The sequence below is a fragment of the Pempheris klunzingeri genome, chromosome 6 (assembly GCF_042242105.1).
Source record: "Pempheris klunzingeri isolate RE-2024b chromosome 6, fPemKlu1.hap1, whole genome shotgun sequence".
In the NCBI taxonomy this organism is placed as follows: Eukaryota; Metazoa; Chordata; class Actinopteri; order Acropomatiformes; family Pempheridae; genus Pempheris; species Pempheris klunzingeri.
In genome coordinates, this window is record NC_092017.1 from 8,004,747 (window position 1) to 8,256,229 (window position 251,483).

Consider the following 251,483-nt stretch of genomic DNA (forward strand, 5'->3'; position numbering starts at 1 on the left):
TGGGGGGGTTTGACCTGGATACAAAAATGTTTACAAAGCAATTGTGCGTGTGGCTTGTTTTTCAACTTTTGAGGGCTTGTTTTCGCATCAAACTGTTTTTTGTATCTTACAGTATCATCTGCTTGTGTGTGTGAGTGTGTGTATGTGTGTATGCTAACCACTGAGCCAGTGTAGTAGTCATGTGCTTTTTGACTTGTGGACTTGGCCTGGGGATGACACCCTTCCATTCATGTGACCAGTGACAGTGGGCTGTGTTGGTGCTCTGTAGGAGCCTCAGGCTCAAATGGAGAAGATATAGTCTTTTCATATGCCAGACTGAAATAGAAATCAACTCTCTAAAGCCACCCAAGTGCCTCTGTCTCCCTAACTGTATCAAAGCATGGCCATGATATGCCCTCTATGTGGTGTGAAGCAAACATATTCAAATTCTCAGCTACACATCTGCACATGTTTGGCTTGTGTGTAGGACTTTTCAGGCTGATCTTAGGAGAGATGGATTTTATCCTGCAGTCGTCTGGCAGGGCCAATACAGCTGCACGTCTCCTGACTCAGTCCTGACAACACTCACACTGAGCCTGTCTTCATCTGAACTACTTAAGCATCTCCTGGTCTTGTATTTCGTGGTGGTGACAGGTAGAAGTGTGACATTAATTTTAATGTAGTTATATGATTCCCACAAGCCGTTTTCATGCCAAACTGCATTTCAATATCTGAAAAATGTTACATCCATAAGAATTTTGACGAGTGTTTTTGTCAGACTGAGAGTTTGCTGTCAAGTTTGCTTTACTGGCTCACTGCAAGTTACACAACACATGCAAATAGACAAAATGAGAGCAAATATAGAAAACATCGTCACCTATTGGACAACACGTGCAGTGTATATAGGAAGGGAAAAAAACAAGTGCAACAAGGGCAAAATACAGAATCTCATTTCCATGGTGCGACTTACAGTGTTTCTCTATTTGGTCGTGGGTTCTTTGTTTGCAGCATTTTTCTCCATATAATTTGCTTTTGTATTTGCATGTGCTTTCAAAGTTGCAGTGCACTGAGCACACATGGCCATCCAACCAAATACATCAACATAGTTCAGTCTTTAAAACACTGACCATAAATCACCTCCGTGTGTGGAGAGGAACCCTTGAAGTTAGTGATTAGCAGGTTGTAATTCCTCTGTCACAGCTACGGCACTACTGATTGCTTTGCTTTGACTGTCTTTGCATATCATACAATTTCTTATTGTCAATATGTGCAGTGATAGTCCACATAAGGCGAAAACTGTGGTTACTTTTAGAGTTGCATTCAAAGAACTGCAGTCACCCAAAGCGATCCTAATTGTTCAGCTACAGTGGAAAAGTCCATGAAATTGTTCAAACGTCTGTTATGATTTTCATTTGCCTGCAGTTGAGGCTCGTCAGAGGCAAATTGTCATTCTGACTGATCACGTTACATTCCTGACTTGCTAAAATATGATTAAAGCTGTACAGAATGATGAAAGAACAGAAAAAAGTCTCCACAGCTCTATTTTAGGAAAATGCACCTTCTGATGACTGAAAATGTTTGCATATGTCTACATGTATGAATCTATACACTTTAGGCCAGTTGCATTACAGATGTGAAGTGCAGCTCTCTGTTGTTTAAATCAGGTAATTACACTAAAACATTTATTTTGACCAAACAAAAGTAAAATTTCAATTTTTAAGCAGGGATCTTTCTAGCTAGTTGAACAATGCTTAATCCCTCCATGATCCACAAACTAATAAACTCCCTTCCTCAAAAAACCTAAATTCCCTGTTTTGTTTTGTTTTTTTCAATGGAAAAGCCATCGCTTCATGTTTTCCAGAAGGAGTTTTTGTATTCACACAAAAGTCCACTCTCTGTCACACTAAAACACATAGCAGCTCTTGGGACTCTGGTCAACACATGCTTTACATTTCTGAAGACTGATTTAGAACCACAAGAACACAAAGCCTTCCACCAACAACTCTGATTATAAACTGTAACAGATGGGGAAATATCATGGACACCGTTGCCTTGAGCACACCCATCACTGGGAAGGATGGATATGTAGTTGAAAATGAGCTAAGTGACAAATTTTGATTGATTTGAATCAGCTGTAGTTCAACCAACAAGATTCAACACATATGTTTAAAACATATCAGTTCTAAACATTCATTTCCACTATGTGATATAATGGCTCCACATAGATTACTACAGTATTTCTTTACCTAGGTCGTTACACTGTGCATTCCCTGGCTGTGTCAATATTGGTATAAGCAGATGGGGCCTGTAGGGAATGCTGCGGGAGCTCTGCTGAGGCTTAATCTCCCTGACAATTTTCCACCTGTGTTTTCAAAAAACTGAAACAAAAACAAAAGGCCACGGAGGGAATCTTCATATCCAAGCAAGCTTCCCCAAGTAAAACATCAAACCACCATGGGTGGAGTAAACAATCCAGCTACCATAAAAACACCCGCGCTCTCAAAGCTATAACTTCAAATCATCTACGTCATAAATGTGTCTGAACTAAAGCAACAAACAGCCTTTCCTCTCTGGGAAACTGTTTTTTTTTTTTTAATGTGCACAGGGAGATCCGTAACTGACAGATGGACCTCCCCACTGTTCAAGTGGAGTATAGGCAGTATTGAACTATAACTGTGGCAGATCTACTTCCTCTCTTGTGACTCTCAGAAGTTCACTGCAGTCCGTTCATATCATGGTGATAGCTTCATGGCTCATAACAAACAAAGTGTTATATTTGGAAAGAGATTGCCGCAAGTTCATGTGACATGCATAAAATTGAAGGAAGTGCAAAGTTGACAATTCACAACACATTGTGCAACGAGTGATAATTGCTCATTTTTCATTCTAACTGCTTTTTAAAGATAGCAGATTCTGACTCTGTGCATGGTCCTGGGAACCACGAGGAGTTCAATGAGGAGCTCACTAGCTAAATGAAAATAACAATTCACTATTATTGCAATCGATAGATGTAGCCTGTGTAAGAATAGCTACTAGGGTAAAGTATTTCACCATCCTTTGTTGTCAAGACTGCAGTATTCACATTACAAGAACAAACATTTCTGACAAGGAATACAGCATGATATTAAGATGTTTCTCTGTGTTATCAAGCTTGTTCAGCGACTTGGAATAATACTGCCATGAACCATTGTTATCATTATTCCCCATAATACAGACACAATCTAGTATTGATACTGAGTTCCTGTGATAAAATACTAAATATGTTATGGACTTCAACTTTTAATTTACACGTGTAGGTTCTCCATTAGCCATCTCTGTTGTTCAGAGTTGAGGTAAGTTTCAGCAATATGCTTATTATTTTGAAAACATACAAAATACATGCAACACACTTTCCTCAGACAAAACATATTAGGCATGGCAGGTACAACATTTGCCATGTTCACCATCGCAATTTGTAAGCATGTTAACATTTGCTAATTAACCTCTTAACATTCTAGCCAACTCTAGCCCTTATCAAATGCATGTATGAAAATGAATTAATTCTAATTCTAATTGATTGATTAACTCTAACTCTACCCTTGCCCACTGACGGACCCGTGGATTTATAAGAGGCTAATGGGAATGTGATTAAGATATTCGTAAGATGAGATATACCTTTACTAGTAACAAAAATAGATCGCTCAGTACAATACAATACAAAAAATAAATGATAAACTAGTGGACTGTGATATAAACAGGAGGAGAAGTAAAAATACGTACAGTTTAGACAAGAGGAAGTATAAAAATATAGACAATATTCATAGGGAGAATATAAACAAAGATGAATAAATATATTGCACAGTTGGTGTCTATTATTGTGCTGTTATTTTCAGTTTTGGTGCATGTATGGACAACTGGGAGCTGACACCTGGAGGAAGGACCTGTAATTTTGCTCCTTCACACACTTAGGGTGGAGGAGTCTGTTGTTGAAGGAGCTCTCCAGTGCTGTAAGTATTACTTTGGCAGGTATTTGGTCATATACCAAAGCATTGGAAAAACTGAAATTTTGGCCTGATGATAGTTCTAAATTAAAAGGCAAAGGATCGCCATGGTTATGACAGTGTATCCTGAGGGGGATTTAAGTGTGTGAACAAAAAGTTATTCCAATTCATCCCATAGCTGTTGAGATCACTCCTCCTCCTGATTAATTCTTATATCAAAGAAGGTCCAGTAATAAATCCAAACATTGGGAACATTGTGGTTTTCAGTTCGTGTGGACCCTCGTAAAGTTGTACTTTAAGCTGCCCTTATCTTATTCCCTTTGCATTAAACAACAGCGCAAATAAAAGTGCAATAAAACAGAATGACATCATCAGCATACAGTGACAGCCAATGTCTCTCCCACAGTTGTAACAAAAACAGGTTTCATTCCAAAAACATTCAAACAATAGGGCTATTTCACCCTCTGACATATTGTTTTTCTAGTGTTAAAATGGCTATATCTAAAGTTTCCTTCAAACTATGAAGGCTCTCAATTACCCTCTTAATTATTAAACCCTGAGTTCCTGAATCCTGAGATTAGTTTATTATGATCTCTATTACGTACACTTGGTAACAGCTCGTGTTTTGCCAAGATTTTATATTACCAACAACAGATTTTGAAATTGAACGTGTAGCTTTTGAAAAAACAAATCTTCCACTCACAAATGAAAAACAGATGTAAGAAGCATCAGAACACACTATCAAAAACACACATCGCTAATGTTAAGCAATGTTAGCCTATGCTACGTTATGTTTCAGCATTTACCATTATCCTGTAATTGTCACTTGTCACTACAGTGGCTGCTAAGGACAAGTTATATAGGCTTACTTTGATAAACATATTAGCCTTGTAGTCTCTCAGTCTCTCCTCTAGAGCTTCTTTGGTTTTATGATTATGATATGAGTTGATGATGAATGAAATGCAGATTCCTAAATGATTCCTAAATTCGGATCCTTCTTGACTCTTTCAATTACTGCTAAGATATTATGACATCTTGAAGAAAAGTCATTCATGGTGCTCATTATAGCAAAGATGATCCTTTATGTTCTTGTCAGTTTCTTTGTTTTTTCATCAACAATGTTTACACTAAATTTATTTAACTTTCATTGCTTTGTTTTGCATTTCTCTGTGTTAATGCCTTTTGCACTAAATACTAAATAATAAATGTGTCCTTTTGTTAACCAGGATGTGCCTGTGCCCTAGCACAGCTTTTCCAGGCTTTGTTTTTGCCCTCAAACTACAGACACCTCAACAGTCCAAATGCCCTTAAAATTATCTCCCAGCCAGTCCAAATGTGCTGTTATTGGGCCATGTGCTTCTCTGTGGTGACCTCTGGGAACATGAAACTCTAAACACAACCTTCACTCTACCTCATCCTGTGCATAGTAGATATTCAATTTCTTTCTATTTCACCCCCATCCTTAAACTATGCAAGGGTGACACAGGTGACACTACACAATTACACACATTACTACACAATCATACCGTAATACAGAAACTGAAAAATAACATAAGTGTGGTTTTTAATATCAGATAAACTACAAGTTATACATCTTCTGTAAAGAGTGGCGCCAAGCATGAGCTGTGCTGTCCAGGGGCCAAATGCATAAACCTCAGTGTAGATTCACAACTAAAACTGTGTGTAGACTATGCACAAAGATAGAATTCTTGTCATTCTTGTCCAGCTCATGAACAGTATCAGAATTGTTGATTTTTTTGCTAATAATTCATGAAAAGTGTTTTGTGTTCAGTTTAAATGTCTATGTGTCCTCTAAGTATTATATTGTTTGTGGCACAGTGGTTAAGTCCTTTGTCTCTTGTGAAGAAGCTGCAGACAGCAACATACACTGAAATGTTTGGTAAGCAAGAGGTCCATCTCACAGTTTTCGTCTAAATTTAGATTTTTTAGTTTTTTACTTTGAGCATTACTTTGCAACAAGCATTCTCCTTTTGCCTTTTCAAAAACAGACATAGCTGGCAGACATAGTGTACATCTGCTTCCCCTTAGCAACACATAAAATTTGTTTTCAAAGTTGCTAGCAACAGTAAGCCAACTTTCTATCACCCCCTGTGTTATCACTCCTTCTCAGTTTAAATGTAGAGCATCACAAAATAGAGGTGATGTCTCCTGTACTATTTTTCGTTTTTTGAAATGTATTTGGAAAAAGGAAACTGCAAAAACTCCAAAAACATCATACTTAACTTTCATCTAACCCTACCCTTACAACCATGCAGTAGAAAAAGAATGTAAATGATACTGTAGACACAAGCAGCGGGACCTTAATGTCAGGCCTCTGCTGAGTTCTACACTGTACTGAAACACAGTGAGTACAGACCACCGAGTAAGTGATTACAGATCCATTGGTGCAAGAAAACGGTCTTCGTCTTTGGTGAAATTCGTCCCTGATATCATATGGTGCCTCTGTGACCCTTCCTTTCGTAGTTCATCACTTTGACGGATGTAGGGGCCACATATCTTCTTATATGCACAGTATGACGTGAACATCAAAACAATAGCAGGTGGAAAAGAGTAAATGGGAAACCTGTGTTTTGCATACTCTTTCCATTTTATCCATTTTCATTTATTAGGTCAATATTATTTTGTTTTTTACATAATGTTTTAATTAATTGAACGATTCTAATTATGGCTTAGTCATGAGCCACAGAATTTAGTTTAATTTGTCTGTCTTTTTTATGTGACATTAGCCTACAAACCAGAAGCAATGAGCACTTATTCTGAGTTGAAGTTGAAGCTGTTGACTAAGACACAGATTTTAACAAGCCCCTCTCCCATGCATCGTCTCTCCATCTTCGCATGTCCACATGTTGCTTATTCAGATGTGCGCACGCCCAAGTGCACCTTTGCGTCACCGTGACGGACACATTTCAAGCAAGGCTGGTCTGACGATTTTATCAAAACTGGCAGCGCCGACTGTAACTGTGCACTTGCAGTCAGTTGCTCATGAGTGGGCGTGTATGGACTTAGGCAAACATTATTTCGCATGAGGACAGTATCATGTTCCTACTTCCCCTTTGTTCTGTCTGAGCACCGAGTAGACCAAACATTTTAACATTAAAATCATGTTTTTGTGGGTAGAGAAGTTGCTCTGGCTGAAGAGTAAATGAACAAATTATAGATTTGATTTGCATTATCTATGCTGAGACTCTTATTGACTCTTACTATATTCCATATTCATGAGATGGTGCTTTCCTCCTGTACAGCTACTATAGGCTTATTTAGATAAACATTGGACATGGTGCAGCTTATCTTTAACTTTTTCTGTTAACAAAAACACTGCAGAAATGTATTTTTTATGATAAATGTATCGTGTTTATTATTAGAAAGGTACAAAAATGTATCTCGCTCGCTTTACATTCGACAAAGCCCATTAATCTCAGTTCTTTGGTCTGCAGGAAGCTGCCACTTCTTCATTAATGTTTGAACAATGCCTCCGAAAGCAAGTTGTAAATTATTTGATTCAATTTTCCAATTGAATAACCATGGCAAAGATAATACTAACAAGTAATTTTGAAAAGTAATAAATACTCTCACTGGTGGTTTTGACAACAAACTGTTGTCACGTGCTTTTTCACATGTTGATCGGACGGAAATCATTTTCTGTTATCCCAAAAGACATTTATGTGAATGGAAAAATCAATGTGCGATAATTGATGGGTCTTTTACAGGAGTTAATGCTTCGAGGAAGTTAAATTAGAGATTTGGTTTCAGTGTGCAAGCCATTAGAGCCTTTAAGAGTGGTCTGTGGTACTCACGTTATGAGAAATGTTTCTGGATGATATTAAATGACAGAAAGAATCTATTCAGGCTGGAGTTTGTGGTTCATACCTTTAATGGTGTTGAGTCATTTCATCGACAAGCATGTTATACACAATTGTGCTGCTTAGGGGTCCAAAACTGTGTAGCTGCGTATACGGCACTGCACTGAGAATGAAAACAGGAGCTCGTTATTTCAAACTCTCCATAGGGAACCATGTCAGATAGCAGGAGTCATGTGTGAAATAAACTGTTTAATACAGCAGCAACCCAGAAACTTAGATACAAAGAGTATTTACTGAACAGGTCATGGTTTAGTTCCAAATACGTGTCTAGTTAGCAATTTTTGCCAAATGCCACATGTGAAGTTATTCTTAAGTATGCTTAGCAATTTTCATTACATTTTTTTTAAATGGGTTAGCAGTGACATTATATGGCCTCTGGTTAAAAAATGCCACAGGAGAACTGCTTGTTGCCACTTGTTTAACTAGTAGGGCAGGTATCACGTTAATCACACCATGTGTTTTGGGTTGGTTTAGGCCACACCCACAGCCAAAGTCATTTGCATGCCGTATTTTTCAGAAAATGGGAAAAAATTTGTATTGTAAGGTTTTCTGTCTGTATGTACCAACATAAAGGGCCACGCCAAATTATCCAAAACACAGAAAATAAATACATGAAGAAACAGAGACGGAGCTCGGGAGTCCAGATTAAACCTATGTGTAACAGGTAGAATATGTGTAAACTAAATCAGACCGAATATATAATGTATACATGTTACAACTTTTGGAAGGCTTTTAAAGGGGAACTGCGCCAATTTTACACATAAAGGTCAGTCGACCTGAGGTGGAGAGGACTACTCAGCCTGTGAAAACAGTGGTGATCTTCCCTGATGATGTCTTCAGGGTTATCTTTCGTCGTGCATGAGGTTTCAAATGTTTGGCAAAGAGCCTGTTTTATACACCGTTAATACAGGTGGACCATGGAGTTTGAAAGATGAGGGGATTTCACAGGCAGAGGGTCAACATACATGAAAGCTGCTACACATGTGCATTATGGGAAAAGCGGGGTTACAGCGTTTTTGGACTAAAAGGATATCTCTGTGGCTCCGTTTTATTCATCCGTTTTTAAAACTATCTATACACATATATATATATATATATACTAGTGACCACAGTGGGGGGTGAGTTTTATTAAGGACGGTTGAAGGGCTTACTCGAGGGGAAAACTTTACATACCGACTAGATTATAAAGAACTGCTGTTTTCAATAAAAATGCTGAGTGCTGTCAACCCTGTGCACCATCAGAAAGCAAGCATCATGGCCTGCGTGTTTGATAAGCAGTGAGAAACCAGGCCAACGGTGGAAGTCTGTGAACGCATGCCAGTGTTCAAAAAATATCATGTGTGGTATCAGGAGGAGGCAAAAGACAAAGGGTCGTTATGTGGTCTGCTCCTCTCGATGCAGAATTCAGGAAGGACGTGAAAAATAGAAATAAACGAATAAAGCAACATTTAAAAATTACTGGGTGAACTTTATTGTCAGTGCAATATGGGTGAAAAATGATGATGTTTGGGCTCTACTGATTCCTTAAGATGTAAGGTTTTTTTTTTTACAGCAGGATCATGTGGATGAAAATGTATAAATGTGCAGTTGTTGGTTTAGGTAAAGTGGACGCATTTATCTTTGTCTTGATCTGTCAGTCTGTCTCTGCGCTCGGTTTTCTTGTCGGGAAAGCAGACCACAGGTCCCTAACGCCTCCCTCTCTCCGTGTAACGTGTGAATAATAGGCTGCACCACCGGCTCCTATAAACATGTTGTTGACGCCACAGTCAGTCAGAGATACCTGGTCGGCCCTCCGGCCCCTCTGACGCGCCGCAGGAGAACAGCATGTTAGCAGATAACCGACGACTGTTGCTGTTGCGAGCCCTACTGAGCATCTGTGCCTTTAAAGACTTGTAAGTGCGCCTCTATCAGAACCCGCAGTCAACTTCCCACAACTCCGACGCGCTCGGCGAGAGGAGTAGAGCTACCTTAAGCATAAAGGCACGGGCTCACCTTCACAGCTAGACCCATGGAATAACAACTATGGAATACCTCTGGATACTGCTGTCTGTCTTTTTACAGTTAACCTTCCATCCAGGTAAGACTGAGCATTTGCACTTGATGCGCCACTTTACGCACGCAACTTGTTGCTGCTCACTTTTGAACAATAAGGGTCGACTATCTTTTAATGCCTGCATGTGTTCAGCTCCTTTTAGCCCACGAAGGTAAAGATAATCCACATTCTAGGGAACTGAACCGCTCCACTTGCTGCTCTCCTATCGCCTTCTTGTGCTGCATTTCTCCACTCTTTTCTTTGTTCTGGGTGGTGGTGCAGCCGGAGCGGAGGGCTGCTGATAAGACAACCTGAAGTCACTGAAACCTGATGAGGAAAGTGGATACTTTGGCTGATGATCTGGATGCTGGCGAGCTACTTTAATAATGAATGTCTTATTCAGAGAACAGGGCGCCATTAACAGAAAAAAGTAATCAACCAGTGGAGGCAAAGTAGGATGCTGAATAACAGACACGAGTGCGATGCAAAGAGACTTTCTGATAGCGCTGTGCTCATCTTTATCATAACCGTCATTATGGAAATATATCGGCAACTCCTGACTCCTCGGAAGCATGCGGACGAGCCGCCGCTATATCCAACAACAGTTTGGCATGCTTGCGTAATTTCTCGCTTGTTTGATATATTATATTCACATGTATGACCTGAAGACTGAGCGCTTTAGATCTTTGCCCCGCAGTCCGAGCTGGTCTGCTGTGCTTTGCTCCGCGGATGGATTTTGAGAACACCTTTCAACATTTATGTCCTGGCAGCATCTTCGGAGTCTAGCTGCAGAGGTCAGGGTCCATAAACACCCACTTATTGTTTTACTGCCTTTTCCCACAAATAGCCCGCGTCCTCTGTCTGTTATTATAAAGGGAGTCTTTATAGTCAGTGTCCACGTGAGGCCACAATTCAAAGACAGCTTTTTTTTTTATCTTGTCGGGAAATATGAATTTGGGATTTCCCCCAAGAGATAGCTGGCTCGTTTATGGAAAGCTGTACTGGCACACGAGTGGAAACAAGTGTTGCTGTTTAACTTTGCGCTCCGCCGCCCTCTCGGTGCGCCTCCTGCAGCTCAGAGCGGCACCACATGGACCCGTTTGCGTCCGACCGACAGCTTGGTGGTTCTGTCCGTGGATGCGCCCGTTGATGTTCACGCCATGTTGTTATCATCAGGGATTTTGACCGCCACATCTCCAGGCAGTGTGCACAGGCTTGTCTGTCATGTGATGCAATAAGGCACGCCATGAAGTTTGCCATAAGCCCGTTTACGCAGGCCAATTAACTTTTACCATGTTTTCCTCTGCTCTATGACGATTTAATCAATACAGAAATATATCATTTAAATTAATAGGACGGAGAACTTGGTTTCATGTCCCTCAGTTAGTTCCTGTAAATTTCAGTTAGTCAAATATTTACGCACATACGCGGTGAGTCTACAAACACAGACGCCATCAGCATTACTGACAGTCTCTAAATAGACCCCTCTTCGTAAAATGATGCATTGCTGTTTGCTGTTATGTGATTCTACCAATAAAAGTGTTTCAGATGAGTCTGCCACACCCTTTTCACGTTGTCTCTCTTCATGACAGATCTAAATATAGCCATTGAAGTGCGGAGCGTGGGAACGGGAGGATATTTAATTTCATGCATGAAATGTATTATTTTATTGTTTCAAAGAAGGGATAGGCTAGAGGGAGAGAGCAGCAGGCTGTTTCACACTCCTACTGTAGTCTCATCAACAGAGGAAGCTGCAGCCACATCACAAGTGGCTTCAGCAGAAAGTAGAGGCTGAGTGCCCCCACCGTGGTGATGTTTCCTAAAGGAACAAAAAGACATTCACTTTCCCCACCTGTTTTCAGTTGGTGCAGCAGATACAATCTTTAAATCACCCTCCCCTCCACCCCACTCCATGGCATCAAGTACAGCTAATGCTACCCACATTTGTTTTATTCTAAACTGTTACTGGCAACACATCAAGGAAATCATTTCAGGTTTACTTGTATGCAAACATCATTGGATTGCCTCAGCTCTGCGATTACAGAGATCTGCTCAGATATCAAAAGGTTGAGGGTTCAATCCCTGCTGTCAGGCCAAGCCTCTTTACCTGCATTATGATAATAGTCAGAATTTAAAGGCTCAGTCCGTCAGTTCTTAAACAATTCAAAGGCACAGTCACATATTGCGGTTGCAGTTGGAGCTGTAGATGAAAAATAAAAATGTTTGTGTTTCTCAGATGATCAAAATAATCATATTTTTGCTACTTTGGCTCTTACAAACATTAATTATCTGAATGAACATTTAATGCTGCGGTTCCCCAGGAGGCCCTAAGATTAACTTGCTGGGTCACAAGATTATTTAAGCTCTATTTTTTTTTGCTATATACTTGTGAAATACTGTATGTTGTCAACCTGACCGGCTCACAGCTGGTGTCCACATCGATGTTACAAGTAGAATTCGTTTTGGTTTTGAGGGGTCACACGCCTAAAAGTTTTAACTTAATTTTTGCTTAATGTCTTAAGTGTTTAACTGTTCATCAAAAGACACCTCAATGTGGAAGTGAGAGCCAGTACAAATCCTGAGTTTTGAAAGTGGAGAGGCAATCCTGTCATCTGCATTTGGATCAGGGAGTGTGTCTTTAAGCAGTTTAAATGCCAAGGAATCTTGTGGGATCGTAGGTGTTGACACATCTTGACTAGCATAACCCAACTTCAAGGTTCTTCAAATATTGATAAAAAAAAAACCTCAGAATTATCTAATCAAATCTTGTCAAGACTTTGGATTGCCCCTCACTGTCAGCCTCATCCTGCGAGATGTGAAATCTTTTCCTAATACGTGTGGTGAGAATGGGGCTTCTTTGTTACATATGAACAACACAAAATTGGCTTGTGTTGATTTGGGCATTTTGATATGCAGATATCTCTCTGTCTCATCACAGGCAACACCAAACCCACAGTCACCCCGGCCGACCCCTACATTGTCGTCTCGCTCAGTGCACCCTTTGAGCTGCGTTGCCAGGGTGTGAACGCGATGCAGTGGCAGAGGGAGGACCGGCCGAAGGTGCGGGGAGAGAAAAAGACAGATGGGATGTCCACACTGCGCATCTCCAAGGCTCAGCCTGTTCACATGGGCCGCTACATCTGCCTGGAGGAGAGCTCCAAGGAGACAGCCTCCATTTACGTCTATGTGAAAGGTAGCTGAAAGCAGCTGTCTGTGTTTGAATGTATTTAAGTGATTACATGTGTGTGTGTGAGAGAGAGGAGGAAGCAAAATGAAGAGCAAGTGGAAACAGCCTGCAGAGAACAGGAGAGGAAATCAATTGGCATTACTTGTTGTAGTGACTGGTAGCCGCATGTGTGGGTGTGTTTGCAGAAAAAGGTGTTCATAACTTTGCCCCGGACAGGTACAGTAAATACTGCAGCTATTTACCAAGTGCATAACTGAGCTTTACTGTATTTCCTACTCTGTGTGACTCCACATACCCTTGGCCCACTGCCATCTCTGCAGGCTTGTATCATGTGTTGATCATTCACCCCACAGTCCACACATCTACCTTTGAGGCATCAAGGAGTAACTACCTTACAGATGAGAGGCTCAGATGTAGCATTATTAAAACATAATTAGTCTGCTGATGAACTTTTGCAATAAATTTAAAGTTTGAGTTCGATGGTTGGACAATTCAAGTCTTTACGGCTCTTTGCCTCTGTAGGCAAAAACAAAGACATCTTCATCTCTATCTGTTTAGATAACTAAAGCTGGATAAAAAAAGCGACAGCTGAGTCATCACTTTGGCAGATCAGTCTTTGTGTCTGTTAATTCCGCAAATTTGGAAAAAGAAAAGTGGAATAACAAGATTTAAAGTCTTAATCCGTAAGATTTCAGTTATGATTTGGCAACACCTCTGGTTACCAGAGTGTAGTTTAATACTACAGGTCCCAGATTTCTAGGTGCAGCAAGCAGCTGCTTGTCTAGAAAATTTCAGTTTGCGCAAAAAAAAAAAAAAACATGAGTCATATGAGGTGGAGTTTTCTTGTAAACAAACAAAAGTTATGTTTACATTCAGGGTTACCTGTGTTGTGCACATGCATGTGGGTCCTCCTGTACATGTATGAGACAAACAAACCGTGGACCCACTCACAGGGAAACAGTTCGATAGTGCTACAAAAATCCACAGGGAACCTTTAAAGGTTCACTGAAGCTTCGGTGCCACTGGATACATGAAAAATGACAGCAGATAAAAATATCAGATCTGCATGTAGGGGATTGTAACCTTCCTCAAATCAATACATGAAGCAAACGTAAATACTATATTTCTGTCATTGTCGTCTACAATTTGAGGTTTGACTGGCGCTCTCTTAATTTTACTATTTAGTGGTACCTGAACCAACTTCTGAGGTTTGAATAACAGTAGTGCATGGATTCGCATTTTCTGTTTCAGATTTTCTGGAAATTCAGATACACAGTTACATTTGGATTGAAACCTGACTAGTGAGATTAAAGTACACTGGATTAGATGCATGCAATGTTGTCTGTAAATCCCTCACGCATGTCAAGGCAATTTGAATCTAGCAAGGGAATGGCAGACTCCACCACTAAAACTGAGAGCTCCTCTATAGAAGGGTAATCACTGAATGCATATACATTGAATGGCTATTACATCTGAAGTGTATAACTAAGTGTGGCTGTGTCATAAACTAAAACTTCAGCAACTGAGTGTACAGCTCTGACACCACCTTTGATGTGTGATTGCATTTTTTTTTGGCAGATCCTGACAATCCTTTCAGAAAATCAATGGTGTTCAACATTCTCACTCGTGTGGGAGATGATGTTTCCATCCCCTGCCTGGCAACTGATCCAAGTCTGGACAACCTGCGCCTGGAAACATGTTCGAGTAGAGCTCTGGCCCCTGGTTTCCAGTTTTCTGCAAGCCTGGAGCAAGGCATCATCATCTACAACACACAAAAGGCCTACGAAGGTTGCTATGTGTGCACAGGAAGGCTCAAGGAAGAGTACGTCAAATCACATGACTACATCCTGACAGTAAAACCAGGTAAAGTGGTGTAAACGCATGTATGTACATAGGTGTGCATCTTTGCTTCAAAAGCTCACTGACCCTGCTTTTTTTCCCTTTCAGTCCCCGTTGCTCCTCCTGTGATTGAGATGCAGACACTCAAAAGAGTGATTCTTACCCGGAATGAGAGTCTCTCCCTCACCTGCAACACCACTAACGTCAATGGAGAAATTAAGCTAAAGTGGGTCACCCCTCCTGGCTCGGTGAGACCCCTTCTGCCTTTTCTTTGCTGTGTACTGTGTTGTGTGAGTCAGATTCAACTAGGAAATACTGCACATTGAGTACTCCCATGATTCAAAAGGGTTTTGATCACTTTGGGATTCTTATCCACCACCTGTCCACCACCACCTTAAATATCTTAAACAAGAAAACAAGCCTGAGTGACAGTCATGAGAAAAGTGGTTTCGTAATCTAAAAACATTCAGATTGTTTTTACTGAGAGGTTTTCTTCCTGTGCACCTGGTATTAGTGGTTGTCTGTTCTTATGAAAGAGATTGAAAGGGGTCAAAGTTCATTTTGTCTACGCTTCAGGATCTTGGCTGTGTGTGTGTACGATGTGGACTACCGTGTGCGTGTGTGTGTGTGTACTCGCATGCAGGCGGTTGTGTGTCTGTGTCAGGATAGACATGCAGTCGGGGTTAATCTCTAGAGATCTCTGGGCGTTGACAGGGTGCCGTCTGGTATCCACAGCAACCAGCAAAGGTTGACGGTGCTTCACGTATCCTGACGGAGCACTTCACCCATGTGCGCAGCACCACGTTGCACATCACGGCGGTCAGACCTCAAGACGCCGGGAGGTACCAATGTGAAGCTGAGAATGAAAAAGGGGTCAGCTCGCAGTCGGTGTGGCTGGATGTCTATGGTGAGTACTTAATGAGACTTGCTCTTAGCTAAAGCTGCAGCTGGTAACTTAGCTGGTAATTTAACTAATCATTGTTATCATTATTATAATTGTTAACTAACATTTGAAACTGAAGAAAATTTATGAAATATCTGGATATTTAACTGGTCTATGAGGAGAAATCTGAAGCAGAAGGAGTGATCTGTCAATCAGTCACTCTTCTTGAATTTTGTTATATTTCATTTCTCCCCTCACAAAATGACTTACAGCAGCTTTAGAGACAGAAGTAGAAGGATTCTCCTAAAAAAAAACAATGTTTAGACTTTATACAAAAATAATCCCTCAATCATCACAAATGGCCCACCAGAAGTGTGTGGCAGTGTCTGTATCTCCCGCCCGTCTGTATTCTCTTACTTTGCTGTATTTGGGACATTTCTGGCCGTGGGTGTGTAGCCACCAGGCAATAACAGGGCGCAGGGTGTGTAAAAATGTAGCAACCAGGTGCCAAATTGTAAGCTCGCATCCAAGAGGCAAAGGGATAGTTTGACATGTAAGAAAATATGCTTATCTGCTTTCTCACCAAGAGTTGGATGAGAAGATTGCCACCATTCACATCAGTCAGCTTAGTATAATGAGTGGAAACAGGGAAACAGATAGCTGAAGCTCAGCAATTAACATGATATGTTTTAGCTGTTCAATAAAACAACACAGCAATCTGCTTCCCCCTATTTTCAGTCTTTATGCTAAGCTAAACTAAGCACCTGATACCTGTAGCCTCATATTTAAGAGCCAGACATGCAAGGTAATCTTTTTATCTTACTTCCAGCAGAATGTAAATAAAACTTTTACTTTAAATGTATATATGTGGAGTGGCTCAGTAGGCCTATGTGTTGTATTGCCTTGTATCTTTGTACTGTGAAGTCTTCATATGTATGTGCTGGATGACCCTGTGACTTGCCTGTAAGTCTCTGGACCAACACCATCTAAATCATTTAATTGTAGTTCTGCAAATCCTGTAATAACATATAATTTCCTCATTTCCTCAGAAAAAGGATTCATCAGCTTAACACCCACAAGCAACAGAACCATCCAGGTCCGTTCAGGTGAGAGTTTGACCTTAAATGTTGACATGGAGGCTTATCCAAAGCCACACACCTTCGCCTGGAGCTTCATGGGACACGAGCTGAGGAACACAACTGATCATGTCATCACCACATACAGCCACGAATACAGGTGAGCCGACGCACAAACACACACGTGCTTTACTTGCCACATAGATGAAAATGTTCATTAACTTCCTTCAGTGGAATTTTACACCTTTGGTTTGGCTGCAGGTAGTGTGGATGCTGACGCAACAGCTGCACTTGTCACAGCTTCATGAGAAATACAGCTAAAATTCAGCTGAAAGAACAAGCATCGGGATGCTTGATCTTTCATGCATGGTTTTAGGTGAAGGGGGATCTGTCGGAACATAAATGGCTTTCACAGGAAAAAGAAACCATGAAATATCTGCAGAAATATCTCTATGCTGCAGATAGAAATATTATACAATGTTGTGCAACGCTGCATGCTCAGCGTAATGCATTTTAGCTCACACTGCATGGTGTTTGTTACATACATTTGTTTCAACATCGGGGAGAATAGGACATGACCTTTAAGCCGATATTAGACTATAGGCTATATTAGGAACGTAATTGTTAAACCCCATTTTTACGATGTAAAAATCAATACATCCGTATAAAGTGTGGGTAAAGGATATTGCTTAAGTATCCTCAAAAATAATTAGAAACTTGTGATTGACTTTTTTCTGTTAATGCTTTGCATGTGTATACTGTCAGTAAATAGACACTAAGTACAGAAAACTACCAAAAGACTGGTTATATTGTAATATACAAATGTTTGAGCATTTCAAGTTCTTCCACAGACATCAGTGACGTGAATCATCTGTTGTTGTTTTTTCTGTAATGCACAGTAAAAGCACATTTTTTACTGATGTTTCCAAAAGATGTATAAATGCATTCATACTAAAAATGTCATTTCTTTGTGGTTAGGTACAGCAGTGAGCTGAGGCTGGTGCGACTGAAAATGTCAGAAGGTGGAGTTTACACCTTTCAAGCCTCCAACGGTGATGCATCAGTAAACCACACATTCACCATCTTTGTGATCAGTAAGTGCTGTCATAGATTTTTTTGTAAAGGTTTTTTGTTCCCTTAAGCCACATAGTGAATTTCATTACTCCACGTTGCATCAATCTTCAGTGGCTGACATGTGGGAATAGGTTTCATTGACCTTTCTGAGTGAAATGAGGTCTTTACCCCACCCTCTATCCATTCATAGATCACTAAGGTTCATTGCGCTTGAATAAAAAGCTCTCTGTTGCTTGTCACTTATCTCGTACCTGGCATATTCTGACATTAACTTGTGTTTGTTAGGTAAACCTGAGATTGTATCCCATGAGGGCCCAGTGGATGGACAGGTGCGCTGTGTGGCGGAGGGGTTCCCTGCCCCGCAGATCACCTGGTACTACTGTGAGCAGCCCTACATCAGGTGAGATTTATAAAGGCCCTGAAAACCTTTTTTCTCAACCACCCTCTTACTGTCAGTGATTTGGGTGCTGCACCACACACACACACACACACACACACACAAACACACACACACACAGGGGCTTAAGAAACAAAATAACAGTGAGAAGTAGAGTAGAGAACAGTAGATGTGATCCTGTATTCCATTCACAAACTTTATCCACATTCATGCATATTCAAAAGTAAAAGTTAACCTTGACTTATACCGAAGTTAAGAAGAAAAAATAATTAGCGAAAGAAAGATTATGCTGGCCGTGTGTTATGAAGTGCACTGAGCTGCAGGATGTCAGCCTAAAGTCATTACAGGGATTGGAGGCTGATATTAGCTGGACTGGTCATCAGCCAAACCAAAATCAAAAGCAGCTCTGTCGTGTGTTATCTGATCAACAAAATGCTCTGAAGCAATCCAATTATTGTTTATGTTTGCTAACAAACATAATTGCTTTTGGCAATGAGGTGTGCATGTCTGGGTGTTCCACTGTAGATACAAGGTGGCTTTTCAGTAATACTCCACTGATGATCGTTTAGGCTGTGGAAACTGTGTTCATTTGGGGAATTTTCTCATAATTCTGCAAATTTCTTCTTTGTTTGCACAAAGCACCCACCGCTTCAAATCTTACTCAATCTGCAGTTTCACATTCAACCCTTTACAAAATGATAAGTAATGTAGTTCACACTACAAGGTCACACTACTACAGGCATATTTAATCGAGTCAGAAATGATGATGACGGTGGAATGTGGGATTGTGGGATTTGACTGGGGCTGACTTGTGATTGGTTGTGATAAAATGACCCCCATGTGACAGGGAATTGGAAAGAATTGATTTGTGATTGGTGCGGGCCCAGGACATCTGCCTGGATTCAACTGGACGTGGCTCGTCCTGTGTCAAACATAAAGTGTGTCGAAGGAGGAGCAACTGGTTGCTATAGTAACACCAATCCCAAGCAGCACAGGCGATGAATCATATGTGATTATCCAAACTTAATCCTGTCATTTTTTTAACTAGGATCAAATCCAATTAATGCCAATTACACACAAACATGTATGAACAGAAAAAGACAGTAATGTGACCTGAGTGAGCAACTAACCAGGGAGTGCTTAGACAACAGCTGCTTTTTATGGTGCAGTGACATATGGAGCCCTTGGCCTTTTTTTTTGCACATTTCACCTTTGCCTTATGAGCACAGAGGGAATTCCCTGCTATTATTATGAATTTTGGTGTAACTAACTTCTGGCAATATACTGAAATATGAGGACATGTACCTGTGGCTCTGTATATTGTGCAGAGTTATGTTATTCACACAAGTATTTTCAAGACTCAGGAAAAGAATGTGTATCTTTCAGAGACTCAGGGCAGAGGTGTCTAAGCATCTTGACATGAGACAATTGGCGAATAGCTTTGTGATCCCATCAGCCCCATGTCAACAATGTATAATCTTCTGCCTTCAGGTGCTCCCAACAGGTGAATGCCACCCAGGAGGAGCACAATGCCATCACCATCACACTGTTCAGCCCCTTGTTTGGGAAGACGGAGGTCGAGAGTCGGGTGAACATCAGCTGGGGACGTTTCAATACTCTGGAATGTGTGGCTACGGTGGAAGGAGAGCAGGCCTACACACTCTTTTCTATCAGTGGTGAGTTGAGATCACTTCTAAGCACGCTGCCCTAAGTGAACTAGGACGCTGTGTGTAAGTCCTAGCACAGTTCAATAGAGGGCCACGTGATATTGAAGGGGGCGCCTGTCAGTCTCATGTTTTGTTGTTCATTTGATGTAATCCTCTGCATGTCCTCACCTTCAGATTAGAACTAAGCACAACAGAGTCAACAGTACAAGAGAGGACATAGAAGGCAGGAAAATCTTCTTCTTTTGCAAATTCTGCAAATGTTTGTGCACCTGATGTTGGTTTAATTAAAACTTAGCAGAGTAATCTCAGTGACGTAAAAAAAATTCAGTCACTCCCAGCTCTGTGGACTAAAAAACAAAGTTATCTTTGCTGTTCCTGCCCTCTGTAAACCCCACATGGGATTTAATCCTCAGATCCAAATATTTACTACAAGCATGATTTTGGCAAGGATTAACCCATAGGCCTAAATGTGGTCTTACAACCAGAGGTTGGTTGTCCATAATCTGTTAGGTAAACATTAGCAAGGAGAGATACCTCAGACGTGATTGGCCACGATAAGATGTTGTCACTTACAGATAGGAATCAGCTTTAGTCCTTTGTTTACTTTATGACTCCAAATCCGCCCTGTTATAACGGCTTCCCCATCTGCTGTACAGTGTCCTCAAAGTGGCGTGAGTGCAGGAACTGAACGTACAGCAAAGTTGTCCCTGTCCGAGCCTGGAGACCCGGGCTTATGCAGGACACGGGGGGCTAACTGTGGCTACAGCGGGTATGTGGGCGAGCAGTATGAGGGAGGAGAGTGTTTGTAGCCAGGCAGGACAGGCCTTTGGGAGCGTGTGCCCAGTATTTTTGTGCTTCACAGAGTAACAGCAGACCAGGCGGAGGCGCTGAGAGTGTGGAACACAGTAGGAGTTCTGGCGGTGTTGGGCGTTCTGGGGCTGTGGGAGGCTTGGAGGTGTCAGTGAGCTGCAGCAGAGAATACACAGAGCTTTAGAAACCACTGACAGGTTTACAGGGGATTAGTTCCTGCAGACTCGGCATTCTCAGATTTGAAGTGGAGAGAAAGCTCCTTATCTCTAAAGAGCTTATTACACCCCACTGTACAGAGGAGCAAAACAATAAGGCATCACAAACAGCCAGACACAAAGGAACAGAACCCTGATTACTTATAATTACTCACCACCACAGCTGTAAAAGCAGTAAAATACTACAAAGTCAAAAGGGATTTTAAGCATTTAAACAGAAATTAAGTGAATAATAAAAAGTCCTACAGTGTGTATACATATATAATTGTTTGCTGTGATTTGACCAAAGTGGGCAACACTGTGATTTAGCCCTCTATGGCTTACCTTAATGCCCCTGTGCAAGTTCATTTAGAGCGTAAACATGGCAAACCAATGACAGAGTTACTGACTGACTCCATTGTCGCTGCGCTTGTATCTAACATGATCATTTCTGTCTCCCTGCAGAGAGGACTGTTCCACATGATCTGTTCTCTCCTCTGCTAATTGGCTCTGTATCAGCAGCAGGCATCCTCTGTCTCGTCCTCATCATGTTGTTCTACAAGTACATGCAGGTACAGTAAGAGATCTATGCACTCACACTTGCCCTGCATGGCACACTCTCCAATTTAAAGTCAAGTGTAAAAATGAGTAGAACACGTTGAACCTGCATGATTTCATTTGTAACAGTTATTTATGCTTTGTTATTTGTCTGCATTCGTGCCAGAAACCCAAATACCAGGTGCAGTGGAAAGTAATCGAAGGCATCCATGGAAACAACTATGTGTACATTGACCCCACCCAGCTACCGTACGATCATCAGTGGGAGTTTCCTAGAAACAACTTGCGTTTTGGTGAGCGCCCTGCACTCCTCTATCAAAACCATCTGCAGTGTGTCTGCTGTATCATTAATTCGTCATTTCTGACACACTGCTGCACTGAAAGTCCTTGTGTTCATGTCTTAGGTGTAAATCACAGTAGGATCAGAGTGGTGTGGAGATAAAGGCGGGTTTGTCTCAGTAATAAAGCCTAACAGTGCAGTCGGCATGACATCACCGCTGCCACTCTCGGGGTGATTGACAGACACTCTATTTTCTGTGTAAATGGACACAGCCTTAAGGTCTGTCTTCACCACCAACCAGTTCCACGGCTCATTAATGACGAAACCTTACTCCCTCACTGCAAACAAAATATTGTTGACATATTCTGGGTGTTGTTTTTAACAAACCTCCTTAAACAGGATCCTGCGTGTCCTGGTGACTATGTCCACAGCCCCAGGGCTAAAACTGATGTTGTCCTAGGAACGCTGGCAGGGGGCCAGCTTGTGGCATGGGGAATGACAGTTTTGTGTGTGTCTTCAGGCAAGACGCTGGGATCTGGTGCATTTGGAAAAGTGGTGGAAGCCACTGCATATGGACTCTCCAAAGCAGATTCAGTCATGACGGTGGCTGTGAAAATGCTCAAATGTAAGCACTGTCAACACACATGCAAATTAAGAACGACAAACGCAGCATAGCTATTTTCACAATGTGACAAATATACTCAGTAGCTGCGCCCTTTTAAGAAATGAATGAAAAGTAACATATAAATACTTTGCCTGTAGGTGTTCAGGCAGCCCTTAAGAACATATTCTCATTTGATGATTTGCATTCTGCTGCCGAATCAACATATTTCATTGTTGACACACACGTTGACACATTGTTATTTTAATTAGCCTCCAGCAACGACCTGTTTTTTTTATCCTGCTAATACAAGCTCAAGATATGTAATCATAGTTCAACCATGCTGATTACTTTCCAATTTTTTTTTTTTTTTTCCACAGCAAGCGCTCATGCCACAGAGAAAGAGGCACTGATGTCAGAACTGAAAGTCCTCAGTTACTTGGGAAACCACATGAATATTGTCAACCTGCTGGGAGCCTGCACTGTTGGAGGTGCGGCTGCCGTTTCTGTCCTGCATTATTATTTAACACAGTGGAGTGAAACTGGAAAATTTGGGGATTGTCGACAGAATTTAAGCAGATTCATTTTTTTGTGATTCTTCTTGTCACTATAGAGCTTTATTTCACCAAATTACTCTCTTTTTCATGAGCTGCGTTTCTTTGTGTGCAGGCCCCACACTGGTGATAACAGAGTACTGCTGCTTTGGAGACCTCCTTAACTTTCTACGCAGAAAGAGGGAATCCTTCATCTGCTTTAAGCTTGAGGAAGACTGCTACTACCGCAACGTCATGCCGCAAAGAGATGCTGCTGGGTCAGGTTCTTTTTTGTGTATAGAGAGTGGTTTATTGTGTGTTGAAGAGAAAAGAGAGTATTTACTATCCAGAACGTGCGTAGGAGGAGGGTATTTGGACAGCAGCGTGCTTATGTGTGGCTGTGCTCAGCTGAGACCAGACTGCTCCTTTCCTCTTCACAGTGACAGCTTGAACGGCTACATGACCATGAGGCCTTCTGCTGCTGGCAACCCGCCGTTCAGCTCATCCTCTGAGAAGAGACGCTCGCTACGCAAAGGCAAGCAAGCCAGCCATTCATCAAATCTCTCAGTTCTTAAAAAACACAGAAAAGTAGTAGAAGTCAGACTCATACCTTTGCAGCAAATGTAAGCGTTGTTCTTTTTGTCCCCCCAGGTGGCTCCCAGGTCGATGCAGATGCAGAGAGTGAGATGTTTGACGAGGATGGTCTGTCTCTAGACACTGAAGACCTTCTCAGCTTCTCATACCAAGTAGCCAAAGGCATGGAGTTCTTAGCCGCCAAAAATGTGAGCATCAAACAACAACTGTTGCACTTGATTTTCGGATAAAACTCAAATGATGTCTGACTTTTTAAAATGCTGAGCAGGTATCATGTTTCCACAGCTAGTAAACGGATCTAAAACGCATGTTGGAGCATGCTGTTGAAAAATGTATTAGCTGTGGAGGCATGATACTGTGGCCAGTAAGCTCATCTTTCAGTGTCAGTGGTTGTGTGTTACAGAATCAAGTGTGGAAATCTAGTACCAAACCGCATTAGAAAAAGCACTTCATTCATGACTTATGTGATATTAATGATTGGTCACATATACTGTATATATGTGTGTCATTAGATCTTAAAGGCAGTGGTGCATTTATTTTTCAGTGTATCCACAGAGACCTGGCAGCCAGAAACATCCTACTGACTCAAGGAAGAGTGGCAAAGATCTGTGATTTTGGTCTGGCACGAGACATCACCACGGACTCCAATTATGTAGTCAAAGGCAATGTAAGTCCGCACGAAAGACATGACATGAGATGTGGGAATTTGAAATGAGTCAGGATATGTCCAGTGGCGTCCATCATGAAAGTTCCCCTTCAACATGCCATCCTTGTCTTAAATCAAACCCTGTCCTGTTTCCCTCTTTGAAACCGACTAACTCAATTTGTGAAGCAAAAATGTGTTTAGTGGAGGGCCCCTACTTAGTCAATCATGTCTTTACTTGCCAGAGCAACTATTTAAGAAACTCCTGAGGAACTGTTCCAATTCACTAGAAAGGTAATTTTATCTATTGGTGTGTTGAGACAAGTTATCAAGTGGACATGACTAATTATATAACATATAACATAACTGTTTACAAAGTGAAGATTTACACATCACTGAAGTAAAACACTGTTGCCTCACAGACAGAAAATTACTGTGGAGTTTTCACATTATCTTGTGTGGGTTTTCTCCGGGTACTCTGGCTTCCACCCATCCACTTAATGTATCGTTTGGCTAAAACTGTTATTACTTGCGGTTATGTTACCGCTTGTGATGCCACATGCCTGTTTAGTTGATTGCATTGATCAGACAGCACTACAGATGTTTCCAAGTTTTACACATTACCAAAGGCTTTACTAGCTGAGGCATTTTTATGTTTTAATTGTACAACCTGATTTAGTAAATAACTTGTAGTTAGTAAGGACTTTATGCGCGATGGTGCAACCCAATCCAGAGGTCTGAAAAAAAACAAAATATCACCCAGTGGGCATCTAATGCTCATCGCCTTTATTTTTTTGCAGTAGGATTCACAAGTAGCTGAGTTGCCAGATGTGCCTGTCTGCAAGACCTACCTACATTTAAATTCCCTTTCGTCATATTTACATTCTTCTGCCTTTTCGTAGTGGCCTTAGTTGTATCTATTTTATTGCCATGCTACTTTATTCAGCATTAGCCACAAAACATAACCTTGTACATTAAACTTAAGATTTATTGTGCCTCCTAGCAAGAGCTGCATTTCTAAATGATTACTCTAGCTGCAAAATTGTTGCTATGTGCGTGTGTGTGTGTGTGTGTGTGAGAGAGACAGAGAGAGAGATCTGTCTCAGGCGTGAGATCTGTGGCTGTATTTTTCATTAGTGTCAGGTAATGTTATGGGTGTTGCAGATGATTTGAGCTGTGCGTGCTCGTCAGGTGAAGAATATGTGTACACCTGACATGTGGCACAGTCTGTTCATGTAGCATTCCTCAGGCCAGAAGCAAAGTGACAGAAGCAAAAAAAAACCCCATAACTGGGGATTTCAAATTTGGAACAAGTTCAACTTTCCATCTACTGACTGAGTGCTTTTCTTTCAGGCTCGTCTGCCAGTGAAATGGATGTCTCCAGAAAGTATCTTTGAGTGCGTGTACACATTTGAGAGTGATGTGTGGTCCTATGGCATCTTGCTTTGGGAAATCTTCTCACTCGGTATGCCTCTCCATCCATTGTGTTTGTGTGTGTTTGTCTGCCTCTCTATGTGTTTTCAGAGGTGCATAATCTAACTAAATCTGCCCGCTGAATGTAGGAAACAGCCCGTATCCTGGTATGCCTGTGGATGCCAAGTTCTACAAACTTATAAAAGAAGGATACAGAATGGATGCTCCAGAGTTTGCACCCAGTGAAATGTGAGTTGTTGTTCAAGTGAAATATGAGTGTGTGTAAAAGGTGTTGAAGTGAAATGCAAGTGTGTGTAAAAGGATCATTGGATAGCTGGTGTGATTGGAGAGGTGGAGGTGGTAGGACTATAAAAGAATGCAATGTGGGGGGTTTGAATAGCTGCCTGCTCTCATCCTGTTGCATTTGGCTTTGCACAAGCATAACTAAAACTAGGGACACGTTAAAAAGTGGAACTGAGAACAGATAACAACACACACAATACAGAAAAAGAAAGAGGATGCAAAGACTGTGCACAAATAAGAGTGTTTGTGTGTTTGTATGCTGCCGTGCAGGTATCACATTATGAGGTCCTGCTGGGACGCTGACCCCTTCAACAGACCCCCCTTCAGGAAAGTCGTGGAAAGGATTGAACAACAGCTCTCAGATGCAACTAAGCATGTAGGTTGCACCACTTTCATATTGTTTACTTTCACTATACAATGTTCAAAATTCCATTCCTTGAAAATGAAACCAGGCTTCACAGGCCGTTCAGCATAATCAGGAGGTGGTGAAATAGAAGTGATCACAGAGTGGTAAAAGTTTGTGTGTCGTGGTTCATCTGATATTTCTGACACAATTTTTGACCTTTCATAAACAGAAGACCGTTTATACATGTAGAGCAGCATGAAGCTAAGCATAGACCTCTATGTTAACCAAGACTCAGGGACGCTTGGCTCATTATACTCTACAACTGTTGAAACTTCTACAACTGTTTTTTATTCTTTGTCTTTTTGTTTTTTCTGCTATAAATTTTCACAGTTAACACGCCAGGAGTGTGAGTGTAAGACTGCTGCGTTTTTATAGTCACCTCCTGAGTATAAAAGCCTGATTCAGCTCAGGATTTGGAACCTCTCACAGCATTAGCAGAGGTGTTTTACCTCTTAACTTGGCTCATTTACTTATGCTACATACAGGGGCCTCTATTGTTTTCATGATGGTCTTCTTGCACTCCAGCAGTTTTGACAGTTCTTTGTGACATGAGCTTCAAAGAGATATAGACATCTTTGGACATAAGTAATTCATTTTCTCACAGAGATAGAGGAAAACATCTAGCTTGGCAGTTCCAACGGATGGCAAGTTGTGGTTTAATGGGGGGTGGCTTTTGCACTGATTAAACAAACAAGATATAACTAGTTACATTGAGCTATAGAATGATTGTTTTTTCAGTTGCTAAGCTGGCATGGCTCCAGGGCTGGCAGTGTTGGTTTTTGGGCTCATCACTTTGCTCCAGACTGAAATATGTCAGCTCCTATAAAGAGGCTGACATGAAATTTTGCTGTACAATTGCTGCCTTCAAATTGAATTTGTGACCATATGAGTTACAGCGTGGGAATTTGTGTATGTGATATTGAGTTTGAGGTTACTCCATGGGAACACCGTTGCCAGGCAACATGGGCGCCAAAAGACTCCTCGCTATGTAGAGGCCACCAAGGCCAACAATTCAGCTAGCTAAAAAGCGGGTAATGTAACTTTAATGCGAGGCCGTTGGAAATGCCAACATTTTCCTGAGACGTAAAATTTCTAAGAAAAGCAATATATGACTAAAATGACAATATATTAACTTACTGTCCACCAGATAATTAACCTTCACTTCTGAAGTCGTGAATACCACAAGAGGGTGTGTTCATATGGATTCTTAATGTGAACGCAGTGAACAAGACCGTGTTTGAAAGCACTGTTTGTGTGTTGAATAGCTACTTTTAGCATTTTAACTATCCCACTGAGCTAAAATCGTGAAAATTTTTAGGATTGTCATTGTTAGCATGCAGATGTTAGCATTTAGCTGAAAGCACAGCCTAAGTACGGCCTCATGTGGCCCACTTTTAGTCTTGTTTACTTTTGACAGACAGGCTAGCTGTTCACTGTCTCCTGGCTCCGTCTTCACAATTAAGTTATTAATTAAATAATTTGATAATTATGACAGAGCTCTCTGCAAGACAGTCAATCAGCATCTTTCCCAGAATGTCGGACTGTTCCATCTGCAGGATTTAATGGCACATAAATACGCCAAAGTTTGATATTGACAGAATATCAATAACCCTGTGTTCCCTTCCTGCTCTTTCTCTCTACTACTTCTTCCTTATCTTCAGATTTACCTGAACTTCAGCTCCAGACTTCCCATAACGCCCGGAGGCAGGGAGGAGCCCAGTTCTCAGAGTGCAGCTTTTTACCGTCTCAACTCCGCCGGCAGTAACAGCGCTCCGACCCAGCCCTTACTGGTCCAGCACGAGGTCTTCCTGGAGGGCACAACCCTCCAAGCCCAACGGGTGTAAGGACCCACCCAACCTGTCTGGCTGCCTCATAAAGTGCCTGTGATGTTCCGCCACAAACCACCCAACCACTACACCCGCCCACCGCCCCGGTACCTTCAACATTTGTTGTCATGTGTTGCAGATGGAATGGTAATTGCCAGCTGTTACCAGGGAGAACAACAAAGGACGAATGGCTTTTATCGTTGTTCCCACTGTTATTGCCTCATGATTAAAGGGAGGACAGTTGGACTAATGCTCCCCTGCTCATAGCTAAGAACTGTTCTGGCACCAGGGAGGGTGGAGGGACATCAACTGTTACTCTAAAACTATCGTCACATCCTTACACTGTTATCTCTTTTGTTATTTTTCCGTTCCGTTACATTTTTCCTACACATTTCATAAAAGTTGCTTTGTTATTTTTTTAGCACTCCGAATATAAATGTTTCTTTCTATCTATTCGAGTTTTTTTTTTCTTGTATTTTGTTATTCTTTGTTGTTTTTCTGTCATGGATATTTATGTAGCGTTTTTATTTGGGTTGGCTGTTGCAATTGTTGGAGGGAAAAAAAAGCACTTGAGGCACTTGAACTTCACATCATTACACACACCACACAATGCAGCTTTCTCTTCTTTTTTTTACTCTTTTATTGTCAGTATTATTTCAAACTGTTCAGATCTATGTTTATATGAAGGAGATACTTATCGGGGGCCAATTTAAATTGAGATATCATGACACTGGTATATAAGCTATTAGAAAGCATGGTCGGCCATGCTTAGAGTCCGTAAGTGCTTCAAGTCAATTAGGAAATGCATTTCTGCTCTTTTTCTGTTGGATGTCACAACCTAGATCAGTCTTTACTGGACCTATTAACACATAACATGGATCAACCCATGATTACTTTACACACACAGTTGTCTTCAGAGATATGGTATAGTTATGGTATAGACATGGTACGCTAGCTTTTCATTTATGTGCTTGTTGACTGTATATGTGTACATATCTGTAGGTAATGATTTTAGTTATTGCTATCCGATGAGATGGGAAGAGTCAGAGTTAAACATTAGACAAAGAAGACACTCTGAGAAGCCTGTTCGTCTTAGCTTTCGTTTCAGATGCATGTAATGCAGGTGTATAGTTTCACTTTTTGACAGCTGGACTGCTGGAGAGTTTTCTTTGTAAAGGTGTAAATAACTGTTCAGGTTTATATGGTTGCTCTCCTGCCACATCCAGTGTATGATCTTTGTTTACAAGCATGAGACAGGTACTGCCATTTCTGAGATGTGTTTTCTCTGCTTTTCACCTTCTTCCCCTTCATGAAGGAGCAGGAAACGGGAACCTTTCTGTTTTGGCTGAGAGGCGATGGGTGTGCTTTTGCCCATGCTATTGGTGTAGTTCTCCACTGTAGGGTATATATTATGTGCTGTATAAGGTCAGGGTGATGCTCATGTTAAATGCCATTAAGGTATTCCCTGAGGTGACAAACCAGAGGAAAACTGAGGCTCTTCAAGGCTCTTTTCGGATATGGACACTGGGTACAGAGCTCAGTCTCAGCGTGTTGGTCATCTCATTGTTCTCCGACCAGTAGCTGGTTTCCGAGCAGTCCTTCTCTTCTTTGTATCCAGCTGTTTCCTCCGTCAGAAGTGGGACTTTCAGCACCTCTCAGCCAGCAGTCTGTATCAGTCCAGACCATTATGATTCCCACTGGTGGATGTTGCTGTGAAAAGCACCAGGAAAGTGTCCTGTTTGTGTGTATGAACATGTGTGTGTGTGTGTGTGAGAGAGAGAGAGAGAGAGAGAGAGAGAGAGAGAGAGTATGCACGTCTGCATGTCTGTGTGATTGCAGAATTAAAAGAATTACTGTCAAGAGGTGCCACTACTAAAGATTCATCACGTTGTTTAGGCTACTAAAACCCCACAGTCTTACTGCTCGGTCTTTTTGTAAATATAAATGTGCGTATCTTGTAAAGTTCTGTTGATGCTTTCGAAGATGTTTATCTTAATGAAGATGTGGTACTTTGATGCAGAATTTTATTATGCTGTATTTTCTTATGCGTGCACAGATTTCCAACTGTAGATCCAACTGGAAAAGCTGCTTGTGTCTCTGTCACCATGGTAACTTAAACCGAAGAGATTCAATTTGGCTAAAGTGTTAATTTTGGCTAATTCATTATTTCAGCCATTTAGGCCAGTTCACTTGGTAACTGCCTCAGCAAAAAAAGACAAAACTGCTCCTATTGCTCACATAATATAACCAAAATTCATGGCAATATCAATAAAAATTATATTATTATATTTTACAACCAGGAAAAAGATGTTTCAGAATAATAGAGATTATTTTTCATTTTACTGCTCCCCTTACATTTCCGCATCTTGCTACATATTTATTAAATCTGAGGCTTTAGTGTTACTGTGTAAATTTGATGTGTTGCTAATACATGTGTCAATGTAAATAAAATTGTGTATACTGAATTCCCAATGAAGCGTTGTCAGTCCCTTTTTACATCCTTGCTCACAGAAACACATCAAACTGAACAACCTTCCAGCTATTGCCATTCTAATTTCTGCATGGTATTGGATAGAAATCTTTTTAATGGCTGACATATGACAGTCATTATGTTTTTGGTGCAGTGCCAGCCATCTGCATGTGTGTCTGTGTGTGTGTGAATGCTCGTAGCAGGTTGTCCCCTGAGGCGGATGTGTGATTCAGATCATCTCTACTTTGCTGTGATATGAAGGTTCACTCAGTTTTGCCAAATGCTAATGTAAAGTACAGTAATGGCTGACACACTATCTGATTTTTTTAGCCATTCTTCCCGCTCTATTCTAAATCCTTTGGCCTCAGCCCAGAAACGGACATCTGGCTGTAAGGGGAAAGCCACGAGGAGGACGGCAGCACTCATAGCAGACAAGCCCGGTGCACAAATTTGCGTGGGCAGAATCCATTGTTTCAGGATCTAACTGATAAGAGCGGGCAGGAAATCCCACCATTGAAGTAGAGAGGCCAAATTCAAATGTTGGCTATTGAAGGAAGTTTTAAACAAAAAATGGAGAGAGAGGCTGACATGAAACTATGTAGTATCATAGTAATCAGGCCCGTAGTACTCAACACAACTCTATACATCTATGTATTAATCAATTCTGTTTATTATCTTTCCTTCAGTACTGGTCATGATGAACATCAGTCAGTTGACAGTCAGTTGCTCCTTTCATCGTCATGCAACCGTTGGATGTGAATGGTGTAAAATTAGTTGCTTTTAAACCCTCATTAACCCCTGTCGACCTGTCAACTATTTTCTCCATTCCAACTAGTTTTCTCAGAGCAGCAGCAGATCACTTTTATGCCACAGGTGTGCACGGAGCTCAAAATTCACATCACTTTGAGGATTAAATTGTTCTCGTCGAACAGACCCTTATCGATAATCTATGGAAATTTTTTGACTTTTATACAGTAGTCACTCATGTCTTCCCTCAGAAAGATGCAAAATTGTGATGTGATGTGCCTCTAGATAAAAAGTAGACTCATGTCCATTCTGTTAAATCAGAAACTAAAACAACTAAATAAAATAAGTAAGTAAGAACATGTGCATGTCACTAACCCCTGTTCTTTGCACTGCTGCTCAACTTGCTGTGGTTGTAAATTTGATAAGCATGTCACCCTCCTTCCGACACTGTTTGTGGTAAATCTGGCGGTTTAATATGTAACACCTCCAGTATGTTTTTGAGCTTAAGGTAAGAAGGAAACAGAGCGGCCGGTGCACTGTGGCAGCACAGAGATTAGAGAACGTTTCTGCTGACAGGAGCAAAACCTTGGTTTCTTGGTTTCCTGAAATTAAAATATTACGAAAAAGACTCAGAAAAAAACTGCTTCTGTGAAGAAAGGAAACATTTGAAAATATACCTCCTGGGCCTCTATTAAGTGTCCCTGCTTGACCACATCATGTTTCCTCAGCATCATGTGATGCTTCATGCCTTACCATGTGATGCTTGGGCTCCAGCTCCTTTTCAGTGAAGTACTATGTAACAGAGATACCATTAACTTGTCACTTAGATGTATAACAGAACACTTTCCCACATCCATTAACACCCCAGGGCTTCGCTGAGCTGATTACCGGTGCTGTTATTCACATCCTGACATAGTGTAACTAAAGGACACTTTTTAAAGAATTTGTAAGCAGGTAAATTGCACAAGCAAATCAAACGTCTCTCACTCATGTTTACTGTGCACTTTTAGCAGTTAACTGATGTACTGGGAAAAGAAAGGCAACATGGGTGCAACATATGCGTTTTTGGGTCACCGCCACTTCCCATATTTGCTCAAGCTGCTCAGGAAACATGTACCCCTGTGTGCACCCTGACAGATCCGAGGAGGGTGCCGCTGTGGCCTGCCAGTCAGAAGCAACGAGATACACAGACCGCAGAGGGAGCAGGCAGAGATGGTTGGGTGAGGATGAGTAGTGCGTGCATATGTGTGTGTGTGTGTGCAGAAGGTGAGTAAAGGAATCGTGTGTGTGTGTGTGTGTGTGTGTGTGTGTGTGTGTGAGGGAGGGAGGGCACTGAGGGGTGAAGTTTTATCTAAGGTACACTGCACTTCCTCATGTGTTAAGACTGAACCTTCTGTTCCCAGCACTGGGTGTCAGGTCAGTGAGAGACTGAATTCAGTCCCACGCCAGCAGTGCTCAGGACTCCGGCAGATGGCTGCCATGTGTCTGTTGTAAACATAAAAACACTGAGCAAACCTGAGGGACAAACAACTTTTTCATACTTTGTTTGATTTGTAATATTTTACAGTCTTTTCCCACATAAAGACAATGTAGACATTGCCTTGGTTAGTTAAAGTTGTTGAATGTGAAAGTCTTGCAAATTTAAATTTGACATTTTGGATAATACACAATTTGCAATATTGCCGAGAGTTGATGAAAAGATTATTCTTGCCACTCTCATATCTGTCCTTTTAATATGACAGTGGAGCAAAGAGGAAAATATTTTAGCTAAGCATAAAGACCGGAAGCAACTCCAAACCAAAGGTGAAAAAATCTGCCTGCCTGTACCTCTAAAGCTTAACATCATATATCGTGTTTGTTCATCCATACAAAACAAGTGTCAAAACGACAATTTGTGGCTTTATGGGGGTTATATGCCAGACTATTTATTTGCCGGGTGAAGAGTCATGCTGTCACTGTGAGTTCCTCTTCTGAATTCAACAGGCCCAGTCGTACTCATGGGTGATGTTAGTCCCCACAGTACTCTTTTGATTGTAGTCACAATTTTTTTAAACTTGACCTCACTGTATACAATGACCTATTGTGACCTCTAGGATAATTACAGCCTTGTGAAACCTGTGAACCACAAACCAGAGATGGAGGGCATTCAGAGGATGCATGGCTTTCCCAGGTATATTGACAAAGTACAGCTGCGGCTCATGTCATGTGTAGTGCATTTATTTGGCCTGTATTGAGCAACATGACATTTTGATGCCACATAACGTGTCAGCATACAACACGGCACCTCTGCTGCCTTGTTTGATAGGCCCACATTTCTGGGAGTGAGCCAATCATTTGAGAAATTGGTTATAAGATAACTCTGAACAGCTGTAATTCAATATTGCAAAGCTCATTTCTGTCCGTTCTCATGCCTGCAGGATGTCTACAGAGCATACTACTTCAAGTCATGACTCTTTACTAAGTTTGGAATGACACAGAATAAATTATCTCTGGTTTTAGCATTTCATCAACTCCCTCATCTCCACAAAACTGTCAGCTCTTCAACAGGGTCATTTTTCCGAGCCTTTTTCTGTTTGCCGGAACATTCCACTGAGCAAGAGGGTATCACCTGTCTACTCATCAAATATTTAACTGGTGCTGCAAGACAGACAAAAGCAAGGTATAGGGTTCATTTTAATCTCCAGTTTCCTTGGATCCGGCACATAGATCATGACATTTACCCAGAGTTAACTCTGCCAAACATGCCATTCATTCCATTTCAAACTATTGTTCACGCTACTGTTATGTCTGATGTTCACTAGAGACACATTGTGTACTCTGATCCTGCAATTAAACCCAGTTGATCGCAGTGCACTGTGCTTTATCAAAAGTGGTACAATTTAATTGCTCCCTGTATCGGACAGTTGAATAGTCTTCCTTATCACAAGAGGCAATATACATTTCATGATGTTCATCTATAAAGCTCCACTTTCACATCTTCCAAATGATCTCACGTCTCTTCTGCCATTCCAGTCTTACAGTTATTACACGATTCAATGATTGCCTAACTGTGGATCTCCCTCGTTCACATGTTAACCCTCGCAGGACTGAAAATGTACTGTGCACCTTCAAAATGCAACAAATTGCAAACATGCCTGACTCTTTTCTTCTCTTTGGAGATTTTAAAGCTATTTTACCAGTCTTTTGAAAACCTTCATGACACTCATGACACTTTTGTTTGCACTTGTCATTGCATGAAAGTTGGTTATCTAACGTTGTATAATCATTTCTCCTTCTGCTCGGTGTCTAGAAGGCGTTTAAGGACTACTTCGTTCTAAGATCTCTCTTCAAAGTCATCTGGGTATCAATAAGAAAACCTGATAAAATAACGGATTGTATACATTTTTAAATATGCTTGTATGTACTTACAGTGGTGGCCAAAATTATTAGAACACCTGACAGATCTGAAAACTTTTTTTGCCTCCAAAACATGTCTCAGAACATCATAATGTTCGTGAAATATCCAGATGGTTGCTCTGAGCACAACAAATATTAGATGAAGTGAGTCCTACTGTTTTTATCCACTTTTAACTTTAATATTTGGTATGTCCACCTTTTGCAGCAATTACAGCAGCTAATCTCTCTGGCATAGTGTCAATATATTTCTTATTATATTACTTCAGCACTTATGTTATCCCATGCCTTCTGCAACTCAAGCCAAAGGCTTTCCTTTGAATGTACAATAGATCTGTCCAATTTATTTTCCAACTCGCCCTAAATTTGCTTGATGGGGTTGAGGTCCGGACTTTGAGGGGGCCAGTCCATCATTTTCAATGTTCACGCAGATTCCTTCTGTCGCAGGGAGTTCCAGCAACAGTTAGAAGAATGTTTAGGGTCATTGTCCTCTTGGAAAATAATTCCAGGCCCAATAAGATGACTCCCAGATGGTGCTCTGTGCCTCACAGAGTCTGGTGTGAATTGGTGGCATCATGACGGTCTAAAGTGTACTTTACAGTTCTTGGACTGCATCTCAAGTCCATGGCTATGCGGCGGTAACTTCAGCCAGCATCTAAAAGGGCCTTTATTTGAACCTGTTGCTCACTCGTTAGCTCCTTCTTCACCTTAGCCATGTTCAAAGAAGAGCAACATGTGCTACAAGACTACTTCTAGAGGCTTTGAATTTATATCAATTGGTGGCGTGGCCTCAGTGACAAAACCCTGATGTTACCAATCACTTAATGAGCAGGATGGGCCTTGTACATTCCAAAGAGTCACACAGCCGTGTCCTAAGACTCTTGCATCACCATCAATTTAACCACGATCACACCTGACAAGTAATTTGGCTTCTTCTGTGAAGGAACATGATTGTGTGACATTGACAGTGAAATAGGCCTAGTTTGTTTTTTGTAAGGAAAATTACCTAAATCTCCTTATGATGGCTCTATTCTATGGTTTATACAGCATAATGATGACTTTGTAGATATTTCATTCTTTTTATGGGTATTTTTATGGTCAATTCAACAAAAACAACTGAAACCTCTTAAATATGCCAAGTGTTCTAATAATTTTGGCCACCACTGTATATTTGATTTTAAGTGTTGTAAAACATGTATAAGTTATAGTATGTGTTATTTACATACAGCATATTGCCATATGTTGCAGTAGCTCAGGTGATGACCACTGGATTGTGGAATCCCAAGCAAGCTGCTCCTCACAGTCCCTCAACCCCTTCACATATGGTGTAAATGAGAGATGAAATCTGGGAGAGCGTACATGACTAGAGGCAGGAAACCAGGGTATGAAGGACTACAGTTAGATGATAACACACAAGCAGCTCTTTGGATATCTGGACCAAATTTCAATAGTTGTTGAGACATTTCACCAAAAATCACTATGTAAATAACAATATGTAACTTTCTAACCCCTGTTGAAGGACAGCTTGATGTGTCCCTGTAATATTCTACAGACAAACAGTCTCTCTAGAGACACAGTTCCTATAACAGCTGGTTTATATCATGGGTCTGAGCAAACAGCATGGTGCAGCCACACGTCACACTTCAACCTTCACACTGCATAGTTTGTGACAACTGCAATTACCTGACTGGAATGTGATGCCTCATACCAGACATACAAGTCTTTCTGCTTGTTATGGTCCACAGGTTGAGAGGGCATGTGTCTTCACTGAAGCCCTGTAGCTGGGGCAGACGCAGCCATTTGCAGGCGTTAAAAACAGGGCTATAGGCACTGCCTTTGGCTCCACTGTTGTTTCATAAGTGGATGTTGACAGAAACATTTTATTGCAGGTTCAAACCCCTGCATGTAAAGAGCAACAATGAGGTGAGCCATTTCAGCATGTTGTGATAAGTACCAACATCCTTAGCATTTTTTGGCTATTTAACCCTTTATAGGGCACTCATTGAAATACTTAGAAATTCAAAATTTTCAACCTTAGACCATTACTGGTGGTCATTACAAGACATTTTTACTTTTGTGAGTTTTTAAAAAAAAAAAAAAGTTAATGTTACGGTGAAAATCAAGGTCAATGAAGTCACCATATATGGTTTCTTGACGGTCTGTCATGTAGCCTGATTGTCGCTGATTGGCTTGGAGAAATCTTGTAGTTCTACTGCCTCATGGTGAGGCAAGGGGCGGCATTTTTACCTCCCACTTAAGTTACCAAATATGGTCCCTTGCCCGATAAAGGGTTAAATCAATTACTATGGTTTAGATTACTTCACTGTGAAGTGAGCTGAAATACAAAGAAGAGTGCGTACATCTAATATTGTGTCTGTAGGTACAGAGGAGAGAGCAATTATTGTCTTGAGTGGGCACTCTTATTTTAGCTTTCTGTATCTCTGATAATGTCAAATCAACCCTTTTTGCATAGATTACTGGAACTTTTAGTTGTTCTCACCTAGATAAAACATTTCTAGAAACTGAGCCAAAACGACTTGAGAAGACGTCTTTTGCAGCCCCTTTGACGGCACTGTACACAATGCTGTTATCTCTTGACCTCGTACAATACGCACCAAACATCCTGTTTCTGCTTTCATTATTTTGAGAGTAAGGATATCAGTCTTCCTTCCCTTTCAATCTGAGCTGTTTACAGCTAAATAAACATCCATTACGCTCACATGTGCACAAGTTCTCTCTCTCTGTCTTATGTCCCTGATCATTCTGATAGTTGTATACCAGATTCACTCTCCGTCTGCTTATGAAGAAACCATCGTCCTTGTGTCCTACGTTTAAGTTTAGAACAGTCTGAACCATGCTCTGGCATTCCTACCTTAACGCTAATAGAAAGCTCTGTTTGTGTGAGGCACTCATTATACATCCTCCAATTACTTTGCTTTTTCCAGACAGAAATTTGAACTTGTCATAACACGAATGCATAGCTGTACCTAATAGCATAAACATCGACTGTGAACCCCAGGGGTCTTGAATCATCCTGAAGGGGTTTGTTTTACAATAAAGACATGTACATTATCCTGCTTATTAGACGGTTTCGTTCTAATCAAATCAATAATTTCACATAAAGTATTGATTTTAAATTATTTCATCTATTGACTTTATTTTTTAGTGACTTTATTGCTTCCACTCTTGGAACTACATCTGTAGCAACATTCTGCTATACAGAAATAACAGACTGTAGGAGGCCGTAGTTGACCAAAAGTATACAACAAAGCCATGTAGTAAGTAAGGAAGACAGCCATTATTGCTAAACAAACCCTGGGCAGGATGATAGAGGCCTTGAATCATCCTGAAGCATGTATGTATAAAAACAACTGGATATAGGGTTGGAGGTGGGGCCCCGCTCACTCCTATGAAAGTTACTCAGTAGGGCAAGAAGCCAAAAACAATGCCTTGTATTCCCTAGAAGGTAATAGCGTCCACAATTAAGCGAGCCAATTTGAAATAATAACAAAGAGATGTTGTGGAGTTGGTTGCACCATTGTTAAATCCCACATCACTGATCTCCGATTTGATCAACTGCCAGCTCCTGAAACTGATCTTGATGGAAGGGTTATGCGGCTCATTTGCCAGTGTGTGAAACAGGTTACCTGTATTTTGACCCTGTAGCAGCTTAGCATATTTTAAGGTCGCAATGCCAAACCAATTTTCCTTTTAAGAGTTTAACATTAACAGCTGTAGACCAGTGTTACTAGCACAGAAGCTTTCAGCCACAGCACATGCAGGATAGGATGGTAGCAGAGAGCCTGTGAACGCTCATCCTCTTTGCAGTCAAAGTAGCTAATAATTGCATAAAAACTCATAGCTTGATAAAGAATAGCTTATAATTGAACCTATGTTCTTTATTGGCTACTAATAGTTAACTAGTGGTTGGAGCTCAGGCTACACTGATGGGCTAACGTAAGTTAACCTTAATTTGTAGGCAGCAAAGTGATCTATAGGAGAAGTCACATTTGATAGGCATCTGTTAGATCTATGCACATACCCTCTTTACCTTACAGCAATAGCATCAGGTGTCACTGAGTTCACTGCTGTCAAAATTAAGATAACAGTAGCTGGAAGAGTAAATCCATCATGAATGACATGACAATGTACCTCTAAGGAAAACAGATATTAAAAATGAACACTAGAAATGTGTACGTTAACAGGGCTAAGAGAGACTGTCTGATGGAAGAATAGACTTCCATGCAGCTGTTCGCACTTACAGTTAAGACGGCAGCGAAGATAACATATACAGGGATTTATTCATGTTGTGTCATGTGTAACTTCAACGGATCATAACATATCAGGTATGGAATCTGCAGATCTGCCTGTTCAAAATGAGACCAAACTTATCTAAGGATTTTTTTAGCCACGACAAAGGGCAAAATGTGGCCTGCAACGGACCAGGCAGAGATAGTATTTCAAATAAATTTATTTAAAATATGTATTTAATAACAAAAAGAATTGTACTTAAAATACTTAATACTTAAAATACATTATTCATTTTGACATTTTATCGTCAAATAAGACATTTTTATCCCCATGTTTAAACTTTAGAAAAAAATTTAGTCTCATGACAGTCTTTGGCTCAATGCAAATGAATCAGATGATATGTCCTGTTGGGTACATCAATATGAGCATTGAGAAGTACAGTACTTCATTTTTGTTCCTGACCAGAAGCTTGAGGAAAGAAGCTACTTGGATGTTTGATGCAAATTTCCTCTAAGCTAAAGATATGCAATCAAAATAATCAGATATCGCATGCTAAGGCAAGCTCACTGAATGGCACCAATGTACATCTGTGCAAACATGTACAGCAAAAAACAAATGTGTGCTCTAGAACTGGCAAAAACGCTGACTAGCTAGTTACGTTAGCATACCAGCTAGGTCACAGACATGCTCAGGCGGCCTGGAGCAGTGGCATCTTCTGATTAATAATCAGATGGGACACTTCAACTGGGAGATTTATTTTTTAGCAACTTGTGTAACTCAGGACAAAATTCAGTTCTTGCATAGCTACAATTAGGCATTTTATAGTGGTCATTATTAATAGTTCTCAGTGAAGTAGCTTGCATACAGAGTCCAAAATTAGCACCCACTGCTTGCCAAATGTAAAAATCTACATTTGTGAATAAAATACATGAGTCAGCTGTCATTTGCTGGTTGCTGAAACTGCTTCATTACAAACTCTCATCACTGCAACGCATAGTGCTTCGGCCGGTAAAGTTTTGCCATAGCAGCAAAACGAAATCATGCAGCGCTACAAAAAGTAAACGTATGCAATCGGTCACCTTATCCATTTTCACAATACATATGCAGTTGTTGTTGTTTTTGCCGTGTGAGGCATTTGTTACTCTGCCTGCGAAGAACAATTCCTGATCTGCAGCCATAATGGGAGACCTCTGGTTTCAGGTTACTCTATTTGATTTTATTTCTCTTCTGTGGCAGCAAACACAACGCATGGCCTTTCAGTGGAACATCATACTACATGTTTATTCACACACTTTTCTGAAGTTGTTTGCTTGAGATAACAATCTCAAAGATCTCAGTTTTGTTTTCTTTGGCAGCATATATGGCAATAAGTCATAAGTCACTTTAACAGACATCTAAACTCGCTGACAGTTTTGAAGTGGAAATTATTTTCTTTTTCTCTGCATTTGCACTTGTTTATGAAGTTTCATCATCTGTAATCATCAATTTTTTCTTTGTTTGTTTGGCCATTTCCTCACAAAGGCAAATGTGGTTTTCCCCTGGAATGTCAACTTGACACACAGCTCATAATACCACAGAATACCTGCAAATGCAAGAGCATTCATCAGTGGTCCATAGGCTTAATCACCATTGTGATAGTGACTTAAGAGACACTTATTTAATTGAAATTCTATCTTAAACTACCACAAACATCATGATAAACCTTTGTGTGGCTGTGGCCACTTGCAGGTAAGTGTCTCACTCACCTGTAGGCCAGTGAAATGTGATAATATCGGCTTGTGTAGAGTGTAATTTTGTATTTTCAAATTAGAAGTTGCTTGTATCTTAATTAGATACATTTTCTATTATACAGTATTTTCTATTTTATTCAGATACATTTGATTAGCAAGTATTTGTAACGTGTACCAAGATTTGTGCCCATCTCTGGACTTGTTTAGCCTTGTTTTTGCTCTTTGATTTCAAACTGAAGAGAGGAGTCAGCAGTCAGTGATGGTGTAAAGCAGCCAATAAGATTTGTTTTTCAAAAATGTGGAATCCCTTGACTGATCAGTCAACATACAGGCATACATGAGCATAAAAGATTAGGCTTTTTGGTCCAGTGGTATGTAAGATCAGCTACGGACAGGCACACGTGCACATTTGCATACACACAACCAAATGCATCAGCTCCTACAGGCTCATGCCTGGCGGAGTTAACCAACAGGATTTCACTGATCTGGATGAAAGTGAATGCGTCACTGATAGCTGTGTGCGGCTCGTGCTGTTCACAGTTGCAAGAGAGCAAGTTCTTCATTTTGTTCTCTCCTCCAGACATTAAACATGCAAAGATTTGAGGCTTGCAAATGAAAACCAGCAGATAGATGGATGCAGCAGGTGTAATGGGTATTTGCAGGACCCAATAGCAGCACAGTTAATGGAAGAGCAGACGACTACCTGTTGGCTGGGTTGATGGGAGGCAACTGGACCAGAGAGGGACAGGCTAGACTCGTAGTTAAATCCAGAATCAGGGTCAGCAACAGGCAGGCAGACAACGAAGCAAACAAACCCAAATGGAGCAATCAGGCGGAGAATCGATGACACGCGGGAGGTCAGGTAGTCAGCAGGCAGACAGAAGACAGGAAGGACACAGGTGTAGCTCGTGGTCAGAAACAGAAAGCTTAGGTAATTACCAGGGCAGAGACGAGGAACTGTAGTCAGGGGCAAACAGGGTCAAAACCAGGAAATCAGTCCGAACAGGAGTGCTGGAAGGTCAGGCATGGAGCGAAGACAATCTGGCACTGAGTGAGTCTACTGCTGAGTCTAAATAGGCAGGTGAGTGCAATTGAGTGCAGCTGGGGAACCAGGTGAGGGTGATTGCCACTGATAGGGAGGCATGGCCAGGTAAGTAGGTCAGAGAGTGTGGAAAAATACCAGGAGCAGCAGACCAGCACAGCAGATTGTGACAGAACCCCCCCCCCCCCCCCCCCCTTCAAGGGACGGCCCCTGACGTCCCCAAAACAGGCAAAAATAGGTTGGACAGGTCGATTGGGTGGGAGGTGGAGTTAATACTCCTGGGAGGTCACAGTGTCCTCATTGGGGTGGGTGGAGGGGTCAGGGTGGTGGGAATCCTCACCATCAGGCAAGCCCTCCAAGGGAAGACCAGACCCCTCCTGTTCCTGTGAGGGGGCAGACTCAGATTCCCTTGGTTTGTCAGCTGTAGTGCCGGGCTGATCAGGATGGTGGTGGTGAAAATCAGCAATGAGGTCTGGATCCAGGACCTCTCCTCTGGACCATAGCCCTCCCAGTTCACCAAATACTGGATACCCCTCCCCCTGTGACGAGACCGGACCAGGCGATGGACGGTGAAGGCAGGACCACCATCGATGAGGCGGAGGCGGAGGAGGAGGAGGAGTTGCTGGTGCTAAAGGGCTCTCATGGACAGGTTTGACTCTGGAGACATGGAACATAGGATGAATTCTCATTGAGCGAGGAAGTCTCAACCTCACCGCTGTAGGACTGATTACCCGCTCAATGGTGAATGGACCAACAAACTTGGGGGCCAACTTCTTGGACTCCACCCAGAGGGGAAGGTCCCGGGTAGAGAGCCACACCTTCTGGCCAGCCAGGTATACTGGTGGATCTAGTGTAGCGATCCACAGAATGTTGAATGTTAGAGCGAGCCTTAGTCCAAGTCCGTTGGCAACGCCGGATAAAGGCCTCCACGGATGGGCAGGAGGCCTCCTTTTCCAGGGCTGGGAACAGAGGAGGCTGGTAACCATAGGCACACTGGAATGGAGAGAGGCCAGTGGCAGAACTGGTTAGGGTGTTGTGGGTGTACTCCACCCAGAGGAATTGCTGGGACCAGGAGAAGGGATTCTGGGAGACCATACAGCGCAGGGCAGTCTCCATCTCCTGGTTCTTGCATTCAGTCTGACCATTAGACTGGGGATGGAACCCAGAAGAAAGGCTGGCAGTGGCTCCCAGCAGATTGCAGAACTCCCTCCGAAATACAGAAGAGAACTGTGGTCCTCGGTCAGAGACCACATCCACTGGAAGGCCGTGGAGGCAGAAGACGTGGACCAGGACCAGTTGCACTGTCTCCTTAGCTGAGGGCAGCTTGGGCAGAGGAACAAAGTAGGCCATCTTGCTGAAGCGGTCCACGATGGTTAGGATGGCTGTGTGACCATCAGAGGGGGGAAGACCAGTAACAAAGTCCAATGAAATGTGGGACCAGGGGCGATGCGGGATGGGAAGAGGCTGTAGGAGACCAGCTGGAGCTTGACGGGGGGTTTTATGTTGGTTACAGACAGGACAGGCTTTAACAAAGTCCTGAGTGTCATCTTCCACGGATGGCCACCAAAATCGTTGGAGAAGAGCATTCAGCGTACGCTGGGCTCCTGGATGGCAAGAAAACCGGGATGTATGGACCCATTGAAGCACCTCTGACCTCAGACCAGGAGGAACAAACAGGCAATTAGGGGGACAGGCGCTGGGGCCTGGTTGGCCCTCAGTGGCGGCTCTCACCCTCTCCTCGACATCCCAGGTAAGTGTGGAAATAACAAAGGGAGACGGAAGAATGGTTGAGGACCCATCAGCTGAGTCCTCTGCTTTCAGGCTTAACATTGCGGGTTCCTGGTCGGTACGAGAGAGTGAAATTGAAACAGGTGAAAAATAAAGCCAAGCCAGATATACTCCAAGTTTTTGTGATCAGTCCAGATAAGAAATGGTTCCTTAGCTCCCTCCAGCCAGTGGCGCCATTCCTCCAAAGCCAATTTCACCGCCAACAGTTCTCGGTTCCCAATGTCATAGTTGTTCTCCACAGGGGACAGACGTCGGGAGAAGAAGGCACAGGGGTGGAGCTTCTGGTCAGAGGCTGAACGCTGGGACAGGACGACCACTACCCCTGAATCAGAAGTGTCTACCTCCACCACAAACTGACGCCCTGGATCAGGCATTTGCAGAATGGGGGCTGAGGTAAACCTTGACTTCAGAGTTTCAAAAGCCTTGTGGGCGTCAGGTGACCACAGAAAAGGAACCACCTTGGAGGAGGTGAGGGCAGTGAGAGGAGCAGCCACTGAGCTGTAATTGCGGACAAAGCGACGGTAAAAATTGGCAAATCCCAGGAAGCGCTGTAGCTGCTTACGGTTCACAGGAACAGGCCAGGAGGAGATGGCAGAGACCTTTGCAGGATCCATCTGCATGTGGCCCTGCCCCACGATGTAGCCCAGGAAAGGGACGGATTCTGCATGAAACTCGCACTTCTCTGCCTTGGCAAACAGTGAGTTCTCCAGCAGGCGATGGAGGACTGACTGGACATGGTGGATGTGCTCCTCTCGAGTCTTTGAAAATATGAGTGTGTCATCAAGGTACACGAAGACAAAGTGGTTCAGCATGTCACGGTGTATGTCGTTCACCAGGGCCTGGAACACAGCAGGAGCATTGGTGAGCCCAAAGGGCATGACCAGATATTCATAATGTCCAGTAGGGGTGTTGAACGCCGTCTTCCACTCATCCCCTTCTCTGATGCGAACAAGGTGGTAGGCGTTGCGGAGGTCAAGTTTGGTGAAGATTGTTGCCCCCTGTAGCAGTTCAAAGGCAGAGGACAGGAGTGGCAGGGGGTAACGGTTCTTTACTGTTATGTCATTTAGGCCCCTGTAGTCTATGCACGGCCTCAGAGTCTTATCCTTCTTATTCACAAAAAGAATCCAGCTCCGGCTGGGGACGAGGAAGGGCGGATGATTCCTGCTGCCAAAGAGTCATTAATGTAGGTGTCCATGGCTTTTCTTTCAGGGGCGGACAAAGAGTAGAGGCGCCCCCTCGGAGGAGATGTGCCTGGCAGAAGGTCGATGGCACAGTCATACGACCGGTGTGGAGGCAGAGAGGTCGCTTTAGCTTTGCTGAAAACCTGGCGGAAGTCATGGTATTCAGGAGGCACCCTGGAGAGTCAGGTGGGGAACTGGAGCAGGGAGAGTGGACTGGAGAACAAGCCTGTTTCAGACAGGACAGGAGGTTCCCCACTCCAAAATGACTCCAGTGGACGAGTCTATGTGGGGATTATGTCGACGGAGCCAAGGGTAACCCAGGATGACGGGTTGGTTGGGAGAGTTCAAAATGTGGAACTGAATAGTTTCATGGTAGTTACCTGACAGAAACATGGGAACTGGAGCGGTCTGGTGAGTTACAGTCCCCAGCTTGTGGCCATCCAAAGCTCTGGCAGGTAACGGATGGGGAAGTGGCACCCGCTTGAGCCCCAGCTGTCGCACAAGTTCCCCGTCCATACAGCTGGCGTCAGCTCCAGAGTCTATAAGGGTGGCCAGTGTGTGTGGGCCGTCAGTCAGGAGAAGCTGTGCTTGGACTAGCCATTTCTGGCGGAAAGGCTGGGTTGAGGTTGGGCTCACCAGTATCTCCCCGACTACTGGTGAGCCTTGGCTTTTACTGGACAGTTTGAGACATGGTCGGCCTGACCACTACATACAAAGACCAGCTCGGCGCAGACGATCCCGTTCCTCTTGGGTGAGGGAGGTATGGCCCAGCTGCATAGGCTCGGAATCCCCCCTTGGCGACCCCGACGTGGAAAAGGTGCTGGACAGGGCCCCGCGGGAGTGGACAGATGGAGCAGGATGGACGGGGATCGATTGCGGCGGCGGGCCTGGACTCGGAGATCGATTCGCGTCGCAAGTTCAATCACCTCATCAAGCGTGACCGGGATGTCATGTGAAACCAACTTATCCTTCACGTAGTCGGCCAGTCCATGAAGAAAAGCATCACAGAGGGCAGCAGAATTCCAACTACTCTGGCTGGCCTTGGTGCGGAAATCGATAGAGTAGTCAGCCACTGTGCTGTTCCCCTGTCGCATGCTCATCAGTCCCCGTGCCGTCTCTGCGCCGCATGCTCCTAACCCAAACACTTTTCGCAGCTCCTCAGCAAAAGACACAGACAGGAGACTCTCTCTCCCACTCGGCAGTTCCCCACAACCGTGCTCTGCCCGTCGATGGTTGATAACGAATGCCACCTTAGCTGCCTCCGTGGCGAAAGTGTGAGGTTGCAGGGAAAACAACAGGGAACAGTTTGTGATAAATGGCCCACAAGTCTCTGGATCTCCATTGTAGCGCTCTGGGATTCCCACCTGCGGCTCCGGCGCGTCCCTAGCAAACAAAGAAGCAGGAGCCGGCTGGACAGGTGGAGCTGGAGGAGAAGGTGGGGGTGCAGCCTGCTGGGAAAGGAGTATGGTCAGCTGCTGGAGCTGCAAGGCTAGTGTGGCTAACGTCTGCCCATTAGCCGCAGCAACCTGCCTGGTTTCAGCAACAGCTGCTGCCAACAGTGCCTCATGCTTCTGGAGGGCGCCTTCTACCACCTCCAGGCGATCCAATGCAGAGGGGTTGTGCGCTGGGTCCATTTCTGGCCAGATTGTACTGTAACGGGTATTTGCAGGAACCAATAGCAGCACAGTTAATGGAAGAGCAGACGACTACCTGCTGGCTGGGTTGACGGGGGGCAACTGGACCAGAGAGGGACAGGCTAGACTCGTAGTTAAATCCAGAATCAGGGTCAGCAACAGGCAGGCAGACAACGAAGCAAACGAACCCAAATGGAGCAATCAGGCGGAGAATCGATGACAGGTGGGAGGTCAGGTAGTCAGCAGGCAGACAGAAGACAGGAAGGACACAGGCGTAGCTCGTGGTCAGGAACAGAAGGCTTAGGTAATTACCAGGACAGAGAAACTGTAGTCAGGGGCAAACAGGGTCGAAACTAGGAAATCAGTCCGAACAGGAGTGCTGGAAGGTCAGGCATGGAGCGAAGACAATCTGGCACTGAGTGAGTCTACTGCTGAGCCTAAATAGGCAGGTGAGTGCAATTGAGTGCAGCTGGGGAACCAGGTGAGGGTGATTGCCACTGATAGGGAGGCGTGGCCAGGTAAGTAGGTCAGAGAGTGTGGAAAAATACCAGGAGCAGCAGACCAGCACAGCAGATTGTGACAGCAGGAGAACTCACCAAGAGACGTCATGTGTCACCTGCAAGCTTGTGCAGCAGCCTTTTAGCAACACTTTGCCCTGCTGTTGATAGGTAGTATAAGTATGACATGCTACAGAAAGCAATAGCTACTGTCTAACAGACATCACAGTCAAAAACTAAAGCAGGCCTCTTGCTTTTTGTTTTAGTTTGATTCATTTTCATATTTTTAGGCTGGATGATAAAGCTCTGCACACTTAAACCATTGTTTTCGGTTGTTGATTAGATGCTCAGTTTTGCATTGAGCAGAAATTAGGGAATAAATTAGGGAAGAATCAGTACGCTGAATAAGTAAATAAGCAATAGTTCTGACAGATACACTGAAATAATCAAATCAGGCATGGTTTTGTTACAATACACCTAGCAGGGATGACATCTGAGATGTCAGATGCCAGAAATCCTGCGCCACCTTTGATTCTACATAGTTTTGTAATAGGGATGTCTAACCGAGGAGAGTGAGGGAAATGTCAGGAAGAGTGTGTGAGAGCATTAAAAGACCACTTACAGTAAATGAACATCAGCAAAATCAAATTATTTTAAAAGGGAAGCCACAAATTACCATAGTAGTACCATATAAATAGAAACAAAAGCATGCACAATACACAATACAGTGCAGTAGTACACAGTAATACACAGTGCAGTATAGTACAATATACTTTACTGCAATAGCAACAGAAGGGCGGAGGGGAAAGAATCATCAGATATAATATTAAATATCAATAATGATATACTCATATCATTGTCTTCTCTCTCTCTCCTTACATTTAATCCCTCCACCTCTAAATCAGCTCTCACTATGTCTTACTTGTCTAACTTTGAGCCTGAAGCTCTGGCAAATATGAATGTTTCATTTCTGTCTAGACACCTGGACAGAATAATAAATAACAGTTACACGAATATGACTCCAATAGTGGGCCATCAAACAAATTTCAAAGTGGCTTTAGGTAATTCACAGCAAAGAAATGTATTCCGAAAAGGTGGTAAATAACACATGATTCTAAATATTCCTCTTCCTCAAACTGCTTTAGTTCCTCTTGATTCACTTCCTCCTGTGGAATAGATCAAAATATCCCCGTGAGTTGACTCACAAGTGATAGTAGCACCTGCAAGACCAAATTTAAGGATTTAACCGCAATGTTTTTCATTAAAAAGACATGCTCTGATGCTCTGGAATTAATTTGACTTACCTGAAGGTTCACTAATGCATGTGAAGCCTTTGCTTGTTTAACCTCTTGCTAAAATTATGCTATTATGCTGACATTTTCACCACTAATTAACAATAAACCAATTAGATTGCATATGATTGATCCCAATTTGCAACACTATAGATATATCATGAAATTCACAAATGGTTGTCGTCTAAGCTATTGGCACTAAATGTTCCCAAAATGGCCCAAAGACTCAAACTCTTCATGCTGCTTCAAACACATACTTGGAATGTCATGCAATGATTTAACTTAGTTTTCTTGGCTGTCTGACTCTCTCTTAATTTCAGCTTGAGCTTGGTTTGAAGAATTGTGCAACCACATCAAACAGGACTTTCCCGCTGTGTTACGTTGCTGTCCCTGCTGTAGTTTCCCTGCCATGTTTCCCCTCAGAGGGCAGAGAAAACACACATCTGCAGTGTAGCTGGGGAATGACGTGCGCGTCCGGTGAGAGTACCGATAACCTGAGAGGGTCTCCTTCCTGTACAGCTGTGCTTGACCGGCACAACAACACTTGTGAATGAATCATTCACCAAAGACTTTTGTACACACACACACACACAGAAAGAAGCACCGGTGACATGGATTCTTCTCCTTTCCTTGATATGTAGTGTTGTCACTCTAGTTGGACACTTATTTTTGAAGGAAGGAACCAGCAGTGTTATCATGACAGAGAGAAAAACATCCTGAGGGTTAATACTTTCTTTCCCCCCCACCAGCACTACCTCAGCCATCCCGCTGGCTTTTAATATCCAACAGCTGAGTGACCTCATGAGAAATTTGTGAATGGACAGACCGGCCGGTACTCTTATCTAGCTCTGCAGATTTCAGCCCCTTGCTGGACTACGAGACACAATAACAGTGAGGCAGCACATCCTGCTTTTCGCTCAATACATAATGGATAATTGTGCAATCAATTGTTGTGAATATACGGCGCAGTTGCGTAGGAATCATTCGGTTCATGCCCCGATAGCAGCTGCAGATAGCTGCATCACACTAACACTAACAGTGTTTGGCTGGAGCTGGGCCATTTTATTCATGTCCTCTTACACCACTCTAACTTAATTAGCATTTGCAAACAAATTGATGTGCATAAAAAGCACCATGGAAAATCTGAGGCTCTGTGTAACTGAATAACTAAAATGATCATTAAAATGATGTTTGTTCGTGGTTGGTCCTCATGCATAATTCACTGCGAGACATTTTATTACCTCTGAAATCTGATCAGTCATCTGACTCAGTCATCTGACTCTGTAAAACAGTTTAAGTACACATTTTTCATTTCATTCATCAGAAACAGTTTTTTTAAAGAAAAAACGTATTTAATCTTATTGTATGAGAAATATTTCTTCCCTTTATTTCTCTGAAAGGCTCTGTAATGTAATTCTTAGACCGTTTTTCATGTTTCAGTCTCTGTTGTTCATCTGTTGCAATAAAAATTCCAGCATGTTAGTATTTATGATTTCATACCCCATAAAATACCTGATTTTGTTTGCTATCTCAGTCCATATCAGAACCATTTCCTTTTCCTTTCCAAATAATTTAGAGTATCGTGATATATTCCACGTCCTATTGTTGTGTTCTGTGTGCAGAATGTCTTAACAAATGGATTGAACAAAGCAATATCAGCATGTTGCTTTTTTTGTAAACTCGCCGATATTCATCACAATGTGCATTGTTCAAAGTTTACACTGGTGTTTGCATGAATAAAATCTGTGTTTACAGAAACATGCTGGTTTGTGAACCAAACAGAAACATTTCAGCTTGTGCAATTCTAGTTTTTGGTGGATGTTGTGTTTTATTACACACCTCCTCATCTAATAATTTTTTCAGACAGGAAAGTTTGGTTTCTTTTATAAACATGTCGCTTGCCGTTTCTTTTCTCTGAGGCGAGGTGCCCTCAACCCTGAGATGGACTGCAGACGCTGGCAGTGACTGTCACCTACCTCATACACGCAAAGCAGTGATTCATGGATAGGCAGTGCTGCACACTTTCTATCGCAGACCGCAAGATGGATCACTGATTATCTGATGTCACTGTTGATAAAATATCTGCTACTCAGATACGCCGTTAGAAGTCAGTCTGTCCAATAACGTTTCAGAGTTTCCTTCGTGGTAGTAGATGCTAGATAATGATGGATCGCTGGTGCATGTGACAGTCACTAGCTGTGGCATGCAATTCTTCCCGTGTGTGTGATGCTGAGATGTGATAAGGTGGAGTTAAATGGGGCTTTTGTTTCCTGTTATGACTAACTCCTGTACTGTTGCATCACGGCAAACAAGCCTGCAGTGAAGCACAGGGGAAACTCTGGGACTGCATCAAATGCAAACAGGCCATTGAGGATCAATTTGACAACAACAACCAGTGCAGCATGTGGAGAAGCATCGAGGCACTGACCAACTACAAAACCTTCTGTTGCCCCGTGATGATGCAAACTGTCCAATGTCCGGAACAAGCTCTTTGCCCGCTTCGACACACAGAAAGGGTTTTCTGCTCCGCTCATCAACCCACATTAGTTCTACAGCATCACCAGGTGAGGACCACCCTGAAGAAAGACAATGGAGCAAGGCAGCAGGCCCAGATACAGCTGAGCAGAAAGCATGTGTCGATCAGCTTACTACTTCGGGGAGTAGTGAACTACATGTAATTTCAACTAGTAGTTTCATTACATTTTGCAGCAGCTTACTGGTAGAAGAACCGAATTTGCATAATTTAAGCAGTAGCCATTTTGTGGGCAGTTAACCACTAATACTCCAAAGGATATTTCACCATAAAAGAAAAGGAATGATTTTTGATTTTTATTTTACTCTTTGTTCTCTACTGTAATTGAACTTCTTTTGTTCAGCCCCCATTTTCTTCCACCCTGGCTGCTGTTAAACTGCTCCTAGGCAATGCATTCGTCAGGCAGCTGCCACCACACACCTGACCTGTGTGTAGTGCATGTGCAAAGGCCATGCTTTGTTCACGGCTCACACAGCAACGGCTTCATCATGGATAAACCTTCTGAATCTCAAGATGAGGAAGAATCATCATGGTCATACCTAAACAAATACATGACATTTACTTGGTGCAATACCCCCACCTGGACTCTTATTTGTATCATATTTGGTTAAGATTTAATATCACATCTTCATTGTCGAGTTGATTATTTTTAGTAGTTTGAACTACTTTTTCTAAGTAGCTTAGTTAACTCAACTAGATTGCTCCCGTGGATAGCTTTACTGTAGATACACTTCTTCCAGTGAGAAGAAAGCATTGCTTGCTAAGATATGCTTTCAAACTAGCTTCGCCAACGCTACAGCTTACAGAATGGTTAGGTCAAATCATCTGTGAAGTATCTGAGTGACTCTCGCCCAGTGGTGCTAACACCTATAAGCTAATGGAGTAACTGGAGAGAATGGAGAAAACAGCTCTCCACCAGTTATATGAAGATGCTATCTGTGGACTTAAGCTCCACGCTTACCGCTGTCACCACCCCACAAACTGGTGAGCAAACTGGACAACCTGGGCTTTGGTTCTTCGCTGTGCTCATGGGTCATGGACTTCTTGGCAGAGATACAACAACAAGTTAGAATTCTTCACCCATGACTGCAACCCCATCCACACCTCCCACTCTGTAATTAAATTCACAGTCAGCACCTCAATAGTTTGGCTCATTTCAGACAATGAGGAGATGGCCTTCAGGCTGGAGGTGGAACAGCTGGCTCAGGACAACAACTGCAGCCCCTTTAAACAGACTGTTCAAGGTGGATATGCTGCGCTGTTATTGTTACAATAAAATGTATTAAAAATGTAATCGTTTCAATTGATTATCAATAATTCATTAATTCTTTCATTCATTCACACTCAACACACTCAAAGGCAATCATCCTTAAGCCAGAGCACACGTCCTTCACTTTTGAGTGTTAATGTTGAAACAGTGTGAGGCAATGACTCCCCTGGTCAGGAGTCATTACTGTTGAAACACTATATCACTTATACCACAGGCTCTACTTCAGCAGCTGTTTGGAGGTGTTTGGAAAGACTGTGAACTCCACTTGATAGTTCAAATAGTAACGGATCTAACTATGAGTAAATTATTAATTGCTTACTGAATAGCTAAGTAATAGATAAACAGATAAAAAGCTAAATGTAAATGGGATCACCGGTACGATGCTTATCTGGCCTCTAACTAAGGCATGTGGGCGGTGGGCTTATGCATGTTTTTGTAATTGATTCTAATCATGCTGTGGAGTATTGACTTTTAGATTCAGCACTAAATGAGCTGAGTATAATGGTGGCTATGAAAGAATGCTCCTCCTCACTGTCAGACTCACAAACCACAGGTATGACCTGACTGAAAATCTCCCCCTTGTACGAACAACTGTATCAAAACAACTTTACTGGCAGGCGGCACAATCACGCACACGTCATGTAGGTTGGTTTGTGGTTGGTTTGCAACGCATCCTGCAGACGACTGGCAAGTCACACTGACAGGATGACAGCAACATTGCTTACAGTCTGTGCCCGGAGGTTCCATCAGAACGGCACCCAGTCCCCTCCTGCTCCTGCCAGACCTCAGACCCCCTTCCAGACGCTATCCGCAGTGAAACAAAATGAAATGCACAGCCTGCCCCAGGCCTCGGGTGGCTGACACAGATTACCCATTTATTTTGCCCTGCCCACCACACCACTATGATTGCTTACTGTGGTTCAGTTCATACTTTGATTATGATGTTTAAATGGGATGAAATCATCTCTATTTCCTTTTTATTGCTTTTTGTCTGAGAAAATTCAGACGGCACATTTGCTGTGAGGCTGCCTCTTCTCTCCCTGCCTCTGAACGCCAAATGCCACAGGAGTTGATTTGTTGCTAAATTGTCGTTGTGTATCAGAGAAGTCAATCTCAGCTGCCAGCAAGTGAGTGACGGGGTTGTATAAGCAGCCTTTAAAAGCTCAGGGCATATGACAAGGATATGAGATAAGGCTGCTATGGGCCTGACGGTGAAACAAGCATATCTATAAAATCAATATGTGTGTGTGTGCAAATTCTTTTTTGCAGTTCTTCTTTTTTTTTTAGCCAGGTTAGGTAGTTATTTGTAAACTGACAGATTAATAACAGAACCTGGTCATGTGAAGTCACAATTTGTTATCTCTGAGTGACACACTGATTTAAATCGGACAGTTTAACAAGCCAATCCATCAACTCCCTACTTACATGTGTGTGTGTGTGTGTGTGTGTCTGTGTAGTGAATTTGTCTTGGATTTCAGCTAATCTTTTCTGATGTGATTAGACAGGTGAGTGGAAAGAGCACAGGTAAATTTCGTGTCGTCTGATCGTGCAAAGCATTATTACCCTGTTTCATTTGCAAATGCCACATACCATCAAGATCCTGGGGTGTAAAAAATGTGGGTGTACTATCAAGTGGCCTTGCTCGCTGCTGTGCCTCTTTGTGAGCTCAGACTGTGATCAGCTCAGTTTTATGGAACTGATGTTGGAGCATTACTACCACTTAGTGGTGGGATTTATAGCACAAAATGAAGTCAGATGTTCACTCTGCCTCATTCCCTGTTTGGGAGCATGTGGGGATATTTAGGGTGGAGCTGTGGACTTTGGGTTGGTTTTACACATCTATATACTTTGTGTGTACTTTAGTGGTGCCCAGCCTATAAGGTACAACAAACCCCCATATCCACGTCAGATGAATTCAAGTACATGTTCCAAAAACGTGTTCATTTGAATGAACTGGATTTTATTTAACAGTAATACCCATGTCAATGTGATATTGTCATATTTTGAGCTGCCTGTTCAAACTAAATATTAAATATTAATCCATTAATGAGCTATTTTAGCCATTTATCCGTAATTTTCAGCTAACTATTTTGACTGTTCAACCATTATTTTTAGCTATTTCAACCATTTCTTGATTATTTGAACTGTTTAAACTTCTTTGCTCACTTACCTTTCAATCACAGCATATGGTGTTCAACTGACTCAATCTGTGGATATATTTTTTTTAATCAGATCATAATGTCTATTTTCCCCAATGCTAAACTCACCACCTGCACTTCAACAGCTGTTCAGAATCATGCAGTAGCTACCACGTCCTCATGTGGGGAGGGTCTGTCTGTCTGTTCACCTATTTATCAATGTTGTCTGGATCCACTTGGTGAGCCAACAGCCTGGTTGGCTGGCTGAGCGCAACTATATTGAGTCTCTATGTGAATGCCAAGGTATTTCCTGCCAGTGCAGAGCTCTGCCCTCAGTCTGTTTGTCCATTCCTGAGGAAATTAGAGTTCCTGCAGTAGAAGTTGTGTCATTCCTTTGTTCCAGATACACGTCTAGAGACTGTGTGTCTCATTAGAAGAAGTGTGTGACATTAAGCATTAGTCTTATAAAGGATACTCTTACATTTACTGAGCAGATTCACATATGACAGAAATCCGCTGATCAACTGTCTGGCCTACTGAATTGAGGGAACAAGGGGAGGGGAGGGGAGGGGGGGTGTTACATAATTAGCACAGCAGAGGGCACTGTTGCTAAATCATCCCCAAAATATAACACAACTGACATCCTCTGACAAGATGAGGTTGAGGGTGGTTCTCACGTTCAGTAATATTGATGCAGTGATTTTAAAGCTTCGCATGGTAATTTTATTTATTTTGTGTGGATAAGAGTTGCCTCTAATACACACTTCCTCATGTGTTTCATTTACGCTTTTGCTCAAGCTGTAAGCTTTAGTAAAATAATGCATTAAAAACATTGGAAAATCCTCTGTCCCTGCCTGAATACACCTGCAGATGCATTCAGCCATCCTTCTGGCCTTCAACAGCAGTAAAAGGGAGGATTTTCTAAATTTACCCCCCAATGTTACATGTGGAAGTGTGGAAACAACTCCCCAGAGGCTGCGAGTCGTTTCCTCTAGTATGCTATTATTAGCTGGGTTTGTTGCCCTTGATTGCAGCCACAACACGCCCACTCACACTGACCACTTTAAGTTTTAGGTCGAGCATCAGTGGCCGCAGTCCTCTGTCACAGTAATGCATCCTGGCACATCCTGACACTCAAAAACCAGCTGTGGAAGACAGACACACAGCATCTCTAAGCTGGCAGTGTGAGTGTTATGCATGATTACAAGTCTAAGAAATGTGATAAAACACCCAGAATCTCATGGCAATGAAATGTTTTCCCCCTGAGCTCTCAAACAGCTTTTTAAAATTTGCCCTTTACTTTGTTTGTTGTCATACTGGCCTTCACTGGCCTTGGCAGGGCTGTTATGGGCTTTGTGAGCTGAATACAGCTAAGAAAATACCCAAGGCTGGAAGGGCATTGTTCCTATAGGACACACACATACAAACACACACACTTAAGCTGAGAAAGGAAATGAGAGCTGTATGATACAAAGAAACAGACAAACACACTCATGGATTTTGGTGTTTGGCTTTGCACTAATAGTGACAAATACGGGAGACTTTACATGTCAAACAAAAGATGTTAAAAGTAAAAAAGCAACACACAGCAGCTGCCTGTTCATCTGTGAGTATTTTTATTTTAGAAAACTAGTTACATTTATTGCAAGTTTAGTAATACACTTTCAATAAAATACTGTAAGTTATATGCATAAAGGAACTGTACAAATGTGACTCAGAAACATTGTTCTGACTGATCTGTGAGAACTGCCTCCTCGCCAGGCATTTAGTGTGTCAACAAAATAAAATAAAAGAGAAAGAAAGAAAACATTTGCTGATTCAATTATCTAAAAAATCCCAGATGCCATTTCCTGCAATAGAGGAAGTGCGCCTCAGGAAGTAGGCGTGTCCTTGTGTCTCGGCTCCCCAGACCTTTTACTGGCTGTGTAAACATGATAGCATTCCTCCGGCTGTCCAAAGAGAGCTGCGCTTACAAACTTATCATACAACCTTCATTTTATCTCCTGTAAAAATACATCAGCGCCACAGTGAGCCGCGCTCTATTGCATGTGTTGTCACTGTTCCTAAAGTGTGATACCCATGGAAGGTGAACAAATGCTGTGCAGTGAAAAGACTCAGGGTTAAGTTGTTGGAGATTGTGGGGTCAGACAGGTGGCGTGCTGTAGCGGATCTCCGCGTTGAATTTGTCAGGAGTTTTGGGCAGCGGAGGCTTCTTCAGCATGTTGTGCTTCATGATCACCTCCTCGTTAGCGTAGATTGGGGTGTCTGTGTCGTCAGAGTGGTACCCTGACTGGTACCCGCTCGTCTGATTGGACGACTCCGAGGCCAAAGACTCTTTGCTCTTGCAGCGCAGCAGCTGGCTGAGGAGAGAAACAAGGAAAGGGACATATTTTTAAACTCTGATTTACAGCAAGAACAAATCCAAAAAGGTGTGGTTATTAGATGAGTAATAGTGGGTCAAATGTAATGGGGGTTATATGCTGATTTTTTAGTACTCACCTGAAGTTGGGAGTGGTTGAAAGCGGTGGATTCAGACCCTTCACCTCCTCTGGTGAGAAGCCCATACCGCTGTCTGTGTGACCCTCCTGTAACAGTGCCAACAAATGAAGAGAACATATGTGGTTGGTGCCGAACAGGGAAACACTGACTCATTCGTAATCAATTCAATACTCAATTCAATAACCATAGTTTTCTCTTTAACGTGTAATGTTGGGCTGTTCGATGACTGTTTTCATCATCGATTCCTCTGCTAATAATTCCCTCTATTTATTGATTAATTGTTTTGTCTGTAAAATGTCTGAAGTGGAAATAAAACCTTGTAACTTCCTAAACGCCAAAGGTGACGTCATCAAATTGCTTGTTTTTGTCAGACTGACCGTCCAAAACCCAAAGATTTTGTTTACACAAGAAAAAGAAAAGCTGCAAATCCTAACAGTTGCTCAACATTTAGTTAGAAAAATGACTGAAACTATTAATCAATTATCAGTTTTTTTGATTAGATTAATTGTCTGTTGTTGTTGTTTCATTTCCATGGCAAAGATTGACTTTTAAGCGATTCTCAGAATATTTGATCATTCATTTTCGGGCAATCTACTAACTGACTGAATGATTAATCGATCGATCATTTCAGCTTTATTAAGAGTTTATGCCATGTGTCGAATCGTCTTTAGTTCTTATTTCAATGAGGCTGCCATGAGGCTACTGAGCTGCATGACCAACTAAGTTGCCAGTTAATTAGGTTCACCTTTACAATACAATGCAGTCCAGTAAAACCTTTTATCACATTCTGTTTTTTTGACATTGTGTCGGAGAGGGTTGGTTCAGCTCCATGGTAATTTCTGGCGCTCTTGCTGTATCATATTCAGTGTGCTTCTGATATTTCTTTTCATGGAAATAGGGAGAAACATTTAAGTGTAAAGAAAATATCTCTCTTTCTCGCAGTAGAATAAATCTATGGCGACATCTGCTTTGTGAAAGTGTGTTCAACGTGTGCAGAGACACACACACACTCTCACCATGACACTGCTGCGCGCCACAGGGATGTCCTCAAACGTCTTCACACTGAGGGGCCGACTGCACCTCTCGCTCTGCTGGGAAAGTCTGCACAAAGGAGATAAGTGGCTGAAACTTTACCAGCGAGTATTTTAACTTTTGTGAGAAGTCACAGTGGAGAGTGACAGTAAGATCATCATGCTCACCCAAGGGACGACGGGCTGTCATAGTGCTGCTGAGCATCCAGGATTTCCCCACTTTGGGGCCTACTGTAGAGACTCCTGGGGTCGGGGGTCACTGGAGATCCTTCTGCCCCGCTGCCTGCTGTCAGGGGGATGTAGTCCTTCCCACACTGGATCAATGAATCCCACACAAATTAGTACAGATGAAAACTAATATTAAAGCAAAAAAGAATGTTGAAAATATCTATTGATCATACATTAAATGCACTCCAAAAATTACTTTGCTTTATTACTGTACTACCGGGCTGTAATCAGATTTTCCTTATGTAACTAGTTTGCATCAGCCTGTTTTTTTCTACTTCAACTTCAGATAATGACTTCCTAAATTTCCCAGAATTACTTGGCAATGCTCACTGAATGGGTGTGAACTTGTTGCAATCAGCTGGTTGTTATTTTGGGTACACAGGGAGCACTAACAATAGCTCAGTGAAAGACAGGGACTGAGAGATATTGCTAAGGGAACTTGCGTGCCTCTGATCAAAATTGGCAAAGATCAAACTGCTGTCAGTGAAGAAACTGGAACATCTGCCTCCTGTGTGAAGGATTTCCCAGTTGTTTTTTTTCTTCGTGACTCACAGAATAAAGAGCTTAAATGTTATCTGCTGTTGAACTACACTGTAGCTGTGATTAGACTTTTGTTTTGACCCAAACTGACCTGCTGAGCGCTGGCCTGCAGCAGGTTGCCCAGATGCTCAACCAGCTCTGTGAACGTTGGCCTGTCCGTGGGACGATCCAGCCAGCAGTCCAACATGGTCTGGTATCTGTAAACACAAGTAAATTCACAGTGATCACGGTGAGATGGTGGATGGAGTTACGCCCCTATGATACACTCAACTGCATCACGCCAACTTTCCACTCACATCTCAGTGGTGGCGTATTCTGGAGGTCTCATCCTGGTGCCTTCCTTAAGCCTCCTGCAGAAAGACTCGTCGATGCAAACACCCGGGTAGGGAGATGCCCCTGCAGGAGACATGACAGAGGTGATATTGCAGGTGTACAGACGTCATGACGTGCCTAGCTTTATGCGTGCTGGTGAAGATTACGCCTACCCAGAGAAAAGATCTCCCAGAGAAGGACCCCAAAGGACCAAACATCGCTTTGTGTGGTGTACACGCGATCGAAGATGGTCTCAGGAGCCATCCACTTCAGAGGGAGACGAGCCTGTGGCACGATGGAGAAGAGGTTTCATTGCTTCACAGATTTTACCTTAAAACACTAGCTTAATTCACCTGTGTTACTGATAATGTATGTGTAGGTTGGGGAGGGATGGGCTCACATCTCCTTTGCGGACATAGTCAGGGTCTTTGTAGACATCTCTAGCGAGGCCAAAGTCGCAGATCTTCACCACATTGTTCTCTGAGAGCAGGATGTTTCTGGCTGCTAGATCTCTGTGGATACACTACAGAGCACAACAGAAACAGAGGAAGTCACATTCACATACAAAGAGCGATCATTATCTCCAGTGTTGGATGCCTACATGCATACAAACAGATTTCTAGATAACTGCAGTTTCACCTTGCGGGAGGACAGAAAGTCCATCCCTTTGGCCACCTGGAAGCTGTAGCTTATCAGGTCCTCCATGGTGAGATGGTCATCGTCAGAGCTCTCTGTGGTCACATGGAGCATTTTACAATCATAAAAGTTAACCTTGAATGACATTACAAGTGTTTACAAGCAGTGAGTCGGTGCAAAAGTGATCATTTGGAGTTGTCGTCACCACCTTCCCGAGCGTCTACGTTGCAGCCTGAAGCCGTGTCCCCAGCTCTGGAGCAGACAGCTGTTCCTGTGCAGATGTCCAGCTGGGCGATCCTCCCCAGACCCAGATCCCCGTCGGTCACATCCTCCTCTGCACATGCCCACCTCTGGCTATCCACCCGCTTCCTCTGTTGACCACAGTGGATAACACAGTCATCAGTTAATGAGGAGGAAAAAGTTAGAATCGTAAGCATTTTTTATCGAGGTTGGTGGCTTTGTTTGTGCGGATCTGTTAGATTCAGTCTTTAACTTTTAGGGCTGTGTAATGATCTGTGGTCAATGATGTGGCTGAGTGCAGCAGTCTGGGCTGAGTGTAACTACATCAGACGGTTGGCTGCAGTTTATTGGCTGCTCGAGGGATACACATCGTTTACCTTGTAGGGGCTGTACTCTCCGCGCTTGCTCTTCAGGTAGCTGGAGAGATTTCCATGTTTACAGTACTCCACAATCACCATCAGTGGCCCTGCAGACAGAGAGAAGAGCCAAGAGGTTCAGGATCAAAGTACTCATAACTTTACATTACAGGACCACAGAGGACATCTAGAGTCTGATTTAATGAGAGCTGAGAGGGATATTAAAGAGAAAGAAAACTAAACACCAGACATCCAAAACAAACACAGATGAGCTAGTGTTTGAAGGTGAAGTGCTTGTTAAGTTCCATCACCAGCTCTAATAAAGAGGAAAATTACTCAGGAACACAACACACAACAGAGGGCAGAGTAAATAGGCCTGTCCTCACCTACAGCACAGCTGCAGTGTGTGCTTTGTTTGATGACTCACCTCCAGGCTTCGTACAAGCTCCCAGCAGGTTGACGACATTGAGATGATGTCCAATATGAATGAGAATTTTCAGCTCTGACATCAAGGCGCGGTATTCACTGGACGTAGCTCCCTCTGTGACACAGAGAGATACATGTAAGTGTGTGTGTTTGAAGGGGTTTTGTGTATGTGTATGTGTGTGTGTCTGTGTGTGTTTGTGTGTGTCTGTGTGTGCGTGCGCAGGACAAACTACTAACCCTTAAGCATCTTGACTGCGACAGTGGTGCATGTGGTGGCTTTTTCAATGCCAAAGGCAGCTGCTTCTACCACCTGACCAAACGCTCCTCGCCCAAGTGGGTCACCTTCAATTTGTCAAGAAGACACACAGAGGACACAGGATCAGTGCCAACATTGTTTTCTCAGACGTTGTACCCCCTCATCGGCATCACACGTCATAGGATGTGCTCATTTGAATCGATTTTAGAAGTTAGAAATTATAACTTTATGATGAACTTTATGAAATAATGATAACTTTTTCAGCATAATGTGATGTGAGGGAAACTGACTTTGCTTGTCCCTTCTCTGCAAGGTGAGAAGTCTGTGCTGACACTTGTACAGACACATCGGCAATGAACCTGCTTGTTTGAAGTTGAAGAAATGTCGCCTTGCTCGCTATTCCCATTTTCTGGGTTAAATCACCTAGATTTCTCACCTAGCTTCAGCCTGTCCCGAGGGAACTCCCATTTGTTAGCATCGTAGGTGAGCCTCTCACACTGCTCGTCCATGGGCATGTCCTCTGAGTCCAGGATCATGGACAGGTAGCCCGTCTTCAGATCCCTGTCATTTGGCTGAAACAGTGTGAGAGAGAGAATACGTGTGAATTAATGAGTCTCCATTGGCCTCACTTCTTCCCTTTCACTACAATGAAACCCTTCTTCTCCCGGTGACTTCTCCAGTAAAAGGGGCCCAATCAGTGCTGTGGGCCAACGTGACTTACGGTAGCAGTGAGTGGCCCTGTTGTTCCTGGATACAAAGGAGAGTGGCCGCCGAGAGCCAGGCCAGTCACTTTTAATCAGTCATATACCCCCACAGTGTGTGTGCTTGTGTGTGTGTGTGTTTTAGCTGGATTTTGTTTCTTCTTTTTTTTTAAATATCAGCTCCTATGTGTGTAAATGAAGGGAAAATCCAAGGAAGGAAAAGTAAGGCAAAGGGAGGATGAGGAAGTTCTCACTCTCTTTCTTCCACGGATGACAAAGACGATCAGCAACCAGAAAAACATGGCGATGACCACTGACCCAATAGGAACAATCAGCTCCACATTAGTCTTTTCCTCTGCACCTAGAACAAACACAACAGCATGAGATGGAGGAGTATTAATGACGTATAAATGACGTTATTTTAAAACATGTCAAAGAACAGGTCATACAACTAATCTGACAAAGTTGGAGCCTGTTCTTCAGGGAGAAACGTGGGACAGTCACAGTGGAATGGCGATTATAATTTCAACGGTGTGCCTTGGCACCGTTGCATGAGGTTCAGACAGGTTTGTCATTGTCTTTGGCATGTATACATGTGTGTATGTGTGTCTGTGTTTGGGCTGGAGGAAGGAGACTGTTGGAATCTGTACTGTAAGCAAACTGATATTTTATCTAGTCAAAACAAATGGTCAGGAGTCAGCACAAACAGCTACTGCCAAAGACAACTTGGAAAAGGCCAATCAGAGCTGTAGTAGTGTAACTACATGCTGTATGAAACGTCTCTCCCCGCTCCAAATTAGCTTGGGACTGTACAACAATTAATTGGGAGTAAAGGGAGGCAGAAAATGGTGGTTGAAATTTTGGGGGGAGAGCAGGGACAAGGATATCTGAACTTTTTCTCATTCAAGATGAATTCTTCACCAGTGAAACTAGTTTTAAAACCCATTACAGTTACATCACTAAGCCTTAGCTTTTATTTTTACTTGAAAACATGGATGACACATGTGACTCAGGCATCATGCAATTGAGTTGACGACCAGTCACGACATCTGATCCCATGAATATCAGGCAACAGTATATAAGATTCAACCACCCTCCCCACCCCAATAATTTTCACAAGTGCCTTAGTTTTAAATTGTTTGCACTCATTGTATGTTGCATACAGAGATTTTCTTGTTAGCAGCTCTGTCCTCTGCCCTCCCTCGTTAGCTGGGGCTGGCGCCTGAGCTACTGTAACTGGGTCCACTTTCTGCTGGCGGGGACCAGGTCACGTAGGCCCTGGTTCTAGTTAGAGCATTTGTTTGTTTGTCGCAGTGTCCCAGTGTTCAGGACAGAAAAGGGTGGACAGGAGAGCAGAGGCTGGAGCTGGGGCAGGGCTGGCCTCTGCCTTTGTCCTGCAGTCTTGTCATTGTTTTGGATTTAGAAACTCCCAGGAGGATGTGTGCTAACTGGGCCAACTTCCTGTCATGAGGAAGCAAAGTTATTCTTACTTTACATCTTTGATATTAAAAATGTTGAATGCGTGATGTGAAACCTTGAGGCCAGATATAAACACACAGTCTTTGTGAGTACTGTGGATATTGCCACGAGGTTAAGGCTACACATGAACTATGAACAAAGTATTCTTTACTATCAGCCATGGACAGATTACTGAATGAGCCCAGCGGGCGCAGGCCCAGGGACCCTTGTGCCAGACCTGTTTGAAGTAATTATTAGAGAAAGAAAACTATAGTTTCTTGTTGGACAGTAAATCTACTTTAAATCTAGTAAATGATTACAAAGTAATGTGAAACTACAACAAAGAGGCACAAAACGACTGCAAAGAAGGACAGAATACCTTTAAAGTCACCACACAACCAGAAAGTGACTTCAAGGAGACACCAAAAGACTATGAGACACAATGACTACAGACAGACAGAAAATGACTACAAGGAGACACAAAAAGAACTTCTTTCATTCTACGTGTCTGGGGGGTTTACATGTCACTGTTTCATAATGCATCTGTACTATCAGCAAACAGAAAGTACTAGATCATTGTTCACTGAAATGTTTCAGGTATAATTCTATACTGTTCACCCGAGTGCGGGCAGGGACTGACCTTCAGTCATCAGAGAGGCCTGTGAGGAGTCACAGCCACGGCTGTTACATGCGGTGCAGGTGTACAGACCACTGTCCTCCTTCTTCACACGCTGAATTGTCAGAATATGGTTGTTCTGGCTCAGAATCACACCTGAAAGAAATCCATGCTGTTTCGTTAAAAGCTGTGGCTACAGATGAACTGGGAGTCAGTGTTCACTGAAATGTCCTGCACGTCTCACCTGAGCCCTCCACCACAGTGTGGTTGTTTTTGGTCCACTCCACTGTTGGGTTTGGCATCCCAGCAGCGTCACAGTGGAGACTGATCGTTGCACTCACATTAACTTTTTGATCGGTAAAATTATTAAGGATCCTTGCAGCCTCGAGACCTAAAATCACAACAAAATTAATTTCAGAAACACAAAACAAACTACAAATGTCAGTTTTTGTTGACTCTTTTGAACAAATCTTCTCTTAAAACTGCTGGGAGAGACAATGAAATTATCAGGTTACAAAAATGTTCCTTAATCAAATGCCCCATTCTTAATACTTGGAGAGCAATATGTCCCTCATATTAGGCTTATCGTATGTTACTGTGTGTTCATCATGATACTAATATTCATATTAGTATCTGTAGTGAAACCAAGTAAAATAATCTCACAGTTTTATATCACCTAAAATGAAATATGGTTTTCAACCAGAAAATTAAAAAAAAAAAGTCTTACCTTTGAGAGAAAGACGACGTAACAGGCAGGTTCTTTCCTGAGTCTTGATGCTTTCCACCTGACAGGCATACAGACCCTCATCCCGACGGGACGCGTTGGGCAGCGTCAGCTCCAGGGTCACATTGGTGCCCTGAAGCCTTGACATCACTGCATGCGTCAGGGGCCTCCGCTGCAGCGTGAGGGAGCGACAGGGCTGCACAGACGCTATCTGCTCTGACTCTGAGATGTTGGCCACACGGAACCAGGCAAGGTTGCCATAGATCAGCCTGTCTGCCTTACACCGCAGAACCACATGTTGCTCCTCTAAGGGCTCATTGGATGGAGAGACACTCACCTCGAGGCCACCTATGGAGTGTAGAGAGACGGACACACAGGCAAGAGGGAGAACAGCATGGTAAGTACTGAAATGATTACAGAAAGGGCCCACATGAGACAGAATAAAAAAGAAAAAGCACAGTGCTCACGTGTCACGTGGAAAAAGATGATACGTGAATCCTCTCCTACTTTGTTGGTAGCTATGCATCTGTAAAGGGCATGGGCCTCGGCTTTCTGAATCTTCAAGGAGCTCACGATTTTCTGGGGAAATGCGTTTACTTTTTCAATGATTGCAAATCAGATTTAGTAAAAATCCATCGTGCCCCTTTTAGCTGATTCTGGTGGTGGCGGACTGCAGGGGGAATGGGGTGTGATCAACAGGAACTGTTTACCTGATGGGCATGATCAGGGTCAATTATAATCCGTTCTACAGGATGGTGACCAGTGCTATTGCTGACATCTCTCCAGCCTGCACACTTCACTAGCTGTATGTCAGACTTCACCAGCCCTGAACTGTTGGACAAAAACAGACAGAAACCAGATGGCATTAGGACATCTTGCTATGATACTTTTTAAAACATTTCCCCGCAGTAGCACTTTCACTCCGATATACTCTTATTTTATCTCCTACAAATGATGCACAAATGGGGAACCATGACTTTCACTGTTAAAGTCATGTAGTTTTTCATGTTTCCTTTTTTCCTCTTCTGTTTTTCTGTGTTATGCAATTTATTTTTAGTAGCGACGCAGATTAAGAAAAACAAGAAACCTACTAAAGTATTTATTTTTGAGATGTGAAAAATGGAAAATTGGCAAGATGAAAACAAGGGAAAGAAAGTATACAAGAAGAGGAGCAGCTTCAGCAGGAAGAAGCTCTTTTTTGACGAGGAGCACGATGGGAACAACAGGAAACATAGTTTGGGACTGAGGAAGAGCTCTGATATGCAGGCAGGAGATAAGAAACCTGCTGAGGGTCAAAGCAGCCACTCACACAGGCCTCCTCCTTTCTGTCAACATTCGTCAAATGGCTGCATACCTGAGGAGGCTGCGGTGTAACAGCCAAGCCCTTCCCTCTGCACACCGCAGAGCCATTCACCAGGGTCTGCTATATCTCAAACAGCTGATCCAGAGAGGTGCACTTGTCTTGTGGTAAAACATCTCTGGTTGCATAAAATAAGTAAACACATTCTGAGTCTGAATAATTGAAGCCCTTCTAAAAATGGACATTGTGAAGAGCATGAATCACATCCGCTGATCTGCACTGGGATCATTGTCTCTTCTTTTGTTTTTGTCAACATCACGAAAGCAGCTACTCCTCTCCTACATCAACAACCTGTTGACAATGAGTGACTGATAAACATGCGAGCACTGCGTTCACACACGAGAGGAAGTTCACTCTCTTGCTCTCTCTGTTTTTCTCCCAGACCCTCTCCCACACACGCTGCAGGACGGTGACTTACACGAAGGCCTCTGGGCAGTCCTCTTTAGACACCCACTGCCACTGGATGTGTGCAGGTGTGGGAAATCCACGGGCCGTGCACCTCAGGGTGGGGCTGCTGCCATATGGGTACACATCGGTATCCACCGCCACCTCCTTCTCAATAATGTGAGGAGGCACTGTAGGAGGAGACAGAAGGAGAGTTATCACCGCTGTCTCTTGACTAACAGCTGAAGAAGAAATGAATAACAGAAAGAACAAGACAACGTGCCGTTGACCAGCAGCTGGAAGGAGCGTCTCTGTTCTTCTTTAGTAATCTTATTGGTCAGGACCATTGTGTAATTCCCTGCATCCACTTCTGTGACTCCACGGATGATGAGGGCATCACTTTTGGCTTTTACTCTGTAATCATCCTTCAGCGGTAGGCCATTTTTTAACCTGGGCACACAGAGAGGAGTGACAAAGTAATCAACGCGACTGCAGTAACGTCACAGGGGAAAGTTAATTCTGTCTTCAACACATGGACTGTAACTTTTTAACATTTTCCTAAAGCAACACACTATCTATTTAACCGATTAACTGTACAACAAACTTCTTCTAGTACGTCCTCTGCTACAATGTGTTTTTCTGCTGTGAACAAACCATTTAAAGCTGGGCTCTGGGTAGGCTGAGTACTTGACAGGGATCACGGTGGAAGTTTGACCTCCCACATTTACCTCCCAAACTTTTGTCCACTGCTCTTTCATATCAATGAAAGGCTTCTCTGGAAAGACAAGAAAAATGGAAATAAAAAAGAGGCACAAATCCTCATTATTTCAAGATTCAAAACTTAATCAGCATTTTAACAAAGCTGATGGGAATTTGCTTTGCTGATCAAATGCAAAACAGAGGCCTCAGAACAACACAACTCTACACTGAGATTCAACAGAAAGTTTTGTGAGGAAAATAGAGAGATAGATAAATGACGAAACTGCAAAAAGGAAATATATAGTTTTTTGGCAACATTTTACTAAATTTTGTCAGTTTTGTGGCTCCATAAAACACATCCAGGGAAAAACTCTAAAAAATAATAATGTCTTAAGGAAAAAGAAAGGGGAAAAGTAATGAAAACTGACAGATATACAGTGTGATTACAGCATACGAACTCATGCAGCTTGGTCCATTGATTCAAGTACATGAAATGAATAACTTTATGTGTCCAAATATGCAACATATGTCAGGTTGAATTATGGGGAAAGATGTACAAAATGATGCAGAAGACTGAGGAAATAATTGACTTTTTTTCCAGTTATCTACACTAAAAACACATGTTACCGCATCCCTCAAGATGTCTTCAAGAGAGGAAAAACACATGTTGTGGAATCTTTAAGCTTTCATGATTGTAAAATAATTGCTTTTATAGTAATAAAGAAGTGCTGAAACAGCTGTCTATAACAAGATAATGTTTCCAGTGCACCTACCATACACTTTAAGAAATGCTGAGGCACTTTTCTCCATCTGCCCACTGGACGCAGTGCAGGTGTACTCTCCGGTGTGATTAACTGTCACATTCTCCACTATGAGAGTGTTGGACAGCTCCAGGGAATTCAACAGCCTCTTCTTGTGGGGTGTTGCGTGTGTCTGCCTCGAACCATTCACCGAGGTCTGAGGTAAGAGACACACATCAGAAATATGAAATATGTCCCTAAAATAATTTAGAACATTTTGGTTTCAGTCCACTGGGATTATTTTTCTGATGAGAACAGACAGAGCATCAATAGCACATTTGGACACCTTTGCACTTTGACCTGGTATAGAGATGATCTGGAGGATTCCTGAAAGCAGGAAGTAAGGAATATATGTGAGGATGACTGGAAGCGAGATACAGCACTGGTGGTATCTCTGTCTGTCCTCAGTGGTGTGTAAGACAAGCTGATTCAAGGCTGTCACATGAGGTCATTATACGAGGGCACTGAACATCACAGAGGAAGAGCAGAAAAGCCTCGGGCACTGACCAGGGCCTGACCAGAGTGCGTCCAGTTGAATTCGATGCCCACATTGAGCTCGGTGTTGGCAGTGCAGCTGAGCACCAGGCGGTCCCCCACAGACAGCCTCAGTTGCACGGGGGTCAGGGTGAGGTCATGGATCTTGTATCCTGCGGAAAAGGGAGGGAAGACATGGCAGTCAGCCGATGGCCTATTGTTCTCCTGAGACCACAGACTCTCTCTCTGCACCTCCTCTCCCTCCATACTTCACCAGGTCCCTTTTTCACTCACTTACTAACAGTCCATCTGTTCTTACTCTCCCACACACACAAGCAGAACCCTGCATTTAGACACATGTTTTGAGTCATAGGTGCACACACACACACACACACACACACACACACACACACACACACACGTAGTTGTATCCCCTCAATGACATTCTGCATTCCCCAACTTTAACCATCACAACTAACTGTCAAACCTCAGCCTTTACTTTAACCCTAACCTAAATGTAATTCTAATCGTGACCTTAAAACTGTCCTTGTGAGAGGCGGCCATATGTCCTCACTTCCAAAAAAAGTCCTCACTCTGTGGTAGAATGTTCTAGTCCTCACTATGTCACAAGTACAAACACACACACACACACACACAGATTTCTTCTTGAATTTTAACTTCTACAACCGATCGTTCATTGTGTGATTCTTTGTCCATCTTACCAACAACAGCGACGATGTAGAGAGGGGATTTAAATGTCTCATTTCCAATCCGAGTCTGGCAGGACACGTAGCCAGCACAGCTGATCAGATGACTGGGAACAGTGAAACCCGTCTTGGCGTCCCACAGAGAATCCTTCCCATCAGGATGAAGCTCCTTATTTGGATACTTCTGACAGACACAGACATTTACTGATTTTGAACATAGAATTTATAAAAACATCAATGCCAACACATTTTACAAATGAGCACCCTTATCTGGCTATGTAAATAAGATTGTATTACCTTTTAAAACACCACATTAGGTACAAGACTGACAAAATGAGCTATCAACAACAGCTGCTGCTGATAATTGAGCACCTAATATGAATTCAGAATGTACTTGTGAAATGTGAATGTGAAACCACATTCAACTATAGGACATTTTGTCTTAGTTTCACTGATTTAAAGGAGCACTCCTCTGGTTTCAATCGTAAACATTAGTTTACTCGTCAAGAGAAACACAACTCAGCCTAGAAAAGAGCTGTGTAATGTCTGTGTAATCTGTGGCTCTGGAGGAGCTCCCTAATATCTGAATAACCCCCCTGATGATGTTGTCAGGCTTAGGGTTGAAAATAGAAAAAATGAAACCTGAAAGCCTGCGCTGAATAGAGTTTGAAAAGTATGGACATTAACCAGGGATAACATGATGCTATTGGTTACATTTTGGGAAAGGCAGGATCCCATATTCATGGAGATGGCTCAGAATATCCCGGCATTGCTTTGACTTTGAACCATCTTTTTAAAATCTTGAACGCCCAAACTTCAAGGAAGTACTAAAAAACGATCCTTTAAAATGAGATGTGATATCATTTTATATGAATGTGCCCTACAATTGTTGAAAATGAAAATTGTTGTAAAATAACTAATTTCCTGCCTCTTATAAAACAATAAAACCTTTTACTCTCTAAATCCAAATTCTTTATCTGCTGTTGTGCCTGTCATCCTTCACATTTCCCCCACATGTAAAACTTAAGATTTCACTAAGAAAGGAACAGAGACAACTCTTCCTTACAGTGTGGAGCGTAACGTTGAGATTCTCCACTGAGCCTCGGCACGGTATCACCACCACCCGCTCTCCTTCACGGATGAACACAACCTCATATTCCTTCTCCGATGGCACAAACGGAACCTTGTAATCTGAAATGAAACATCACTTTGTGTTTAAATTCCATTAGAAGAAAACGAAATCAAACAGAACACAAACAGGATCGCCGCAAGGAGGCGGTCAGGGTGGAACAAGCTGCCATGAATCATGATTGGTCATCTCAAATCTTCCTGTATAGAACTACGACTTTGAATAAACATGACCCATTAAATACACAAAAAACAGGTTCAAATGAGTTATACCGTGGACAAACACATAAGCTGCTGCTGAGGTCTTGCCATCTTCCACTTTCAGGTCTCTATAAGAGCACTGATACTGTCCAGTTTCATTGACGGTTGCGTTGGAGAGCCGCAGGGTTATGCAGAAGAGTCCTGATCCACTGCAGTCGCTGGTGGAGAATCGAGTGCTCGTAGGTGGCGTCGTCCACCTCAGGTACTGGCGACCTCTGGATCGAGAGATATAAATGCTCTTTTTATACAATGTGTATGTGTGAGTGGTCAATGAGTGGATTGAATCCTGTCAGGGTTATTCATACACACCTGCATATTAGTTCCAGGTTGTCAGATTTGTTCATTCTGTGGACGCCATAGATGTTCAGCGTTGGCGGGTCAGGCATAAACCGCAGTTCAATGGCTGTAGGAATAAACAGCAGAAGTCTATCACAGCAAGGCGTGACAAGAAACATAATCAACAGGTAGGACGTATGTATGTACAGGCCTGACAAGTAATAGCTACAGTACACAGAAGGGTCAGAGGTCACGACTGTTTCCAAAAACACAATGTATCACCCTTAAAAATGTTTTAATGGAAGTTAAATCAAGCCAAAAGCACAATGTATAAATACGGGGATACATTATACAGGAAAAATGTATAAAGTACAATACAGGAATTCAAGGAGAACTGTTTTGTAAATGGCTCTCCGGCTACTCAGGGAATTTTTTCCACTGTTGCAGCAAATGGCGGAGCTGTGTCAAAACAGGAAGCAGGGGAAGATGGGCCGGGTCAGGCTCAATAGCCCAGCACAGTGTGGCCAAGGTGGGGTTCCTGTTTCTGAGGATACACGCTGCCCACCACCTCCCTGTGAGGCCCTGAAGCACATAGTGTATTGTATGGAAAAAAACACGATAGGCTCACCCAGTAGGCAAATCTGCCTTAACGTAACTCAGTGATCCTCATTCTGTAGCAAATATAAACTGGGATTGTAACTCTTTTATTAATTAATTCTTCTTTGTCAAATAGGCACACATTTCCCTCCCTTTCTTATCACTTTGTGCCTATATGAAATTAGTACTTTTTCATACTCAAACTGTCCATAAGCCACAAACATATTCAACAAGCCCATGTATGTCTGTCCTCATAGTCACATCTGAGACATAAAAACATTCTAGTAGCATATATTATTGGCAACAAAGATCCTTAAATGTGTTACTCAACAGAAGTCAATAATTAATAGTTAATAGATAGAAGACTTGACAAGTATTTAATTTATTCTCTTACCAGCAACACAACTTATTTCCAGAAGAATGCCAAATAGAGGAATGGCGGAGACTACCAGAGCCATCATCCGCCTGAGGACATGGACGTGAACATCCAATAATGATGATAGAACAACTTCACTGCTGTAATGATAATCCCACACACTCAATACTAATCCATTGACTTCAGGTGCCTTAAATTCCACTCCGGAGAAAAGTCAGTGAAAGTCATGAGAGCCAGCAGCGGCGGACAGAGATCAGCAGAGAGTGAAGTGCGGCTGCGTGTGTCCCCATGGAGCTGGAGCTGGAGCTGGAGCTGAGGATGGAGAGACGCACTTCAGCCGGGCAGCAGCCTGCAGGGGAGGGGCTTCTCTGTCATACTGGAACTGTGAACTACCACATGAGAGAGAGAGAGAGAGAGAGAGGGGCAGAGAGGGAGAGGGGGGCTGCTGGACATGTTGCTGGTTGTTGGGGGGCTAAAAACTGAAATGGAGCTTTTGAGAGAAACTTGTGTAGTTTGAGCATTCAACTGAAGAGAGCAGCACAGTAATCTCCCCCATACATGAGCCTCTAAGTAAAGTGAATCAGAGGTGGAGGAAGTAGCCTGTTCAGGTCCTTATTTAAGTAGCTGTGACAAAATATTTCTACACCATGCTATCATGGTGTAATAGTCATGCATTCACAGTTTTACTTATGAGTACAAGTACTAGTATTATTATATTCTATTGGATTATAATTATTGGTGGGGCTGATTTCAGTCACTACTTAATATCCTGCGATGACTTTATAGTCATACATCATCATTTCTTTGTTGATTATATTTTCTTTTACTGAGTAATGAATGACTAAAGCTTTACAAAGAATGTAGTGAAGCAATATTTACCACCTGGAGTAGAAGTATAAAGTGGCAAAAAAAATGGGAAACTCTCAAATAAATTAGCATAGAATTGTACTTGAGTACAGTACCCGAGTAAATGTGCTTAGTTATTTCCCATTGGGAAGTAGGGACAATTAAAGCAGTGATAGTATTTTTTTTTTTATCTTTATTTTCGGATTACATTCAGGAATCTATTTTCCCCAGAAAGAACATATTGCAACTGTAATATTTAAAATGCATTTGATGTAGTTTTCTGTATCTGAGAGGACAAAAATGAGGACTTTATTCCATTTAAAATACACCAAACCAAAGTTCCTTTTTACCTTTAACCACCTGAAAACAATGATATAATATTACATTTCGTTTGTAGGCGTGTATGTATCAACCTGATGGATGTAGGTCCAATATTTACTGTCTTTTAGCTCTGTTTCTACTGAGGGAAATGCCACCAGCTAGCTGCGGACAGTGTCTGCTGCTGTTGGTGTGTAGCATAAAGATGATTTTTAGAGCTTCCTGGCTGTAAACAACGCTGACGAGAGGTGTGAGAGTGAACCAAAACAGTAGTAAAGGTGCAGCCGGGAAGCCAAAACAATGAGCTGAAATTGCCATAAACTAAGAATAGCTGAGAAAAACTGCAGAACCAGGTGATAATTCTCACTTCATGTGACTGACCCCTTTCACAAACAACATTACTACAACATTCATTTATAATATTTGCTTAAACTTAAGAATGTATTTGCACATCAGTTCACAAACAGAAAATGGCACTTACAGAACTGTAACTGTGCGACAAAAGACTGGGACTACGTCAAATGTAGTAGGTTAAACTCCTCTTAAAGGGTAAAATAAATAGATCAGGATTCATCGCCTGCCCAAAGATGTCTGTTTGATTGTTAGATAAGTTGGCTCAGTGCCAGCACATGCCAGGAAACAGGGAGCCGCCTGCAGCACACCAAGCTCAGAGGACGTCTACATTGCAGTATTTTAGTTTGGTTCTAATGATATGGGTGAAAGATGAAAGCAAAGCAACCAGCTTAAAGTTCCTCTGACCGTGTCTGATAATGATGATGATGTTATTCACAGGAATTCAAAACTGCCCTCATCACGGTGGATGTAGCATTGCACCTGACGAGGGGGAGGGGGTTCGTGTTTGGATGCTGGCATGGATTCAGGAGGGTTAAGGGAGATCGTGGGGTCGTATGTTACTGTATGTGCTACATCCACATGTTTCCTGGCCTGGTCACTTCTATAGGGACTCCCTGCCTACTAAGCCGCCCACCCTCCTCTTAACCAGTGCTTCCTGGAGGGCGCTCCACTCCAACTGCACCTCTGGAAAAGCTGGAAACAAAGAATATTTTCCATTTTTTAATCTGCTTTTGTTTTCCCAATTCAACGTGAGGTGATTGCTTTGAACGCTGGCCCACTCAAACGCAAAGAGAAAACATAAAAGGTTCGTTTTTGGGGAATTATTTTTGAGGAACGACTGAGCAAGGAAAGGTTTAAGGTTGTGTGAATCACAATGCTTTATATTCATAAGCTGTTCTCAATATGAGTGATATCTGCTCATGGGATACGATTAGGGTGTTTTGGTGTGTTTTTAGAGCTGTTCAATCTTATGGCCGATTGTTGTTGTTTCTTTTATTGTTTTTATGATCTTATTTATGATTTTATTATATTTATTGTTTTTATTTTCTTTTACTCCTGTAAAGCCCTTTGGGATTTTGTTCTGTGAGACGTGCTATACTAAATTAACTTTACTTAGTGTTTGCAACGGAGAGTTGGGGAATTGTGCTCTCCATAGTACTGAATTAAAAACCGTGTCTGCATTAGAAAGCTCATGTGAAAACAACTCACATTCAAACATTTTCACAAGCAAAAAGCTGAGATTTGTCTTGGCGCTGTTTGTGTTTATGCTCTCAGATCACAAGAGGGATTTCAAAGGTCAGTGTCCCACAATTCAGTACAAAAAGAATGGGCACAAAGCATTTGTGCACCAAGAGAGACGAGGAGAGAGAGAGAGAGAGAGACTGGGAGGGGAGAGTGTTTGTGTGGTCACTCTGCAGAGGTAATCATGTAGCTGTTGCATGACTAATGTAGAAACATAAAGAAGAACTATATGGAGGAAATGCACGGAGCAAATTAGATTAGACTGGACGACTTCATCATTACCCAGAGAAGAACCAGGGTTGGTGCCCCCCCACACACACACACCACACACACACACAAACAAAGAACAGCTTCACAACTGTGTCAAATGTGTTGCTTTTACTCGCATATTGTTTCAAATCATTAGAGAGTGAGTTGTGTGAGACACACTAACTGTACAGCACACTGAAGTAAAGGAGAGAAAAACTGAACAAAAGGGTTAGGGTTAGGAGAGGACAAGAAAAGATGAAGGATTTCAGAGGACTACAGGAGCAGGTTTGATCTCCAATGAGGAAATGTGCATCTTAACTTGGGTCCTGAAAGCAGAGCGAGAGGAAAGTGCAGGAGGAGGATTTAGGGATAAACACGAGCTTTTGGTCAGAGGATCTCAGGCTCTGTGCTGCATGGAGAGTCACAAAATGTTAATGTTGTAAGATATCAAATTTTTTACAGACAAACTGCAGTAATAGTCACACTTTTTGAGGCAATTTCTGCTTTTCTGCATCTCTGAGTTTTGTTGGTAGGAACATTAATTTGCGCTAGACATAAAACCTTCGCTGCGATATATTGGACTCTTTTTCCTCAGACCGAATGTGAATCTGTACTCACTGATTTGAATTTACTTCAACAGAAGTCTTATTTCATGTTTTTTTATGGTGCCAGCTTGACTGCAGCTCTTGGCATGGTAAAAAGGAAGAGGACACTGAGGACGAGGGGAGGTAGGGAGGGAGGGAGGCAGGAAGCAGTCCACACTTCCTCAGACAGGATACTGTGCTCCTCTAAGAGGCATCCTGGACTCTAATGCCTCAAAGGCCTTTCACACAAACACACTTTTCTCCTTTGACACATCGCTGCATTGTCGAGAGGAGGCGCACACAGACGACTTGTGAACCTGCGAGAAGAAAGCTCAGCAAAAACTGAGCATGAGTGAAGTACCGAGGCCATGAGGTCAGTCAGCATCATGTTTGGCAGCGCTGTCCTGAAGATCAAAGTGTGCTGAACTGATCCAGACCCCCTTGAATCCAGACAGCTGCTTTGAATGAACACTTGCACATGAAACACCACTATGAAATATATTTCAGAGGATGATATTCTTCTTTTTACTTTGCTTTTATCAGTACATTCCACATTTGTCTGTAGTTAAAAGGATACTTTACAGACAATGTATTTGAAACACATGATCAACTGATAACGTACAATACATCGCTACAAATTCAGCTATTCAACATGGCATACAGTGCTTTATATTAGGTCCACTTCTACCATTTGAATGCAGCAAGTTAATCAATCAGTAGTAGTAATCAAACAATGTCAATAATCATATAATTCTCTTAAAGATGCCAAAGATGTATAATACTTTGATTTACTTGAGATACTTTAATTATATTTTACTGATAAACACATTGACTCAAGTAAATTAGTAATGCAAAATATTCTCAATAAAATAGGGTGTATTATTGTAGGTTGAGATAAGGCTTTAGTGAACTATTATTGAAGTATATTATTCATACACTATAAATTATTGTTTAAAATGACCTCCACCTTTACCAGCTTCAGCACTAAAGTGATTTACATATTAAAGCATCAATGATTAGAACCCAATAATAGAATACACATTATTTTTAAATAGGCCTTTCTGCACAATGAGTGCTTTCACTTTTGGTGCTTTAAGTATATTTTGAGGCTTTTGTTAAAATTTTGAATGCATGACTTTTACTTGTAAGCATTTCAACATTGTGCTATTGCTTCTTTTAGTTTTATACAAGACCTGAGTATTTCTTCCAGCACTGTAGAAATGTGTCTGTCTGGATGCTCCCATGTTGGCTCCACTTGTTATGTGGTGAGATTTAGGTGCTGCCCCCTGCTGTATCATCTCCCCACACTGTTAACTAAGTATGAACCCAGAGCTAAAAGCTCTCCTCGTGGAAGCCGCTGAGTGCAACACATTTCACACAACTACCAAATTATTACATTATTACAGATAAAAACATTTACTTGCTATTTCCTGCCGTCACTTTTCATCCGGAACTGTTGCGACCGTTTTCCGTCGGTCTCTTTTAGGTGTCGCACAAAACAATGCCCAAAGCTTCAAATTTAAAATGATTTGGAGCTCAGTAGGACGGAGCTATGCTGATGTTTTGTGGGCTTTTCTGGCTTCGTCTTTCCTTGTAGCTTTCTGTGCTCACAAATTCTCACCACACCTACCGAGAAAATATCAAGCATGTGGTCTTTTCGTGGTATTTCAGGATCTTATTCGGTACGGAAAAACCAAACAAAACCTCAAACGCAACGACTGGCTGCGTGTGTTTGACGTCCCTAAAAGGTAACAAGCAATAGTATAATGTATGCTATCACTTGTGTGTATAATTTGTACATTTGTAATACACATTATATAGCTGTAGGTGTTCATTTCATTGTTAATATGTTAAAAACGTGGTTCTCCTTTGAGGTGGTTCTGGCACTTCTACGCCGTGTCTGTGGTGTGGAACGGTGTTCTTCTGGCCCTGTACCTGAACTACACATGTCAGCATCAGCCACAGCCATCATGGCTGACTGGACTATTAGACATGGTGGCAGGTGTGCCAAGCACTGACAGCCAAGGTATGCTTCCTTCATTCACACACAGTGTGCATGCTGCACCTGGACATGTAGATACCACATACCTGCAGGAGGTCTGTGCATCTGTTTGGTTTGTTACAGATGTCAGACTAGTATTTATGATGCATGCTACTTAATTAGGTTAATTTACAAAAGGGGTTTCTAAGTATATATATATTTTTTCTTACTGCATGTAAAAAGGTTGCCATGATGTAATTTTGTCCAGGTTCAAATCCACTGGCTGGCAGGTTTGCAGTTTGAGCTGTGGGCCTTTCTGTGTGGTCTTCCTCCCACAGTCCAAAGACATGCAAATTAGGTTAATTGGTGGCTCTAAATTACCCACAGGTGTGAATGTGAGCGCGAAATGTCGTCTGTCTCTATTTGTTGGCTCTGTGATTGACTGACAGTCCAGGATGTACCCCGCCTCTCCCCCAATGGCAGCTGGGATTGGCTCCAGCCCCCTCGCGACCCTTAACGATAAGCGGTATAGACGATGGATGAATGAAGAGTTATTTCATGAAAGAGACATACTTACAACGAACACAAAGATTCAAAGATTCAGTAAATTAATGTCAGGCTTCACAATTGTGTTTTCAACTACATTCATAGTCACATGTGTGTTTGCAGGGTTGTGTTGGGGAAAAAAAGACAATCTTACAGTTTTTGAACTGAGGACCATAAAAGCTCCAGAGATGGCTTAGCGCTGCACGTTTACACAAGAAAGATGAACATGACAAGTTTAACTCTAATCACTCATAGATATATAAAAAGATTGATGACAGTTAATAAATATTATTGTCAGCACATTACTGATATATTACTTAGTAAATGTTTTTTCTTAACCTGACATAAGTATAAGGAGAGTTTAGCCCAAGCTCAGCTTCAAAGAAGGATAACTTATTGTGATATATCAAGATCAACATGTCCATGACAGTAAACTATTGTTGTCTTCTGCCTGTAGTCCCACAGCTGTCTACTCTGCTGGTGCAGCTGCTGCTCTGCGTCCACTCCCTCAGGAGGCTGCTGGAGTGCCTGTTTGTCAGTGTCTTCTCTGACGGAGCCTTACATTTGGTGCAGTACTTGTTTGGTCTGGGGTATTACATCGCGCTTGGGTTGACAGTGCTCTGCTCGGATCGTCGGGGAAAAGGTACATCTGAAGTCAGTCCTGTCTGCGTCGACAGCCTGCTGGTTCTACATTGTGGTACTGATGTGTGTGCTGCTCTTTTTAGGGACTGGAACCCTCCTCTCTCAGCTGGACTGGTTTCATGTGACAGGAAGCGCCCTTTTCATCGGGGCGTCGTTGCTGCAGCATCAGTCCATGGTCCTGCTGGCCAGGCTTCGCACTGGAACGTCAGGCAAGCTGGTGCACAGTTTTCTGCTTCAAACCATGAAAATGATGCGCACTTCATTACCTCTGACTATTTCCCAAAGCGGCATATTTATTAGACTCTGTAGGTCTGTTTCTACCACTGAGACTATCACTGGTGTGTCCATTATTTTCAGGACATTAGGCTACATTAAACAGATGGCAGAGATTCGAAATATGCTTATGATGTTAAATCCATCACAGAGATCAATATGTTTGCTTTTATTTTTGTCAAAAATGTGGTATTGATGCAGGGCAGTTCCTTTAATACTCTACTTTGATTTGAAAAGTCACTGTGTCAAAGTAAGTTTGACAAAAGTAGAGGCATGCCCGGCCAATTAAGGCTGCATTCATTGTTTTCTGGGGGTTTTTTTGGTGACACCTACGGCATTACACACATGATCCATACAAACATATTTCTTAGTGCATCTTTAACTTAACACAGATGCATAGGAAGCATGTGATTTGTAACACTATCAGTTACAGTGGGACTGGTGTGTTTTCTGTTTGTTGTGTTCAGGAACGGTGGAGACGCTGGCTCACAGAGTGCCAAAGGGAGGCTGCTTCGAGCTGGTGTCGTGCCCGCACTATTTCGCTGAGCTGCTGATCTACATCTCCCTGAGTTTGGTGTTTGGAGGCCTGTGTCTTACCTGGTGGCTCGTGGTCCTGTATGTGCTCTTCAACCAGGCGCTGGCAGCACAGCTTTGTCATGACCTTTATATCAGCAAATATGAGTCATACCCAAGGCACAGGAAAGCGTTTTTACCGTTTGTGCTGTGAATGGTTGTCAGTGGTGTCTTCTGTTTTGCATTCCTTATTGGGACCCGAAAAGTCATTGAAAAATGTCAGAGATGATCTGAAGGTGTTGGAGTAAAACTCGCCTATCTCTCAGCATTCATTTCCAAGTTGCTCTTTACCATGTGAAGCTGCTCAGTAGACAGAAACAGGACAACATTGAATGTAGATGACAAGAGGGAAGGGAGACATGACAGTGCTGCAGCAAAGTCTCTCCAGGTGAGAGGAGCTGTTTCTAACTGACTTCTGAGACTCATTTGCCCTGATGTTAGAATGATGACACAGTTTTGCCATTATGACACACAAACTTATATCGTCATAATTTATGTTGTCCAAAAAAGGAAGGTTCAAATGTTTCTTTGATAAGTGAATGTACTTTCAAACCATAAAGAGCAATCAAAAAAGAAATAACCAACAGGATATAAAGTAGTTGCACTGTAACTGCAGCAGTAATATTAACGTAAAAACATCATCTATAAAGAAAAACACTGGCAGGGACCGTTTTCCTACAGACTGGGTACTTTGATACTCTCAGTACATTTTGCTGATAGTACGTACATATTTTTACTTGAAGGTTTTGAATGCACAACGTTTCTCGTCGTGGGTTATTTTTACAATGTGATATTGCTACTTTTACTTAAGGATCTGAATTGCAATGATTATTTTTAGGTGGTATTGGCACAGGAAGACATTTTTACCTTTGGTGCAGTGAATGGTTGTCAATCATTCATTCATAGGAAGAAATCGCAGAAACCCAGGCTTTGACTGAATATTTTTTGTATTAGCAACATATAAAATGTTATTTACTAGATGTTTTCTGTTAAAATAAGCGGGTATGTCGTTATAACGAGAAAAATGTAAGTAATTGTTAAAAGCATATTGTGACGAGCTATTTTGTTATGACAAAAAAAATGTCATTGATATGACACTGAGGAATGAATATTTTGGATGACAACATAAAACCGTGTTTGTTTGGAATAAATACTAAACAATAAACAGAAATTGAGCACGAGAGTAGAATCTGTCTCATGTTTAATTACTTCATGTATACTTTGTATTTAGTCTATAGCTTGTGTACAGTTGGAGTCAACGCTAGGATGTTATTAGTCCACTAGATGGCGATGTGATTGATTCTCAGCCTTTGGCCAAGACCTGACAAAGGCTATTTGCAGCACAAAGCTGTTACAGTTACAACTAAAACTTGGTTTGAAAAAATCATTTAAGGTAACAAATAAAAACAAAACTAGAGAAAACTTTAGAAAAAAAATGTTTTAACTAAAACAATATTGTGTACTAACTGAATTAAATTAATAAAAATAGACAGGAAATGTGATGTTGTAACACCAATTCTGAACTCCTTAAATCCGACCCTGACAAATGCCCTCCATATTATTTAAATGACTAAAACTAATACAGAAGCCAATATAAACTAAACTAAAACATGTTTAAACAATTAAAAACTAAACTGAAACAGTGAGCAAACCCACTCCGGAAACTACCTGAAAGTTAACATCTGAAAAACAATAAAAGAAAAAGAACTGTGTCGGAGCTTCTTACAACCACTGAATGAGCATTTACAAACTAGTTAGTTCATTATTACGGTCGAGTCTTTTCTTATTAACGCTCTAGAGGACTTGAGAGCTTTTCCCTTATACGTCTTTCAAGTATTGAACTAATTTTCAGTGTATTTGCATGAAGTTGTTACTGACAAGAAAACTGTCCAATCACCGAGCCGCCCTGTGCACACGTCACCTAGAATCTGACGTCACTCCACTGTACGGTCCAATCAGGTCTCTCCTTTGGTCGTCAACGCGGCAGCAACACTCTGACTTCCGCTCTGAGTTAGCTCGGTCGGACTGATAGTGACGTGTATCACCGAGGAGTCGATAAAATTGTGTCGGTAGCTAATATGAAGTTAGCCACTTTCGCTGCCGATGATATTAAGTGAGTCGCGAAAAACAACTTAAACCTCAAACAGTATTTGGTCAGTGTTTTGGAAGCAATAATGCATGTCATGGTCGGCGGAGGAGACGGACGGGCTGATAGAAATGTGATGCGCTTCTTGTTTCCGCTCGCCGCCGTGTTGTTGTTGTCCGTCGGAGTTTCTGCAGTTCCAGAGGAGCTCAAACCCGTCCAAGAGCAACCTCCACAAGAGGTAGACCCTTTCACTTCATAACTACCAGCTAAACTCACTAACATCGCCCGTTAACAGTTTTTGACGTCTGTGCCGCTGCTTCCTAGCGCCTCCTAGCTAGCCGCCACATGCTAGCTGAGACATGATGTGTTCCGGGTGTAGATCAAGCGGGTGAAGTTGGTTTGTCTTCTGGTAACGTGGCTAACAAAGAAGGGAATGTCTTAAGGGAAGTTATGGAAAGATGGGTGTTAACGTGAGCAGGCAACGCTGACATGATGTCTCCACCAGCACCAGTATTTCCACACACAGTCATTAATGTTTTTAAAGCATGTGGCCCCAATGTTAAACTAACCAGGACAGACTGTGTAACTTGGCTGACTCTAACTGTGTATTACTGTGTTGCTTTCCTTTACAGAAAGCCTCGAGTCCCCATCCAGTAGGGCCAGTAGTTTCTGAAGATGACCCCAACAAAGGAAACCTGGGCTTCATCCATGCCTTTGTGGCCTCTATCTCCGTCATCATCGTCTCTGAGTTGGGAGACAAGACATTCTTCATTGCAGCCATTATGGCCATGCGTTACAACCGCCTCACCGTGCTGGCAGGTGCCATGCTGGCACTGGGACTCATGACTTGTCTTTCTGGTTAGTCAAAGTGGATATCCTGGTTGTGTGCGTGACTGTGGCGTATTATTTTGCTCCACCTCTTGCTCGGTAATAATGAAGTAATAACTGTTTCTGCCCCACCCATTCTCCAGTGTTGTTTGGCTATGCCACCACCATCATCCCTAGAATCTACACGTACTACGTGTCCACCGCTCTGTTTGCCATCTTCGGTGTACGCATGCTGAGAGAGGGACTGAGGATGAGTCCAGATGAAGGCCAGGAGGAGCTGGAGGAGGTGCAGGCAGAGATCAAAAAGAAGGACGAAGAGGTGAGACAACTTTTTTTTTTTTTTTTTAAATGTATTCTCATCGCCAGCAGATTAAGAGGTACAGCTCCACAATCACTATGTCATTGCCAACAATTAATCCTACATAATTCATTTAAGCTGCCACATAAACACCCGCGGTGTGGGTACTGTTTCTGACTTGTAGCAGCATTTCTCTCTCTGACTGACTCACAAAGGTTTCACATTACTTAATCACCAGGAAGGCTCTGCCACAGTGTTAATGCTTCTCAGAAGAAGATCACGTGGTTACTCGCTCATGGAAAGAGGAAATACTGCAACTGTGAATTTCATGTGCCAGCCTGAAGATTCAAATGTGACACTGAATGAATCCAAAGTTTTTTTTGTAAGGTTAGAGTTGTGTTGAAGGCATGTGGATATTCTTCTGTGTGGCTAATGGCAGCTACTGTACGTAAGAGAGTGAAACATAATACAGTTATGAAAATACTCCCACGTTTCAATATGTAAATGGAATTGCATTGCATCCAGTGCTTCAGGAAAATCACTTTGTCTTCTGTTGTCTGTGCAGCTCCAGCGGTCCAAGCTGGCTAATGGGACTCCAGACATAGAGGCTGCATCAGGGACTTCTGTGCCTCAGGGAAAGTGGCACAGCGTCATCTCACCCATCTTCATCCAGGCCCTCACCCTCACCTTCCTGGCAGAGTGGGGTGACCGCTCGCAGCTGACCACCATTATTCTAGCTGCGCGGGAGGTTTGTCATGTTTACCCTAAGGCACATGGCTGTGTGTTTTTAATACCTTACAGTGCATCTCTCAGCATGTTGAATGTCTGTCCTTATATTCCCAGGATCCGTTCGGAGTTGCAGTGGGTGGTACACTTGGGCACTGCTTGTGTACAGGACTGGCTGTGATAGGAGGGAGGATGATCGCCCAGAAAATATCCGTCAGAACAGGTGAGATTGTGTTTTAGGTTGTTATTGTTGGAGAAGCAAGTTCTTGTAAAACAAGAACATCTTAACTTTTGTGTACACACAAACCCAAAGGACAGATCACTGAGAAAAAAAAAAATCAAATATCAGTAAGTTGTTTGGCAGACTCTCAGTCCAGATGTCATTTTGCATTGATCTGATCTGGATGCCTCAAATCTGGAGTGTGTTGTTCTCCAGTGCTGGCAGGTGTCTTACTAATGACACTTCACACTTGAACAGAACGTCTTTTGTGAGTTTTGGATCCACTGCTTGTTAGTGAGTGAAGCCTGGTGTCTGAAGGCCCTCCACAACTTGTAATGGCCTGTAAAACAAAGTGCACACACATTTGTTGTATGTCTTCGAATCCAACTGATGATTCATTTGTTTTTCCTCTTGTTTTGTTTCCATAGTTACAATCATTGGTGGGATTGTTTTCCTGGCGTTTGCCTTCTCTGCCCTGTTCATCAAGCCAGAAGCTGGATTTTAATCGGACGAAAGACTTTCAGGTTTACTCTGTACATAAATGTAAAATTTGGTCAAGTTGCTGTAGAGAGACTGTAGTCGTGTATCCAACAGGAAAGTGTGACGGGATCAACAGAGAGCCTGAGTCCTGTCCTAATGCCCCAGCTAGCCTCTGCTCCACTACAGTCTGTCATCAGTGCGTTGAACATTTCAACATCTTTTTGTGTGTTGCACAACATTTCCCAAGAGCCTTAGCCTGCAGTGCACATCAAAGCCTGCTTTGAGGTGTTGAATGCCAACTAATCAATGTTTTATTATATATTATAATTATAGGAATTAGACACATTTAGTTTAGAACCAAAAACCTTGGAAAGCTTTCAGAAACCCCGTCAGTGAGAAGAAAGTTCTGAAGAGGCTAGCTGGGGAGGGTGGGGGGGGTCTGTAGGTCTCTGTAAGAGGTGTGTCGTCATCACAAGGTGTGAGAGAACGGCGACTGTATTGTTACTGATTGATGCCCTCCGACCCATCTCTAAAAGGCTTAGAAACAGAGCCTGACACATTACTTCCTCCCACTCAGACGTCTTTGTTAGACTCAGAGTCCATTTAAAAATACTTGCCTTTTTGTTTGTTTCTTTCTTAATGTTGAACGGTTGATTTATTGTCTATTTAACATGAGCCCAAATGCTGTCAGGTGACTGTTTGTAGAAAAGTAATGCAGACTGAACTGCCAGTTCCCTCTTCCAGGAGGTGGCCGGTGTTGCTCGGTTTATTCCACCTTCTGCTCCGGGCAACACTTTTTGTATTAAAAACACATAATAACTGCATTACATAACACTTACATTTACCACTGTGAGGAAGAGCACTGAAAGCTGAACCAATCAGCACTTCAATAAGGAACTGAATTAAGTTGAGATTTTATTTGAAGCATTGGAATATTTTCTTTAAGTTAATGCTGTTCTGTGTCAGAGCAGCGTTTTAGAGAGACTGAGGACCCGAGACACTAAAACACCCCCGTGTGTCCAGGTGTCGCTGTAACTATGTTGGAACCTCCGTAGTCCAGTACCCAGAGAGCCATGCCACAACTTGAAATACGCGATAAGGTCATCCGCTCATCACATATTGGAGACCGGGGCACATCATACTTCCTGCTTCCATGTTCAGGTGCCGATAGTGAACCAACCAGCCAGTAATCACATCTCCCACACAGGTTAACTCTTCCTCAGCAATTTACAGGTCCAACCTCATTGGCTCCATTGTTACTGCCCCGAAACCCATAATCAGCCACCACATCAGGTACAGAATGAATGACAGAATCACCACCATCTTACTTATCTCACATCCAACTTGCAGTATATTTCACTCCTTTTGTCAGAAGCGGCTGCATTGTAGTTACAGTGCCACCTAAACACGGCAATGCAATTCAAGCCCTCATTTCACCTTTTTATTTAAAATGGTATTTATTTAGCTTGATTTCCTTTCCTTTGTAAGCACATGCACTGTAGAAACAGAACAGGTGGGAAGGGACGCTATAAAGGAGGAATGGAAATATTTTTTTAAGTGAATGGGTTAAAGGTGCATTGTCAATATTTGACAGGCTGCACCCAGCTGTGTAGTACTTCTGTTTGTGATACAGGTTGGTTGAAATGCCTATAAATCTAAAACGCTCAATAAAAGTGTTCCGTGTATTGTCTGATTTCTAAACCAATCATTTGTATTGTGTGACGATGGACATGTCTCAGAAATGAAGGTGACGACTAGATGCAACAGAGCAGCAGAGATGTTTCATTAGTTTTATTTTGAAATTGAAGGGGAGCAAACGATACATTTGCATTAAAAGGTTATGTTTTAATTCATGAATGGTTTGGCTCAAGAAATAAATGCAAGGCAGCCGACAGCTTCTAGAATTAATTCATGGATTACGGAGCAGTGTGGGATTGTTTGAGATCGTGCAACCACGCACACACGCGCACATCTCAGCAGGCCTGTTTCATTTCTAAGAATATAATGTTTGATCTAAGTTTCAAATTCCCTGGAGCCTTGAAATGACGTTGAACCTCAGACTGAACAGCAGGTGGCAGGAGTGGATGTGGAGAGCGAAATGAGCCCTCCGTCCTTGAGCCTCAGCAGGGGAACACAGACTGAGTATTTTCAGGGAGAAATGTTTACTTGAGTGCATAAGGCAGAAAATTCTAAATTTGGTGCCAGTTTCTCATAAGGGCACCCCTTTAACTAGTGGCTTTATTAATGGTTACCAATGATTTACTAGTGAGCTGATGTTAATCAACTAAATGAACAGAAAATAGGCAGTGTAGAAAATCTAAAGTCACTTTTCAAGCAGAAATGCCAAAACAGTTTCTACAATATGAGTCTTTGCTGCTTTTCTGTTTAATATCATTGAGAATTTAATATTTTAAGTTTTGAACTTTCAGGCGTTTAGACCGACCAATTAACAGAAAATAAGAGGTGCCTGGTTGTTCTAAAGTTCCACTGGATTTGGTAATGATGCCATAATAAATGTTAATAAGGCATTGATAAAGTCTCTTCATCTATCAGGTCTGCACATGTGCACACACACACAGAAGTTGTTAAACAGATCTTCCTCCCACATTGGCAGCCCAAAAGTTGTAGTTATTAACGGCTTATAAAGCGTTAGTAAATGATTTATTGACCATTAACAAAGCCAGTAATTAGAACTACTACCAAACATTTCAAACGACACCCAGTCGCTGTAGCGTTTTGCTCTTCAGGCCACACGTGACTCAGTGACATTAGAGCAGGTGCCACTCCGACGTCACAGATTCAGGTGTGGCCAGAATCTGTGGGATTTAGTGTGGATTAACCCTTTAATAAAGTCAGGTGGTTTTTAGCCATTTAGTGCACTGCGGCAGAACATTTCCTGAGCCAAACAGTAACGCCACACAAATATGAACTGAAAACAGAGCGAGAACACAGAGACATTCAGAGTTTCTAGTGTGTACATCAGAACTACACAACATTTAACACAATGCACTGTGTCCTTTCCCCTTTCTTTGGATAACTAAACATTTCCCCTTGTGTTTTTTTTTATTTTGTGTCTTGGCAATGACCGACTTTTTGTCAATCTCAACAATTTCCAGCATGAAGAAAAACAACTTGACCGACAGTAAAGATTCAAAAACAGCATTTAAATCTGATGCAAAGTTTTTTGCATAACCATAAACTCCGGCTCCTTCAGAGGGGAAATAAGTTCAACAGTCATTTGTGTATGTCACAGTTCGTTTAGATCCTTCATCTTTGACTTAGTGTTTTCATATTTAAAAGCAGAACCGGTATTTAATGTCACATATGTATGCTGGCTCAATGAGGTCTATTCCGGCAATAGAAAAATAATTTAGTTTTCTTATTTACTGCATGTCCTATCATACATTATGCAAACTCTCCCACAACCGCACACATCTCATGCAAAACACCTGTGTGATTGATACTGAAGTACATTCTTGTAGGTATATTGCACCACTTATATCACACCCCAGTATGTGCAGAAAACTGTTGTGTATCTTATTTAAATATTGATATGTGCTGCAGCACCACAGCTGGTTTTAAAGGAGTGAGGAGTGCTGTGTGGAGGTCCAGACTGGGGACTGCAGACAGGGGACATGTAAACTTATGCTCCCTCTCCATCCTTTGTACAGTCCCTTAGATAGCATAGCTCAACTGCAATCTGAAAACCGAATGAGTGACTGGACGAATTAAGTGGCCATACTCCAACATGAACACTGACGTTGGATATTAGCATGTGAGCAACTTCAGAGGAAACTATGTACCCCACGTGGGCATGTAACACAAAATAGCTTTAGCCTGCAAACCAAATATACTCTGAAGCCAGTGCTTTGTAAGTGGGATGGTCACTTTATTAGTAGATTGCTGAGTTAAATTGAAGCATCATACTGCCAAGATAGTAATTAAGGTTAAATAAATGAATTCACATTATTGGTCTTCTGTGTTAAACCGTGTTGCTGCATCGTTAACACCACGTTCAACTATTACAAGATAAATCCTGAAAGTGCGCATGGTATCCCCAGACGCCTGGGCCAAAGGTCAAAGACTGAGCATGTATGTATTTCACCACACCCCTGGCCATGTGTTGAGCTCAGCCCGTCACTTTGCACTGATGAAGATGGGCTGAGCTGTCAGCTTGATACCATCTGACGGTGAAATAGATCAGATGGTGAGGAGGAGGCTGCCAGGCAGGCCTGTTAGACCAGAACGTATAGGGGGTCTGCGTCTGCGGGGAGATTCTAATCTCCTCAATGTCATCACGCGTTTGACAACAGAGCCTTTCGCTCAGCAGACACGATGGCAGCCTCCTTTTTCAAATGAAGGTGTGTTACAACCATAGAAAAGCCTGCCAAAGCAAGCACACACCAATATACAATTTAGGGTAGATTCTGTCTGATGGCTAAACAATGAGGCAGCTTTTTTCACCCTCTTGCAGATGATTAAGGGGTCCTGGAAATTTGCAAAATCTATCTTCAAGTGTTTTTTGTGGATTTGTCCTCATAATAATGTTCCCCTCAGCATCCATTTCTGTTCAATTTTGTATTTCAATATTTTGTATTGTTGTGACTTGACCTCTGTACCGCACTCTGGCACAACAATTTCCTCCGGGATAAATAAAGTCATTCTTATTCTGTAGGAATCCTTTCCAAGATTGTACTTTTGAAGCGTCTCTATTTTCATGGTAACAATGGATCACGTGACTACTCGTGCTGAGTTCCTGAGAGAAATATCACCCAATTCTGCAGCTACAGGGAGATTTTTACAATCTTTCAGCTCATTGTTTTGATTTTCTGGCCGCAACTTCACTGATTTGGTTGACTCTCACTGCTCTTAAAGTGTTTTTGTTAAGCGAAATACATCTTAAAACCTGCCCAACACCTATCGGCAGACAGACAATGAGCCAGATATTTCCCTCAGTTGTTGGTGGAGACCAAAAACAGAGTTAAAAGGAGAAAGTATTTGTCTAACACTTGTAGGACCACCACACAATCACACCTCTGAATGAATGACAATGTTGCTCCGTATCTGCTGGATGTGCACACAGGTGACTGATCATCATATCAACATTAAAAGTGATAAGATGTCAGTTTTAGTTTCCACAGTTCACAAATGGCCAAAAACAAACAACTCAGGTTTAAATGGGAGTAAGTGAACAAGAAAAGAATTGAAATTAATCATCTTAAGTATTGTAACTTGCTTTATCAATGCACGACAGAGAACCAGAGAGTTCTCTCGAGACAAACTTCGCTGTAACCACTAAACACTGGTTAGTAACTACAAGAATGAGGTTGCTGCTATGAGGAGCCCAAATGAGGTCTCTGCGGAGTGCCTGGCCTCTCTCTTCCTGATAGTGTGACGAGCTCAGAGACACGAGGAGACCTCCGTGTCAAGTCAATGCTTCTCCAAGAACTGGTGAAGGACTCTTGCTGCTCGCACAGGGCCGACAGGAAGCCTCCCGGAAAGAACTGAGGGAGGACGTGGCTAAAGACTGGATGGATGGTCAGACGGCCAAAGAAATATTAATTTCATTAGCCCCTTGCTAACACAAAACTTTTCACTAAAGCACAGTCTGAGGATATTAGTCACAGCTTGACAATTTTAAAATTTCAGTATATTTTAAGGGCTAAATATTTCTAGATTGAAGAAGGTCTCATACAGGTATTATGGATGGCTGTGAAATGGAGGGACCTCAGCAGAAATAAGAATACAAAGGATTATGCTGGCAAATGTTATTGTTGCATACATTTAGCTTAACCTTGGTAGTCTTTATTTCATTCACAATACTTGACTCAAGTTGAATTTAGTCTTTAGTGTGCGGATTTTAAACACATCTTAAAAAGCTTAAAAATACTTTAAAACATTTCTCTATCACTTTGACAATTTTAGGAAACTCTGTGAAAATATGGGTCAAGGATTAAACAAACTGTGACACAACAAGCAGCATCGGCATTGTCTGCTATGCAGACACACAAACACATCCCATACGAGAAAGGAAGTCTGTGAAAATATCAGCCACAGAGCATTTTAAGGTCTTTTTTTCTTAGAGTAATAGAAAAAAAGCATATTCAAAGCTGCAAATAACAGACTACGCATTTCATTTCATGCACCATATAAAATATTAGTTCTTTCTTTTTCATTATATTTACATAATATATTACACATGATGTTCTGTACAGTAAAAGTTCAATCTACACCACATTCTTAAAAATATTTTCTGACCCATAATTATTTTTACATGAAAAACAAGAATAGGAGAAAACATCCAAAACAAACAAGCCTCCGGCTGTTCTGCAGGACGTCCTTGAAGCTTGAGAGAAGCTTCAATGCATGAACTGGAGAGCTCTGTATAAACTAATCCTGTGAGGGTGGCTAGAGCGCGTGCACACACACGCACACACACTAAACACACAGGGAGAGAGCCAGGGGAGGGTGTGTGTGTGTGGGGGGGGTCCATTACAGAGATTGAGGCTCCTTGTTCTCTTGGAGAAAAGACTTGGACCCAGAGCCAAAGCCTACTGACGGAGCCACAGCGGGCCCCGTCCTGGCTTCTCTGCAGCATTCTGTGCTCAGGAGTTAAGTGCAAACAACAAACGCTCCTTGTGAGGGGTGGGGAAGCCACAGACTGCCCATCCAATCACATCTCAGCCTCTGAGGCATGGTCTCAGTGCTGCACTTTCAGCAGAACTCCTCTTTAGACCCCCATCACACAGATACCCTTGTCTGGGTTTGGCTCACTCCACCTCTGATTGGCTGCAGCGAGCTACTGTGGCTGCGTAGCAGAGCGATCAGACAAGCTGTCTGCCCTGTGAGGGGCCAGTTGCTGTTTCTGCTGTTGTAACTGCTTCTGCTGCTGTTGTTGCTGTAACTGTTGCTGCTGCTGTAACTGTTGCTGCTGCTGAGTTGTGGCATTGAAGGTGCCCTGCTGCTGCAAAGGGAACGCTGCCTGCAGGATCAACTGGGTGGATTGGTTTCCATGAAGAAGCCGAGGAGCCTTAAAGGAAAAATTATAACCGGTTGAGCCATGTTTTTTTTGCCATGTAATCAACTTAAGATCAAACTTAAAACTGCACTAGGCAACATGGTTGGTTTTAAAATGTGTAATTATGAACTTTTCGATCGACTGATTGATTTGACTTGATTCGCTTTTTTACAAACAGCACCTGAGTGGCAAAACAAATTTAAATATCTTGATTAAGTTAGGACATTTAAATTGACACTTATCCATCCTTTAGACTTTGAGCAATAAATCAGCTTGGCCAATATATATTCTTATCACATTTTTTAAACTCCTGAATATCTATGCATTTACATAAAAAGCCAGAATCAGTTGCACATGGGGCTATTGTTACCAGGGGACCATGTGTGATTGAGAAATCACACAAGAATTTACATGTTAAATCCACACGGGACAATTAAATTATCACATGACCTTTGGGTTTGGCAAAATATAGTAGGTAATTTGCGGTGGAATTTTCAATTTACAAATTACGGACATGGCAGATTCGCACAGGATTAAGATCACAGATGACCTCTGCAATTATTACAAATTACTAGAAGCCCCCAGGTAATAGTCTAGTCCCATGCGAATAGGGATTATGTCTGTGTGGGCTGAAATGTGATTTTTTTTTCACTATTTTTGCTTAATAGATTTTTTTTGCATCCATTTGTGCAGCCAATTGCACAATGGCTCTTTGACATTTTATTGTTTTTTTTTAAGGTTGGTTTTTCCAGGTGAATTTACACTGCAGATGCTGATCGTTGCGCATTTGCCACCCAGTGGGGAGTCACAGTGCATGTACACTGGCATGACATGTGTGTGTCATGAATGAAATTCTGACATGGACAGTGAGTAGCTCCATCAGCGCATGCAAGATTAAATAGAAACTTACAAGCAAATTTTAAATTGTCACTTACTCTCAGGTTGGTAAACATGAGCTCACATTGTGCAAGCGATACTGGGAATACACAGTTGCTGAAATAACTGTCAGTACCATTTGGAGTCACTAAAGTGTGAAGTTGCCTAGTGCAGCCTAACTGTTAATTTCCACCGGAGTGTTACCTGTAGGAACTGTGTTTGCTGTTGGCCCAGTGGAGCCTGCCCTGGCTGCATGGCAGTGATCTGTGATTGCGGCAGTACCTGCTGCTCCTGCTGCTGCTGCTGTTGCTGCTGCTGCTGCTGCTGTTGTGGTGGCTGCTGGGAAATGCTGATGGTCTGGGTTTGGCCCTGCTGAGGAGCGAAGGCTGTCACCACTTGTCCCATAAACATGGTTGTGGGGACCATGACTGCCCCGCAAGCCATCTGTCCTGTTACTAGCTTAGTGAGCAGCTGGGGACCGGCAGGAAACCTGTCAGGGACACGAAAGAGGTCAGGTGGGGGTTACTGAATCACAAGGGGGAAAAAAGTCACATATTTCTCTTAGCTTCCACGCCTGCACTGATGGAATTGTAGAATTAGAAATTAGAATGGCGGAGGAACCACTGAACTTACACTTCACTTTGTGAGAAGGCTTAAAATGTGACCATAAATTATATTAAATAAGTATAGTTTTCAAATGAAGATGCAAACCTAATCTGAGCTGCACGGTCCTGTGCAAATGTAGCCACAGCAGGAGTGTTGGGTCCTGTGTTTTGAGCCAGGCTGGTGGCAATCTGAACCACGTTAGTGGAGCTTTGCTGAGGGATCATCATTGTGTTGTAGAGAGACGGAGGCAGTGGATTTTGTTGAGGCTGCAGAGTGAGAGACGACCGCTGAGACTGAAATACACAGAAGCAGAGAAAGTGATGAGATCCAAAGCATCTATAGCAAGAATCCATAAACTATGGATAAAATATGGCAGTGAATGTGTTGAATGTGTTTAGAGAACAGCATGAGGAAAAGGAGAAGTATTTGGTTTGTCTGACTTGTGAGAGTGCTGTGCTCTGTTCCCGTAGGAGTGTTTGTTGCTGGGACTGGGGCGGCACAGCATGTTGTTGCTGTATGCTGTTCTGTAGAGGCCCCGCAGAGACCACCTGGCCCTGCATGCTGAGAGTACCCCCCTGCTGCACAGCGTTCCCCTGGGCCATCTGAACAGAGCCAAGATTCAGTCCTCCAGTTCCTTTCTGCAAGAACATCTGAAACACAAAGCACAGATTCTGACCCCTCTGAAGCTTTAACAGTGAAACAAGTATGTTTTGTATGTAGGTTTGTGTGCATGTTCGTCCATTTGCCAGGCACGCCTGAGCAGCTCCTCAGTCTCACCTGCAGGCTCTGTCCCTGTACTCTCTGCAGCTCGTCCTGGATCTGCCGCAGCTCATCCTGCTGCCGCTGAATGTTGGCCTCAATCATCCTGGTCCTCTGCTCCAGCTGCTCCTTCAGGTGCTGCATGGCTTCTAGCTGGCTGGAGAACTGCACCATTGACTGTCAAAGAACAATGACACAGGGACACAGTGGGAAGTGAGACAGTAGCAGCTGAGGCGGCTCAAATGAGAACATTCGTGCCTTGTGCAGCAAGAGACGAGCAATTCATTGTAAATCATTCAGGTGCAAGGTCTGATGCTGACTGGAATCAGTGAAATGAGATTTGGGCACAGGCACTCCTGGACAGGAACTGTGTGCTCAGGTATCTCTGGTCGCCCGCCTGTGTTTATCAAATGTATCAGTGCGGGAAGCTTGTCATAACCAGCCTGAAACACTGACTGACACACATGTGATCCTACTGCATTAGGCAGAGGAGGAAAGCAGCATCTCCAATGACTTAAGAGAAAATGTATTATTATACATTTTATTTTTTGATAACGTTTATGCTGCAACTATTTGCTAGTTCCAAAGCAGGAGAGCATTTTTATAATATCAACAATTTTACATTTTTAGCATAGTTTCTTTTATTGGTTAATGGTATTTCTTTCATATTCTGTGATGTACAGTTTCCAATAATACAGATTGGTTTGCACTCAACAATGATTAAGCAATAAAATAAACACAAATTCTGCATCTGTCCCTATTTATCAGTGGAACTCGAGACACATTTCCACTTGTAAAGCAAACTTTAAACCAAAGTTATATTAACATTATGTTCAAATCCAATAATGAGGCTCCACAGACAGAATGAGTTTGATTTGACGAAAAGACATCTGATAAATATCTTACTTGGCCACTGGTCTGAACTTGTTGCTGTTGAGGCTGTTGTTGTTGTTGTGGTTGTTGCTGCTGTAGTTGCTGCTGTTGTTGTTGTGAAACAATGGACGGTGTCATGTTCTGTCCTGTATTTTGGGAGCTCATTGACTGCTGATAGAATTAATAAAGACAGCAAACAAAAAAGGATAAAGAAGAGTTCAGAGTCAGAGTATAGAACTAGAATATTAGAATATAGTATAGAAGAAAAATATCTGAATCTCTTCAACAAGTGACACAGTTAGTCAGACATTTTACATCAGACTCTGTTCTTGTCCCTTCACCTACCTGACTGCTGATAGATGACCTTCGTTGTGATGTCATCTCCACGGCGGAGACAGACTGGCGACCTGGTGTACTCCTATCTCCCTGAAGCTTCATCTGTGACGCTGAGAGGGAAGTATGAACATGATGACAGTTAAAATCAGATTACATAGTATCAGTCACAGATACTCTGAACAGCTATTTGTTGTGGGTGCTTACAGGCTGGGTCAGACACAGCGGTGTGCGAGGATTTGCGGGAGCTGCGAGACGAGGCTGAGGGTGTCCGGCTGTGGTTGAAGCGCTCTAGAGCCTCCTTCAGGCTGGAAGTGTTGAGCTGGGACTCGGAGCCTGAATCCTGGGATTGCTGTGAGGTGGGGGAGAGGGTCAGTGCGGTCTGTGTCAGTTCTGGGTATCCACACAAAGCATCGTCACAGATCACTGATACATCGTCCCACAATTAATGTTGGACAAAAGTGTCACCTTGTCTGCTGTGATCTCGGGAGCTGATTCTTCAATTCCAAGCTCTCTGCGTTGTTCTGCTCTTACTTCGGCATAGCTGTAAAGACAGTGAACGACACTTATATATGTATACAACATGCATTGTACCCAGGGATGTAAATATCGTCAGGTAAATCTGCCTTATACCTTACAACAGTGTGTGTGCAGACAATAAACTCTGGTCTGGAGTTCCACTGGTGGTAAGTGATGTAGTAATGGGTCTGAAGCCAAATCCACTGCTGCCCTTTGGTGAGGAATCTGTAGTAGCAGGACTTCCCTTTGCCATATTGCATTACTACAGACACACAGGGGGGCAGAGCTGACTGACGCTCACTGAAAGCTCAAAAGGAAGCTGACAATGATAGATCATCTCATTTTAATGATGTCTTACAGATATGTACTCACAGTGTTCGTGGCATTTGGCCAGCGTCTCCAGGTCATCTACATGGTAGTAGTCATATCCTGATGTACCCAGGACCTCAAACGGGAGATAACCTATGATGGGTGGAGCTCTGGACAATGAAAACATGAGAGAGATGAGTGGCTGGATAACCCGTGACTGGAGAAGAAGCTCTGCGAAGTACTTGTTAATAAGCTGTCACACACCATTGCGGGTCAGATGTGACATATATGTTGTGAGGACCAGAGTTGCTTTCACACATGTAGTTTGTTTCATGTGGTCCAGACCGAGGTAAAAAGAAGATGCATTGTTGCCTTTTAGATCTGGTTTAGTTTATGTTTACACTGGTTTACTACAAACAAGCCAAGAGGACTAAACATTACGTTATACAGACTAACAACTAACTCACTTATTGGATAGATTTGGTGATGTCATTATGCATCATCAGAAAAATCAAACCTGGTTACTAACAGCAGGTTGTGCTGCACTCTACAGGTTTGTTTATCTTCTCTCACAAAGTCCTCACAAAAAACAACTGATCATTACCATCAGCTGCAAGTGGTCCTCATATACATTAAATGGTGACAACCAGATAAAAAAAAATGACATAAAGATGCATTTAGTATCGTAACACTAGGAAGATATTTACCATTTGGTTACTGCATGGCCTGTTTGACATTTCACAATCCTGCTAATGTCTGCTACTCTTACAGGTAGCTCTGCTCTGCTCTGCTTTCACACCACAAACAAACCAACCGAGTCCAACTGGAAGTGGACAGACACCCAACTTCTCAGGTGGTCTCGGTCCAGTAGTTTAGTCCACTTAAGAGTTTGAATTTAAACCAAACCAAACAAATTAGGTGTAAAAGCACCCTTAGTAAATGATCCATTGGTATGGGGTTAAAAAAAAACAACAACATATAACCAGCAAAGAAAAAAAAATATTTTGATACAATGCAAACACACATGGAAATTAAGACTGAAAAAAAAAACTGTACCTGTGGTCCAAAAAGAGGAATTTCCACTCTAAACTATGTCTAGAAGTGAATTCCTCATTAGGCTCTTCTACAGTGCACATCTCCTGTGAGAGACAGGGTAGACTTTATTAAGACATTTTCTACATTTATTTAAAAAATATATATCCTAAATAGTAACTTATCATTCTGAGCAAAAGTTGGGCTGAACATGCATGAATAATGAGCCTAAAGAGACAGATTTGAGTGTTTTTTCTCGTAAAAGGCTAGTGTTCGTCGCACACCTGCTGTTGTGTTGTACCACAGCTTTTGTTAGATGCTACCTCCTGTTCATCCAGCACTGCTTTGCCTCATAAGTTTTGATGAAGTTTCTGCTTTACGGTCTCAGTTTTAGTGCCATTGTCTTTTGTATTATTCCATGATACTGATGGGTTTTGTTTGATTTTTATTCCACACTTAAGGTCACTCAATTTCCAACAAGCTGAGAGAAATCAACAGTAGCTCATTATCTCAGCTGGAGGAAAGATTTTACACAGTGGGAATGAGACAAAGAGATGAAGTAAAAGAAAAATGGTTGCCAACAGAGGCAACAGGAGACTGCACATAATGGTTGATAGGAGCCCAAATGGGTTTGCCTGGGGTGACTGGGCAGCCGTTACTGTTGAGCCCTGCCCTAATTAAAACTACCTTTTTCAAACCCAGAGGCGTGAAACTGAAAGTGTGTCGACCAAATATAAGGCAAAGTGAGAAGTGGTAGGACAGCTAGCAATTCTTACCTTGATAAACTGAGGTTTGGCTAGCCTCACAGTCGCAATGAGACACACTCTTTCTTCAAAGGCCGAGTGAAGCGATCGCTGGATCACTCCGTCAAAGCCATTTCGGGTACAGTTAGGCACTGGTGACACAAGAGACAAGGGAAAAGTTAGATCTCGTGCCCAGGACGACTCCAGTTCAGGTTCACACAGTTCATGTAGGGCTACTCACCATTATTCAGAGACTTGAAGTTTCCAATGAACTTGACATACTCGTACACCGGGGGCTCTTTGGGGTCGATCGTCCCTCGAAGCATGTGGCAACAAAACTCTAGCTGATTTTTTGCTGGAAAAAATTTAATCAAGTGGAACAAAAATATGAATTGGAGAAAAGAATTGGCACTTGGGATACATTAATACAGCAGTAAAGGCAAATGGAAACGCCAAGATACAAATAAAATATTCCACTTACTTTTCAGATATTCAGGCGTCAGTGTCTCTCCTTCCATGATATGAGAGGACAGAGCCTTGTACACATCTGAATGCTCTCCCATGGGCAGGAAGTTCAACAAGTTCTGATCCACAAGATCAGACTGGAACACAGAAAATATCTTTAACACAACTGAATCTTTGGGAATGTGTTAAGTTGACATGGGCCCACTGTTCCAGACTTAACTGTAAGGGTGACTCTATAGTATTATTGATTCACATTATACTCACAGGTAAGTGCTCTAGTAGGGACGTCACACTCTCAGAGACGTAGATTATATTCCCATCAGTCATAATTGCAAGGAAAAATCCATCCAACGCCTGACAGAAAAATAATTTTAATTCACTCATATTTTTGTGAACAAAAAGAGACGGACGCGTAAAGACTTCTGTTATGTTAAGCTCACCTCCAACATCAGCTGAGTGAATTCTTCATTACTAAGGAAAGGAGGCTTCCAGTCTTGTCTGATCTCAGTCGACTCTGACTGAGCAGCAATTTCTGATAAAGGAGACACAAAATGTGTCAACACAGAGGCTGAGCTTAAGAGAGATGCCCGTGGCCCTCTTTAGGACAAACAGATTATCCGGCTCTCAGGACAGTTCCTCACCCTTGTGTTTGTGCAGAAAGTCGATGCTCTTCTGCAAAATAGTGGACTTGTCCATCTTCCGGGTGTTGCCCGGCAACATGGTACCCAGCTCCTTGATAAGGACATTGAACTGGTCTCTTCGCTTCTTCTCAGACTTGTTACGGGACACACTGTAGGTTTAGGCACAGTAAGAATACCCTTGATAACATGCGGGAGTTTACATTCGCAAAGCAGCATCACTGTCAAAACACTGGAACTGCATTCACTTTGGACAAATGAGCCACTTCAACAAGCACTAAATTGGGAGCATGGTACAATCTGATGTAAGCCTACTTCATGATGTACAGTGGGCAGGGTGGGTTGGAGTATCTTTATATAAAATCTTGCTTAGTGAGGCTGTAATAATCACACAAATACAAAATAAAGTCTCATAAAAACTAAATAAAACTGGGTGTCTGTGATCTAAACACGCCACATAGATCTTACCGTTTTGCTTTGTCCTTTTCATCTTCCATTAACCCATCAAAGATACTGCTGTCATCCCTGCACAGCAAACATACTCTAATATTAATCTAATAATCTTCTCCTCTTAACCAATTTTTTTTGTATTTTGAGGTAAAAGCAGGAAAGAGTAAAACTGGACGCATAGAACTTCAACAGTGTTAATTGTTTGTAATCATTCACCTATTAAAAAACATCACAACAAATCGAATACATGGTGGTTTGGGACTGCTGGTCAGAGAGAAAGGATGTTGTTGACATCCTATCGACATGATTAATAAAAATGGATAATAAAAACGTGCCAAATGCAGGCAACCCAGAATGTTTGACTCACCGGTCGATGCTCGAGGTCATTTTGTATCCAGTTCAGGGTCGCAGAGTTGGAGAGGGGTCTTTTAATCGTGAGGTAGACATTTGTGACTGAACCTTTGAAGGAAAAAAAAAGACAACATGAAATGACAGCTTATAACAGCTGCATCACCTCCTGCTGCTTCACAACAGTAGACAACTTCAAATCAAAGGGTAAAACTAAATATTATCTCACCTTACTGACAGTACAGCCAGTCCTGTGAGAGGATGAGGAAGGTGCTGATGGACGACGTCTGGGTGGACACGCTGTGCTAGTGATGGTGATGCAGCTCTGTGAGTCTTGGAGGAAAGTCACTGAACGTTTCCTCAATCACAGGGCAGACAGCTGACAAGAGGTCTTCAGTTTTTCGTCTGCTTTGGGTGTGAATGTGGCACATGGCAGCAACATCTGAGTCTGTAAGAGGTGAGAATAACACGCATGTTGCCATTAGTGAAGTCCAGTATCTCATTTTGTACGCATGGCAAAGTGTTACCTCACTAAAACTCAAATATTTGCTTCCACAAATAACAGCTAGAGGCAGTAATGTCAGTCCAACACTTCACACTCCAGACTCCAACTATAAAATGGATTATTTTGCAAATGTTAGTAACATGGTAAACATGGTAAACATTGTCTGCTAAACATCAGCATGTTAGCATTGTCACTGTGAGCAAGCTGGCATTGTCTTAATCTCAGTTAAGACAAAAGTGTTTTTATCATAATAAATCCTTGTTTGTGTTGTTCATAAATGCTTAATTTGTTAATTCATTCGTGACATTTCTGACAGGAAGTGAAGGCATCATAAAATTAATTTCTTAGACTTGGTTGCAAATTCCACACAACACAGTCAGTGCGTCCGTCACATCAGCATGGAGAAGGGTAGAGGTAGAATGCAGCGTACCAAAGTGAGGGTGGCTGAGGAGAAAACATGGACGCATGAGATTTGATTAATTATACCCCTGCCACACATACGAAACTGTCTGGCCAGGCTAATATGGGAGACAGCATGGGATGTTTTCTCATCTCCTATGACTCCAGATGGCCAGCTACCCCCTGATGCGCAGTGACGGACCTTTGCTTTAACAGCAGAGCTAAACTCAAAGCACTGCAGCATTCAGGATGACTTTTTGTAGCTGTGTGCCAAAATGGCACCCGTCACATTTTGTGTGCCTGTCCAATTATCCAACTTCAGCTAATGACTGCACCAAAACAGAGAACACTTTGCGGTGGAAATAGTTTGATATGATACGCTTAACAACAGTTGGCAGCAACTGAAAGGAACAACTTGGTACAGGAGTGAGGGACCCAGCAGCCGTTCCCTGAAGTCTCCCAGAAGCGAGCAGTGCCACTATCCCCAAAATAGGGTGGGCGGGAAAGAGCTCGGTTCAACACATGATTGTCTAGAAGCTGCTTTTCTGACTTAAATCATCATTCTTTGACAAAACATCCAGGAAATAATCTGGGATCATATTGAAGGTATCACACCCTGCTCGCACTATTCTGGACAGTTGGGTGACAATTTTCCCATTGGCCAACAGACAATAGTCAGTGTAGGACATTGCGTAGGCACTAGCAATAAATCAAGCACCATATCGTGGGTTTCAATGCATCTACCAGTAAATTATTGCCCTTATGTTTGATGACCTTAATGCTGATGTGAGAGATAAATGAAAGCACCAATCTTTATGTAAATCAGCCACACAATAATCCCATCTACAGTCGAAGTTTCAGCCCATGTGTTCTTCCTGTTGCCAGACTCTACTATTCTTCTTACGCAGGTAGGCCTACAATAGATGGTCAAATTAAAATGAGAAGGCCCACTGGGTCTCTAGCCTAAATATCTGACCCATTTATTCCATGAACCAATTACCGGCAGAACCTGTGTGGGAGGCTTTCTCACCATAACGGCCCATTTGCGCTGGTGAGAAAATCCCTTCAGTGTTAACTCTCCACAAATCAGGGCACATATGACATTTCCATTCATATCATGAAAATGTTTTTTACATTTGACAGGGATGTATACTTGTCATATTAGCTATTATACACACACACACACACACACACACAAATGTTTAATTGAGGTCTGTTATTGTGAGCAGTATTTGGTTAAGCAAAATGGCATAAAAACAGACCTGCACTTTCTGATATAACTGGCATAATCACACATTCATGTTCAAAATAAGTCCCCAAAATACCACCACGCACAGCACAAAAACAGAGCTCTGGTTCTTGATTTTTGTTATTACTGCTTTGTTTATTTCTTAATATATTATAGCACCTAAAACCATGGTTCAAATTTTGGAAGAAATGAAATATGTTTTCAAAAGATGTATCATTGCCTACTTAGAGATAATAAACTAATAGAGTAAAATACCTAACGACTCTGAGGACACAGCTTATATGTGAGGGAAACCCTAGTCAGCATGTATTTGTGCTCATTTAAATCTACAAACAATTTGTTTTTAGGTTTAAATCAACATTTTGCCAGGTTCATCAAAATAAGCGAAGGAAGTCGGCACTGTGAGTATTTATACCTTCATGTTAAGACACGCGAGGGAAAAAAATGACAGTAAGAGGAGGAGTAGGTTTTATTATGGCCCGTTGACTTTCAGCTATGCCGGTTATTCTACTCCTCACTGCATGTGACTCTTGACAAAAATAAGCAACAGAGAATGGGCGTCTTATCTAAGATGACTGTTTTGTCAACACAAGCGGCCAACTACACTTTAAAGGGATTGGAGAATTGTAGTGAAGCGCTTTATCTACACTTGTGCTATCTACTGAAAAACAGAAGCAGAGAGCATTTGCATTTCTACTGTACAGCAACTTAAAAGCTTAAAAGAAGACGGACCAAGACTGAAAAATGGCAACAGGAAACACTGGATGCCAGAGAATTAAAAAAAATAAAAAATTTGAGATAGTTTTTTGATAGTGATATCAGTGATGGTGTCACTATAGTGATATTATAGCAAAATAAGAGGAGGAAGGAAAATGTTAACCACTGACACCAGTGCATCAGCAGTGGTTGGAGCTGTAGCTGCAGCGCAGAGCGAGCGTTGTGTAACCGGGAGAGCAGAGGTTGTATAACTGTGATGTCATCTGTGCTTCACTGACCTGCTGGCCCAATGACCTACTTTCCTCCTCCTCCAATCTAACTTAATCACAGCTCCACAGGCAGCACCTTCCTGTTCTCTTACCAAATAACACTACACTCCCAGTCAACACAAATCATTATAAAGCCGACCATTTTACACAGAAGTACCTTCAAAAAAGGTGTGAGCAGGGAACCACACTGTCTGCATATCACATTTCCTCATTTAATCACATGACATACAAAGGCAGCCTGGTGTTCCCCGTGTCTCAGCTTGCACAGACGTCAAGGGGAAAAAGGGTTGCAGATGTGTAAAGGTGCTGAATATTCCACAGCCAATTATCGCTTCTTAGTTGTGTTAACCATGTAGACAAGTAGGCGTTTTCAAATGAACATGCCTCACACATGCTGAGGTATTTTTCACCCGGACACATCAAATCACAGACACTCTTTTATCATCATTTTTCTATTGCTCACACATCATTGTTGAAATTCTGTTGAGAGTGTGAGTGTGTGTGTGTGTGTGTGTGTGTGTGTGTGTGCGTGTGTGTGTGTGAGTGTGTGTATGTGGGTGTGTGCACGCATAGTCAGATGTAGGGCAGCAGAGCTCTGAGGATATGAGTCACTCTGAAGTGGATCTCTGGCGCCGCACGTCACACACCCCGCCACACCCCGCACTAAGATGCCAGCACAGCAACGGTGCCAATGGGCAACACCATAGCAACCGGCCTCACCGTGCAGAGTGAAAATAGCCTGGCTGAATTCCTCCGCAGCTGATACTCCCTCCATCACGCACACCACAGAGTTATAGACCGCAGAGAGTGTTAAGGTCTGTGGATGTAAAGCACCGTGACAGCTTGACCTGCTGCACTGTTGTTCTTTCATGCAGAGACCATCATTCTGCAGCATTTAGAGGAAACAAATCCCAAGCAATCCCTTGCATCCTTAGTGTATTAGGAAGTAGAATCTGTCCATCAGGGAGAGTGCTTTCACTATTAAATTAGTGGACATTGCAAACTGAACAGGAAAAAGACGAGGTTAAAAAACAAGAGAGAACACGGCAGAGCTAAATAGCTTTTTGTTTTGAGTCAGCAAGCTCGTGAATTCAAACGATAGGCGACATATTAAACGTACCCTGTGATGAAACTCGAAATGTAAACCCAAGGTCCGTAATCAATATTCACCACGGATGCAGCTTTTGTACCTTTATGCTCCAGCAGACAGGATAATTTCACTGCATATGAGGATACCGCTCTAATGAGGGCAGAAAGTACTTGTTGATATGTAAAGGCTGCAGCAGTCCTCAACGCAGAGGCAGGATAAAGCCATAAACAGCTTGCTTTGCCATAGTTCTTTAAAATTCAAATATCTGAATACATCCTTTTTTATCCACGATGCTACCAAATTAAGCTTTTCTATTATGCTGAAGACAAACAAATGAATATAATTGTTTGAATGAAATCTGTGCAATTGTTCTCTCTTTACAACTGACAGATAAGTCAAAAGTACATTTCTTCTATTAATCAGCTTGTAATGTAATGGTGGTGGTATGATTAGTACTGCAGTGGGTGAACAAGACATTTCCAGGTATCTTTCAGTCATTTAACAGTAAAACCTGTCACTGACTGTAATAAAGATTTTCAGTTTCATACTTAATAAAGGGGAACAAAGCACAAAACTTGAGGAACAAGAATAAAACTCTACAGCCATGCTAGTGTATATGTGTGTCTGTAAGGTTGTTGCACACAGTGGTGCTTTGACTTCACTGCCAACGCTAGCATGACAACATGCTCATAATGACAATGCTACCATGATTTGTTTAGCAGGGTTAAAGTTCACCGGCTTATTATAGTGTGTAAGTGGCAGATCTGACTTGATAATGGTACTACATGAAAATCAGGGGACAAAAGTTTTTGTAATTAATTTTCTGGGGGCCATAAGTCATATATATCAACAGGCCCACAATGCTTTCCCTTGAGCTATGCTGCTGTCATGGCAGAAAACAAATCACATGTATACAGCACACACATCATTGACAGTCAAACTGATTGTGTATATTAGTAAACTCAACCAGTCCATAAAAAACCTCATTCATAAAAAAGAGCATCAGATCTGGTGGCCTTGTGGTCTTGCTGAGGTTTTTGTTAAACATGTCGAACAAGCTGTACCTGAGGACTGTCTAGACATTTTTGTGGGAAAAAATTAAATTTTCCTTGTAAGAAAGCCCTATATAGTTTGCAGGTTTTTGCAGTGCATCAAATTATTTCTCAGTGGAGGTTATCAATATAGACATAAACTGACTGATCACCCTAGATTCACTTACATTCACTTAAGTACCTCAAAATATCTAATATTACTATTGAATTTTTCAAAAAGGGACATTTTTCTGAAACATTATACCCCGTCCACATACAGTGCAGTCTGGTAGGTCTTGCATCACGTGGATAGGTAAACCCCGGTGTCATGGCAACCCTTGTGTTTTCTTCATCATCCAAGTCACATGCTGACACCTGAGAGGAGGGGATTTGTGAACCCTCAAAGATCCCAGGTGTCACACCACAGACCACAGCTTTCACAAGGTTTCTAAGACTATTCAATTGAGTCAACCGTTTAAAACTCGCTGGTACTAGTAGACATCAATTTGTATGCTGCGACAAAACAAAGTCGGTGTTCACGTTCGGAGAAAATAAAGAGGATGGGGGTGTTCTTTCTCATTCTGCTCCATGTGTTTTTATCATGCAGTTTTGACAGCCAGCAAGCAACTGACTTGTTGCCAAGGAGGTCGCACAAATCAACAGAAACACATCAACAAATAATTCACTCAGCCACACATCCTGTCTGAGGCAGCATCCAGGCCTGCACATCCTGGTGGCATCCACATAGCAATCAAAGATGTGATTCCCTCAGTTTACAGCCATAGATGTTTCCTCATGACTGAGATGTGAGAGGCAACTGAGGATGGTTTTAATAGTGTCATGGTCATTTGGCCTCTAAGCAGTAAAATCCACAACTCAAGCTTGTCGACGTTGCTCACCATACTGCTGCACCGTTGAACCAACCAAACCCTCAACGCTGGGCTGCCAGCTGTGTTTCCACTCAATGCACACACATCCACAGGCCTGAGAGCACAAAAGGAGTCTTTGTTTTGCATTTTCTCTGCACAGCCGACAGACAGGAATGTTTGAGGGGCAAGCAGCAGTGGTTGGCAGGGGCCCCTCGACTGCTGCTGGCCTCCTGTCGCAGTGGAGCAGAATCTCAGCCAGGGGCCTCACACCGATGCCAAGTGGGTCATTTGAGTTCAGAAGGACAACTGGCAGCACACGAGAAGCAATCAAGAATGACTATAGACCAACGGCCCTGTAACATGACAGTCTACAATCAAAGTATATGACCGATGTGTGACCACCAACACTTAATCTGCTATATGAATGCTAATTATGCTAATATGGCAGCCACTCAAGCATCAGCATTCTTTTCCTCAAAAACACAGCACAGCAGGAAAGACGACCCATTAGAAACCAAAATAACTTGATGCCTTTACTTGACTTTGCTTTATGTGAGCATATGGCCTTGACCTTTTCCAGAGGACTGGGCATCACATTATATTATACTCTCCAGATTAATGTGTCAAGGCACATCCAGCCTACTTTCCAAGGCCAAAATCACACTTTATTGACTGCAGTTAATCTCAGATAAAGAGATTTCTTCCATCGTCTGCCAGTGCAGCAACTTAAATTAATTGGCACCATGTTTGAAAAGAAGGAAGCCTGAACTGTCCATTGCGAGTCCCACAGTGTTATAACAGTGTAACACTATATCGATGGAGTCTTGTTTTAACACGTAGATGAAACTAGCAATCACACAGATTCCATGTCTGAACAGGGCAATAATTAAATAGAAACAACTACACCTTGCAATGCCATTTGGTATTATAAAATGAGAGTAGCAAAAAATATACAGCATCCTTGAAAAATAGGTTTTCTCTTGGCCAGAGTTAGCTTTAAACTTGAACATATATAAAAACCAATATACTGAGCTGATCAAATCAAATGATAAAACAAACTTTTTGCTTTTGAACACTTGTCTCTTACTTCGACATACTTAGACTAAGTGTCACGCTGTGGGTGTATATATGAACACAAGGTAGCTATTATCATTTACATAATGTTCAAGACTGAGTTTTATCCTTCGTTTAAGCCTAGTTTGGGTGATATCAAACTGTTAAGAGGGTCATACGAGGAATACAAAAAAAAGTCATGAAAAAGAGATGTTTGGTTTAGTTTTACAAACTGCGTAGAAAAAGATATTTGGACATGATGTATTTAGTTATCTAGATTTAGTCTTTTTTATACTAAACAAGCCCACATACTGAAGCAGTATCTAAAACTGTGTGAATTGCTCTGGTGACTCAGTGAACACACTTTCAACTCCATATTCATTATGTTCAGGAGAAACAGGCTGCAGATCAAAAATAGAACGTTACAAAAACACGGATGAATAATGTCTCCGTAATAGCTCCTGATGAATTAGGTTTCAAAAGACTTAATTAGCCAAGACTGCCCACGTCCTAATGTGCTGACCCTAAACCACTGCCTCAAACTAGATCAAAATTCAGCAGGCGAAACCCAAGATGTCTTACCTTTTGTCTTTGAGTGATGGCCAATTAAGTAACCGCTTCACCTCATGACGGACGAGTCTATAGTCAACTCTCTGAATTCTTCACCTGTTGAACAGACAAAGAAAAGCTACATTTACAAATGAGTGCCTCAGAGCTAAGACACTTGCATTAATGAATCAGAACTAAAACATCTGGGTCATCGTGAGCCTCCCACAGCACTGCAGAAACGCACCACACACAGACACGCGCACACACACGCATCTCCTGGAAATGAATTCATTCACAACTCGAGCCCCTGGCCGTCAGATGGGAAGGAGGTCTGCTTCGAGGCGATGTAAACATAAGCATCTGCTCCTACAAGTGCATAAATCTAAGTGCGCTACTTTATAATGTAACGTGCTGCTTTGTGTCATTACTGTAAAATGTGCTTAAGGTGTGCCCGTGTGAGTTTGATCACTTTATAACCCTTGTCATGATAAAAGGACGTTATCATTCTCACAAACAGTCATACAATGGTGTTAATATACTACTCATGAGAATATACTGGCCTCATACAACAACACCATTTATTTCAATGAGCCCTGCTGTACTCAACGTACTGAATGCAGTTTTCTTAATTTATCAGCACCTCAAATATCAACAGAGAGGAATTCTCACGCTGATTTCTCCAAACAAAGAGCTTGATTAGGTGGAGTGACTGATTGCCAATCACAGTATTTATTAGTCAGTCATGCTGTTGTTAGTGCCTCGAAATAATGCAAAATAATGTGTGGCTGAAACTTTCTACCCGTTATGATGATTGTCCAATAATCTCTTCATTATTATTATTTTTTGGATTAGCTGTTAACTTGTTTCTGTCTGTAAGAAAATTGTTTAAAATGCCAGTCACAGTTTCCCCAGAACTCAAGGTTGGAAAATGCTGATTCTACTCAAACAAAGTTCAAAATCCAATCAATGCTGTGCTAAAATGAATGTGTTGACTTTGTTAATTCTGTCAACCAAGTTCCTTGTCTCTTGTCGCAGTACAGTCATTATGCTCTGTGAGACAGATTCATTTACTGATGCCTAAAGTGAGTACTGAGAAGCCATCAACACGTTTTCAGTTTTCTGTTTTCAATAGCCCCTGATGTTCATGTAGGGTCGACTTTTTTCAGTTTTGACAACTAATATTTTGGTGTTTCTCTTTTTTGTTGTCTCGTGTATCTTTAAAAGGTGGCGTATATCCTGAGTATTTATACCTAACCACATTTATTTCATACAACACAGTAGAAATGTTCACATTCAACCATTTAACCATTAAAAGACAAGTAGAATTTTGACTGATTAATAATTAATCATTTTAGTAATATCAATTTGCTTACTGTGCTTACTGAGTGCTTGGACAAAGTTAACACATAAAACAGAGGAGACAACATGGGACCTGTGCTCCTGTCCACACAGCAGCGCTGAACAGGACACCATTTCTTTGTGTCAGAGGCAATAATGGATGCAGCTCTCCCCCCTGAAGAGCGTCAACTACTTCAGGAGGCAAACCTAAACTTTCCAAACACTTAAAGGCCAAACCGCCAAATGCTGGTCTGTCACTGGAAAGTGTAAGATCAACACATCTACCTCTGCCATGGTTGCCATTGTTTCCGTGACAGCATCAGTATCAGTATCGGAAACCATGAGAATAAATGCTAAATGGTACTCGCCAATGAACGCTAAAAAGGCAAGGAACGGGGGAACTGGGGGAAAGCATAATCACCATTGACACATCCGTGGCTACGTCACAGTCTAACAGCTGAAATCAGGCGTGATCCAATGAACTCTTTTTAAAGTTCATCATTAATTATCCCTTGATCTCAATAAATCATGTAGTTTCATGACAAATCGGGCTTTTGTTTTCTTGAGATAACGACATAATTTATTCTGTTATCTCAGGATAACAAGATAATCTAACCTGTTATGACAAGAAACTGAGCTCTGTTAGATACCAAAAATAATTAACTTGTGATCTCGGGTTAAAGGTACCATGATCCAGCTCCTAAGCCATGTCAAAAAACAGAGGAGACATGGTTTTAAACTGAAAAGACGTACAAATTTCTTACACACCCATAAAAATTGTGGTTCTTCAGCAGTTCTTTGGAGTGATCCTGGTGCTATATAGCACCACTGCTGTACAAGAACATGCTCTCTACTGGTTCCTCAACTTTTAACAGCTGTGCACAAACCTGTTCAAGTCTCTAAAATGTTTATAGGTTTTCATTTTTATTGTACTGTCTGCCGGAATGGATTGAGACAGGAAATAGGTGATTTCATTTGTGTGTGCGTGTCTGCTGTGCATTTATATGTTGTCCAGTCTTAGGATCTATTGTAGACATGCTGAGCCATTAGATCAGTAACCCACTTTCACTAGTTCAAAAGCACAACATCAGACAACTCACCCACTATCATCTGCCAGTATTACTGTATCGTCGTTTGCCAAATAATGGAACATTATGTTGATTGATGTGGTTGGTGATAAAGTGAGTTAGGCCACCAACTGCTGACTAAGTCTGAGAATCTGATTTGGGTCTTTGAGAGGAAGAATCCTCTCAGCTCTCAGAGAAAGGTCAATCTGACAGAAACAATCCTGTGTGGAAAAAGGATTTCTCTGCAGCAAATGCTGCCGTCAGTGGATGTCCTCTTTTCAGAGCTTGAAGAAGCCACACAGTAAAGAGAATGTGTTGAATGTGTGTGTATTTATTCATAAAAATTAGCTCATTAAGAAATATACTTTGTGTTTTTTTTTTTTTAAGTACAATACATTATAGAACATGGTTTGGAAATGTACATTTTTATTATGTTTTATTTGAAGTCTGGCCAATGTCACTAGTGGTCAGGTCTTGATGATAATGCTTACGTTGTTATATCTCAACGTGGCCATGAGACTGTCTTGTTGTCCAGAACACATTAAAAACACATAAAGAGTCATACAGTTGCAAAGGGCGACATATGACTTCAATACAATGAACATGGTTCCTTGTGTCAGTAGGTCTGGAGGTGTGTTACATGCCGACTCTGTAACAAATCAGCTCTGCTGTCAGTGACTCTTGGTTCTTTTATGTAAATACAATTTGTATTGATCACTTTAAATTCAGCAACAGTGTAAAAGGCAAGCAGGACAGTACAGCATGGCTGTTTTGTAAAACCAGTGACAACAGACAGCAAAAACAGAAAAAAAAAATTCATTTGAACAAACAGCATAATTTACTGTGTGTGAGGCAGACTGCAGACTAAACACTGGTGGCACCAAATTATCTGCTGCAGGGCCGTGAGCGGGAAACGTCATTCTGTAGCCATAACAAGAATCCTCTGGTGAAGTCAGCATATTAACTGACAAAGCCACAATGATGGTCGACCTTGACCTCGACCTTGACTGAGCGTGAACGCCTTCTGTCTAAACTCTGGTACTTGAATTGTTTGGTTGCTGTAGCGCGTGAAGTTTCTCACTGATGTCAGCAGGAGGGCGGCCCTGAGGTAATGACGCTACAGAGGCCACCCTTGACACACCGCGACTTCACAGTTCACACGTAAAACCGATGCGCTGAACCCAAGGCTGTGACAATTACGCAGCCACTGACTTAACGTTTCATTACACCTAAACTGCAGGAATAACCACGAAGACTACTGCCGTTTCTAAATTTCAGCATTCATTGACAGGTCTCTAATCTGTAAGGAGCGTTATAATCTGCTGACTAACATTACAGTACCGCCAGTGCCACCACTTCCTATCAGCCCACTGAATGATCCACGCTGCCAGCATTGGTCCACAACCAGGGAACAACACATCTGAATCAACGCAGCCTCCTTTGTTTCAGAAAAGCCTGAGATGACAGGCGTATAGTAATTACATTATTAGGCGTAGCACGTAATAATCTAATCTGTATGTGGTTCTCTCCCCCCCATTATCTGATGGTGTTGTCAATCCCTCCCCCTCCTCTGTTTAGGAAAAAAAAACACTCACTTGCCAGCACTCTGCTGCCAAGTTCGCCCACTATTTTTTCAGAACCACTGTATATAATCTACAGGATACATACATAAATACATACAGTTTAGATGACTGATAAACGTGTTGCGTTGCAGGAAAGATGCCAAGCAGCCATGAACCACAACACATAGTAGATAGTAATAATAATCTGAAATGGCAGAGACAGCGTGGAGAGAAAGGGAACGTCCTTGTTTCCTCTCCTCACCTGCACTTTTATTAATAAACCTGTGACCTCTTGCAGAGTGTCACTGATTTGATTATTTTTCACTCTTATAATCCCCTAACAGGTAATATGTGTTTTAAAAAAATCAATAATACTATAGAATAATTTTTTGGACACATTTTAGCTTGTAGGACATGGGACAGTGATCCATTACGGTACGGTCTGATAAAGTCTGATATTTTCAAATATTCAAGAAAATCATTTTTGGAGGACATCTGACTAAATAAATACTAATGTACTGCTCAGCTCAATCGTCAGCAAGCACACATCACCTCATTCAACAAAGACTGAGCTACATTAGATGTCTAGTAGCTCGATCCAACATCATAACTGGATTAAATTATGCATTATGTGCTGTGCCACACCACATCACACTGCAGTAAGTCTGAATCAAAGTGTACAGAATTACTGTGCTGGAGGGTTTGAATCAATGAAGCTATATTCAAATGTGTATCAAACTAGTTCCAGGTGGAGAGATACTCTTCCCCTGTAGTTGCTTTAATTTACTCATAGAAAGCATGGGCATGGAGTTAGGCTAAATTAGAGGAACAAGAGACACTCCATGATTTAACATATAAAAGCCTATTCCAGTGGCACTTTTAGGAACCAAAGCTAAACTTTTTTCCCTCCTAACATGACGCAGTCATTACTCTTACATGTGTGCAGGTTCACACACAAAACACATCTGATCCCCTTATCACAGCTCCTAGAGTTCTGTGTGGCACCCCTGAGCCTGACGGGGAGGACAGCAAACTTAATAGATGAGTGTGATCGGTTTCATATCTGTTGAATGGGGAGCAGCAGAACAAACACAAGACTGGGACTGAGGAGAGAAACGCAGCTGCCACCGATCCAACATAATTAATTAACACCGAGGAAAACCAGACACACGCTTAAAAAGAGGCGAAACACCGTGTCGGTCAGATGTGGACGGCTGTCCAGTTTGTTAAGTCGCCTGAATTAAAGTCAGCCTCGTGATGACAGCCCCATTTAGCTACCTGTCCGTCTGTCTGTCTGTCTGCCCGCCTGCTGCCGGTGATGCCGGCCGGCAAACCGGGAAGTGATTGCTAGAAGGCTAACGCCACCTAGCTTGCTTGCTAACGTCAATAACAGCAACAAAACAACAGCTTTACAGTTTGCCACACTTACTGCGACGTATGACACGCACTGTGGAGGCACCTTTATCCGGGACAAATTAGATAGCCGGCTTTTCCCGCGGGTTAGCGACTTTATAACGTAACGTAGCGAGCATTCAACTCGTCTGCAACAGCGCACTGTGTATGTATGTCAACCCACTTTTAGCTGGAGCTAGCTAGCTAACGAGCAGCATTAGATAAGAATGTGGGTCACCGGGCCTCTGGCCAGTCCCTGTCACCAAACAAGCGACCGCAAAACTGCTCCGTTTGCGGCTAAACGTGTGCCAGCGACACACGGAGCGGCCGCAGGTACGAACGATACAAACACGGAGCGGAGTTCAGCGGTAGAGGTGTCACACTTACCCCGGACAGCCTCCCCTCTCATCGGGATATCCCTGCAGCCGGTGGCGCTGCTGACGGTGGACTGCGCAGGGCTGAGGCAGGCTGACTGGAGCTGGAAGTGGAGCCAGGAGGGCCCGCCGCTGTAACGCTACTCCAGATAACACAAATGCCCGGCGAGAGGGAGCTCAGACACGTCCAGGTTTACTTAGATTACCTGCTCTGGGCTGGAGCAGGCAGGTACACATATTATTCACTGACAGGGGTAGTTTTTTCCCCTCCATTTTTAAATAGTTGTTACAGTGTACATAAAATCTGACAAATGAAACCACTTGTGGAAAGGTAAAATTAAAAAGATAGTCTATTGTAGCTTTTCAGAGAGTGTAGCAATTATTTGTCTCCAGCATCACGACTGTGATCAAATAAAGCACAAAATGCAAATGATAATAATAATAATCATCATCATCATGACTGCTTGAGAGTTTCTTATCTGAGAACAGAGACACAATATATTATATAAATGGATCTATAAAAGTTCTTTATATATTCTTATCTTACCTAAATAAGATTTTTATAAGCAAGAGTTTGTATTTTTTTCTAAAAAGTGTCTAGTGAATTTCAGGCAGTTTTACAGGAAAACAAACAACATGGCCAAAAGACCAAATAGTCCACCTTCCCTCTAAATCCCCATTTATTTTACATCATTACAAATTTAAAATATTTTGTCTTATTATGATTATCGATAATAATCTTAGTAATACCAGACATGCGGGTATTGTGAGTCTGCCTGCTAGTGTATGATTCTGCATACACTCACCTGTGTTTATTTATTGATCCATTCTTTCCAATGGGGACGCAGATGACCTGTGGACAGTGAATTATAGTGTTGCTCTCTGGATTAATCGATCATCAGGCTGCTTCAGCATCTCCGGCGTGGTACACGTCACCATGGCAACAGACAAAGGAGCAAAAAAGCTGCAATACCACTTTTGGCCACACCGAAGGAGTCAATGTGCTGGTGGCGCTGTTTCCATGTGTAAGTGAGAGAGAGATTAAAAGGATGAATTCGTCCAGTGTATGAAAAAAGTGTCATATACCATGCAAATTTAATGCCCCTTTCATCATTTAGAAAGTACATTATCCTTATTTTGGCCATTTGTTCATTCCATACGGAAGAGGCAGAGATTGAGGCTTGTGTTCTGCCACATTATAGCGTCTAAACCCAGGATTGGCTTACCACTGATGATGTTAAGTGATTTCCATGCATCCAGTGCTTCTTCTGCGAGCCTCTCTTGAAAAATGCCCACTTTTTATATCATGGCTTTAAGCGGCAGCAAATCAGTAAAGGCAAGCAAAAAGAAAACATCCAAATAGCCAAGTTATTTATTTCAGGGATGGTCACAACACACACAACGTAAAATATGAGGCCTGCTAGCCATCATTATGATTTTATACTAACAGGGAAGATGCCAAATGGGCAAATGGTCAGAAACATTTTTCAATTACTCCCAGTTGTGTCACAATATTGTTCAGTCAAACAACAGTCAACAATCTGACTCTTGTTCTCAGGTAGAATGAGTCACACTGAGCACTCACAGGAAACAATTTGGAAGTTGGCATCACATTATTGATTTCCGTCCAACATGAGGTGTTGCAGTGGTGTTTTATTTTGCTGAGTTGGACAGAGGTCCCACGGTATTTAACACAGTAGCTCGTTCTGTTCTAAAATCCAAGGCCTCTCAAAATAATCACAACTTTACTGTGAAAACACTTATGTTTATTGTTGCTTGTGGAGGAATCATTATTTTTGGCAGGAAATGCAAGCACTTCATCTTGGATCCATCTTGAGGACATTGAGACGTGGCCAGAAATGTCCTGTTCTGTAAAATCCTCACAGTCAGTGTGGTGTGGTTCACTGTGGAGAATTAAAGAACTCCTGCCATGTTGTATTGATTCTTAGAGTAACACACAGAGTGCTCATGGTTTAGCTCTCTCAAAGCTTTCCGCACCTGTCTGACACTTTGTTTATATCTAAAAGATCTCAGTTTTATTAGTGTGTCGCGTTAATTATCAAACAAATTCAAATTCCTCAGTTGAGGAATGTCACCACCTGAACATATTACAGAATTCGTCATCTTATCATGACTGTAAAGTTGATCTATACTGAAAGAAGCTGATAGAATTGTATTTAAACCACCCATAAGCTGTGGATACAAACATTACCATGCATACATTTAAATCCTCATATCATGTATAGCAGTGTCACTCAGACCATACTGGATATTTTGCAAAGAAATCTCGGCTTTATCTGGCTGATGATGGTGACATCTACTGTTGGTAAAAAGTAACTGCTCAGGCTGAAAATAAAGCAGAAAGAGAATGAGTTTAGATATTTAAAGTTGTCAGTGTTGTGGGGATTGCAAGTTAAATCTGAAATGATGAGAGGCTGCATTTGAGTTTTATAAATATGGGCGTTGAACTACTTTTGTTCCTCTTTTTAAATGATAATCTCTAATATTCTTGCATGAGTTCATTACTCCGTTTGTTCAGTGTGCAATGAGTTCCTCACTTTACGGGCTTTATTATGAACGACAGGACCCAAACATGACACAAAATAAAGCTTAGACCGTACCGTAATTGTCATTTAAAAATGTGCGTACTTCTCAAATGAATGCTTTTATTATGGATGAAATATTCCTGATGTGTAATTTCAGTGTACAATATCCAAGAGTTTTAATGAGTGTACCTATCTGCCTCTATTCATGCATCATACCAAATCAAACTTACACAACTACACCCCATTAGAGCAGTTTTAATGCAAATGACACATATATACCACAAAATAAAATCTGGACAAATGAAGGGTATTCGAATCATATTGGTTGTGTACATTCAGACATTATCACTATACAGCAGTGGCAGAGGGCTCTGGGTGGAGTCTGGATCACTCGGCCGTGGTGCAGCGGCTTGGGTCTCAGGGTCTGTGTTGTCTCTGTACACTAAGCTTCAGAGGTGGAGACACATTAATACACATGATTAGATGTGATTACAAGAACAAAAACACACACTGAAACCTCCTGGAAACATGGTGTTACGAAGCCTGAATTTCTTTATAATTCTTGCGATCACTACTGCCATTAGGATAATAACGGTGGTTCAATGACAATTAGGGACTGTGTGGGAATTACTGGGATGTGAGGAGGGTGAATATTATCTATTTATTTTTTTATGATAGATGAGTTTTACCTTTTAATTTACTCATATTCTAAGGACCGTCTTCCATTTCGTGGCTGTAAGTACAAACAAAAAGTAAGTACAAAATCCAGGAGATTTGTATTTTATTTCATTTTCTGACATAAACATGTTCATACCCGATAGAGGAAGTAACCCCTGCTTTGGATCCCCCCAGGTCCCTGAGGGTCAGCCTGGACAGACAGACACAAATAAACCACAGAATTGAGCTTGAATAGAAAACTACCCTCGTCCTGTTTGGCATCTTCTCTCAGAGTTGCTACAACTCTCCTCCACCAGCAGAGCACATACTCATGTATCCACATGTGGATTTTTCAAAACAAACACCCTCCACGCTCCTCACTCGCAGTTCCTCTGTGTCCACTCTGTGTATGTTAGCGTTTGATAGCAATGAGGGATAAGTTCACCTGTCAGCTGCACTAATTTTAGACCGTAATTACTCGCAGCTTGGGAAAGAACAACTAATGTAGGCTGAGCTTGTACAGAGAGTGACGGAGAGCTGCCCGATATGAAACAGTGTTATTGACATGGAAACTCAGGAAGGGGAAAACATACGCTGAAAGTGTAGCACGCACACTCGACATTTGCCTCGAACAAATACAAAGTACAAACAATGCACAATGCACTTTTTATCATTGTCTAATTATCAGCTCTTTCTATAGTTTCAAGCAAGAGACCTATTGCAGTTGAGACATTTATTAAGCCAAACATTGAGAAAAAAATAGGATTTTAACAAAAAAAATGGGGAGTGAAAGAACTGAAATGGGTGGTACATACGTGCATTGAGAGTCCTCTCTCTCCTCTGGTATGGAGTTGAGAAACTAGAAGCAGGAGAGGGTGCAACAGAGGGGTCTGACAAACACAGGGACACACAGATAGAGCCGAACACACGAACATGAATAACAGCTCCAGTGACGGAGGAAAAGACAGAGTATGGAGTCTTCAGAGGCAAAGATACGACCTCCGTGTCTCTCTGATAACCTCACAACAACATGCAACACAGAAATGCAAACGAATGCTTCCTCAGTGCACGTTCTGCATTATTCACATACCAGTGACGGAGGAGCAAAGGACAAAATAGCTTCATATTTCACAAAGAGAAATATGGTTTATTGTGGAAAGGGAGTGTGCATCCTGGGTAGTTTTGTGGGGCTTCAATGAGCATAAATACACTTGGAGAATATTAATACAATGCATGTAAATAATCCAAACAGAAACAGCTCTCTGCATTATGACTTTTCATCTTTCTACACGACCCTTTGCAGTTTCAACTCATAAAAACACCAAGAGGAATCGTATTTAATCAACAAAATGTACCTTAATGTCTAATTTCTCTCATCGTTATGTCATGATTTTAAGAACCGCAGCAGATTTTTGAGTATCAATATTATGTTTCTGCAACTTTCCCCTTGTTTCCTGACTGATATCGGTGTTGTCCAGTGTGGAAGACGGAGAAAAGGGGCGAACGTTACCCAGATTCTCATGCAACCAAGAAATAAAGCTCGCTGAGGAGCCATGCTGTTGCCCTCCTGTGCAAAATGTTTATGAGAGTGAGCATCTGACATGCAGAACGCAGGGCAAGGGAGATGAGCACAAGTTCATTTTATATTTGTGAATGTGATGACAGTGTGTGTCTGTGTGCGTATCCATGCCACAGTATTTGTCTGCATGCATGTATATACATTAGTATCGACTTGTGGTGCTAAATGAGTGCCTGCATGCATTTTGGTTTGGGGAATGAAGTGTGATCATTTACACAGCTGGTGCTTCTAGATCTAGATCTGTGGATACGGTTTGAGAGGTACCACGCTTAGGCAAAAAGTGCAGGTCACATATAGTTTTACAACCATCTCAAGTACTTTCTTAGGTCAAGCAACACAGTGCAGATTTATCTTTCAACTCACAGTGCTTACTGCCCCCCGTGACAAGGCAGAACCTTGTGGTCTGGAGTAATGAAATAAAAACTGCACATACAGTGCATGACATTACAATGACATCCTTGCGTTTGGTCTTATGGCATGTGTCTGCGGGTCTAGTCTAACCAATTTCTGGAAAATAACAAGAGAAAAATAAGTTGTACTTACCCTTTTACTATTTTCTCGCAGTTTCAGCTCCTGAGAGGCCAACAAAAGGAGACTTTTAGTTGATTTCACTCTGAATCTTAACACAGCCGTGCTTAAACGCGACAGACAATCAACATTTCACTGTGCATATATTAAGTCTAGTGTGAGGAAACGTATACTCCTCTCTAATACGTTCCTTCTGAGATGTTCAGTAAGAGGTTATGATGTACCTTTGATTTCTGAACCAGCATCAAGACACAGAGTTCTCCTAACACATCAGATGTCTGGAAACATGACCAGGAAATAAGATTGGCTGTTAAAAAACTATAATAAATCATAATAAATGCACTGTAAATGCACTTAAACTCGTAATACGTGTGAGCAAAGCAGGCAAAATCATCCCTCACTCACCCAAAACTTGAGGTCTGCGGAGAGGTAGGATGAGCACGCAGCATCTATCTGTGGAGCATCACAGAGGATGATGGGCAGGAACACACACAGGCGGAGTAAAGAAGGGAGAGGGAATAAAACGGAGCAGCGTACCTGGCTGAGTAGCTGCCTCTGATCTGTTGTGGCTTGCTGAAGTTCTGCCGGAGCACCTTTTGTTTCCCACCCAGAAACAAACAGTCAGTATAGGACACTAAATGCTGCTATTTCAACATCAGCAACAGTGTATACTTTGATTGACAGAGCAGTCATAATGCATGATGGGGGTGCACTGTAGAAGCTGCAGGTCAGTGGAGCCGCTGCTTTGTTGTGATGACGAACAGCATCTCCTGCGTGTTGACGCTCCGCTTCGACATGATTGCAGCGGATGTTTATTAGCAGGGTAAAAGCTTTACTGTGGAACATGTTGATGGAAGATGGCTGCCTTTAGGATGTCTGCTTTTGGAAGTTTTCACGTTTTTAAACAAGATTTCATCGAGTCTTGTATTTTTTTTTTAGAATCTGTCTCTACAAAGAAAACATGTCAAACGTAATAGTGACACTGAAACCAAACTGATGTTGAATCCCACGAGCCACTTTGATGTCATGGGAGGAAGTGACAGTCAGTCTGCATCTACACATATCTCAAGTGTCAGATAGAGATAGTAGGCACACCAAGTCAGAGGCTGCAGGACCAGAACTGGGTGTCTGGCCGTCTCTGCCGGTCTGACGTCACATCAGTTAAGGAGCATTCAGTGATGGAAGGGTGGATAAGAGTCCTTTTAACATGAATCATGACAGAAGTACAGTAAATCACTTAAAAATGCTGTATTTTCAATGAAAATAAGAGAAGCAATTTAAGTAAATGTAAGTGTAAGTTTTTTTTAATCTATCCATCCATCTATCTATCTACTGCATGTTTTATACACATTCTTTTATTTTACAAAACTGTAAGATACTCTAAACAAACACCATAATTATCTATACATTTGCCCTCAAATTTACAAGACAAGACAAGCAAAGTCATCACCTAAGACACACAACCACAAAAAAAAAATGGTCACAACATTTTTAGCAAATCAACAATTCATAAATACATTGACTCAAATCAACAAAATATTACAAATTACACAAATTTGCTGCAGAAATGTATTGTTATTAGTGTATTAGTGTATATATTAACCATACTAATTACTAGATAGATAGATAGATAGATAGATTACATTCTACATTACCATGGACAGGAACAGGTGAAAGACTAAAAGTTTGCTAAAATCACACGTCCAAAACTTTCTTTTGTTTTTTTCTAGACAAAAAAAGCTGAGGGTGAGACAAAGTTTGTGACTTACTTGTGCAGACTGGGATGGTGAGGATGAGGAGGGCGGCCAGGCTGATGCTGGCCGTGCTGAGCGGACTCATGGCCCCGCTGAGGCTGAGGCTGTGCGCGCTGCCGGCGGCTCCCCGCTGCGCTGCCTGGCTCTGGAAGGTCCTCATCTCCCTCTCTGTCTCTCTCTGTCTCTCTCTGTCGCTCACTCTTCTCTCTCTCTCTCTCTCTCTCTCTCGCTGGCCTTTCGTGTCTTATGCGTCTCTGTGTGTGTGTCCGCTTGACTTCTTGCTCTTCTGAGACTTTCTGTCTCACGTCAGAGAAATATGAAGGCTCGTGGCGCACACACACACACACACACACACACACACACACACACACACCACCCCCGCCTCGCGCGCTCCACTGACACTTGGCTGCGTCATTAGGGCTCGTGTGAAAAGTTACTGGATTTGATCAACAGGTTGATGCTCCAGGGGGGATGATGGAGTGACACAAACACCCAAACTGATGGCGATGTTTGTTTTTTTTTTCTTCTGTTGGTGCTGTGATGGTAACATGAGCGCAGCAGCTGCCTGTAAATAAACTTCAACCTGAATCAGATGTGTATCACTACTTTTACTGTTCATGTGAAAGATGGGAGCAACAATGTCAATCAAAAGCACATCTTTAGAATATTGTCTTCTTTACTGCCAGATTTATTTGCATGGCATCCTTTGGTAACATGGTAAATCAAAGTGGTTCAAATAAGACACAAAAATGTATTGAAAAAATAAAATAAAATAGAAAGACATATATTGAGTTGGGATTTTACAAGAGCAGAATAAAGAGTAGAGTTAAAAAACAAGCTAAAATAGAGTACAACAGAATTACCAGATGTTAAAAAGTAAAATAAATTTGATATAATAAAAAACAGTAACAAAAAAACAACTGATAGTTGTTTAGTGTTTGACGTGATTCGGTTTTGGCTCTGGGACAGTAAGCAGGCCCGTCCTACATGACTTTAGAAACTGGGCGGTTCATAACATATCAGCAGATCAGGAACCATTCACTACTTTATGAGCCAATAAAATCCATTTTGTGACAGACAGAAGCTCTGAGAACTGACCTGACGTGATCCACTGTATTGACCATCATGAGGACTATTGCTCATCCTTTAAATCACAGCTTGAATATGAATCTGATTGGAAAACATCTCTGCATAATATGTTGTTCTCACCTCACCTGTGTGAAGATAAAAGCTATTTCATGCTTGACATATGTTAATATAATTGTAGGAACTATAATCTTCATTTTCAACTTTTTGTTCACACTGTTACATACATTTAATTCAACCTCACTATTTACTAAATTACCTTTTCTCATGAAACCCAGGCAGTGTGTGAATGCACTATAAGGCATTATAGCTCACTTTGACAATTATAACTAATTCTGTTGCAATTAACCATCCATCCATTGTCTCTACAGTTTAGCCTTAAGAGTCACGGCGGGGCTGGAGCCAGGTCAGCAAATCCCAGCTGACCTGGATTTATACCTGGAGCCTTCTTGCTGTAAGGCAACATTGCTAACCAACGCACCACCGTAGTGTCCCCACAATCAAGCAACCACTAATAAAAAATCTTCAGCAAATGCCACGATGATTATGAGATGAATAAAATGTCATTGCAAAGGAAGATGTGTTTTAATTTTATTTATTATTAGATTTATTGTTAAATGAAGGGAGTTAACATGTGTTACAGTGCTATGTGGAGGAGAGGCTGGACATCTGAGGGAGGCGGGATGAGAGACGAGGAGGATTTGGAAGATTTACAGGGTTCATTTTGTACACATAATAGCATGCGATGCCTTTGAATTGCAGTCGTGGATTTGCACTCTTCAAATCTTACTGAAAACATAGTATAATATCTTGATTCATCCCCTTCATTATCTGTCATGAAAGAAAAGCATTTTTTATTTTATCACTGTACAAGTGAAAGATAAATTGTGAGGCAGATTTCCTGGAACACAAGAGGCAAAATTGACAGATTATTTAAAGCAGTCAAGCCTCATCACAGCTTTGTGTTCTGAAATCTGGTGTGACTTTGTTCGAGCAGCGACAAAAGCAGTGCAGTGGTAATTGAGCGATTCCAGGGAGTCATCACACTCATCCCCACCCTTGACATCCTCCTACACTAATCTCTCTGGCCTCTTCAATCAGCAGCGGTCAGTCTGCAAGCCCATGGCGACAGGATGACAACATGTGTTGTTTTTGCAGCTTTGTCTTATGAGCATTAATTCTTAAGGTGCTTTTTAGGTGAATTGGCGTCATCTGTCAACATCAATATTGCTTCAGTAACTACAAGTGATGTGGTTCTTGTCTCCTGAAAGCTCTGGAGAAATCCTGAAAGGTTGTGACCTTCAAAAGAGTTTTCTTTCATGATGAAGTTGACTGGCATTTGCATGCGCTTGTCTAATTGGTTCGTCTGAGCGGAAACCCAAAGGTATTGAGGGACGATTACTGTCTGTGAATCACACTCTGTTGCACCTTGAAGCCGCAATGCAGATTAGTTGCAGTCTTAATTGTGCTGCAGTTCTAACCCACGTTAAAGAACAGCCACACAGGTGCATCATGGGTGACAGCCATGCTAGCTGTTTCCCCTTGTTTCCACTCATTATGCTAAGCTAAGCTAACCAGCCTCTATCTGTAGCCTTATATTTAACTGATATAATAATGTGTGGCATCAAATTTCTCATCAGCCTCTGCACCAGAGAGCCAACAAACATATTGTGTACAATGTCAGACCTTTGCTTTAAGCGCTGGGCCTAGTGTGATGAATTAGAGCAGAGAGTCAGACCCACCAAAACGCATCCATCACTTACACAAAAGATGTTTATCTGCATGCTTTGAGTGACGTCTATGACTGGAAAACAAGAGGAAAATGAGCAGGCAGAGTAACCTATTAACAAGTCACATCCTCCTTAACCTTATAAAACATGACAAGCCTCTGTGCTTATTGTATTTCCAAATTGTAGGAATCATGTAAACCAATCGTTGTAAACAGCTGCCTCTAACTCATGAGCAACATCTTACAAACTGCAGTGAAACACTTTACTTTTTTAAATTTTGTTTCCATCCTGTGCATGGGATGGAAGATGCCGGCTGGCCAAAGACTAATGCCAAGTGACCCTGTGTTTTTTATTTATTTTTTATTAACTTGGTTCAAATCAAAATAATCTCATCGCAAATGAGACTTTATGAACCTAAAAAATCTAGATGTCATTTTAAGAGTATCTCAGAACATTCCATGTTAATGGCATGCCACTTAATTGGTTTACAGACTAAACCAGAACTTGATGGCTTAATATCACATGTTAATAATAAGGGATTATTAACGGTTATCATATAGCTATTGAGGAACCTGAATGTAAAGGAGATCCTTGTCATAAATCTGATCATTTTCACTTTAGAATCTGCTCTAAATCTCTAACTCATAACATGCTACTTATGCAGATGGTATCAAGTAACCGAAATCCACTTTGACTTATATTGCATGAGCTGTTGACATATTGTGTTTCACTGTAAATATCATTATATTTTATCATTAACTGAGTATCACATTGTATCCAAGAACATTCACAATTTCCTGTGCAGGCGGATTCATGCTGAATTAATGTAAGTATGCATCATCCCTATGATGACTGTGGAATGAACAGTGTTTCACAAAGATCCTTTCATCCCACCCTCGCTGTCCACGCTTCCTCTGAGACCTTAAATAAATGAAGAAACTCCTCCTATATTATTAACTGCATTAACAGACAAAAATTACAGCAGCTAACTCTAAATTGTAGAAAAAGCCTGACCGTAAAATTGACATATTTACATGTATGTTTTTATACAGAATAAAAAATATATAAGATGCCTATTAGCGAGTTGTAGGAGTGCACATATACAGATATTTTTGCCTTCAGTCATTGCCTGGCTAGCTGTTTTCCTGCTAAGCTAAGTTAAGCTAACATGCTGATAGTGATAGCTTCACACATGAAGTGCACACAGAAATGAGAGTGGCATCAATCTTCTCCTCCAACTCTCAGCCGACATTAAATTTGCATGCCTCCCAAAATGACAAACTAGTCCTTTAAAGGCACTGAAAGGATATTATCATTTCAATATGTGTGTTTATCATTAACCTGTATGTTTTTCTTTCTCAGAGGCTGTCCCCAGTTGCTATTTTTATTTCTTCAAATAAATTTCACTTAATTCTCGAATCACATCTTTGCTCATGTGACCCCTCAGTGTCACATAATATCCATCCCACATTCTGGCCTTGCTGTTTGTCACTTTCATGCAGTGTCATGTGTCCCCACTTTATTCTCCCCCTCTGCCTTGTTACCATTAAATCACAAGAGGGGTGTGCAGTGTTTTACAAATGTTCAGTTCATTAAGTTGCTATAATCTAATTGCCGCAGAGTGAACCGGGAGCCTTGAGGATCCGGGGCCCTGCTCCGGCTGTGACATAGGCAGTGAGAGACGCTATCCTCACATACAACATACGATAGTAAAAAGCATATGAATAAAAGCTGATGTTATTCATTGGCCTGTCCAGTCCACTAATCTATCCACTGAGCCTAACAAATATCAGGACAGGTGTTTATATTGACGGTGTAATATCAAAATGGAGAGCATACACAATGGAGAGAATACAAACCATAAAAATAAATAAATGTAAAGGTCCCAAACAAGATGAAACTATTTTCTAATGAAGATAAATTTATAAAGCCATTTCCCTCATATTGTTGTAGAATTATCCAACATTTTCTCTAATCACGAACTGAATCCAAGAGCAGCAACACAAATTGTTTCTTGAACTTTTTTTTTCTCTCAGATCTGATTTTACGCTCAACTAATCTTTTTTTTTTTTTTTGCCATCAGCATTTCGATGTCATTGATAATAATCCTCTCTCGTTATTACACATGCTCTCCCTAACCCTAACCCCCGCACAAACAAACAGGAGAGCACTCTTGCAAGAGCATACATGTGTACGCACACACACACACTTTAAATTACATGATTACTTTAAAACCAAATCGCACACATGATCGACCCTCCTAACAAGCAGAGAGCTTTACACGCAATGTTGCTCATGTAATAGCGGCTCTCATGCTTGCTTCAGTTTGGAAGACCAGTGTGTTCTTGTCTATGCGTAATTTGGCAGCGAGCGGACACCTCACCTTGGGTTGAGGTTACCAAAGTGAGGCCAAAGTTTCCCCTCAGCTGCCCACCGCCGTGCTGCTCCTGCAGGCTGTTTGTTTGCACCGATGCAGTCAGGTGTCACCATTATGCACTTCTTGTTCATAACAGTGGCAGAAGCACACTTGAGTCAGTGTTCGTTTGAAGAGGTTCTGTGCTTGTTTCAGCTTAAAGCCACAAAGGCTCCGGACTGTAAAAGATGTGACTTCAACAGCAAGGGAAGTCTCTCAAAGAAGTTACAGGGGTATATAATGAGGCGGTCTGTGCATATGCAGATCTATTCATCTATTTTGATTCTGCCATGCTGACAATACAAAAAAAATATGGACCTAAAACAACACAGATGATGCCTTCTTCAAGCGCATTAAAGGGCTGCGCTAAATGCCATCCAGATAGCAACTCAAATGTTTCTGATTCCAAATAGGAATAGAAAATGCTATTAGCCTTTAATCAGCAGTGTGAATGTCAAATGTAGATTACATAGATGCAATCGCCGTCCCCTGACGCTGCACCACCGGTGTGAAAAGCCCTTTTGTTTGTGAGTCACATCTGCATGTTATCCGCCGTGCATGTCACTGGGGCTCCCTCGTCGGCGTAGTGGCCTCCTGACAGGACAACTTCATTTGGTGGGAGCACCTCTCACCTGCAGCGAGTTTGTGTTCCTCCTCCAAACTGACCGGGAGTGAATAAGTAATGTATCTTAGTTTTTTACTTTTGGTTTTCTGCAGTTGTTCTGCTCCAGCATGCTCTGGGTGATTGTTTTTGTGCACAACATCAGTCTGTTGCACTGTCTATAGCCCTTTGACATTCACAAAATATATAGACAGTAAGCAGCAGGAGAGCAGAAACGGTGGGTGAATCACGACTACAGGAAAGCACAACATGTGTCAAAACAGAAAAAGATAATGGTAGTGTGTATGTGTGTATGGTTTGTAGTGTGTGTGTGTGTGTGTGTGTGTGTGTGAGGGATGTGTGTGTGTGTGTGTGTGTGGTGTTTAGATGTACTGTATATTACACATGTTGGGCTGTCAATTTTATGGACATAATGGCCCAAACACAAGACATTATTTCACCATTGCATCAAAGAAAAAAGGGTTAAAGTATTTGCATTAAACTGGAAATATAAATTGGTAATGATGCCGTTGTGAGGAGTGGGCTCATGTAGCCAGTTTGGTGTAGAGATTTCGCAAAAGTGCATCAAACAGAATAAATGTCAGGTCCATTTTTTGCCTCTTGATGATAAAATTAGACTACTGTGTACTGTATGCTGTGTGCTCCATTTGATGGGAGTTTCTCAGGCTGGTTTTCATGTTAACATCAACTTCTTTATGTTGCAGTGAATATTTAAATTTAAAAGTCTACAAATATCAAAATGGCCATTCCAGAAGACCAGTGCTGGCTGGACTTACTGAAAACTCCTCCACTTCTTTCTTTGCAGGCAAAATATAATATTGTTGTGTTTATTTCCATATTAAAGTGATAACTTTGTCCAGTAATGTTGTAGGGGACAGCTTAATATGTCCATGAGCTATAATCACAAAATGTTTATCTTCCTCAGTGATGTCCAGGGACGCTAGTACCCAGCATGCTAAAAGACGCCACAGAGACCTGCATTACGATTGTACACACCCCACAGGGATGCTGTGTTCTGTGCCTGAACAACAATGTAATTCTCTACAGAAGATACAGAAGTATAAAGATGTAACCTGGACACAACAGGCATTGTTTACGTTGCATGATGACTGATGAAAATGGAGATATGAGATATGTTTGGAAGTCAACGTCACAGGGAGCAATAAACCGTGAATTTAACTGTTGATGACAGTGAATGCCACATTCACCAGCTGGGAGATCCACTGCTGTCTCTGCACAATAACTTCAACACCGACCTCAAGGCATTGTCTGCAAATCACTTGTTCTTCTGTGACTTTCTTTTCCATCATGTGTCTGACTCACTCACTGCTGGCATTCAGTCTCAATGGCCTCTGTGGGCTTTTGCTATAGATGGTGTGTCACTTTTATAACTGTCGAAAACATGAATACACTTGAGCACTGACAAAACATAGATTAAGTGTAAGAACTCTGCCCACAAGCAAAGAAGCATGGCATTTAGAGAAATGCTAACTGTTAGGTGGATTAACAATGCCATCTGCTGTCCTGAAAACAACATGTATACGCGAGATGGCATTTGCGGACATAATCTCAAATGGTTCATGTTAGGGGCTAAAAATGGAAAAGCAGGCCAACTCAAAAACACTAAAAAGACAAATACAATCATGATAAAGAACTCGAATGAACAACTGATTGTAATTAAAATTGTAAAACATTTTAGTCTAATAAGCATCTTAAAAAGTTCATGTTTAAAAGACATGTTTATCTGTAAGTGATTCAGTAATAAATATGGTTATCTCACCTCACAAATATCATATGTGACCCCTATATATGAATAACTTGTGACATTATTAGTATCATCGTGAACTATGCAGACATAATATTGCAGTCAACGTCACAACAAGAATTTCCTCATCTACTGTCTGCATATTGTACAAGCCTTTTTTGTAGCACCCAGCTTTTAGCCAGTTTCTAATTCTGTAGGTGTTCAATTCATTGCTTGGGTGGAGGCTCATTGTGATAAACGTATGATCATAATTTGAGGCCGTCTGTGCATTTGACATCAATACTACGTACAGATTTCTAAATTCTGTATACTGTTCACTCTACTTGAAACTTCTCTGTGTGAATATATACAAAGCCAGCAATGGTAGTGAAGGTGCTAATACTAGATTTGGATGTCTCTAAATAATGATAGTTTTTGTATAAAATCCAGGATAAGGACCTGAGGAGGCTGGTGGCTGCAGCAACGTGCAGCCTCTGTGCGTGCAGGAAGGTGGATGTTGACGCTGTCTCTGTCACATGACTGTGAACCAGGAAGTGGGAGGGCGGTGCTTTGCGAAGGACTGGTGGGCTGATAAAACAAGGTAGTAGCTCCTTATGATACATATCTCTGTCAAAATGCAGATAGAATGCGTTTTAATTAAACATACACAATGCTGTAGGTAATTATGTCGCTCATGTAGTCACGAGCAATGCCTGTGCGGTGCGGCTGATGCTAACAGCAGTTTAATAGCTCCCTCAAGCTAGCAGGGCGTTAGTAGCCAGTGAGCTAACAGACAGACAGACAGACGGACAGACAGGACACCAGTGTGTTTACATTGGGAAAGGCCTTTTTCCAGCGGTATAGTCGCCAACACCGGTAGCTGACTTTTAAAACGTGTTGTTAACACTTTTGGTGCTGTTTCCTGCTCACTGTTAGAGTTGATGTCAACAGCCTCTGATAGCCTGTTAGCTAGTCACCGTTAGAAGAGTGTCTCAAGTGCTAAGAGACACAAAACGAGCATTGGCATGTGTTATAATAACCTTCTGAAATATTTTCTAACACCGCATGAACTGTGTTACAAAGCAAAGAACAATGGCTTTAATTTATGTGCATGTAATTAAGCATTTTAAGTTGACATGTGATACACCAGTGAGTGTAATTATGCAGATTTTGTTTCATGGCTAGTAATGTGTGCATGTATAATAGATGTGTGTCCTTTATGTCTATAATAGTAATAAGCAACCTGCTATGTTCTGTATGACAGCATCCACCATGACAGCCATCAAGCATGCTCTCCAGAGGGACATCTTCACACCCAACGACGAGCGCCTCCTCGGCATCGTTAACGTCTGCAAGGCAGGGAAGAAAAAGAAGAACTGCTTCTTGTGTGCCACGGGTGAGTGAGTTATAGGACAAAGAACTGCAAGTTACAAGTAAGTGTGTCTGAAATAATGGGCTGTTTCTCTTCCAGTTACTACGGAGAGGCCTGTCCAGGTGAAAGTGGTTAAGGTGAAAAAGTCTGACAAAGGGGACTTTTACAAACGACAGCAGACTTGGGAGCTCCGAGATCTGACAGAAGTTGATGCCAAAGATGCAAGCAAGGTCGGACATCTACTGTATATTTAACTTTTTTCATCTATAACCTTGTTCAGTTGTTACAGATGTCCCATTGATTTCCCCCTTTAACTCTTCTGGTTCAGGAAAACCCTGAGTTTGACCTTCACTTTGAGAAGGTGTACCGGTGGCTGGCCAGCAGTACTGCTGAAAAAAACTCCTTCATCTCCTGCATCTGGAAGCTGAACCAGAGATACCTGAGGAAGAAGGTGGAGTTTGTGAATGTCAGTTCTCAGCTGCTGGAAGGTGTGGAAACGCTCTATCCTTTCTGTAGCCACCCCCTGTGAGCGCATGCTGCTTTTCTCAATTTGACTGTATTTGTTTAAAGGCCTGTCTCTTCCCCTTAAACCAATAAGTGTTGACCCTAGTGTGTACCGGTCATGTTTGAGGTATTCTAATTCAGCCCAAAAGTGAGAATCTCTGCTGGATTTTGATTTGTTTTATTTATTAATAGCATATTTTTGTTTGTTTGTTTTTTTTAAAAAGTGTCCAACCTCTTTTTTGTATCTTGGTTTGTGGTATGGCTTTCTGTGTTAAATTCTTCTTTATTCTCACTTTTCTCTCTTAAACTTTCTCTGGCCAGAACTTCCTAGAGCGGAAGGTTGGTAGGACTTAACTTCCCTCTCCTCACTCCTCTCCATCGTTGTCTCATGACCTCAAACTACCATTCTCATTAGAGACTCTCACCTCCGTAAAGCTCCCTCTGTTTGAATTAATTGACACTAAATACAGATGGGCATGATTCATTTTCTCATCGTAACCCACATTTAGGTCATGTTTGTACTTCACGTTTAGCTTTTTTACTCGTCCATTCCACCGTAATTCATAGGGTTATTTCTGACATGTTTGTTAATGTGCTCTGTATCTAATTTGACAAAACTTCTAGCCCATATTCTTTTTACTTTTTCCAGAACAAAATGCAGTTGTTTATTCAGTTGCTGTACTAGAATTTGACTTACAGAGGTCTATCAGTCTTTTCATCCACTAGAGCAAATATAGACAAGTACATTTAGCTGATAGTAGCCATTTCAGATTGTAGGTATACTTCTTACATCACTGGTAGAAAATGAGTAACTGGTGGTAACTGAGTTTAAAATGTGTTTTAAGACTCTTGCCCTTTCATATGACCGAATGTGTTTTTGTCTGTAATTGTTCTTCCAAGAAGCACATAGAACCAGGTGTGTTCGACAATACCAGAATCTGTCTTGAACTTTGTGTTCGTGCTCATGTCTTCCGTCTCTGTTTGTGGGATCAGAGTCGGTGCCAAGCGGCGAGAGTCAGAGTGTTGCCGGGGGCGATGAGGATGCTCTGGATGACTATCAGGAGCTGAGCACCCGTGAGGAGCAGGACATCGAGAGCATGATGGAGATGTGCGAGTACGCCATCTCCAATGCTGAGGCGTTCGCAGAGCAGCTCTCCAGGGAGCTGCAGGTTCTAGATGGGGTGGGTGACGCAACTGCTAGACTAAAACCACAGTGAAAACCAGTGGCGTTATTTATTATGATATTGTGCCTGTGAGTGTGAAGAGAAATATTAACATAGAAACATATTAATACTCTGATTATTTCCTACTTTAAGGCCAATATCCAGTCCATCATGGCATCAGAGAAGCAGGTCAATATCCTGATGCAGCTGCTTGATGAGGCGCTGGGCGAGGTGGACACCATCGAGGGCAAGCTGAGCAGCTATGAGGAGATGCTCCAGAGTGTCAAGGAGCAGATGGACCAGATCTCGCAGAGCAACCGCCTCATCCAGATCAGCAGCACCAACAATGGCAAACTGCTTGACGAGATCCAGTTTTTAGTGGTAAGGAACACTTTTAAACTCTGATCTCAGCTGATTTTCAGGCAGTTTGCAAGAGGTCTTTGTGCTCAAAAGGTTTTTGTCATATTGGTCTTTTAGATACTTTGCTGTGTATGAACCCAGTGGAAAATGTAGGTATTTGGAATTAGGTTTTATTTTTGTTTTTAGCTAAGATAAAATATAAAATTACAAAATAGAAAAAACAAAACAGTTTGCAAGATTTGCCGCCTTAAAACTGCACTAATTTAATTGTTAGATTATAAGACTTTAATGACTGTGGTGCGTCTTTCGTCATGCAGAACTACATGGACCTATCAAAGGGACACATCAGAGCCTTGCAGGATGGAGACCTGACCTCCCCTAAAGGTATCGAGGCCTGCATCAACGCCTCCGAAGCTCTTCTGCAGTGCATGAACGTGGCCCTCCGACCAGGTTAGCTTTCACAAGTACTTGTTGATCACTTGTTTCTCATTGTGGTGGTGAGTGACTCTGAGACATTGCACATTTAAAAATAAATAAATAAATAAATAAGAAAATTCTTTTCCATGTGTTAGAAGCAGATTTATACAATCGACGTGGATCCCGGTTGCTTATAAATGCTTTCCTGAAATGAATTCAGAACTGTGTTGTCATTTTCCTTCCACAGGCCACGACAAGCTGATGGCTGTGAAGCAGCAACAGCTCCTGTTTGCTGAGCTGAGAGACACCTTCGCTCGCCGCCTCACCAATCACCTCAACAATGTGTTTGTTCACCAGGTAACAGGCACGCTATTATGACAAGGGATATAACACGAGAGAGAGAGCATTTGGTATAGCATCACTCTATTTTCTAAATAGCGTTTTCAGGTGGTAGATGACAGTCCTCTTTAAGGCCGTGTTTCACTGATTTACTGTGGCTGTTTACAAACGTACTATAAACTAGTGGTTCCCAACTATTTAGGCTTGTGACCCCTTACAATAAAAATAAATAAAAAAAACCCACGGGCTACAGAAGAATTTATTCCCTATCTTTAGTAAAAAAGCACTTTATTTAATTTGACAACTTGACAGCTGATATACATCAGTATAACAAAGTACAGGGAGCAGGAAGTTTTAAGCAGGTTTAAGAGTAAGAACTTGTGTTGTCCTTAAAATTTGCCTTTGAGTCTGCTGCACCAGGGAGGGCGGTAGTCTCTCCTGTGTGTTTCCCCTCTCTCTCTGTCCCCTCATGGACTTCCTGTTTACCCTCTGCCAGGGTTTCCTTGTGTCGTTTCCTCCTAGTCGTGTCCCTCCTATTCTTGACTCTCTGTGTTGCTCACTTTGAATCATCCCACTCTGCTTTCTGTCTCTGTGTCAGTTCAACCACTTCAGTCACTTCAAAATGACCATCCCTCAGTTCTATAGGTCCTCCTGTCTGTCGCTTCCAGTGAGTACCCTCACAGCAACCCCCACTTGCCCCCTCTTGCTGATGTTTGACCTCTCACACCTCACCCTAATTTACATGTCATTACCTCGGAAACCTCAGGCCTACCACAGCCTCTTATTTACTGCATGGGATATGTTTCTAACCACTTACCATCTGTCATTTGATCTTGAAGCTGAAGAGGCAGCGCTCATCTTTCTCCTCTTTCACCAAGTGTCTGCACTCAGCTATGGGCTTTTTGGGGGGTTTGGGTGCTAACTTGGCTTTGTTGCAAAAGGTCCCATATCATAAAATCCTGTGCCTGTCTGCTCTGCGTGCATGTCTAGTATCTACAAGCAGTAAGTACTGAACAAGATAACAATAAGGTGAACATCGGTAATGCAATAAGAGTTGCGCTTTTCAAAAAGCTTGTCAAAAAGTTGAGCTGAAGAAGTTGTGGAATTTGCAGTTGAACGATGTGTTGTTTACCTTGAAAACAACTGGTTTCAAGGTAATTTGAGGTAACAAGCTATTCACAGATGGTTGTGATAGGAAGCAAGATAAATATCCCTGGTGTTGCGTGTGTTTGTGTGTGTACAGCAGGATGGAGTGGGACTTGATGGTAGATTTGTTTGTACAAACCCTTGTATTGAATGTATCGCTAATGGTCTCCCCTCGCTCTGTCGTTCAGGGCCACGACCAGAGCTCCACCCTGTCGCAGCACACCGCTGAGCTGACCCTGCCCAAACACAGCCCCCTCCACAGGGACCTGCTGCGCTACGCCAAGCTCATGGAGTGGCTGAAGAACACCCACAGGGAGAAGTACGAAGGCCTGTCCAGGGTCAGTGCTATTTTCTCACAAATACACATATTTGCTCTGTTGCAGTTAGATGAGAAGACAAAGTTGTTAAAGGTGTAATCCCTAAAGTTTCAGTCTCGGTTGATTTGGTGACTGTTGTGGTAACAGCAAGTGCAGTTTGATAATACAGCAAACAATCCTTGAGCAGCTGCTTTGTCATCAATACAACAGTATTTGTGATAACAGAGTTTAATGCTTTTAATGTGAAACAGCAGCAGAATGAAATGTTAGAACTGCATCAGCAGCAAATTAAAACAGCTCTGGTGTGAAGAGTGAACAGTAAATACTGAGACTGAGGATATCGATTTAAGAATATGGTGGATTACATATAATCCATAAATACTATCAAAAATGGGGTTTGATTTCATGACAATATTATGAATTATATTTCAGCTCTAGCTCAGTTTAAAATAAAGACAAGAAACTGCGATAAACAGCTTGCCTGCCAAAGTTGTTGTTTGAACACTGTTTTGTACGAATTATGCACCTAAGATACAGTGTTAATTAATGAGCTTTGGAGGCGCTCATAGGCAGATTTTGTTACCTCTGGACAGAGCCAGGCCAGCTGTTCCCCCGTTTCCAGTCTTCATGCCAGGCTAAACTAACAGTCTTGCAGCTTTAGCTTAATGTTTAGCGTACAGGTATTCGAGCAGTATCAATCTATTCATTCAATTAAATAAGTGTAGTTCCAAAACGTCAAATCATTTCGTTAATACTGTGTACTCAATATGTGGTGTGATGTTGCTGAACATCTAAACAAATATCATGTCCTGTTTTTTTTTTTTTTTTTAGACCTATGTTGACTACATGAGCAGATTATACGAACGAGAAATCAAAGACTTCTTTGAGGTTGCCAAGATAAAGATGGCGGGTACAACCAAAGAGGCCAAGGGCAAGTTTGGTAAGAGCTGTTATTCACGGACCTGTGAGAGCAAGGACCAGAAGCATGTTTGTCGTCTGTTATTACGTGTGATTAGGATTTTTCAGTATCATCTGTTTGTCTTTTTTCTCTGTTTCACTCAACAGCTATGAGAATTTCACTGCATCTGTAGATTATTCTGTCCAGTATTTGCTTGTACTATCACACAGAAATGAATGGAATATCCATGCATAAATAAGGAAACAAGCCTTCATTCTTTTTCAGCGTTTTCTGCATCACGTCTGTTACCAAAAGCATATTGTCCCAACTAATATATGCTTCCAAAGTCCTTCTTCTTGTTTTACCTCCTGATGACGTCTTTTTTCCCCTTTGTACAAGGACCTCACATATTAAAAATCTGAATAGGACCCTTACTTGACCTTGGTTTTGGCAGAATTATAGAGGTCGGCTTTCTGCATTCTGTATTAGCTTTTCCTGCTGAAAACAAAAGAAATTGTTTTCTAAAGGTTTGTCCGAGCTACGAGCATACCTGAGCCACTGCAATGCACGTCAGCATATATGTAACTTTGTACGTCTAACATCGAGCCTCACCCCTCCCATGCTGCATGTTTTAAGCCTAACCTGTCTCTGTCTTTGATGCCTGCCTTTCTAACTGGCTGCAGCTACGCTTCCGCGGAAAGAGAGTGCACTCAAACAGGAAACGGAGAGTAAGTATGACATTTGGATAGAGCTATGCCACTATCAGTCCACCACTGGGCTTCTTACCACTGTGCCTTACATAGCTGCACTAAAAGAACTCCTTTGCTCAAAGCCCTTCGTTACCCTGATACATACCACCTTAAGCTCTGCCAGCCGTTACATCAGCTTGTACCTGGTTGGTTTGTGCTAACTCTTCACAGTGCAGCTGAATGCATCATCACATACTCTGATTCTATGATAAATGCCTCAAAAAGCTAACCATTGGTATTATTTTTGATGATATGACCACTCCACAGTCTAAACAGTGTCATAATTGTCAAATAAGTCGATTCTCATTGACTCATTCTGACCAAACCCGTGACACTGAATCCCTCTGTATTTGTTGTGCTGTATTAGGCCTTCATGGCAGCTCGGGGAAGCTGACAGGCTCCACCTCGAGCCTGAACAAGCTGACAGTGCAGGGCTCCAACAGCCGGCGTTCCCAGTCTTCCTCACTGCTGGACATGGGCAACATGTCCGCCTCCGACCTGGATGTGGCCGACAGGACCAAGTTTGACAAGGTGACGCTGCCCACAAAGATTTAATCAGCCCATTAAGTGTGGAGTGGAAATAAAACTCTAAATGGAGGATGTGTCTTGTTGCAGATATTTGAGCAGGTCCTCAGTGAGCTGGAGCCTCTGTGTCTTGCAGAACAAGACTTCATCAGCAAGTTCTTTAAGCTGCAGCAGCACCCAACAGTTACGCCCCCGCTTGCTCAGGTAGATCTGTGGCATGGTTACAGCGACATTCATATACATGTCAGCAGATGTTTGTTTGGATTTGTCATGTTTTATGTCTCTTTTCTCGTCAGCCCGAAACAGAGGAATTAGATGGAGGCACGCCGTCAAGAATGCCTCCCCAGGCTGAACACAGACACTCCTTGTCATCAGAGTGAGTGGCTGCACATCATCGGCTAACATCTCTGCTGCAAATATAACCCACCCTCACTGTCACAAACATCGCTCCCTTCTCCACATTTCACTTGTCACTGCATTTTTTTTTTTCTTCAACTTTCTGTCTCCTTCACTTCATTTCTCAACTCAAGGAAAGACTTGGTGCGGCTCATGATGAATAAAATCTTCCAGAGCATCGAGACGGAGCTCAACAGTCTCATTGCTCTGGGCGACAAGATTGACAGCTTCAACTCTCTGTACATGCTGGTGAAGATGAGTCACCACGTGTGGACAGCTGAGAACGTTGACCCGGCCTCGTACCTCAGCACTACTTTGGGAAATGTGCTGGTCACTGTCAAGAGGAACTTTGACAAATGCATAGTGAGTGGAGTCCAAAGGATGAGGAAAATTCAAGCCTGATTTCATGCTTGCTTTCCAATGTTTTTGTGTTCACGTCCCTAAATTATTCCATATCATGCTGTTGATTTAATACAATCTGTCTTTTTTCCTCACAGTCAGGTCAGATCAGACAGATGGAGGAAGTGAAGATTTCTAAGAAAAGCAAGGTTGGCATCCTGTCTTTTGTCACTTGCTTTGAGGAGTTTGCTGAGCTGGCTGAAACAATCTTCCGTAATGCTGAGCGCCGAGGGGACCTGGATAAAGCTTATGTCAAACTGATCAGGGCTGTGTTCATGAACGGTGAGACCACTGCTACAACTAAAAGCACCTTCCCATTGGCTACAGATGATGTGGTATTTATTCTCGGAAACATCCCTGGTATTTATGCCCTGAATGTTATTTGTCTTTCTAGTGGAGAAGGTGGCTAATGAAAGCCAGAAGACGCCGCGGGATGTTGTCATGATGGAGAATTTCCACCACATCTTTTCCACACTGTCACGTCTAAAGATCTCCTGCCTGGACGCAGAGAGGCGGGAGGCCAAGCACAAATACACAGATCATCTGCAGTCCTATGTAATCAACTCTCTGGGCCAGCCTCTAGAAAAACTAAATGTAAGTCTGGATATCTTGGATCACAAAGCTTCAGCATGGTTCTGGACATGCTTGGTGATGTGCATCTGACCGAGTGGTTGTATTCAATGCATCATAAGTAAATTGTTACTCTCTCCTGCAGCATTTCTTTGAAGGAGTTGAGGCTCGTGTAGCCCAGGGAGTTCGAGAGGAGGAGGTGAGCTACCAGCTGGCCTTCAACAAACAAGAGCTGCGCAAAGTTATCAAAGAGTATCCTGGCAAAGAGGTGAAAAAGGGGCTTGACAACCTTTACAAGAAGGTGGACAAACATCTATGTGAGGAAGAAAGTCTGCTACAGGTGAGAGATTTAAAGTTTTAAAGGGTGAAACCGCTCAGCTGATCAGTGCTCTCACAAATTCTCCTCTCTGACCTGCTCCACCAGGTGGTGTGGCACTCCATGCAAGACGAGTTCATTCGTCAGTACAAGCACTTTGAAGATTTGATTGGCAGATGCTACCCTGGATCTGGAATCACCATGGAGTTTACCATCCAGGACATGCTGGAGTACTTCTCCAGCATCGCTCAGTCTCATTAGTCAGCTGCTGTGCACTATGATTCACTGCTGCCCCTCAATGGCAGGAGACGCACTAGCTACTCACAAACTACCCTGTATTGTTTCTGAAGAATGAGCATTTCCTCTGTGTGTATTTTAATGAAAGGGATTTGAACATTGGACAGTGGTCACTCTGAACTGTGTGTGTGTGCCTCTTCCTTTAAGATTCTACAACTTTGCTCTAAATACTTAATTGTTTGTTATATTTTTGTTATTATTTTATGCCATGTGTACATAATAAATCCGCAGTTGCCGATCCATTCAACGCTGTGTCGAATATTTGTATTTATCTTATTATTAAGCACATGACATTTCTTCATATGTTTGAGTTAAATCTCTGTTCGGCTCCGCCCCCCGCCCTCTGTACGGGCAGCCCCGGCTCACTAACCACGCTGCTCCTCTGTGTCTCACTTCCATGGTGACGAATACAAACCGGAGACCGTCGGCGCTCTTTTCAAACCCCTTTACCGCGGAAACATGTTAACTCAGCAACTGTTGATTATCTTCCTTTAACGCAGAACAAAATGTAATGCCAGAATTTAACTTGTAATGCAAGTTACTGGTCCGTGTGAGACATAAATGTCGGTGATGTGACGTTAGTTAGGCTAGCTGTCAGGAAAGCGGAGTCCCTCCGGGCACGGTAAGCTGAGGCAAACTTTGAGATTTAACGCTAATTGGTTAACGGAAGCCGTACGACGCAAACTAACTGGCTAATGCTACTTTATGTCTCTCAAGAGCAGGTAGTGCTCGTTGTTTAGCTAACTACACATAATGCTAATACTGGCTTAACTATTAGCCTGTAAGCTATCAACAAACGTCAGTTACCAAGCTAACTGCAGGTTAGCTTAGCACTTGGTTAGCCACTGTTCGTCACCCTCCTGAAATAATACAGGTCTGAAGTGACGCTGGTTGTTTCACACTATTATAAATGTCCAGTCTAACCTTGTTGTTTCTTGGTAAATTCAGAGCCACATCACGGTCATGAACAACAGCGCAGAGAGGAAATTCGTCAATTTGAGGAAGCGTCTGGACCAGCTGGGCTACCGACAGCCGCTAGGAATAGAGTCACTGCCGCTAGTGGAGAAACTGTTCAGGTGAAAGTTAAAACCCTCTGCAGCTGCTCTCCTTCACTCGGCTGCGGAGATGTAGCTCAGACAGATCTTCCTCTGTGTTACAGTGACCTGGTCCACACAACAGAGAGCCTGCGCAATGCCAAACTCTCAGCAGGGAAAACTGAGAAGGAGAGTCGAAACCTTGATGCTGTTCTGGAGCCTTACAGGGCAGAAAATGCCCGGACTGTCAGGGAGAACAACGAGCTGCACCAGGAGCTTCTCAGGCTCAGGGAGGAGAAGGACCGGGTCACCAGAGGCAAGCCTTGATGACCAGTCACCCCCTCTGCAGCTCAGTCAGAAACATTTTCCTACATCCTGGAGGACTTGTGTGTTAACATTTACAATCTTGTCCTGTTTCAGAGCTCAAGGCTCACATCAGAAAACTGGACCACGAGACATCCGACCTGAAGTTTTTGAACAATCAGTATGTGCACAAAGTTCGCTGCTTGGAGAAGGATAGCAAATCTAAAGCTGAGCGCATTCAACAGCTGCAGGAGAAGAACATGCAAGCTGTGGTGCAGACTCCAGGTAAGGCAGGGCTCTGATCTAAGATGAAAACATATTGAAAGTTATATTGTGCTTTGGTAAATGTTGGTGCATTTTTCCAGATGAATCGTATTGAAAATCAAATTTGGCCTCACACTTTGACAGGTGGAAAGAAACGCAGCATCCCCTTCAGACGTCAGAGGATGCAGATTGATGAGCTCATACCTCCCTCCTCTGCGTCAGCGTATCCTGTGTTGCAGCCTGATGATCCGTATATAGCTGACCTGCTGCAGCTGGCAGATGGAAGGTTTGTTTTCTCTTGAGACAACTGTATCATTCAGAGAGGTGGTGTTTTGGTTGCAGATGCTTGCATTTCAACATCTGTTTGACTCGCTGTAATTTTTGTTTGTAGAATTCATGAGCTGCAGGAAGTCATCATAAAGGTCAAACTAGACCTGGAAAATGCCCAAGAATACATAAAACACTTAAATACACAGGTAAGACAAATAAACTAGATTAAATTAATTCTGTGATATGTTAAATGCTATTATAGAAGTGGCCAGATGTTGCTTTAATTTTTTCACTTTTAGGTGGATGAGAGGAACAAAGAGATCGAGCGTCTAAATGGCTCTCTTCGTGGAGGACGACCTCATGATGTCATCTCCCTCGAGGCTCAGCACATCAGCAACGAGAAACTGATTGCTCATCTTAACCTTCAGGCAAGCGTAGCAGTCGTATGGGATATTTACTCTGATACATAAATACGCACATAATATTTCTGGAGCATGACGTGCTCAGAGATCCTCGGTCTGAAGCCCAGTTCCTCTGGAGGAAAAGTGGCCTGTATGGCTGCTTGAGCCCACCCTCCTGCTGGTGTGTTGACTGTCAGCTGCTGCTTTGTGTCATGCAGATTGAGTACCTGCAGGAAACCAACAGGACACTGGAGCAGAAGGTAGAGGGCCTGCAGCAGAAGAAGAAGGACGCCTCCACCGAAGTGGCCAACCTGTCTTTAAAGAATCTGGAACTGTGTGAAGAGCTGACGCACATAGACAACCTCGCGAAGCGGATGGAGATGGACAAGGAGCGTGTGTTGGAAACTGCTGACATGGAACTGCAAGAAACAAAAGTAAGAATGTGAGAAAGCAGGGAGAATATATATAAAGATGCTATAAATAAAATGAAAATGTAAAATCAAACCTGAAATCTCCTTTTTTCCAACAGAATGAAATTCAAAGGCAACAAAAAATTATAGAAGACTTGGAGGATATCGTCACAAACTCAAGAAGGGTATGTACAGTAAACACACTGTTATTAGTATATTTTCTTAATTCCAATACTACTCACAATTATTTATATAACTGACATTCTTTGAGATAACATAAATCACTGTACGTGGCCAAAATGTGTCCCATGTTGTGTCGTTACACAAGCTTAAAACATAATCTTTTGTACATGATTGAATTCAGGAGCAGTCTGAAGGTGACTATGAAAAAGACCGTCTTAGAGACCAGCTGGTGGAGCTCAAAGAGCAGAATGAGAAAATGGAGGGACTGGTGAACTTCCTGGAAGAGGAGAAAATCAGACTGCAGGACAAAATGGAGAAAATGATGGCAGCTGGTATGGAGCAGTTTGATTGTATCATTAAACATATTTTTATAGCAGCTTTACATCAATGACGTTTATTACTGAGTGTTGCTGTTCCGTAGACAAAGACCTCGTGCTTGAGTTGGAGACGATGCGAGTTAAACACGGTGTTTGTGGGAGGGAACGCTCCCCATCGCGGCTGGATGCATTTGTCAAAAGTCTAGAGGAGGAGAGGGATTATTACCGCCAAGAGGCTGAGCGCTACAAAAGAGCCCGAGGGACTCAAGGCCTGGATTTTAGCCCCAGTCGTAGTCCAGGCAGGGGCAGGAGTCCTCGGTCCAAAGGACCCAGGGTAAGAGATGGAGAAAAAAAACCCAGAAGACAGAAAAAGAAAACAGATTTTCAGCTCATAATCACATAAATGTGACTTAAAAAGTAAAAAATGGCCTCACATTTTTAGGGAGGTGTTGCAGAGACAGAAGTGCTTCGTTTAGTTAAAGAAAGAGATGAACTTCAAGCTGCTCTGTTGGACTTTGAGAGACACATGGAGGACATCCAGAACAATGTGAAGGTGCTCAGCAGTGAGAGAGACCATTTCAAAACGCTGCTCAAACAAGTGAGTTTTAGAAACATTCTTCTGCCAGGTGGAAACTTCGAAGTTTACACTTAAGGACCAAATGTGTTTGGGTTTTTTTTGTCTCAGGCTCAAGAGGACCTAAAGCTGGCCCATAGCACAGATATGTCAGCTGACCTATTGAAACTGAAGGAGGAGCTCAACCGGTCAGAAATCAAAATTGAGCAGATAACCACTGAAAGAGACTCACTGATGGAGAGACTAAAGGTTAGTTCCTTTCATGGTGTGCTTGATTTCCGTGTACCATTACAGTTAGTTTATCATCAGTTAAGAAAAAACATTTATCCATTATAATAGAGAAGTAGATCTAAATCTGTAATATATCCAGTCTTTTCCAGCTTCTATAATGTGAATATTATTTTTTCACAAGTTCTCTGTGGTAGTAAATTGAATATCTTTGGATTTTGGACCTTTGGTCCAGAAAAAACTCAGCATTTGAAGATAAAATCTTGAATCAGTCCCTTACATACACATATAAAACCTTTATGTGTCATATGTATTAAAACTTTTTGCAGGTCTCCCAGACTTCAGCTCTCACAGACAGACAGGTAGAGGAGAGGAGGATACTTGACCTGGAGACGGCTGTGAAGAGTGTAAGCCAGCTGCTGACAATGTCTGAGTCCCAGCACACTGTCATATGATATTCACTACTGTAACTCTGGTCCAAACTGGGTTTGTACTGCTGTATCTTAACCCGGCACATTGTGTGTTTTGGTGTGCAGCTGGAGCGGGAGAGACTGGACCTGCGGTCACAGGTGTGTCTGTTGAACGAGAACAAGGAGGCTGTGGAGGCGGAGCTAAAGTTTCGGTCCGCTACTCTGGTCCAGAATGCAGAGGAGGTCACCCAGCAGAGGGCTGAGTCGAATGCTCTGAGGTTTGTGCTGGGAAACTTGCCAAATAAGAATGCAGAAAATAACAATATAACTATGAAACTCTGATGTTTATTCATGTTAACTGTATATCTGCTATATCCACTTATAATGCTGAGCTTTTCTTTAAGAATGGCCTCATTAGTCTGCTGCTAAAAAGTGTGTTAAATGCATATTCTGAACTGAAAATGACAAACGTTTTTTTTTTCTGCAGGCTGCTTCAGGAGCAGATGGAGCAGTCACTGTCTGATACCCAACACAGGCTGTCTGTGAAGATGAATGAGCTGCATGCTGCTTATGCACAGATTGAGAAACTGGAGGAGAAAATAGGTGGGTATTTGTGGAGTTTATGAGGTGTAGGGTGGACTGCCACAGTTGGTCTTGTACTGTGACTGGTTTTTGTTTTGTCTGACAGGGGAGCTGAGTCAGCGTGGCTCAAAGCACAAAGAGGAAGTGGTTGTCCTTCACAAGTCCATCTCTGCCCTGGATAGAGAGAAAGACGCCCTGCAAGATGAGGTGGATCACAAGACTGAAAAACTGGTCGCTCTGGAGGAAGAGCGATCTAAAAAGGTAGCCATGACCAGCAAACTTTAATTATTAAAGGATAGGTGAACATTTTTTTCAAGTCTGCACTAAAACAATACTCACATACTATATATGCCCATATGCACACTGAACAGGTTATTAGCCCCTGTAATCATTCCTCCTGTTCATAACACCTATGCAATGTGAGAAAGTTTAACCAAAGTCAATATGGGACCTCAGCAGCAGCAGTTGTTTGTCAGATCAAATGAGTATTTTGTTACCTAAGTAAGTACAGTAAGTTTAGATCACTGTTTTTGTTAATCTGGCAGAATTTTGCACTAAAATGATCCTAACCTGTGAAGAAACCCATTTAATTTTTACTTGGAAATATAGTCTTGCATGGATTTTGTCCCCATTGCTTACATTGGAATCAGGTTTGTAAATTAATCGGTTTAGGGATGTGCATATTCATCACTGAGGCAGATGGAATAGGCATTTCCATGCATTGTCCAGGATCCCATTCATTAAAGATGCATATTAACCAGTTATCAATGAGATTCAGTACAATTCACCCCTATTGTGATGCAATGTGATTCAACACAATGCAAAAGATATGATGCTATGCAAGTCGTTATGGTGCAGAGAGTTTGATTTTATTTCCTCTTAAGCAAACAGCAAATCATAATTTAACTCGAGTGACATTTTTGCTTCATAGATTTGTTTCTCTTGTACTGCCACTCAGTAAGCATCTCATATATGCAGTTTCTTTTTGACCACTGAAAAACACAGGAAAAGACCCTTGAAGATGTGAGAGTCACAGTCACAAACCTGGAGAACTCACTGGCGTGAGTATTGTGGAATATATATATATATATATATATATATATATATATATATATAAAATTGTTTTAATACAACTAAATGTCACATACAAGAAATCAAAATAAGCTGAAATGATATGAGCTGATATGTTCGTAAATGATTCTGGCAGTCAGCTGCAGGGGGCGTTGAACAGCCGTGAAAGGGAGATAACCAGCCTGAGGAGACAGCTGGATGCGTGCCAGGAGGAGCTGGCTGGATTCAGGAGAGACAAAGAAATTACAATCAGAGAGAACAGGAGGCTACAAGATGACCTGGCTACAATGACCAGAGAGAACCAAGTACATAATAAATCTCAAAGGCATCAGTCAGTGATGGAATAGACAAAGAAATAACACAGCTCCTGCTTTGTGTCTGTCTGTGCAGGCCGTCCACGTGGAGATGGAGGAGGCTTTACATGAGAAGGATGAGCTGAAGTTAAGAGTCCACTCTTACATTTCCGAAGTGTCCAGAATAGAGAACCTGATAGCCACAAAGGCAAGTAGATATTATCCTTCTGATGCTTTGGCCTGGGAGAGTCTTCTGATCAGACTTAGCAGCTGCCTGGACACCCTGTACACCCTCGCCTGTATGCCAGCTGACTGCTGTGTGTGGACCCACAGGAGCAGGAGAACAGGGACCTGCTGGAGCGTTTCAGGATGGCCCACTCCGAGGTGGAGGAGCGGGAGCAGAAGCTGCAGCAGGCTGAAGGCCTCAATAACTCCATCCGCCTGGAGCTGCTCTCCTCAGACACAGAACGCAGACACCTCCGCGACACTGTCAGCCACCAGGGGAGAGAGATCCAGCAGGTGGGACATGGGATGGAAGAAGCCGCTTATACTCCCACATTGTGGGGAAATACGTGTTTTACATACTTACAAGTGGTGTGCTGTAATGTTTTAGATTCTACTGGACACTAAAGCTCTCCGAGGTGTTAGTCTTCACAGGAGCATGTCATGAATATATGTTTCACGTTTCCCCAGCATGTACAGGCTTTGCAGGCTTATGAGGCCCAAGTGTCCTCGTTAGTGCGCGGGATGTCCCGACTAGAGGAAGAGCTACACAAAGCACAGGAGGAGAAGGCCACTCTCCTCTCAGATCTGGCATCTGTCCGGGAGCTCTGTGTCAAATTGGACTCCGGCAAGGAGCTCACTGCACGTCAGCTCACCTCCAGGAGCATGGATCTGGAGAGGGTGAAGCCTAAACACACTTTTGATCAACTTTGCTGTAGTTCTGGCATGTCAACGAGCAGCGGCAGTTATCTGTGCGTAAATAAATATGCATGGTTCTAGGTCACAGGAGAACTGGAGGATGTTCGGTCGGAGGCAGAGCTACTTAAGAAACAGCTGGCCAGTGAGAGGCTGACCGTCCGCAACCTTGAGACCCTTCTCTCGACCAATCGGCACAAGGAGTTCCAAACCCACCTGACAGCCAGTGAGAGAGAGTCGGAGCTGAAGGTCCTACGGGATCGGTTGACCCTGTCTGACAGCAAAACGTAAACAAATCCAATTAAGATCGTTGCCATGCACTGTAAGACTTGGCTGTAACAATGCCCTTTTCAAACAGTTGATTGTGATTTGTGTGTGAATCCACTCAGTGCGGAGCATGCCAGGGAGGTGGCCCAGCTCCGCGGTAAAGTCTCCCAGCTGCAGACGGAGATTGACGTCCTGAAAAGACAGCTGACCACTGAGCGTTTTGAACGGTGAGCGACTGGTTGATGCTGACTTTTCAACTCTTACAGTGTGATTTGAAGGAGTGGAACCAAAGCTGCGAGTCTGACACAAATGAACTCTGTCAGTTTTACCATGAGAGGTGTTTTGTATCAGCTTTGTGTTGTGACTCCACTAACATTAATGTATAATGTATTCTGTAGCTACAACAGTGTTCACAAACTGGATCATTTCCCCATATTAAGCTAGTTTTTCACTAGGCTGCAAAAACAGACCTTGTTAATATTTTATGTGTGAAGTAGCCTGAAAGTGTGCAGCTCAAAACTGAGCAATTTATTCATCTGAAGTTTGGTTAAGGTTAGACGGTTCTCCTTCTTCATTTTAACGCCTCACAGAGGTCTGCAATTAATGATTATTTTTATTAGTTAATCCACTAATTATTTTCCCATAAGGTTGTTTTTCTCTGACAGACAGTCCAAAAATCAAAGATATTCAGCTTCCTATCATAAAAGCTGGTCTAGGTTGTTCCTGATTGGTCCATAACCAAAAAAGTCAGAGAGAATCTGGTTAGAGATAAAAGATGGGATTGCGTGCCATGCTGTGTTCCTAGTGCAGCAATGGCAGGCAGCCTATTAGACAGAGACTCCCTCCGTAACTCAATGCAGTAACAAACCTAGTTAAACACACTCTGGTATCCGCAGGTCAAGATGATCCTCTGCCTCTCTGATGTTCATCTGCTTGAATATATTTACTTTCCAATCGTCACTGCTTTGTGTTTTCTTTGATTAATGCAAGTAACATATGTTCCGTGATAACAGACGACACATCTTGGTTATACATTGATCTTGTAAACAACGCAATTTCCATCAACAGATGAAAGTGGAGGCACAAACGGCACATTCTGACCTCGCCTCATTGTCTCTGTCCTCAGTGAAAGGGCAGTTCAGGAGATGCGCCGACAGGGTTTGTCGTTCTCGTCCCTGCACAGTTCGTCGCCCCTCGATGTCTCCACCAGTCCTCATCACATCTCCCCTGAACGCTCCATCCTCCGAACCATTAACCGCTCCACCGATAAGTCAACAGACAGGTAAGGCTTTAGAGGTGTAGCTCTTAACAGAAACAAAAGCTTTTACATAAAAACCAAAGAATGATGAGACATAACTATTCGCTCTTCCTTATTTCACCAAAAACTTAAAGTCTCTTTTCTTTCTCTTTTCAGAAGTGTGAGCTTCAAGGAATAACGACTGAACGATACACAAATGAAGGCGTTGATGCGTGAGTCGTAAACCATAAGAAGCTCGTGCTCGAAGTCTTGAGTCCGGATGTGAATTGTGAAGGCCTCTGTGAGTCTTGGTATTGATTAGCTACCTGAGTGCCACCTTGTTTTTTTACTGGTCCAGCCGCAGGCTCTCGGGATGAAATCATGCCTGGGTTTTTATTACAGCTAATGACAGCTAACATTTGCCAACAAATGCCATTTTTCTGTCCAAATATCCATCGTCCCATAGACTCTACTAACATAAATGGATCAAAAGTGCCCTCTCTGTCAGTATATTACAGTCATCGATACTATTTGGATTCATCTTTGGGTTCTCAGCAACTACAGCCTCATAAATGTAGCAAGAGAAGTGTTTGTTCAGCCCTGTGGTTATGTGTATTATTCTTAACATTCATGTTTTTCTAATGATGTTTAAATTATTCACAAAATAAAGCAATATAAGATTACATAAACCACAGTGATGTACATCACAAAACTTGAACTTGTTTTATTACAAGGTAAAAAGCCCAGAGTTATTGGAAAAATAGAGACTGATGGGAAGGAGAGGCTGTGACATCCATCACAAAGGATCAAGCTTGATTTAAAACCCACAGCCCTGTGAGTACACGGTTGGTGTTTTAGCCTGCTAAACCACTGAATGCTCACTGAGGCCATTAGGCCCTCACGTTCTCTGGTGTGTAGATGAAGAAAGAAAACAAAGTTTGGTCTCACAACCTTATCAAATGCATTTACATCAATATATACTGAACTGGTTGATTTACTGTAACAGTGCATGACAGGGACATGTTGACATAGGACAAAGTAATTTACATGATTATTTTTCCCCGGCTGATCTCAACCGTTAGTGGTTTTGAAGTCTCCATCTCTTTCAAAAACCAGCATTTTGCGATGATATTCAAACAAGTAAAAATGTGTAACAGCAATCAAAATACTGTCTGTTCCCTAGGAATAAAAATAGTACAAATGATTCTCTGTAAAAAATTATCTCAAAACTATAAAACATTGCATTTTTAATGCCGGCAGTGTTCAGTGGTTGTGTTGGGGAGAGGATACGTGAAGAGGGAAAAGTCTAAAATGTACTTGGGCAGGAGTTCCCTCAGTAGCTTCTGCGGTAAGCTGCACAGATAATAGTGCAATGTCTCCGTGGTAACTGGCTTGTACCACGTTTGCCTCTCTGGGAAGTGAACATAGGGAGGCGCTCCAATGTGCTGCAGCACAAACTCGGCATCGCTTTCAAGGCGCTCGTGGGAGCCAATGAAGTTATAGTTCACAGCACAGGGTTGGCACAAGTTGTACATCGGCATCCAGTGCTCATTCATGCGCTCCACGTCCTCATCCAGCAAGTAATGGACAAACTCTGCAAAGGTCACATCATCTCCTGATACAGACGCCTCCTTTGCGCGACCTTTTCTGTACCGCTTTATGATCTCCACGCCATACTTCTTCTGGTAGAACTCGATCTCTCCAAACTTGTTCCTGTAAGCAGACAGCAGGCGCTCCATGGGCTCCCGCACAAACATGAACTTGAAGTAGTGCTTGAGGCGGTAGCGGATCTCCTCGGGTTTAAGAGAAGACAGAAACAGCAGGTCGTTGCGGTGGTCCATCTTGATGTTGACGTCCACGCTCTCTAGTGCTCCGTTCAGGACCTTTATGACCCTCTTCCAGTTGGAGCAGGCCACTTTGGGGACGTAGCAGTACAGGAAGTGGTACTGGTCGTTCACCAGGATGTGCTGCAGCAGCGTCTTCCTCTGCAGGGGGCTCAGCGACCAGATGCTGTGGGGCATGTTCTTCTGGCTGCACATGGTCCTGATGGTGCGGTTACGGATCTCCTGGAGGATCTAAATGTGAACACAAATCAGTCGGTTTACGCAGGTACACCAGATTACTACTCAGCCTGTGGGAAACAGCCATCTAAAGTCAAGTCTGTGAAATCACCCCAATGATGTCATTGTGACGTCATCAGGGTTATGTCCATTTGGGTTTTAGATGAGAAATGTTAATACAGTAAGCCTGCACACAAGCTGGAAGTGTGCAGTGAGTATTTACCAGGTCACCAGGGAAATGAAGGACTATGAGGAAGTGAAAGTCACAGCATCAATTTTTAACCTGATCTATGTTTAACAGTGCACCAACGCTATGGCAGTGCAATGGACTAAATTGGCAGAATGCCCCTTAAAGTGAGCAGATGTTTGGAAAAAAGAGTTAGAAATAAACACACACACACTTCACAGCTACAGTTAGGGCTGGCATCGGACCACATATGTGCCATCTGATCCAACTTTAAAGCCCTGAAGGAATTTTTAAAATCAAGTTATGATGACAGAATGAACATGTTTGGGGCTTTTGGTGAAAACAATAACAAACCAGAACTTTGTAGGAAGCTTAGTAGTTTTGGCTGATGGTGGCACAGTTTATGAAGCATTTCTTCTAATAGTGTGAAATAGTCACGAGACAAATCCAAATCCCCACAGGCTGCTCTGGACCTACTGGCTTGGTAAACACCACCCATGGTGCATGGCATTAGAGTACCTGGGAGTCCACGTCCACAGCCGGGCCGTGCCTCCCAGCCTGGCGGATGAGGTCCAGCCGCCTGCCGTCCCCCCGAGGTGGAGGCGTCTCCATGCTGTTCAGCATTCCTTTCTCTATCATGAGCAGCAGGCCTCCGGAGGCGACGATCACCAGGAACGTCAGCACGGACGGCAGCACGGCGGAGCCGCGGCGGCCGGAACCCGAGTTCAGCACCGTTGTCCTGAAGTTCATAACCGAGCCGCTGCGCCCTCCTCCGGGCCGCTTCACCCCGTAGTCCGGCCTGCGAGGCAGCATGTTTACTGTCCACTTTGTCTGTTCAACAGCCTTTTAGCTTTTACAATCTACAGCTAACTAAGTCTCTACGTCTGAGGGGAACCGTCGGTGACCTACCACGTACACATAGTTAACTTCAGGAGGACGTTAAGTCTGACGGCGTCAGCACGGCTACTTCCGCATGAGCTGTCAAAATAAAAGCCCGCTGACAAACATGTATGTTATTAGATTAAAACCAATAACTAAAGACAAATATTTACATTATAGAATTAGTCTGGAATACGCTGAGCATGTTTTGCTACCCGCCAAGATTTCCTAAACTGGAATAATAAGTATATCAATAACACATCCGGCCATCATTTTTCAAAATAAAATCCTCTCTTTTGCACTCTAAGCATAAATTATTGAAACAACCATTTTGAGTTATCTGAAGTGAGTTTGGTCAACATTTAATAAATTTTCTTTCCTTGAAATGCCTTATAATACATGCATATATGCGGCCAGAAGGGTTTCGACGTGTCTGAGAGAGAAGGGGGGGGGGGGGGTCATAATGCTCACAGCTCGGCCGTGCAGAGAGAGGTGAGAGCGGGCTCGTCTGCAGAACCTCCTCCATGGGGATCCTGAAGTGCCCCCATGCAAGCTGGGAGATGTAGTTCAGATGTAGTGTATTTTGGGTTATTCAGGGGCCTTACTTTCAAAGTTTTCAAAAAGATTTGAACCACTCTCCACTCTGTTCACAGGACTATTTTCCAGGCACTGAATGTTTATCGGAGTAATGCGTGAATTTTTTTGACACAATCCAGTGTCTTGTAATATCCTTGAGAGCCAAATCTGCTGCTGCTCTCAGTGTGGAGGAGCAGCAGCTGGACTCAGTCTCATCTGTCCAGCCAGTGATGAGCTCACATCACCTTTTACCACAAAAGTCTGATTCAGAATCTAAATAGTGAAATCTCTGCATGTGATCACCGGTTCATCTTCAGTCTTCACACTGTATTAAGATGCCAGGACCTTTTCCTGGTAAAGGCCTACACAATATTTAACGAACAAAAAAACATATCAAAGGTTTTAACAAATTTTAAGATCAATGTACAGAAGTATGGCCAGGGTTCAGGCCCTGGTCCGTGATATGACCAGGAAATACATTTTTTATAATGACTTATGAGTGGAAACACTTTTCAATCTATAGCTGTAGGTTATTGTTAGTCAGGCCTGTCACCATAAACATGTACAATGCTGTTTGCACCCTTCCAGGTACAGTTGGTTTAACTCGGCTATATTAGCAAGTTGGAAAACATTTTCTAAATCTTGTGTAGTGCTGAAATGTTGTTTTCGTGCCATTTCAAAGGGCTGATGGGTCAAAACAGAAATCTTACTTCATGCTTAGAGCCTATAACAAGCTCTCAGGTTATAGTCTGATCTTTAGTGAGATCTTTAAATAGTGACTATATTTTGTATTGAATAACATTTCATCATTGAACTTGATACTTACTTCTGCAACTAACAATTGTATTCAGTCAATCAGCTCCATATTTTTCTTGATTAATTAGGCCTATAAAATGTCAGTAAATAGTGAAAATGGTTATTTGCTGGTTATTTTTGAGTGAATTCAACTAAATTGAAAGTCTTCTCCAGTAATTCTGCAGTAGCTGCAGACTCATAATTGGTGATTGAGGATCATCAATGACCTTTTCTCGTGTTCTGCAAAGAAACTCAGCTCCTTTGAGGTATTTTAGACAAGTGATCAGCCACATAATGCGTAAACCATCTTTTATTATTCTACAGCATTACACCAGCTGAAACAAGCTCCAGTGGACCACAAATACAAACCAGGGGTGACTAGGACGCACAGCGGTGCTCACAAACAGGCCTGCATTAGGTACATTAGGTCACTCCTCACACAGTGAACCGCGGACACACTACACCCCAGCGGGGTTTAACACCTTCAGGAGCGCACAGTGTGGTGGTCTTCTTCTTCTCTGCTCGGGGCGGATGCAGCGTTTCCATTCAGCTCCTCGTTTGTCTTTAATTGCTTCCGAGAGGCACGCGCTGACGTTCCAGTAACGTGCTCGCATCGTGAGCCTGCTCATGCTGTCCGCTCTGCACTGAGCGCCACACCCTCCCATCTCCGGCTCGCACGCGTGCAGCTGTGCGGGGCTGACGGTGCGTGCGCCTCCCTGTCGGGCACCCGCAGCATCAGCAACACAAAAGGGTCTGAGCAGCCGGAGCAGGCGGAGCGGGGCTCACCTCAGCGCACGGAGGACTCGCGTTAAGGGGGAAGAAAAGGTGCAGGGATTTTTTGTTCTCCTCTCCCTCCTCTCTGCCATGTTCGTTGTGTCTCTGCTGATTGTCTTTTTCCATTTTCACGACGCTGATGACCTTGTCACCGCATCCCACCTCTCATTTCTCATTGACCTGCTCAGATCTTCAGCTCCATCCTTCGCAGATTTGTGTGTGTGTGTGTGTGGGTGTGTGTGCGCGCGCTGTAAATGGGCTGGGACTTTGCGATTTGATCCGGCTTGAAATGCGCAAACGCCGATGCCAACCGGCCAAATTGTAATCAATGGTTTATTTTTTTCAAATCCAAAATTATGCCAATCGATGCAGCGATTGTTGGCTTCAATCTGTGATAACATGTGAGAAAAGCAGAGGCCAGATTCTTTGTTCTCTCCGTGCGCCTTTTAGTCTGCAATTGATAGACTGTAATCCCAGTGCGGCAGCATCCGCTAATCTGCCATTAACGGTCTGGTATTGATCCGTGCCTTTGGCTCTGTGTTGATGTGGTCTTTCACCACGGCGATCTCTCTGCAAACGACACACGATGCAGCTATTAAAACGTCAGGATGTTTGAGTCAGCTGGAAAGCCATGCACAGGCCATATGGTGTGGGCCTACATGTGCGGGGGGTGGGGGGTAAAAAAAAAAAAAAATGAAATTATGGATTTATGCCTTCACGCGTCATTTTAAGGCTTTTAAAGCAGTGCTGCATTACTGTGGCCGTCAGTGGGCTGTGTGAGGCTGGGGGAGCGGTGGGCAGAGAGCCAGCTCAGGCTGCTGGTGTTGGATTCATGCTGCTGGTTCAGTAAACTGGTGTGTTTTGTGGTCGGCCGCCTCAGCGCGTAATTGAGAGGCTGTCTAAGTTATAATGTGTAGCCGAGTTTGCTTGAGAGGTGACATGTTAGGAGGTGTGCAGGGTGCCAACCAGGCCCGTGCCTTGCAGAGGAAACAGCACTCACAGTGAAGACTACGTCACTGTCACTGATTTGAAGAGTAGGGTTTTATGAAGCACTGCAACGTTCAGGTGCTGCACAGTAAGAGACCACCTGACCAAGTTATCATGTCACCTCCACCCAAATGGTGGCTCACGGACACCTTTCAGAGACATCAGTGGAGTGCTTTCACTGTACCAGACAGCATCCATTTTATGAGTCATTCATCGCCCTTTGACCTCTGATAAAACTGCCACTGTGGATCTGATTTTAATCACTGTAAAGCAGACAAAGACACTCTGACTCACTGTGTTTTTTTTCCCCCTGTGCGTTTAAATGTCAATTGATTTGCAGGCACATAGCTGTACATTTGAAAAGCAGAACTAAAAACACCCAGCTTGTTTGAAACAAAGGGCCGGCTGTCAACATGAACTTTGAAACAATGGCCTCTAAAATCTACTAAAATGTAAGTGTTGTCTTGTGGGTAGTCTAGGTGCACCACATGCGTGATGTTTTGCTTGCAAAACTGTATTTTTTGCAAAGAAACTAGCAATTAAATAAAATGCACAGAGGTAAACGCTCAGAGATGTAATAATCCTCTCAAGTGATATCAGTATTATTAGTGTCAGTGCTGCCTTGTCTAAAGCACAAAGCTGTAGTTCTAATCTACCACTTCATTCCTTCTGAGGTCTGTCCTAATTGTTCAGTCTGGTGCAAGTTATCATCAGCTCTTCTGTAATGTGGTCCCTAGATAAGGTTATACATGTTTATGTAACACATCTGTGCTCTTAATAATATATTATTTTAGTTTATTCTGATGACGTGGCTGAGGCATTTAGGTCACACCGGAGATTTCAGTGTATAATCAAACACAACAAGAAGGGAAATGCAGCAGGCAGTAGATGAAGATGGCATCAGAGGGTCTGTCTAATTCATGCCATGTTTTTATTCTAATACCTATAAATACACATTTTACCATGAAATTAGTTTTAAATTAGACTCTTTGTTTGCTCCCCACACCCTTTTTTCTGTTATCCTTTTAAAACATCAAAAATACATTAACATTTTTCCATCTTAACATTTCAATTTTTGATTTTCTGGCGTGAGAGAAAGTCTCGGCATATATGAAGGCATTTATTCTACCTTCAGAATGACTGGTGTCCCACGCGTCAAGTGCACTGGCTGCTGCTGTATCACTGAGAATAGCTGGAGGTGGTGGATCCTGGCCTCTGTACACACAAAGTGGAGTCATTAAGACTGGATGTGAATATCTGTGTGTGAGAATGTGTTGGTGCTGCTTTGCTGGGGGGGGGGGGGTGTCTTCTGCTCTGAGTCAGTCAGTGTGTCGTTGAGGTGCTATGCTGCTGTAGTAGAGGCAGCATGCAGGCTGGTGAAGCCCCGTCATTACCATACCTCTGTGAGACTGCAGTGTGATGCACACAGCCATTATGACTCCAGATCAGAGTAATATGACGGCAAAATGAGGCTCTTATTCAGTTGTTTGTTGTTGAGGCCACCGGAGTCTGGGGACTAAGTCACCAGTCCACCTGCCTGTGCTGAGGTCAGCTCTGAAGCCTGCAAGCTCCACAGAACAGACTATAACTGACATCTGTGGCCATAACGTTACCAAGCAGTTGTTGTGCGCCGTATTACTAACCATTATAATCACACATGTGCATACACGGTTACTGTTAACCCACAATGAAAGCCTTTGTGTGCATCAGCCAGTTGAAATGATGAATGCCACTCTGTTCTCCTGCACTGGCTATCTGGCGAGCAAACAAAGTGTCACTTTGTGCCTCCTCAGCACAGCAGCACTAACAGACACAGGAGAACGCCCATCTCTCTTCGCTCAGAGCTCACGCTACCCCGATCCCCACTGACACGTCTCCTCCCCTCAGACCGTGCATGTGCTCCACTCCAACACGCTTCTGCACTCGAGAAACCCACACAGACCTGAGTTTTCATTCCTGAGTGCGTGACTGCGCCTCAGAACAGCAATCAAATTTTCATCAATATGAGAATATCAAGGGATGTGCACCCTGTTCCTCTCTTGTACACCCATCCACACACACACACATACACACGCACAGACACGCACGCATACACACATCTAAGCCCTCACTGCATCTGACACCTGACTCCAGGTAATGCCCTAGATCCACAGTGACAGCAGGCAGGTGGAACGACGGCCACACACTCGTAGATACCCTCGCACACAGAGCGACTGCAGGACGGTAAGAAGGCGTTCTTATAGAGAAAGTTCAAACCAGCTGATGTGAAGTGTTAGATTTGGGGTCTTGTGCATAACATCGTAGTACCTTAAGTACAGCTCCCATTTATTCTTTCTGTGTGCATTCTGATTTCTGTGTGCAGGAAAAACCACGATGGGCAGCTCATGTCCTACAGGGTGATTTAGTTTAGTGTGAAAATATGACTTTTGGTCACAGTGTTTGTGTTTGAGATGCACAGGCAGGAGAGGAAGGCCTTTCTGTTGTTGTTTGCTCGCACACTTGAGCCTCGTCACTTAACCGTTGGCTAATGTGGAAAATATAACCATGGTCATGTGATACATGTTGCGTGTCATTCTTACATCCATTGTTTCTCCACATGCACCCAGTGGATATCTAGAGAGTAGAAAAATGCCAAGAACACCTTACAGCATGGTGACTGAACAACAAGTGAACATTATATAATTCTTAAAGCTAGTTGCTACTGCAGCCTGCTGGGCTGGACTGTGTTGTGCCCAGTGTGGCACCCACGGCTACTACTGGTGCTTGTTTAGTCCATCTAACCAGGTCTTCAGTCGGGTCCAGAGGTGGCAGTGACTGTTTGTTGGCTAGTCAGGTGGTGGTCCATCACTTTGGTCCAGACTTGACCGATTGCCATGAAATTTTGTACAGGCATTCATGCTCCCCAGAGGATGAATCCTACTGACTTTGGTGATCCGCTGACTTTTCATGTAGCGCCACCAGCAGGCCAACATTTTACATTGCCAGTGATATCTTGTGTTTAGTGCTAATTAGCAAATGTTAGCATGCTAACAAGTCCTGCAGTTCTGAAGAAACATGCGGGCAGCTTTAATCTTGTTATTGCACAAAGCCTCGGCTCTAACCGAAGCTGGTATAGGTTTGGATCCAGCGTGCTGAACTGGACTTGGTCAGTCAGTTGCACACACGGGGCTCTGTTTTCATGACGGCATGAACATTTGCACAAACACTAGTGCCACATGTTGGGGCTTTGCCCAGTTATTCTGTATTTTTGTGCCCCGTACAATCTGTGAGTCGCAGAAGTGAAGGTAATTGACAGAGGTATGAAAATGAGAGAGAATATGATAAGTTTATTGTCAGCTTGATACATTTAGATTGACATCAAAACTACACTTAGTGCGACAATAACAAGAATGCTTGTAAAGCAGTCTGTAATGGAGGAGTCCTATTGCTTTCAACACCAGGCTGCTGTACATTTAACCCTCAAACTTAATGTGCATCTGCGAAAATCAAAGTGTTCAGGTATAAATTGGTATTCTCTCAATTTTTCAAAACATCAGATGTAGGAAGATGTGCACAAGAAATGCAAAGATAAAAGCAAAGCAAACAAAGAAAGTGAAATGTGATGCCTATTTCTGGATGTATTTCCTTTACTGAAAGTGTTTACAGTCATAATAAAATGAAAAAAATGTAATGGGCATGACATTGATAGTCCTCTGTTTGAGTCGTTTTTATTCAGGCATTTTATATCTTCCATAGAGAGAGAGAGACATTCTGGCGATACCTTGGACAGTCCTGAAAATATTAAAGGAAACATCAATTTAACATTAATAGACATCACCAGAAGAACCGTCTCCTGAAGAAACTCTCTTTATATTCTCATCCAAAAATGACGGCTCACCAGGGGCAGCAGCTGCTGACGTCAGGGCCTTTGTCCCAGCTTGTCTGGATTGTTACCAGTTTACGCCACCATGTCATGTCTTGTGTTCTTCACAGTTTTTGCAGTAGTCGTGTGTCTGGTTTTGAAGATGATTACCACACACCTCTGACATTCATTTTCCATGTTTGCAAGTTAAGCACCCAAGGCTTTTTGCACGTAGGGTGTGTTAAACAACAAGCGCACTTGCTCACTCCCCCGTCGTCCTCGTGCGCACGGCCTGACTCTCTGTTCAAACCACCACAGCAGCGCAAGCACATGCGCTGCTTGTGCATATGCAGGTGTTTGCCAAGTGGACAGTTTCACTCTGTTTGTAGTGATAAGGATTTGTTGTGTGAGTGGATTCTGTGTTGCATCTGTCTCCTCTGTCCCTGGCTGCTGCCAAACACGTTGCCATGGGAACCGGGGGGCTGCTCAAACTTCAGAGAAAGGTAGAGAATGAGAGCGGGACAAAGAGTTGATGTTGATGCAAGTGTAGACCCTAAGGTGGTATAAAATGGTAGTGAAAGCCTATTTTTTATGCAACATGGATTCATCCGTATTGTCGTTGTCGCCTCATGCATCCTGATAGGTCGTGTTCTTCTGTTTACAAGTGCTCCCTTACCCACCCTTTCCCATGTCACCTTCCATGCCATTGTTCCTCACTGTGAGTGCACCTGATGCTAACAGACCTAACGAACCGAACCCTGCTGTTTTGTCTCTGTATTTATTCCACCATTTTTCTCCCAAAGCCACAGCGGAGGCAGCGGCGACGTTCATCTGGGTAAAACGAGCTTTGTGCAAAAGGGCAGATCGATGTTCCCTAAGGTTTTACTGCAGTGGTGCGCAGCCATCTCGAGCTGTGCAGCTGAAATAGGTAAACCGTTACACGGCTCCGCCACGTTCGTCTGTCTGCTTTGTCAGCAAGCTACTTGTGCTGTACGGTTATGGCACTTAGCCGCTACAACACTAAGCCATGCTATTGGACCTTGGTAGTCGTCTGGCCCGCTCTGGTGCAGAGCTGGTGTCACCGTCCAATGATGTTATGCTGCTGGGTCGTTTGAGAGTGCTGAGCCGCAGCATCGTGTTATGCCGCCGCCATACTATGATGCAGCTGTATCCTTGTCAAAGGCATTTCTCTGCTTCTGTAGAGCACATGGCTGCTCCTCGTGCTTCTCTCATCCCATCTCTAGCTGCTCCCCAAGTATGTCCTCTGCAGCAATATGACTGCAAACACACACCGAAAAAAACAAGAAACACACTCTTGCCTCTTTGCACACAGACGCTTAACTTTGGGACTTGCAGCCAAACACAGGCAGCACATGTAAATAAACAGACTAGCAAAAAAAAAAGAGCAGAGAATCCACAATAACTCTCTTCACACCAGCAGACACAATCACATTCAGTCTCCCCCCCCCACACACACTCTCTGTCTATGTTCACACACCCCTACTACCAAACATGCTTGTTCACTCCTTGTTCTGCGCTGGCTGGGATCAGACAGGACAAAGAGCCTTTTTTTGGGGCGAGACATTTCTGAGAGAGTCTGTCCGGCTCCGTCACCCTCAGGAAGGAAGCCCACGGCATGCTGATCCCACTGGAGACAGCGGGCACCTCTCCGCCTCTCTCAGTACTGTCTCACTCTCTGGTTTTACTCTGCCGGCCCGGGTGCTTGTGGGTTTTGCATAACACATACACATTTCCGCAGTACATCAGAAAACCTCTGGCTCAGCCGGCGTGCTGCGGACAGTTGGTCAGGGACGCGGGGTTCAGGAAGCAGACTGTGGTTTGTTGGTTCCTGTCAGTTTATGAGAAGCAAATAAGAGGTGGTCGGTGTGGTTTGTGTGATTATTTGTGCCGTGGATTAGACGGAGCAAAGGGTCATCCTGCTGAAAGTGAACATGGTCAACTCAAATGCTCTAAGAATCTGTTTTTTATTTGTAACTGTGGCTCCATCTGCATCCTCCAACCACTTAGCTGTGTTGTCAGTTTGGATGTACATCTGACTTTTTAGTACCGCCATTTCTGCACCAACAAGCCACAACACAGTGGCCTCAGAAGGCTCATTTTTGCTTTGAAAACAGCAGAGGCTCTACCATGCCCCAGACAAGCCAGTCTGCAAGAGCTGACAAAGCCGAGCCTTTTTGATGATAATGCTAGAAGCGTTGGAGGGCAAAATAAAAAGCAAGACATGTGGCAGTCTAACTGCAGCTCTTCTCCGGCACTGTAACCGCTCAGTGCCCCCTTCCAGATCTCTCACGTGTCTCTGCTCTCTTTTCCTCCCATTAAAAGCTCACATTTGTCCCATTAACCCCCCTACAGTAAAGATGATAACAGCAGCCTCCGTGCTCACTTTCTTCTTCTCTCACCACAGCCAAGGTGTGCAGTGACCATGGCAACGGACGCCACGGAAACTAAGCATGACATGCTTTTAGAGGTAACCGAATCCAAAGGCCCAGGTAAATAGGAAAAAATGAGTGCTTTTAGCGACATCTTAAAGAGACAGTGTATGAAAGCAGATTCAGGGATCACATCAGGACAGTGACCTCAGTTTAATGTTTTTTCTTTTCACTGTCTCTTTAAGAACTGCATGGTGTGGTGATGGGTTTGACTACATAGGCTGTTGGTGTGCTGTGTCCACGTTTCCGACTTCTGTGATCACCTTTTTACTAGCTTTTGTTTGATCCCTTCAAGCTGTTTTGAGACATGATCCGACCGGGGGCCAACATGCACCCACATACCACAGATTAGTCCAGTAAAGAATAAGAATAATAAGAAATAAAAGAACAAATTAATACAAAAACGGCAAAAAGCATGTAACGTGTTTCCAGGAACTTAAGTCAACACAGTCTAGTGGATGAAATTCAGTATTAAAGCAGTCATTTGACATTCTAGGAAATCCATGAATTTACTCTTTAACACTCTGAGTGTGACTTTGCAGGCTGTATTGTTATTAGAATAGTGAGCCGCTGCATTGTGCACATTTTAGGTTTGTTGAATAAGTAGAATTCAAAAGCAGTTCCTCTGAGCCAGCTTCCCACTGCTTTCTTTCTGCTGCCGGCTTGTTAATTTGCGTTCAACAGATGTGAAATATTCTCTGATAAGATGGCTAGGATGAAAAAACCAGCGGGGGTCTAAGTCCAGAGGACCAAAACAAACTGCGCTACAAGCTCACAGGAAGCAAGAATTAACCCCAGCATTAGCTTGGCTGCTGCTCTGTGGAGTGCTACCGCTTGGTCGTCTACGCTGCAGAAAAAAACAGTGTCCTTTCTCGTTTCACGCATGGGTGTGTGAGCACGCCCGTGGCAGTGCATTATGGGCTTTGAACCAGAGTAGAAGTGCTGGACGGGCCCTGATGCTGGAAGAGCATGCTGCAGGGAAACAGAACATCAGTGTCACACCATAATATCACTCACTGCACACAGAGAAAGAGAGAAAGGTCTGTGTGCGTATTTAGCATTTCATAAATTGCTCTGTAAAAACACACACTTCTCTATTAGAAAAGATAATAACGAGGAAAACCATTGACAAACTCTTGAACCTAGAGACATATTTTTATTGAAAGAGAAATACATAAAGAATGCTTCCCCTTTTCTCTATTTCCTTTCCAAGGTGTTTGTTTTGATGGAGACACCAAGCTCCGAGGTATGAAATGACAATCATAAAAAAGAAGAAAGACCACATGAGAAAAACAGGAAAAAAACAAAACTAAGCCATATTAAAAATGCAAGTGATGTCTCCTGATCTATCTGTAGTATGTCTCAGAACTAACACTCTGACTAACTCCATGTAAAAACTACAGAGATGCAACTTGTAAGCAGAGATCAGATGATATTCAATCAGCAGAAACTCAATGTGCCATTCTCTCATTTTGGGAAATGCTCTTATTTGCTTTCTTGTTCAATGAAAAGATGAATTCAACTCTCATGTCTGTTCAGACAAATTTAAAGCTACTGTCAGTAGTCTGCTAGCTTAGCTTAGCATAGCTTAGCAAAAAGAGTACAAAACAAGAAGGTAACAGCCAGCTAGCTATCAGCCCCTCTAAAGGTTCCTGCCAGACCATCAATCTGAACAAAATCTGAGGTGTAAAAACAACAACACGTGGTTTTTTAGCAGGTCAGGTGCTGGACTGTTTGTTGACCGGGAGCGGTGACTTCCTGCTGGTATAGCACGACATATAACATATAACAAGACACAATTTGTTAGTTAGTGAGATTTAGAGGTGCTGTTAGCAGAGAGCCAAGCTAACTGTTTCCACTCTTTATGCTAAGCTAAGCTAAGCTAACCGTGTCCTGGCTGCAGCGTCACGTTTACTGTACTGATATGAGAGTGGTATCAATCTTCTCCTCTAACTCTCAGCAAGTAGGTGAATAGGTGTATTTCCCAAAATATCAAACTATTGCTTTACAGTTTAGATGATTAAAACATTATTTTTTATACAAAGCAGTGTAAATTCTGTACTCCGTCAGTCAAAGACTCCCACATGATGTATGTTTACATATCTTTGTCAGTATATGTAGTATATAAATACATGCACTGCACTCTCCCACACAAAAATAATGACGGACACTTCAGAGTTGAGGATCTAAACGGGGAAATTAGTTTACTGTATCATTTCCCATGATGCCTCTGGTACAGTGAGCAGCATGCAAAGTGAAATCCCACACCAGTTGCTACTTATAGCTCTGAAAGGGATACCCGCAGGGCCCTGAGAACGCCTGTCTGCACAGTGGTGTAGAGTAGCTTTGTAGCTCTGTAATCTCACCCACTTAGTTCATCCAGTGGACCTCCACAAGCACACACACACACACACACACACAAATAGACACACAGACAAAACAAAACACACGGCCAGATCTGTCAGCAGTGCTGAGAAACCGCTGAGAAGCACTCCTTATTACATTTTAAAATGACATCATGTCAACAAGTCTCATCCTTGGTTATCTTGTGGAGAGAACATGATGTTTTTCTTTTTTTAGCTTCTTTTTTTATCTTTAGCTCTTTTATTTTTTTAGCTTTTTATCTTTCTGGCATGAAAGACAATAGGAAATAAAGATATGAAGTAAAAGTCCAAAGTTAGTTACAAAACTTTGGTTCATGACTTCTTATGCACTGATTATACCGGAACTAACAGGCTTTATTACAGCTGCTCTGTTTTATCATGTAGGTCAGTTGTCACATTTTCACTTTTGGTAGCGTGTTGCTCCTTTATTGCTCCATTCAGATTTGGTGGGTCAAAGATTGCTACTGGCTGAACCTGCCACAGTGATTAGCTGTGATACGTGTCATTAAGTAACAATTAAAGTTTGCTCCCGTTGGTTCTGCATGAGATTACACAAGTATAAATCTTGGAGTGCTGCTCATATATTGTAGGTCAAATGTGATCAGAGTTTCACATTAACTCTTGAAGCCATATTGGCAGCCAGAGTGTCGTCGTGGGCTGTCGCTGCTTTCCCCTCTCCCAGGTCCAATCATGGCGTTTTCCTGTTTTCAGTCAACAATTCAGGGATTTGCTCACCATTTTCCTCAAGCTGCTTTGGCTGTGGATGCTCCCTTATTAGGCGTGTTGTTTATCTTTCCTCTTCCTGTAAATAAGAGTAAGTATGAACCAAAGAGCCAGGGTTTTCTTCTCATTCCATCTGCTGTTTTTGATTCATTTTCTCTCAATTCAATCAATTGCATTTCATCATCTACACCTGCACATACAAAAACACGCCCATAAGCACCGTCCTCGCTCGTCATCTAGCCAAAGGGCACGATATAAAGATTGATGATCTGATTGCATGTAGCTGTGGTTGTCATCTATTTTGTTTTGCCAACAGAGAGAAGGAGACAGGGCAAATTCCAGCCCTTCAGACGACTCTTTGGGAAGAAAAAGAAGAGGGAGGCGAAGGGGGGCTTTGATGGAGCTGAGCTAAAGGCGAGTTTTTCTACTGGGGAAGTGTGCAATGGAGTTGTATCTGACGATGAGGAGCCCAACCAAAATCTGAGGTAACTACATAGTTTCATTTTTACTCGCATTTGTCTTAGTTATACATAATGAAACTGAGCTATCACTCTTGTCATTTTATTATAGGTGATGAAAGCTGTATTCACAGGTCTTATCAGTAACATGGTGTCTATATAGGAAGTTTGTGTTTGAGGGTAGACAATGCGGTTTCTTAACAGATACTTTCAAGCTCCAGAAAAATGAAAGCGTTTAAACAGACTCTCATAAAAGTTGCGCTTACGCAGTCTGTAGAGATTGTGTAAGCACAGATTTGAGCTGGGCCTAACCCTTGGCCCTGCTCAAATACAGCTTGTAAAAGGCTGAGCCAGTAATGGCACGTTGCAACACTGAAGAAGCTGTTATTCTTCTGCAGGGAGTTGAATCCCATCGGATCTCGAGCTCTCTCACACGACAGCATCTTCATCCCAGAGGAGCCGGTGACTGAGGCCGGTCTAGATCACAGCATGTCCCAGGAAAACGTGTCAGATAAAGTCAGGAATCTGCAGGTGGGCCTTGTAGCGATGTGCCGATGTTATCTTCTGTACGTCTTACATGTACATAATGTTTAACCTTGTTTTTTTGGCGATCCAACAGAGGCAGATAGCACAAGGAATAAAGTTTGGCCAGAGGCCCCCTTCTCTGAGGAAAAGTGAAGGAGATGAGGGAAGCTCAGACGAGGAGGAGGTTCCTCGGAGTCCTCTGAAGGTTTTGGCCCAGGTAGAAGCCGAGCCAGTAAACACAGAGCCAAAGGTAACAACATAATAACTTATTGTGATGATAGTTTGGTTCTATTTTTATAGAGGAACTTCATATATTTTACACATCAAAGTCTATATACAGGTTTTAGTATTTAGTACTACTGAACATATATGTAAAAAGGTAGTAGAAAGCATTTTGTGGCTCCAGAGGGAGGTGGGCAAAATCTGATAAACTACCTCAAGTGATGCCAGTGGAAGAAGCGTTGGTTGGGGCTGAAGACCACAAGTTAGAAATTGAAAAAGTTTACCAGATCCCTATAGCCTGCTCTTCATCTCTAGAGGCTAGTGGCTCAACATTAGACTTTCCACCATTAGAATAAAAAATTGAAGAATGTGTGGACAATATCTCTGGTTCTGCTGAATTGTTTTTGATGTTTTTTTTTACTGTCCATCTTTGGTGTGACAGAGAATTTTTTTGTAAGTGTTAGGACTAAGATCGGATGTGTTTCAGTTTTTAATAAACGCTCTGTTGTTGTGACAAAAGCAGGTCCAGGGGGCTGAAAAAGCCGAACCACACAGCACACCGGTGAAGTCCCCGAGGTCCAAACGAGTTCTTCCACCCACTGGTACTATCGAGTCCATCAATCTGGATGCTGTTCCACAGTCTGTTCCTCGCTTAGACAACACCGCTGCCAAGCATAAACTGTCCGTCAAACCGAAAAACCAGAGGGTTTCCCGCAAGCACAGACGGTTTACACAGGTGAGCCGCAGCTAACGCCAAGGCATGATTTGCCTCAAATGAGTCTTAGCGTGTTGTTGATTGACTTTGTGACGTTGTCGTTGTGAAGACAATAGGAACTAATCATATTTTCACATTCTCAGGACTTCCAAGAGGTAGCTGTTCCTGGTGTGGTGGCAGAGGACGTCGAGGCAGCAGGTGTCTCCACAGACGACCAGCGAAGGGCATCTGTTGAGTCCTTAGAAAGATTCAAGAAACAGAGACTCCATGATGAAGAAAGACAGGAGACGAGGAGGAAGAGGGAGCTGGAGGAGCAGAGGCTCAGACAGGAGGAAGAGGAGAAGAGGAAGAGAGCAGCAGAGGAAGTGAGGCTGCGTGAACTGGAGGAGGAGAGGTGTCGTAAACAGCAGGAGGAGGAGGAACGAAGGCTTAGAGAGGAGGCAGAGAGGATGAGGAGGGAGGAAGAAGAAAGGAGGCGACGAGAAGAGGAAGAGCAAATGCAGAGGGAGGAGGAGGAAAGGAGAATGCGAGAGGAGCAGGAGCGCCGACGGCTCGAGGAGGAGGAGAGGAGACGACTGGAAGAGCAGAGGAGGAAAGAGGAGGAGGAAAGGAAGAGGCAAGAGGAAGAGGAAGAGGCGAGGAGGCAGCAGGAGCTTGAGGCTGAGAAGAGGAGGAAGCTAAGGGAGGAAGAAGAGGAGAGAAAGAAAAAGGAGGAAATGGAAAGGCTGAGGTTGCAGGAGATTGAAGAAAAGAAAAAAGTGGAGGCAGAGGAGAGGCTGAGAAAGGAAGAGGAGCAGAGGAGACTGTCACAAGGGGAGACTGATGGCAGCTCAGATCCACAGGAGAGGAAGAGGAGGGCTGAGGAGCTGCGCTGGAGGGAGATGGAGGAGAGGCAGAGGCCTTTCTCTTTCAAAGTTTCCTCTGGAGAAAAACAGATTTTGTTCCAGAAGGTTAACCTGACGCCTGTCACGCCGGCCTCCAGCCACCAGAGCGGTGCTGTAGCTGAGCAAAGAGAGAGCGCTAAGGCTTCACCCTCTGAAGGAGCAGACTCCCCCAACCTGCCAACGTCTCCATATGTCCCCCACACAGCCATCTTAGTGACAGGCGCACAGCTCTGTGGGACGGCCGTCAATTTCGACCAGATCAAAGACACCGCCTGCAAGTCTCTGCTGGGTTTGGGAGAGGATAGGAAGGCCCAGGGAACGCCGCCGGTCAAGAGCAAGACGTCACCGGACCGCAAGTCAGGCAAAACCAAGTCACTCAACGAGTCGTCGCTCTCTACAGACCAGTCCGGTGCAGCTGTCCTGGCAGAATGGGCTAGCATCAGATCGAAGATATTCAAGGGGGTAGAGGAGGGGAAGTACGACGAGTACCCAGACCCGAGCAGGACGCAGCCTCAGCCCAGCAGTGAAGACCCGCATACGTTCTCCCACACAAACCTCAGGAAGACCATGTCTGCCAGCGCCAAGTTCTCCATCACACCTGCAAAGAAGAAGTTTGGAGATTCGAACAGGAACTCTGAGCTGTTTGTTGCAGATGATAAGGAAGCAGGAGAGGAAGCATCTTTGTCTGACAGCCTCACTGCAGCCTCCCCAGCTCCAACCAGTAAGCCTCAGAGCAAGATGAGTAAGACCGTCCGTATCGTAGAAAGAGGGTCAGAGGAGTGTATGTTTGCCAAAGACCTCCCTTCTTTCCTGGTTCCCAGCCCTGGAGCCAAACCAGAGGGGCAGGAGTTGAAGAGCAGGGCTCAGAGTGAGACAGAGGTGTCTGACAGTAGAGAGGAGGGAGAGGACCGAGGCCAGGAAGGTGAGGACAAACCCTCACCTTTTGGCATAAAGCTGAGAAGGACCAACTTCTCCCTCCGCTTTCACAGCGAACAGTCCACAGAGAAAAGGAAGAAACGATACAGTGCGGGGGACAGCTTTGATGGCGTCCCTTCTCCTCTCACCCCCATCGAGCCTGACTCTGACACCTCCTCTGTCTTCTCTGACAAATCAAGTCCTGCATCGCCTCAGAAAGAAGGCGCGGCCGGCAAGTACTTGCATGCATCTGCTTCCCCCGCCGTCCCTCGGGCTAAACCGGGAAAATCTACCAGCCCCACCTTCAGTGAAGGTGAGAAAGTGCTTTCCAAGCCACCGCTCTACCGCAGACCAGCCACGTCACCCAAACCTACTGGGGCAGTCCCCACACCTCCCCCTTCGCCACTACCTAAAGTGGCCCATGGGCCTCCCAGTGATGCCATGATCCAGAGGACAGGGGCCACAGAGGCGTCTAGCCCGGAGCAGGCAAACAGGAGCGAGGAATCTTCAGCAGTGGCCCAGTTGCACCGAAGCAGCCAAGGCCAGGTCCAAGGGGAGGAGGAGCAGAAGGAGAAGAAATCCTTCTTCCCCTCCATTAACATCCCCTGGAGAGAGAAGGTGGACAGAAAGACAGAGCTCATCAAGAAAGGTCAGCGTTACTGTGACCAGGCGCTGCGCTCTTAGTGCTAATCAGGAATTTAAAATCTTTTGATTTCTCCCAATATATCCTCTCAACATATTGTACCGCTCTGTGGCTTAAAGGAATAGTTCAACATTTTGCTCAAATACCCTTATATGTTTTCACGCCAAGAGTTTGATGAGGAGATCAATAGCACTGTCATGTCTGTCTGGTAAATATGTAGCAACAGAGAGCAGCTTGTTAGCTTAGCTTAGCACAAAAACTGGAAACAGGAAAACAGCCGGCCTGGCTCTGAGCAAATCAACAAAGTCCAGCAGCAACTGAATTTGCAGCCAAGGAAAGTTTTTCACTTTGGTTTTTGCCACATTAAATAAATTAGATATAATGTGGTAATTATTGTCAGTAGTGTTCTTTGATGAGCTGATTTTAACTTTGGACAACTTTAATTTGTGTTAACTTTCCCCGTTTCCAGGCCCCATGCTAAGCTAAGCTAATGTATGATATTAATAATTCCATCTATCTTTCAGCAAGAAAGAAAATAAGTATTTTCCAAAATGTAAAACTGTTTACAGCTAAAAAAAAAAAAAAGAGAAAAATGAGGCAGGGAGGAAGGTAACGTACATGCTAGCTGGAAGGTAGCCAACATCAATATGTTGTTGGATTCAGAGTTTTGTTTACTTACACTGTGATCTGATAGTTCATTATTTAAAACAAAATGTTGCTCATTTTAGGCTGTATTTTACGTTGGTAAATTTCTTGTCCAACCGCTGACATTTGAGAACATTGGCCTCTTTTGAATGAAATGTGGGGTTTTGTAGAAATGTTATAATTTTCATATTGGTACCAAAAATCAGGTATTATATTTGATCAAAAATTAATTTCATTCAACATCTTGCCTTAGTAATATACCAATGTATGTGCGTTCCCCTGCAGAGAAACCGTCCCTACAGAGCAGGCACTCCCTGGACAGCGCGAGGGTCCAGGAGAAGGAGGCTGGGCCCTTATGGATCACGCTGGCCCTGCAGAAGCAGAAGGGCTTCAGGGAGCAGCAGCAGAATCGAGAGGATCGACGTAGCCAAAGAGAGGCCAAACTGGCTGAGAAACAAGCTCGAGACAGTGTATGTGAAACATGTTTACAATATTTCTTCTGACATTCACACAATCTCGCAGTATTCTTCCTCTCATACGATCACTAATCTGTTTCGCAGGTTATGCTGGTGAGCCCAACGGAGAGCAAAGGAAGCGGGAGCACCAGTCCTTCCTCTAAACCTCAGACACCAGAAGAGCCCAAGAGACCCGACAGCCTCCTGGGACGGCTTGAGCGCAGAGAACACCTGAAAAAAGCCAACACTTTACCCAGCTCTGTCACTGGTAAGAGCCTGCTGGGAGAGGAGTTTGGTCTCAACATAATGAAGCCACATGTTGCTGAAATAGCTAGTAGTGATTTTAATAATCTTGATTACAATTACTGAAATATGAGAATGAGCTGCTCTTCTTTTTGTCATTTGAAAATAGTTTAATAGTTTAATAACAGTTATAATCAAAAAAGGAATTGTCAGATGAATCAGTGTTAGCTGTATTACATCTAGGTCTGAATCTTAAAATATAGAAATAGATATTTCAATCATTTGTTTTTTATTCAAATGATTTTTTTTTATCACAATAGAGTTAAATAATCACTGACTATTTTGATAATCAGTTGGTTTTAAAGTCATTTCTCAACCAGAAACACTGAATATGAGATGATTCCATTCAGGTTCTCAAATATGAGAATTCTTTTTATATTTAATACATTTTACATAATAGTAAATTGAATATTTTGGGCTTTGGGGCTCAAGGAAATACCACCACCACATCTATGGAGACTAATTGATAATAATAGTTAGATCAATCAGTTTCATTAATCTTCATTTTTGCCCTTGATTTGTTGTTACAGTTGAGATTGCAGACTCTACACCGTCGCCACCTGCTGTCAAGGAGGTGTCAAAGCGCTTCCCCTCCAGTGACTCTCCGCAGGTCTCCACAGAGCCGGCCTGGCTGGCCCTGGCCAAGCGGAAGGCCAAAGCCTGGAGCGACTGTCCTCAGATCATCAAATAACACCCCACCGCAGCTTCACACCGCCCGGCCTCGGGCCCACATTCAGACTGCCCACGGACTCCGAAGCGCCTCGAGAGTCGCCGCCGCCCGTCCCCTCCTCTCCCAAAACTCCCTGTGAAAACCCTCCTGACTGTGAATCAAGTAAAGCCCTCCATCACCCCATAACCCCACACACTGGCTGGTACTATTATCATGCTAAAGTGCGCTTCACATTCAAATACTCCAATACAGTCGCACAGATATATGTAAACAATTGTCGGCGCGCATGCACATACTGTATACAAACACAAAAAGTATATGTCTAAAAGGACACAGATAGAAGGAGCACGCCACGGTCCGGGGAGTCCTCAGCAGCCAATCACAACCATGGCTGGCCATCGCAATAGCCAACCCCAATTTTTGGTTTTCATTTTGTAGCCAGCTGTGTCACCATGGTTGTAAAAAAAGCATCCACTCCACACAATAAAAGGTGAGACACTTCTGTATTAGAGAGGTGAAGCTCTGACATACGACAGTGTTTAATCTACAGAGGGTAACTGTCTGAATCGCGTTTTAAGGGCTACAAGTAACAATTAACTCGACCTGCTGAATCTGCTTCTGGACGGCTGATGCAAGTGTTACAGGCATCTTCTCTGCCCTTGTTGGTATTATTTAATGTAAAGCAGCAGATTTCTCTGTGTTGAAAGGATACTGTATCTCCTCTCTGAGCCTTGTCATGTACAAAAGCCTTTTTTTTTTTTTATTCTTTTTTTTTTTTTTTAAGCATAACAATTCTCACTGTGTCCGTGATGACTGTGATAGCTGTCAAAGAGGCTATTGTACAATTTCGCCATTATAAAGTAACCACAATCTGTCATAATTACACTGTGGGTGCACCTAAACACAGCACTGACGACCACAAGTGTTAATGGGCATTTACGGTGAACCGCACATTACCCTCACAGCCGTGTGATGGCGTAATCTAGACTTTTATTTTTTTTTTTCGCTTTGCTAATGGAGACAGACACACCTGCTTGCTTGTAACATACAACTTTTGTAGCTGTCCTCCTGTTAACACACTTGTGTTTGTAGGCTTACGCCATCATTTCCTCGTAAAATGTGATAGGATCTTACATGACGATGTAAGCACATCCTCTATGAAGAAAAAAAAAACAAAAAAAAACACAACCAAACCCTCCAGCATTTCTCATTTCCTGCCACTCACCCAATGACCTGTATGTATGTAAGTATGTATTGTATGGAGGTCAAAGGCGTTACAGAGCTTTGATCAGAAAGAGTCACATTGTCATTTGGTTTCTAACGTTGGTCGTGCACAATAGTGTAGTGTGCGCAGTGTTATATGTAACAAGAAAAATGTTTGGTATTATTTGCACTTTTTTGTCCCACTTAGAGATATTCATGAGAAAATTCTTAAAGAGATACAAAATGTTATGAATAATGTAAATTAAATACTGATGTCTGAACTGAAAGACTCATTATTTCCCAGAGCTTTAATTAAAAATTCATTTCCCAGAGTGCACCCTCTGCTCTGACACAGATCTAACATCAGTGTTTATTATAAAATCAGTGCAAAAGTACATTATATCCCTCTATGTTTCTTCTTTGACGGCCACCTTTAAACAATACACATAGTCATTGCGGCACCCGACTACAAGAAATTGTTCCCACAACACCGGCGATGAAAACAGCTCCCCAGGTAGAGCGAACGAGGCCAGCATTTGTCCGTCGTGTCCATCCAGGATCCACACTGTGCCGTCTGTGGAGGCCAGGGCCACCAGAATCCCCCTCCTGCCCACGACGGAGCCGTCGAACACACACGGACTGGAGTACACCCTCCCTGTGGTCTGGAAAGTCCAAACTAAAGAGCCGTCTGCGCAGTTCAGACAGTACAGGTAACCGTCATGTGATCCGCACAGAAGCCACTGCTGGTCTGGTGTGACACATGGAGAGGAGAAGACCGGTCCTTTTGTTAAAAACTGCCAAACCTGCAGGGAAAAGTGTTTTTATTCAAAACGCCAAACTGGAGATATTTTCATCACATGTGAGATTAATTACCATTAACTATCAGGATCAGTGAGGCTTTGCGTTATGAAAATGTTGTGAAAGCTGAGTAAAAGCATTAGTAAAGTACAATACACCAGTTTGAGTTGTGCTTCTCACCAGTTTCCCCGCGTTGCTGAAGCAGCAGATGTTTCCATCCACTGAGCCGATGACCACGTGGCCGGAGGAGGCGTTTGGCGACGAGAAGAACGGGACGTCTCTACAGTAGGACCACAGCACCTCTCCACTGTCCTGGGACGGCAAAAAAAACAAACGCTTATCAGACGGCAAAGTGCACCATGTGTCTGATTTGCTGAAGTTTGGTATCCTCTTTACTCACAGGGTTAAGACAGAGTAGGTGACCCCCCAGTGAAGCCACGTACAGCTGCCTGAGCGAGGGGTGGAGGCAGGGGGAGGAGAACACAGCTCCACCCCCGCAGTGACGCCTCCAAACACACTGCTGCATCTGAACGCAGAGAACACACAGATCTGTCTCTATCGCATTTGTTGGTTAAAGAATCTTCCAGGCAAGCATCTCGTCATGTTAAGCACACTGACCTCTGACTTCAGGCCGTAGACATGCCCGTCATGTGAGCCCACCATCACCAGGCCCGTGAGGGGGTCCACAGCAGGACAGCTCTTCACAGCGTCTCCCGTCTCAAATGTCCACCGTGTTGCTCCAGATGCAGCGCACAAGAAATAAACACAGCCGTCGTAGCAACCTGGGGGACAATCTGAAGGTAAATCCTAAAGGCCGGTGACACACAGACAGATACTTTTACACAATGTTCTGAGAGCTGATGCTGACCTACAACCACGAGGCTCCCGCAGCGAGACACGGCAGCCGAGGCTTCGATCCTGCCCCCGAGAACTCGCTCCCAAAGAAGGCTGCCGGTGATCAGGTCTAAAGCCTGGATCCTGTGAGAGTGGGAGCCGATGAACGCTGTTGCCTCGTCTGACCTCTGATCTGTTCTGGCTGGCAGGAGCACTGGGGAGGCGTCCACACATCTGCCTGTGTCAGAGGACCAGCACAGACTGAGGCCCAGGGCAGCAGCTCTGTGCGTCTGCCCACAATCCTTTTCTCCATTTGCATCAGCCTGGAAGTTTTTATTCGTCTTTGGATTTCTAATTTTCACTCCCATCACCTCGCCTGCTCGTCTTAGAACTTTAACGGTCCCCTCTGCTGCCGTGGGCTCTTCGTGTTCTCTCTTTGCCGGCGCCGCAGAGGGAGCGTCAGCGTGCCGCTTCTTGGCCTCAGACGGCGATGGCGGCTCGTCGTTGTCGAGTGGCAGCGGCAGCGTTACTCTCGTAACATGGCGCAGTACGCTAGAGAAGGTCCCATCAAGAATAACCTCCAACAGCTCTGGTGAGGTCACGCCCACAGCAGCGAGGACGTCCTCACAGAGAAGCAGCGCCTTCAGAGAATCCCCTCCGCTCAGCAGGAAGTTGGATTCCTCGTCAACGGTCTGATCTTCAGGAAGACCAAGAGTTTCCTGCGGACAGGTAGTTGAGTATAAACATGTTCAGGCCACAAATGAATACTGGAAGTATCGAAATGTGTTATGATGTCAACAGCAGTGGAGAAGCGGCCACACCTTCCACAAGGACTGAAGAGTTTGCTTTAGTGTGACGCCGTCTCCCCGTGAAGAATCTAAACGCTGCCTCTGTCTCTGGTATATTTTCATGAGCGCCTCCATGTCTACTTTGCCTGCCATGAAACAAACATGTTGGTACCTGAAACAGCAGATGAGTGCGTCTCACATCAGAGGAGACCGTGTGTCTGACGCTCACCGTGAGGAGTCAGGCACAAGGCTGGGACCAGCAGCAGCGTGTCGGGGACGCTGTGAGACGGCAGCAGCATGGACAGCTGCTTCAGGATGAGTCTGCTCAGGTCTCCACCTGCACCACCCACCTCCCCCTGCTGGAGCTTCACGGGGAGGGGGCGGCCTTCCAGATGCTCGGCTGAGGCCGTTTGCTCCGCGTGCTGCTGGACAGACGTGGGAGGTGAAGCAGCTTTCTGGTCTGCGGATGTGGACGCTACGACAAAGGCGAGCAGTCGGAAGCCTCCGTGCAGACCGACGGCACAGGCCTCCACCTGAGGCACACTCAGGATGAGCTGGAGGGGAGAAGAGAACCCATATGTACTTCACCCTGTCCTCTACCGAACAACCAAGACGCAGGTAGAGACCAGCTGATGAACACAGAGGAGCACCTAGCAGCTACAGAGCCAGATATTTCATTCAGGAAAATATCACAAAATAAAGCCAGAAGGGGCATGAAGACTGGACTGGTGGCCACAAACACGACTTCAAATGAATGCTTATGTTATTCTGTGTCCAGTGGATGTGTAAATAGCTGAAGGGTTTGCAACAAAAACTTTGTATTTGCATGGTGATTAGGTTGTGCTGCCCCCAAGTGGCTAAAAAAATACATTTTACTGTTTTTTTGTTAGTAGAGACAGTAGAGCCAGACGGGACGGACAGAGCAGAGAGAGGGGATGACATGACTTAGCCTTGTGGTACGTGTTCTACCAGGGGAGCTACAGTAACAACCCTTTACTGCTTTCATTTAGCTTGAGAAACCATCTATAAGAAATGAAACTACAGCTATACAACGGCTATACCTACAGATAATGCTCCATTACCGCTGCCTTTAGTTTGTCATGAGGTGACCAATGCCTTTTTATGGCCTTTGTTGTGTGTATGTTGATGTTAGGTGAAAATTATGTTGGACTTATTACGTTTCTTCTCTAAAAACGTTGAGGACTGCACATAACCGCTAAACATGAACAGTATATGGATTTACATAAAAACATCTTACTTGCTGTAAGCCGTCCAAGTTGACCCGTTTTCCGTGGCGTTTGATCAGCCTGTCTTTCCGTCCCAGGTAGCACAGCTGTGTGTCTTGAACGTTCACCCAGTCTCCAGTGGCCCTCATCGTGCCGGGGACAGGGGTCTCCTCGTCATCCAGGAGACACACTCTGTCCTCTCCCCCTGCACCAAAGTTCATAGGCATTTATGTGGATTTTGTTCCCCCGAAATGAGAGCTGCATGTATGAGTGTGTTGATGAGCTCTTTCTCACCTATGAACACCTGCCCTTCACCCTCAGTAACTATGCAGCCACGTTCGTCTCTGACTTCCACCACTGTGTCCATCAGAGGAGTCCCGAGAGGCACAAAGGACATCGTGCTGAAAGGCATGCAGTGTTAACTGAACTTTTATTGACTGCAGCTCGTTTAACGTGTAGATTTAATAAATCGTTTTAAACAGGGAACACTTACGTGTGGCTGGACTGCAGCAGAGACTCTGGCACTTTGTAAAAACAGGCCCAGCAGGACACCTCAGTGATCCCGTAGATATTGTAGATGTGGGTTCTGTTGTCCTCGTGCCTCCAGCCCCTCAGCAGAGCTGGCGAGGGACAGGCCTCTCCACCCAGAGCCAACACCCGCAGCGAGGACCCGGACGACAGCACTTCCTGTTTCAGGACGCGGTCCCCGAAGCGGACCAGCAGCGTCGGTGTGACCTGTGAAAACGAGAATTATCCGCACCACGTTATCGTGACCCGAAATGACTTGCAAGCGAGAAGCGGTCTCGTGACACGTGCCTGTAGGACGGTCGTCCTGTGATCCTTGAACAGCAGCTGAGCCAGTCGGCTGGGCATTTTCTTCATCACAGTGGGGATGATGAGGAGCTGAGCCCCGGAGGATAAGGCCAGAAAAATATCCACCACGGAGGGGTCGAAGGTTAAAGGTGAGGCGAGGAAAACCACGTCATCTGCACTCATCTGAAACAAAGACCTGAGCCAAGAGACGCACAGTTATGAATATGTATCCAAATAACAATGTTAGAGACCAAAATACAAACAAGAAGCTACAAACACTCACCTCAGATGCACTATATTGGGGAGAATGCACTTGTGTGGCACCCTCACAATCTTTGGAAGGCCAGTGGTTCCAGATGTGTGTAGCACATATGCCAAGTCTCGGTGCCCAGCCTCCTTTAACCCTGCAGCTGTATCACAGGGACCAGCACCATCTGCTGTCTGAGCTCCGGTCTGTTCTGTTCCAGCGACCGACAGCAGCTCAATTTGCACCAGGGTTAGTTTGAACTTGGGCAACTCCACACGAACCGTCACAGAGGCGTGTTTGGCGAGAGCTGCCCGGAATCGCTTGACAGGAGGAAAGAAAAATCAACAGAAATGTTCACACAAAGCCGCACTGGCGAAGAGGGAAGACTTCAACATATCACAAATTCATGTTAACTCTGTAAAAAAAAAACACAGCAAATATACAGCAATGTCAACTGTAGTATAAATACTTTGAATACTGGATTTAAAGGAAACATAAAAGACATTGTTCCGCCTTGTTTGGGGTATTTCTATCAGGATGACACTGAATCTGCTTTAGCTGATACATAAATACAAATAAAATTATAAATGATGCACATATGGCAGTTTGCCATGTTCACTTTAGATCTGAGATTGAACTCAGGCTTTTGGTGTTTTCATGCTTTGTCCAAGGCCCCCATTTTATCTGCACATCATCTGGTTTCAATTATGGGATTAATTACATATTTGTGAGGGAATCTGCGTCACTTAAGTACAATAACGGCTATTGTGGGTCCTGAGTTATCAGCTAATTTTGTTGCCCCATCTTACTTTGTCAACATCTATTTTTAAGATGTCCATTAATCAAATAACCACAAATAAATATCCCAGCAGAACAGAAGTTGGTTTCTGTGTCTCTGTCCTATAATAACATCGTTTTGCTTGCTTGTGTGATTTGGACATTATGGGCATTTGGAGGCGAAGGCTTATACATGATGCATGGAGAGCTGGATGCAGGTGGGGGTTCCAATAGAAAGTGTATAGAATAGAATAGAAAGAATCAGCCTAACATGTTCATCTGGCCTTTTGTCTGGTGTTTTGTTCGTGTCCATGTCCTGATCCTGAGAGAATCACTGCAGTCAACAGTGTTTTAAAACTTGCACTTAAACCTGAGCCTCACATTCACATCATATGAAATATCCCACCTGCAGGATGTCAGTCTTCACTGCACAGTACTTGAGGCCACACCGGTTCATGACTCTGGCAGTGAGGAGTCCCGGAGCTCCTTGGTCCAGTGGGACATAAGCAGCGGGACACTGCAGGATCCTGGACGGACAACACAGGCCACACGCTCACACATACACCGATCACATGCATCAGGTGTGTTTGGACGCTGACTGAGTGACTGACAGCAGTGAACTCACCCCAGGATCCAGACAGGAATGAACAGATCATCACAGCAGTACAGCCCGATCACGCCGTTATTAGTAGAGCAGTTCTTCCGTAGAAGACCAGACAGTTCAGCAGACAGTTCCGCCAGATCTCTGTAGAGCAGGGACCCCCGGCTCCCTGACACCCATCCGCCGTCGTAAGTGACCGCTGCCCTGTCCGGGTGCAGAGAGGCAGCGGCGGCTACGAGCTGCTGCAGCGTCCGGGCGGCCATAGTGACGATCCGCGCACGCTCATTTTCTGCTAGTGACGATCTGAACAAACATTTTCACATCATATCTAAATTCATTGGTTGTTTGTTTATATCCAGGCATGCTGTGGATGGAGGAAGCAGGCTCAAGTTGGAAAGTGTTTGTCGCATAAAGATGACGTTTCAGAGACCCTTTACGTTCCTTACGTTCCTCATTTAAAATACCTCTGTTGTACACTATTTTGTTCCTCATCATAACATTGACACGGAACTCATTCCTTCCAAAATACTGTTGACACGCATGTGGAAGTCTGCAATCAACAATACAAATGCTGAATCTGACTTTTAATTTTAATATCTAAGAGCGCTATTTTGGAAATCATAATTCCCTAGTGGCCCTGAAAGCAACACGACCAGAGCCCCGTCCAATCACCTGCCTCCATTCTGCGGCGAACGGATTTTGAACCTAAAAGCGCCTTTTGTTTTAAATCGATTAACTTACCGGGCAACTTTCACCATCTATCAACATCGAGAAAACTTACTCTTATATGCAGCATGGACGCGCTTTTAAGGAATCAACTGCGTGACAACAGCTCTAATTACAAAAAGTCGCTGGATCAGATCATCGAGAAGGTGAGCGTTAATGAGGCTAACGCTGCCGTTAGCGTGTGTTAGCTAACTTTAGCTTTAGTTGACTTTTAAAGATAAATGCGAGTTTGTTTACCTCTGCGTTTGTTTTCAACAGTATTCAAAGCTTCAGTACCTAGGTGGCGGGGTAGAGGTGGACCTCAACAACACAAAATCCCGAAGTAAGTTAAGTATCATGAGGTTTCTTTCATTGTTTCTGCTAATGTGTTAATGCTGCACTTCTAATGTGACGTCAGAGTTTACTGTGTTTTATATACATGCGATCAACACAATCACAGATTATCTTTAGGTTTTGGTTGACTGTCACTCAAAGTTCTGAGGATCTGTGGACATTTTCGGCTAAATTATTAATCGTAAAATTGAACACAGGATTAATCCGTAATAAAGTTTCCATCTCCACAGCCCAGTAGTTGTCATGTGTCCTGGTCTCACTGTGTGTCCTCTCTGTCTTCACTCCTTTGCATGATGAAGCTCTTAAACTCTACATGAAGCTGTCAAAATCCAGGATGAAGGAGCTGGAATCAAAGGTTTGGGTCACAGCGATCATATTCTGCAGCCACAGCATGAAACTAAAGACAGTGAACTGATTCAGGAAGAAAGTTTTTATTGACTTATCTAACAACTGTCCTCTCCTCAGAGCCTGACAGATTTGAGAGAGGAGTCACTAGGAGGTCAGTATTCAGAACTAAAAGGGAGCACAGGAATTTACAGAGATGTTTATGAGCTGTATATGTGACTACTTTGATATTTCCTCCATCACAGCCCAGGACATCACGAGAGACTCTCAGGTAAATGTACTGTATTTAATTAAACCATTTGGTCTCACATTTGTACTATATTTTTAATTCATCACAGTTTATTTTCAGTTGGACTTCACGGAAGAAGATGGTAGCGCTGATGAGAGTGTCAGTATCAAGTCCAGTTTTTCCACTACCCAGGTTTCTGTGGAGGAGGATGGTGAGAACAAGAAAGCAGAAGCAAACTTTAAACACAACATGGCTGGACACCTGATTGCAAGCTGTTGTCGTATAATTTTAGGTGATGTTTCTTTATCCCTTTTGCGTCACACAGAGGTGTCTAGTAGGGACGCGACTCGGCTGACTGCGAGCTCACTGGACGAGAGTTCGAGGAACCTCTCTGAGGCGGAGCTCCAGCCGGAGGACCGAGACGAGGAACTGGAAATGTCTCTGAGAAGTCACGGCACCTCGTTGGTGGAGCTCTACCCCAGCATGATCAGCCGAATAGAGAGGGCGTGGCACCGGCAGCACGTCTCTGATGCGGCCGACTCCGTGCTGAGGAGGTACCGCAGGTGGCGACAGCAGCCAACCAGGAGCTCCCTCAGCAGCACCTTTGTTGTCCCGCCGAGACACACCAACAGCAACCCAAAAAAGACGTCCAGCAAGGAGAACTTCCACGGCCCTGTGAAAAGGCAGCTCACGAGGACTGAGACTGCCCCTTCGTCTCCCTTGAAGATGGTCGGTAATCTGCAGGATTGGCAAACGCAGCAGCAGTCTCCTGGGAGGGTGAGGGGCTCGGCCAAGAGAGAGCAGCACCAGCCTATCTTGGTCATGGACTTCTCTAGTCCCCCTGAAGAGATCTCGCTGAATGAGACGTTCACTGTGTCTCGACCGTCTCCTTCTGAAGCGTCCCAGCTGGGAGAGCAGTCCTCTAATAACGCTGTCAGTCCATCACAACCTCGCTATCACACTGCAAAAGCATCCTTGGACCTGACTGTACGGTCTAAAAGGCTTTCTCTGGCTGCACGCTCGCCACAGGGCGATGGGTGCTCCGCGTATGCATTGCAAAGCGCAGCTGTTAAAGAGAGATCAGACATCTACGGCTCCCCGGTCAGGCAGAGTCCCTTAAAAGCCAGGATGATGACCAGCCTCAGCAGATCACCTCATGCCTTCTCCAGAACCCCCAACGCATTTTCTGTGGAAAGCTTTTCCAGAGAGCCAATGAGGCCCAGATCGAGGTCCACCTCTCTGTCGTCCCCTCGACAAACGGCCACTGTGCCCCAGAGGATGCTTTACCCTCAAGACTCCCATCATTCCTTCCAGCCGCAGCTGACGTCGCCACGGTCAGCCACAGAAGGTCGTCACAGGCTCCGCCGCCACCTCTCCTTTGACTCCTCCCTGCCTTTGACCCGCACGTATTATTCGCCAAAGAAGCTTGACGAGGACTTTGTAAAACTCTACCACAAGTTTGTCTGCCAGAACAAATCATCCATCTTCAACAGGCCTCCGTGCCGTTTCTGTGGTCAGAGCTCCGAGGCCAGCAGCGGACACTCGTCCTCAGCTCTGGCAGCCCTCGCCTTGTCGCCCCACCGCTCCACCCTGAGGAAACGCCTCAGGGAGTTAAGCTGGGACAGCCACCCCCAGTCCAAACGCTCCAGAGACGAGTACTGCACGTCCTCCCCGGGTTCCAGGCGCCATGGGAACGAGATGCTGAGGCGCCGTCTGCATCCGTCTGAATGTGAGCAGTCTCATGTGGGCCTCGCCTACAGCCCCAGCAAACACAACATGTTTCAGAGATTCAGCAACCCACAACGCTCAGCAGATGCACATCAGGAAACCTGGATGAGTCGGGGGCGTCGTGTATCAGCAGCAGAGTTTCCTGGCCTGGGTGAGCCTCCTCTATGAAACACCATCATTTTCCAGAAGCCCCTTTTTGTGTCCTGTTAAATTAAGCAGTCCGTTTTGTGTCGAACCCTTTTATCGCTGCTTCTTTCTGTCATTAATATGCCTCATTTAACAGGTTCGCTTGAGAGCACAGTGGCCAACAGCTACTCCCCCAGGTGACTATCATTAATTCTGATGCACAGTATTTGTTTTCTGGGCTGCTCTTGATCTTATAATCAGTCTCCCTTCTTTTCCCAACATGTTCAGGAAGTGGTGGTGAACAGGGTTTGCACCGGCCTGCCCACAGGAGTCTGCCAACAAGCACCACTGTGATGTCGTGTAACAAACATCAGTGTGGAAGGATGTGCAGCAGCCCGAGGTTGGAAGCATTTGTTTCTTTCAGCTGATGCATTGTGAGCTCAGGACATACTTTTACTAAAGTGCAATTGTTGAGACATGTTAAAGCTCCAAGTGCTTCCTGTTCGGGTGGGTTTTTTTTTCCTCGTGCTGTTAGTCATTTTGTTACAGTGATTATAGTTCATACTCCATGTCTAGAAAAATGTTTCACGTGTATTTCTTATAATCTGTTAATTAAAATAAAAGTATCAATGTAAAAATGAAGTACATGCTCTCTTTGCAGTTACTGTTTTTATTATTGAACTTCTCCAATGCATTCATGTAAAGTTAAGAAAACAAAATATAACAGACTTGATACAAAAAAAAAAAAGCACAGTGGTTAATTTTAAGTAAACGTATAAAAGAAAATAAAGACAATTTCACTTTTTGGTCTCTAGATTTGTGCGCTTTTCTGACGCAGCAAATTCTAATGCTTGTTTAGTTAAGGCTTGAAATGTGAAAGTGTGTGAAAATACTTCTCCATGATAACCTTCAAAACACAGAAGCATCTGTTGTGTGTCTCTACATCACTGCAGCAAGGCCACACTGTAACCACTGGAGGTCATCACAAGCAATGTTTTCACCTGCTGTTGAGTCAAAGCATCAAGCAGGATAATGGTCCTTTGTAGAGAAAGTGTCTATTTGTATTTAACGCATCTCATAGTGTCCCAGACAGCAGTACTGAGGTGCCCGTCCACTTTTTCCAGCCTCCAGAGCACATTTCATTCCCATGTATCAGCTGTGGGAGCTTGCAGTAAATCCACCAAGCTGCTGCTGAGTCTCCTACACCAGCTACCACTCCAGCTCTACTGGATATTTCCCGGTCAAGCAGGCGGTGCAGTGGCCCACCTTCTTGCCGGACATGTTACTGGGGCTGATCATCTTGTCCTTCTGGAGGGAGGCGATTCCTTTCTGGACAGCTGATACCAGGCCCTCCACAGTCAGATACTGAACGCTGTCGGCACCTACGACGGTTCAATTGTTAACTGAGATGCATCAAACTTACTGAAGCCACAAAGAGGCAGTACAGATGAGTGAGGAGATGGAGATGTACCACTATTAATACTTACCGATGTATCCAGCAATGTCCTGAAACTCTGGCTTGTTGGCAATGAGCTCCTCCTTAGTCGGAATATTAATGCCCATGTAACAAGGGAACCTGATGGGTGGAGAGGCTACTCTGATGTGGACCTGTCAGGGAGATAATTCAGCTTAGTATATGACCTAGTTTGAAGCTTTACTAACCACATTTAGGAAAATTGTCTTTGGCTTCAACACAGTGTTAACTTCATGGAACAACAAACGGCAGGGACTGATACAGAACAGATAAAACTGTCCAGTTATTCACCAGACAAACCCAACATCACAGAAATGTCCAAAAAATCAATTTTGGGTAGAATTATCATCTCTGAACCTCTACTATGTATCTTGTGGGGGTCCCATTCCCCAGGTTAGGGTCCAGTACTAACACTGTCAGTGTCACACTTAGTCAACAAACCTCTGTTGCACCAGCTTCCTTCAGCAGTTTTATAATGGGGGAGATGGTGTTGCCTCTGACGATGGAGTCATCAATTAGCACCACTCGTTTACCAGCAAAGTTGTCTGTGAGAGCCCCAAACTTCTTGGCGACCCCCAGCTGCCTCAAGCGGGTATTTGGTTGAATAAATGTTCTCCCGACGTAGCGGTTCTTACACAGGACCTCAATGTATGGCAGCCCAGACTGTGAGGGGAGGACAGAGGGCTGTCAGGTGGTGGTTATATTACAGGTTCTCTTTACACAGGCGGAGCAGACGGCTCGTAGACAGACCTGCTGAGCGTAGCCTAGGGCAGCTGGAGTTGCAGACTCAGGCACAGTGCTGACCACGTCTGCGTCTGTCGGAGCCTCGATGGCTAACTGCCGACCACAGCGCTGCCTGACGGTATACACCATCTGCCCTGCAGCATAAAATAAGTATGAAAATGAAATATCTAACGCACTTTAACATGGACAAAGTATTTCAATAATTCTACCTTCAAAAATAGAGTCTGCTCTGGCAAAGTAAACATATTCAAATATGCAGAAAGCAGGGGGGTCTCCCTCAGGGCGCGGGACAACACTCAGAGACTTGACTCCTTGCTTGGATATCTGGACTATCTCTCCTGGTAAGACCTCTCTGTAATACCTGAGGAGCAGAAAGGACATGAAAATGTTCAGGAGCCCACAATACTTTCTGTTATAATGCAGAGGATTTTACACTAGTGGTAAACACTGACTTTGCTCCGATGGACTGGAAGCTGCAGGACTCTGATGACACAACCCACCCCTCAGTGTCCTCCTCTCCAGCACCTGAGCAAAGGGACAAAGAATGACATTAATCATCCACCAGTTTACACATCTGACCTCTGACAAAATCAAAAGCTGCCCTGTGACACAAAAAAAGGCCCTGGTTTGATCGCTGATAAACTCCTGTGAGGCCTCTTCTTTATCAGTGGTAAGTTAGGGTCTTTCAAGGATAAGCATGTCTGTTACATGTAGAGAAAAAAAAGCATGTTGTGAATACCTGAACTGTGCAGTTTAGAGATAGGAACAAGCCGTCCAATGCAGAGGGGGCGATTCCCATAAGGGTCGCGCACTGCGTAGATAACGTCTTTGAACATCACCAACAGCGAGTACGATGTGGGGGTCTCAGTCATCAGATTTTTAATTCTACAATCCCAAAAACAAAAACGGAGTATTTAAATAGGGCAGAGAAAAATGTTAGTATTTATGTCCCATCAAGTCACAACACAGACCTGGCAACCCAGTCTGGTGCGTGCAGCTCCTCCATAGGTGGCGTGAACGCCAGCAGTTGGGTGATAAGCTCGCTGTCCGAGCTGGTGGAGAGGCCTACACCATGACGCATTACCTGCACGACACATTAACGACAGTTCACTCAGCATGTAGCATCTTACACCCGTGTTGTTTCATGCAGGCTGATAACCATTTCCTTGCATATGTTTATGCATGTTTTAGGTCGGTGTTATGCGTGGTATGTGTGTAATAATGTTCTTCTCCAGTAAACAGGTGTTGTGTGTACCGTGCACACAGGTTTGGGTTGTCATTTGTTTGTGTTTAATTGTGGTGACCTGATCTACCAGAGAGTAACCAGGAAGAGACAATGACATGCCCCGGGTTCAGTGAGAAGGGGCCATTCTCACCTTTTTCCGCAGGGCGTGAGCATTGACCAGCTCTCCGTTATGTGCCACAGCAATCTTGCCGTGCAGTGTGTCCACCACAAAGGGCTGACAGTTCTGCAGCTCTGAGATCCCGGTGGTTGAATAGCGTGTGTGACAAATACCGAGGTTACCGTAGCGCAGCTTAAGAAGAGCTTCGGGTGGGAAAGCAGTGTTCACCAGCCCCATTCCCTACAAAAAAAAAATAAATAAAACAAAAAGGCAAGCAGAGTAAGTGAGAGATGTTTTCAGTGACAGTCTGCACAAATAAAGGCAATTGTAATGTGCAGCTATTGTGCTGTAGAGTGGAAAATCAGGCCACAGTCTGAATATAACTGTGTCAAAAGCTCAGCTGCTTCGTGTATCTGAACAGTGTGAGTTCTCTCTGACTGTATAAAGGGCTTCTAGCCATGATCAGTGTTACCTTGTGGACTGCGTATGTGGGAGGACTGGCTCCATTACTTGTGACAATCCCGGCACTTTCCTGACCCCTGAGTACACAAAACAATCACATGTAAATTATAACAGTGGGAATATATCAGGGGCAAGTGAGTTTTATAATGGTGATCTCTCAGTCTCTTTTCTGCACGTTTAAACATGAATTAACCAGTTAAACTGTAGAAGCTTGACATGAGCCTTGAGGCAAAACAAACTGGTTTTGATTTGGGCAGAAAGGAGGGGGGGGGAGGAAAAAAAAAAAAAACAGAAACGTCTGCTTCGCGGCTGTAGAGCTGCCATATACGGAGAGTCGTCTTGCTGCAGTTTCAGCCCATTTACCAAGCTGCTTCTCGGATTACAGTTGGTCCCGCCCCCTCAGCACACAGCTTAAGCCAGTGGTGAGGCTGCTTTTCTGCATGGAGGCGTTGCTTTCAGGCTTAACCGCCTGGTTGCCTAGGGAACCGGGCAGCAGAGACAGACGGATTGGGGAAAAGAAAGCGTTTCCAGGTCAGCTCAAACATGGACAGAGGAGCAGAGAGACAAAGAGGAGGTGATAGGGAAGTGGCAGAGGAAAAAGGCTCGGTGGAGAGGCAGTGGGGGGAGGCAGAGGTGCTGGCTCTCCTGTCAGTGTGGGACGAGGTGGGAGCTCAGCACGTAGCTCAGAGCAGAGCCACATTTGAGTTGATCTCAGAGCGTCTGAGGAGGCTCAGTGTTGTGCGCAGCTGGTGGGAGTGTCAGGCCAAGTGCAGGAGCCTGGGACTTCAGAGCAGGAAGCCTGACGCAGCAGCAGGCACCTCAGCAAACTACAGCCCCGGAGTGGATGGAAGGCCGGTGGAGGGCTGGGAGGAAGAGGTGGAAGATGTGGGTAATCAAAGAGGAATCTACCCTTCCTCAGTCACTATCCCAGTGCAGGAAGGTAAATGTAGGATCAGGTCCAACTGTTGCGCTGATGATCTCGACAACGCTCAACACATATTTGCATTTAAACTGGCAGACCAGAAGATAAACAAGCATGTCAGTCAAACTGGTTTTAGCCTCAAGCTGAAGTAAAAAAAAAAAAAAAAAAAAAGATGAAAGCTCCATCTTGCTTTTTTGTTTTTAATCAAAACTGAGCCAGAGATAACAGTGTGTGCATGTGTGTACAGGTATCAGGAGTCGAATCCACCGGCCTCTTCCTTACACTCCAAGTGTGGCTGAAGAGGGGGGCCGCCACTGGACAGATGATGAGGTGCGAGCACTGCTGTGCGTCTGGGCCGACCGGCGTATTCGAGAGCGCTTGAAGTGCACGCTGCGCAACAAGTCCATCTTCCAGGAGATGGCCCGTCAGATGCAGAGAAACTTTGGGGTGGTGCGCAACTGGAAACAATGTCGAACAAAGTACAAGAACTTGAAATATGACTACAAGACTGCTAAAAGCGCGCACGCTGCTGGAGGCAGCGGCACGGGGGGCCCGGGGAAGTACATGAAGTTCTTCGATGAGGTGGAGGCCATTCTGCTGGACCGGGGACTGGAGAACGGGACCATGGAGATGCAGAAGAAGTTGTATGATGGAGAAATTGGAGCAGCGAGGCTACAAACACCACCGCAGACAACAGCCTCAGAAAGCGAGGTCGTAATCGAAATCGATGATGGTATGTATTCAGTCTGCAGTGCATACAGTTGTTCTGTATTCAAGGCTAAAAAAAAAAAAGTCAATTTTTCTACTACTTCACTTGACTTTCAGACGACAACAGTGATGATTATGATATGGACGCAGACATGGAAGCAAAATGGAGAGGAACAGGTACGCCACTTCAATAACCTTCGTAGTTCGACGCATGTTTTATCTTTTCTTTAATTAACCTATTTCATATTAACTCCAGATGCCCATCTGACACTCACAGACCCCTCCAGTTCGGACCAGTTCCACGTGGTCACGGTGTCAGACACAGGGCGAAACTGGAGCGACCAGGAGGTGCGAGCGCTGGTTCAAGTCTGGTCCGATGAGCGCGTGTGCAGGCAGTTGGAGAGTTCAACAAGAAAGCGAGACATCTTCGTCCAGATCTCCAACAAGTTAATGCAGCAAGGCATTGAGCGCGACTGGAAGCAGTGTCACACCAAGTACAAAAATCTCAAGTACCTTTACCGCTCCCTCCAAAGAGGGAAGACGGATGAAGCGGATGCACGGCGCCTGATGAGGTTCTACGATGAGGTGGCCGCTATTATGAATCGCACAACTAATGGTGGACCACATGACACGGGAGCTGCAGACAACCAAGATTTGGGCAGACTTATGATGTTGGAGGGCTGCGAGGAGAACAATCACGGAGACGTCTATTCGACAAAGGTGCACACAGCCACCACAATGATGGAGGAAAGAACTTGTAGCTCTGACTCTGTCTTGTCTATAAGCCTCGATGTTACGCCAAACAATGAAGAACCAAGGCCGCCTGCAGTCCAGGAGCTGCGCTTGGATCAACAGCACAGATTAATGAGTGAGCCCAATATCATTATTCATCCATGTCTAATGGGCAGGTTTCTGATGAAAATAATTCACTCATTCACAACTTCACAATCAGTTAATCAAAAACCATTCACAAAACCTACAAAGATTCATAGCAACCAAAACCATTCAAACTTTGTTCTATTTCTTTTGCTGTCATCAACTCGCATACAAAAGACAAATGTTACACCACTTTATTTTATGTTAATATATGTTTAAGTTATGATCTCCCAAACTTCAACAAATAAGTGAACATTTTTTTTGCCAAGAGACATTTTCTCACAGACGTGTAAACTGTCTTCATAGGGACTATTTTTTCTGTAGAAAGTAGTTCCGACATGGATTATCACATCATCATAGTCACAAGGACAACGTTTGTGGAAAGAAGTTTTAAAATGCATTTAAAGTACCACAAACAGAATCTTATTCCCTTCCATTATACTGTTTGGGAGGAAAGTAGGAATCTCAGAGGTGGCTCTCTACTTTTGAATGATTTTACATCTTTTGCTAAGTGACCCTTTAAAAACATTTCTATTTTATTTTAATCCCCTTAAATCCCTGAAATAAATGTGAATTAAATAATCTGGCCCCTAGGTCTGCAAGGTATTCCACTAAAACGATGTCACAAGTCTGTCTGTCTAACTTAATTAAAACAGCTCGTGAAAGCGGTTTTTAAAGAAAGGCCGGCTGTCTTGTAACTGTTTGATGCTGTTTGCAGGCTCTTCTGACACTAGGGCAGAAAAAGAGGCAACCAATTCAGCAAACAGAGGAATGAAGAGGAAAGCTGTGGATCAAGGTTTGAAATGTGCCTCCTTCTTTAATATCTGTGTGTCACATGAATAGACAGGAGCCTTTGTCATTTCGGACTTAGTCCCATGATTTGCCACTGAGCCTCATAATGACATTACGGATGAGGGTATGGCTGTGGCCATTAACAAAAGACACGACTCATAAGTAAGTCCAGCATCGGACCAAGAGAAAAAGAAACTCGTCCATGAAGGCCTGAAATGTTGTATCTGTGTTACTTTTTAATAAATAACAGTGTTCAGGTAATGCAACTCTAATAATCTGAACCCTTGTCCCATTTTGTTTTGTAGACCAAACACTCCAGACGCCAGTAAAAAAACTGGACACTGGACGCTCAGACGTCGCTGATAAGGTGAAGGCCCGCTGTAAAGAGGAGCAGGATCACATCCCGATAATAAAGATCAATTCAGTCCGTTCAATGGCCTCCTCTAATCCATCCCCAGAGACAGAGGTAATATTCACTGATCCCATGTGGCAAGTAGTGAAAAAACAAAACGTTACTCAACCAAAGCAAACTATTCTTCTTCTTAAACAGGCTGTGGCGGTGCAGGAATGACATGATGCTGCTGTGCTGCTTCTATTAAGTTTATTTCTGCCTTTGAGGAAAGTCTGTGTGTCATCTTTTAGACTACAACTATCTTGATAGCAGACGAATTGTTTTGCCCATTTTTCCAAGAAAGAGCTCAAACGTGAGAATGTGAAGCTTTTATTTCTCATATGGCATTAAGCCAAGCATCTTTGGGTGTTGGACTACTAGTCAAACCAAACACGCAGCTTGAACATATCATCTTGGGCTGTTGGAGAATCATAAAAGACAACTTAATTCCCCATTTGCTCACATTTTACAGACAATATGATTAATTCGGAAAACCATGAAAATAACTGTTACATGCACCTTGTACATCATGTAACATCTGAGGGTGAATTTGTTATCCAGTATTGAGCTCGAGGTGACATTTATCATGCTTATTTTAGAGATTCTCGTCACTTGGCTGTTTTTCCTTGTGGAGGACAGAAAACAGTCACGAGTTTAACAGCACACACTTCGACCCAAACACCCAAACAAATACTTATGACACAAGTGTTGTTTTCCACCTAAAAAAAGCAACAACATTTTTACACTTTTGTTCTTCTGTAGTCTAAAAGTGTGACTTACTGAGTAAACAACAGCTTCAGGAGATAAGCTAAGATACTTCTGGCCCTTATCACGCTGACTAAACTGGACTAAAAGTAGGTTTAGTTTGGTCCCTGAACACGCGACAGTGCCGGCGGTTAGAACCTTACCTGCTGTGTGTGTGTGTGTGTGTGTGTGTGAACGGCACTCACCTGTGCTGTAAGGCCACCAGACCCAGGGTGAGCACCTGGGCCACCTCCAGCTGAGTGGGCCATTCTCCGGCAGCCACGCACCCGAACACCCCGCACTCCTCGCCGATGCCGGACTCCTCAAACTCCATCTCTGCTCCTCTGCCCCGGTCCGCCGGACGCTCTCGTGCCCTGCCCGCCCGAGCAGTCAGCGCGTGCGTGCGTGCCTGAACGCGCCCTGACGCCAGCTACCGAACACGTGCAGCAAAGGTGGACAACACCGCGCTCCTTATTAAAACACACGCTCCGCTGACATTGTTGAGACAACTAACAGAGCGCGACTTTAACAGGAGAAACGAGCCGCCATGACTGCTGTCACCTAAATGAATCTAATTTAATCAAACATCTTGACCTGACCAAACGCACGTGGTGTTCAGCGATAAGGAGGACAACAACTGTTCTATTCGGCCGATTGTTTCCCGTTGATTGAGTTTTTTGATAAACCGGCCTTCTTGTCGCAGAGACAATGGGGGGCAGTTAAGTGGATAAACTCCAAAAAGTTCTTCGTCTTGAAAATATTTGGAAGTTGGAGCATCTTCCTCTCACGTGGTGGCGAATGCGCTGCTGTGATTGGCTGTCTGAATGAGCCGAGGCATGTGATTGGCTGTCAGAGCACGTAAGATAGAGACACCTCTTCCCTCTTCATCCAGCAACTTTTCCAAGTTGAGTTGCAGTTTTGTGTTTTGTCTTCCAGGACTGCAGGCTGCAAAAGAACACCAACATGGCCTCCGCACCAGGTACGGTAAAAAATAACACTTATTCGAGAGCACAAGCGCACTCAATGTGCAGCGTTTAATTTATGTGCGTGTGTGTGTGTTTTTAGAGTTGAAAATCGGCCAGAAGCTGAACGAGGGAAAGACAAAGCAGATTTTCGAGCTGGTGGACCAGCCAGGACTGGTTCTGGTCCAGTCCAAAGACCAGATCACCGCTGGAAACGCCGTGAGGAAGGACCAGATGGAGGGCAAGGCTGCCATCGCCAACAAAACGACGAGCTGCGTGTTCAAGCTGCTCCAGGAGTCTGGTGAGTGAAGTTGGTACAGACCCATTCAGCAGACACTGTGCCAGGTAATGAGTGGGCTGCAGCAGCCTGAAGCCACTTTCTCACATGTGGAGAAACAGTCATCACCGGTGGGAGCGGATTAAAGCCAGGAGGCCCTAATCACAGTATGGGTTAAGAGATTCTATTTGTGTTTTATAAGCAGCCCCTCACACACAATTTTCACAGAAAACTACAGAAAATCTGGTGCTTAGCGAATCTGAGCACCAGATTTTCTGTAGTCATCGCCTCTGTGACCGTAAGGAGCGAGATAAGAGGTCAGTGAGGTGACTGCATTCACAGAGAAAGACAACCTTTGGCCTATTTACCTCTGTTAGCTGCTGGGAAACAAAGCCCCTCAAGTTCATGTATCATTCTTGTAGTTGTAGCTACAGTTCACAGCCGTTGTTTTAGTTATGTACGATGTTGATTATTGGTTTTATCCATTACGTTTCAGAAAACGGCAAAGAAAAATCCATTCACTATTCATTAAAGCTCCAGTGGAATAAATCAAATGGCTTTTTTTGTTTTACAAATAGGAAAAATATATTCAAAGATACTGACTTCACTATTATCAAAGTCAAAGATGAAAAGCAAAAAAACACTCACATTTTTGAAGCTGGAACCAGAATATTTTATTTCTGTTACTTTTGATCTATAAATGGCAAATTAACTGATAATCAAAATTGTTGGCATCTCAGTCTCTTGATTGTTGGAGCTTAACTGGGAGCACATGAGCATATCTCCACTTTTTCACTCTCATGACAAAATTCTGTCACATCCTTAGATTTTAGATAGTTGTTGTAATTCTTGTTTGTGTGTGAGACCACTTCTAAAGGGTTTGTTGTTAATTGGAGGGACCATGCATGTTTAAAAACTGATCTTGTGCCTGCATGTCTAGAATTAGGTCCGTAATGTCGACACGTGTGGGAGCGTGATGCATGCATGTTTGACATTAGATTTAAAAAAAAAAAAAAGCCCAGATTACCAAAATGACTCTCCCGCTTGCTTTAATTTAGAAAGTAATTGGGTAACTGTAACCAACATGCCACTCATGAGTGTGTCAGCCGAGCTGTGACTGTCTTGTGACTTGAAACTTATAATTCACCAGAATGTGACCGACCACGTTCCCCTCACTTAACCTTAATTTCAGAGCTGTGACAGAACGTGAAAATCGTTCAAAGAACTGCTGCGTTTCTATCTACAATTCAAATGAACACTGAAGGATAAAACTAATGAGTTTCAGATGTTTCTCTGCTTTGCTCACAGCTCAAGAGGTTTGGGCTCCGGAGCACCAAGGGGAGCTGTGTAATATTCTGTGGCTGATTTTTAACGCCTCCCCTTTCCTCCAGGTGTTAAGACTGCCTTTGTGAAGCAGCACTCTGACACAGCGTTCTTGGCAACCCACTGTGAGATGATTCCCATTGAGTGGGTGTGTCGGAGAGTGGCAACTGGGTCGTTCCTCAAGAGGAATCCAGGAGTCAAGGAGGGCTACCGCTTCACCCCGCTGAAGATGGAGATGTTCTTTAAAGTCCGTATGAGCCCTCCCCTCCCGTTCAGTTCAGTCTGTAACTTTACTCAAAGCTGCCAAATGTCAGATCACGTCCACCTTTTTATGTAATCAATTGTTTCCCGATATAGGATGACGCCAACAATGATCCTCAGTGGTCGGAGGAGCAGCTGCTGGAGGCCAAATTCTGTCTGGCTGGGCTCACTATCGGTCAGTGCGAGGTGGACATCATGAATCGCAGCACTGTGGCCATCTTTGAGATTCTGGAGAAGGCTTGGGCCACTCAGAACTGCACGCTGGTGGATATGAAGGTACGTGCAGTGCAGCGCTGCCCTCTGCTGGTCCATCTGGTATCATACTGTGGCCACTGAGCTGCTGAACTCCTGGAGCCGCTTCACAATTTAGAAAGATTCTCCTGTTGTCCTTTGCTTCTAGATCGAGTTTGGCGTTAACGTGAAGACTCAAGAGATCGTCCTGGCTGACGTGATCGACAACGACTCTTGGAGGCTGTGGCCAGCTGGAGATAGAAGCCAGCAAAAGGACAAGCAGGTCAGGACTTCTTTGGTGTTCCTCTTTTTTATTTTGACACTCAAAAGAATTAAGACAAAAGCTGAGATAAACTTGTTTTCGCCTTTCTTGTAGGTGTACCGAGACCTTAAAGAAGTCACTCCTGAGGCAATGCAGATGGTGAAGAGAAACTTTGAGTGGGTCTCTGAAAGGGTCAAGGTACACTGAATCTACTCTTTATCTGAGCAGGCTTCTGGCTTTTGTTTTCTTTTAATCAACATGTAAATAAGTTGTTTTTACAATCAAGAATGGATTACAAAGGTACCCTAAAATTGACTCTGTAAGTTTTAAAGGAAGAAATGGTTTCTCTGTAATTGTGTGGGAATTCAACCTGTAAAAGCTTGCTTTCTCACTTCAGTCCTCTCAGGGGTCTGGCTGCTACAGCCTTATTTGGTCTGGTATGACCAGTAGCTTACGGAGGCTGATGTTGGCAAACTGTAGCTCGATATTGCTCAGCTAAAGTTCTAGTCTCACTTTAAGTGGACATACAAACTGGGGCTTGCACAGAGCTTATGAGTGCTGTGTCGTGTCTGCAGCTGCTGCTCGAGCCCCAGGCCAGCGGCAGGGTGGTGGTTTTGATGGGCTCCACCTCCGACATGGCTCACTGTGAAAAAATTAGGAAGGCCTGCACCTCCTACGGGATTCCCTGCACCCTGAGAGTCACCTCAGCACACAAAGGACCAGATGAGACTCTGCGCATCAAAGCAGAATATGAAGGTGCGAATAATGAGTTTTCCTCTCCTCTCTTACTAGAGAAGTGAGGATGTAGTGATCTAATGTGTCGTGTGTATGTGCTGCTTTTCAGGGGACGGCGTACCCACCGTGTTCGTGGCTGTCGCCGGAAGAAGTAACGGCCTTGGTCCGGTGATGTCTGGAAACACGGCGTATCCCGTCATCAACTGCCCACCTCTCACTCCAGACTGGGGTGCACAAGATATCTGGTCATCCCTCCGCATGCCAAGCGGTAAGCGTAGCACTTTAGACATTATGTCTTAAATTGTTACTAACATGAGTTTATTCATCGTAGTAACTGAGCCCCTCTTTCCTCCCCCGCAGGTCTTGGCTGCTCCACAATCCTCTCCCCTGACGCCGCTGCTCAGTTTGCCGCGCAGATCTTTGGTTTGACCGATCACCTGGTGTGGTGCAAGCTGAGGGCCTCCATGCTCAACACCTGGGTGTCTCTCAAGCTGGCGGATAAGAAGCTGCAGGCCTGCAGCCTCTGAAGCGGTCCGAGACCCCTCTGGGCCTCATGTGGTCTCTTAGGGCTCCACTGTCTGTCAGTGTCATGTCTTTGTTTACCATGAAAACCCACTAACGGTGTACTTTCTCACACACGTGAATCATTCCATTTTGAAATAAAATAATTAAAAGCTTCTTAATTAAATACGCATATGTGGCTGTTTAATCCCATCGTAAAAGTGGCTGCATTCCATTTAGGTGAGTTGGCTCCAAGGTCCTGATATTGTGCTGGCTCACTGGAACTGTGAACCAGTGTTGACAAGAACTACACCTGTGCTTTTCCTGCTATGACTACTCAAAATATCTGCTGTGAAATGGGTCTATTTCTGCACACCAGCTTTTAAAGTGATTGATGCAGTGGTTTGACATTTGGGGATATTCACTTATTGGCTTCCTGGAAGAGGCAGATGAGTGGAGACTGATAATTTGAAGCTACGGCATAAAGAATGCAAACGCCTGGTTTGGCTCTGTTTTAAAGGCAGCAGTCCACCGACCTGCACCTCTAAAGCATTCACTTAACACTTCACATCCAATTTGTTTCGTCTGTATTCAACCTCAAAGCCAAACATAGCTGGGCACATTGACAAACCTTGGCTGCAGCAATGATTTTGGCCATCGTGAAGTTTTGTTGCCTTCCGTTTTACTATTGTGAGTAAGATTTGAGCTGTTGACAGGTGGAGTTAATTTCATTGTCAAAGTTACTACAACAAATAGAGAAATTATGTTGAAAGTCAAAATAGGAAAAAGCAAACTTTTAGCTAGTGATTTAGGTGCATATTGCAGTTGGGATTGATGTACCCATTTTTGCAGCCGTGTCCTATTTCATTACATGCATAGTCTAAATATCCACTTTACTAACAACTGCACTGCTTTGGACTCTCAGACGACAATCAGAGCTCCTCTCAGTGACGTTTACTTGCTTACAACACCCTCTGGGCCGCAGCTTGTTTGAAAGAAAGTTTTGTCTACCTTTTCTATCATGACCACTGCAACATGGGGACTGCTGCATAAATCCCCCCCTAATGTTTTCCATTTCAGCCATACTCCTGTATCTTCATCTGCTCAGTTACCGTGCCTGAGCCCGGCCACCAGAGGGAGCCTGTATCTCCAAAATCTTAACCTTTCAATCCGTTCCAGCAGTTTGCAGCCAAGGGAATGAGTCAGAATCTCATGCCACCATTTTATTCTTTACTTCTATTATAGCACGGCTCTTCCTTTGATAACAAATGAAGGGTATAACAACCTGTGATGTGCTAAATTTTAGTTCACGAGTGGGTGGAAGTGGGAGGATGGAAGTGCTGTGGGTAGGGAGTGATACAGATGAGTGCTGGGAAGCTGATATCTGACAAAATCCTCTGCATTTTTAATTTATAGTTGAATTTTATGCTTAAAAATGTGATTTAGTGTAAGAGAGCCGAATCTATATATATATATATACATGTGTGTGTAGTAGGGATACAGCCGCAGAGCTGAAATGGACATAATGTGTATGTCTTGGTGACTCCAGGTCTCCTTGACAACGGTAACATGGCAACAGTCACTCTGTATACAATCATCTGGCCTCCCTTTCTCTTTGCTCCTGCTCTTATTGCCAAACTAAGCTCTGACCCACTAATGAGCTGTGAATGTGTGTGGTCATGACTTTATCCCCGGCTTGAACTGCCGTTAAATATGATCACAGCTTTCCTCTTCATTGTAATAATCACAATGTGACAACCAGTTTAATAACAAAGCAAACACGTAGAGACTTTCCCAAGACTCAGAAAAGCCATTTATTATTCAGTATTATAAGACTGGCAGTTATGTATCACTACTATAGTTTATTTACATGTGTTCTACAACAGTATCTTATTTTCTTATATTTGCTGTTTGATCTTGTGTATAAAATTTCTAAATCATTCCATAGATAAACATCACTAACATTGCTGTCATTCTCCCTGCTTTCCTCTGCTGGATGCAACACTGTCCTGCCATCACTCTGGCACCTCCCCCCCTCTTCTGTTACATCTCTTCCTCTCTGTGTTGGTATACTACATCACCTCCAGCCACGCCCTAACAGCGATCTAACCATTCACGGTGCCCAATCACAGCGCCCCCAGGTCGTGGCACGAGCGGGACTTCTGCCTCAGGAACTTGCCCACCTCTCGTTCTCGGGGGTACCGGGGCACCAGGCTGGACAGGAAGCGTTTGGCGCGGGAGGTGATGCTCTCACGTTGGCCTCCGCCACTCATGTCCTCCGCGCTGGTCCCCGGGGGCCAGGGGGACTGGCCCCTGGCGAGGCGCACAGCACACTCCAGGAGCTCCGGGGTGCGGTGGTCCAGAGAGGCAGAGATCTCCAGATAGAGACAGTTGAAGAGGGCGGCGCTGGACATGGCCTCTGAGGGAGGAGATGAGGAGATGCAGCTGTCACAGCTTTGAAGTTTGCATTTAGTGTGACAGTAACCAGGTTAGTGGCTTCAGTCTCTGTGTGTCTTAGTTAGTGTGTATCAAAGGTTCCATATTCTGCTCTTTTTCAAGTTCATGTTTATGGTTAAAAGACATTTCACATAATATGGGACCTTTAATCCAAAACACCAGACAGAGTCTGAAACAACTTAAACACACCATGAGTGAAATGAAGAAGCCTCAAAGGAGTGACAAACACAACACATCACTTTAAATTTTGGTGTTATTTGTCAATTTGGGAGGTGAATAAATAAAAATAGATAAATAAAATTACAAGAAATAAAATATATCAATGATAAGCAAACATGTAAATAAATGAAGAGAAATTATGTAAAATGTGTGTGTGCATCCCTTAAAAGTGAGATTTTCAGGTCTGCAGGTGAGCAATTTAGAAAATGTGACCAATCCTTCAGGAGTAACTCAGCATTTCCTTTAAAAACAGCGTTCATCCTTTCATCCCTGAAGATCTCTGTGTACCAGAGGGTAGCACTAGGTGGGGTGTATTTGATCCAGTTTGGCAAAACACACTTGCAAAGCTGAGGAGCTTATCATGAAGTTTATAGTGTTCTTGTGAGGGGCTAATATGACCTGGAGCACAGAGACACGTAACTGTGAGCCACTGTAAACATGTCGGGAGAACAGACGGACAATGCAAGGGTAAAATATGAAAAAGATGTGTGGGGGGGGGGTTGGTTTGCTGGCAGACCCTAAAGTGAGTTAGTAGAGACTCCGATTTATCTAAATAAACATGACAAGCTGCTCATATTTTACCTCAGTTTCACTTAAATGCGGCTCTAGGCAAAACTGTAAAAGTGTAAACACAGCAAACTACTTCAGAAGCCATAAAAACACATTTTTTAATCAGCTTCTTGCTACATCTGTCATCTGAGTCACAAATGAATTTCTCAGCACCATAATCTTTAGTTTCCAGCTGCTGCACAAATAACAGAAGTTTCTTGCCCAGATGCCCCCTGGGAGTCGTAGTGAGTTAAAGTTAGAGACAGTTTTGATGAACACAGGCCTGTGCCTTTGCCTTTTACTCAAGATAAGAAAATAACCTTTCATACTTGGTATACCAATGAAGAATCACCATGGATGTTTTTTCTTTTTAACTTTAGCTTTGATTGTTGCTGATCTAGTCATGAATATTTAGGCTGTAGAGAGTAGTGTAGTAGTACAGGATGCACAGCACTCACAGTGAACGCTCCCCTGCTTTAACTGTAATTGTGACTCCCCTCATACTCCCACACAGCGATGAATCTGAGACACTGACATTTACATTTTCACATATTTCACCCCACGTTTGTGTTTACTGACAGAGATAAACGGCTGAAAATGTCAACACTGACTGTGAAGCTACAACGGAAGGAAAAGGCAAAAACAGGCGAGGGAGAGGGCGCAGTGGAGAAGATGAAAACTGAGCTTTGTCTCACCTTGAGAGGTGACCTCACGTGTGCGGACGAGGTCGCTCTTATTACCAACGAGGATGATGGGAGTTTGGGGCTGAGTCTCCCTCAGGAGAAGTCGGAGTTGGGCGGTGCGGTGGAAGCTCCGCCTGTCAGTCACTGAAAACACCAGGACACACACCTCACACAGCAGAGCCGACAGGTCCTGAGGGACAGACGGACAGACGGACAGGGGGCAGACACACAGCGTGTTACAAGACTGGAGCTGCCATTTAAATCTACTGTGAGGAAACTGGAAGATGAGTCAATGCATCTTTTTGGTTTGAGGGCATAATCACACACGAGTACTTCTACAAATCAACCGTGACAGTGGAGCCAAAACTTTTGATTTGCAGTTGACACAGATTCTTAAGACAGAGACTGAGTCCAAACATTTGACTCTCCGTTGCTCTCATAAATATTGTTGTCAAAGTCTTTTGTGCAGGAAAACAGTGGAAGTGCCGCCTGGAGAAACAGCAGACAATTGAGTGCTCTAACTAATATCCCCTGTGGTTTAGTGAGAAATTACTACAGTAGCTAACACTGACTGCAGTACACCTCAGCTCCTTGCTGACACACATACACACACACACTCATCCTCTCCAAGCACGAGAGAGCAAAAACGTCCCTAAAAATAAAATATCCCTGAGTGAATCCTTCATACTGTAGGAAACTGACTAAACCTCAGCCCATCTTTGGTTGGAGCTGCCATGGTCCACTGACTTTTCATTTCATTTTGATTGATTTTGATTGAGCACAGATTGAAGAAAAATATACACAGACCTAGACTGGACAGACATAGACGTGATATCGCAATTATATAAGAAATATCCTCATAAGGCGACCGTTACAGTGTCTAACAACAAGTATAGCTCATTATACAAAGAGTAACACATATGAATCCCTGCATCAAAAAGACAGATTGTGTCGCGAGTGTGTGTATTCAGTTTATTTTCACACATCCGCCTAAATCAAAAATATAAATGCAGTCATTTGGCACATCTGCTCTGTGGGCAGCCCTCTCTCTCTCTCTCTCTCTCTCTCTCTCTGTCTCTCTCTGTCTCACACACACACACACACACACACATCCACACACAGAGGCCTCTGAACTGTACTCGAGGGAAAAGAGCAAAAAAGTGAGCAAAACAACCTGATAATGAGCTTTTCCTCACTCAGCCAGATGCACATGGAGCAAAGAAATTGTCCTCTTTCTGGCAACAGTCTTTGTCAGAGCTTGGCATCAGTTTTTTGTTACAATGCTGTAAAAGCCAAAAAACTATGCGCTGTGTTCTAGATATAGAATATGAACACGTCTAAAATATGCCACATGTGCAGCAAGCTTCTGTTTTGTCCTGGTGGTATTTTTGGTGTTTTACCTCTTTCATTTGACAACTACATACTTTCTTATGCTATAAGCTTGTTGTCCACCCTCCCACCTTCTGCCCTCATGCATCCACACATACCCTTTATGTATGTGTGGATGCATGAGGGCATTGATGCTAAAGGGTTTTCTCAGAGATTTCTCCAGCAGCACTTTAAGGGCTTCAAATAAAAAAGTAATAAAATTGGGATGCAGGAAAAGTAGATTAGGAATTGAAAGGGAAAGAATTTAAACGTCTTGAGCTCCTTCTTTAAGTAGTCCTAGGATTTGGCAGCCCTCAGGCCTTCTTTCAGGACCAGATGTATGTGCAGTATTTACCACAGTGAAATGTCAAAAGGCAGCTGAGCACATTGTATATAGCTGCAGTGGCCTAATGAGGGAGCAGAGAGCAGGGAGGATGGGAAGAGGGAAGTGTTGTTTGGCTCACCTGTCTCCAGTTGTCATAGATAATGATGGTGCTCTCCTCGTCATCCACGGTGACTATGCGCACATAACCCTCCCCTGCGGACAGGGAGAGCAGCAGTTAGGTCTCAGATGGGAGAGATGGGTGCTGCAGCCTATTTACCTGCTGCTCACTGTGAAAGCAAACACTCTACTGCATTACACTGTCAAACACACACAGCTTTGTACCCTCAGAATCCACAGACGCAGTCCTGTCCATGTCCCCAGCGAGGGCGATGGCCAGCGAAGACTTCCCCACACCGTTCTGCCCCAGCAGGGCGATTCTTAAAGGCCCATCAGGTCTGCCCTCCACAGCCATGGTGTCATCCAGGGCCGGGCTGAAGCTGACCGGTGAAACAGAAGGTCCAGCAGCGCCTGACGTCCAGTCGCAGTCATCGTGGACGGCTTCTTCTCGTCTGAGCTGATGCTTAATAGGCAGAGGAGTGCTTCCTCTGCGAACAGTCGGGTTGCTGGACAGAGTCATACTGTCACACTGGAGGAGAGAGCACATGGAGGAACCCTCTTTTCAGTTGAAGCTGATGGTGCCAAAGTGCACGGTGGTGTGACTCACCTGCTATCTGATACTGCTATTGCATAAAGTCAGAGTACGTGCCAGAGAGTGAATGAAGAGACATCCTGCCTTTCAGTCAGGATATCTTGTATGACTCAAGCTTCAAAAACACTTGATGTGTGTTGATCTATGCTCACCAGCTCATTTCTAGAGCTTTTTCCCTAAAAGCTGCCCACTGGGACCCAAAACAACGCAATCGGAAAGGTGAGAGTGAACCAAAGCAGTCTCAGTATCAAAACAATCACTTATAAAAGCAGTCAGGTGATAATTCTCTGTGGGCTTATCACTGAGAGCAACCCCTGTTGTAGTACACACAGTGACTGGATACATTGTAATTCTAAAAATAGTCAATAAAGGAGTTTTAACGACGCTCAAGGAGCAAATAAGTGATTATATCCTATTAATATATGGTGATTAAAATAGAAAACTGACTTGAATGTAGCGCACCCCCTTCCTGCACGACTACCTAACTAAAACACGTACACACACACGCGCGCGCGCGCATACACACACACGGTCTGTTTAATGAACCCCCTCCACAATATCTAACATCATCCCATCCCATCACTGTGCCCCACACCTGATTGGCTGATTAAATTGGAGCGGTTTGCCCCGATCATCCTACCTTGATCGCTGCCTCCTCGTTGATGATCCTGTCTGCGGGCACATCTGTCGGCATCTGCAAACTGAAATCATAAGCGACCGGGAATGAGGACTCCAAAAGACACAAGAGCGACCATCCCCTCCTCCCCCACCCCCTCCTCCCCCCAGCCCGCTTTGTGAACCCCTGCCGGGGCAGCGCGGTGTGATCTCTCACCTGTCACGCGGCTCTCTGCAACTACAAAGTAAGCAGTCTTTCCCTCTCCTCTCTCCCCTCTCTCTCTCTCTCTCTCTGTCTCTCTCTCTCTCCTCTCTCTCTCTCTCTCCCTCTCTCTCTCTTCCCTCCCTCTCTCGCCCTCAGTCTCTGCCTGTCTGTCTCCTCAGGTTAGGGCCCAGGTCCAGCTCTGCGGTCATCTGCGCCCTCTGACTACAGAGACAGTGACTCACTGACTCGGACCTGTGAGGACTTTGCGCAGATGGGAGATGAGTGCAGCCACCCGGCGGACGCGCGCTCTTCCCTGTTTGCTGCTGCAGGTGCGCGCAGAGCAGGAAAGAGGAGCGGTGGTGCAGGAGGGCAGGAAGGCAGAAAAGCAGGGAGCTGTACTGCAGAAAGATGCTCAGTGTCACGAAGCTCCCATTGACCTCTGGAAGATGGAGCCGATGTGGAAAGCGGCCGCTAGGGGGCAGCACAGCACAAGTCTTCCCCTCACTGACCGGCGTTAACTGTGTTTTAGTGACCGTGTGTGTGTGTGTGTGTGTGTGTGTGTGTGTGTGTTTTTGGGGCATTTATGTTTAAAATGTGTCATCTGGGTTTTCCCTTGGTACACAGAGGCACGACAGCCTTCCTGTGTGCCCACCAGCTCTACCAGTCCCCCTCTCTCCTCCTGTCCCACATCCTGCTGAGGACACACACCTCTCATTTACAGCTGATTAAATCAAGTCATTTCCATCCCCCGATCCAAGGAGTGTATTTGGACATGTTTTCTGTCAAAATGTGAGTGTGGCCATGAGCGGTGGTGCGTCCCTCCCACACAAAGCCACAATAGACTCCGGCAGTGAGCAGCCAGGGCGCTATTATAGCCCTAATCCTGCTCCTATTATACAGGCCAGAGAGAGAGCGAGAGACACAGAGAGGGAGGTAGAGCTGAAGATGAGGTCATCCCAAACAGTGCACACCCAGGGTCACTGCCTCACTATAGAGGGACAGAGATAAAGAGAGGGATGGAGCAGGGGATGGGGGCTGCAGGGCGAGCTGCTAAGAGAAAAGGCCTGCGGAAGACTGAACGTGGGAGATGCTCAGATAGGTGAGTGGGAAAGAGAGGGGGTTAAAACCTGTGTGCAAAGTGCAGAAAAAACACACCAGAGCATGACCGGGATGGTAAAGTACTTTGTTTATTTCATATGCATATGAAACCACACTACAACAGGAGCAGGAACCCATGAAAATGGCCATCATTTTTGTAATAATGTTAATTCTAATCACAATTGGATAAAATAATAAACTGTAGGAAAGTAAAAATACACGCTAATGGAATAAAACCAGTAAAGTAAAATAATTAGAATCAGTACATAAATAAACAATAAATACTGAATAAATAAGTGAATAAATAAAAGAACAATTTATTTAACCTACACCCAAACAAAATAAATAGCTCTAATGCATGAACCCTGGCAATGATTTCATGGGACAGTTAAGAAGGTGTCTCCACAAAGAGATTTTTTTGCATTTTCTTTTTAATCCCTGCACCGTTCATTTTCTGTTGCATCCGTAGCCCACAGTACCCGAGCCCACAGTGACCAGCTCTGTGGTGCCGCATGTTGCATTAATATGGTGATCGTCCCTGTTACAGAGGTGTTCAATCTGCCCCAAAATAGCTTCTCTATAGTCTGGAGAACTGGACTCAACCACACAAATCATGCCACACTCTTTTTTTTCGCCTGCTGCGATGGGTTTCTTTGTCTCTTTCACCATATACAGTCGCTTTAGTTAAGCACACTACCAGCTCCACTTCTTTGTGTATATATATATATATATATATATAAAAAAACCCATTTTGTTGAGAGCAAACAGCAAGTCTCTCCTGTCGCTGTTAATGGCTGAAGGTTGCCATTTCCAACTAGCAAAAGGTAGATTTCTTTGCTAAAACACAAGAGCAGTATCCCCACTATTCATTTAGCACAATCACTGGAAGATTCCCATGAAAGGTATCCTTGTACATTCTTTAATCTATGATTATTCATCTTACAAAGAATAACAAGTCTTGGTGAGCTTAAACACTTTGGTAGGCAACTGTGAAATATTAGCTGGCAAATACAACTGCATGCCGTGGATACTTTATCCAAGCCCATACCACTCCACATCCAGCACCACTGCACTACTCAGACCTCTGCAGCTTTAGCAGCTTATTATAAAAAAAACACAACTACATTTTGAGCCTCAGCCACTCATTTGGAAAGTACATTGCAGCTATGTAATATTGCATAGATAATATGCTCAGCAGTGTCAGGGACTATTGATACGTTTTGATGCAAGTTAAAGCTTTTTAAAAAAAAATCTATTTTCATTGTCATGTTTGTCCACTGTTGCACAAGCAAAAGATCTCAGAGAGCTCTCAGACAGTTTTTTTGTGCAACTGTCTTTCACAGTGAAGAGTCCATGAAGCAGCCTAGAGCTGAGTCTAACCCTACCAATTAACAGTCAATTCCCCTTTAATCATTCAAGGGTGCATTTCACAGTTGTAGAGCCCCAAACCCGCCCGCCAATGTCTCTCTCTCTCTCTTTCACTTTCTCTCTCTCTCTCACACACACACACACACACACACACACACACACACGCACAAACACACACACACACGCACGCGCGCACACACACGCACATACACATCCTTGTTCTCCTCCCCAAGTCTGATTACTCATCATTGATTGCTCCATGTTGGCTGGTCTTGTTTTCTTTCTCACCCCTCCGCTCTCTTCCTCTCTCTCCCCTGGGGGCTGCCGCGCTCAGAGGAAGTAGTCAGGGGGCGGGGAGGGTGGGTTGCTGGTGCGGTTCGGTGGGGCGTCGCCGCCGCCGATGCCGTGGTTCGTGCTGAGGAGCTTCTCGTAGCGGGCCTTGTAGGCGTCCCTCTCCCTCAGCACTCGAGTCAGCTCACACTGTAGCTGCTCCAACTGAGGAGGAGGAGGAGGAGGAGGAGGAGGAGGACAAACACACCAGATTCACATTTGTCTGCGCAAAGACGCAAACTCACTATTTGTGCCAGAAAGTTTTGTTTTAAAAGTTTGGGGTCAGATAAGACTCGGATGAGCTTGTGTGCGTGTGTGTACCTGTTGTGTGAGCACGTGTTTCTCTGACTCCAGAGCGTGGCGGTGCTGTAAGCGCTTGTAGCGGCAGGATTGCGCATAGCCGCGGTTCTTTAGCGTGCGCCGCTTCTGCTTCAAGCGCACCACCTCATCCTTACTCACTCCGCGCAGGTGTCGGTTCAGCTCCCGCACCGACAGGCTCACCAGCTGCTCATCAGAGAAGCGCTCGTTCAGTCCGCACTGCTGAGCAGATGGGGGAAACACACACACGCACACACACACACACACACAATATGTTGATCAATGTTAACTGCCACCGAGACGCATGCTGGAAATGATTGATATCTGTGCAGTGAAAGATGATTCAGACTTAAATATAAAACTGTAAACTGTGATATGACCGCTGAGCATGTGATGTGTTTGTGTGTGTGCCTGTCAGGGGGCACATTTCGACACCACATGTCCATAATCTGTCATGTAATCTGACTAAGTGTGGGTGACAGTTATCAGGATTACGCACAGCAATAATAGCAGATATTATCATAAGCCCGCAGTGTGCTCCACATAGAGATCCACCCAGACATCTTGATCAGAACACAGATTACAACATTTATTTACCAATTGAAATCACACTCAGAAAATAGCATCCAAGTGTTGAGTTTTATCAAACCTAACCCTAACCCGAACCCCCCCCCCCCAAATACACTTTGTCTGGAGTGTTTCTAAGTTTTTTTTTTAATTATTAATTTTGTATTGGTTTGTAAATTCAGAGCAGGCTTGTGTGGCTTTTATACAAAGTCTACATACAGAGAGATCAAAAAGTGCAAAAAAGATAATGAGCATTTGTAAGCAGTACATTAACATTTAATACATGTTAATAACACTGTAACATAGTTATTAATGTATTTCGCAATAACTAGACTCCTCCTGTGGTGTATAAATAGATAATTAATGGCAATATAGTAAAAGTAGTAAGTTGTAATAATGTAAAATATGTTTGCATAAGAGAAGTTATAGTTATTGACATATACTTCAGATGAATATATACTTGAAAAACTACATTATAATGTGTTATAAACCATGTACTACATGTCTATATGGAGCACACAAATGCTAGATTGTGTGTATTATTAATAAAGTCATGTTTGTACATGGGGAGTCGAGGCTTTGAGCCCTCAAAGACAAAGCTTGAGCTTCACTTATTGTTGCCACGTAGAGAGCGATCCTTAAAGTGATACTTCAGATAGACACAGACATTAATAACCATGTTCTAATGTCCTAATCCTAATCCTTCACTGCACGATCCCTCTCTACCTCCGCTCAGCCCTCTAATGCGACAAGTGTCACCGTTCCCTCACATCAATTCTTTCACCTCCAAAAACCTCCCACGTTTTATTGGTGAACACTTCCTGTCGAGTGTCATGTCGTCGTCAAAGTCGTGCAAGTGATGCCCCGTGTACCTGATTCATTTGTGGGTGGTGATGATGATGATGGTTGCCATGCATGGGGTGGTGTGGGTGGTGCTGATGATGGTGATGCTGGTGGTGGTGAAGGCGGCCCTGGGGGCTGAGGGGTTGCGGGTAGGGCGCCGAGGCGGGGGCAGCGTTGGGGATCGAGGGAGGGGCAGATGAGAGGAAGACGAGTGGGCGATGGCACATGTCTGTCCCTTTGGTGCAGGAGATGTCACCTCCGCTGTCGCTGCTGGAGTCTCCCAGGTTGCTGCTCGAACTCTGAGAAAGACCTGGAAACTGAAGAGAGGAGGGATGATGAAGAGGCAGGTAGAGGGTCAGGTCAGTCTCGTTCGTGACAGCAGTCTGTGTAATTATAAGGCAGAAATGACAGATTGTTACCTGCGAGCTGACAGCTGCAGCAGCTGAGTTCAGTAAAGCCTCCACAGCATCCTCACAGCCCAGGAAGCCATTGACCGGCCCCCTCTCTCTGTCCCCTCGCTCTGGCACTCCCCCCAAAGCTCCCAGCAGAGTGGCGGGCCCCGTCACCTCACCTCCAAACTGTTGCTGCAGTGCTGCCAGCCAGATCAGGTCCTCCAGGGAGGCCGGGGTGGGACCCTGCGGCCCGGTGTGAGCCGGGCTGCCTTCCACGTTCCCCTGAGAGCCCGAGCTGATGCCAGAAGTGAAGCTGTTGGAGATGGAGAGGGGGAAGGAAATGGAAGAGGATGACGAAGACAGGGAGGAAGAGCCCGAAGGTGGCGGGTGGGCGTCGCTGAGCGTTGGCGAGGGTGGCAGCGAGTTGTAAGGGCTGGAGCTCAAACTGGAGTCCTGTGGAGGGTGGCTGGTGTACGGGGAGCTGGAGGGGTCATGGGGGAGCCCAGATTTGGGATACGCACATGGAGGAGGGAGAGGAGGAGTGTCTGATTTCACCTCGAACTTGAGGAGGTCAAAGTCATTTAGGTACTCCATAGCCAGAGGGCTGGGGGGGAGAGAGGGCATGGGGAGGGAAGGAGAGGACATGGTGTCTGCTGCTGCTGCTGCTGCTGCCGGGAGCTTCAACAGGGTTTTTCCGTGTGTCAGGATTGTTGGAAAGTCCACTCCTCTGCCTCAGTGCAGCTCATAGACAGCAGCAGTAGTGATGTCAGGAAGTAGACTGGTGGGTGAGTTTCCTCAGTGAGAAACAGTACGTCCCCTTGTCCTTGTCTCTGTTTCTCTTGTCCTGAAGGAAGGATGGAACGGAACGAGAGGGTTTGGGATACAGGGACAACGGAAAGGAAAGTGTTACAAGTTTTCCAAGTTTAGATCTCTCAAAAAGACTGTAACTAATGGACTAGCATTCTATCATTGGAGTCTTGATGGAAAGTTGAAAAAAAGTATCTACATTGATACGGCAGAACCAGAGATATCGCGTTTTTTATTCAATGCTATCTTCCGTACCAAAGCCCGCTCGTACGTTACCCACAATGCAACTAAACTGACGATAGTTTAGCCGGAGATTCAGATGCAATATGATAGCCGCAGCTTATGTAGCCTTGACCAATGCTAGCCTCATGCAGAGATGCGGACTCGACACCTCCAGATGTTTTTTCATTTTCAAAATTGTTGTCTTCAGTCGCAACTGACCCTGACTCAAGTGACATCACGTGAGGCGATTTATCACACTTTGCACAGCTCCCTCTGGAGCCACAAAGGACTTTGTTCACATATGCAGATGCGTTCTCCAAGTAAAATAGTTGGAGTTCATCTTCAATCGTTGAATAATGTTTTATAGATCAGTTATAAGCTATTGATAAGAATATGTTTTAGGTGATGCTTTTAGCTAACTCTTAAATCAATCAGAAAGCCACTTTAAATGAACAAAATCCATTTAAACAGCATATTAACAATAGCTTATTACAGTAAGTTGATGTTATTATATTTATTATAAAAAAGCTGAACATTTCCAGTTTGTCTGAAATGGTCTTGCTGCACAATCCTCACAATTCAGTTTTAAAGATGATTGTAATGTAAATGCCTCAACAAAAAAAACGTTATTCTGACTTTATTGAACATGAAGTTAGGCTGTGTGAGTCTGTGTGTCAGGTATGATTGTGTGTTATATTAAGACACTAATCTGCAGCACATTCCCCCTGCCCAACATCTTATACGCTCACATCTATAGGATTGTAAACGCATGCACACTCACATACACGTGCATGTTGACTTGCATGTGTAACACTTTGTCACACGTACAGACAAAGCAGGACGAAAAACACGATACTTAAAACTTCCTAATTTGTGACTATAGTCAACAATTTCTGCCATTTCATTTTATAAAAGTAACAAACAAGCAGCCGTCACATTGCCTCATTCTAGCCAGTGATGCCAACTCTCACATGTGAAAGAGAGAATTCTGTATGGGAACAAAGACACATCAGAAAAAATGCCTCATCTTCTGCCTGCCAAGTGTTGTATTCATCTCTATGTAGTATTTGCAGGTTATTGCCCTAATGTAATCACACACACAATGGCTATAACATGTAATATTTCTAGAAAGATCTGCCTACTGAACACATAACCGACTGAAGCGCAAGAATTCACAGGGCTTAATCATTTTTGACAGAAAGATCCACCAGTCTCAGAGAGCAAATCCAATTATCAACAGGTTCAGACTTTAATCCAGAGGCCAAAGACTTTCTAAAAAGAATCGAAACACATTTTTATACGACCATAGCGGTGGAAAAAAAGCTCTTTTTCAGCTGGTGCTCATGCTGACCTTAAATGTCACATATCCAAATGTTAGGACTTTTTCTTTCTCTGTCTAGTTCAGTCAGATTTGAGATCAAACACTTCTGTTTCGCATGGAAATACTTGAAAGTCATTTGAAAGCATAAAATAACTTACAGCTGTTCTGCTTTCAAGGTGACAAACGAGTTAAGCCGTCATCTAACAATTCAAAACATCAATACGCAGGTGAACAAACTGAAAAAAGTCAGAGAATCTCCTCAGAAAATCAATGAAACGTTCAATATTTCCAGCATTACACAGAGCAAACCACGTCAAACAAAGCTGTAGAAGAGCAAAGCTATTTCCTCCAACACTGATTATAGGCCTTCAGATGTAATAGTTATTAGTATTAAAATGAACATCTAATTAAAAATTCACCTTTAACTAGTCCCTCTGCTGCACAGCTCATTAGTTTTGCCCCCCGTAGTTCAAAATGGATTGTAAAAGAAAGCAAACAGTGACAGGGCTCCATGGAGGCCTCAAACTGGCTTTGGACCAGAGTCACGGCAAAAAGCCAGCCAAAAAAGAGCAACACACAGACACACACAGACACACAGACACAGACACACACACACACACACACACGAGAGAAAAAAGTAGAATGAAAGATAAAGGCCTGACATGAACGACATGAGAGTTAAAGTGAATGAAATGATCTTACCGTCGGTCATAGAGATGAAGGATGGTTTGGAGCTCTTTTCAACATCCCCCCACCACACACACACACACAAAAATAATCAACTGACTGGCTGACTGACACGTTTGGAGAGAGACACAGAGGAAACAGAGAGTGTGTGTGCGTGCGCATGTGAGTGTGTATAGCACTCTGTCACTGAGTGCCACTGCCCCCTTTCTTTCTTTCCCCTCTGCTGCAAATCCCTGTTTGCAACAATCCCCTCCTCTCTCTCTCCCTCTGTCTCTCTCTCCTCTGCCTCTCTCTCTCCCTCTGTCTCTCTGTCTGTTTCTATCTCTCATTATGTCTGTCTGTCTCTTTGTATCTGTTTCTCTATTCTTATTTAATTCCTAGCACTGTACAAACCCAGCTCTCTCTCCCTCCTTGGGTTTGATTTCATGTATCAAAGGTAGAAATATTTCATGCTGTTTCATGAGTTTCACACACACACACACACACTCACACACACACACACACACTCACACACACACACACACACACAAGGCGTTTCATTACATACCAGATCATGTCAGTTGTAACACACGTGCACGACAGCAGCTCAGATTCAGTTTGTCATTAGAAAATAAGGTTTGGTGGTTCTGCTCTGAGTAAAACAAAGTCTTGACAGTTGAGTTGCTACAAGTTGGGCCGTTAGACTCTGTACTGCCTCATAGTGGACATTCACAGCTACTGAACTGAGCCAGAGAGCAAACGTGCCCACAAGTATACTGGCTCTGACAGCACAGCGTGTATGAGGTTTTCTATGTGAATCACTTTTAGAGAGTCTCGGGTGACGTAAGAGCAATAAAGATCACGTAACAGCGGTGGAATGTAACTGAACACTGCACCTATGTACTATTTTCATTTTATGCTCCTTTTTTTTCTTCAACTCTGCAACATTTCAGAGAGAACTATTTTTATTTCTTATTTTTACTCCACATTTATTTAACAGCTTTATTTTACTGATTATCTTTCAGTGCTGCACTATTAAACTGACCAGTAGTGTGTAAAGAACCTAAAATTGTCTACACGTGGAAAAACTACAACATTAAATGATAACGTCCAATAACACAACGTATTATTGATAATATGACACAACAGAGTTTCTGGAAAATGAATATTTTTTCATTGTTAATACTTAATGTACATTTACTTGATAATACATTTGTACTTTTACTTAAATAACATACATAATGATAATAATTAATGATAATATGATAATAGAGTATGTAAATAAAGTAATAATAATAGAGTATGTAAATAAATATTTGACTTTTATTATATCATTACAATAAAAAAACAACATCAAAATAATAAAATAATAAAGGTTTTAAAGCTGGCTCTCAACACTGGGCTGAAGGTTCAGTAATAATTCAGGACCCACCTGGAAACACTCATCATGTCAGTTTTATTGTGTTTATTTAATAAACCAGCTGACTTATGTGGTTTCATTGTAATTAATCTAATTGATGCAGTTCTGGCATCTCAGTCAAAGTTGGATCAGTCAAATGTAAGTTTTAAGACAAATGTTGAACTATAATAAGTGAAAATGCATCCGAGCGCAGCAGTCTAAATAACTTTTGAGCTTTTTCAGATGCATAATTTCCAACATTGTGGTCAGACAAAAACGAACAGTGCTGCTGTCGTGTGGATTTCAATATTTCCACAAAGTAGTTTGTTTTTGTTCTGACAAATTAGCAAGCCCCTCACCCACCACCCCAAGCCCCCACCCCCTGTGTCTCCACACTGCCCTGCCTCTTGCAGTCAGACTCAAAAGCTGTGAATTAATTCTGTTTTTTTTCCTACACATTTAAGTCCGAGAAGAGAAACGCATAATAAGCATTTCTCAATGCTCCTTAAAAGCTGAACTTGTTAATCCAGAGTCTCTCTGTGTCTTAATAGTGTCTCGTTAAGGAATCAGTGAGTTAATAGTGCCTTCACAAATCTGATTTGGACAGTAAACAAACCCTTTAAGTCAACCAGACACGCTGACTCATGGAAACAGCACAAGACCCACAAACAGGATTTAACTATTTTACTTTGCAGTTTAACAAAAAAAAAAAACAGTGATCTCTGATCACAGCAGAGAACACATTGAAGGATGGGTAAAATATGGAAACTATTTAGGAGACAATATTTAAAAAAAATACCCTTTTGACGGTCTCGACTCTCTTCATTCAGTTTCTCTTCCTCTTTCTCTATTTTAACCTCTCTATCTGTCCATCATTTGTGTTTCCGGGGAAAGCTTAGCAGCTAAACCAACAGGGCCTCCCATGAGGATGAGGGACAAAGAGAGAGAGAGAGACACAGAGGAACTTACCTCATACTTCATGCCAAACACACCACCACCCCTCCTGCATCTGCAGCCATGCACACATTTGCCCTGCAGCCACCGAGATGCATCTCAGCGCACCTCACATTCAGGTGGGGCTCGATTCAGAGCCTCAGACTGTTCACTGTTCCTCTGCAGCCTTATTTCCAGAGGAATGTTTAAGTAATTGGCCAGAATCCCACACTGTGATTATCATAATAGGCAGAGGTAGCAGTGAGTAATAGATGCTCTATTCTTGTATTCTGATTGCTATGTATTACTATGTGATGGATTAACATAGTGTAATTTTACAACTATTCCTACAAAGCCACTGGGCTCATGCTCAGACAGACGTTTCCTCAATAGAAACAACACGGCACTTTTGGGCCTTTGGGCAGTGGTTGTTGGCAGGATTTCACAGGGCTAGTTCAACATTTTAGGAAATGTGTGTATTTGCTTTCATGCTTCCTACAGTCCTGTTGTCACAGGCAACCAGAGAAGACTTCAAGAAGTTACTGCGCCCACAAATCATGCACCTAACCCCAATGAAAACCCCCCACAATGTGTCATTTTCACAATTAGACATTTGTATGCATTCAACAAATAAGATATAATGTGCTAACTGGTGTGCTAATTAGTGAGCAAGGTGTATTTTGTATTGAAACGAGCCAGGCAAGAAGTTTCCCTCTGTTTTCAGTCTTTGTGCAAAGGTTAGAATATGTCTGACGTCTTAGCTTAGAATAAGAATATTGACATTTAGATCATAACCTGATCAGCTCACCAGGCAGAGGTCTTCTAGCTGCACCCAGAATTAGATAACAGGCCTGGTGAGGCTGCCTTCAGTTACTGTGGTCGTGTCCTCTGGAACAAGCTGCCTGATGAGCTGAGGTCCATCACAACCGCATCCACATTTAAAAACAAACTCAAAACGTTCCTGTGCTCTCAGGATGATTACAGTGTGTGTGTGTTATGTGTGTGTGTGTGTGTGTGTGCACGTATGGCTGCACTTGTATCCATTGATGTTTTTATTGGTTTGTGTTCCTGTATTCTACTCGTGTATGTTTCTCATGTTACATCTTTTAAATCTTAATCTAAAGCACTTTGAATTTACCTCTAATGAATTGTGCTATATAAATAAAACTGCCACTGCCAAAGATTTTATGGCCTTCAGGCAGTGGTGGTCAGCTGGATTATAAAGGAATAGTTTGACATTTTGAAAAGTAAATGTAGTCTTGCTTCTCAGCGTCCTGTCGTCACCAGTAGAGACCCCAGAAAGTTATTGCGACCATCCAAAAATGAGTCCGTGACATAACCCCCTGCATAATCACATGCTATTTTTACATTTCGGTCTTTGTATGAATTAGTTACCTTTGGACACAGTCAGGTTAGATGTTGCTTGCTGTTTCCAGTCTTTGCGCAGGACTAAGCTGCTGGTGTTGGCTCCATATTCACCTTCTGGACATGACAGTTGTATCAAAGCCAGAGTGAGGAAACATTAGCTTAATTTCCTTTGAGACTGGAAACAGCTGGCCTGGATCTAAAAAATGCCTACCTGCAACTCTAAAGCTCACCAATTAATGTTTAATTTAATTAACTTTTTTTTAACTTGGACAGACTGTTGGCTGTAGCTTTGTGTTTACTGTTCAGACATAAGAGTGGTATCGATCTTCTTCTCTATCGCTCTTTAAGAGAGAAAATCTAAAAAACTTTTCCCAGTTGTGTTATGACTGAAAATGTTTCATTTTCACTGAATACCATTGGTTTGTCAGTCATCCAGAGTAACTAGGATCTAAATGTAATTTATCACTGTGAGCACAATAAGCAGAATTCCATCCACCTCCACTGATTTGGAGAGGGGGCAGAAACATCAAAATCTCACCTAATAAAACTGAAACTATCCGCATGTGAAAAAAATATGTTCTGGAGATTTGGGTGAACTGACCCTTTAAGCCTGTGCATCTCTTATCATTGCCCAAAAGCCCCCACAATGGGAAGCTAACCCCTCCGTCACCCTTATAAACCGGTCTCATATGCTCCAGTTTTTATCCTCTGAGAGGCTCTTAAGGCCTGCGGGGTCATGAAACGGGAGCTGCTGGAGTTGGAGAAACACGGGACGAGACGGAACCACAAGCAGAGGTGAGTTTGTTTTGGAAAAGACGACAAGAAATGGCACATAAGAAGAAATGGAAGTGAATGAGAGAGAGAGCACTGACAGACAGGACAGAGGGAATGAGAGAGTGACAGAGTTGAGTCGGGGACAGGTCAGGACTGCTTGGACAGATGGTGTGAGGTGGTGGCCTGCAGGGTCCCACTAACTCAGCCTTATCCCACAGATACATGTCCTAATCCCAACTAACTCTGCTACTAGCAGCAGGCTTACACGTCTCACCTCAAGAGGGGCCTACTCCCTCCCTCCCTCTGAGGATCTGTCTCCTTCACTCTCTACACACACACAAACACACACAGAGGCTGCTAAATGACACACAGTGAGAAACAATATATGAAGGCACCTCATAATCAGGTTTAAACCAAAAAATGTTTTAATGGTTTGATTTAACCTGTGTAATCCCGGATCAGTGCGATTAGTCACAAATAACAAGACAGTAATGAATTTGCCAAAAAGCTTTGAGTTTTAAGCTGTAGAAAAACAAAATACAAGCATTTAAAGAAAATTTACTTTAAAGGGTCACTTCACTAAAATTGCACACAAATTTGCACACATTTTTTAAAACTTTATTCATCCAACTGTAGTTTTATTTGTCCAGCGCTGAAAACTATCAATCAAAAATGATTTCAAAAACAACAGTGATTTGTGTGAACCAACCCTTTAACTTTGAGCTAAAACACCATTATATTCTCGTATTAGTTTTCATGTCAGTGGGTCTTTTGCAAAGCAGATATTTTGACTTGTCACAGTGGGAAGAGCACAGGTGTTAACAATAACACTGACAATGGCTCTGCTCTGTTCAAGCAGCATAATGGAACTCAGCCGTCATTAGTTTGACATGTCATGACATGTCCACATGTCTTCTGTGTAAAGAGGGTATTACCACCATCCCATAAGCTGTGTGTACAGTACATACTGTATAAGATGTTTTAGCTGTCATAAGTGTGTCTGTTGGTTGTCTCATGTGTACATGTCTTATATCAAAGTGCTGTTAGAAAACCACTTTTGTAATGTTCCAGTTAGAGTTTGGCCAGGAGGTCTTTATTGCATGTGACTGGTGATCTCAGCTCTACACTGTACATCCAATACAGGCAAAAATGAATAAAATTGCCTTTCATAGCTAACAAGTGCTAAAGGGTTAGAGTTAGACACCAAAACTTTGGTGAGTTTTTGTTTGGTAGATGCTATTCAGTAGTCAACAATACATTATTTACACCAAGGTGTTCATCTTCTTTATAGCTCTTGATTTTTTATTTTATTTCTCCAAAATGTAAGTAATTGGGATGCAAAACATTATTATTATTATTATTTTTATTTTTTTTTATTAATTATTTGTGTTCCTATTTTTGGCCCAACATAGACTTAGGGTTGGCTTCACATGGGACTCACACAGGACGGAGCAGACGTCCTGTGTTTGATCCTTTCATCCACCATGTCCTCTTCCCATTTGAACTCTGTCCCTTTTCACACTACATTACCAGGCCAGGTGCCAGTAGACTCTCCATTTTGTTCCCTTTGGACAGAGCTAAATGCTAAGCTAAGGTAACTGGCTGCTGCCTGGAACTTGATCTTGAATGAATTTTAAATGAGAGAGGTAATAAGTGCATTTTCCAAAACTTCAAACCACACCAACTCACCAAGATCTTTTGTCGTGCCACTGTGACTTGAATCATCACTGTATTATCAGCGGGATGCATCATGACTCTATTGTTTCTTTTCCTTCTGGTTGAGTTTGAATATAATTCATACAGACCATAAATGCATCCTGCTGTGATGTATTCATTATAACCAAACGCATTAAGACATACATTCAGACACACAGTATTCCATATTCCCTCTGCCTCGAGGACTATTGTTTATCATTTAACTCCCTTCTCTCGGCTGCCTCTATTCTCAGTGTTTTTGACACAGGCATCTAATCCGTCACTTCAACTGTTAAGCTCTAAATTGCCCACTTAAGTCTGACTTTGAGCTTGTGCAGCTACAAGATTACACATTTCATACCTCTTAAGCTATTTACTGTCTTTTATTGATTTTCCTTCCAGACCATCGTCCCCATGACCCTGTTGTTTGTGTTTGTGTCCGTGTATGTGAGTGTGTTTACTCATGCTGTCCACACGTGGGGTCTCGTTGTGAGTGGACTTATCAGGCTAGTCATGGGATTAGCGCTGATTCTCCCCCTGAAACTAGTGTCAGATTAACAGATACCCATGCCTTCATAAACCATCTGTAATGTAGACATAAGCTGTGAGTGGCCTCGCTATTACCTCACCCTCCCCTGCTTCAACTGTCTATCCCCACCTCTGATCAATGGACACACCTGATCATCATCGAATCACTTCCATTTAGCATGTGTGATGCTGCTGTGGGGGAATCTGGACATTCAGGTGTTTAATTGTAATCCTTAGGGGAAGTTTACTATGATGTGTCGGGAAAATGAAACATATCAGCACTGAAGTTCCTCCTGATGCTGCTACTTCACTTTCAGCACGTTCGGTACAAACACATTAATAACTAAACTCTTTATTTGCCCTCATAATGTTGCTAATAAATCATCAACGCTCATAAGCATCTAATTCCCACACAGCAACGGTAATGCTGAATGTGTTGCTGGAAGGCAGACGGGCAGCTTAACAAAGCCTGACCTCACACATCAACACATATAAACAAACAAAAAGTATTAGACGACTTTAATCTTAAAGAAAAAAAAAACAGATGAACGGAGACAGAGGTTAGAGAGGATGAGGAGGAGGAAGCGAGGGATGAACGGATTAACGGCGTCGATACTTTGGTTCCTCTCCCAGACTGAGAGATGACACTAAATCTGTTAATTCATTCCCTCTCTCCACCCCCCCCCTTCTTCCCCTCACATAGTTGCTCTGATTCTTCTTCTCTCCATCATCCTATCGCAGGATTATGATATTCTGGTGCAACAAAAGCTTAATATCTAATACAAATGTTGTATTTTGAGGCGACAAACAGCTGAATGTATCGATGCCACAGATTTAGCAATAAAACTTGCAGAATATTCAACAAGGACATTTGGGAGAAAACAAGAAAAAACACCAGTTGCATCGACATTTTTTTACACTAATTATGAACTTTAGTCAGTTTAGTTACAGGAGGCTTTAACAAGAGGCAATACACCTGTAACATAAAACACTGACTGTGGAGCATTTTAGATTTAAACATTTTTGATTTATTCTTACTGGTGTCACTCTGTACATATATGCATGTGTGCATATGCATTTGCACTACTGTGTTTGATCAAGTGTGTTTAAACATGTCAGAAATTGTGTGTATTTGTGTGTAGGTGACCTAACAAGGTGACCTAATTCATGAAACTTACTTAAGTTTCATGTGGCCATAGCAGGGAATGAAACTGCAGTACAAATAAAGTCTTCTTTTAAACAACTGTGATTATTTGGTTACTGTTCTTAGATTGTATGATTAGAATTATTTATTCATTTATTTCAAATTTGCACATTTCCAGCAATGAGGTGTTCTTGGAAAAACCAAAGACTGTTTTCAAACAGCTGCTTCCAAGGGAGCAAATCCTAACGCCTTTAGTGATCCTCTGACTTCTCCTCTAACGCCACCATGAGGTTGATATTTGTACTTTTCAGTTCTTCTATTGGGTAGAATGCCATGAAAGTTTCTATAAATGTTGTTGATGTCTTGGCTCCTCTGCGACCATCCAACTTTCCCTCTAGCGCCATCACCAGGCCAACATTATAAACTGTCCAGTACTTTGGTTTGTGACCAAATATTAATGACATTGCCATGATGGCATGCTAACACAGTAGCCTAACATGAAGAATATGGTAAATGTTAGCATGTTAGCATCATCACTGTAAGCATGTTAGCATGGTAACATTAGCATTTAGCTCAAAGCATTGCAGAGCTGTTAGCATGGCGGTATTTATTGTCATTTTTTGGTTTGTTAATGCTGTCGTCTTCCATTTTAAATAAAATAATAATTTAAAAGATCTATAAATAAGTTGTACATATTTTAAAAAAGGGTTGTTTAAATGTAAATATAATTACATAATACAATTTCACAATCTTTATATACTGTAGGTACTGTGCTGGTTGTGTGTGCACAGCTGCCACACACACACATCTGTGACTGATGCTGTCTGAGCCGCTCTGTCTAACAAACAGGCTGCCGGGCCATAAGGTGACTCCAAAGGCAGGAATCCCTGCCACCCATCAGGGATGCAGTTCCCATGACGACCTCGCTGAACAGCTCACTTCTGACCTTTTATAGACATGGTTGTAATTACATTAAATTACACTGCATCTTATCATTGTCTGCTTTCATGAGTCATTTCCCATTTAACTGCTGTGGCACGAATATCATCCAACGGGCCTGCTGTGAGAAGCCACATGCAAATAGAGTTTCACAGCTTCCTCATGCTCCGACAGCATGGAGGACGACGTTAAACAACCTCAGGCTTAAATCGTTATAATAGGCAATTTCAGTAGATTTACTGTATTTAGAAATGAACAGTTTCAGGCTTTATTGGGTGTTTTTCCTCCATTAACCAAGCCTGGCCTCGTAATTCATTAGGGCCCTTTGTCACAGATGCCAGATCCTTCGACCCGGAAGGAAAAGCAGTTGTGGATTTGAGGGAGGGGGCTGCAGTTGTGGGGGGGGTTGGGGTGTATTGTGCGAGCACAGTCATGCACATTTCTTTGGACTGCCGGCATCCTTTTTATTTTCACGCATCTTTCTCCTCTACCCACACATGTTCTCTCTCCGGCTCCTCTCTTCCCTCGGCCTCTATGTGATCATGTTGCTTGGTAACTGCAGAAGAATGATGAGAAGTGTAGGATGTGTTCGGGAGCCTCCTGTGTGATGTGATGTGTCTACACATCAGCTGTAAGGAGTGCGGCGCAGTGTGGCCAAAATAACAGTCGTAACAGTGTGAAACCCACTGTAAAGTATTTCGGGGCAGGTGTCAGGATGCAGAAGAAATTCTCCTTTGAGTGCTTCCTGAACCAGAAGTTTTACTACTTTTTGGTTAGTGGTGTGAATCTTTCCACCTTAATCAAGCAGAAATTTTAATTGTTCATTATTTAGCTGTGAACAGACGCTGGCTGAAAAATCTGAATTTAAAAATGTGAAAAAAAATAAATAAATAAATGTGTATTTACAGTCTCAAAGCTCCACTTGTTCTTGCGACAATTACTTAGTTTGAGTGGAAACCTTAATTTAGGGGGATATCATTAGAGGAGAGGATTCACCGCTGTGGATTCCACATCACTGTGGAGGTGGAGTGGGAGTAAAAGTTCAAACAACACTGGGGTTATATTTCACTGTGCTGTTATGAAGTCATTGTGGCGAAGACTGCCAATACGCTGCCTGTAATCTCACCATAAATCAAAATTTGAGATGTTAAATTGCTTCAGTAGAGACCTGCTCATTGCTCACACTGAGTGACTGAGCTAAGAGTGAATGCGCTACAGGATATTAAATAATCTTTTACCAGGCAAACTGCTGTGATCATTTTGAAGAGGATAGGGAAGCTGCGTGATTAAATAGATCACTTAAAGTCCACACATAATCTTTCTCCTTCATCCAAGCAGCAATTGAGTGCAAATGTTACATGTGTAACATTTAGTGAACACAACAATTAGTCTCAGTCATCTGAGAAACCTCCTCAGCATTTCCCCAGAGGCTGTTTGCTCATTAAAAATCCCTGACTTGATAGGAAAACAAGCTCTCTTTATCTCCATTTCAAAAAACTGAATTTCCTCACTATGCCTGAGTATTGAAAGTCGAGTCTGACTCATTACAGCATCTTTAGAAAAAAGGTCACGGCACAGTTGCTAATGACAACCTGCAAGACTGCTGCTCCACTCAAATCATTTGTGTGTGCGTGTGTTTGTGTGTTTCTCTAAAGCCCAGCGCTGCTTCATTTGTAGGGATCAGTCGCCCCCTGCTGTTTTCTCACATTCTTAGGCTGTTAGGAATATATGGGGTTGCCATGCCAACTGGGGGAGGCATTTCTGAAGTCAAGAAATAAATTGAACCTACCTATCTACCTGTGATCATGGATGTCAAACCAGGTTCTTGGATGCTAGTTGTTTTTAGGGTTAATGAAGTAATTACTTAGAGTCCATTTTTTCTTTCAGTTCTTTTTAAAAAAAGTTTTACATGTACAAGGTTGCTGAAACTGACCTTTTCTGCCACTTGGGGGCAGCAGAAACAAGCCAGAGACACATTATTGACATACTATCACGGCTTAAGTTGCTATGGTAAACTTCAAGCAGTCATGGAACCATATTATCATGTCTGTGTCTGCATGATAATGCTGTTCTATTATCAAATCTTTTTTAGCTCAGTTTTTGGTCTTCCATAGGTAAAAGAGCTAAATGCTCCACCGCCGTATGTTGCTAACTTTGTCTGCTGTCTGGTGCAGGTAGTGCTGCAGTGTTATTTAGAGATTTTTTCACTGTAAACAGTGGCCTGGTGTGAACGAAAAAAACAACACTGTGAGAGCGGTGAGAATGAACTAAAACAATTACAAAGAATAGAAACAAATTGGAGCCGAGTAGTTCTACGCACATCACGTAGGTGCAAGGCTAACAATAGACAGCATCAATGAAAAAGAGGGAACGCTTAAACATCGTCAGTAATAAAAACTTTTTTGTGGCTTGTAGCGAGTATGCAGGCGTTGATGAAATGAAATGACAATGAAAACAAAACATTGATGCTATAAAGCTCCACACAGCTGCACAGTCAGGCGATAATTGTCTATGGCTCTGTCACAACAAACAACCCCTTTTAGCAGTCACATGATCCATATCAATTACAGCCACTATAAATATATATTCTAGCTGAAACAAGACATTTAATGTGATATGTTGTAGCTACTTGTACAGACATGAAAGACATCCTGAATGCAATAACTCGTAAAAATGCAGCCACAGCAAGAATCATAGTTGTTTTTTCATTAGTGTTTTATTCATACAGTGAGGGTGCTCATACATAATATTTATTTTTTTCTACAAAATATATTACCTTTCAGTTCCTGAAAGCAAAACTAGATATAAATCATCAAGTTTTATCTGATAAAGAAGCAACTCATTTTCAAGTGTCAACCAAGGCAATCAACTGTATCAGCAGTCAAAAATGCATTGCAGATTTAAGAAATCACATTCTAATAAAGACTTTATTTTTCTGTCTAGCAAAGCCACAATGCTCCAACACTCAGCCAACCGTCCACCAACACAAAAGACAATGATAATTTGGGTTTCCTAAAGTAGCAAACACTGTTAAAATACTGTAGCCACAAAAAGAGTTGAGCGGGTTTTTCATGTGGGAGGAGATCAAAGACAGAAACACAGTCGGGGTGAGGATGCGAGGAAAGTGACACTAAGGAAAGTGAATGTTTCAACAGAGGCAAGTGACTGATGCTTTATGATATCTGTCATGTTGCGCTGTTAGACATTTTCTCTCTGGCTCTCTCCCCCCCCCCCCTTCATATGTTTTCCTTTGTTTCCTCGTTGGATGAAATGCTCCACAGTTGCCATGACAACTCTTCAGCTGGACAGCGGCGGGGGAATATCTCGGGCATCACAATAGCTCGCTGTGACCAGGAGCTGAGTTGAGGCTGTCTATAAAGTAGAAGAGGACAGGAGCCTGATCAATGGAAGGGACTACTATCAAAAGAAGAAAAAAAAACAATTAAAATGATCAATACTGGTATCTATTCAGTTATATCTATAACTCAGTAAAGTATCCACTGTATTTTCTTTTTTTAGATAGCAATTTAATGATCATGTTCCACAATAGTAACACACACTGTAGTGATTACCACTTGACTCACACTCTGTAACATCTGCTACACACACACACACACACACACACACACACACACACACATAAATAAATAAATAAAAACAGAGAGACATGTACCAGACAAGTCCAGTGACTTATTTCTGTTTTGGGGTAGTCTAGGTTTTTTCACAGGGGGTTTGCGATTTGGGGGCTTCTCAACGTTATTAGGGCTTTCCCTGTCAGTGCCTGAGTTCAGTGAGGACAAAAAACACCAATTAACAGTTAGATACAGACGTTTTACACACAGATAAACAAATTCACACAAATTCCCAACACAAATATACAGTGTAACCACCCGTTATAAATAATGACAGCGTATATGGTGATGCAGGAAAGGCAGATACCTGCGTCACATGACATGGCCTTTCTGTTTCTCTGTGGCTTCACTGGTGCCTGAGGTCTCAGTCCTTCCTCACCTGAACAACATATATGAAAGAAAAATAGGAAAACAGCGCTACAGTGTAATATTTGCGATGCTCCGAGCAAATACGCTAACACAAAAAGAGTGGGCTGCTTGTTATGTGAGTTATATGAGACTGAATGTCCATTTTATGTTTTATTGTGCTTTATATGATGATTTAAGAATTTAAAGATGATTTTAGTAAAATACCCTTCATCTCTGTTGACTTCGTCTGGCTGGATAAAAAAATTCAAATTGTGCTTTAGAAAGGGAGCCTTTGAAGGGCAGAATGTTTTTGTAGAGTTTGGAAAATGAGTTAAAGTTCTTTATTTGCAATATAATGTTGAAATTATGTAAGAAATGATGATCTGTTCTGGCAATTGTTGTTTTACCAGCGCAGAGATACGACTCCTGCTACTTGTTATACTGTCTTTAAAGGGTTCATATTATGCAAAATGCTCTCATCTATCTATCTATCTATCTGTCTGTCTGTCTGTCTATCTATCTATCTATCTATCTATCTATCTATCTATCTATCTATCTATCTATCTATCTATCTATCTCTGTCTTTTCAACTTAAACTTTGAGACCCTTAAACTATGTGAAGAGACCATCCTGTCTCTTTTTCTCCTGCCTCATGTTTTAGTAAATGTGTGTGAACATCAGAAGTACGAGTGAACCATGCAAATTGTTGTGATGTTGGCAGCAAAGACACACACGGTAGTCTACATGTCCTCCCACCATCTGAGGAAGTGAAGCCCCAGCCGATTTACTTTATTTTGGATGTGACGGAAATGTCCCCAAAAAAACCCTAAAACCTAAAAATGAGCATAATATGTCTCCTTTAGTAGTTCAACAGCTGAAATACACCTACTCACTTTGTTGTTTAGAGTGAGATGAGAAGATCAATACTACTTTCATCTCTGTTCAGTAAATATCAGACTACAGCCAGCAGCCGATTGTCTTAGCATAGAAACAGAGAGAAGCTGCTCGGCTGGCTCTGTCTGAAGGTCACACAATCATCTTACCAGCACATCTAAAGCTCATAATTAACATTATATCTCGTTTGTTGAATTTGTACAAATGAGATAACAAACAAGTTGACACACGACGAGTTGCAGTTTTATGGAGAGTTTGTGTCAGACGATGTCTTGGTTTGGAGCAGTGATGGTTTGATCTTCTTGTTTAATTTTTGGCAAGAAAGCGAATGAATATATTTCCCAAAATGTCAAATTATTCCTTTATTTGTACCTCGATATCCTGCGAGTGAACGCCCATTCAAATTACATCACATTCCTTCCCGCCTGTATCCTGCAGCCCACAGATAGACCAGACCTAATAGCTGAGCAACAGTAATCTACTTCTGATTTACAGGGATGAAATAATTAAATCAAATTTACAGTTTGAACAACTGACAAAAAAGTGAAGAATTTGCTTCAGTGTCAACAATCAGGTGGGCATCTGAAAAAATGTTTCTCATAATGGGAATGTGAACACAACTGAGCTCTTTGAATGAAACATGTGTTAACACCCCTTCAGGCTGTTTGTTTGTAGTCTCAGTGGCGTTACCTTGACTTGCAGCTCTGTCTGGTAATCCATGCACAGGCTTGTTAACAGGAGGCGGCACAGGTGGAGGAGGTAAGTTCCTCTCATTGGCAAATTCTTTTGGAAAAGTCACATACGACGACGTCTTTGGCTGTTTTTTGGATCAGAGCGGAAACCATGACAAAATCATAAGGACACAGACAGTAATTGCAAGTGGCAAATTTTCTCTAGATTTACAGCAACATTGTGGATACTGTAGATTAGAAAGAATTACAATTATAACCCAGATATAACATACACACCTTTTCTGGAATCGGAGGAGGTTGACCCTCCGAGTCTCGCCTTCTTCCTATCTCTTTCTTTTCCACCTTCCCAGGATCCTTCTCTGTCTCGACTTCCTCCTCTGTACCTGCGAATTACAAAGATGAGGCTGTCACTTAGGTTCATGGTTTGTTTACACGCCGAGGTAATGAACGCAGTTGATAAAAGCTCTTTGCCAAAGCTAAAATCTCCATCCTGAGCTGCAGCACATAAGCGTGGATGACAGTGACGTACCTGGTAGGGCGTCTGAGCTCTCGAGCCTCTGCCTCTGCCTCAGTTTAGGCAGGTTGGGTTTACTGCTTTGCGGCGGGGGATCGGGTTTAGATGCACAGGGAGCAGCTCGACCTCCTGCTCCGCTGCTCCTCCATCCCTCCGTAAGCCCTCCGCCAGCGTCGGGACACATCAGCCTGTCTCCATGCGTGTCCTGCTGATGCCAGTCCGCTGCCTCTGTGCTTTTCAGAGGATCTGTTTCCTGTTTTGGCGAGGGCGTCCTGTCTGACGGGTACGGAGGCAGCGGCCTTTGAGCCAAGTGAAGTGCCTGCACTTGTCTCTCTGTCTTCTTGCTCGAATGTCTGCTCTCAGTCCACTGATTGTCCGCCTGTATTTCCGCTGGCCTGTTCTCCGACCATGACCTGTCTATCTGTCTGCCGCCCATCCACTGCCTTTCTATCTTTCTGTCAATCTGCCGCTGGGTGTGTCTGTCAACAGTCCACTGTCTGTCCATGTGTCTGCTCTCGGTCAAGTACCTGTCTGTCGGCCTGTCGGTTGTCCTCGCCTCTCCAAAAGTTCTTTCTTGCAGCCTGTTATCAAACCGCTTGTCTACCTGCAGCACCTCTGTCGTCTTCTGTTTGTCATCCGCCCAGTACTTGTCTGCCTCTACTGGCTGCTCAAACACAGCATCCACTTCGGATTTCTGTCAAAACACGACAAGAAGAGGCAAAAGGAAAGATGGCAGCCAAGGCAAACATTCAGTAAAATGAACATTGGTAGCGGTAACACTGACTGTACCTCTCTGGGAGAATAAAAGGGGTGTTTGATTCCTCCTACGCCGGGGTGAGGGATGCCCGGCACAGGTGGTGGACTCAAAACCAGAGTGTTTTTCCCCTGGTGATCGTTCATTTTCCCTTCAGCCCCATCGCCGGGAGACCCAGCTCTGGCAGCATACCTCGGAGGCTGCAGGAGTGTGTATACATTCTCTGTTGCAGTCCTAAAAGTTGGAAGCCACTGAAGACATTAGCCCGCATGAAAAAAACCTCGCTGATGTTGCCACAGATTCAAAATACAGAAATAACACTAAAGCGTAGCAATCTTTGAGAACGGTGCGATTAGGAAGTAACACGTTTCTGGCAGAAAGCAGCTATTTTACAATCCTAATCTGTATTTGACATGCAGCGTGTTCAGCTCTAATCTCTTGGCTGAGAATCGGAGCCACCGGCTGTCATCTACATCTGTGTACACACACTGGTATCAGCCTGCCTGCACTTTGGCAGCTACCAGCCATTTCTCATATCAACAAAGAAATGAAGGAGATTTGGAGAGATGTTTGTCAGAGTATTTATGGAGTTCGTGCTGCTGATTGTTCTGTTAAGAATCGAGAAGAGATAACCAGCAGAAGATATGTTGTAGAGTGGAATATGGAGGGAAAATGAGTCCTTTGTAACATGATGTATCTAGTGCATCACGGGGGTGTTGTGTTGTGTATCCAAGGCCATACCATACCATACTTTTTGTGTGTGTGCTGTGTTAAACATACCCCGTAGGCGCTGTAGCAACAGTGTGACATCCGTCTCCATAAACCTCTGCTTCGGACTCCGGCCCCTGATTGGACAAAGTCTGGTTGCGGTTCTTACGGAAACCGAAGATGGCCAACATGTTTCTCCTCTTCTTCCTCCTCAGCGAGTGGGCTTTGTGCAGAGAGGAGAGCTGACTGAAAGAGGAGAGGAGGGGTTCAATGTCACAAATACGGTCCCATCCAGTACGATCGCCTAATGTGTCCACGCAAGTCATGTTGTGATCGCATCCGTCACGGCACTAGACGCTGGCTTCTTGTCTGCTTTACCTCTGGTACATCTGCCTTTTGAGCGTTGCTAGGCTACACCTCTTTTTACACAATGATTTATCTAAAGTGCACTTTGTTATATTATGAATGTAATCATATTAAAAGCACTGACTTGTCCTGATGATCTCCAGCGAGGAAGGGAGCGACATTATTCTGATAAGCTGCTGTTTCTGAATTCAGCTCCATCAAAATAAAAGCTTATGGGTGACACTGGTGGTTCTGCTACTTTTGGCTCGTTGACAGTACGTTTTGTTTCCATGACTGCTGTAGCATCGATCACAAACTCAGCTGCTGTCTGTCTGCTGAAGACTTCCACCACAACTTTATCAACTAACATCCTCCTTTGACCTGTGGCATCAAGTGAAAAACAACACAATCTCTAACTCCTTTGATCAGCAGCATGCAGGCACCAGCCAACCAGTCATATCTGGTTACCCAACCCAAAATGCATCAAACAGCCAGCTCCAGCTGCAGCTCCACTAATCATCAAAGAGCGACAAAATTAATGTTTTACTTGAGCAGGGATGATGGACAGCACATTCAATTGCCTCCGAATGTACAAGCAGCCAGCAGGATGTTCTGAACAAGCTGAACCTCGCTGGGAGATTACTTCAAAGACAGACGGCGCACTGGTCAGAGAAACACAACCTTCTTGAATTATGAAAAATAATAACCTAAACATCAGCCAATTAAAATAAAGCCTCTGGAAAGATGTGTGAACACACAAACCGTCAGAGGAGAGAGAATCACTGATTAATATGGTCTGAAAGATGTTCTTGTGCTTTTTCTCTCACTAGTACGGTACATGAAGTGTGTGATTGTGTGGCTGTGATCCAGAGTATCATGTTAATTAAGATTTCATTTGGAAATTGCAGAAATAAGGCAATCTTTAATGTTTGCTCATGTCACGTTTAATACCTTTTTCTTTCTTATGAAAATATCACACTTATATTTAAAACCTTCAAATCTAAGTCAATCCTGATATATTGAATGGTATTCATTAAATTAGTTTTGTTGGTTGGCATGCCCCTGAAGGCATCAACCAAGGTTACATATCTCTGTTATGATTCCATTGAAGCCACAATTTTCACACTATAATCGTGTAATTTTACTATTCACCTTGTGTCTTTTGTTGTGTGCCTTTCTTGGTTTGCTACTGAGATAGTTTCCCCGCTTCTGTAATACACTCACACAGGAATTATTAGAGCGACGGATGAAAAATCCTCTTATTGAAGTTTTCCTGCATATACTCATTTTCTGTAATTCCCCCTAAGCTACCTTTGGTAAAGATTTCTGTTTAGTACGCTGCTGACTTTTCCCAAAACACACCATACACTCCTCACCATTGATTTCAACCACGGGTATCCATTCATTTGAGTACAGTATGACAATACTTTTATATTTACTTAATATTTTATTCACAAGCTGTATCATTAGACAATCAAACCCAGAAGACAAACAATAAGCAAACATGTCTTTTTCTCCTTCTTCCTGTATTTCCTGTAAAAAGGTTTTCTGTTTTGCAGCTAGCTCTCTTGGACGTCCTTGAGACAATTTTCAAGGCAGTTTCTGCTCACAGCTGCATTTCCATGTGACAATAACTTAAAGGTGACAAAATGCTCACTGTGATGGATCACCTGCTGTAACTAAAGCAGCTTTGAACGCTCTGTAAGTAGTTTATCAGAGCGCGGTGAAATAAATGGAAAAATAATGACTGCTTATAAAGTAGGAACTCAATCTAGAAACTTTTGGTATGATGGCAGTAATTTAAAGCAAATGAGAGTTGTAGTTAAAACATGTAAATCAAGGATGTTCTGTAAGATGAGATACACACAGATAAAGCTTTACTAACTGAAGATAAAAACGGTGAAAGTGGAAACAGTAAAATAAACTCTTACCTGTCAGGGAGAACTCTTTTAGAATAGAAATCTGGGAGTCCATCATCCAGAGGGCTTATTCCTCCATTCTCACTACAATGCTGTACACACACACAGACTCTTTTTAGAGAGGTCAGTAGGGCTTCATTTGTAAATGCTCTGTATGCAATAAAACAAATGGATTACACTGGCTTCAGTGAGATGACATAATCCAATTGCAGCCATCCACTTTGTATAGATTACCCTCGACAAAGGCAGGATTCACTGCCAGCGGGCATGAACATTAGGAAATGGGAGAATTATGCATACATAGATAGATGATATAGATGTTGAATGAGCACAGGCGATGTATACTGGAACATGACTTCACTTCTTACTTCATTACTTTACATGTTACTGTGTGTCAAAAGGTGCTCAGGTCAAAGCCGCCTTACTGTCTCAGCAGGTATGTGCGCTCCTTTGTGCCTCCGCGGAGGCCTCGGCCGAACCCGTGTCACATGATGGAGAGGCAGACCCTGTGTAGGCAGCTCTGACAGGCCCTCCCACGATGCCGAGCGGGATAGTGGCGAGGAGTACGATGGCACAGAGGGGGGTGGAGAGGAACTGGAGTCATCACACAGACCTGATAGCAGTGAGGCAAGGATCATAGAGGATGTGAGGGCAAGAAAATGAGAGTCAACGAGACGAGAGGTGGGAATTACAGGGAGCCATCATTTGCGATTCAAAGTCAACAGATTTAAAACAACTGCCAAGTGCTCGGAGATATACTAACTCAGACTTGGCTCAGGCCAGATCAAAACAGCCATTAAAAGATTTCTCAGACGAAGAGCCGGGTAAAGGGGAAAAAAGAGTCAAGAGAAAACACACTAATGGAGCCCTGAAAGAGACTGGAAGGGGTTAGAGCTAGACTAGAAAGAGGGGAGAAAGGAGGATAAGAGGATATACAGCAGTACTCACTGAGCCTGGTGGAGACAGGTCGTATTCGTCTTGTTCTCGAGCTGCGCTTCTTAATGGCTATTGTGTCCTGGGAGGAAAAAGAGACAAAAGTGATATTAAGATGCTGAGGGATAGTATTACAGTAAGACACACCAATCAGGAACGAGCAAACATGGGGAGTAGCAAAAATAAGACAAGCTCTTCTTTCGGCCAGTCGGTGCTTTTGTCAGTGCAGTTTTGTCTTTTATAGATGTTTTGAAAAACAACATGAAAGCAAAGTGATGGGCAAATTCAAGCAAAGGCTTACAAACTGAATATGTAAAAAAAAAAGACAAAAAGACAATGCAAAATAGCAAACACTCAGTGGAACAGAAAAAGGAGATCAATGCCACTATAAAGTTGATGTGAATAATTTTCTCCTGATAATTGGGTGGCAGGAAAAGCTTGATAACAGAAAATTTCCACAGTAAAAAGAAAATCTAACTACTGAAGCGATTGTTCATCAAAGCAAAGTCAATATGACATGAAATTGTGAAATTACTTTTGGCAGAAGAAAATCATGGCAGAGGTTTTTTTAGCCATGCTGGTTGCATAACTCTAGGGATGGCAATGTGTGCTGGTCAGTCCACCACTCTGGTCCAACATCTCAACAACTATAAGATGAATAACTCTTATATTTTGTCCAGAGGCGCCCAGAGGATGAACTCTACCGACTTTGGTGATCCCCTGACCTTTCATCTCGTGCCATCATCAGGTCATAATTCATGACCAAATGCCTGCAGAATTTATGACAATCCTCAGCTGTACATTCTGTTTAGTGCTAAACGTTAGCATGCTAACACACCATGTTCGCATTGTCATTGTGCACATGTTATCAACCCGACATTAGCATTTAGCTCAAAGCACCTCTGACCTTAAGTACAGCCTCACAGAGCCACTGGCATATTCTTTGTTTTGTTGGCTAAGTCCTGGTACCACCAAGAGATCAAAATGACCTACTCAGATATGCTCTTGTTGTAAGTAGAGAAAATGACTAGCCATTTTCATGAACCATGTCCTCCAAATGATTCGCAAGAGCCTTTAAATTGCACCTATTGTTTGGTTTTACAGTGAGATACAACAGAGTGCTGTCAGTGTAAAACTGGATGGAAATATATGTCTGAATAATTTAAAGAGGACACATGTAAGAAGAGCTGGAGCCTAAGATGGATCCTTGATGTACTCCACAGGAGATATTAACCAATGTCAATTGTCAACAAATATTAAAATAGCACTGTCACTCACATCAAGAGCTAAGAGCAGGTCACTTCAGAGCACCAAGACAGACGGATTTAGAGCTGTTTATTTCCTTGACTACAGATCCAAAAATGACTTTGGAGATTGGATGAAAATCATTTAAAACAGTTTTGAGAAGAATGGTACTGCTGATAGTTACACTCTGGGCGGAGCATAATGTTTGGTGGAAGAGCAGTGATGCCAGTTTACAAAATCTGTCCGAGGTAACACTGGAGGGCATAATATCCACACAGCAAGTGTGTTGATTTGTGTTGACTTGATGAGACAATGTTTCTCATAGATAGTAAAGAGAAACTGATATAAAATAAAATCTTCATTAGCCAGTGCAGTGCAGGTACTATGCAGGGAAATGAATGAGTGCTTTGACTGCTCAGTTTTACAGATAAACATTTCTGGCAGGTTTTAGAGAGACATCAAGGCTAGAGGCCTATGAGTGGGTAATGACTGAATGGATTGCAATGAAAAGGGCCCTGGGCATATGACAGATTCTTGAGATAATGTCAGACATTGTTGACTCCTGTAGGTTTACCAGATTTATTGTAAACACTGAGCTGCTCTTTTAGTGTGTAAACAAAAAATATCAATTTAGTCTTTTTCAGGCTCACTCAGCTTTCCAACCTTTCAGCCACACTAATATTTTTCACGGTTCAGTTATCTCATTTTGAAAGGGGCAATTTGATGATAAAGATACAGATAAACAAGAAAACAGAGTGGGCTGTCATTTGACAAAAAAAAGGGGCAAGAAAAAATGGCCCTTTTATCAAAAAGAATAAGTATTACTATATACTAACTATTTTTGGAAACGTAGGTATAATGATAGAGAGAAAACCAGTAAGCTCTGGTGATCTATATAGTCCTGTATAAGAGCACAGAGTACAGAACTAACCATATACTATCATCCATTGTATCACCACTTTTAGGCCAGTGGGTTTCATGCATAAGGATAGCTTGATTTGGCAGTCAGTCTTATGTTTAAGCTGTATGAATTACAGACCTTTGGAAATTTAGACGTTAGATACTGTGCTTCTATTGAGCCAATCAGTGAAAAGCTTCTAAAGGCCAAAACCAATTGATTACATATCATCAGTCCAACTATTGTTGAAATGTCTCCAGCGGATGAGTTTGGGCTTTTCAAATTTTGACCTTTAGTCTTCCCTCTCAAATGGCAGAGCCCAGAGGAAAATTCATCAATTCATCCAAGTTTTGTCAAAACTGAACCGGTGTTAATTTCTATATGAACAAGCAGAGGAAAGTTACCCCAGTTAAGTCAACATATTAGTTCATGCTTCTAAGATTAAAGGCAGGAAACATCTAATTATACAACGGAATACAAAACTCCAAAAACGAGTCCACTGTCCATGTTAGACAGAAATAGGATAGAGCCAGGCCTGGAGATAACAGTGGAAGAGTGGAATAATACATGAGTAGGTCACACTAATATAGAGTTGAAAGAACATAGTAAACATTTTGTGAATCCAAAATTGAAATTTATACAAAGGGGTTCTCTGGAGAGAAAACAAAGGTGGAAGCAGTTTTGCAAAAAAAAGATTTGCAAGAAGCAGTTTTGCAAAAAGGTGGAAGAGCATTTTTATATTTTTGGGGCTCGTCCTTTCATTTTTTTATGCTGGCAAGAGATTCCAAAAGAGAGATAATATCATACTTGGGCAAAATCTCTTTAAAATGCCCTTGACTGCTAGCATCAAATCCATTCAACAAAACATGAGTGGACTGTCAATGAAATTGGTCTGATACCTTCAGACTACTAAATGAACGATTAATACACACACACACACACATACACACAATCTGTACCTTCCATAAAAACACAAAACATGCGTGTTTATATCTTCATACTCACTATGCTGGTGCTGAGCTCCTCATCTGTGATGTCCAGAGAGTCTCTGTGTCTGTTAAACCTCCAGCCTGTCCCATCCTCACATGTCCCCTCCCAGCGTTTAAGATGAGATACCTGCCGAGTCTGATGCAGACAGCACTCTTCAGTCCCCTCAGCACCACCCTCTCAATCATGTTACCTTTGTCTGAGGAATGTAATATCTTTTACAACATGTGGTTTGTATTTACCAGGGTCTTATGGGTGGCGTACAGCTCCTGCAGAATTTGGTCCACGATGGAGTTGGTGAGATAGGAAACTACTGACAGCTTCACTTCTCTGCAGAAGATTGGGTTAGAGGAAAGGGAGAAACAAACAGGAAGAGGTTTGGTAAAAGTGAGAGGAAATCAATAACTTGCTCATCAAATTCAGACTTATTGCTGTAGCCCTTTACCACTTCTCCTTTTCTACATTTCTCTCTTACTCTAAGGCTCGGTGGATGTCCTGTGCCGCTCTTTCCATCAGAGCTGTCCGAATGGCAGAGCGAGGGATGGACACGCGCTCTGAGACAGACGAGAGCGGAGGGCTCAACCTCTCTGCCGCAGAAGAAGATAAAGGACAGAGCTCGCGACAGAGCGACACCATTGAATCGACAATCACCTGCAACAGATGCCTGTGATCAGTAACTCAGCCATCTGTGACGGGACATGGTGTGAAAACAGGCCATTAGATCTACCTGAAGCTCTTTGTCAGCAGCTTTGGCAAGTTCACCAGCCAGGGAGTCGAGTCTCTGCCGCACCGGGCCGTCCACAGACAGCACATGAGCCAGCTCACACAGTGAAGGGTACAACTTGAAGCATCAGGGAGAAAAAAAATGGAATCAAATTTTTGTGTGACGGCAATGCATGCACTGCGCTCGTAAGTTTCACCTCACTCACCGCGCGGGAGTTCCTAGCCTCTTTTAGCACTTGTTTAGCAGCTTGAATCTCCTCCATCTCTCCGACACCTCGTAACACACACACCTGCTGCTGGACACGCACACAGAGGCGCTCCATCACCTTAGAAACAGACAGATGGTTTTGTAAGTGTTACGATCGCAGACACATGTCAAACACCTGTCAGGACACACAGAGGTGAGCGCACACAGACGAGTGCTACCTGTTCGGCAGTGCTCGTGACCAGGCCCTGGTGCAGCCGCAGGGCCTGCCTCTGAGAGAAGCGCTGGGTCTGGTTGTTCCTCACCAGAGCGCGCTGGATCTGTGCAGCAGAGAGGCAGAAGATGATCGTGACTATAAAGTGGCCACAAAGACACGACAGACAGAAAAGACGAGGTGATGATGCTACAGGCAGACTGTTGCAGAGGAAACAAATGAAGCAGATGAAGCAGAGTGAAAGGATGCAGAGGAGAGGATGCTGTATCATTTTATATTTCACATTTTTAGGCCCCGTTAAAACATCTAACAAAATCCATCTCACGGAATCTGCAGACTACATTTTTCTTTGATATTTCTATTGTTTTTGTTCATACACTTTTATCCTGAACACTGATGAAATAAAACGTAAACAGAAGACACAAAAAGAGAATTACTGATCTGGACCAAACTGGCCGTGTGTTGTGTATCCACTGAGTGATTTACTTCTGCCAACCTCCTCCCACAACGTAAGGCTGCCACTGTCCAGACAGCAACAATTACAGTAATGACTGCAGCACTTTGATGGAGAAAAGTGTAGGTGACTGGAGTTTTATTTATTCATTTGCAGCATCATCAAAGTAAAGAATCTTAAACTAATGTCTGATATCTCTCCTCTGGCACAAAGGCTTCTCTCCTGATGTTTTCAGTTTTCCTTTCTACTTTTTTCTATTTCTATGTGGTGCGTATGTCCTTTCAGGTTAAATTTGTCCTTAACAGTAATATCTGCCTCCACCCACAGCTAAGTTGATCAAAGTTTACTTTCTTAAACTCAGTTCAACACACTAAAATAAACCATAAAGAGCAACAAGCGGAGAGCTCTGACTGAACAAAGCATGAAACATTTCTGCTATTTCTACGGTGATTTTTCCAAGATTGACATCCAACACTGGATTGACGTGATGGATGTATTTTATATATATAACACAGCTCACAGCTGGACTAAATATGCCACGTTATTTTAAAGCAGCTATAATTTATATTTTTCCATTAACAATGTACTTGCACTTTGAAAACAATGTGACAGTGTCAAAGAGGTGAACCTACAGAGAACTTTCTCCCGACTCTGCAGCTCCCCTCGGCTTTACGGAGCGTCACTGTGAGTTCAAGCTCATCGTTTAGCTGCTTGGCCCACAAGTTTACTGATTTGGTTCACTCTCACCGCTCTCATATGGCCACTTTTAGTCAGAGCAGACAGCTGTTCTAAGGAAAGCTTTCCTTGAGAACAGTGTCTGCTCAGGACCAAACAGCAGAGAGACACAGTTAGAGGGTGGCTGGTGAACATAGTGGAGCAGTTAGCACCTGTAGAGCCAGATATTTCCCTCAGGAATTGGTAGGGACCAAAAACAGAGCTAAGAAGAGAGCAAATATTGAACTTGCATTCTACAGGTGGCGAGAAACTATTATATATAAAAATAAAGATTATATCCGCTTTACTGTAAGTGCTGCTTTGGAAAATAAAACACTCTTTGCTCCCTGGTTCCCTGGTTCCCAAAAGTATCCTACAGCTAAGATGAGTTTAGTAACATTGTAAATCTTTGAGCTAAGATCATCTTGGCCGTAAGATACTTTGGGGAAACGGGATCCCGGGCATTTTTTCATTTGCTGAATCAGACACCACTGTACTGATTTCTTCAGCAGTAATTTTACAATAAAATGGTTATCATTACAAAAAAAATGGAGACTAATAGATACACAACTGACAAAGCTTCATGTTTGCTCCTTTTTCTTCTTTTTGTGTACAGTTTCTCTGTCTGACACCTACATATCTGCTCGTTTCTGATCCAAATCACTTGTTGAATTAATGGTTGAAATGCAAATAGAAGTAAAACAGCATGACAAAGATGTTCTCTTTCGTCTAATCTCCCAGGTTATGTTTAGCCTGTAGCATGTAAATTCTGACAACAACAATGTGTCAGCGGCTGGTCTCCAATGCCAACCTTGGTCAGCGCCTGCTCTGTCCTCTCAGGGGCGCTGCGGTACGCCTGGCTGATGTCACTTAGGGGTAGAGGCATGTACTGCAAGGTGAAATTACTGAGAGAGGGAAGAGCAGAAGAGGAAGGAAGACCAGAGGGTCGAATTATTGAAGGAGACGGACTAAAGAGAGAGAATAAAGTGGGTTACAGATTCAAGGGTTAGTTAAGGTTAATATCCCCAATGGACAGAGCTCATCCCAAAATATCCCTCCTATGTAATGCAACGAGTGAGTAATACTTTGATCTTTGCAACCATGTCATCCTTAGCCTAAAGGTAAGTCTGGACCATTTAAGATAGCAGGGTGGAAAGGAACAATTTGCCCGGCTCACGTTGCAAATTTCACTGTTTAAATGCGCTAAATTACAAGGTAAATCTATCACGCTCTCTTAAAATCAATATTGTTCTCACTGCACATACATAAAGTATCCTCTTATTTGCTGACTAAATTCTAGCATGCATGTACAAACTACATGTTGATGATGTTTTAATGTTCTTACTGTTCAAGTGCTCGGGCCACATCCAGAAATCCTGCTGCGGAGGTGTTGTTGCGATCCCATGTCACACTCCTGCAGGGAAAAGTCACGGTTTGCACCAGATATAAACCTCCATATAGAGCACAAGTTATACAGCACAAAACAAAGAGACATCCCGTCTCTAGATTTTTTGTCCTTCACCTGAGCGTGGTGTTGATCTGCAGGGCTTTGCTCAGCATCTTGGCTCCGATGTCATCCATGTTGTTCCCGCTCAGGTCCACTTTTCTCAGGCAGGTGTTGCTGCCCAGAGCGTTGACCAGCACGGTGCCCCGGGAGCGCAGGCGTGACTCGGTCAGGGACAGAGACTGCAGAGCCTGGAGGGGCAGAGGGGAAACAGCGTGTGTGATATAGCCAGTGTGTGTGATATTTAGGAATAAATCAAGCTGAGAAAAAATAGAGAAAATTGATGGGGGGAAAGAGAACAGGGGACTGAGGAGCCGGGAGGATAAAGTGTAGTAGTGAAATTTACTGCGGAGTGATGGGACTGCTCGCCAATATGACTTTACATGCTGTATGTATGAATTATTCAATGTGTGTGTGTGTGTAGTGATACAGACACTGTGGCCGCAAGGGTAACAGAGAAACAGTAATAATTGATGATAAAGTGACACATCTGCAGTGAAACATAATGAAAAAATGATGTATGCAAGAATCCAGGAAATCAACAGCAAGTGGAAGACCTGATCAGGTTTTTCAGACTTTTTTTTTTTCTTTAAAGAAATGAAGGAGCCTTGAACTTAACTGTACTCAAGGCTAACGGCTAAAGGTGCAGTGAAACTAGATTTCTTCTGTCTTTGCAGCTGAACCATTTTGTATTTGGACGATTTGTTGTGAAGCAAACTGTTAAATGAGCCTCACACAGTATGTTGCAATACAGTGTGGACTTTTGCTGTCCTGTTATCACTCACACATTCCTCCTCCTGTATGAGTTGCACCAGCTTCTGTAGGACTTCATCCAGAACCCTGCAGACACAAACCGTGGAGACAAACACAGAGGCGAGGCTGGATGAGCAGGCATGGGTCATTTCCTGCTGCCAGCGAGCTGTCTGCCTGAGGAGCCTGAGCCGCTTATGAAAACGGAAGTAAAATCACAGACACGTATATTCAAGCTGGCATGTGTTGCACACGTCCTCATGTTCACATACACACAGATAACTGCAGTAAAGCACAACATAGAGCACCGCCAGCACCTGTTTTTGATGTTGAAGTTCTTGCCCAGGTGGAGGTGTTTGAGGGAGGGGTGCCTGGAGAGGGCCGGCAGCACTGTAAGCAAGTCTGCATCGAGACCTGTCAACACACACACACACACACATCCATGTAGGCTTAACATGGCTTGATTCATCTACAGCCCACTCAAACCTCGCCTGCCTGAGGACAGAAAGTCAAGGTCACAGCGGGATGTGTTGAAGCGTGCCGCCGTACCGTTGTCTGAGATATCCAGAGTGCCGATAGAGGACACTCTGGGGAAGAGTTCCTGGATTACAGCAGCTCCTGCAGACCTTAGCTGGAGACAGAGAGAGAGAGAGAAAAGGAAAAACCAACATATGCACAGACATGAATCCGAGTCATTTTAGGTTTGGTCATGGGGGAATTGTTCTATTTTTCCACAAAGAGGCAGATTTATGGATGCCTTTTTATGTCTCGGCAAGCAGTCTGAAGGACTGTTGAGCGGTGAGCTCTGCTTAGTGGTAATGTGGAAATGATCTTCTGCTTCCTATTAGCTTTGCATTTTGTAATCTAAACAAGTAAATATGTGAATATTCTAATAGCTATTTACATTAGCAAAACTGTGGGTAAACATATAACAGGAAGTGCCTTAGTTTGATATAACTACATTAACATGCTTGGTAGTAAAATTAACAACTGCATTAATATCTAAATTACAGTAATAGATGATTACTGAAAATGATTGAAATGATTCCTGGTCATCGTTTCACAAGTTCACCTTCTTCTTTGAGCCCACAGGATAAGCTCATGATTCAGGATACCTTTGAACTGCACTTGAACATAGAGCCCACTGCAGATGTGGAGAACTCTTACCTCACAGCCACTGATGTCCAGATGAAGGTCATTGATATGAGGATTGGAGGTTAACCCTGTTAGGAGAGCCCTGTGGAGACAGCAGGTATAGGAGTGAGCGACACAGAAATGGCAAGAAGAGGAAGCAACATGCTTCACATCAGCCTTCGTTGAATGGGAGCTTGGATAAAAGGGAGCAGATGTGGATGGAGATTAAGAGGTGACATGGTGAGTACCTCAGAACATCAGGGGGCAGCTTCATAGAGGCCATGCTGACATAAGTGAGGCTGAAGGCTGAGCTGAAGAACTGGCGGAACAGCGGCAGTGTGTCCTTCACTTTTCTATTGGATAAAAAAGTAATAATAACAGAGATGACAAAGAGAAGTGAGGAGACGGTAAAGAGAGTGGGATGGGATGAGGCCAGTCACGTTGTTGACATGCCGGGTAAATATGAGTGCAGTGCTGAGCGCGGAGAACTGAAACAGAATGAGAAGCAGAGTGAATATTGCTTTGGTGTGAGAGGGGGGAGTGAGTGGGGTCAAATGATAGATAGCTCAGCTTAAATATTCATGAGTCTTATCTATGCAGACAGCACCGAGAGTTCTGGTTTTAAACAGCAGGAGACACACCCACGGAGACACGGAGACACGGAAACACAACGTTCCAGTGATTCCCACAAAGCTCATTTCTGATTTCCCCATTAAGCAAGAGATTGAGATAATGGAAAATAAGAAGGAGAGAGAGAGAGGGAGAGCAGGTGACGAGAGAGGAGAGGTGAGGCCTTAAAGGTTTCCCAGATTTGGATTTGCGGCTGCCTTTATTGTGTGGGTAATCTTAAGGATATGACTAACCTGTGGGAGAAGGAATTTTTGGAAAGATTCAGAAAGGAAAGATCAGCGCAACACCCCCTCAGAAGAGCCCCAAATAGCTGCGTGAGACACAGGGTGGAAACGGTTAATCTGAGCAGAGAGAAATGCATTTCTTTTTAACGTTGCACATAAACATTTGATCGTCCGCGGCCCATTAAATACTTACAGAGTCCACAGAGCAATCTGTGCCCGACAGATCTAAATGGACCAGGCAGTTGGGCTGAGACAAGAAAAGATACAAGTTCTGCAAACAGACAGAAAAAGAGAGAAAGAGACGTCATATTAAGCTGGAGAAGTATAAATGGAGCCGTGTGTGCTTTTGTGTCCAAGTGGGTTGCGCTTTCTGACCGAGGCATCCTCCCCCGAGAGGACTCCGGGATTCTTGCTTAGGTCTAGGTGCAGGAGGGAGTTGGAGTACTCATCGCTGGAGCACAGAGCCTGAGAGAGAGACACCACTCCTGAGAGAGAGAGAGAGAGAGACAGATAAAAGGAAAAAAAGAGAGATGGGGGGGGGGGGGAGTTGTTCAATATTAAAAGATAGAACACTCTCAAAACATTTTGTGTCCCTGCATTATTCATACGCATCTGCAGCAGCAGGTATCAGTGGATGTAATGGGAAGCAGTGCGTGGTATCTGCCTGCTTCAATGTAATATTTAAATTCTCCACTGGGTACACGGAAAGATGAGACACTAACAGGAGGCATGCTGCCTGCAGGGCTGCCCAACACATCATACAGTAAGTCGATGTGGAGTTGTAGCAGGGCTGAAACACGAAACACAGCCATTCAGGAGGGAGAAGTATCTGGGGCTTTGGAGGTTTTATGTTCCCTCACCTATAATCTAAGCCAAGCTCTGAGAGCTGCTCAATCTGCTGCAGCTTTATAAAACTGCTGTGGTTTTTTTTTTAAACTCATTTCCACCTGATTTTGGTGAGTTAACTGTCTTGTGTTGTAGGAAATCCTGCAAATTTTTATTGACATTAATGAACTGGACTAGACCCAGAAAGCAAGGAGGGAAACGGAGAGGGACGGGCCCACACCTTTGGAGGTGAGTGAGGTCTTGGAGAGGTTGAGGAGACGAAGCCCTTTGCTGAGGCGACACACCTGCTGGATTAAGTTGGACACACCTGCAGAACACACACGAGAGGTTGTGTTGTGTGTTTTGTATGATAGATGATACTGGAGACATTTAATTTCCTGTTTCATTGCAACCATTACTTATTATTTTAGAGACGATGAGGCACCAGATCAGATTTCAAATGAGGGACTATTTAGATCACAGAGGTGGATTATAAACTGTGCATACAAATGAGTAAAATTTGAGATGATCCATAGGTGCTATTGATGCAATAAAACTCTATCTACTTTTACATTATTATTGGTTTTAAGTATTTAGATGGTCTTCTAGTGAAATTGAGACTAGACTGGAATTCATTCACCTCTGTGTTTTAAAACATGGTTAAACAACATCACTTATTTAACTTTAACACATAAAAATATGTTGTAGATGTTTGAGGGCCTTTCCTGGACTTGTTTTAACTCCATTTAATTCATTAATCTTCTTTAGAGCTGCCCATTAAAGGTTTGTACCTTGGTTGTCCAGTGAGTTGTGGGCCAAGTTGAGCGAGTGGATGACAGAAGCAGGGTTCTCTGAAAGAGCAGCTGACATCTTCTGAGGGAAGTCACTGTTAAGTGGGTCCATAGTTTCGTACAGAGAAAAGCACATGTTGCGAACACAAACAAGCATTTAAAGGGGCACTGTAGGTATTTGACGTTGCATTTTCATTAAGACTCACATGAGGTAGACTAAGAAAACTATGGGCAACATCTGTACAGCAGAGGCATAGATATCCTGACTTTTAGTCCCCACTATGAAGCAAGTTCTAAAAACACTGGATCCTACATTTCCCATAATACATGAGGACGCGATCAGGGTTATTTTTCCGACTTTATAAAGCTCCCTGCAGAGCTACAGAAGACATTATGTTACTGTTTTCACAGGCTGAGTTGTGCTGAGCGTCATGTCAAAGATCACTGCCGACAAAGTTTATAAAATGACCTAACTGATTAAAAGTAAAAGAGAGTTATGAGAAGGATCAAAACTCACGATTTCAACCCAGCATTCTCCAGAGTGATCTCCTCCAGGCTGGAGGATTTGCTGATCGTATGCAGGACCTGCTCGGTGACCTCTGACCCCTAAAGGAAACATTTAAACTAAACTTTTCACCTGTTTTTACTAAAACCCTCTTTGTGAGACACATCAAAGTGAAGCAGGGGCGGTCATACTTACTATGCGCAGGTCTTTGCAGTAGAGTTTAGTGAACCAGGTGTTGTATGCCATCGATGCAACAATCACCGCCAAATCCCTGGCAAAGATAAAAATGAGGTAAATGAGGTGACATATTTTGGAGGTAAAAGTGTTTGACCATCCCTCACCTGCTCTCCAGGTGGCTGAAGTCCAGCAGGTTAAACTCTCGGTTGTCCTGGGAGTGATAGATGGTGTCCACATCCTAGGAGCAACATTACCCATGAGCCTCTTTGCTGCAGTATATGACCCCAGCATTTTGTGCACAGTGCTGTATGTAACACTCAAAAGCACTCACAGCGACACAGGCACAGTCCCACAGCTCTTACCCACTGCACTTCCTCTTTGCAGCTGATGCCATTATAGTCGCACAGAGCGGAGTACGTCTCCGAGAAGCCTCCTGGGAGACGCAGGCGGGAGGAAAAAGCAAGAGAGAAAAAAAACAATGAATCTGAAATTATGTGAGCAGCTGCTTCCTTCTGCGATAACAGGGGGGAAAACTGAGGAAAATGCACACAGAAACATTTGTCCAAATTATCAATGTTTTATTTGTGCGACTGAGCACTTTAAAAAGAACATCTGGGAGACCATTTGTGTGGAGTGTGAGCCAACTTCCTCTTGAGTCTGCCAATCTGTGTGCATGTGCTCCTGTCTGCATGTGTGCAATTTTGCATGTTTGATGATAGTGTCTTTTTTACCACAAGCCCTCTGAGTTTCCACTGATGTCTCTGAGCTGGGTGAATACTTCCTGCTGCCCTCAGAAAGGTCACTGTCTGAATGACAGATGGAGGGGCTGCAAAGATAAAAGACACACAGATACTATAAGGAATCGTTTATCTCTGAATAAATAAAGGTCAGCCTTCTTTAAACCCTCTGATTATCTACCACTGCAAAGATATATGGTTTATTCAGATTTCTTTTCTCCTGTGAGAGAGAGAGACACTTACGCAAAAATGGAGTTGTTGAATATTCGAGACAGAGCGAAATTAATATGGCTGACCACATGATTGAGGTGTTCGCGCGACTCAAACCTCAGGGAGTAGCTGGACTTGTCAGTGTCGATAATAACCTGCACAGAAAATGGAACAGTTAGTGAGCGCATGAGGCGGACGGCTGAATCTCATATTCTACTTTTTGAAAGCATTGCTTATATTTTCTTTGGGCCCCTTCCTCCAATTAAGTAGGAATAAACTGCAACACTTATCCCCTAAAGTCTCATAATACAGTACTGAGTTTGTTTGGTTCACCATTAATAACTAGAGCAAAGAAAACCTATGCATATTACTGAGCTGAGCATTTTTACGCAGAAGCCACTGATGTTTACATTAGAAGTGGAACAAAATTAGGAATATTCCAGTAACTCTCTATTTTAGTACAGAGAAATAGTAAATAAAATATATATGTATGTACCCATATGTATCATTCACAACCGGTATATGAATACATCATAAATTGTTTAACACACATTATAATGTAGTTATAAGTTATAAGCAGATAAAGGGACATTTTAAGGGTCTATTAATGTAAAGTATTCTCAACAATGGCCAACCCTCCTATGACAACATATTTCATATTACTATATAATGTGTGTTTTACTGTATTATCATTAATTACCTGTTTATACATTAGCCTCCACTAATAAATGTTTCACAGACGAGTGAGTTATTGACGACAACAATGAATGATAATAAATAATAAATAAGGCCTTATATGTGATAACAGCTACATTATAGTGTGTTACGAACCATTTATTAAATGTTAATGCTGCTTATTAATGCTGAATGGCGGGTTATAAAAGGAATGCCGTACATTACCCTGTATGCAATGTAAGCCAACTTTATATGACACATTTACTTATATACTGTCTCCTATGATGCAGTCTGGAAGGAGGACGTGATTGTTCATAAAGAGAGCAGTTAATCACTGCCACTGATGGGGAAAAAAATTAAACCCAGTGAAGCACAGTGATTAAATTGTTGTCCTCTGCATACGGCAAAGTGCAGCTTTATGACCCACAGGTGCTCACTAAAGGCATCATTTGTGACAACTTGATCTTTTCTTTTTGGAATTAATCTCACAAGCGGGGGCTGAAATATAAACATTAGGGTGATTAGAAATTAAAGGGCCTCCCCATAGTATCCCAGAAACCACTCAGACCACCCCTCCCTTCAGCTAACAAACAAAACAAAAATACAACATAAAATCCCCCTTTTTCTGACATCCCCTCCCCCCCTAATGATTTTCGTACATCCTCAGCAGTTTCTCTTATTGCCATCATCGTCAACAATTGAAGACGAAAGGTTCACAAGAGAGCATTGACTGTCACTGTGGCTGTGTTGATAAATGCTCTAAATTCTTTTTGTCATTCCTTGAAGGCTAAAGTGATGTAACCACTCAATTATACAACTGCACAGGCAATCAGTGAGCTGTAAGAGAGGAGCGGAGTGCATGAAGAGTTCAGTATTATTGCTAAAATTCACCTGGTGCTCAGGGTGGGAATTCAAAGCTCGAATCTCCAAGAAGTTGAACGTGGCTTCTACCTGTTGTCACGGAGACAGTAGTAGACAGTAAAGATTTCAGCTGACATTGTGAAAGAAGAATTCAATCATATTGCAGAGTAACTGGATACAGCGAGCGGTACCTTAGTTGGAATCTTTGGCGCCAAGAAATAGAGACGCCACGTTGTGAGGACCTAAAAAAAGGAATAAAGCAAAGTGAGTCAAGATTACGGAAAAGTTCACTGCACAGTCACAGTCCCCATGGGGGGGGAAACGCTCCCAAGAGTTTCCATAGCAATGATGAGAGGGAAATGAGGAGTCCTCTCAATATTCATGTATTGATCCAGCTAAAAGCTCTCTGTGTCAGCGGCACGTTGTCTAACATTAATAGATTAACAGACCGCGATGCAGGCTGAGAAATGACGACATGTTGCAACATTGTCACAAATACCAGATGTAATTTCATTAGCATTACATTATGTCTGCTGTGGGCAAACATGCAAGTGGCTCATAAATCTAATTTGATGCTTTGGGCAATAATTCCTGGCCATTCAGTATCTCCCTAAATCTTTAATGTCAGAATTTAAAGGGAAGAGCCGCCCATTCTGAGTAGTAAATTGTGTTTTTCAACACACTTCAAGTCATGGGCTCTGTTCCAGAGATGGTGGTCATGCTGGGTCAGGGTGCCAAATTAGTATTTTTGCTACACTACCTCTGCTAATTAGCCGTCTGCAGTCTAATGTACGTGGGATCATTTTTAGTGCAATGCAAAGTTGATGGGAGTTTGGATGTGACTGGCAATTTGAACACAAACGAGGAGCTTATTTGTGCGTCTCCGTCTGAGCGAGCACACGCAGCATTTCTGTGCCTGCGCCCACTTATTCTCGGCATGGAAACATTTGTGTCATGCAGCTGTTGGACAAATCTGATTCTGCCCCTGATTCCTGTTTCGCGAGAGGCGATTTCTTTTCCTGCAAACACACCCTACAAAAAAGTCAGTGTCTCTCTCCATCAAGACAAACAAAGAGCGGTGATTCCTGGCATTTCGCTGCTCTCCACCAGCCCCTGAGTACTGCCCTCTGCTCTTTTTCTTCTCCTCTTCTGCTCCGTCGCTCCCAATCATTTACTCCATTCTCTCTGACGGCCCTGCTGAAACGCTCCCTCAGGACACAGCCCCCCCCCCCCATCCATGTGTCTCTCCCCAATGAAAAGCTGTAATTAAATTACAGCTCTCCCACTCCACTGTTGTGTTTTTTGGAGAGAGGAGCTTGACACAGGGCTGTCAGAATGACACACTGACAGCCTCTTACACCCACACAGCAAGTGAGGTGTCTGAAATGTAGTCATTCAAAATGTGCATGTGAGATGGAGTGAGAGAGAGGAGGATCTGTGTGTCTGAAGGAGTTGAATATAAAGACCGCATTGTATCACATTACGGCAATGAGTCGGGGTCATGGGTGATAGTTTAGAGAGAGCGTACGAGTAAACAGGAGTAAATCGTGCTGATGCAGCAGGAGAGAGAAAGACTTTGTCCATATATCCCACATCTAAGAGAGACCACACACACACACACACACACACACACACACACACACACACATCATGCTTGTGGCGTGTAATTATGCTGGAGAGCTGCTACAGGACAGATATTCTAATCTCTGCTTTCACACTTTGGGTGAGGTCCGTGTAAGAAATCATCAAGATAAATGCATGTGACAGCGACAGAGCACAGTCCCCACGACCTTAAAGCAGCTTCGACTCGTCCCACTCCTTCCCTCCAACTTCTATGAAATACGAAAGCTAAACCTTAACACATTAAAGCTCTGCTTTCCCTAAAACGCTAACCCAGTGTGTTTGATCAAACTCCAATCTATTTTTCTGCCTTCTATGCGCGCCCAGCGGGAGCGAGAACTCTAGATTTCCAGTTCAGCTTTTAAGAGGAAGCAGTAAATGAGACGTGGATTGGAAAGAGATTATTGGAAAGATGTTTCTGGCAGATAAACATATCAAAGTGTCTCACTATCAAAGGCTGTACACGCAGAAACTCTCCTAACGGCCCATCTTTGCCGCACGACGAATCATTAAAGCATCCATTGAGTGGAAGCGCTGCTCTGCCTGGGCGAAGCTTGGTCGGCTGGGGATGAAAGCTCATTGGCTCATCGGGGGATTTCAGGAGGGACAACGGGAGTCACAAGCCTTTTAAACAGCATAAAAACTGCACTGACTTCACTGCAGTTGGGCTGGGAATTGTATAAGATCTTGCTTATACAGACATGTGGTTTAGTTGCTGCACTTAAAGGAGCACTCAATCAATAAACCCTGCCCTTCACTGTGTATGTATGTTACCTGTTTGGACGAGCTCCAGCGTGCATGAGGTGTGTGCTTTCATGCACGTGCACAAGCCTGTCCGAGTGCATTCTGCAAATACAGGCGTTATTCTGGGGTCCAGTCTAAGTTCTGGTCCATAGTGTTAAGAGCTGATTGCCCCAGATTTTATCCAGAAAGCTGGCTGAGCTTCACTCACTCAAATGAAAGATTTCATATCTGTTCCATATTCTTTGATGAAAGCGCCCCAGAATCAAAGGCTGTGAGCTGCACAGCCCCCCTACAGCCTCCACAGTGGGGGTCGCAGTCACAGAGGAGTCCACAGCCACTCCCACAGACACCGTCTACCCAGTTTTCATGCCGCCGAGCCACCGACGGCAGTCACAGAAGAGGGGCAGCGGTTATAAACCGGTTCATAAGTGACCACGGGAACAAGGCCTTCACTCTTTCTGCTGAAATCAAGGCGAGCTTCTGCCTCTGGATTTCAGCACTGTGGTGGAGATGCATTAACACACTGCAGAGGAAGTTAACATCAAAGACCCTGGACATACATGATGCATGTATCAGACTGCTTATGTGGCAGGATGAAGGTGTTCCTCTACGTCAGCAATCCAGTGTTAGAGGAGCACAGAGGCCCATTAAAAACCCTCTGTGAACAGACTGAAAGCAGCTACTTACCAGTATTCTGTCCTCTGTTTTACCATTTTTGGCGTCGATCTTTATGCCATGAGCAAACTTGATAGATGATTTATCAACAATCTTCCGGATGCTTTCTGTGGATGAAAACCACAGCATACAGACATTCAGTGTTAAAAATACATATAAACAGGGCACTCGTTCTTTGTGTTTCAGTCTTTAGAGGACCACACCTCGTGCATGCATGCTCAGTGGCATTGAATAAAAAACACATTACTGCCAGGCATTTTTCAAAGGGCGCTGTCGTTTTCCTACATTCCAGATAGACAATGACTTCAGTCATTTCTTCACAGATGAGTCGAGCAATTTATCACAGTGAAAATTACAGGTGCATTTATTTTTGTCACATTAATGTTACATGGACAGTGAGTCTACACTGCACTACCATAAAACAATAACATTAGTCTGACAAAAATAAAAAGGGATGTGATGTTTACTGTGGATTACGTTCTCTCCCTGCAAACTGATTTCCATATCATATCATAATCTTCCAGTTATGGCAACAACAAAAAAGACTAATAAATACACATAGATAAACATAAATAAATTCATGGTAAATCTAAAGGTCTAAAGAAGGGTATCAAACTGTTCTAGGGGTTAAGGGACTGACTGTTAACTATAATGTTTGAGGCCAGTTGGGCATCTCTGTGCATGTCAGTTCCCATTTCTCTATCATCTCATTTCCTATCATCAAATCATTACTAAAGACAAAAGAATGCCTGAAAAACTACTTCCAAAATACCAGTATTATCTTTAAGAAAAGATCCCAACACAAATGGCATTAGTCCATATCTAAGTGAACTAAACCATCCTGACCTTTGGGCGGACAGGCTTGTATTCATGTCTTCATCTAATAACTGAGGGATACATCAGGCCTGTCATGTGGAGAGACCTGTCGTGACATTTCACATGATAAAATAATCCAATAAACTCTGAGTCTGCATAAATCCTGATGATTATAAATAAATTACAAAATGCAAAATGATACAATCTGCATATAACATTGGAGCACTGAGGGATTTTATGTTGGGCTTCAAAACACAACAGCAATTATCATGAGGGTGCCTGGATTAATCACAGATTGACTTGAAAATTTAGCAGTAATTTTCCTCCGTGTTGCTCAGTGAGTCCAGCACAGCGCTGCCACCGAGCTACTCTATCTTGTGGTGTTATCAAAATGGTTCACAATATGCTTCAGTGTGATTTTCTTCCTCGCAGGAGCAACATGACACATTCAAGCATCAGTGTCCATGATTCACTGAGAGCTGTTCCTGTCAAACAGCATCGCCCTCAGTGCTGCGACCCCTGACATGTATAGGGAACATAACCTGCCTGCTGTTCCAGAGGAGGTGTCTTACTCACAGGGTGGGAACACTGACATGTTATCATGGAGACATCGAGTCGACTCGCTGGCAGGAGTGACATGATTCAGTCTCTCCATTACTGTGGCTGCACAGCACCCCGAATGACGACTTTATGAGCAAATCGATACTGAAGCGGGGATTTGGCAGTGCAGTTGATACAGTCGCACCGGCCGGATACTGAAGCAAGTATTTCTCTCTGTGGAGCAGAGTTTATCCATATATTCAGGTGCAAATACGTCTCTGTGAGGCAAAGTTCAACATGATGGAAAGTTGGTATATTTGCTCAAGTGCTATACTTGCATATTTCTATTTTATGCTACTTTGCAATACATTGTGCTTCTAATCCACAACATTTGTCCTTTGCAGAAGATTTTACATACAAAACACAGGTTAATACAATAGGATGAATTACTTGAATTTGTACATAGTTTTTCTTCTCTATGGTTTTTAACCTTGTGTGTGGACTGTATAGCTACTGTTTATTTATCTCCTTCTATCTCCTATTTATCTATCTATTTTTTTAAATCCCGTAGCGGTATTGAAAGCGAAAGGGCAAAGCAAGAATTGAATTGTGTGGTGAAACTTGTTTTTATCTGTACATATGACAATAAAACAATTGAATTGAATTGAATTGTAGCATAAACAACATAAAAAGTACCTTAAACTAATAAAACGTTAACATGCTGCTTGTACATCAAGTGATCATCTGTGATAATGATCCAGTAATATAACATGATGACACTGACAGGGACCATTAAGGTACAGAACGAGCACCTTTTTGACGCGCTTTTGTACTTTTACTTCCAACTTTTACTTGTGGATTAGAGTGTTTTCATACAGTAGAATCACTACTTTTACTCAAGTAAAGAATATGAACACTTCCACGTCTACTGAAAAGTATCTGGGTGTTGGTGTATTAAAAGATTGAGTTCACCTTCCAATCCTCAAAACATACACGAGTACATACACACAAGGCGGCAGTTTGCTGTGTGACCATCACCTCTACTAATACAGGATCTCTGACTTAATGAGTCACAGATGGACACGGTGATACAACACTAGACAATAATCTCAGTCCAAGCGGAGCAGAGATCAGGGCTGAAGTCTCATTCAGGTGACCTTGTGCAGGCCTGCAGGCCACCAGGGCCACGGTGGTCCTGGCTGCTCCTCCTGTCAGTCAGTGCAGGAGCCGGCAGGTGACTGAGCGAAGAGGCAGGGATTCCACTGGATTAATCATCACAGTGCGCCTAATAGAGCCATTAGGAGTAATTAACACAGCAGCAGCACAGTCCCGGATACCCTGAGCATGTGTGGAGTGCGCGTCTGTGTCTGTGCGCGTGCGCGGCGCTCGTGCACGACACTGAATCCAAGGCTGCGCTGTGACTTTGACATGTGTAAGCTGTTGCTGTTTGAGAGAGAGAAAAAAACGAATAAATATTTGTGCATTCTGTCGCGCCGGTGGGTTTGTCTAGCTGGTGCGTTTCTGTTGGCAGGATGAGCCGAACATCTGCCTTCATCAGTCCCCCTCTCTTCACTTTCGCACGCACGCGCGCGCACGCATGCACGCGCACAATCACTATAGCGCTCTAGCTGGATAGGCTGCAACAAAGATAAGATACTCAAGGGTTCAGGTTCAGAGAGGTGGGAGAAAGCATGCGGAGAGACAGTGTGTGTTGGTAAAAAAAAAAAAAAAAACAGGGAACAAAATGCAACCAGACCCACGAGTCCACACCATTATTTCCACAACGCCCCTTTTCCTCTCTCTGGCCTAAGGCTGGGGTTTATATTACCTGATCCTTCCCGAGGGGCAGGTTTAGACAAGCTTTATCCCCCTGCACTGTCAATTATTCATCAGCACATTAACTAATTCACACGCGCCGAGAAGGAAAAAGCCGCCCCGGAAAGCTTCGGGACAAAATGCAAAGGTGTAGCTCATCAGCCAATGCGTCTGCTCGGTCGCAGCCTCCGCCAGACGCGCGGAGGAAAAGCATCCCGAGCCCGAACGCAGACACCCCGGGGCTGAGCGCGGCTACAGCCCGCAACAAGACACACACGGAGCGAAATAACCAAGCGGCAGTCTTTACCCACCTGTGATATCCTTGCTCACACTTACGAAACCAGAGGCAGTGATCTCTTTAGAAGCCATGTCTGTTCCTCTCTCCTATCGCCACCCCTCCTCCTCCTCCTCCTCCTCTCCTCCACCTCCTCCCCACTGGCTCTCCTCCCTCCCTCCCTCCCTCCCTCTCTCTCTCTCTCAGAAATGGACAAAAAGAATGGTCTCTCTCCCAGGCATTCCAGCAGAGCATCCGACTGGCCGACGCGCTTCCTGGAAGAAGTCCTGTGGATGCTGGGAGGCTGGATGTGGGAGCGACGGGAGGCGGAGGGAGGGGCGGAGAGGTGGAGGGAGGGATGCTGAGGAGGAGGAGGCGGAGACCACTGAGGGATAATGAGGCAGCCGGTTACCTGAGAAAGCACACAGCACAAGGTAGAAATTCACTGGAGATGCACTGTAGTTTGGCTGCTAAAAGTTTGAGGTGCAGTGAAAACCCCAAACAGACTCACTCTTGTGATGAGCAATAGTTGCTTTCTAGTAGTAATCCCTAGGGCTTGTACTGTCCTACATAAAAATTAGTATAGAGTCACCAGTAGCTTTGTGAGCCTGTGCTCATACGTCTCAGCCTGCAAACATGCTGATGCTAAAGTCCAACTAGAATAACATTGAATTATTGTGGTCAAAAATAATGCCAATATGCTTTTTATAAAGGGAAAGAGGGCCTTTGGACAAATATTATGCTCCTTCTCTTTGTATAGTGACAGGAGCTGGCAGGCTGAGCACCTGCAGTGGACCAAGAGACAAAGTGAATGAACTTGTCCTGTAGCCACATTTCATGGGAGCACAGCCTGTTGTTAGCGGCACTGAGGAGTAAAGACCACACCAGCATCTTATCGGACCAAAGTGACCTTTGCAGGTATATTTACATGCTGTTTAATGTGCTGCAGCGGAGCAATTAATTACACATCTAATAATAATACGCGAGGCAAGGCGAAGCCGCTCATACATACTACATTTACATAGACAAACAAAACATTAAAATGACAAAACAATAAGCAATAAAACACAACAAGATCACACAAATTAGGAAGATAGAAATTAAATACAATATATTCAAATGAAACAACATAGTTACAATGAAGTAGGAAGTTATAAGATGCTCCAAATGTAACAGAGGAAATAAAAGAGCAGCAGAGAAACCAATCACTCAAATGTACAGGAGCGCAACTACGTTTTTTAATTTAGATTTGAAAGTGTTGGGTTGGGGCACATTTGGTTCCACATTTGGTTTGCAGCGTAGCAGCTAAAAACAGCTTCCCCGTGTTTCTCAGTCTCTACCAGTTGACTGCCTCCTAAGGATCCAAGGGCCCTAATGAGCTTATATGTTCCAAGTAGATAAGATTGTATTTTGGCCTGAGATTATTAAGTGATTTATAAACGAGCAACAACACTTAAAAAAATATATTGTAAAGTATGAAGAAGCCGGTGTAAAGAAGGAGGAACAGGAGTAATGCACTCAGGTCCCTTGGTTCTGGTTATAACTCTGGCTGCAGCATTTTGAATGAGCTGAAGTTGTCAAGCAGTGTTTTTGGGAAGAGATTACAAGGGAGCATTACAATAGTCTACGCTGCTGGAACTGAAAACATGAATAAATTTCCCTGAGTCTTGTCTGAATATGAGACCTCTAATTCTTGATATTTGTTTGAGATGATAAAATGCTGATTCAGTTATTGGTGTTGCTGCGGAAACTCAGATCTGAATTAATTAAAACACCAAATTTAGCCTGCAAACTGAAGCTCTTGCTATGTGGCTCCAATAACTGGCTCAGTGGCTCATCTCTTCCGCCTATGATAGGACACAAACATTACTGCTTTATGCGAGACTTGCTTGGCTGTATCGAAATAAGGCCTCCGATCATGTAGACAGACACCAGAACAGTATTCTGTAGAATTAATGCAAAAACCAGGTGGTGCCATCATGATTTTTTTTCTCAAAGAAGACCACAGGAATGATTTACAGAGCAGATACAGTATGCATGCTGTACTCTAAAATGGACTGCAAGCAGGTGCTATGTTTACCATCTTTACTCTCTTAGTTTAGTGCCTAGACCAAGGTAGAAAACAGTCCATGGTTTAGTATTTTAGCAGCATCTGTATATAAAGGTGGATGACATGGCAGCTCCAAAAAAGTGAAGCCAAAACATCTGGATTGCCCCTTGATGGCTGGCTGCAGTACAGGTCATAAAGCCCATCCCCTCAATGTTAGTGGGTGGCACTAAAGGAAAAGTCAGAGAGCCAGCAAAGTCATTAGGATTCACCCTCTGAGGACCACAAATATCAGTATAAAATTTCATTGCCATCCATTAAATAGTTGTTGAGCTACTCTAGTCTGAACCAAAGTGGTGGGAAGGGGTTATGATTTCCCTCATTTAATTTACCAAAACTTTATCTGACTGAAATTGACTGGATTAAAATTAAATGAAATGCTCCTCAAGAGAAAATAAGCATCAGCATCAGCAAGAACTGGAAGGAACAGTCGAGCATAAAGAGAACAAACAAAGGACGACAAAAACAACTAACAACCCGAGGAGATGTATAAATAAAATTGTGAAAAGCTGAATTTATTTCAGCATTGTCAGAATGTACATAACATATCATACCAACAGACTAATCTGAAGAGAAAATGAAAAATTATGTGAAAAATATACTTTTGTTAGGTCACACGTGCAACAAATGATGATAGTGATTGTGGTTGAATTGCGGTTTTGGATCAGCCCCTGGATTCTGCTGTCTGCCAGCTCCGCCTGTTAACTGGCTGACAGAGGAAGGAAATGTCTCCACCAAGATGACCATCTCTGTCTGTGGTTTACTGTGACAGTCAGTCAGAAACTCTAGCTAAGACATACTAGTATTCTCCGGATCAGAGCTTCTAGACTAAAATGGCAGCTAAAGACAAAACACAAATTCTGAAATATACATCATATTAAGTGGAGGAAAACTTAAAGTCATAATTATTGTCAAATTTTTTTTAATAGGGGATGACAAAGGAGCTGCACATCTAATTTTGAACATTTGACAAAATGAACATCATCCTTATCTCCTCACTGCTGGGTGAGTATCACAGATAAAACCTGATAGACTGACTCAGTCCTGCCTCTTTTTTAACTAGTGAATGACAGCATTCAGACTGATTTTCAGACATTTCTTTAATTAAAAAACCTTCTATTGCTGGACAAAACAGTGTCCAGGTACTCCGTGTTTGGCTGCCAGGGCAGCGCTGACTTAGGCCAAAAGCTGTACTCTCCTATTTGATGCAGATATCGCTATATCAGAATGATATGCAGGGTTATAAATTTTAGTGGGCTGTTAGCCTGCAGCTGGGAGTTTCAGACAGTACTAAATTAAAATGATGCACACCAGCCAGAATCTGAATAGGACTAATGGAAATGATTTGGACAGGGCTGCCAAATCGTTATGCTGGCTATTCCATCCTTGACAATCAGGAGCAGCAGATTTATGTTCAAAATTGTATGACTATAGTAGTAGCACTGTGTCACACTACTGTGTGTGTGTGTGTGTGTGTGTGTGTGTCCAGGGTGTCTAACAGGAAAACACAGTAAATGTGTGTGCATTCCTTCTTTTCCCATGGGGATGATAACCGTCTAAACAGTCTCATTAAGGAATAGGAAGCTCCCCTCTCTGTCACACAGTGTGGCAGCACTGGGCCTGTTTCATGTGAAGACTGTGGCTCGGCTGGTTTTCATAGCAACATCTCAGCAGGATTAGAGATTGTTGTTATGTCTCACTGACACAAGTTTGTTGGTGTTGAATGTATTAAACCTGCCTGTAGAGATTAACTTTTTTTTTCAAAGAATTTACTTAAAATTGTCTTGGTTATATAATCCAAAATGAGCAGTGGACCATAACTGACTATCTGGTGTGCTGCCATGTGGGAACAAACCATCTGAGCTGCCTGTGGTGTTCATGTTAATACATTTTACTCCTGAGTGGCAGAGCAGACTGCAATATAAATATACTGTACCCAGAATGCCACTGATGTGGCAGGAACAAGCTGTTGTAGTCTATGGAGACATCAGGAGATGTGTGTGTTGTGTGTCAAGTGTGTGTGAAGTAATTTCTCTGTATTTCAGGTGTAGCTGCATTTCTTCTCCAAGTTGCAACATTTAAAGGTACCAGCAAAGACAATCAACACATAGAAAAAGAGTGGACACTCTCTCTCTCACACATACAGTACATACGAGCACAAACAACAAGAGCCCATAATAGATTTTCCATCTACTTGCAGAGACTCTGAAGGTCAGTGTGTCTGTGTGGCCCCCCGGCTCAAACATCTACCTTGGTGAGTGTGTATTGCTGCAGTGCACACTGGACTCAAATTCCAGTTTTGTGTGGAGCTACCGGTGGTTCAGGCACAAACCACACCCTGCTCCGAACCTGGACCCCAGGCACCTGGTCTCCAGTAAGACTTACTCCATCACCGCAGTAACAAGGGAGGATGCTGGGAGCTACCTGTGCCAAGCCGAGCAGCGGGGGAGCAACACCACCTCTGTGGTGCTCCTCAGTCAGCCGGCCACGCTCAGTGTGTCAGGTGAGCAGCTGCGGCTACGGCTACAACCTCTGCAGTGAGGCATCAGGTTTCTCCTGCATGCACACGGCAACACAGAAGGTTGAGAAGTCAAGGACTGACTTCTAAAGCAGTGACATATATCTGCACTTGCATTTATATTAGTTTGACCTCAAACTTAATAAGTGCTGTATTTAAGAACTATAAGAATATACATCACTGTTTCATTATCCAAGCATTTTATTCATTAGTTTGCCTGATTGCTATAATTCCTGTAATTATCATTATCAAGATATATGTTGGCTAAGTCATTGATATTACCACTCCCAGAGCCAAAAAAACAGATGAATAATTATTAATTTGGCAGAAAAAGATTTGAAGTGTAATAATATTAAGTTGTTTCAGATGAAAAGAGCATTAC

At 43.1% G+C, this 251,483-nt stretch overlaps 18 protein-coding genes across 28 annotated transcripts; 9 read left to right on the forward strand and 9 right to left on the reverse strand.

Moving 5' to 3' along the window:
- The first annotated feature begins 9,634 nt into the window (after window positions 1–9,634).
- On the forward strand, window positions 9,635–30,614 carry kita (KIT proto-oncogene, receptor tyrosine kinase a). 2 transcript variants are annotated; one of them, XM_070831958.1, is made up of 21 exons: window positions 9,635–9,917; window positions 12,811–13,065; window positions 14,638–14,922; window positions 15,007–15,146; window positions 15,613–15,805; window positions 16,831–17,017; window positions 17,836–17,951; window positions 18,217–18,331; window positions 19,820–20,004; window positions 21,465–21,571; window positions 21,724–21,850; window positions 22,358–22,462; window positions 22,819–22,929; window positions 23,108–23,249; window positions 23,412–23,506; window positions 23,623–23,753; window positions 24,110–24,232; window positions 25,562–25,673; window positions 25,771–25,870; window positions 26,195–26,300; window positions 27,992–30,614. In XM_070831958.1, exons 1-21 carry the CDS (start codon window positions 9,863–9,865, stop codon window positions 28,172–28,174), a joined length of 2,973 nt encoding a protein of 990 aa, XP_070688059.1. In that variant the 5' UTR covers window positions 9,635–9,862; the 3' UTR covers window positions 28,175–30,614. The 2 variants fall into 2 exon arrangements, with proteins under 2 accessions (XP_070688059.1, XP_070688060.1); XM_070831959.1 differs by having other exon boundaries at window positions 15,634–15,805.
- A 25,107-nt stretch (window positions 30,615–55,721) lies between these two features.
- Window positions 55,722–71,492, reverse strand: kdr (kinase insert domain receptor (a type III receptor tyrosine kinase)). Of its 2 annotated transcripts, none has more exons than XM_070832128.1 (30): window positions 71,226–71,492; window positions 70,268–70,361; window positions 69,971–70,173; window positions 69,636–69,760; window positions 68,585–68,750; window positions 67,896–68,035; window positions 67,362–67,545; window positions 66,544–66,664; window positions 66,173–66,339; window positions 65,924–66,080; window positions 64,856–64,976; window positions 64,613–64,724; window positions 64,149–64,493; window positions 63,666–63,812; window positions 63,446–63,577; window positions 61,602–61,708; window positions 61,083–61,218; window positions 60,628–60,732; window positions 60,392–60,505; window positions 59,986–60,074; window positions 59,577–59,739; window positions 59,372–59,463; window positions 59,133–59,255; window positions 58,906–59,017; window positions 58,717–58,816; window positions 58,512–58,617; window positions 57,821–57,966; window positions 57,638–57,722; window positions 56,622–56,707; window positions 55,722–56,482 (listed from the first exon to the last, which is right to left on the reverse strand). In XM_070832128.1, the coding sequence occupies exons 1-30, from the start codon at window positions 71,290–71,292 to the stop codon at window positions 56,266–56,268; spliced, it is 4,062 nt and encodes a 1,353-aa protein (XP_070688229.1). In that variant the 5' UTR covers window positions 71,293–71,492; the 3' UTR covers window positions 55,722–56,265. The 2 variants fall into 2 exon arrangements, with proteins under 2 accessions (XP_070688229.1, XP_070688227.1); XM_070832126.1 differs by having other exon boundaries at window positions 68,585–68,753.
- A 4,819-nt stretch (window positions 71,493–76,311) lies between these two features.
- On the forward strand, window positions 76,312–79,951 carry srd5a3 (steroid 5 alpha-reductase 3). Its single transcript, XM_070832556.1, has 5 exons — window positions 76,312–76,548; window positions 76,675–76,826; window positions 77,785–77,970; window positions 78,053–78,178; window positions 78,710–79,951. The coding sequence occupies exons 1-5, from the start codon at window positions 76,325–76,327 to the stop codon at window positions 78,967–78,969; spliced, it is 948 nt and encodes a 315-aa protein (XP_070688657.1). The 5' UTR covers window positions 76,312–76,324; the 3' UTR covers window positions 78,970–79,951.
- Window positions 79,952–80,806: 855 nt separating this feature from the next.
- On the forward strand, window positions 80,807–85,143 carry tmem165 (transmembrane protein 165). The gene is made up of 6 exons (XM_070832805.1): window positions 80,807–81,139; window positions 81,534–81,759; window positions 81,873–82,048; window positions 82,593–82,775; window positions 82,871–82,976; window positions 83,402–85,143. The coding sequence occupies exons 1-6, from the start codon at window positions 80,990–80,992 to the stop codon at window positions 83,476–83,478; spliced, it is 918 nt and encodes a 305-aa protein (XP_070688906.1). The 5' UTR covers window positions 80,807–80,989; the 3' UTR covers window positions 83,479–85,143.
- A 3,645-nt stretch (window positions 85,144–88,788) lies between these two features.
- On the reverse strand, window positions 88,789–111,954 carry clocka (clock circadian regulator a). The gene is made up of 23 exons (XM_070831649.1): window positions 111,900–111,954; window positions 106,187–106,270; window positions 98,652–98,870; window positions 98,442–98,533; window positions 98,093–98,149; window positions 97,628–97,776; window positions 97,427–97,518; window positions 97,251–97,340; window positions 97,003–97,123; window positions 96,763–96,876; window positions 96,555–96,673; window positions 95,803–95,885; window positions 94,810–94,916; window positions 94,552–94,699; window positions 94,387–94,462; window positions 94,126–94,270; window positions 93,931–94,031; window positions 93,619–93,756; window positions 92,731–92,889; window positions 92,394–92,603; window positions 92,059–92,246; window positions 91,552–91,837; window positions 88,789–90,483 (listed from the first exon to the last, which is right to left on the reverse strand). Exons 4-23 carry the CDS (start codon window positions 98,459–98,461, stop codon window positions 90,253–90,255), a joined length of 2,634 nt encoding a protein of 877 aa, XP_070687750.1. The 5' UTR covers window positions 98,462–98,533; window positions 98,652–98,870; window positions 106,187–106,270; window positions 111,900–111,954; the 3' UTR covers window positions 88,789–90,252.
- A 2,622-nt stretch (window positions 111,955–114,576) lies between these two features.
- Window positions 114,577–119,126, reverse strand: nmu (neuromedin U). Of its 3 annotated transcripts, XM_070832806.1 has the most exons (10): window positions 118,966–119,126; window positions 117,734–117,789; window positions 117,602–117,649; window positions 117,421–117,474; window positions 117,212–117,241; window positions 117,041–117,091; window positions 115,905–115,979; window positions 115,247–115,300; window positions 115,122–115,165; window positions 114,577–114,879 (listed from the first exon to the last, which is right to left on the reverse strand). In XM_070832806.1, the coding sequence occupies exons 1-9, from the start codon at window positions 119,108–119,110 to the stop codon at window positions 115,130–115,132; spliced, it is 549 nt and encodes a 182-aa protein (XP_070688907.1). In that variant the 5' UTR covers window positions 119,111–119,126; the 3' UTR covers window positions 114,577–114,879; window positions 115,122–115,129. The 3 variants fall into 3 exon arrangements, with proteins under 3 accessions (XP_070688907.1, XP_070688908.1, XP_070688910.1); XM_070832807.1 differs by lacking the exon at window positions 117,041–117,091; XM_070832809.1 differs by lacking the exons at window positions 115,905–115,979; window positions 117,041–117,091.
- A 7,969-nt stretch (window positions 119,127–127,095) lies between these two features.
- On the forward strand, window positions 127,096–136,560 carry exoc1 (exocyst complex component 1). 4 transcript variants are annotated; one of them, XM_070832526.1, is made up of 20 exons: window positions 127,096–127,146; window positions 127,810–127,941; window positions 128,017–128,147; window positions 128,246–128,405; window positions 129,415–129,602; window positions 129,738–129,965; window positions 130,262–130,394; window positions 130,609–130,718; window positions 131,299–131,367; window positions 132,035–132,184; window positions 132,995–133,103; window positions 133,745–133,789; window positions 134,178–134,341; window positions 134,426–134,539; window positions 134,632–134,711; window positions 134,866–135,094; window positions 135,229–135,412; window positions 135,525–135,724; window positions 135,846–136,040; window positions 136,125–136,560. In XM_070832526.1, the coding sequence occupies exons 2-20, from the start codon at window positions 127,818–127,820 to the stop codon at window positions 136,275–136,277; spliced, it is 2,766 nt and encodes a 921-aa protein (XP_070688627.1). In that variant the 5' UTR covers window positions 127,096–127,146; window positions 127,810–127,817; the 3' UTR covers window positions 136,278–136,560. The 4 variants fall into 4 exon arrangements, with proteins under 4 accessions (XP_070688627.1, XP_070688628.1, XP_070688629.1 ...); XM_070832527.1 differs by lacking the exon at window positions 133,745–133,789; XM_070832528.1 differs by lacking the exon at window positions 131,299–131,367.
- A 225-nt stretch (window positions 136,561–136,785) lies between these two features.
- cep135 (centrosomal protein 135) lies at window positions 136,786–145,817 on the forward strand. Of its 3 annotated transcripts, XM_070832502.1 has the most exons (26): window positions 136,786–136,935; window positions 137,262–137,389; window positions 137,473–137,663; window positions 137,768–137,935; window positions 138,059–138,200; window positions 138,306–138,390; window positions 138,484–138,612; window positions 138,804–139,019; window positions 139,115–139,180; window positions 139,360–139,510; window positions 139,600–139,829; window positions 139,938–140,093; window positions 140,181–140,318; window positions 140,627–140,704; window positions 140,834–140,985; window positions 141,195–141,310; window positions 141,396–141,550; window positions 142,295–142,350; window positions 142,497–142,665; window positions 142,751–142,861; window positions 142,987–143,172; window positions 143,347–143,556; window positions 143,656–143,858; window positions 143,961–144,065; window positions 144,965–145,120; window positions 145,253–145,817. In XM_070832502.1, the coding sequence occupies exons 2-26, from the start codon at window positions 137,277–137,279 to the stop codon at window positions 145,272–145,274; spliced, it is 3,504 nt and encodes a 1,167-aa protein (XP_070688603.1). In that variant the 5' UTR covers window positions 136,786–136,935; window positions 137,262–137,276; the 3' UTR covers window positions 145,275–145,817. The 3 variants fall into 3 exon arrangements, with proteins under 3 accessions (XP_070688603.1, XP_070688604.1, XP_070688605.1); XM_070832503.1 differs by lacking the exon at window positions 145,253–145,817 and having other exon boundaries at window positions 144,965–145,124; XM_070832504.1 differs by lacking the exon at window positions 145,253–145,817 and having other exon boundaries at window positions 144,907–145,099.
- Window positions 145,774–148,159, reverse strand: chst14 (carbohydrate (N-acetylgalactosamine 4-0) sulfotransferase 14). The gene is made up of 2 exons (XM_070832505.1): window positions 147,842–148,159; window positions 145,774–147,150 (listed from the first exon to the last, which is right to left on the reverse strand). The coding sequence occupies exons 1-2, from the start codon at window positions 148,133–148,135 to the stop codon at window positions 146,323–146,325; spliced, it is 1,122 nt and encodes a 373-aa protein (XP_070688606.1). The 5' UTR covers window positions 148,136–148,159; the 3' UTR covers window positions 145,774–146,322.
- Window positions 148,160–161,035: 12,876 nt separating this feature from the next.
- cracd (capping protein inhibiting regulator of actin dynamics) lies at window positions 161,036–167,198 on the forward strand. The gene is made up of 8 exons (XM_070832826.1): window positions 161,036–161,216; window positions 161,588–161,720; window positions 161,809–161,964; window positions 162,457–162,672; window positions 162,795–165,099; window positions 166,024–166,208; window positions 166,299–166,461; window positions 167,027–167,198. The coding sequence occupies exons 2-8, from the start codon at window positions 161,679–161,681 to the stop codon at window positions 167,185–167,187; spliced, it is 3,228 nt and encodes a 1,075-aa protein (XP_070688927.1). The 5' UTR covers window positions 161,036–161,216; window positions 161,588–161,678; the 3' UTR covers window positions 167,188–167,198.
- A 1,461-nt stretch (window positions 167,199–168,659) lies between these two features.
- aasdh (aminoadipate-semialdehyde dehydrogenase) lies at window positions 168,660–174,784 on the reverse strand. The gene is made up of 14 exons (XM_070832079.1): window positions 174,478–174,784; window positions 174,259–174,379; window positions 173,112–173,395; window positions 172,832–173,024; window positions 172,509–172,750; window positions 172,310–172,416; window positions 172,048–172,220; window positions 171,019–171,343; window positions 170,823–170,935; window positions 170,036–170,720; window positions 169,786–169,949; window positions 169,568–169,693; window positions 169,348–169,479; window positions 168,660–169,172 (listed from the first exon to the last, which is right to left on the reverse strand). Exons 1-14 carry the CDS (start codon window positions 174,714–174,716, stop codon window positions 168,777–168,779), a joined length of 3,300 nt encoding a protein of 1,099 aa, XP_070688180.1. The 5' UTR covers window positions 174,717–174,784; the 3' UTR covers window positions 168,660–168,776.
- Window positions 174,785–175,220: 436 nt separating this feature from the next.
- Window positions 175,221–178,525, forward strand: LOC139202851 (uncharacterized). Its single transcript, XM_070832440.1, has 9 exons — window positions 175,221–175,325; window positions 175,438–175,501; window positions 175,812–175,867; window positions 175,978–176,011; window positions 176,103–176,128; window positions 176,207–176,297; window positions 176,412–177,965; window positions 178,098–178,137; window positions 178,229–178,525. Exons 1-9 carry the CDS (start codon window positions 175,248–175,250, stop codon window positions 178,239–178,241), a joined length of 1,956 nt encoding a protein of 651 aa, XP_070688541.1. The 5' UTR covers window positions 175,221–175,247; the 3' UTR covers window positions 178,242–178,525.
- Window positions 178,526–178,628: 103 nt separating this feature from the next.
- ppat (phosphoribosyl pyrophosphate amidotransferase) lies at window positions 178,629–186,819 on the reverse strand. Its single transcript, XM_070832798.1, has 11 exons — window positions 186,603–186,819; window positions 181,974–182,040; window positions 181,535–181,741; window positions 181,130–181,242; window positions 180,898–181,043; window positions 180,611–180,683; window positions 180,368–180,519; window positions 180,165–180,292; window positions 179,856–180,077; window positions 179,428–179,548; window positions 178,629–179,322 (listed from the first exon to the last, which is right to left on the reverse strand). The coding sequence occupies exons 1-11, from the start codon at window positions 186,728–186,730 to the stop codon at window positions 179,150–179,152; spliced, it is 1,530 nt and encodes a 509-aa protein (XP_070688899.1). The 5' UTR covers window positions 186,731–186,819; the 3' UTR covers window positions 178,629–179,149.
- On the forward strand, window positions 182,507–184,141 carry LOC139202561 (zinc finger and SCAN domain-containing protein 29-like). The gene is made up of 5 exons (XM_070832090.1): window positions 182,507–182,903; window positions 183,133–183,618; window positions 183,711–183,770; window positions 183,850–184,087; window positions 184,129–184,141. Exons 1-5 carry the CDS (start codon window positions 182,507–182,509, stop codon window positions 184,139–184,141), a joined length of 1,194 nt encoding a protein of 397 aa, XP_070688191.1.
- On the forward strand, window positions 184,126–191,135 carry LOC139203128 (multifunctional protein ADE2-like). Of its 2 annotated transcripts, XM_070832795.1 has the most exons (12): window positions 184,126–184,461; window positions 185,188–185,265; window positions 185,567–185,628; window positions 187,333–187,375; window positions 187,462–187,659; window positions 189,027–189,205; window positions 189,316–189,495; window positions 189,620–189,733; window positions 189,827–189,910; window positions 190,288–190,468; window positions 190,557–190,715; window positions 190,808–191,135. In XM_070832795.1, the coding sequence occupies exons 1-12, from the start codon at window positions 184,161–184,163 to the stop codon at window positions 190,972–190,974; spliced, it is 1,746 nt and encodes a 581-aa protein (XP_070688896.1). In that variant the 5' UTR covers window positions 184,126–184,160; the 3' UTR covers window positions 190,975–191,135. The 2 variants fall into 2 exon arrangements, with proteins under 2 accessions (XP_070688896.1, XP_070688897.1); XM_070832796.1 differs by lacking the exons at window positions 184,126–184,461; window positions 185,188–185,265; window positions 185,567–185,628 and adding an exon at window positions 185,682–185,727.
- A 1,900-nt stretch (window positions 191,136–193,035) lies between these two features.
- On the reverse strand, window positions 193,036–197,952 carry LOC139203193 (GTP-binding protein REM 2-like). Its single transcript, XM_070832871.1, has 5 exons — window positions 197,899–197,952; window positions 196,892–197,195; window positions 196,689–196,762; window positions 194,869–195,046; window positions 193,036–193,367 (listed from the first exon to the last, which is right to left on the reverse strand). The coding sequence occupies exons 1-5, from the start codon at window positions 197,950–197,952 to the stop codon at window positions 193,075–193,077; spliced, it is 903 nt and encodes a 300-aa protein (XP_070688972.1). The 3' UTR covers window positions 193,036–193,074.
- A 2,922-nt stretch (window positions 197,953–200,874) lies between these two features.
- nrl (neural retina leucine zipper) lies at window positions 200,875–203,639 on the reverse strand. The gene is made up of 4 exons (XM_070832921.1): window positions 203,022–203,639; window positions 202,632–202,919; window positions 201,196–201,411; window positions 200,875–201,039 (listed from the first exon to the last, which is right to left on the reverse strand). Exons 1-4 carry the CDS (start codon window positions 203,637–203,639, stop codon window positions 200,875–200,877), a joined length of 1,287 nt encoding a protein of 428 aa, XP_070689022.1.
- A 14,413-nt stretch (window positions 203,640–218,052) lies between these two features.
- LOC139202869 (capping protein, Arp2/3 and myosin-I linker protein 3-like) lies at window positions 218,053–246,571 on the reverse strand. Its single transcript, XM_070832462.1, has 40 exons — window positions 246,514–246,571; window positions 243,044–243,138; window positions 240,184–240,234; window positions 240,023–240,082; window positions 238,490–238,611; window positions 238,241–238,335; window positions 237,872–237,942; window positions 237,674–237,747; window positions 237,528–237,603; window positions 237,345–237,433; window positions 236,828–236,922; window positions 236,278–236,364; window positions 235,587–235,696; window positions 235,405–235,482; window positions 235,221–235,297; window positions 234,606–234,710; window positions 234,391–234,460; window positions 233,773–233,854; window positions 233,541–233,637; window positions 233,259–233,313; window positions 232,492–232,664; window positions 232,315–232,383; window positions 231,781–231,874; window positions 229,809–229,907; window positions 229,589–229,708; window positions 229,387–229,500; window positions 229,135–229,310; window positions 228,902–228,989; window positions 228,678–228,797; window positions 225,545–225,611; window positions 225,022–225,209; window positions 224,609–224,688; window positions 222,405–222,578; window positions 221,660–221,858; window positions 220,886–221,564; window positions 220,633–220,739; window positions 220,355–220,481; window positions 218,730–218,801; window positions 218,464–218,571; window positions 218,053–218,162 (listed from the first exon to the last, which is right to left on the reverse strand). Exons 1-40 carry the CDS (start codon window positions 246,569–246,571, stop codon window positions 218,122–218,124), a joined length of 4,542 nt encoding a protein of 1,513 aa, XP_070688563.1. The 3' UTR covers window positions 218,053–218,121.
- Between the last annotated feature and the right edge of the window lie 4,912 nt (window positions 246,572–251,483).

What these genes read in the sequence shown, in the direction of transcription:
- kita (XM_070831958.1), top strand. Translation starts at nt 9,863, where the DNA reads ATGGAATACCTCTGGATACTGCTGTCTGTCTTTTTACAGTTAACCTTC. An exon ending in CATTTACGTCTATGTGAAAG is followed by an intron (nt 13,066 to 14,637) that starts GTAGCTGAAAGC and finishes TTTTTTTGGCAG; the next exon opens with ATCCTGACAATCCTTTCAGA. An exon ending in CACACTCTTTTCTATCAGTG is followed by an intron (nt 20,005 to 21,464) that starts GTGAGTTGAGAT and finishes GTCTCCCTGCAG; the next exon opens with AGAGGACTGTTCCACATGAT.
- kdr (XM_070832126.1), bottom strand. Translation starts at nt 71,292, where the DNA reads ATGATGGCTCTGGTAGTCTCCGCCATTCCTCTATTTGGCATTCTTCTG. An exon ending in GAGAGTACAGCCCCTACAAG is followed by an intron (nt 59,740 to 59,985) that starts GTAAACGATGTG and finishes TGTGGTCAACAG; the next exon opens with AGGAAGCGGGTGGATAGCCA. An exon ending in ACTTTCTGTCCTCCCGCAAG is followed by an intron (nt 59,256 to 59,371) that starts GTGAAACTGCAG and finishes TGTGCTCTGTAG; the next exon opens with TGTATCCACAGAGATCTAGC.
- srd5a3 (XM_070832556.1), top strand. Translation starts at nt 76,325, where the DNA reads ATGATTTGGAGCTCAGTAGGACGGAGCTATGCTGATGTTTTGTGGGCT. An exon ending in CTCGGATCGTCGGGGAAAAG is followed by an intron (nt 77,971 to 78,052) that starts GTACATCTGAAG and finishes TGCTCTTTTTAG; the next exon opens with GGACTGGAACCCTCCTCTCT. An exon ending in GCTTCGCACTGGAACGTCAG is followed by an intron (nt 78,179 to 78,709) that starts GCAAGCTGGTGC and finishes TGTTGTGTTCAG; the next exon opens with GAACGGTGGAGACGCTGGCT.
- tmem165 (XM_070832805.1), top strand. Translation starts at nt 80,990, where the DNA reads ATGCATGTCATGGTCGGCGGAGGAGACGGACGGGCTGATAGAAATGTG. An exon ending in AAGAGCAACCTCCACAAGAG is followed by an intron (nt 81,140 to 81,533) that starts GTAGACCCTTTC and finishes TTTCCTTTACAG; the next exon opens with AAAGCCTCGAGTCCCCATCC. An exon ending in TCAAAAAGAAGGACGAAGAG is followed by an intron (nt 82,049 to 82,592) that starts GTGAGACAACTT and finishes TTGTCTGTGCAG; the next exon opens with CTCCAGCGGTCCAAGCTGGC.
- clocka (XM_070831649.1), bottom strand. Translation starts at nt 98,461, where the DNA reads ATGACCTCGAGCATCGACCG. An exon ending in CTTTCTGCACAAACACAAGG is followed by an intron (nt 97,519 to 97,627) that starts GTGAGGAACTGT and finishes CTCCTTTATCAG; the next exon opens with AAATTGCTGCTCAGTCAGAG. An exon ending in TTCCTCTTTTTGGACCACAG is followed by an intron (nt 94,917 to 95,802) that starts GTACAGTTTTTT and finishes TTCATTGTCCAG; the next exon opens with AGCTCCACCCATCATAGGTT.
- nmu (XM_070832806.1), bottom strand. Translation starts at nt 119,110, where the DNA reads ATGAGGACCTTCCAGAGCCAGGCAGCGCAGCGGGGAGCCGCCGGCAGC. An exon ending in CACCATCCCAGTCTGCACAA is followed by an intron (nt 117,790 to 118,965) that starts GTAAGTCACAAA and finishes GGGAAACAAAAG; the next exon opens with GTGCTCCGGCAGAACTTCAG. An exon ending in GGGGTTACTTCCTCTATCGG is followed by an intron (nt 115,166 to 115,246) that starts GTATGAACATGT and finishes TTGTACTTACAG; the next exon opens with CCACGAAATGGAAGACGGTC.
- exoc1 (XM_070832526.1), top strand. Translation starts at nt 127,818, where the DNA reads ATGACAGCCATCAAGCATGCTCTCCAGAGGGACATCTTCACACCCAAC. An exon ending in TTACGCCCCCGCTTGCTCAG is followed by an intron (nt 134,540 to 134,631) that starts GTAGATCTGTGG and finishes TTTTCTCGTCAG; the next exon opens with CCCGAAACAGAGGAATTAGA. An exon ending in CAGGGCTGTGTTCATGAACG is followed by an intron (nt 135,413 to 135,524) that starts GTGAGACCACTG and finishes TTGTCTTTCTAG; the next exon opens with TGGAGAAGGTGGCTAATGAA.
- cep135 (XM_070832502.1), top strand. Translation starts at nt 137,277, where the DNA reads ATGAACAACAGCGCAGAGAGGAAATTCGTCAATTTGAGGAAGCGTCTG. An exon ending in GAAACTGGAGGAGAAAATAG is followed by an intron (nt 141,311 to 141,395) that starts GTGGGTATTTGT and finishes TTTGTCTGACAG; the next exon opens with GGGAGCTGAGTCAGCGTGGC. An exon ending in ACCGATAAGTCAACAGACAG is followed by an intron (nt 145,121 to 145,252) that starts GTAAGGCTTTAG and finishes TTCTCTTTTCAG; the next exon opens with AAGTGTGAGCTTCAAGGAAT.
- chst14 (XM_070832505.1), bottom strand. Translation starts at nt 148,135, where the DNA reads ATGCTGCCTCGCAGGCCGGACTACGGGGTGAAGCGGCCCGGAGGAGGG. An exon ending in CTGTGGACGTGGACTCCCAG is followed by an intron (nt 147,151 to 147,841) that starts GTACTCTAATGC and finishes GTTCACATTTAG; the next exon opens with ATCCTCCAGGAGATCCGTAA.
- cracd (XM_070832826.1), top strand. Translation starts at nt 161,679, where the DNA reads ATGTCCCAGGAAAACGTGTCAGATAAAGTCAGGAATCTGCAG. An exon ending in AGAAACAAGCTCGAGACAGT is followed by an intron (nt 166,209 to 166,298) that starts GTATGTGAAACA and finishes TCTGTTTCGCAG; the next exon opens with GTTATGCTGGTGAGCCCAAC. An exon ending in TTTACCCAGCTCTGTCACTG is followed by an intron (nt 166,462 to 167,026) that starts GTAAGAGCCTGC and finishes TTGTTGTTACAG; the next exon opens with TTGAGATTGCAGACTCTACA.
- aasdh (XM_070832079.1), bottom strand. Translation starts at nt 174,716, where the DNA reads ATGGCCGCCCGGACGCTGCAGCAGCTCGTAGCCGCCGCTGCCTCTCTG. An exon ending in CTTGTGCCTGACTCCTCACG is followed by an intron (nt 170,936 to 171,018) that starts GTGAGCGTCAGA and finishes GTTTCATGGCAG; the next exon opens with GCAAAGTAGACATGGAGGCG. An exon ending in CTCTTCAGTCCTTGTGGAAG is followed by an intron (nt 170,721 to 170,822) that starts GTGTGGCCGCTT and finishes ACCTGTCCGCAG; the next exon opens with GAAACTCTTGGTCTTCCTGA.
- LOC139202851 (XM_070832440.1), top strand. Translation starts at nt 175,248, where the DNA reads ATGGACGCGCTTTTAAGGAATCAACTGCGTGACAACAGCTCTAATTAC. An exon ending in CAACAACACAAAATCCCGAA is followed by an intron (nt 175,502 to 175,811) that starts GTAAGTTAAGTA and finishes TGCATGATGAAG; the next exon opens with CTCTTAAACTCTACATGAAG. An exon ending in ACATCACGAGAGACTCTCAG is followed by an intron (nt 176,129 to 176,206) that starts GTAAATGTACTG and finishes GTTTATTTTCAG; the next exon opens with TTGGACTTCACGGAAGAAGA.
- LOC139202561 (XM_070832090.1), top strand. Translation starts at nt 182,507, where the DNA reads ATGGACAGAGGAGCAGAGAGACAAAGAGGAGGTGATAGGGAAGTGGCA. An exon ending in CACTATCCCAGTGCAGGAAG is followed by an intron (nt 182,904 to 183,132) that starts GTAAATGTAGGA and finishes ATGTGTGTACAG; the next exon opens with GTATCAGGAGTCGAATCCAC. An exon ending in AGCAAAATGGAGAGGAACAG is followed by an intron (nt 183,771 to 183,849) that starts GTACGCCACTTC and finishes TATTAACTCCAG; the next exon opens with ATGCCCATCTGACACTCACA.
- LOC139203128 (XM_070832795.1), top strand. Translation starts at nt 184,161, where the DNA reads ATGAGGTTCTACGATGAGGTGGCCGCTATTATGAATCGCACAACTAAT. An exon ending in GCTCAGACGTCGCTGATAAG is followed by an intron (nt 185,629 to 187,332) that starts GTGAAGGCCCGC and finishes TTTGTCTTCCAG; the next exon opens with GACTGCAGGCTGCAAAAGAA. An exon ending in GCCAGCAAAAGGACAAGCAG is followed by an intron (nt 189,734 to 189,826) that starts GTCAGGACTTCT and finishes CCTTTCTTGTAG; the next exon opens with GTGTACCGAGACCTTAAAGA.
- ppat (XM_070832798.1), bottom strand. Translation starts at nt 186,730, where the DNA reads ATGGAGTTTGAGGAGTCCGGCATCGGCGAGGAGTGCGGGGTGTTCGGG. An exon ending in CTCTAAACTGCACAGTTCAG is followed by an intron (nt 180,684 to 180,897) that starts GTATTCACAACA and finishes CCCTTTGCTCAG; the next exon opens with GTGCTGGAGAGGAGGACACT. An exon ending in CCCTAGGCTACGCTCAGCAG is followed by an intron (nt 180,078 to 180,164) that starts GTCTGTCTACGA and finishes CTCCCCTCACAG; the next exon opens with TCTGGGCTGCCATACATTGA.
- LOC139203193 (XM_070832871.1), bottom strand. Translation starts at nt 197,952, where the DNA reads ATGCCGACAGATGTGCCCGCAGACAGGATCATCAACGAGGAGGCAGCG. An exon ending in TGCGTCTGTGGATTCTGAGG is followed by an intron (nt 196,763 to 196,891) that starts GTACAAAGCTGT and finishes CCCTGTCCGCAG; the next exon opens with GGGAGGGTTATGTGCGCATA. An exon ending in TCTATGACAACTGGAGACAG is followed by an intron (nt 195,047 to 196,688) that starts GTGAGCCAAACA and finishes TCTGTCCCTCAG; the next exon opens with GACCTGTCGGCTCTGCTGTG.
- nrl (XM_070832921.1), bottom strand. Translation starts at nt 203,639, where the DNA reads ATGTCCTCTCCTTCCCTCCCCATGCCCTCTCTCCCCCCCAGCCCTCTG. An exon ending in ACCACCCACAAATGAATCAG is followed by an intron (nt 201,412 to 202,631) that starts GTACACGGGGCA and finishes TCTGCTCAGCAG; the next exon opens with TGCGGACTGAACGAGCGCTT. An exon ending in AACACGTGCTCACACAACAG is followed by an intron (nt 201,040 to 201,195) that starts GTACACACACGC and finishes CCTCCTCCTCAG; the next exon opens with TTGGAGCAGCTACAGTGTGA.
- LOC139202869 (XM_070832462.1), bottom strand. Translation starts at nt 246,571, where the DNA reads ATGGCTTCTAAAGAGATCACTGCCTCTGGTTTCGTAAGTGTGAGCAAG. An exon ending in TCTGGATATCTCAGACAACG is followed by an intron (nt 233,638 to 233,772) that starts GTACGGCGGCAC and finishes GTGTGTTGACAG; the next exon opens with GTCTCGATGCAGACTTGCTT. An exon ending in CAGATCAACACCACGCTCAG is followed by an intron (nt 232,384 to 232,491) that starts GTGAAGGACAAA and finishes TTTTCCCTGCAG; the next exon opens with GAGTGTGACATGGGATCGCA.